The sequence below is a fragment of the Stegostoma tigrinum genome, unplaced genomic scaffold (genome assembly GCF_030684315.1).
Source record: "Stegostoma tigrinum isolate sSteTig4 unplaced genomic scaffold, sSteTig4.hap1 scaffold_93, whole genome shotgun sequence".
NCBI lineage: Eukaryota > Metazoa > Chordata > Chondrichthyes > Orectolobiformes > Stegostomatidae > Stegostoma > Stegostoma tigrinum.
In genome coordinates this window covers 275301-563658 of record NW_026728818.1, presented here as the reverse complement: position 1 = coordinate 563658, position 288358 = coordinate 275301, and the positions used below count along the sequence as shown (strand labels likewise).

The following is a 288358-nucleotide window of genomic DNA, read 5'->3' as shown; positions in this document are numbered from 1 at the left end:
GTCTCCCCTTTGAATATTGAAGTAGAATGTAAAGCTCTTCCAGAAGTTTCGCTAATGACATAGAGCATCAGTCTGATGAAAACCTACCTCTTCCCCTTGCTACTATCTACTTGTTATTGCAGTATCAGTTTCTGAGACATGCCTTAGAATCCATTAAAGACGTGAATAAAGGCAAACAGTTGCCACTCACTCTAACCAACGTTTTTGTATAAAGATTTTACCCTCTACATGGACATGAGTCTTAATCCCATGTGCCCACTCTGTTCCAGTGAATGCTTTATTCATCCTTACTTTGACCACTTGCTTAACCTATTCCTAAATATTGACTTGGCTGCCTGTTCAGTCATTAATTCTGGTTGCACATTTTGAACTCTATGTGTTTGATGCAGCAGTTGGAAACAAGGGCTTGTGCTGCTTTAGTTTTTCCATCAATAGAGACTTTAAACAGTCATTAAAGAAAGGAAGAACTGGCACTGAATAAATTACCTGGGTTTTTTTTGTATTCATTCTTAGAATGGAGCTGCTGCTGGCTGGCCAGTATTTATTGCCCACTCATAGCTGCCCTTGACAAGGTGTTGGTGAGCTGCCTTCTTGAACCATGGCTTGGAGGGCAACTTGCAGGTGGTGGTATTCCCATAAATTTGCTGCCCTTATCCTTCTAGATGGTAGTATTTATGAAAGTGTTGGTTTCTAAAGAGCCTTGGTGAATTTATGCAGGGGATTTTGTAGATGATGTGCACAGCTGCTACTTCCCATCACTGGTGGAGGGAATGAATTTTTCTCGCTGTTGCTTTGTTAACTGTAGCAGCTTGCTGTGCCTAAATTGACTGCTGCATTTCCTGACATTGCAATAGTGACTACACTTCCAAAATATGAATACTGCTGAGAAAGGGCATATTTTGCTCCAGTTTTTCAACTTGCACTTAACAGGACAATTCACATCAAATACAATGTAAAAGGATCAACTATTACAGTAAATAAGAAGTGAGTCCTGGTGTTTTCCCTGTGGAAACACCTCAGAGTCCACTGTAATTGCTTTATTCATCTTTACTTCAACCATTTGCTGTACCTGTTCCTAAATATTGATGTGGTTCCACTTCCAAATGAATCAGCACTCTCTTTGTGTACAGCTTTTCCCTTCACTTCTTGCAAATTGCCCCAATAAGTGCAAGATGAAAAGGATAAACAAAATGTATTTTTTTCAAGTTCTGTATTACCAACTGATGACTGCCAAAATACTTCATTGGCTGTAAAGTGCTTTGGAATGTCCTGAGGCCATGAAAGGGAAGAAAGAGAAGGCTTTCTTTCTTAACATTGTGCATTTCACAGCTTTAGGATATCCCAAACAACTTCTGGCCAAGAGAATAGTTGAGAATTGGAGTCACTGTCGTAATGTGGAAACACGGCAGTCCATTTGTGCACAGTGAGATCTCACAAACGGCAACATCACAATGACCAGAAAACCCCTTCAGTAATATCAGTTCAGAGCTTAGTATTGACCAAAACACCAGGAGACCTCTCAGTCTCCATCTCAGGCGACCAGCTTGTAACTGATGTCCATTTCAAGCCCACCGACTCCCACAGCTACCTAGAATACACCTCCTCCCACCCACCCTCCTGCAAAAATTCCATCCCCTATTCCCAATTCCTCCGCCTCCGCCGCATCTGCTCCCACGATAAGACATTCCACTCCCGCACATCCCAGATGTCCAAGTTCTTTAAGGACCGCAACTTACCCCCCACGGTGATTGAGAACGCCCTTGACCGCATCTCCCGCGACACATCCCTCACACCCCGCCCCCGCCACAACCGCCCAAAGAGGATCCCCCTCGTTCTCACACACCACCCCACCAACCTCCGGATACAACGCATTATCCTCCGACACTTCCGCCATTTACAATCCGACCCCACCACCCAAGACATTTTTCCATCCCCTCCCCTGTCTGCTTTCCGGAGAGACCACTCTCTCCGTGACTCCCTTGTTCGCTCCACACTGCCCTCCAACCCCACCATACCCGGCACCTTCCCCTGCAACCGCAGGAAATGCTACACTTGTCCCCACACCTCCTCCCTCACCCCCATCCCAGGCCCCAAGATGACATTCCACATTAAGCAGAGGTTCACCTGCACATCTGCCAATGTGGTATACTGCATCCACTGTACCCGGTGCGGCTTCCCCTACATTGGGGAAACCAAGCGGAGGCTTGGGGACCGCTTTGCAGAACACCTCCGCTCAGTTCGTAAAAACAACTGCACCTCCCAGTCGCAAACCATTTCCACTCCCCCTCCCATTCTCTTGATGACATGTCCATCATGGGCCTCCTGCACTGCCACAATGATGCCACCCGAAGGTTGCAGGAACAGCAACTCATATTCCGCCTGGGAACCCTGCAGCCATATGGTATCAATGTGGACTTCACCAGTTTCAAAATCTCCCCTTCCCCCACTGCATCCCTAAACCAGCCCAGTTCATCCCCTCCCCCCACTGCACCACACAACCAGCCCAGCTCTTCCCCCCCACCCACTGCATCCCAAAACCAGTCCAACCTGTCTCTGCCTCCCGAACCGGTTCTTCCTCTCACCCATCCCTTCCTCCCACCCCAAGCCGCACCCCCAGCTACCTACTAACCTCATCCCACCTCCTTGACCTGTCCGTCTTCCCTGGACTGACCTATCCCCTCCCTACCTCCCCACCTACACCCTCTCCACCTATCTTCTTTACTCTCCATCTTCGGTCCGCCTCCCCCTCTCTCCCTATTTATTCCAGTTCCCTCCCCCCATCCCCCTCTCTGATGAAGGGTCTAGGCCCGAAACGTCAGCTTTTGTGCTCCTGAGATGCTGCTTGGCCTGCTGTGTTCATCCAGCCTCACATTTTATTATCTTGGAATCTCCAGCATCTGCAGTTCCCATTATCTCTCACCAGGATAACTCTGCTTGACAACAGAGGCATTACATTACCTGAGAGGGAATACGAGTATTTAACAACTAGACACCTGAAGCCACAATTTCAATGGGTAGAGTGTTGGTTCGAGTGGTATCATCCAAAGGTCAGCACCTCCAACAATGGACCACTGGGTATGTTAGCCTAGATTTTCTTCTCAGGTCTATAGATCCTGACTTGAACAATGACATTCTGTCTTAACGGTTGGAGTGAAACCCACTGAGCTGCAGCTAATCTCGAACATAGAACATAGAACATAGAACAGTACAGCACAGAACAGGCCCTTCAGCCCACAATGTTGTGCCGACCATTGATCCTCATGTATGCACCCTCAAATTTCTGTGACCATATACATGTCCAGCAGTCTCTTAAATGACCCCAATGACCTTGCTTCCACAACTGCTGCTGGCAACGCATTCCATGCTCTCACAACTCTCTGCGTAAAGAACCTGCCCCTGACATCCCCTCTATACTTTCCACCAACCAGCTTAAAACTATGACCCCTCGTGCTAGCCATTTCTGCCCTGGGAAATAGCCTCTGGTTATCAACTCTATCTATGCCTCTCATTATCTTGTATACCTCAATTAGATCCCCTCTCCTCCTCCTTTTCTCCAATGAAAAGAGACCGAGCTCAGTCAACCTCTCTTCATAAGATAAGCCCTCCAGTCCAGGCAGCATCCTGGTAAACCTCCTCTGAACCCTCTCCAAAGCATCCACATCTTTCCTATAATAGGGCGCCCAGAACTGGACGCAGTATTCCAAGTGCGGTCTAACCAAAGTTTTATAGAGCTGCAACAAGATCTCACGACTCTTAAACTCAATCCCCCTGTTAATGAAAGCCAAAACACCATATGCTTTCTTAACAACCCTGTCCACTTGGGTGGCCATTTTAAGGGATCTATGTATCTGCACACCAAGATCCCTCTGTTCCTCCACACTGCCAAGAATCCTATCGTTAATCCTGTACTCAGCTTTCAAATTCGACCTTCCAAAATGCATCACGTTGCATTTATCCAGGTTGAACTCCATCTGCCACCTCTCAGCCCATCTCTGCATCCTGTCAATGTCCCGCTGCAGCCTACAACAGCCCTCTACACTGTCAACGACACCTCCGACCTTTGTGTCGTCTGCAAACTTGCTGACCCATCCTTCAATCCCCTCATCCAAGTCATTAATAAAAATTACAAACAGTAGAGGCCCAAGGACAGAGCCCTGTGGAACCCCACTCACCACTGACTTCCAGGCAGAATATTTTCCTTCTACTACCACTCGCTGTCTTCTGTTGGCCAGCCAATTCTGTATCCAAGCAGCTAAGTTCCCCTGTATCCCATTCCTCCTGACCTTCTGAATGAGCCTACCATGGGGAACCTTATCAAATGCCTTACTGAAATCCATATACACCACATCCACAGCTCGACCCTCATCAACTTTTCTAGTCACATCCTCAAAAAACTCGATAAGGTTTGTAAGGCATGACCTACCCCTCACAAAGCCGTGTTGACTGTATTTGATCAAGCCATGCTCTTCCAGATGGTCATAAATCTTATCCCTCAGAATCCTTTCTAACACCTTGCAGACGACAGACGTGAGACTTACTGGTCTATAATTGCCGGGGATTTCCCTATTTCCTTTCTTGAAGAGAGGAATTACATTTGCCTCTCTCCAGTCCTCAGGTACGACTCCAGTGGAGAGCGAGGATGCAAAGATCTTCGCAAGTGGCGAAGCAATTGCATTACTCGCTTCCCAAAGCAGCCGAGGACAAATCTGGTCCTGGCCTGGCGACTTGTCAATGTTAATGTTTGACAAAATTTTCAGCACATCAGCTTCCTCTATCTCTATCCATTCCAGCATGCACACCTGCTCTTCAAAGGTTTCATATCCAATGATTGATCTGTATAGTGAGTGAAAGGAAAATGGTGTAAACACCACACTGTGCAGCCTGCTCTCATTCACTCACTCGGAGCAAATTTTCAGAAACTTGCCAGTAGATAGTGAGTGCACCTTCTTATTAAGCTGCTGCTTGTAGCCGCTCCTGCCAGGAGACCTGCTGTCATGGTGTGCCAATTCTGTCTGTCTTATGCCACCCTCATACATCGGTTGTGGTTTGTTGGCAGCCATTCTGTGACACCACTCTGTGACCTGTTCCTGGGAAGATAGGGTTCTCCTGTGAGGAAAGGTTGGATCTGTACCGGTTGGAACTTAGAAGAATGAGAATTGATCCTATGGCAATATATAAAATCCTGAGGGGACTTGATACATTGTGTACAGGGAAAATGTTTCCTCTCGTGAGGGAATCTCAAAAAACGGGGTACAATTTAAGAACAGGAGGTCTTCTTTCTATGATGGAGACAAGGAGGATTTCCATCAGAGGGGTATGGGTCTGTGGAATTCTCTTCCCCAAAAAGTATTGGCGGCTGTACCATTGACTTTATTCTAGGTTGAGTTAGATGGTTTTTTGATAGATGTGGGAGACGAGGGGTTGGGGAAAAGGGACAGAGGGGCTTGAGTCCACAAGCAGATCAGCCACTGGATGGTGGAGCAGAGTTAAAGGGCTGAATGGCTTTCTGTTGCTCTCAAATGACATGTTCCTATATTCCGTTCTAACATCCATCATCCAACTGCACATAGGTTGACCCCTCTTCCTGCTGCTGTCCAGAATCTCTTAGCTTGTAAGCTCAGATCAAATAGCCAAAATTGTGACTCTTTTTTTCTGGGTGTCACTTATTAAACTTGGAGAGAGGAAAAAGGAGTATATGAGTACCTTTTGTTCTTCTCATTTTAGATTCAATCTTTTTATAATATTTCTGAGAACTGCTTGAGAAACAGAGTCATAGAATCATACAGCATGGAAACAGATTCTTCAGTCAAACCAGCCCGTGCCAAACATATTTTCGAGCTAAACTAGTCCCACCTGCCTGCTCCTGGTCCATAACTCTCCAAATCTTTCCTGTTCATGTACGATTCTAAGTGTCTTTTAAGTGTTATAGCATCTAACTCAGGAAATGAATAGTTTTTTTGTGGTTGCATGTGGAATGTACTGTATCATGGTGAGGGAAAGTAAAAGGTGTATTCAGATTGAGGAAATGAATGCTGGCCTGAACAGAATTGGTTGCTTTGTATGGCCTTATTGATTTTGCTTGCCTCTCGTACCTTGTCGTAAAACTGCTTATAACTTCAAGGAAGGCGAATAGCAATTGCTGTGGGTTTTGCAGAACACATTGTAAGTCCATACAGATTTATTTTTTAAAAAAGCTATTAAACCAAAGAAATGGAATTGCACAATAAATCAGAAAGTAACGTGGCAGCCTAGCTGCTTGTTGAAGCACTTAGACTTTGTATAGATGGCTTTGTGCTTTGCCATCCACTTTCCACAATGGTTAAAATCATAAAATTGTACAGCACAGAATGAGTCCATTCAATCCATTATGCCTGGGTTGACTGGCGGAAAGAGATTTCTGATCTGCCCCACTTCCCAGTCTTTTCTCTGCACCACTGCAAATATTTCCCATTTTAAACTACTTCATTCCTCCTGCCTCAGAGCATCTTGCTTTCATTGTGCTGCTTGGGTTGGCCTAGAAACACAATTGGCAAAGTGGGTGGCAAGAGAGGTGATTCATTCTGAATGCCTCTTTTTAAAATATTATTTATTTATTGAATGTGGGCATCACTGATACGGGGCCAGCATTAATTGCTCATGAGCAGATGCTCCTGAGCTGCCTTCCAAAACCACAGTATTCCCAAAGCGATGATAAGGAGGGAGCTGCAGAATTCTCAATCAGTAAAGATGATGGAATGGCAACATTTTCATGTCAGGATTGTGTGTACATCCGAAGATTGGAGGGAAACTGAGAAGTGATGCCCCCATGTGCCTGCTGTCCTTGCCCTGCTGGTTGGTAGATGTTGTGGGTTCTGGAGAAACCTTTGAAGAAATGTTGTTGCGTTACTGCACTGTATCTTGTAGATTCCAGTTGGAGCATCCACTTTAAGGCATCTACTTGCATCCTCATTCGAGATTCTCTATTCTGAGTGTAAGGAGCCACTTACTATGCTAGTATTGTATGGTGCTGACTGTTTACAAGCTGCCAATCTGCCTGGAAGTCAGTGGTGAGTGGGGTTCCACAGGGCTCTGTCCTTGGGCCTCTACTGTTTGTAATTTTTATTAATGACTTGGACGAGGGAATTGAAGGATGGGTCAGCAAGTTTGCAGACGACACAAAGGTCGGAGGTGTCGTTGACAGTGTAGAGGGCTGTTGTAGGCTGCAGCGGGACATTGACAGGATGCAGAGATGGGCTGAGAGGTGGCAGATGGAGTTCAACCTGGATAAATGCGAGGTGATGCATTTTGGAAGGTCGAATTTGAAAGCTGAGTACAGGATTAAGGATAGGATTCTTGGCAGCGTGGAGGAACAGAGGGATCTTGGTGTGCAGATACATAGATCCCTTAAAATGGCCACCCAAGTGGACAGGGTTGTTAAGAAAGCATATGGTGTTTTGGCTTTCATTAACAGGGGGATTGAGTTTAAGAGTCGTGAGATCTTGTTGCAGCTCTATAAAACTTTGGTTAGACCGCACTTGGAATACTGCGTCCAGTTCTGGGCGCCCTATTATAGGAAAGATGTGGATGCTTTGGAGAGGGTTCAGAGGAGGTTTACCAGGATGCTGCCTGGACTGGAGGGCTTATCTTATGAAGAGAGGTTGACTGAGCTCGGTCTCTTTTCATTGGAGAAAAGGAGGAGGAGAGGGGACCTAATTGAGGTATACAAGATAATGAGAGGCATAGATAGAGTCGATAGCCAGAGACTATTTCCCAGGGCAGAAATGGCTAGCACGAGGGGTCATAGTTTTAAGCTGGTTGGTGGAAAGTATAGAGGGGATGTCAGAGGCAGGTTCTTTACGCAGAGAGTTGTGAGAGCATGGAATGCGTTGCCAGCAGCAGTTGTGGAAGCAAGGTCATTGGGGTCATTTAAGAGACTGCTGGACATGCATATGGTCACAGAAATTTGAGGGTGCATCCATGAGGATCAATGGTCGGCACAACATTGTGGGCTGAAGGGCCTGTTCTGTGCTGTACTGTTCTATGTTCTATGAAGTCATGGAGAAAAGAAATAGCTGTGATGTGAAGGTACATGACAGATTCCATTGTTACTGTATTGGCTTAGTAGAAATATCACCATTGAGTCAAAAGGTTGTGGATTCAAGTCACACAGCTGGAGAGTATCAGAGAGGGTAAGTGAAGAAGGGTGTTCCTCATGACTGGAGATTGCAGAACCAAAGGTCACAGACTAAGGATGCACAGTAGAACGAAGATGAGGAGAAATGCCTTCGCCAAGAGAATGGTGAGCCAGTGGAATTTTCTATCATTGAATATTTTTAAGACAGAGTTAGATATTGTTCTTCGAGCTAAAGAGATCAAAGAATATGGGGAGAAAGCAGGAACAGCAATGAGCAGGCATGCTCATATTTTATGGTGGAGCAGGCTCAAGAACTGAATGGCCTACTCCCAGTCCAATTTTCTCTGTTTCCATGTTAAATTGGGAAAGGGGAATGGATAATCCGGTAGTTAATTAATTATTGCTTTAAGCATAAAATTAAACTGAACATTTATAACTCACTGACCTAGTTCCAAACACACATAAATAGGATTCAGACTTGATTGATATTCCCCAATAAGGACAAACCAAAGTGCTTTGAAACAGACAAAGTGTAGTCACTGCTGTAACATAGAGAATGTATTTACATAAGTTCCTACAAACAGTAAATTTACTTGCATGAGCTCCCACAAACTGTAATGTGATAATGACCTGATAATCACTTTTAGCAATGTTGATTCCAGTGAGATCTCACCTGTTTTTCCTCTAAAGAATACCATGTGATTTTTTTTACTTCCACCTGGGAGAGCAAACAAAGGTACAGATTTATCACCAATGCAGCACAGCAGGACAAGAAATGAGAATTGTTACGATTCCAGCTGCTTCAGCAAGTGGAATAGTCAAACCCCAGAATAAAACCTGCCTCGCTAGATCTTTTTCCCCTTTGTCAAACCTTGTGGTCTTTCACTGAAACATAAGCACATCAGACTACAGATTAGATTTTACCAATAAAACAGAAGTTTATTACATTGAAGAAATAAAATAAACCAAAATATCAAATATAGCAGTTTCAAAAATTTCAGAACACATTGCAAAAGAAAGTTACCCATGAGAACTTTCCCCTTGACTACTCTCAAACTTAAAGCTTAGCCTTCCTCAGTATTTTCATAGTCTGCAGAATTCTAACAAAATACTTTAACTGTTCTAAACAAGAGATAGAAGTTACAGAGACAGAGACTGCATTGTTTTAAATGACAAAGGAAATGCTTTTGTAAAGCGCAAAAAGTGTAGCAATGAGATAAGTACAGGAATAAAAGATGGATCCAGAAAAGGTGTGAATGCTTTCAACAGTTCCATTACCAGCAGCTTTCCAATACAGCCGAAGGCAACATGTTGCTTTATTCTGAAACCTCAGCCAAGATTGCTTCTCAGTGAATCAGTCATGAAACTCTCTGAGGAATACTACAATATGATCAGTGTTACTGCTGTGGAATGCCTACTGAATGTTTAATGTTTAACCACACATCCATAAGGCAGCCCCACAGTCAGTGCACCATCCCTTTACTACCATACTACATGGGCTAGATATAGCTTTCACCTCAGTGGGCAAGAACTTAAATCCAAAAACCTTACAACTCAAGAAATAAATAGTGTTAAAAACCAAAAGAACGGTGGATGCTGTAAATAAGAGACAAAAAACAGAAGTTGCTGAAAAAGCTCAGCCAGTCTGGGCAGCATTTGTGAAGAGAAATCAAAGTTAAGGCTTCAGGTCCGGTCACCTTTCCTCTGAAATAAATAGTATTAGTCACTGATGTATAGCTGACAGTAAAATTCGGCCTTTCTCTCTCCATAAATTCTGCCAGGCCTGTTGAGTTTCTCCAGCGCTTGCTGTTATTTCAGATTTCCAGCATTCTCAGTATTACGCTTTCAATGTAGGCGTCAGCTGGCATACCCTTGGAGGTGTTTGTGTCCTGTTTAGACCTCCCCAATATGAAAACATGTATATGGACATGTGGTTATCTTAGGAAATGATGTTGAAGCATCCCCTAGGCAGGGATGTAAGATGTAGCAATTTCCCCAGATCTTTAACTCCTGCAGCGAGGCGCCAAGAAGCTTTGCCTAGATTTCGGAATGGGCTACAACACGGAAAATCTCCTATACTGTCTGTAATGAATATAGTATCCATTGTTAATCAATTCTGGAGAGGGATTCAGGAGATGAGATTTTTATGAGTAAGGCCTGTGCTCAATTGAAGTGCAAAATACTGAGTTTAAATTCCTTTCCTTGTACATTATTTTCATGTAACTGCAAAATGAATTTGAGATTTCCCATGTATACGAATGATAAACATGCAGCTCTGAAGATGTTGAAGAAATTCACTTTATTAAATAGTGCTCCCCATCAATATTTGCGAGTGAAAATGGATTCTAAAGTGAAATTTCATATCCTACTAAAACAGTGCTGTGTCCAAGGGCGCAATTAACTTGTATTCAATGCTTGTCTTTGGGCAAATAATGTGCACAACAGAATCATTGGTTGTTTCCCTTCCGGATCAGAAGCACCTCTGTTAGTCCTCTTTCTCTTCTACAATGTCGAAAACTATACAGTCTGCTCCCAACAAAGTTTTTTCATTTATTCTTCTTTTGCTGGTGCTATGATTCCAGCTGCTGTTGTTACAAGCCAGGCCACATCCGAGAATGAAATCTGACTTGATTATCAATTTTTCTTCAATTTAGTGTGGCAGCCTTTCACTGAAACATAAGCACACAAAGCTGCACATTTGGTTTTAACAATAAAACAGTTCATTACACTAAAGAAAGTAAAATACAATAAAGCAAACCAAACTAACTATATAACACAGTTTGAAAGGTTGCAAAACACAACAAAACAGCATCCCATGTACTCCCTAAAACAGTCACTTTACAGTTACTTAACAATCTGGAGCGGTTTTCTTTCTCTATCAAATCTGCATGTTAGATTTAACTGCTTCTGCTCAGTTTCTGTCCCTCAAATTGTGGGGTCTTCCTCCTTCACCATTCACACAACTGAGAGTTTAGACTTCCTCAGTGTTTTACTAATCCACACGGTTCTCCCCAGACATTCCAGCTCTGGAAGTTTCACTAACTACACCCTTTCACAAAAATAGCTTATTTTCTTAGCCCCTCTGAACAGTCTCCATTTCTAGGATAGATTATACTTGGTTCTGACCCCAGTTGAGTTGAGAGTATGACTTGGAGGGGAACTTGTAGCTGATAGAGTTGCAAACCATGTGCTGCTCATTGCTCCCCCCCAGTATCTGGAAACATACGCTGTGCCTCTAAGCTGATCAGTATTGTATCATTTATTGTGTATCCTATTGACTAGTTTGCCCTCCCCAAATGCCTTACTGCACATTCCGGCAGATTAAATTCTATTTGTCCCTTTCTGTTAACCGATCAGCCCATTGTTACTATATTCCAAGTCTGCAGCTTTCTTCCTCTTTATCAACCATGCGCTCATTTTTAGTCTATCATCTGCAAATTTTTAATGGTGCCCCCTGCACTTAAGTTTGCTTCTTTGCTATCTACCATGAAAGGGAAAGGACCCAATACTGAACCCTGTGGAATCCCAATAGAAATGACCTTTCAACTACAACTACAGTGAGCATTACCCTTTGTCTGCAGTCACTGAGTTTATTTTGTTCCATTTGCTACTTTCCCTCAGATTCCATCACCACCTTCTGTTTTGACCAATTCATCATGTGTGAACTAGTCCAAAGCCACCTTGAAACCTCCGTAAGCTGCATCAAATGCTCTACTCTCCTTGACCCTCTTTAACACCAATTCAAATTGGTGCGGCATAGTGACTCTGTGGTTAGAACTGCTGACTCACAGCACCAGGGATCAGGGTTTGATTCCAGCCTCAGGAGACTGTCTGTGCGGAGTTTGCACACTCTCACCATGTCTGTGTGGGCTTCCTCCAGGTGCTCTGGTTTCCTTCCACAGTCCAAAGATGTGGAGGGTAGGTGGATTGGCCATGCTAAATTGCCTATGCGAAATTACCCATAGTGTGCAGGGACGTGTAGATTAGGTGGATTAGCCATTGGAGATGAAGGGTTACAGGGATAGGATAGGGGATGTGTTGGCTGGGACGCTGTTTGGAGGGTTGGTGTTGACTTGATGGGATGAATCGCCTGCTTGCACCCTGTAGGGATTCTATGGATCATGAAATTCAAATATAGAATCAAGTTCATCAGACACAAATGAAATCAGAAAATCCCAGAACTGCTCAGAAGGTCTGGCAGCGTCTGTGGACAGAGAAACTGTATTAATGTTTCATTAACCTGCCATCAGAAGTCCAAAGATAGGTCCATTGTGCTGAATATTTCCAGCGTGTTTTGGTCTTAGTTTAGATTGCCAGCATTTGCAGTATTTTGCTGTTGTACTACCCAGACGTGATCACCCGTGAACAAATCCACACTGAGTGTATTTAATTACAAATCAGTAGTTATTAGGACAAGTGACATAAAGTATTGCCAAAAAGGCAGCTTTCAGGAGGAAAGAGTGAAAATGGAGGGGCATGGGAAGGGAATTCCAGAGATTCGGGCCTAGGCAGCTAAAAGTTGGAGGAGGGGTGATGGTCTAGTGATATTATCGCTGGACTGTTAATCCAGAAACCCAAGTAATGTTTTGGGGACCTGGGTTCGAAACCCACCACGGCAGATGGTAGAATTTGAATTCAATAAATATTTGGAATTAACAATCTAATGATGGCCGTGAATCCATTGTCGATTGTTGGAAAAACCTGTCTAGGTTCACTGATGTCCTTTAGGAAAGAAAACTGCATTCCTTACCTGGTCTGCCCTACATGTGACTCCAGACCCACAGCAATGTGGTTGACTCTTAACTGCCCTCCGGGCAATAAGGGATGGGCAATAAATGCTGCCTGACCGGTGACGCCCTCATCTTGTGAATGAATCAAGAAAAATGCAACAATGTAAAATTAGACAGAGATAGAAGTTACAGAGACAGAGACTGCATTGTTTTAAATGACAAAGGAAATGCTTTTGTAAAGCACAAAAAGTGTAGCAATGAGATAAGTACAGGAATAAAAGATGGATCCAGAAAAGGTGTGAATGCTTTCAACAGTTCCATTACCAGCAGCTTTCCAATACAGCCGAAGGCAACATGTTGCTTTATTCTGAATAATATCCACTGAGAAACCTCAGCCAAGATTGCTTCTCAGTGAATCAGTCATGAAACTCTCTGAGGAATACTACAATATGATCAGTGTTACTGCTGTGGAATGCCTACTGAATGTTTAATGGATATTTTAGTCTCCTGATCAATGGATGTAACAGAGATGCTCTTGAACTCTCCTTGTTCATTCCTCAGTGGAAAATGTTGGGGAAAGAGCACAAGTTTTATACTCTATCAAATCTTCACACCTCGTAATTCTATTATTGGAGCTTCATTCTTGAGACCAGATAGAAGAATGTTTTATTAATATAGATGCTACATAGCCACTAATAAATCTAACAGGAAACTCAGGAGAAGCAACTTTGCCCAGAAAGTGGTTAAAATTTGAACCAGGAAGAGTGGCTGAAATGATAGCACAGATACTTTTAAGAGGAAGCCAGAGGAGCACATGAGGTAAAGGGGATGGTAGGGTTAAAAAGGGGTAGAAAGAGTCTTGTGTGAAACATAGATAACATCATGAGCCTGTTTCTGTACTGCAAGCTCTGTTTGTTAAGCATTGACTTCAGAATTAAGCACAGTCTCTCCAGAAAAGGCGATTGTTTAGAACAGTTAAAGGAATAAGTTGTCTCAGAGTAAGGGTTATTATTTGTGAATCTTTCAGACCCCGAGTATTTTGTTTGAATTCTGCAGACTGTGAAAAAACTGAGAAAGGCTAAGCTTAAGTTTGTGAGTAGTCAAGGGGAAAGTTCTCATGGGTAACTTTCTTTTGCAATGTGTTCTGAAATTTTTGAAACTGCTATATTTGATATTTTGGTTTATTTTATTTCTTCAATGTAATAAACTTCTGTTTTATTGGTAAAATCTAATCTGTAGTCTGATGTGCTTATGTTTCAGTGAAAGACCACAAGGTTTGACAAAGGGGAAAAAGATCGAGCGAGGCAGGTTTTATTCTGGGGTTTGACTATTCCACTTGCTGAAGCAGCTGGAATCGCAACGGTTCTCATTTCTTGTCCTGCTGTGCTGCATTGGTGATAAATCTGTACGTTTCCTGGCTGTAACCGTACCAGGAAGTTCAAGAGTTCAGTGAAATGATGCTTCATTATTAGCATCAACTTCATCAGGAATACACCACACAGAAAACATTTCCCGAATTCGTAGAATGTCTTCGCGGACAAAGTTGGATCAATGGTTGTTTTAAATTTGTTCTCCACTATGGAAAGTGGAGTGTTTCTCATTCGAACTGTGTATTGTGAAATAGTGGTTAGCTGCTGCTAGTTGTAAGTTATTATTTCGTTAACATGAGAGTTCAATATTCCAGCCATTGGACCTTGCATTGTTTTCACTATTATTGTGGTTAACTCATGTGTTTCTGTTTGAAGTGGCATTTGATGAATGCTCGTGGACATTGTGCACAGGGAGTAAGCAATTTAAACTCCTTTAAACACTGTACATAGTCACTTAATTCGTTGCATGGGTAAACCTAATGAGAAAATATATGTACTAATTTATATTTGTGTATATAATATTTATACATATAATATTTTATATATTACATATATATAATATTTATATGAATATATTTGTGTTGGTTGCATTACCCGAAACACTACTCGGGTAGTGTCTCCCACCCATCCTCCTCCTCGAAGCAAAAAAAAAGTTTCTGTGCGACAGAAGGTAACTAGTTTATTTTTTATTCTTTATTTTAAACAGTCTCTTTGGGAATTTAGAATAATGGGAACGGAGGTCAGGGCAGTTGAATGCTCCTCCTGCAGAATGTGGGAGGTAAGGGTCACCACTAGTGTCCCTGCTGACGACATCTGCGGGAAGTGCACCCAACTCCAGCTCCTTGAAAACCGCGTTAGGGAACTGGAGCTGGAACTCACAGGGACTGGCCCCGCAGCCATGTCCCGCGCACTGTCCCGCTCACAGCGTACTGCCCCCAGCAGCCCTGACCCGCTCACAGCGACTTGCACCCCGCAGCCCTGACCCGCTCACAGCGACTTGCACCCCGCAGTCCTGTCCCGCTCACCGCGTACTGCCCCCCGCAGACGTGTCCCGCTCACAGGGCCTGGGCCCTGCAGCCCTGTCCCGCACACAGCGTACTGGCCCCCGCAGCCGTGTCCCACTCACAGGGACTGGAGCCCGTAGCCCTGAGCGCTCATCGTGACTTGCCCCCGCAGCCCTGACCCGCTCATCGTGACTTGCCCCCGCAGCTCTGACCCGCTGACAGGGACTGGCCCTTGCAGCCATGACCCGGTCACAGCGACTTGTCCCCCGCAGTCCTGTCCCGCAGCCAGAGACTGGCCCCCGCAGCCCTGTCCTACTCACAGCGGATTGGAGCCGCAGCCCTGTCCCGCTCACATGGTATTGCCCCCAGCAGTCCTGTCCCGCTCACAGCGTACTGCCCCGGCAGCCGTGTCCCGCTTACAGGGTCTGGCCCTCGGAGCCCTGACCCGCTCACAGCGACTTGCACCCCGCAGCCCTGACCCGCTCACAGCGACTTGCACCCCGCAGTCCTGTCCCGCTCACCGCGTACTGCCCCCCGCAGACGTGTCCCGCTCACAGGGCCTGGGCCCTGCAGCCCTGTCCCGCACACAGCGTACTGGCCCCCGCAGCCGTGTCCCACTCACAGGGACTGGAGCCCGTAGCCCTGAGCGCTCATCGTGACTTGCCCCCGCAGCCCTGACCCGCTCATCGTGACTTGCCCCCGCAGCTCTGACCCGCTGACAGGGACTGGCCCTTGCAGCCATGACCCGGTCACAGCGACTTGTCCCCCGCAGTCCTGTCCCGCAGCCAGAGACTGGCCCCCGCAGCCCTGTCCTACTCACAGCGGATTGGAGCCGCAGCCCTGTCCCGCTCACATGGTATTGCCCCCAGCAGTCCTGTCCCGCTCACAGCGTACTGCCCCGGCAGCCGTGTCCCGCTTACAGGGTCTGGCCCTCGGAGCCCTGACCCGCTCACAGCGACTTGCACCCCGCAGCCCTGACCCGCTCACAGCGACTTGCACCCCGCAGTCCTGTCCCGCTCACCGCGTACTGCCCCCCGCAGACGTGTCCCGCTCACAGGGCCTGGGCCCTGCAGCCCTGTCCCGCACACAGCGTACTGGCCCCCGCAGCCGTGTCCCACTCACAGGGACTGGAGCCCGTAGCCCTGAGCGCTCATCGTGACTTGCCCCCGCAGCCCTGACCCGCTCATCGTGACTTGCCCCCGCAGCTCTGACCCGCTGACAGGGACTGGCCCTTGCAGCCATGACCCGGTCACAGCGACTTGTCCCCCGCAGTCCTGTCCCGCAGCCAGAGACTGGCCCCCGCAGCCCTGTCCTACTCACAGCGGATTGGAGCCGCAGCCCTGTCCCGCTCACATGGTATTGCCCCCAGCAGTCCTGTCCCGCTCACAGCGTACTGCCCCGGCAGCCGTGTCCCGCTTACAGGGTCTGGCCCTCGGAGCCCTGACCCGCTCACAGCGACTGGCGCCCGCAGCCCTGACCCACTAACAGGGACTTGCCCCCGCAGCCCTGACCTGCTCACAGCGTACTGCCCCCCGCAGCAGTGTCCTGCTCACAGAAACTGGCCCAAAAGCCCTGATCTGCTCACAGCGACTGGCCCCCGCAGCCCTGACCCGCTCACAGGGACTGCCCCCCGTAGCTGTGGCTCACTAACAGGGACTGGCCCTCAGCAGTCCTGTCCCGCTCGCAGCGCACTGCCCCCCTGCAGCCCTGTCCCGCTCGCAGGGTCTGGCCCCCGCAGCCCTGACCCGCTCGCAGGGACTGGGCCCCGCAGCCCTGACCCGCTCGCAGGGACTGGGCCCCGCAGCCCTGACCCGCTCGCAGGGACTGGGCCCCGCAGCCCTGACCCGCTCGCAGGGACTGGGCCCCGCAGCCCTGACCCGCTCGCAGGGACTGGGCCCCGCAGCCCTGACCCGCTCGCAGGGACTGGGCCCCGCAGCCCTGACCCGCTCGCAGGGACTGGGCCCCGCAGCCCTGACCCGCTCGCAGGGACTGGGCCCCGCAGCCCTGACCCGCTCGCAGGGACTGGGCCCCGCAGCCCTGACCCGCTCGCAGGGACTGGGCCCCGCAGCCCTGACCCGCTCGCAGGGACTGGGCCCCGCAGCCCTGACCCGCTCGCAGGGACTGGGCCCCGCAGCCCTGACCCGCTCGCAGGGACTGGGCCCCGCAGCCCTGACCCGCTCGCAGGGACTGGGCCCCGCAGCCCTGACCCGCTCGCAGGGACTGGGCCCCGCAGCCCTGACCCGCTCGCAGGGACTGGGCCCCGCAGCCCTGACCCGCTCGCAGGGACTGGGCCCCGCAGCCCTGACCCGCTCGCAGGGACTGGGCCCCGCAGCCCTGACCCGCTCGCAGGGACTGGGCCCCGCAGCCCTGACCCGCTCGCAGGGACTGGGCCCCGCAGCCCTGACCCGCTCGCAGGGACTGGGCCCCGCAGCCCTGACCCGCTCGCAGGGACTGGGCCCCGCAGCCCTGACCCGCTCGCAGGGACTGGGCCCCGCAGCCCTGACCCGCTCGCAGGGACTGGGCCCCGCAGCCCTGTCCCAGTCACAGCGTACGGCCCCCCGCAGCCGTGTCCCGCTCACAGCGGACTGGGCCCCGCAGCCCTGTCCCGCTCACATGGTATTGCCCCCCGCAGCCCTGACCCGCTCACAGGGTGGTCCCCAGCAGTCCTGACCCGCTCACATTGTACTGCCCCCCGCAGCCGTGTCCCGCTTACAGGGTCTGGTCCCCACAGCCCTGACCCCCTCACAGGGACTGTCCCCCGCATCCCTGACCCGCTCCCGGACTGGCCCCCGCAGCCCTGTCGCCCTGACAGGGACCCTGGCTCCGCCGCCCTGACCCGCTCGCAGTGGCCTGGGCCCCGAAGCACTGACCCGCTCACAGCGTATTGCCCCCTGCAGTCCTGACCCGCTCACAGCGGCCTGCCCCCTCAGTCCTGACCCCCTCACAGGGACTGTCCCCCGCAGCCCTGACCCGCTCCCGGACTGGCCCCCGCAGCCCTGTCGCCCTGACAGGGACCAGGCCCCGCCGCCCTGACTTGCTAACAGCGGCCTGGGCCCCGAAGCCCTGACCCGCTCACAGCGGCCTGCCCCCGCTGCCCTGACAGGCTCGCAGCGGCCTGCCCCCCGCCGCCCTGACCCACTCACCGCGGCCTGGGCCCCGCAGCCGTGTTCCGCTCACAGCGTACTGCCCCCCGCAGCCGTGTTCCGCTCACAGGGACTGGCCCCCACAGCCCTGATCTGCTCACAGGGACTGGGCCCCGCAGCCCTGTCCCGCTAATAGCGTATTGCCCCCCGCCGCCCTGACCCGCTCACAGGGACTAGCCCCCGCAGCCCTGACCCGCTCACAGGGACTCTGGCTCCGCTGCCCTGACCCGCTTGCCGCGGCCTGGGCCCCGCCGCCCTGACCCGCTCGCAGCGGCCTGACCCGCTCGCAGCGGCCTGCCCCCGCCGCCCTGACCCGCTCACAGGGACGGGCCCCCGCGCCGTGTCCTGCTCACAGCGACTTGCCCCCCGCAGTCCTGTCCCGCTCACAGCGTACTGCCCCCCACAGCCCTGTCCCGCTCACAGTGACTGACCCCCGCAGCCGTGTCCCGCTGACTGCGTAATGCCCCCCGCAGCCCTGTCCCACTCACAGGGACTGTCCCCCGCAGCCCTGACCCGCTCCCGGACTGGCCCCCGCAGCCCTGTCGCCCTGACAGGGACCAGGCCCCGCCGCCCTGACTTGCTAACAGCGGCCTGGGCCCCGAAGCCCTGACCCGCTCACAGCGTATTGCCCCCTGCAGTCCTGACCCGCTCACAGCGGCCTGCCCCCTCAGTCCTGACCCGCTGGCAGGGACTGGGCCCCGGCGCCCTGACCCGCTCGCAGCGGCCTGCCCCCGCCCCCCTGACAGGCTCGCAGCGGCCTGCCCCCGCCGCCCTGACCCGCTTGCAGCGGCCTGGGCCCCGCCGCCCTGACCCGCTCACAGCGGCTTGCCCCCTGCTCCCTGACCCACTCACCGTGGCCTGGGCCCCGCAGCCCTGTCCCGCTCACAGCGGCCTGACCCCTGCGCCTTGACCCGCTCACAGCGGCCTGCCCCCGCCGCCCTGACCCGCTGACAGGGACTGGGCCCCGCAGCCGTGAGCCGCTCACAGCGGCCTGGGCCTAGTAGCCCTGACCCGCTCACAGGGACTGGGTTCCGCAGCCCTGACCCGCTCACAGCGTATTGCCCCCTGCAGCCGTGTCCCGCTCACAGGGACTGGCCCACGCAGCCGTGTCCCGCTCACAGCGGACTGGGCCCCGCAGCCCTGTCCCGCTCACATGGTATTGCCTCCCCGCAGCCGTGTCCCGCTCACAGGGACGGGCCCCCGCCGCCCTGACCCGCTCGCAGCGACCTGCCCCCGCCCTCCTCACCCGCTGGAGGGACTGGGCCCCGCCGCCTTGACCCGCTCACAGCGGCTTGGCCCCATCAGCGCTGTCCCGCTCACAGCGTATTGCCACCGCAGCCCAGACCCGCTCGCAGCGGCCTGCCCCCACCGCCCTAACCCGCTCGAAGCGGCTTGCCGCCGCTGCCCTGACCCGTTTCCAGGGACCGGGCCCCGCAGGCCTGACCCGCTCACAGCGGCCTGGGCCCCGAAGCCCTGACCCGCTCACAGCGACTTGCCCCTGCAGCCCTGACCCTCTGACAGGGACTGGGTCCCGCAGCCCTGTCCCGCTCACAGGGACTGGGTCCCGCAGCCTTGTCCCGCTCACAGGGACTGGGTCCCGCAGCCCTGACCCGCTCACAGCAACTTGCCCCCTGCAGTCCCGACCCGCTCACAGCGATTTACTCCGCAGTACTGTCCCGCTGACAGGGACTGACCCCCGCAGCCCTGACCCGCGCACCGGGACTGGCCCCCTGCAGCCCTGGCCCGCTCACAGGGACTGGCCCCCCGCAGCCCTGACCCGCTCACAGGGACTGGCCCCCCGCAGCCCTGACCCGCTCACAGCGACTTGCCCCCCGCAGCCCCGACCCGCTCACAGCGACTTGCCCCCCGCAGCCCTGACCCACTCACAGCGACTTGCCCCCCGCAGCCCTGTCGCGCTCACAACGACTTGCCCCCCGCAGCCCTGACGCGCTCACAGGGACTGTCCCCTGCAGCCCTGAGCCGGTCACAGGGACTGTCCCCCGCACCCCTGACCCGCTCGCAGGGACTGTCCCCCGCACCCCTGACCCGCTGACAGCTAATTGCCACCGAAGCCCTGTCCCGCTCACAGGGACTGTCCCCCGCACCCCTGACCCGCTGACAGCTATTTGCCACCGCAGCCCTGACCCGCTGACAGCGATTTGCCCCCGCAGCCCTGACCCGCTCAAAGGGACTGGCCTCCGCAGCCCTGACCCGCTGACAGCGATTTGCCCCCGCAGCCCTGTCCCGCTCACAGGGACTGGCCCCCGCAGCCCTGTCCCGCTCACAGGGACTGGCCCCCGCAGCCCTGTCCCGCTCACAGGGACTGGCCCCCGCAGCCCTGTCCCGCTCACAGGGACTGTCCCCCGCAGCCCTGACCCGCTCACAGGGACTGTCCCCCGCAGCCCTGACCCGCTCACAGGGACTGTCCCCCGCAGCCCTGACCCGCTCACAGGGACTGTCCCCCGCAGCCCTGACTCGCTCACAGGGACTGTCCCCCGCAGCCCTGACTCGCTCACAGGGACTGTCCCCCGCAGCCCTGTCCCGCTCACAGGGACTGGCCCCCGCAGCCCTGTCCCGCTCACAGGGACTGGCCCCCGCATCCATGTCCCGCTCAGGGGACAGGCCCCCGCAGCCCTGTCCCACTCACAGGGACTGGCCCCCGCAGCCCTGAGCCGCTCACAGGGACTGGCCGCCGCAGCCCGACCCGCTCACAGGGACTGGCCCCTGCAGCCCTGTCGTGCTGACAGGGATTTGTCCCCTGCAGCCCTCTCCCGCTCACAGCGACTTGCCCCCCGCAGCCCTTACCCGCTCACAGCGACTTGCCCCCCGCAGGCCTTACCCGCTCACAGCGACTTGCCCCCCGCAGCCCTGACCCGCTTACAGGGACCGGCCCCCGCAGCCCTGACCCGCTCACAGGGTTCGGCCCCCGCAGCCCTGACCCGCTCACAGGGTTCGGCCCCCGCAGCCCTGACCCGCTCACAGGGACCGGCCCCCGCAGCCCTGACCCGCTCACAGGGACCGGCCCCCGCAGCCCTGACCCGCTCACAGGGACCGGCCCCCGCAGCCCTGACCCGCTCACAGGGACCGGCCCCCGCAGCCCTGACCCGCTCACAGGGACCTGCCCCCGCAGCCCTGACCCGCTCACAGGGACCGGCCCCCGCAGCCCTGACCCGCTCACAGGGACCGGCCCCCGCAGCCCTGACCCGCTCACAGGGACCGGCCCCCGCAGCCCTGACCTGCTCACAGGGACCGGCCTCCGCAGCCCTGACCCGCTCACAGCGTCTTGCCTCCCATCCCTCTTACACAGGTCTCCCCTTGCTCAGAAATGGTCCCAATTATCCATGAACCGGAAATCCAGCCCCCTGTGCCAGCTCCTTAACCGTGCATTTTCATCTCACCTATCTTTCTCTGACTTAACTCACTAACATGTGGCACTCGTGGTAACCCATAAATTCTTACCCTCTCGGTCCTGCCTTTCAGCCTCTTTGCTAACTCCTTGTACACAGTCCGCAGGATGTCATCCCTCTTTCTGCCTATGTCATTGGTACCAACGTGCACAGTGGCCTCTGGCTGCTCACCCTCCCCCTTAAGAATTTCTGGCACCCAATCAGAGATGCCCTTGACCTTGGCAGCAGGGATGCAACACGCAGCCCTGGTGTCTCAAATGTGGCTACAGAATCTATGCCCCCAACGAATGAGTCTCCAACCACGTTCGCTCACTTGGATTTGCCTGACCCTGTCCCACAGCAGGGTGGTTTGTACCATGGACCTGGCTACTGCTGATTGTATAACTGACCCAGTTTAGTTTTAGATCAGTGTTAACCTTGGTTTCGTGGATAGCCAAGCACCTGAGTCGTCTACAATACAGGAGAAATACATTCTTCAGCTCACGGATTCTGTGACAGTCAAGGACAAGCACTGAATTGTTCTAACCTCATTTCCAACACCTGGCCCATAGCCTTGCATGGCTTGGATAGCACTTGCACGTTTAAAAAAAAAATAAATGTAAGGATGATGTGAGGGTAAGGACATGGAATTTTTTTGATATGGTCATATTCTCTCTTGTTGGAGCTGATTGCTGCTTAGCACTTGTGTGGCGCAAATGTAACTTAACCTTTATCAGGCCAAGCCTGATCGTTGTCCAAGTCTCACTGTATTTTCTCACCGTTGACTTCACTGTTGGGCCTAACCAACATTTTGTACATACCCTGCCTATTCTGAAACTCTATCACTTAATATTAAGTCTAATAAAGACAAGTATCCAATGTGCCTTCCAAACCACTTCAACGACCTGGTCCATTACATTGGGGGATCAACAGGCATGCACATCAAGATCCTGAGATCCCTCTGATCATTGGTGCTTGTGAGGTCCGTATGATTCATCATGGGCTCCAAAATCTGTTTGTGCTGTGTCACCTGATCCTTATCCCGTTTGTCCTTACATGAAATAATGTTCACAAACGCTTCTCAAAAATTCTTCCCAATCCTACTTTTTGTAATCATGATACAAGTGAGCATAAAACTTGGAACACGACAGCAACAGGAATGTGCCCTTTGGCCCACCATGTTGGGCCAAACATGACACAAATGAAATAATCCCTTCTGCCTGTCCTTGATCCATAGTCCTCCATTCCTTACCTATTCGCGCACTTAACTAAAAGTCCCTTTTAAATGCTTTCATCGTATCTGCATCCACGACCACCCCGGGCACTGTATTCCACACTTTTAACATGCTCAGTGTGAAATATTTGCCCCTCACATCTCTTTTAAACTTCCCCCCTCTCAGCTTAAATGCATGCCCCCTAATAGTGGACACTTAAACTCCGGGGGAGAAATTTTCTGACCGTTAGCTGTATTTATGTATCTCCTAATTTTATAGACTTCTATCAAGCCTGCCCTCAGCTTCTACTGCTCCAGAGAAAATGAAGAGTTTTTCCAGCTTCTCCCTCTCGTTCATACCCTCTATTCCAGTCAGCATGCTGGTAAATCTCTTCTGCACCCTGTCCAAAGCCTGCACGTCCTTAGTGTAATGTGGTGGCCAGAATTGAATGCAATACTCTGTGTGGTCTCACCAAAGTCTTGTAAAGCTGCAATGTGACATCCTGACTCTTGCACTGAGTTCCCCTATGAATAAAGGCAAGCATGCGATATGCCTTCTTGACCACCCTATCTACTTGTGTGGCTACTGTCAGGGAGTTATGGTCTAGGACCCCAAGATCCCTCTGGACATCACTGCTGTTTGGGGTCCTGCCATTAACTGTGTATCCCTTTCCTTAACACTTGGTCTCCTAAAATGCAACACCTCATGCCTGCCCAGATTAAATTCCATCGGCCATTTCTCCGCTCGTGTTTGCAATTGGTTTGTATCTTGCTGTGTCCTTTGACAACCTTCCATGCTGTCCACAAGTCCACTGGTCCTTATATCATCTGCAAACTTAGTGATCCCCCATCTGCATTTGCAACCAAGTCATTTACACATATCACAAACAGCAGAAATCACATCGATGCGGAACACCACTCGTCACTGAGCTGCAGCCAGAAAAACAGCTTCCCACCACTGAGACGGCAAGAACTGCAGATGCTGGAATCAGAGTTCACCAAGTGTGGAGCTGGAGGAACGCAGCAGGTCAGGCAGCATCAGAGGAACAGGAAAGCTGACATTGTTGATGCTGCCTGGCCTGCTGTGTTCCTCCAGCCCTATACTGTGTTATCTTTGTCAGCCTTCCACCGCTACCGTCTGCCTTATATGGGCAGGCCAAGTCACCATGGATCTCATGGATCTTAATCTTCTGGATGAGCATACCATGAGGGACCTTATTGAAAACCTTCGTAAAATCCATGTATATGTTATCAACTGTTCGATCCGAATTGATCACCCTTGTCACCTCCGTGAAAACTTCAACTGACTTGGTAAGACATAACCTGCCTTGCATCATACCATGCTGGCTGTCCCTTATTAGCCCATACTTTTGAGACATGAGACACTCACCAGTCTGTAGTTTCCTGGAAAGTCCCTGTTTTCCTGCTTGAACAGAGGAATGACTTTATCCACTCACCAGTCTCCGCAACCCCTCCAGTGCCTGGCAAGGATATCAGATCCTGTTGAAAGTGGTGTGTTGATGCATTTGTGTCATGATTGTGTTTTGTTTCAGCCCTAACATTGAAAGCAGTGTAAGAATGTCTTTGTGCAGCAGGCGAGGTGTGATGAGACTGAGCCTTCATACAATTGCAAGATGTTGAAAATTTGCCATTATTTATGAAAACAGTGATAAATTTCCATGATCAACATTTCTGTTAAACTGCAATGATTATCCCGTGGCATGTAAAATCAGAAAGATACGATAAAATGAGACTGGGTCATATGCAGGGAGAATGTTTGCCTTTCATGTCTATAGAAGTAGTGAAATATTTCCGTGAATCTAAAAGTCACTTTTCCGTTCATTGAAGGACACAATCATCGCCTTGGAAGCTTCATCACGATACTACTTTGCATTTCTGAAGAGGGAAGAAGAAATCAACATGAAAATTCAATTCCATGGTTTTGGAAGTCCCATTGAGAACACGATTCATTTGCGCCGGCATAATGCTCTGACCGAGAAAGAATTGAAGGTGAGTTTGTAGTTTGGAAGATCGCAGCAATTTATGCATCAACTTCTTCATCGATAATGTTCCATTGCTTTCAAACTGCATTTTCCACTCTGCAAGATAATAACTGTGAGAACAAGCAACAGCATCGGTAGGTGGTCTATGGGGAATGCAATGTTACAAAACCCGATCCATTCAACAACATATTTCAGATATGTCAACAAATTAAATATTCCAGCACAGGATAAAACAAGGAAGATGAGAGTGAGGAGGCAATAGCTCTGATGACAAAAGAACAGAAATTTACCTTTCTCCATTCGAGCAAAAAAGCAGGCACGCAAATAAATAATCATCTAACAATGCACATGTGCAACGGAGGCTACAGGGGGACTAAAAATGCCGAATTGTTGTCATGCGTATTGCTGAAAGGATGATTGAAACAGAATCTGTGGTAAATTTGAAGAAATACAGATGATGCATCTCAGGATGTTGGAGGAAGAACATTTATGGACTGAGGCAAATTGTATTGCCCTTTTCAGGAGTTATTGGGTTCATAATGAATTGAAACACTTCCTTCTGTGCTGAAAGCTTTAGTTTAGTTGCAGCTGGATGACAATTTCTGTTCCTGGTAGTATTTCGCAAACTGTTAAAAGTGAATGTCACTGCACAGAATTCCAAACATGACTCCAATCAGTAGAGAAAATATCCAAGGTGTGTGATGAGTTGTATCCTCTCATGTTGAACAGCGCAGCGACAGATACAATGGAGGCACTGATGATAATGTTCCAAGAATCCTTAGATTGTGGAAAATTCGCAGAGGATTGAAAGATGGTGAACATAACACCATTATTACAAAGATACTTGGACAAAATAGTAAGCAAGTATTGCCAATTTAGGTCAACCTGGGTAGATGTTCATGCCGGCAATGAAAGATGAAATAACAGGGTACTTAGTGTGCTATAACATCCTACAGAGTGAACATCCTTTCATAACGGGGAAATAATACTTGACAAACTTGCTACAGTGCTTTGAGAAGGAAACAAACATTACTGATGAAGGACCACCAGTTGATGTCGTACATTGAGATTTCAACAAAGCATTTGATAAGGTACAGCTCGTAAGGTGTCTCGAAGGAAAAGAGCCCGTGTGTTCAACGGTAGTATGTTCGGATGGACAGAGGACTGCATCGTTAATAGAAGTAGAGTTGTAGCAGCAAGATGGTAACTGACAAGTCATGTACAGCCACAGAGCGAATGCTGCGGAGGCCGTACACCTCATGTTGACTGGGTTGATTTCGGAAATGGCGGAGGGGATTGCTATGCTTAGGAAAGTTGGGCAGGCAGGGACTACGTTCATTGGCGTTTTTAAGATTGAAAACAATCTTATTTTTTCAACATTTAAGATTCTTAAGAGGCTTGATAGTGTATATCCGTAGAGATTACTCCCATTTGTGAAAGATTTTACGACCAGAGGCCACATTTTCAAATTGGTTGCCCATTAATTCAGGGAAGAATTACTTCTTTCAGGTTGCAGCAATTTATTGAACACTTTAGCCAAGAAGGTTTTAGAGGTAATGCCATTAATCATATGCTAGGCTGTAACGGCCAGGTTAATTTTTAAATCAAGAAACAATGATAATGAGAAAAGGGTCGAGGCCTGAAACGTCAGCTTTTGTGCTCCTGAGATGCTGCTTGGCCTGCTGTGTTCATCCAGCTTCACACTTTGTTATCTTGGATTCTCCAGCATCTGCAGTTCCCATTATCAGTGATAATGAGAAAAGGGTAGTCTTTACAGTGGAAGATACTTCAAGGATCCCCTTATTACTAAAGAACACAGGGAGGAATTAAACACATCACTACCACACCATCACTACCATGAGAAAAGTAGCAGTAGACAATCTAATGGAGTGAAAGCAGATTGGACTCTTTGCCGTGATGGTTTACTTTCTAAGATTCTAAACAATGAGCTTCAGAGTCGGTGTCTGCTTTGACTGTAATTTCCCAAAAAGGTTTAGATTCCAGAGAAGCATCTGAGGGCTGGAAAACTGCTGATGTGACATCCCTGTTTAAAAAGGAGAGAGGCAAAAAGAAGATAACTACAACCGAACCAGCCTAACATCTATTGTTGGAAATGTGTGGCAATCAACTATGAAGAAAATAATAGCAGAACATTTGGAAAATCAGAATCTAATCAAACAGAATCACCATAGCCTGATGAAAGAGAAATTATGTCTGGCTAATTTGTTTGGGTTTTTGGAGGAAGTTTTGGGAGGAGAATTAATAGAGGAAAACCAGTAAATGTGTTGTGTTTGGACTTGGAGAAAGCATTGAGAATGTACTCAAAAGTAATAAGCTAAGAGCTGAGGTTTTGAAGGTAGTATATTGCTATGGATCAGTATACTTTGCACGTTCTGGAAGGAGAGATCACATCTCGAGTGAAATGCACCTAGTGAATATATATTTTGGGGAACTTGGTGGCAATCCGGTAAGTCAGTGCAGAGGGTAAGAGGTGCCATTTGCTTGCTTTTTTTGCCTGATAGTTCGTCAGCATTTTTTTTGAGACAGGGTGAATTGAAGCCAGAATCAGGGACCGAGAGGGTGAACCAGGTTCATTGGTTGGTGATCGCTACTGGTTTAAGAATCTATTATCGGTAGCTTTCAGATTGAAAGTAAATCGGAGAAATATTTACAGGCTACAAACTAAAAGACCAGAATGTTTTCAAATCAAATTAAGAGCGAAGTAATTGAAATGGAGATGCCAGGCCAGATGATGATTTGTACCTACATGACGGGCGAGTGGTCAGGCCCCATACTCCAGCTTAGGGTTGATGAACTGGAATCTCAGTTTTTACCAATCAACAAATCATGTGGGGGACAGTTACCGGGGAATGCTGTGCTTCAGGAGGCAGTCACACACCTTAGATTAACTAGCTGAAACTTGGTCAGTGGCCAATGACAAAGAACAGGGCAGGTGGAAGGTTTCAGGATATAGTGCAGAAGGAACCTTGGCCTTTGATCTTATCTAACAGGTTTGAGATTCTTTCTTCCTGTGTGGATGAGAGTGCAGGGTATAGGGAAGATGAGTAAACTGACTGTAGCACTGTCGTATAGGTGGGACATTCAGGAGGGGATAAAAAGTGAAATGTAGTTATAATCAGAGGTAGTATAGTTAGGGGAATGAACACTGTTCGTTGTGACCAGGATCGAGAGTCTCGAAAGTAGTGTTGCCTGCCTGGTGCCCAGGTTCAGGAGATTCCATCTCGGCTGCAAAGGAACTTGAAGTGGGAGGAGTAGAAATCCAGCTATCGTGGTCCACACAGGTACCATTGATATGGAAGAAAGAGGAAAGAGGTTCTGCTGAGGGATTATGAGCACCGAGGTGCTGAGGTGAGAAAGCAGAACCAGGATGGTAATAATCTCTGGATTATTATCTGAGCAATTTGGCACGGTGTGAACATAATTATAGATGTACATTGTTCCAATGGTGGCATGGCAGAAATGTGTTTGAATTCATGGGACATTGGCATCGGTATGGGGAAGGAGGGAGTCGTTCGAAGGAGGGAGGCTCAACGAGAATCATATTGGGACAAGTATCCTCGCAAAATACAGAGCTAGGTCTGGGGCTAGGGCGTTAAAATAAAAAGTGTGGAGTGGGTGAGCTCAGTTGCATGGAAAATTGTGGAAAAAGTTAGAAGCTGGTAAGTGCTCAGCAAAGTTTCCAGAGCAAGTAATAGGACAAAAAGTTTGGAAATGGTCAGGAGTCTCACTTCAGCTGCAGCAGATAAGAAGGGTGGCTGTAAATGCCAGACTGAAGATCTTGTATTGAATTGCAGGGAGTGTATGAAACAAAGTGAATGAGTTTGTGGTGCAGATTGAAATTGACAGATACATCACTCTGGGTATCACAGAGAGGTGGTTGTTAGGGGATAAGTGTTGGGAACGAAATAGCCAATGATTCATGTCCGATAGAAAGAACAGGCAAATGAACAGAGATAACAAAGTGTGGAGCTGGATGAGCACAGCAGGCCAAGCAGCATCTCAGGAGCGTAAAAGCTGACGTTTTGTGCCGAGACCCTTCTACTTCTGTGTGTTCATCCTGCTGTGTTCATCCAGATCCACACTTTGTTATCTTGGATTCTGAAGCATCTGCAGTTCCCATTATCTCCGATACAAATGGACAGAGATGCCAGGGTTGGCTTGTCAGTAAGAAATGAAGGAACGCGCTGAAGGAACCAAAGCTCTTGTGCTTGTTTATTAATGACTTGGAGGAAAGCGGTGCATGTGCTATGGCTAAATTTGTAGATGACTGAAAAAATATTTAGAAAGACAAGGCATGGCCCAGAAACAGAGATTTACCAGGATGTTACTTGAATCGGAATGTATTAGCTATAAGGAGGGTTTGGTGGAAATGCTGTGTCATGATACATGTAATGAGATCAACCATGATCTCACCAAATGATGGAGGAATATTCAATGGGCCAAATGACTTTTTTTGTGAGTCTTCTTGTTTGACATTGCATTCATGAAGGTGTTTTTTTTTTCTCTCTTGGATAAGATGTGGAAATGAAATGTATACGAGATGATGGGAACTGCAGATGCTGGAGAATCCAAGACAACAAAATGTGAGGCTGGATGAACACAGCAGGCCAAGCAGCATCTCAGGAGCACAAAAGTGCTCCTGAGATGCTGCTTGGCCTGCTGTGTTCATCCAGCCTCACATTTTGTTGTCATGAAATGTATACACTTCCTTTTCATCTGGGAATAAATAATTGTTCTGAACGATTTCCATTGACTAATAGCAATCTGACAAGCTTCGCAATGTAAAGAGATTTTTAGCTTCTTTTTAATTGTAAAGGTATTCTTTGGAATTAATTTGGCATATATTATTTGCATCTCAGGAAGTATGTTCATCACTGCATCTCAAAAAGTGCTCTGTTGTATGACAGTAGCTTTTTAAAGATCACTTCAATGGTTGTGATTTTGAGTTGCCATAACACACATTAAATTACACTGTTGGCCAATCTGTCCATGATTATTTCATTATCTTATGCTTCAAACAGACAAGGAAATATTGGTGATGCAATGAAGTGTTTGAGTCTCAAATATAATTGCTGTTATAGTTTCCACTTGGAAGAAAGATTCACATCAAATTGACTGGTCAAGGAAATGGGACACTGACTGTGAGTACTTTGAATGTTCGAGTTATTCCTAAAATGAAAGTTATGACCTTGATGATTTCTCTTTCATGCAGATATGAAGAGACTCTTTAAAAATATCCTCTCGGTTAGTGGTTCAGGCATAAAAGTGCAATATGTATATTTATGTATATACATGTACATGCGTCATCTGAAAAGATAATGAGTATAAATCACTTGTGACAAGGTGAGAATGAGTTATCCAGATAGTAAGAACTGCCAATGTTGGTGTCTGAGATAACACATTGTGGAGCTGGAGGAACACAGCAGGGCAGGCAGCATCAGAGGCTGAGGAAAGTTGAGGTTTTGGGTCAGGACCCTTCCTGAGAAATGGAGGGTGGAAGGGAGCTCAGAAACAAATAGTTTTGAGGGGGAGGAGGTGGTAGGGAAGGTAGGTGGGATGGTGATAAGTGAGTACTATCCAGATTGGAACAGATTTTCCCCAGGGGGTATTGAGTACGAATTCCAAATCACTCTCAAAATCTTAGTGACTGTTAACATTGATGTTTTTTGTCTGTGTGTTTCAGTAATTGCATGATGGAAATGTGATGCAGAACCTGAGGGAAATGGGATTCAGTGACTGAGGTAACGGGAAGGAGTGACTGAGTTCATCGGGGTGCAATGCCCGAGCGGACTCGGGGTGCAGTGACTGAGGGATATGGGAGACAGTGCCTGACCGAAAAGGGACGCACTGACTGAGTGAAATGACATGCAGTGACTGTGGGACATGGGATGCAGTGACTGAGGGACATGGGATGCACTGACTGAGGGAAATGGGATGCAGTGACTGAGTGAAATGGGATGCAGTGACTGAGGGACGTGGGATGCAGTGACTGAGGGACGTGGGATGCAGTGACTGAGGGACATGGGATGCAGTGACTGAGGGACATGGGATGCAGTGACTGAGGGAAAGGAGATGCAGTGACTGTGGGAAATGGCATACTGTGACTCAGGGTAATGGGATGCAGTGACTGAGGGGAATGGGATGCAGTGAGTGTGGGAAACTGAATACAGCGTCTGAGAGATACGGGAAACAGTGACTGAGGGAAATGTGATGCAGTGACTGAGGGAAATGTGATGCAGTGACTGAGGGAAATGTGATGCAGTGACTGAGGAAAATGTGATGCAGTGACTGAGGGAAATGGGATGCAGTGACTGAGGGGAATGGGATGCAGTGAGTCTGGGAAATTGAATGCAGCGTCTGAGAGATACGGGAAACAGTGACTGATGAAAATGGGATGCAGTGATTGAGTGAAATGTGATGCAGTGACTGAGTGAAATGGGCTGCAGTGACTGAGTGAAATGGGCTGCAGTGACTGAGTGAAATGGGCTGCAGTGACTGAGTGAAATGTGATGCAGTGACTGAGTGAAATGGGCTGCAGTGACTGTTGGAAATGGGATGCAGTGATTGAGTGAAATGGGATGCAGTGACTGAGGGAAATGAGATGCAGTGACTGAGGAAAATGGGATGCAGTCTGTGAGTGAAATGTGTTGCAGTCACTGAGTGAAAGGGGATGCAGTGACTGAGTGAAAGGGGATGCAGTGACTGAGTGAAATGCGATGCAGTGACTGAGTGAAATGCGATGCAGTGACTGAGTGAAATGCGATGCAGTGACTGTTGGAAATGGGATGCAGTGTCTGAGGGAAATGGGATGCAGTGACTGACGGAAATGGGATGCAGTGACTGACGGAAATGGGATGCAGTCAGTGAGTGAAATGAGATGCAGTGACTGAATGAAGTGGGATGCAGTGACTGAGGACAATGGGATGCAGTGACTGAGGGACATGGGATGCAGTGACTGAGGGACATGGGATGCAGTGACTGTGGGAAATGGCATACTGTGACTCAGGGTAATGGGATGCAGTGACTGAGGGGAATGGGATGCAGTGAGAGTGGGAAATTGAATACAGCGTCTGAGAGATACGGGAAACAGTGACTGATGGAAATGGGATGCAGTGAATGTGGGACATGTGATGCAGTGACTGAGTGAAATGTGATGCAGTGACTGAGTGAAATGCGATGCAGTGACTGAGGGAAATGGGATGCAGTGACTGAGGGAAATGGGATGCCAAGACTGAGTGAACTGGGATGCAGTGACTGATGGAAATGGTATGCAGTGACTGAGGGAAATGGGATGCGGTGACTGACGGAAATGGGATGCAGTGACTGACGGAAATGGGATCCAGTGACTGAGGGACATGGGATGCACTGACTGAGGGACATGGGATGCACTGACTGAGGCACATGGGATGCAGTGACAGAGGTACTGGGAAGGAGTGACTGAGTTAATAGGGAATCAGTGCCCGAGCGGGCTTGGGGTGCAGTGACTGAGGGAAATGGGAGACAGTGCCTGACCGAAAAGGGACGCACTGACTGAGTGAAATGACATGCAGTGACTGTGGGACATGGGATGCAGTGACTGAGGGACATGGGATGCACTGACTGAGGGAAATGGGATGCAGTGACTGAGTGAAATGGGATGCAGTGACTGAGGGACGTGGGATGCAGTGACTGAGGGACGTGGGATGCAGTGACTGAGGGACATGGGATGCAGTGACTGAGGGAAATGGGATGCAGTGACTGAGGGAAATGAGATGCCGAGACTGAGTGAACTGGGATGCAGTGACTGAAGGAAATGGTATGCAGTGTCTGTTGGAAATGGGATGCAGTGACTGACGGAAATGGGATGCAGTGTCTGTTGGAATTGGGATCCTGCGACTGAAGGTAATGGGATGCAGTGACTGAGGGTAATGGGATGCAGTGACTGAGTGAAATGGGATGCAGTGACTGAGTGAAATGGGATGCAGTAACTGAGGGTAATGGGATGCAGTGACTGAGTGAAATGGGATGCAGTGAATGAGGACAATGGGATGCAGTGACTGAGGGCAATGGGATGCAGTGACTGAGGACAATGGGATGCAGTGACTGAGGACAATGGGATGCAGTGACGGAGGACAATGGGATGCAGTGACGGAGGACAATGGGATGCAGTGACGGAGGACAATGGGATGCAGTGACGGAGGACAATGGGATGCAGTGACGGAGGACAATGGGATGCAGTGACGGAGGACAATGGGATGCAGTGACGGAGGACAATGGGATGCAGTGACGGAGGACAATGGGATGCAGTGACGGAGGACAATGGGATGCAGTGACTGAGGACAATGGGATGCAGTGACTGAGGACAATGGGATGCAGTGACTGAGGGGAATGGGATGCAGTGACTGAGGGGAATGGGATGCAGTGACTGAGGGAAATGGGATGCAGTGACTGAGGGAAATGTGATGCACTGACTGAGGGAATTGGGACGCAGTGACTGGGAATTGGGACGCAGTGACTGATGGAAAGGAGATGCAGTGACTGATTGAAATGGGATGCAGTGACTGAGTGAAATGGGATTGCCGTGACTGTGGAAAGGAGATGCAGTGACTGAGGAAATGGGACGCGGTGACGGATGGAAATGGGATGCTCTGACTGAGTGTAAAGTGAAGCATTGAGTGAAATGGGATGCAGTGGCTGTGTGAAATGGGATGCAGTGGCTGTGTGAAATGGGATGCAGTGGCTGTGTGAAATGGGATGCAGTGGCTGTGTGAAATGGGATGCAGTGGCTGTGTGAAATGGGATGCAGTGACTGGTGGAAATGAGATGCACTGACTTAGGGAAAGGAAATGCATTGTCTGTGGGAAATGGGATGCTGCGACTGAGGGTGATGGGATGCAGTGACTGACGGAAATGGATGCAGTGACTGAGTGAAATGGGATGCAGTGACTGAGTGAAATGCGATGCAGTGACTGAGGTACTGGGAAGGAGTGACTGAGTTAATAGTGAGGCAGTGCCCGTGCGGGCTTGGCGTGCAGTGACTTAGGGAAATGGGATACAGTGCCTGAGTGAAATGTGACGCACTGACTGAGTGAAATCGGATGCAGTGACTGAGTGGAATGGGATGCAGTGACTGCGTGAAATGGGATGCAGTGAATGAGTGAAATGAGATGCAGTGTCTGAGGGACATGGGATGCAGTGACTGAGGGACATGGGATGCAGTGACTGAGGGACATGGGATGCAGTGACTGAGGGACATGGGATGCAGTGACTGAGGGAAATGGGATGCAGTGACTGAGGGACATGGGATGCAGTGACAGAGTGACATGAGCTGCAGTGTCTGATGGAAATGTGACGCAGTAACTGAGGGAAATGCGATGCAGTGACTGAGGTACTGGGTAGGAGTGACTGAGGGACATGGGATGCAGTGACTGAGGGACATGGGATGCAGTGACTGAGGGAAATGGGATGCAGTGACTGAGGGATGTGGGGTGCAGTGACAGAGGGAAAGGAGATGCAGTGACTGTGGGAAATGGCATACTGTGACTCAGGGTAATGGGATGCAGTGACTGAGGGGAATGGGACGCAGTGAGTGTGGGCCATGGGATGCAGTGATTGAGTGAAATGTGATGCAGTGACTGAGTGAAATGAGATGCAGTGACTGAGTGAAATGAGATGCAGTGACTGAGGGAAATGGGATGCAGTCAGTGAGTGAAATGTGTTGCAGTCACTGAGTGAAATGTGTTGCAGTCACTGAGTGAAAGGGGATGCAGTGACTGAGTGAAATGCGATGCAGTGACTGAGTGAAATGCGATGCAGTGACTGTTGGAAATGGGATGCAGTGACTGAGGGAAATGAGATGCAGTGACTGACGGAAATGGGATGCAGTCAGTGAGTGAAATGTGTTGCAGTGACTGAGTGAAATGGGATGCAGTGACTGAGTGAAATGGGATGCAGTGACTGAGTGAAATGGGATGCAGTGACTGAGGACAATGGGATGCAGTGACTGAGGGACATGGGATGCAGTGACTGAGGGAAATGGGATGCAGTGACTGAGGGACATGGGATGCAGTGACTGAGGGGAATGCATGCAGTGAGTGTGGGAAATTGAATACAGCGTCTGAGAGATAGGGGAAACAGTGGCTGATGGAAATGGGATGCAGTGAATGTGGGACATGGGATGCAGTGACTGAGGGAAATGGGATGCAGTGTCTGTTTGAAATGGGATCCTGCGACTGAAGTTAATGGGATGCAGTGACTGAGTGAAATGGGATGCAGTGACTGAGGGTAATGGGTTGCAGTCACTGAGTGAAATGGGATGCTGTGACACTGTGGAATGGGATGCAGTGACTCAGTGGAATGTGAAGCATTGACTGAGGGAAAGGAGATGCAGTGAATGTGGGAAATGGGATGCTCTGGCTGAGGGTAATGTGATGCAGTGACTGAGGGTAACGCGATGCAGTGACTGTGGTTAATGGAATGCAGTGAATGAGGGATAGGAGATGCAATGATTGTGTGAAATGGGATGCAATGACTGAGGGAAATGGGATGCAGTGACTGAGGGAAATGTGATGCAGTGACTGAGTGAAATGGGATGCAGTGACTCAGGGAAATGGGATGCACTGACAGAGTGACATGAGCTGCAGTGTCTGATGGAAATGTGATGCAGTACCTGAGGGAAATGGGATGCAGTTACTGAGGAAGTGGGAATGAGTGACTGAGTTCATGGGGATGCAGTGCCCGAGCGGACTTGGGGTGCAGTGAGTGAGGGAGATGGGATACAGTGCCTTAGTGAAATGGGATGCAGTGACTGAGGGAAATGGGATGCAGTGACTGAGTGAAATGAGATGCAGTGACTGAGGGAAATGGGATGCAGTGACTGAGTGAAATGGGAAGCACTCACTGAGTGAAATGCGATGCAGTGACTCAGTGAAATGAGATGCCTTGTTTGATGTAAATATGATGCAGTAACTGACGGAATGGAGATGCAGTGACAGAGTGAAATGGGATGCAGTGCCTGAGGGATATGGGATGCAGTGACTGAGGGACATGGGATGCAGTGACTGAAGGACATGGGATGCAGTGACTGAAGGACATGGGATGCAGTGACTGAGGGACATGGGATGCAGTGACTCAGGGACATGTGATGCAGTGACTGAGGGACATGGGATGCATTGACACACGGACATGGGATGCACTGTCACACGGACATGGGATGCAGTGACTGAGAGAATTGGGATGCAATGACTGAGGGAAATGGGATGCAGTGACCGAGTGAAATGAGATGCTGTGACTGAGTGAAATGAGATGCCTTGTTTGATGGAAATATGATGCAGTAACTGATGGAAATGAGATGCAGTGACAGAGTGAAAAGCGATGCAGTGACTGAGTGAAATGGGATGCAGTGACTGAGTTAATAGGGATACAGTGCCCGAGCCGGCTTGGAGTACAGTGACTGAGGGAAATGGGATACAGTGGCTGAGAGAAATGGGATGCACTGTCTTAGTGAAATGGGATGCAGTGGCTGAGTGAAGTGGGATGCAGTAACTGGTGGAAATGGGATGCAGTGACTGATCGAAATGGGATGCGGTGACTGAGGTGAGGGAGATGCAGTGACTGAGTGTAATGGGATGCAGTGACTGAGTGTAATGGGATGCAGTGACTGAGTGTAATGGGATGCAGTGACTGAGTGCAATGGGATGCAGTGACTGCGTGAAATTGGATGCAGTGACTGCGTGAAATGGGACGCAGTGACTCAGTGAAATGTGATTCACTCACTGAGTGAAAGGTGATTCCGTCACTGAGTGAAATATGATGCACTCACTGAGTGTACTGTGATTCAGTCACTGAGTGAACTGTGATTCAGTCACTGTGTGAACTGTGATGCAGTCACTGAGTGAAATGGGATGCAGTGGCTGAGTGAAATGGGATGCAGTGACTGAGTGAAATGAGATGCAGTGACTGAGTGAAATGAGATGCAGTGACTGAGTGAAATGAGATGCAGTGACTGAGTGAAATGAGATGCAGTGACTGATCGAAATGGGATGCGGTGACTGAGGTGAGGGAGATGCAGTGACTGAGTGTAATGCGATGCAGTGACTGAGTGTAATGCGATGCAGTGACTGAGTGTAATGGGATGCAGTGACTGAGTGTAATGGGATGCAGTGACTGAGTGCAATGGGATGCAGTGACTGCGTGAAATGGGATGCAGTGACTGCGTGAAATGGGATGCAGTGACTGCGTGAAATGGGACGCAGTGACTCAGTGAAATGTGATTCACTCACTGAGTGAAAGGTGATTCCGTCACTGAGTGAAATATGATGCACTCACTGAGTGAACTGTGATTCAGTCACTGAGTGAACTGTGATTCAGTCACTGAGTGAACTGTGATTCAGTCACTGTGTGAACTGTGATGCAGTCACTGAGTGAAATGGGATGCAGTGACTGAGTGAAATGGGATGCAGTGACTGAGTGAAATGAGATGCAGTGACTGAGTGAAATGAGATGCAGTGACTGACTGAAATGCGACGCAGTGACTGAGGTACTGGGAAGGAGTGACTGAGTTAATAGGGATGCAGTGCCCAAGCGGGCTTGGGGTGCAGTGACTGAGTGAAATGGGATGCAGTGACTTAAGGAAAGGAAATGCACTGTCTGTGGGAAATGGAATGCTGCGACTGAGGGAAATGGGATGCATTGACTGACGGAAATTGGATGCAGTGACTGAGCGAAATGGGTGGCAGTGACGAGTGAAATGGGTTGCAGTGACTGAGTGAAATGGGATGCAATGACAGAGGGAAGTGCGATGCAGTGACTGAGGAAAATGGGATGCAGTGACTGAGGGAAATGGGATGCAGTGACTGAGTGAAATGAGATGCAGTGACTGAGCGAAATGGGATGCACTATTTTTGGTAAGTAGGATGCAATCACTGATTGAAATGAGATGCAGAGACTGAGGGAAAGGAGATGCTGTGACGATGGGAAATGGGATGCAGTGAGTGTGGGAAATTGAATGCAGCGTCTGTGAGATAAGGGAAACAGTGAGTGATGGAAATGGGATGCAGTGACTATGGTGAAGGAGATGAAGTGATTGAGTGAAATGGGATTCAGTGACTGAGTAAAATACAATGCAGTGACTGAGTGAAATGTGATGCAGTGACTGCGTGAAATGTGATGCAGTGACTGTGGTGAAGGAGATGCAGTGACTGAGGGAAATGGGATGCACTGAGTGTGGGAAATTGAATGCATCGTGTGTGAGATACGGGAAACAGTGACTGATGGAAATGGGATGCAGTAACTGTGTTGAAGGAGATGCAGTGACTGAGTGAAATGGGATGCAGTGACTGCGTGAAATGCGATGCAGTGACTGAGTGAAATGTGAATCAGTCACTGAGTGAATTGGGATGCAGTCACTGAGTGAAATGGGATGCGTCACTGAGTGAAATGGGATGCAGTGACTGATGGAAATTGGATGCAGTGACAGAGTGACATGAGGTGCACTGACTGAGTGAAATGAGATGCAGTGCCTGATTGAAATGTGATGCAGTGACTGAGGGAAATGGGATGCAGTGACTGAGGTACTGGGAAGGAGTGACTGAGTGAAATGCGATGCAGTGACTGAGTGAAATGAGATGCACTGACTGATGGAAATTGGATGCAGTGACAGAGCGACATGCGCTGCAGTGACTGAGTGAAATGAGATGCACTGACTGATGGAAATTGGATTCAGTGACAGAGTGACATGAGCTGCAGTGACTGAGTGAAATGAGAATCTTAGAATGCACTGTCTGTGAGATACGAAAACAGTGACTGATGGAAATGGGATGCAGTGACTGTGGTGAAGGGGATGCAGCGACTGAGTGAAATGGGATTCAGTGACTGCGTGAAATGGGATACCGTGACTGTGTGAGATGGGATGCAGTGACTGATGGAAATGGGATGCAGTGACTGCGTGAAATGTGATGTCGTGGCAGAGTGAAATGGGATGCAGTGACTGAGTGAAAAGGGATGCAGAGACTGCGTGAAATGGGACGCAGTGACTCAGTGAAATGTGATTCCGTCACTGAGTGAAATGTGATTACGTCACTGAGTGAACTGTGATGCAGTCACTGAGTCAAATAGGATGCAGTGGCTGAGTGAAATGGGATGCAGTGACTGAGGGAAATGGGTTGCAACCACTGAGTGAAATGCGATGCAGAGACTGAGGGAAAGGAGATGCTGTCACGATGGGAAATGGGATGCAGTGAGTTTGGGAAATTGAATGCAGTGTCTGTGAGATACGGGCAACAGAGAGAGATGAAAATGGGATGCCATGACTATGGTGAAGGAGATGCAGTGACTGAGTGAAATGGGATGCAGTGACTGTGTGAAATGTGATGCAGTGACTGAGAGAAATGTGATGCAGTGACTGAGAGAAATGTGATGCAGTGACTGAGAGAAATGTGATGCAGTGACTGAGAGAAATGTGATGCAGTGACTGAGTGAAATGGGATGCAGTCTCTGAGTGAAATGTGTTGCAGCCACTGAGTGAAATTGGACGCATCACTGAGTGAAATGGGACGCAGTGACTGAGGGAAATGGGTTGCAGTGACTGTGTATAATGACATGCAGTGACTAAGTGAAATGGGAAGCACTGACAGAGTGAAATGCGATGCAGTGACTGAGTGAAATGAGATGCCTTGTTTGATGGAAATATGATGCAGTAAATGACGGAAATGAGATGCAGTGACAGAGTGAAAAGCGATGCAGTGACTGAGTGAAATGGGATGCAGTGACTGAGTGAATTGGGATGCAGTGACTGCGTGAAATGGGACGCAGTGACTGCGTGAAATGGGATGCAATGACTGTGTGAAATGGGACGCAGTGACTGAGTGAAATGTGATGCAGTGGCTGAGTGAAATGGGATGCAGTGAATGAGTGAAATGGGTTGCAGTGACTGAGGGACATGGGATGCAGTGACAGAGGTACTGGGAAGGAGTGACTGAGTTAATAGGCAATCAGTGCCTGATCGGGCTTGGGGTGCAGTGACTGAGGGAAATGGGATACACTGCCTGGACGAAAAGGGACGCACTGACTGAGTGAAATGGGATGCAGTGACTGAGAGACATGGGATGCAGTGACTGAGGGAAATGGGATGCAGTGACCGAGTGAAATGAGATGCAGTGACTGAGGGAAATGGGATGCAGTGACTGCGTGAAATGGGATGCAGTGAATTATTGAAATGAGATGTAGTGACTGATGGAAATGTGATGCAGTTACTGTGGGACATTAGATGCACTGACTGAGTTAATAGTGATGCAGTGCCCGAGCGGGCTTGGGGTGCAGTGACTGAGGGAAATGGGATACAGTGCCTGAGTGCAATGTGAAGCAGTAATTGAGGGAAATAGGATGCAGTGACTGAGGTACTGGGAAGGAGTGACTGAGGGAAATGGGATGCAGTGACTGAGGGAAATGGGATGCAGTGACTGAGGGAAATGGGATGCAATCACTGAGTGAAATGCGATGCAGAGACTGAGGGAAAGGAGATGCTGTTTCGATGGGAAATGTGGATGCAGTGAGTGTGGGAAATTGAATACAGCGTCTGTGAGATACGGGAAACAGTGACTGATGGAAATTGGACGCAGTGACTGTGGGGAAGGAGATGCAGTCATTGAGTGAAATGGGATGCAGTGACTGAGTAAAATACGATGCAGTGACTAAGTGAAATGTGATGCAGTGACTGCTTGAAATGGGATGCTGTGACTGTGGCGATGGAGCTGCAGTGACTGAGTGAAATGGGATGCAGTGACTGTGTTAAATGGGATGCAGTGACAGAGTGACATGAGCTGCTGTATCTGATGGAAATGTGATGCAGAACCTGAGGGAAATGGGATTCAATGACTGAGGTAACGGGAAGGAGTGACTGAGTTCATCGGGGTGCAATGCCCGAGCGGACTTGGGGTGCAGTGAGTGAGGGAAATGGGATACAGTGCCTGAGCGAAATGGGACGCACTGACTGAGTGAAATGGGATGCAGTGACTGAGGGACATGGGATGTATTGACTGAGGGAAATGGGATGCAGTGACTGCGGGAAATGGGATGCAGTGACTGAGTGAAATGAGATGCAGTGACTGAGGGAAAGGAGTCGCTGTGATTCTGGGAAATGGGATGCAGTGAGTGTCGGAAATTGAATGCAGCGCCTGTGAGATACGGGAAACAGTGACTGATGGAAATGGAATGCAGTGACTATGGTGAAGGAGATCCAGTGACTGAGTGAAATGGGATGCAGTGACTGAGGGAAATGGGATGCAGTGACTGTGTGAAATGTGATGCAGTGACTGAGTGAAATGTGATGCAGTGACTGAGGGAAAGGAGATGCTGTCACGATGGAAAATGGGATGCAGTGACTGAGTGAAATGGGATGCAGTGACTGAGTGAAATGGGATGCAGTCTCTGAGTGAAATGTGTTGCAGCCACTGAGTGAAATTGGACGCATCACTGAGGGAAATGGGTTGCAGTGACTGTGTATAATGACATGCAGTGACTAAGTGAAATGGGAAGCACTGACAGAGTGAAATGTGATGCAGTGACTGAGTGAAATGTGATGCAGTGACTGAGAGAAATGGGATGCAGTGACTGAGGAAAGTGGGATGCAGTGACTGAGTGAAATGGGATGCAGTGACTGAGTGAAATGGGATGCAGTGACTGAGGGAAGTGGGATGCAGTGACTGAGTGAAATGGGATGCAGTGCCCGAGTGAAATGAGATGCAGTGACTGAGCGAAATGGGATGCACTATTTTTGGGAAGTAGGATGCAATCACTGATTGAAATGAGATGCAGAGACTGTGGGAAAGGAGATGCTGTGTCTATGGGCAATGGGATACAGTGAGTGTCGGAAATTGAATTCAGCGTCTGTGAGATACGGGAACCAGTGACTGATGGAAATTGTATGCTGTGACTGTGGTGAAGGAGATGCAGTGATGGAGTGAATTGGGATGCAGTGACTGACTGAAATGTGATGCAGTGACTGAGTGAAATGGGATGCAGTCTCTGAGTGAAATGGGATGCAGTCTCTGAGCGAAATGTGTTGCAGTCACTGAGTGAAATGTGATGCAGTGACTGAGTGAAATGTGTTGCAGTCACTGAGTGAAATGTGATGCAGTGTCTGAGTGAAATGGGATGCAGTCTCTGAGTGAAATGGGATGCAGTCTCTGAGCGAAATGTGTTGCAGTCACTGAGTGAAATGGGATGCAGTCTCTGAGCGAAATGTGTTGCAGTCACTGAGTGAAATGGGATGCAGTCTCTGAGCGAAATGTGTTGCAGTCACTGACTGAAATTGGACGCATCACTGAGTGAAATGGGACGCAGTGACTGAGGGAAATGTGATGCAGTGACTGAGTGAAATGGGATGCAATGACTGAGGGAAATGGGATGCAGTGACCGAGTGAAATGAGATGCTGTGACTGAGGGAAATGGGATGCAGTGACTGAGTGAAATGGGAAGCACTCACTGAGTGAAATGCGATGCAGTGACTCAGTGAAATGAGATGCCTTGTTTGATGGAAATATGATGCAGTAACTGACGGAAATGAGATGCAGTGACAGAGTGAAATGGGATGCAGTGACTGAGGGACATGGGATGCAGTGACTGAGGGACATGGGATGCAGTGACTGAGGGAAATGGGATGCAGTGACTGAGTGAAATGAGATGCAGTGTCTGAGGGACATGTGATGCAGTGACTGAGGGACATGTGATGCAGTGACTGAGGGACATGGGATGCAGTGACACACGGACATGGGATGCACTGTCACACGGACATGGGATGCAGTGACTGAGAGAATTGGGATGCAATGACTGAGGGAAATGGGATGCAGTGACTGCGTGGAATGGAATGCAGTGAATTAGTGAAATGAGATGTAGTGCATTAGTGAAATGATATGTAGTGACTGATGGAAATGTGATGCAGTTACTGTGGGACATGGGATGCAGTGACTGAGTGAATAGTGATGCAGTGCCCGAGCGGGCTTGGGGTGCAGTGACTGAGGGAAATGGGATACAGTGCCTGAGTGCAATGTGATGCAGTAATTGAGGGAAATAGGATGCAGTGACTGAGGTACTGGGAAGGAGTGACTGATGGAAATGGGATGCAGTGACTGACGGAAATGGGATGCAGTGACGAAGTGAAATGGGAAGCACTGACAGAGTGAAATGCGATGCAGTGACTGAGAGAAATGAGATGCCTTGTTTGATGGAAATATGATGCAGTAACTGACGGAAATGAGATGCGGAGACAGAGTGAAAAGCGATGCAGTGACTGAGTTAATAGGGATGCAGTGACCGAGCTGGCTTGGAGTACAATGACTGAGAGAAATGGGATACAGTGGCTGAGAGAAATGGGATGCACTGTCTTAGTGAAATGGGATGCAGTGGCTGAGTGAAATGGGATGCAGTAACTGGTGGAAATTGGATGCAGTGACTGATCGAAATGGGATGCGGTGACTGAGGTGAGGGAGATGCAGTGACTGAGTGAAATGTGATGCAGTGACTGAGTGAAATGTGATGCAGTGACTGAGTGAAATGTGATGCAGTGACTGAGTGAAATGTGATGCAGTGACTGAGTGTAATGGGATGCAGTGACTGCGTGAAATGGGATGCAGTGACTGCGTGAAATGGGATGCAGTGACTGCGTGAAATGGGATGCAGTGACTGCGTGAAATGGGATGCAGTGACTCAGTGAAATGGGACGCAGTGACTCAGTGAAATGTGATTCACTCACTGAGTGAAAGGTGATTCCGTCACTGAGTGAAATATGATGCACTCACTGAGTGTACTGTGATTCAGTCACTGTGTGAACTGTGATTCAGTCACTGAGTGAAATGGGATGCAGTGGCTGAGTGAAATGGGATGCAGTGACTGAGTGAAATGAGATGCAGTGACTGAGTGAAATGTGATTCAGTCACTGAGTGAATTGGGATGCAGTCACTGAGTGAATTGGGATGCAGTCACTGAGTGAAATGGGATGCAGTGACTGATGGAAATTGGATGCAGTGACAGAGTGACATGAGGTGCACTGACTGAGTGAAATGAGATGCAGTGCCTGATTGAAATGTGATGCAGTGACTGAGGGAAATGGGATGCAGTGACTGAGGTACTGGGAAGGAGTGACTGAGTGAAATGCGATGCAGTGACTGAGTGAAATGAGATGCACTGACTGATGGAAATTGGATGCAGTGACAGAGCGACATGCGCTGCAGTGACTGAGTGAAATGAGATGCACTGACTGATGGAAATTGGATTCAGTGACAGAGTGACATGAGCTGCAGTGACTGAGTGAAATGAGAATCTTAGAATGCACTGTCTGTGAGATACGAAAACAGTGACTGATGGAAATGGGATGCAGTGACTGTGGTGAAGGGGATGCAGCGACTGAGTGAAATGGGATTCAGTGACTGCGTGAAATGGGATACCGTGACTGTGTGAGATGGGATGCAGTGACTGATGGAAATGGGATGCAGTGACTGCGTGAAATGTGATGTCGTGGCAGAGTGAAATGGGATGCAGTGACTGAGTGAAAAGGGATGCAGAGACTGCGTGAAATGGGACGCAGTGACTCAGTGAAATGTGATTCCGTCACTGAGTGAAATGTGATTACGTCACTGAGTGAACTGTGATACAGTCACTGAGTCAAATAGGATGCAGAGGCTGAGTGAAATGGGATGCAGTGACTGAGGGAAATGGGTTGCAACCACTGAGTGAAATGCGATGCAGAGACTGAGGGAAAGGAGATGCTGTCACGATGGGAAATGGGATGCAGTGAGTTTGGGAAATTGAATGCAGTGTCTGTGAGATACGGGCAACAGAGAGAGATGAAAATGGGATGCCATGACTATGGTGAAGGAGATGCAGTGACTGAGTGAAATGGGATGCAGTGACTGAGAGAAATGTGATGCAGTGACTGAGAGAAATGTGATGCAGTGACTGAGAGAAATGTGATGCAGTGACTGAGAGAAATGTGATGCAGTGACTGAGAGAAATGTGATGCAGTGACTGAGAGAAATGTGATGCAGTGACTGAGAGAAATGTGATGCAGTGACTGAGAGAAATGTGATGCAGTGACTGAGAGAAATGTGATGCAGTGACTGAGTGAAATGGGATGCAGTCTCTGAGTGAAATGTGTTGCAGCCACTGAGTGAAATTGGACGCATCACTGAGTGAAATGGGACGCAGTGACTGAGGGAAATGGGTTGCAGTGACTGTGTATAATGACATGCAGTGACTAAGTGAAATGGGAAGCACTGACAGAGTGAAATGCGATGCAGTGACTGAGTGAAATGAGATGCCTTGTTTGATGGAAATATGATGCAGTAAATGACGGAAATGAGATGCAGTGACTGAGTGAAAAGCGATGCAGTGACTGAGTGAAATGGGATGCAGTGACTGAGTGTAATGGGATGCAGTGACTGCGTGAAATGGGATGCAGTGACTGCGTGAAATGGGATGCAGTGACTGCGTGAAATGGGATGCAGTGACTGAGTGAAATGGGACGCAGTGACTCAGTGAAATGTGATTCACTCACTGAGTGAAAGGTGATTCCGTCACTGAGTGAAATATGATGCACTCACTGAGTGTACTGTGATTCAGTCACTGTGTGTACTGTGATTCAGTCACTGTGTGAACTGTGATTCAGTCACTGTGTGAACTGTGATGCAGTCACTGAGTGAAATGGGATGCAGTGGCTGAGTGAAATGGGATGCAGTGGCTGAGTGAAATGGGATGCAGTGGCTGAGTGAAATGGGATGCAGTGACTGAGTGAAATGGGATGCAGTGACTGAGTGAAATGAGATGCAGTGACTGAGTGAAATGAGATGCAGTGACTGAGTGAAATGAGATGCAGTGACTGAGTGAAATGCGATGCAGTGAATGAGTGAAATGAGATGCACTGACTGATGGAAATTGGATGCAGTGACAGAGCGACATGAGCTGCAGTGATTGAGTGAAATGGGATGCAGTGACTGAGTGAAATGGGATGCAGTGACTGCGTGAAATGCGGTGCAGTGACTGCGTGAAATGCGGTGCAGTGACTGCGTGAAATGGGATGCATCACTGAGTGAAATGGGATGCAGTGACAGATGGAAATGGGATGCAGTGACTGAGTGAAATGGGATGCAGTGACTGAGTGAAATGGGATGAAGTGACTGTGTGAAATGGGATGAAGTGACTGTGTGAAATGGGATGAAGTGACTGTGTGAAATGGGATGAAGTGACTGTGTGAAATGGGATGAAGTGACTGTGTGAAATGGGATGCAGTGAATGAGTGAAATGAGATGCACTGACTGATGGAAATTGGATGCAGTGACAGAGTGACATGAGCTGCAGTGACTGAGTGAAATGAGATGCATTGTTTGATGGAAGTATGATGCAGTAACTGACGGAAATGAGTTGCATTGACTGAGGGAAATGGGATGCAGTGACTTAGGGAAATGGGATGCAGTGTCTGCGTGAAATGCGGTGCAGTGACTGCGTGAAATGTGATTCAGTCACTGAGTGAAATGTGATTCAGTCACTGAGTGAAATATGATGCACTCACTGAGTGAAATATGATGCACTCACTGAGTGAAATATGATGCACTCACTGAGTGTACTGTGATTCAGTCACTGAGTGAACTGTGATGCAGTCACTGTGTGAACTGTGATGCAGTCACTGAGTGAAATGTGATGCAGTCACTGAGTGAAATGTGATGCAGTCACTGAGTGAAATGGGATGCAATGGCTGAGTGAAATGAGATGCAGTGACTGAGTGAAATGGGATGCAGTGACTGAGGGACATGGGATGCAGTGACTGAGTGAATTGGGATGCATCACTGAGTGAAACGGGACGCAGTGACTGATGGAAATTGGATGCAGTTACTGTGGGACATGGGATGCAGTGACTGAGTGAATAGTGATGCAGTGCCCGAGCGGGCTTGGGGTGCAGTGACTGAGGGAAATGGGATACAGTGCCTGAGTGCAATGTGATGCAGTAATTGAGGGAAATAGGATGCAGTGACTGAGGTACTGGGAAGGAGTGACTGATGGAAATGGGATGCAGTGACGAAGTGAAATGGGAAGCACTGACAGAGTGAAATGCGATGCAGTGACTGAGAGAAATGAGATGCCTTGTTTGATGGAAATATGATGCAGTAACTGACGGAAATGAGATGCGGTGACAGAGTGAAAAGCGATGCAGTGACTGAGTTAATAGGGATGCAGTGACCGAGCTGGCTTGGAGTACAGTGACTGAGAGAAATGGGATACAGTGGCTGAGAGAAATGGGATGCACTGTCTTAGTGAAATGGGATGCAGTGGCTGAGTGAAATGGGATGCAGTAACTGGTGGAAATTGGATGCAGTGACTGATCGAAATGGGATGCGGTGACTGAGGTGAGGGAGATGCAGTGACTGAGTGAAATGTGATGCAGTGACTGAGTGAAATGTGATGCAGTGACTGAGTGAAATGTGATGCAGTGACTGAGTGAAATGTGATGCAGTGACTGAGTGAAATGTGATGCAGTGACTGAGTGTAATGGGATGCAGTGACTGAGTGTAATGGGATGCAGTGACTGAGTGTAATGGGATGCAGTGACTGAGTGTAATGGGATGCAGTGACTGCGTGAAATGGGACGCAGTGACTCAGTGAAATGTGATTCACTCACTGAGTGAAAGGTGATTCCGTCACTGAGTGAAATATGATGCACTCACTGAGTGTACTGTGATTCAGTCACTGTGTGAACTGTGATTCAGTCACTGTGTGAACTGTGATGCAGTCACTGAGTGAAATGGGATGCAGTGGCTGAGTGAAATGGGATGCAGTGACTGAGTGAACTGCGATGCAGTGAATGAGTGAAATGAGATGCAGTGACTGCGTGAAATGGGATGCATCACTGAGTGAAATGGGATGCAGTGACAGATGGAAATGGGATGCAGTGACTGAGTGAAATGGGATGAAGTGACTGAGTGAAATGGGATGCAGTGACTGAGTGAAATGGGATGCAGTGACTGAGTGAAATGCGATGCAGTGACTGAGTGAAATGCGATGCAGTGACTGAGTGAAATGGGATGCAGTGAATGAGTGAAATGAGATGCACTGACTGATGGAAGTATGATGCAGTAACTGACGGAAATGAGTTGCAGTGACTGAGGGAAATGGGATGCAGTGACTGAGTGAAATGGGATGCAGTGACTGAGTTAATAGGGATGCAGTGCCCGAGCCGGCTTGGAGTACAGTGACTGAGGGAAATGGGATACAGTGGCTGAGAGAAATGGGATGCAGTAACTGGTGGAAATGGGATGCAGTGACTGATCGAAATGGGATGCGGTGACAGAGGTGAGGGAGATGCAGTGATGGAGTGAATTGGGATGCAGTGGCTGAGTGAAATGTGATGCAGTGGCTGAGTGAAATGAGATGCAGTGACTGAGTGAAATGAGATGCAGTGACTGACTGAAATGCGATGCAGTGACTGAGGTACTGGGAAGGATTGACTGAGTTAATAGGGATGCAGTGCCCGAGCGGGCTTGGGGTGCAGTGACTGAGGGAAATGGGATGGAGTGACTGACGGAAATGGGATGCAGTGACTGAGTGAAATGGGTGGCAGTGACGAGTGAAATGGGTTGCAGTGACTGAGTGAAATGGGATGCACTGACTGAGGGAAGTGCGATGCAGTGACTGAGGAAAATGGGATGCAGTGACTGAGGGAAATGGGATGCAGTGACTGAGTGAAATGGGATGCAGTGACTGAGCGAAATGGGATGCACTATTTTTGGGAAGTAGGATGCAATCACTGATTGAAATGAGATGCAGAGACTGTGGGAAAGGAGATGCTGTGACGATGGGAAATGGGATGCAGTGAGTGTGGGAAATTGAATGCAGCGCCTGTGAGATAAGGGAAACAGTGAGTGATGGAAATGGGATGCTGTGACTATGGTGAAGGAGATGCAGTGATGGAGTGAATTGGGATACATAGAACATAGAACATAGAACATAGAACAGTACAGCACAGAACAGGCCCTTCAGCCCACAATGTTGTGCCGACCATTGATCCTCATGGATGCACCCTCAAATTTCTGTGACCATATGCATGTCCAGCAGTCTCTTAAATGACCCCAATGACCTTGCTTCCACAACTGCTGCTGGCAACGCATTCCATGCTCTCACAACTCTCTGCGTAAAGAACCTGCCTCTGACATCCCCTCTATACTTTCCACCAACCAGCTTAAAACTATGACCCCTCGTGCTAGCCATTTCTGCCCTGGGAAATAGTCTCTGGCTATCGACTCTATCTATGCCTCTCATTATCTTGTATACCTCAATTAGGTCCCCTCTCCTCCTCCTTTTCTCCAATGAAAAGAGACCGAGCTCAGTCAACCTCTCTTCATAAGATAAGCCCTCCAGTCCAGGCAGCATCCTGGTAAACCTCCTCTGAACCCTCTCCAAAGCATCCACATCTTTCCTATAATAGGGCGCCCAGAACTGGACGCAGTATTCCAAGTGCGGTCTAACCAAAGTTTTATAGAGCTGCAACAAGATCTCACGACTCTTAAACTCAATCCCCCTGTTAATGAAAGCCAAAACACCATATGCTTTCTTAACAACCCTGTCCACTTGGGTGGCCATTTTAAGGGATCTATGTATCTGCACACCAAGATCCCTCTGTTCCTCCACGCTGCCAAGAATCCTATCCTTAATCCTGTACTCAGCTTTCAAATTCGACCTTCCAAAATGCATCACCTCGCATTTATCCAGGTTGAACTCCATCTGCCACCTCTCAGCCCATCTCTGCATCCTGTCAATGTCCCGCTGCAGCCTACAACAGCCCTCTACACTGTCAACGACACCTCCGACCTTTGTGTCGTCTGCAAACTTGCTGACCCATCCTTCAATTCCCTCGTCCAAGTCATTAATAAAAATTACAAACAGTAGAGGCCCAAGGACAGAGCCCTGTGGAACCCCACTCACCACTGACTTCCAGGCAGAATATTTTCCTTCTACTACCACTCGCTGTCTTCTGTTGGCCAGCCAATTCTGTATCCAAGCAGCTAAGTTCCCCTGTATCCCATTCCTCCTGACCTTCTGAATGAGCCTTCCATGGGGAACCTTATCAAATGCCTTACTGAAGTCCATATACACCACATCCACAGCTTGACCCTCATCAAACTTACTAGTCACATCCTCAAAAAACTCGATAAGGTTTGTAAGGCATGACCTACCCCTCACAAAGCCGTGTTGACTGTATTTGATCAAGCCATGCTCTTCCAGATGGTCATAAATCTTATCCCTCAGAATCCTTTCTAACACCTTGCAGACGACAGACGTGAGACTTACCGGTCTATAATTGCCGGGGATTTCCCTATTTCCTTTCTTGAAGAGAGGAATTACATTTGCCTCTCTCCAGTCCTCAGGTACGACTCCAGTGGAGAGCGAGGATGCAAAGATCTTCGCAAGTGGCGAAGCAATTGCATTTCTCGCTTCCCAAAGCAGCCGAGGACAAATCTGATCCGGGCCTGGCGACTTGTCAATCTTAATGTTTGACACAATTTTCAGTACATCAGCTTCCTCTATCTCTATCCATTCCAGCATGCACACCTGCTCTTCAAAGGTTTCATTCACTACACAGTTCGATTCTTTCGTAAAGACAGAAGCAAAAAACTCATTTAGGGCTTCCCCTACCTCCTCAGGCTCCACACACAAGTTCCCTATGCTATCCCTGATCGGCCCTACTCTTTCTTTGACCATTCTCTTATTCCTCACGTAAGTGTAAAATGCCTTTGTGTTTTCCCGGATTCCTTCTGCCAAGCCTTTCTCGTGCCCCCTCCTGGCTCTCCTCAGACCATTTTTGAGCTCCTTCCTTGCCTGCATGTAATCCTCTCTAGCTGAACTTGACCCTAGCTTCCTCCACCTTATGTAAGCTACCTTCTTCCTTTTCACTAGAAGCTCCACCGCTCTCGTCATCCAAGGTTCCTTTATCTTACCCCTTCTTGCCTGTCTCAGAGGGACATATTTACTCATCACTCCCAACAACTGTTCCTTAAACCATCTCCACATGTCTATAGTTCCCTTACCATGGAACAACTGCTCCCAGTCCATGCTTCCTAACTCGTGTCTAATCGCATCATAGTTTCCTCTTCCCCAATTAAATATCCTCCCATTCTGCCTGATCCTCTCCTTCTCCATAGCTATGTAGAATGAGAGAGTGTTATGGTCACTATCACCAAAATGCTCTCCCACCACAAGATCTGATACCTGCCCCGGCTCGTTTCCGAGCACCAAGTCTAGAATGGCCTCTCCCCTCGTCGGCCTGTCAACGTACTGCGTTAGGAAACCCTCCTGAACACACCTTACAAAAACAGCTCCATTCAAATCTTCTGCTCGAAGGAGGTTCCAATCAATATTAGGAAAGTTAAAGTCACCCATTACAACAACCCTACTGCGTCCACACTTTTCCAAAATCTGTCGACCTATGCTTTCTACAATCTCCCTGCTGCTATTGGGGGGCCTGTAGTAAACCCCTAACGAGGTGACTACTCCCTTGCTGTTCCTAATTTCCACCCATACTGACTCAGTAGGCAGATCTTCCTCGACAATGGAAGCTTCTGTAGCTGTGATACTCTCTCTGATTAGTAGTGCTACACCCCCTCCTCTTTTTCCCCCCTCCCTATTCTTTTTAAATGTTCTAAACCCTGGAACATCCAGCAACCATTCCTGCCCATGATAAACCCATGTCTCTGTTCTGGCCACAACATCATAGCACCAGGTACTGATCCATGCTCTAAGTTCATCACTTTTATTCCTGATACTCCTTGCATTAAAGCAAACACACTTTAACCGATCCCTTGGTTCCTTCCCAGGAAAATCCTTCCCACTAGCTGGTCTACCTCTTGCTACTGCCTCACCTGCATCAACGCTCACCTCTGGTATACAGCTCAGGTTCCCACCCCCCTGCCATACTAGTTTAAACCCTCTCGAACTACTCGAGCAAACCTTCCACCCAGGACATTGGTCCCCTTCCAGTTCAGATGCAACCCGTCCTTCTTGTACAGGTCCCACCTTCCCCAGAAGGCATCCCAATTATCAACATATCTGAAGCCCTCCCTCCTACACCAGCTGCGTAGCCACGTGTTCAGCTGCGCCCGCTCCCTGTTCCTCACCTCGCTATCTCGTGGCACCGGTAGTAAACCAGAGAACACTACTCTGTTCGTCCTGCTCTGCAGCTTCCATCCTAACTCCCTGAAATCACTTTTTATATCCTCAAACCTATTTCTGGCTATATCATTTGTGCCAATATGTAACACGATTTCTGGCTGTTCACCCTCCCCTTTCAGAACTTTATACACCCGATCGGAGACGTCCCGGACCCTGGCACCAGGGAGGCAACATACCTTCCGGGAATCCCGATCTTGCCCACAAAATCTCCTGTCGATTCCCCTAACTATCGAGTCCCCTACCACGAGTACTTTTCTATTCTGCCCCCTTCCCTTCTTTGCCACAGTGTCAGGCTCAGTGCGAGAGAACTGACTACTATGGCTTTCCTCTGGTAGGTCAACCCCCCCAGCAGTATCCAAAACGGTATACTTATTGCTGAGGGGAATGCCCACAGGGGATCTCTGCACTGTCTGTCTGTCCCCTTTCCTCCCCCTAACTGTAACCCATCTATCCTCGTCCTGAGCCTTAGGAGTGACCAACTCCCGATAACTCCTCTCAATTACCCCCTCTGCCTCCCGAATGATCCGTAGTTCATCCAGCTCCAGCTCCATTTCCCTAACACGGTTTTCAAGGAGCTGTAGCTGGGTGCACTTCCCGCAGATGTAGCCAGCGGAGACGTGTGCCACATCTCCCAACTGCCACATTTTGCAGGAGGAGCAAGCAACTGCCCTAGCATCCATACCCCACTTATCTGAACACCCACTCAATACGAAAGCAGAAAGCTCACTTCAAGTAATAATAACAAATTAATAACAAACTTATGTTCAATAGAGAAAGTTTAGAATGAACCTTACCTTATTAACTAGGTTAGAGGAGGAGGGCGGGTGGGAGACACTACAGTTGTAGAGTCTCGGGTTAAGTGACCCGTGACTGAGTGAATTGGGATACAGTGACTGAGTGAAATGTGATGCAGTGACTGAGTGAAATGTGATGCAGTGACTGAGTGAAATGTGATGCAGTGACTGAGTGAAATGTGATGCAGTGACTCAGTGAAATGGGATGCAGTGACTGAGTAAAATGGGATGCAGTGACTGCGTGAAATTGGATCCAGTGACTGCGTGAAATGGGACGCAGTGACTCAGTGAAATGTGATTCAGTCACTGAGTGACAGGTGATTCCGTCACTGAGTGAAATATGATGCACTCACTGAGTGTACTGTGATTCAGTCACTGAGTGTACTGTGATTCAGTCACTGAGTGTACTGTGATTCAGTCACTGAGTGAACTGTGATGCAGTCACTGAGTGAAATAGGATGCAGTGGCTGAGTGAAATGGGATGCAGTGACTGAGTGAAATGAGATGCAGTGACTGAGTGAAATGAGATGCAGTGACTGAGTAAAATGCGATGCAGTGACTGAGGTACTGGGAAGGAGTGACTGAGTTAATCGGGATGCAGTGCCCGAGCGGGCTTGGGGTGCAGTGACTGAGTGAAATGGGATGCAGTGATTTAAGGAAAGGATATGCAGTGTCTGTGGGAAATGGAATGCTGCGACTGAGGGAAATGGGATGGAGTGACTGACGGAAATTGGATGCAGTGACTGAGCGAAATGGGATGCAGTGACTGAGTGAAATGGGTTGCAGTGACTGAGTGAAATGGGATGCAGTGACTGAGTGAAATGGGATGCAGTGACTGAGGAAAGTGGGATGCAGTGACTGAGTGAAATGGGATGCAGTGACTGAGTGAAATGGGATGCAGTGACTGAGTGAAATGGGATGCAGTGACTGAGGGAAGTGGGATGCTGTGACTGAGGGAAATGGGATGCAGTGCCCGAGTGAAATGAGATGCAGTGACTGAGCGAAATGGGATGCACTATTTTTGGGTAGTAGGATGCAATCACTGATTGAAATGAGATGCAGAGACTGTGGGAAAGGAGATGCTTTGTCTATGGGAAATGGGATACAGTGAGTGTCGGAAATTGAATGCAGCGTCTGTGAGATAGGGGAACCAGTGACTGATGGAAATTGTATGCTGTGACTGTGGTGAAGGAGATGCAGTGATGGAGTGAATTGGGATGCAGTGACTGACTGAAATGTGATGCAGTGACTGAGTGACATGTGATGCAGTGACTGAGTGAAATGGGATGCAGTGGCTGAGGGAAGTGGGATGCTGTGACTGAGGGAAATGGGATGCAGTGACAGAGGGAAATGAGATGCAGTGACTGAGGGACAGGTGGTGCCGTGACTGAGGGACAGGTGGTGCCGTGACTGAGGGACAGGAGGTGCCGTGACTGAGGGACAGGAGATGCCATGACTGTGGGAAATGAGATGCAGTGACTGTGGGAAAGGAGATGCAGTGACTGTGGGAAATGGGTTGCAGTGACTGTGAGAAAAGTTTGCAGTGACTGTGGGAAAAGGGAGGCAGTGTCTGAGTGAAATGGGATGCAGTGACTGAGTGAAAAGGGATGCAGTGACTGACTGAAAAGGGATGCAGTGACTGAGTGAAATGGGATGCAGTGACTGAGTGAAATGGGACGCAGTGACTGAGGGTAATGGGACGCAGTGACTGAGGGTAATGGGACGCAGTGACTGAGGGTAATGGGACGCAGTGACTGAGGGAAATGAGATGCAGTGACTGCGGGAAAGGAGATGCAGTGACTGAGGGAAATGAGATGCAGTGCCTGTGTGAAATGGGATGCAGTGCCTGAGTGAAATGGGATGCAGTGACTGTGGGAAATGGGATGCAGTGACTGTACGAAAAGGTTGCAGTGATTGAGTGAAATGCGATGCAGTGACTGAGGGAAAGGAGATGCAGTGACTGTGGGAAATGGAATGCTGTTACTGAGGGTAATGGGATGCTGTGACTGAGAGAAATGGGATGCAGTGACTGTGGGAAATGGGTTGCAGTGACTGTGGGAAACGTTTGCTGTGACTGTGGGAAACGGGAGGCAGTGACTGAGTGTAATGGGATGCAATCACTGAGTGAAAAGGGATGCAGTGACTGAGTGAAAAAGGATGCAGTGACTGAGTGAAAAGGGATGCAGTGACTGAGTGAAAAGGGATGCAGTGACTGAGTGAAATGGGATGCAGTGACTGAGTGAAATGGGACGCAGTGACTGAGGGAAATGGGAGGCAGTGACTGAGGGACAGGAGGTGCCGTTACTGAGGGAAATGGATTGCTCTGACTGAGGGTAATGGGATGCACTGTCTCAGTTCAATGAGATTCACTGTCTCAGTTAAATGGGATGCAGTGACTGAGTGAAAAGGGATGCAGTGACTGAGTGAAATTGGAGGCAGTGACTGAGTGAAATGGGAGGCAGTGACTGAGGGAAATGGGAGGCAGTGACTGAGGGAAATGGGAGGCAGTGACTGAGGGAAATGGGAAGCAGTGACTGAGGGAAATGGGAAGCAGTGACTGAGGGAAATGGGAGGCAGTGACTCTGGGAAATGGGATGCACTGACTGAATGAGATGGGGTGCTCAGACTGAGTGAAATGTGATGCAGTGACTGAGGGAAAGGAGATGCAGTGACTGACTGAAATGGGAGGTAGTGACTGAGTGAAATGAGAGGGAGTGACTGAGTGAAGTGGGAGGCAGTGACTGAGTGAAGTGGGAGGCAGTGACTGAGGGTAATGGGATGCAGTGACAGAGGGGAATGGGATGCAGTGACTGAGCGTAATGGGATGCAGTGACTGAGTGAAATGGGATGCAGTGACTGAGTGAAATGGGATGCAGTGACTGAGTGAAATGGGATGCAGTCACTGAGGGAAATGAGATGCAGTGACTGAGGGTAATGTGATGCAGTGACTGAGTGAAATGCGATGCTGTGACTGAGGAAGGGACATGGAGTGACTGAGTGAAATGGGGTGCTGAGACTGAGTGAAATGGGATGCAGTGACTGAGTGAATTGGGATGCAGTGACTGAGTGAAATAGGTGGCTGAGACTGACGGTAATGGGATGCAGTCACTGAGTGAAATGGGATGCAGTGACTGAGTGAAATGGGATGCAGTGACTGAGGGAAATGAGATGCAGTGACTGAGGGAAATGAGATGCAGTGACTGAGGGAATGGAGATGCAGTGACTTGGAAATGGAATGCTGTGACTGAGGGCAATGGGATGCTGTGACTGAGTGAAGTGGGAGGCAGTGACTGAGTGAAGTGGGAGGCAGTGACTGAGTGAATCACAGCTACAGAAGCTTCCATTGTCGAGGAAGATCTGCCTACTGAGTCAGTATGGGTGGAAATTAGGAACAGCAAGGGAGTAGTCACCTCGTTAGGGGTTTACTACAGGCCCCCCAATAGCAGCAGGGAGATTGTAGAAAGCATAGGTCGACAGATTTTGGAAAAGTGTGGACGCAGTAGGGTTGTTGTAATGGGTGACTTTAACTTTCCTAATATTGATTGGAACCTCCTTCGAGCAGAAGATTTGAATGGAGCTGTTTTTGTAAGGTGTGTTCAGGAGGGTTTCCTAACGCAGTACGTTGACAGGCCGACGAGGGGAGAGGCCATTCTAGACTTGGTGCTCGGAAACGAGCCGGGGCAGGTATCAGATCTTGTGGTGGGAGAGCATTTTGGTGATAGTGACCATAACACTCTCTCATTCTACACAGCTATGGAGAAGGAGAGGATTAGGCAGAATGGGAGGATATTTAATTGGGGAAGAGGAAACTATGATGCGATTAGACACGAGTTAGGAAGCATGGACTGGGAGCAGTTGTTCCATGGTAAGGGAACTATAGACATGTGGAGATGGTTTAAGGAACAGTTGTTGGGAGTGATGAGTAAATATGTCCCTCTGAGACAGGCAAGACGGGGTAAGATAAAGGAACCTTGGATGACGAGAGCGGTGGAGCTTCTAGTGAAAAGGAAGAAGGTAGCTTACATAAGGTGGAGGAAGCTAGGGTCAAGTTCAGCTAGAGAGGATTACATGCAGGCAAGGAAGGAGCTCAAAAATGGTCTGAGGAGAGCCAGGAGGGGGCACGAGAAAGGCTTGGCAGAAGGAATCCGGGAAAACACAAAGGCATTTTACACTTACGTGAGGAATAAGAGAATGGTCAAAGAAAGAGTAGGGCCGATCAGGGATAGCATAGGGAACTTGTGTGTGGAGCCTGAGGAGGTAGGGGAAGCCCTGAATGAGTTTTTTGCTTCTGTCTTTACGAAAGAAACGACCTGTGTAGTGAATGAAACCTTTGAAGAGCAGGTGTGCATGCTGGAATGGATAGAGATAGAGGAAGCTGATGTACTGAAAATTTTGTCAAACATTAAGATTGACAAGTCGCCAGGCCCGGATCAGATTTGTCCTCGGCTGCTTTGGGAAGCGAGAAATGCAATTGCTTCGCCACTTGCGAAGATCTTTGCATCCTCGCTCTCCACTGGAGTCGTACCTGAGGACTGGAGAGAGGCAAATGTAATTCCTCTCTTCAAGAAAGGAAATAGGGAAATCCCCGGCAATTATAGACCGGTAAGTCTCACGTCTGTCGTCTGCAAGGTGTTAGAAAGGATTCTGAGGGATAAGATTTATGACCATCTGGAAGAGCATGGCTTGATCAAATACAGTCAACACGGCTTTGTGAGGGGTAGGTCATGCCTTACAAACCTTATCGAGTTTTTTGAGGATGTGACTAGTAAGGTTGATGAGGGTCAAGCTGTGGATGTGGTGTATATGGACTTCAGTAAGGCATTTGATAAGGTTCCCCATGGAAGGCTCATTCAGAAGGTCAGGAGGAATGGGATACAGGGGAACTTAGCTGCTTGGATACAGAATTGGCTGGCCAACAGAAGACAGCGAGTGGTAGTAGAAGGAAAATATTCTGCCTGGAAGTCAGTGGTGAGTGGGGTTCCACAGGGCTCTGTCCTTGGGCCTCTACTGTTTGTAATTTTTATTAATGACTTGGACGAGGGAATTGAAGGATGGGTCAGCAAGTTTGCAGACGACACAAAGGTCGGAGGTGTCGTTGACAGTGTAGAGGGCTGTTGTAGGCTGCAGCGGGACATTGACAGGATGCAGAGATGGGCTGAGAGGTGGCAGATGGAGTTCAACCTGGATAAATGCGAGGTGATGCATTTTGGAAGGTCGAATTTGAAAGCTGAGTACAGGATTAAGGATAGGATTCTTGGCAGCGTGGAGGAACAGAGGGATCTTGGTGTGCAGATACATAGATCCCTTAAAATGGCCACCCAAGTGGACAGGGTTGTTAAGAAAGCATATGGTGTTTTGGCTTTCATTAACAGGGGGATTGAGTTTAAGAGTCGTGAGATCTTGTTGCAGCTCTATAAAACTTTGGTTAGACCGCACTTGGAATACTGCGTCCAGTTCTGGGCGCCCTATTATAGGAAAGATGTGGATGCTTTGGAGAGGGTTCAGAGGAGGTTTACCAGGATGCTGCCTGGACTGGAGGGCTTATCTTATGAAGAGAGGTTGACTGAGCTCGGTCTCTTTTCATTGGAGAAAAGGAGGAGGAGAGGGGACCTAATTGAGGTATACAAGATAATGAGAGGCATAGATAGAGTCGATAGCCAGAGACTATTTCCCAGGGCAGAAATGGCTAGCACGAGGGGTCATAGTTTTAAGCTGGTTGGTGGAAAGTATAGAGGGGATGTCAGAGGCAGGTTCTTTACGCAGAGAGTTGTGAGAGCATGGAATGCGTTGCCAGCAGCAGTTGTGGAAGCAAGGTCATTGGGGTCATTTAAGAGACTGCTGGACATGCATATGGTCACAGAAATTTGAGGGTGCATCCATGAGGATCAATGGTCGGCACAACATTGTGGGCTGAAGGGCCTGTTCTGTGCTGTACTGTTCTATGTTCTATGTTCTATGTTCTATGAAGTGGGAGGCAGTGACTGAGTGAAATGGGTGGCAGCGACTGTGTGAAGTGGCAGGCAGTGACTGTGTGAAGTGGCAGGCAGTGACTGTGTTGAATTGGGAGGCAGTGACTCGGTGAAATGGGATGCAGTGACTGAGTGAAATGGGAAGCAGTGACTGAGTGAAATGGGAAGCAGTGAGTGAGGGTCATGGGATGCAGTGAGCGAGGGTCATGGGATGCAGTGACTGAAGGAAATGGGATGCAATGACTGAGTGAATATGATGAAGTGGCTGAGTGAAATGGGATGCAGTGGCTGAGTGAAATGGGATGCAGTGGCTGAGTGAAATGGGATACAGTGGCTGAGTGAAATGGGATGCAGTGGCTGAGTGAAATGGGATGCAGTGACTGAGGAAAATGAGTTGCAGTGACTGAGCGAAAAGAGATGCAGTGACTGAGGGTCATGGGATGCATCGTCTCAGTTCAATGAGATTCACTGTCTCAGTGAAATGGGACGCAGTGACTGAGGGAAATGTGATGCCGTGACTGGGGAATAGGGTGCGGTGACTGATGGAAATGGATTCACTGTCTCACTTGGATAGGATTCACTGTCTCCTGCTCAGACGGACTGGCACCCGCAGCCCTGACCCGCTCAGAGGGACTGGCTTCCGCCGCCCTGACCCGCTCAGAGGGACTGGCCCCCGCAGCCCTGACCCGCTCAGAGGGACTGGCCCCGGCAGCCAGAGCCGCTCAGAGGGACTAGCCCCCGCTGCCCTGACCCGCTCAGTGCGACTTGCCCCCTGCAGTCCTGACCCGCTCACTGCGACTTGCCCCCCGCAGACCTGACCCGCTCACTGCGACTTGCCCCCCGCAGCCCTGACCCGCTCACTGCAACACTGCCCCCCGCAGCCCTGACCCGCTCACTGCGACTTGCCCCCCGCAGCCCTGACCCGCTCACTGCAACACTGCCCCCCGGAAGCCCTGACCCGCTCACTGCGATTTGCCCCCCCGCAGTCCTGTCCCGCTGTCAGCAACTTGCCCCCCCGCAGTCCTGTCCCGCAGACAGGGACTGGCCCCCGCTGCCCTGACCCGCTCACAGGGACTGGCCCCCTCAGCCCTGACCCGTTCACAGGGAATGGCCCCCCCGCTGCCCTGACCCGCTCACAGCGACTAGCCCCCGGCAGTCCTGTCCCGCTGACAGCCCTGACCCGCTCACAGGGACTGGGCCCCCGCAGCACTGACCCGCTCACTGCAACTTGCACCCCCGCAGCCCTGACCAACTCACGGGGACTTGCCCCCGCAGCCCTGTCCCGCTGACAGAGACTGGCCCCCGCTGCCCTGACCCGCTCTCTGCGACTTGCCCCCCGCAGACCTGACCCGCTCACTGCGACAAGCCCCCTGCAGCCCTGACCCGCTCAGGGGGACTGGCCCCCCGCAGCCCTGACCCGCTCAGGGGGACCGGTCCCCTGCAGCCCTGACCCGCTCAGGGGGACCGGTCCCCTGCAGCCCTGACCCGCTCAGGGGGACCGGCCCCCCGTAGACCTGACCCGCTCACTGCGACTTACCCCCGCAGCCCTGACCCGCTGACAGGGGCTGGCCCCCGCAGCCCTCAGCAGCTCACAGGGACTGGCCCCCACCGCCCGGACCCGCTCACTGCCACTTGCCCCCCGCAGCCCTGACCCGCTCTTGGGGACCGGCCCCCCTCAGCCCTGACCCACTCACGGGGACCGACCCCCCCGCAGCACTGACCCGCTCACTGCGACACTTCCACCCGCAGCCCTGACCCGCTCACTGCGACTTGCCCCCCGCAGCCCTGACCCGCTCAGGGGGACCGGCCCCCCGCAGCCCTGACCCGCTCACTGCGACACTTCCACCCGCAGCCCTGACCCGCTCACTGCAACTTGCCCCCCGCAGCCCTGTCCCGCTGACAGGGACTTGACCCCGCAGCCCTGACCCGCTCACAGCGACTGGCCCCCCACTGCCCTGACCCGCTCACTGCGACTTGCCCCCCGCAGACCTGACCCGCTCACTGCGACTTGCCCCCCCCGCAGCCCTGACCCGCTCAGGGGTCCCGGCGCCCCACAGCCCTGACCCGCTCACTGCGACCTGCCCCCCCGCAGCCCTGACCCGCTCTGGGGTCCCGGCGCCCCACAGCCCTGACCCGCTCACTGCGACTTGCCCCCCGCAGCCCTGACCTGCTCACTGCGACTTGCCCCCCGCAGCCCTGACCCGCTCACTGCGACTTGCCTCCGCAGCCCTGACCTGCTGACTGCGACACTGCCCGCCTCAGCCCTGACCCGCTCTCTGCGACTTGCCCCCCGCAGCCCTGTTCCGCTCACTGCGACTGACCCCCGCAGCCCTGACCCGCTGACAGGGACTTGCCCCCCGCAGCCCTGACCCGCTCAGGGGGACCGGCCCCCCGCAGCCCTGACCCACTGATGCGGACCGGCCCCCACGCAGCCCTGACTCGCTCACTGCGACACTGCCCCCCGCAGCCCTGACCCGCTCACGTTGACTTGCCCCCCGCAGCCCTGACCCGCTCACAGGGACTGGCCCCCGCAGCCGTGACCCGCTCACAGGGACTGGTCCCCCGCAACCCTGACCCGCTCAATGCGACATTGCCCCCCGCACCCCAGACCTGCTCACTGCGACTTGCCTCCCGCAGCCCTGACCCGCTATGAGGGCCTGCCCCTGCAGCCCTGACCCGCTCGCAGGGAATGGCCCCCGCAGCCCTGACCCGCTCTCTGCAACTTGACCCCCGCGGACCTGACCCGCTCACAGGGACTTGCCCCTTGCAGTCCTGACCCTCGCACTGCGACCTGCTCCCCGCAGTCCTGACCCGCTCACTGTGACCTGCCCCTTGCAGTCCTGTCCCGCTGACAGGGACTTGCCCCGGCAGCCCTGACCCGCTCAGAGGTACTGGCCCCCGCAGCCCTGACCCACTCACAGGGACTGGCCCCCGCAGCCCTGACCCGCTCTCTGCGATTTGCCCCACGCATCCCTGAGCCGCTCACTGCGACTCGCCCCCCAAAGCCCTGACCCGCTCACAGGGACTTGCCCCTTGCAGTCCTGACCCGCTCACTGCCACCTGCCCCCGCAGTCCTGTCCCGCTGAAAGGGACATGCCCATTGCAGTCCTGACCCGCTCACTGCGACCTGACCCCCCGCAGTACTGACCCGCTCACTGCGACACTGCCCCCCGCACCCCTGACCCGCTCACTGCGAATGGCCCCCCGCAGCCCTGACCCGCTCACTGCGACTTGCCCCCCGCAGACCTGACCCGCTCACTGCGACCTGCCTCCCTGCACTGCTGTCCCGCTGACAGGGACCTGCCCCCTTGCCGTCCTGTCCCGCTGACTGGGACATGCCGCCGCAGCCCTGACCCGCTCAGAGGGCCTGCCCCCGCAGCCCTGACCTGCTCGCTGCGACACTGCACCCCGCAGCCCTGACCCCCTCACTGCGACTTGCCCCCCGCAGTCCTGTCCCGCTGACAGGGACTTTCCCCCCGCAGCCCTGTCCCGCTGACTGCGACTTTCCCCCCGCAGCCCTGTCCCGCTGACTGCGACTTGCTCCCCGCAGCCCTGACCCCTCACTGCGACTTGCCCCCAGCAGACCTGACCCGCTCAGGGGCACTGGCCCCCGCAGCCCTGACCCGCTCACTGCGACTTGCCCCCCACAGCCCTGACCCGCTCACAGGGACTGGCCCGCGCAGCTGTTACCCGCTCACAGGGACTGGCCCCCGCAGCCCTCACCCGCTCACAGGGACTGGCCCCCCGCAGTCCTGTTCCGCTGACAGGGACTTGCCCCCGCAGCCCTGACCCATTCACTGCGAGTTGCCCCCCGCAGCCCTGACCCGCTCACAGGGACTGACCCCCGCATCCCTGACCCGCTTACCGGGACTGGCCCCCCGCAGCCCTGACCCGCTCACTGCGACTTGCCCCCCGCAGCCCTGACCCGCTCAGACGGCCTGCCCCTCGCAGCCCTGACCCGCTCACAGGGCTTGGCCCTCCACAGCCCTGACCCGGTGACAGGGACTGGCCCCCACAGCCCTGACCCGCTCACTGCCGCTTGCCCCCCACAGTCCTGTCCCGCTGACAGGGACCTGCCCCTTGCAGTCCTGTCCCGCTGACAGGGACTTGCACCCGCTGCTCTGACCCGCTCTCTGCGACTGGCCCCGCGCAGCCCTGACCCGCTCACTGTGACTTGCCCCCCGCAGCCCTGACCCGCTCACTGTGACTTGCCCCCCGCAGACCTGACCCGCTCACTGTGACTTGCCCCCCGCAGTCCTGTCCCGCTGACAGGGACTTGCACCCGCTGCCCTGACCCGCTCACTGCGACTTGTCCCCCGCAGCCCTGACCCGCTCACTGCGACAAGCCCCCCGCAGCCCTGACCCGCTCAGGGGGACCGGCCCCCCGCAGCCCTGACCCGCTCAGGGGGACCGGTCCCCCGCAGCCCTGACCCGCTGATAGGGGCTGGCCCTCAGCAGCTCACAGGGACTGGCCCCCCGCAGACCTGACCCGCTCACTGCAACTGGCCCCCCGCAGCCCTGACCCGCTCACTGCGACTTGCCCCCCGCAGTCCTGTTCCGCTGACAGGGACTTGCCCCCGCAGCCCTGACCCACTCACTGCGAGTTGCCGCCCGCAGCCCTGACCCGCTCACCGGGACTGAACCCCGCATCCCTGACCCGCTTACCGGGACTGGCCCCCCGCAGCCCTGACCCCCTCACTGCGACTTGACCCCCTCACTGCGACTTGACCCCCGCAGTCCTGTCCCGCTGACAGGGACTTGCCCCTGCAGCCCTGTCCCGCTTACTGCGACTTTCCCCCCGCAGCCCTGACCCGCTGACTGCGACTTGCACCCCGCAGCCCTGACCCCTCACTGCGACTTGCCCCCCACAGACCTGACCCGCTCAGGGGGACTGGCCCCCGCAGCCTGACCCGCTCACTGCGACTTGCCCCCCGCAGCCCTGACCCGCTCACAGGGACTGGCCCGCGCAGCTGTGACCCGCTCACAGGGACTGGCCCCCGCAGCCCTAACCCGCTCACAGGGACTGGCCCCCCGCAGTCCTGTTCCGCTGACAGGGACTTGCCCCCGCAGCCCTGACCCATTCACTGCGAGTTGCCCCCCGCAGCCCTGACCCGCTCACAGGGACTGACCCCCGCAGCCCTGACCCGCTCACAGGGATTGGCCCTCCTCAGCCCTGACCCGGTGACAGGGACTGGCCCCCACAGCCCTGACCCGCTCACTGCCGCTTGCCCCCCGCAGCCCTGTCCCGCTGACAGGGACCTGCCCCTTGCAGTCCTCTCCCGCTGACAGGGACTTGCCCCCCGCAGCCCTGACCCGCTCACTGCGACTTGTCCCCCGCAGCCCTGACCCGCTCACTGCGACACTGCCCCCCCCAGCCCTGACCCGCTCGCAGGGACTGGCCGCCGCAGCCCTGACTCGCTCACAGGTACTGACCCCCCGCAGCCCTGACCCGCTCAATGCTACCCAGCCTCCCGCAGCCCTGACCCGCTCACTGCGACTTGCCCCCTGCAGTCCTGTCCTGCTGACAGGGACTGGTACCCGCAGCCCTGACCCGCTCAGAGGGACTGGACCCCCGCAGCCCTGACCCGCTCACTGCGACTGGCCCCCCGCACCCCTGACCCGCTCACTGTGACTTGCCCCCCACAGCCCTGACCCGCTCACTTCGACTTGCCCCCCGCAGAGCTGACCCGCTCACTGCGACACTGCCCTCCTCAGCCCTGACCCGCTCACTGTGACTTGCCCCGCGCAGCTCTGACCCACTCAGAGGGACTGGCCCATGCTGCGCTGACCCGCTTACATGGACTGGCCCCCGCAGCCCTGACCCGCTCACTGCGACACTGCCCCTAGCAGCCCTGACCCGCTCACTGCGACTTGCCCCACGCAGCCCTGACCCGCTCACACGGACTGGCCCACGCAGCCCTGACCCGCTCACAGGGACTGGCCCCCCGCAGCCCTGACCCGCTCACGGGGACCAGCCCCCCTGCAGTCCTGTCCCGCTGACATGGACATGCCCCCGCAGCCCTGACCCGCTCACTGCGACTTGCCCTCCGCAGTCCTGACCTGCTCACTGCGACTTGCCCCCCGCAGCCCTGACCCGCTCACTGCGACACTGCCCCCCGCAGCCCTGACCCGCTCACAGGGACTGGCCCCCCGCAGCCCTGACCCGCTCACTGCGACTTGCCCCCCGCAGCCCTGACCCGCTCACAGGGACTGGCCCACCGCAGCTCTGACCCGCTGACAGGGACTGGCCCCCGCAGCCCTGATCTGCTCACAGGGACTGGCCCCCCGCAGTCCTGACCCGCTCACTGCGACTTGCCCCCCGCTGTCCTGAACCGCTCACTGCGACTTGCCCCCCGCAGCCCTGACCCGCTGACTGCGACTTGCCCCAGGCAGGCCTGACCCGCTCACAGGGACTGGCCCGCCGCAGCCCTGACCCGCTTACATGGACTGGCCCCCACAGCCCTGACCTGCTGACTGCGACACTGCCCCCCGCAGCCTTGACCCGCTCACAGGGACTCGCCCCCCGCAGCCCTGACCCGCTCACTGCAACTTGCCCCCCGCAGCCCTGACCCGCTCACAGGGACTCGCCCCCGCAGCCCTGACCTGCTCACTGGGACTGGCCCCCCGCAGTCCTGACCCGCTCACTGCGACTTGCCCCCCGCAGCCCTGACCCGCTCACTGCGACTTGCCCCCCCGCAGCCCTGACTCGCTCACAGGGACTGTCCCCCACAGCCCTGACCCGTTCACACGGGCTCTCCCCCCCGCAGCCCTGACATGCTCACTGCGACTTGCCCCCCGCAGACCTGACCCTCTCACTGCGACTTGCCCCCTGCAGTCCTGTCCCGCTGACAGGGACTTGCCCCCAGCAGTTCTGTCCCGCTGACAGGGACTCGCCCCCGCAGACCTGACCCGCTCACTGCGTCTGGCCCCCCGCAGCCCTGACCCGCTCACTGCGACTTGCCCCCCGCAGCCCTGACCCGCTCACTGCGACTTGCCCCCCGCTGACCTGACCCGCTCACAGGGACTGGCCCACGCAGCTGTTACCCGCTCACAGGGCCTGGCCCCCGCAGCCCTCACCCGCTCACAGGGACTGGCCCCCCGCAGTCCTGTTCCGCTGACAGGGACTTGCCCCCGCAGCCCTGACCCATTCACTGCGAGTTGCCCCCCGCAGCCCTGACCCGCTCACAGGGACTGACCCCCGCATCCCTGACCCGCTTACCGGGACTGGCCCCCCGCAGCCCTGACCCGCTCACTGCGACTTGCCCCCCGCAGCCCTGACCCGCTCAGACGGCCTGCCCCTCGCAGCCCTGACCCGCTCACAGGGCTTGGCCCTCCGCAGCCCTGACCCGGTGACAGGGACTGGCCCCCACAGCCCTGACCCGCTCACTGCCGCTTGCCCCCCACAGTCCTGTCCCGCTGACAGGGACCTGCCCCTTGCAGTCCTGCCCCGCTGACAGGGACTTGCACCCGCTGCTCTGACCCGCTCTCTGCGACTGGCCCCGCGCAGCCCTGACCCGCTCACTGCGACTTGCCCCCCGCAGCCCTGACCCGCTCACTGTGACTTGCCCCCCGCAGACCTGACCCGCTCACTGTGACTTGCCCCCCGCAGTCCTGTCCCGCTGACAGGGACCTGCCCCTTGCAGTCCTGTCCCGCTGACAGGGACTTGCACCCGCTGCCCTGACCCGCTCACTGCGACTTGTCCCCCGCAGCCCTGACCCGCTCACTGCGACAAGCCCCCCGCAGCCCTGACCCGCTCAGGGGGACCGGCCCCCCGCAGCCCTGACCCGCTCAGGGGGACCGGTCCCCCGCAGCCCTGACCCGCTGATAGGGGCTGGCCCCCGCAGCCCTCAGCAGCTCACAGGGACTGGCCCCCCGCAGACCTGACCCGCTCACTGCAACTGGCCCCCCGCAGCCCTGACCCGCTCACTGCGACTTGCCCCCCGCAGTCCTGTTCCGCTGACAGGGACTTGCCCCCGCAGCCCTGACCCACTCACTGCGAGTTGCCGCCCGCAGCCCTGACCCGCTCACCGGGACTGACCCCCGCATCCCTGACCCGCTTACCGGGACTGGCCCCCCGCAGCCCTGACCCCCTCACTGCGACTTGACCCCCTCACTGCGACTTGACCCCCGCAGTCCTGTCCCGCTGACAGGGACTTGCCCCTGCAGCCCTGTCCCGCTTACTGCGACTTTCCCCCCGCAGCCCTGACCCGCTGACTGCGACTTGCACCCCGCAGCCCTGACCCCTCACTGCGACTTGCCCCCCACAGACCTGACCCGCTCAGGGGGACTGGCCCCCGCAGCCCTGACCCGCTCACTGCGACTTGCCCCCCGCAGCCCTGACCCGCTCACAGGGACTGGCCCGCGCAGCTGTGACCCGCTCACAGGGACTGGCCCCCCGCAGTCCTGTTCCGCTGACAGGGACTTGCCCCCGCAGCCCTGACCCATTCACTGCGAGTTGCCCCCCGCAGCCCTGACCCGCTCACAGGGACTGACCCCCGCAGCCCTGACCCGCTCACTGCGACTTGCCCCTCGCAGCCCTGACCCGCTCACAGGGATTGGCCCTCCTCAGCCCTGACCCGGTGACAGGGACTGGCCCCCACAGCCCTGATCCGCTCACTGCCGCTTGCCCCCCGCAGTCCTGTCCCGCTGACAGGGACCTGCCCCTTGCAGTCCTCTCCCGCTGACAGGGACTTGCCCCCCGCAGCCCTGACCCGCTCACTGCGACTTGTCCCCCGCAGCCCTGATCCGCTCACTGCGACACTGCCCCCCCCCAGCCCTGACCCGCTCGCAGGGACTGGCCGCCGCAGCCCTGACTCGCTCACAGGTACTGACCCCCCGCAGCCCTGACCCGGTCAATGCTACCCAGCCTCCCGCAGCCCTGACCCGCTCACTGCGACTTGCCCCCTGCAGTCCTGTCCTGCTGACAGGGACTGGTACCCGCAGCCCTGACCCGCTCAGAGGGACTGGACCCCCGCAGCCCTGACCCGCTCACTGCGACTGGCCCCCCGCACCCCTGACCCGCTCACTGTGACTTGCCCCCCACAGCCCTGACCCGCTCACTTCGACTTGCCCCCCGCAGAGCTGACCCGCTCACTGCGACACTGCCCTCCTCAGCCCTGACCCGCTCACTGTGACTTGCCCCGCGCAGCTCTGACCCACTCAGAGGGACTGGCCCATGCTGCGCTGACCCGCTTACATGGACTGGCCCCCGCAGCCCTGACCCGCTCACTGCGACACTGCCCCTAGCAGCCCTGACCCGCTCACTGCGACTTGCCCCACGCAGCCCTGACCCGCTCACACGGACTGGCCCACGCAGCCCTGACCCGCTCACAGGGACTGGCCCCCCGCAGCCCTGACCCGCTCACGGGGACCGGCCCCCCTGCAGTCCTGTCCCGCTGACATGGACATGCCCCCGCAGCCCTGACCCGCTCACTGCGACTTGCCCTCCGCAGTCCTGACCTGCTCACTGCGACTTGCCCCCCGCAGCCCTGACCCGCTCACTGCGACTTGCCCCCCGCAGCCCTGACCCGCTCACTACGACACTGCCCCCCGCAGCCCTGACCCGCTCACAGGGACTGGCCCCCCGCAGCCCTGACCCGCTCACTGCGACTTGCCCCCCGCAGCCCTGACCCGCTCACAGGGACTGGCCCACCGCAGCTCTGACCCGCTGACAGGGACTGGCCCCCGCAGCCCTGACCTGCTCACAGGGACTGGCCCCCCGCAGTCCTGACCCGCTCACTGCGACTTGCCCCCCGCTGTCCTGACCCGCTCACTGCGACTTGCCCCCCGCAGCCCTGACCCGCTGACTGCGACTTGCCCCAGGCAGGCCTGACCCGCTCACAGGGACTGGCCCGCCGCAGCCCTGACCCGCTTACATGGACTGGCCCCCACAGCCCTGACCTGCTGACTGCGACACTGCCCCCCGCAGCCTTGACCCGCTCACAGGGACTCGCCCCCCGCAGCCCTGACCCGCTCACTGCGACTTGCTCCCCGCAGCCCTGACCCGCTCACAGGGACTCGCCCCCGCAGCCCTGACCTGCTCACTGGGACTGGCCCCCCGCAGTCCTGACCCGCTCACTGCGACTTGCCCCCCGCAGCCCTAACCCGCTCACTGCGACTTGCCCCCCGCAGCCCTGACCCGCTCACTGCGACTTGCCCCCCCGCAGCCCTGACTCGCTCACAGGGACTGGCCCCCACAGCCCTGACCCGTTCACAGGGGCTCTCCCCCCCGCAGCCCTGACATGCTCACTGCGACTTGCCCCCCGCAGACCTGACCCTCTCACTGCGACTTGCCCCCTGCAGTCCTGTCCCGCTGACAGGGACTTGCCCCCAGCAGTTCTGTCCCGCTCGCAGGGACTCGCCCCCGCAGACCTGACCCGCTCACTGCGTCTGGCCCCCCGCAGCCCTGACCCGCTCACTGCGACTTGCCCCCCGCAGCCCTGACCCGCTCACTGCGACTTGCCCCCCGCAGCCCTGACCCGCTCACAGGGACTGGCCCACGCAGCCCTGACCCGCTCACAGGGACTGACCCCGAGCAGCCCTGACCCGCTCACTGCGACTTGCCCCCCGCAGCCATGACCCGCTCACTGCGACTTGCCCCCCGCAGTCCTGTCCCGCTGACAGGGACTTGCCCCCCGCAGCCCTGACCCGCTGACAGGGACTGGCCCCCGCAGCCCTGACCCACTCACTGCCACTGGCCCCCCGCAGCGTTGTCCCACTCAGTGCGACTTGCCCCCCGCAGCCCTGACCCGCACACTGCGACTTGCCCCCCGCAGTCCTGTCCCGCTGACAGGGCCTTGCCCCCCGCTTTCCTGTCCCGCTGCCAGGGACTTGCCCCCCGCAGCCCTGACCCGCTGACAGGGACTGTCCCCCGCAGCCCTGACCAGCTCACAGGGTCTGCCCCCCACAGCCCTGACCCACTCACTGCCACTGGCCCCCCACAGCCCTGTCCCACTCAGTGCGACTTGCCTCCCGCAGCCCTGACCCGCACACTGCGACTTGCCCCCCGCAGCCCTGTCCCACTGACAGGGACTTGCACCCCGCAGCCCTGACCCGCTCACTGCGACACTGCCCCCGCAGCCCTGACCCACTCACTGCCACTGGCCCCCCACAGCCCTGACCCGCTCACTCCGACTTGCCCCCGCAGCCCTGACCCGCACACTGTGACTTGCCCCCCGCAGCCCTGTCCCACTGTCAGGGACTTGCCCCCCGCAGCCCTGACCCGCTCACTGCGACACTGCCCCCGCAGCCCTGACCCGCTCACTGCGACACTGCCCCTTGCACCCCTGACCCGCTCACTGCGACTTGCCCCCCGCACCCCTGACCCGCTGACAGGGACTTGTCCCCGCAGCCCTGACCCGCTCACTGCGACTGGCCCCCCCGCTGATCGAAGTAATTGAAATGGAGATGCCAGGCCAGATGATGATTTGTACCTATTTGACGGGGGAGTGGTCAGGCCCCATACTCCAGCTTACGGTTGATGAACTGGAATCTCAGTTTTGACCAATCAACAAATCATGTGGGGCAGAGTTACCAGGGAATGCTGTGCTTCAGGAGGCAGTCACACACCTTTGATTAACTAGCTGAAACTCGGTCAGTGGCCAATGACAAAGATCAGGGCAGGTGGAAGGATCCAGGATGTAGTGCAGAAGGAACCTTGGCCTTTGATCTTATCGAACAGGTTTGAGATTCTTTCTTCCTGTGTGGATGAGAGTGCAGGGTATAGGGAAGATGAGTAAACTGACTGTAGCACTGTGGTACAGGGGGGACATTCAGGAGGGGATAAAAAGTGAAATGTAGTTATGATCAGAGGTAGTATAGTTACGAGAATGAACACTGTTCGTTGTGACCAGGATCGGGAGTCTCGAAAGTAGTGTTGCCTGCCTGGTGCCCAGGTTCAGGAGATTCCATCTCGGCTACAAAGGAACTTGAAGTGGGAGGAGTAGAAATCCAGCTATCGTGGTCCACACACGTACCATTGATATGGAAGAAAGAGGAAAGAGGTTCTGCTGAGGGATTATGAGCACCGAGGTGCTGAGGTGAGAAAGCAGAACCAGAATGGTAATAATCTCTGGATTATTATCTGAGCAATTTGGCACGGTGTGAACATAATTATAGATGTACATTGTTCAAATGGTGGCATGGCAGAAATGTGTTTGAATTCATGGGACATTGGCATCGGTATGGGGAAGGAGGGAGTCGTTCTGGTGTTATAGGCTCGACGAGAATCATATTGGGACAAGTATCCTCGCAAAATACAGAGCTAGGTCTGGGGCTAGGGCGTAAAAATAAAAAGTGTGGAGTGGGTGAGCTCAGTTGCATGGAAAATTGTGGAAAAAGTTAGAAGCTGGTAAGTGCTCAGCAAAGTTTCCAGAGCAAGGAATAGGACAAAAAGTATGGAAATGGTCAGGAGTCTCACTTCAGCTGCAGCAGATAAGAAGGGTGGCTGTAAATGCCAGACTGAAGATCTTGTATTGAATTGCAGGGAGTGTATGAAACAAAGTGAATGAGTTTGTGGTGCAGATTGAAATTGACAGATACATCACTCTGGGTATCACAGAGAGGTGGTTGTTAGGGGATAAGTGTTGGGAACGAAATAGCCAATGATTCATGTCCGATAGAAAGAACAGGCAAATGAACAGAGATAACAAAGTGTGGAGCTGGATGAGCACAGCAGGCCAAGCAGCATCTCAGGAGCGTAAAAGCTGACGTTTTGTCAGGCAGCATCAGAGGCTGAGGAAAGTTGAGGTTTTGGGTCAGGACCCTTCCTGAGAAATGGAGGGTGGAAGGGAGCTCAGAAACAAATAGCGTGGAGGGGGAGGAGGTGCTGGGGAAGGTAGGTTGGATGGTAATAAGTGAGTACTATCCAGATTGGAACAGATTTTCCCCAGGGGGGAATTAGTACGAATTCCAAATCACTCTCAAAATCTTAGTGACTGTTAACGTTGATGTTTTTTGTCTGTGTGTTTCAGTAATTGCATGACAGTTGAATGGTTCGTTGAGAGTGAGGAACCTATGGACTCTCACACACCAAGATGGAATTTAGTTCGAAGAGTGACTTCAAAATAGTTGCTTGCTTTTAAAATCTTGACCGTTTTTGCTGTCCAGTTGAATGAATTTGGCTTCATACTGCTTCAATAGGAATTAGTGTTTAATAGGAACATATTTGTGAAACTTACAGTTCCGCAAGTTTTAGCATAAACTGGTGCAGCCTTTCGGTGCTTGCAAAAAGGCTCACTTGTCCGTTAATACCGAAGGAAAATTCGAATTTAAAAGTAAGTTCACCCGGTGTCAGGGAATTAAATGTTAATGTTGACTCGAATATAATTTTTAAAAAAGTCATATATTTGTGTAACACTGAACTCAAATTAAAATTTCGATTTGCTGGTTTTACGTTGGATTCATTTTAAATGAGGGTGAAGATCACTTTAAATCCAGCATATTTGTTAAGAAAAGAAATAGCATGTCAAATAAAATTAACTGCATGACTCTTCATAGCCCTATATGTAGAATTTCATTCCGAACTATGAGACAGTTGTGACCCCATACTACCTCAGTGCTCATGGCAAGAGCAAGACTCCTGTTTGACGTGCTGTGCACTGCATGGAATGGCGGCAACATCAGATTCATTGATGCTTGAGAATCAAAAGAATATGACAATAAGATTTAAAATCAAAATCTCATTGAACACTTCAAGGAACGTATTACAGGAAGAGGGGGAAAGCATGTATGACTAATAGAAGGTGGTGGCGCAGATCAAATAGACCTGTGTGCTAAAACTTAACACAAATTTCACATTGAATGGAACAGTTCAAACAGGCTGGAGGAAGCAGACATGCCAGCCCAAACTTTTTGAATTTGAGCATTCTGTTCGTAAACATCAGCAAAATTGTGGGAAACATGTTTATTCTTTCTCTTTTATTGCACAGAACCATACGATGTGACTGTTTTGATGAGGAATTGAAAGATTATGTGTCCCATCCATTTGACTCACAGTTTGGTACCATAGGTTGGTACGATCTTCGTTGGAGAAGGAAAAGGGATGTTCCAGATACAGAAAATCGTCAAACCATTTACGACAAAGTCCGTTTCTGGTTAGTTTTAATTAATGCAGTTAACATTTTTAGCTCGACATGATTGCACAATGGAGTCAATAAGAAAATTCCATCTGATATTCCACATAAATTTTAAGTGGATATTAAAGCAGCTCATTTCTTTTTCACACTGTCTGCTGCTTTTAAGAATGGTTGTCTTATTGTCAAAACGTTTAGCTTTGACTCCATGGCTGCTTCCATTAGCTCACATTGAAACACATGTTTCTTCAGCCAAAAATGCACGTTTACCCGGTGTAGCTTGACTAACCTTCCCCTGTGGTCGTTCCCCTGAAAAACAACTATACCATTTTGGATACTGTTCCGGGGGACGAGTTGGCAGTGGGTATGCAGTAGGGTGCAGGTCTCTGGCACAGAGTCTGTCCCTCTTGCATAGAAGGGAAGCGGGGATAGGAAGAGAGTGATAGTCATTGGGGACTCAATAGTTAGAGGGACTGATAGAAGATTTGCCGGGAACGAAAGAGACTCACGATTGGTGTGTTGCCTACCAGGTGCCAGGGTCTGTGATGTCTCGGATCATGTGTTTAGGGTCCTGAGGGGAGAGGTTGACCAGCCCCAAGTCGTGGGACACGTAGGCACCAACGACATAGGTAGAAAGAGGGATAGGGATGTCAGGCAGGATTTCAGGGAGCGAGGGTGGAAGTTGAGAGCGAGAACAAACAGAGTGGTCGTCACTAGTTTGTCACCGTACCACGTGATAGTGAGGCAAAGAACAGGGAGAGATTTCAGCTGAAGACGTGGCTGCAGGGATGGTGCAGGTGGGAGGGCTTCAGGTACATGGACAATTGGGGTTCATTCTGGGGAAGGTGGGACCTGTACAAACAGGACGATATCCACTTGAACCAGAGGGGCACTAATATCCTGGGTGGGAAATTGGCCAGTGCCATTCGGTTGGATTTAAACGAGCTCAGAAGGGGGATGGGAAACTGAGGTGTAGTCCCAGTACACAGGAGGATGAGCGTAGGGAGGACATGGTCAGGACCTCACTGTCACAGAAGTGTGCTGGCAGACAGCAAGCTGGATTGAAGTGTGACGACTTTAATGCCGGGAGTATCCGGAATAATGTCGGTGAGCTTGCAGCTTGGATAGGTACCACGGACTTCGATGTTGTGGCCATTTCGGAGACATGGATAGAGCAGGGTCAGGAATGGATGTTGCAGGTTCTCAGGTTTAGATCTTTCATTAAGGTCTGGGAAGGTGGTAAAAGAGGGGGAGGTGTGGCTTTGTTGGTCAAGGACAGTATAACGGCGGCTGAAAGAACCTTTGAGGACTCGTCTACTGAGGCGGTATGGGCTGATGTTGCCAAGGAACGTTTGTCGACAGAGTCAGTGTGGGTGGAAGTTCGGAACAACAAGGCAGCAGTCACCTCACTGGAGGTTTTCTACGGACCCCAAATAGCAGTTGGGAGATCGAAGAACTCATTGGCCGGCAGATTGTTGGAAAGTGCAAACGTAGCAGGGTTGTTGTTATGGGTGACTTCAACTTTCCCAATATAGATCGAAACCTCCTCAGTGCAGATGGTTTGGATGGAGCCGTTTTTGTCAGGTGTGTTCAGGAGGGTTTCCTGACTCAGTATGTGGACAGGCCGACGAGGGGGGAGGCCATTTTGGATTTGGTGCTCGGCGATGAGCCAGGACAGGTGTCAGATCTCGTGGTGGGAGAACACTTTGGCGACAGTGACCGCAAGAGCCTCACATTTAGCATAGCCATGGAAAGGGAAAGGAGCAGTTACCAGGGGAAGATATTTCACTGGGGTCAAGGAAATTATGATACTATCAGACAGGAGTTGGGAAGTACAGATTGGGAGCAATTGTTCCACAGAAAGGGCGCGGCAGACATGTGGAGGCTGTTCAAGGAGCAGTTGTTGCGAGTGATGTATAAATTTGTTCCTCTGAGACAGGGTAGAAGGGGTAAGATTAAGGAGCCTTGGATGACGGGTACAGAGGTGCTTCTTGTCAAAAAGAAAAGGCAGCGTACGTAAGGTGGAGGAAGTGAGGGTCTAGCACAGCTTTAGAGTATTACAGGCCTGCTCGGAAGGAGCTCAAAAGATATTGCCTGTACAATTGTTACCTGTTACAACCTTTGCGTCCACGCTTGCTCATTCAATGGTGTCAAGATGCCAGCAGTGAGTGTACCTTCTCCATCCCCGAATGCTGTCAGCTCACATAAGACATAGTCCTTACTTAAAATCTTCTGATCAACCAAAGTTCATTGTAATGGACATTTTAGTTATCTGTCATGAAACGAAAACTGATTCTGACTGGCATGACCTGCAGTGCAAATGAATATCATCTGCGAAACGAGATTCCTTATGGGCTTGCAGCCGCTACAAATAATTGCTTTTCAAAGACGTTGCACACATACATTTTTTTCTCCTATTACCTTGGATTATTTTTTTGTTTATGCATGTTGTGTGGGTTTCCAGTCAGGCCCATAAACACAGGTTGATGCAGTCACTGTTACAACAGGGTATTGAAGGAGAATTTGTGATCTTTGGAGTTTCATTCCAGTGTATGAAGGAGTGCATCATCAAGCCACTTCAGAGCACTACTGGCGACAAATTGTTGCAAGTTTTCAAGTGTTACCGATGGTCACATAAAATATGGCCTTTTTGTTGTTGCGCTATTCATCTTAACTGCACCATATCTAGTATTTCGGCTTGGAAACTATTTCAATTTTTTTGATTGACTTATTCAAAATCATTTCTGATTGTTGTCATGATATCTACAATATGTTATTTTGATTGGAAATAGAGGATTGGTTCTGTCTTAATGGAAATAATGTATGCGCTTATAAAACCCCTTCGGGGCAAGGTAGTTGCTCACTGGTTAGAGCTGCTCATGCACTGGGGAGCCAGTTGAGATTCCAGTCTTGGGTAACTATCTGTGTGGAATTGACACGTCCTCCCCGCGTCTGCGAGAGGCTTCTGCCAGGTGCTGCAGTTTCCTCCCATTGTTCAAAGATGTGCAGGTCCTTATATGTGATTTGTGAAGCATTTCTTAAATGTTTCAATCCTGCCAGCATCCAGTGCCTTGGACAAAATAACTGGAGATGAATACAAGATACTGTGCCTTTTGACACCATTTCCTGCTGGATTTTCATCAATCCTGCTTTATATCGGTGACAACTTCCATGACCTCTTTTGATGCTATGTCTGAATTGACAGTCTAGTTCCAAATATTTGTTGTGCAGTATTTCAAGGTCTCTGTTACAGCATACCCATGAATGTCCACTTCAAAAGATACTTCCATATCATAGAATCCCTCCAGTGTGGAAACAAGCCCCTTTTGACCCAAGAAGTCCACAGCCACCCTCCAAAGAGCATCTCACCCTGACTCATCCCCCGACCCTTTCCTCAGTAACCCTACATTTCCCATGACTAACACACCTAATCTGCACATCCCTAAACACAATGGGCAAGTTTGGCATGGCCCATACACCTAGCCTGCACATCTTTGGACTGTGGGAGGAAACCAGAGCACCCAGCAGGAACCCATGCAGGCATGGGCAGAATGTACAAACTCCGCACAGAAGATCGCCCAACGGTGGGATCGAACCTGGGTCCCTGGCGCTGTGAGTCAGCAGTGCTAACCACTGAGCCACCGTGCTGCCCTTGGAGTTAGACAGAGCTTGCTTGTTCCTGGGTGGCCTCAAATTGCCAACCTCCACTTCGTGGCAAAAGTGCTGACCAACTGCACTCATCTTCACTGGCTTTTGCTTTGTATCATTGAATTCAATTCTTCAAACTCTATGATAAATATTTAAATTTCCATTGATATGTGAGCGTTGTTTTTAGTACGCAGTATTGGTTTATTATGTTTCATTGGTACATAATGAATATTGTATGTATATGCAAATGGGCAAGTTGGTAATGATGCAGTCCACAGACCTGGAGGATAATAGCACTGTCCTTCAATCGCCCACGATGCCCTCTGCAAATTGGTAGAAAACAAAAATTTCTATAAAATTCATCTCCTCCCGTCAGTCGATCAAAATTAATTCAGGATTTTGTACAGACCAATAACCGTAAGATTACACGAGCCTAAACAAAACTACTGGCTCATATTAGTTCAGTAAAGTGAAAGGGCAACAATAGAGGCAGTAGGAACTGCAGATGCTGGAGAATCTGAGATAAGAAGGTGTAAAGCTGGATGAACACAGCAGGCCAAGCAGTATCATCCGGCTCTACACCTTGTTATCTCAGATTCTCCAGCGCCAATTTTCTGAAGTAGGGTCTCGTCCCGAAACATCAGCTTTCTTGCTTCTCTGATGCTGCTTGACCTGCTGTGTTCATCCAGCTCTCCACCTTGGGCAACAATAGAGTATGCTTTAAGTCACTAGATATGTTACGTGGGTTTGTCTTCCTTAGGGTGGAGTTAGTGGAACCGAAAAAGATGTCTCCCTCACAGTGTTTGTGACAAAAGAATTGCATCGTTCCTTGGCGGCCTTTCAACAGAATATTCAGAGATTTCCCGAGTGGGAAGAATGTAACTTCTTTTACTTCTCTTTATCTCACTTTTTCCAACAATTGGAAAATAGATTTTACAAATAACGTCGAGCTGATGAAGTGTGAAAAGAAAAATAATTCCAAGCAGTGGTGGGAGTTGGTCAGTGAGGTGGGAAGAGTGGATAGGTGGGAGAGAAGGCGGACAGGTCATGGAGGCGGGCATGAGGGGAGGAACTAGTCTTGGGATGAGGCTGGCGGGTGGGGAGATTTTGAGGGTGGCCAAGTCCATATTGAGGCTATTGAGTTGGAAGCTCCCGAGGCAGAATATGAGGTGCTGCTCCTCCAGTTTCTGGGTGGTTTGGTTGTGACACTGGAAGAGGCCCAGGATGGACATGTCATTCAGGGAGTGGGAGGGGGAGTTGAAGTGATGCAATGATTTGGATATGAAAATAGAAGGTGTGTTTAATAAGTTTCCCAATGATTGAAGGTGTAGTAGCCAGCCAAGAAGGTCATCTCAGAATACAATGGGACATTGACAAGGGCGAATAAACTGAGGAATGGCAGATGGTGTTGAGGTTAGCTAAATGTGAGGTGCTACATTTTGGAAAGGCAAATCAGGGCAGCACGTTTACACTGAAGGTTGTGGGGAGTGTTGCTTAATAAAGAGACGCTGGAATGCAGTTTCGTAGTTCCATCAAAGTACAGCCACCGGTAGAAAGGATATGAAGGAGATATTTGGTGTGCTCGCCTTTATTCGTCAGTGCATTGAGTATAGGAGTTGGGAGATCACTTAGCAGCCATGTAGGACGTTGGTTCGGCTGCTTTTGGAATACTGCAATCGATTTTGGTCTCCTTGCGAGAGGAAGGATGTCGGCGCAACATTGAGGGCCGAAGGCCTGTTGTGCGCTGTATTGTTGTCTGTTGTAAACTTGAAAGGGTTCAGAGAAGATTTACAAGGATGTTACCAGCATCGGAGGTTGGAGGTATACCGTGGGCTTGAACAGGCAGCTATTTCTTGGAACTTTGGAGTTCAGGGCTGACCATATCGAAGTTTATACAATTACGAGGGACGTGGATAGAGCAAACAGCCAAGATCTTTTCCCCGGGTTGCTGGAATCCAAAACTGGAGGGAATAGGTTAAAAATGAGAGAGGGAAGATTTAAAATGGACCGGATTTTTTTCATAGTGGTGCAGGTATGGAATGAGCTGCCAGAGGAAGTGGTGGAGGCTTGTACGTTTAAAAGGCATGTGGATGGGTATATGAATAAGACGGGTTGAGAGGAATATGGGCCAAATGCTGGCAAATGGGACTAAATTAAGTTAGGATATCTGGTCAACATAGACAAATTGGGCCAAAGGATCTGTTTCCCGACTGTACATCTCTCTGATTCTCAGTGTCTTTTTTCTGAACCACGTGGCCCATAATTAGAAAAACTTGAATCAGGATTTGGAAATGTGACAATTCGAATTGGATCTGTTTGATGAAATTAACTCTGTAGGTAATGGTGGTTGAATTATGATTTATCAAATTTGAGTTTATTGCAGCATCTTATAGAATAGAGGAGACACATGTAATCAAAATTGAAAATCAAAGCTTGGTAAAATTTTGCATTGGAAATACATGACCAGCCATTGGAGGAGATTCATGACCATTGCATTCAAGTGAGAACACCAAATGCGATTCAGTGACTCTGTGAAACGGGATGTAGTGACTCAGTGAAATGGGATGCAGTGGCTTGTGGAGATGGGATGCAGTGACTTATGGAAATGGGATGCACTGACTGAGGGAAATGGGATGCAGTGACTGAGGGAAAGGAGATTCACTGACTGTGGGAAATGGGATGCAGTGACTCTTGGTACTGGGATGCAGTGACTGAGGGTAATGGGATGCAGTGACTGAGGGTAATGGGACGCAGTGACTGAGGGTCATGGGATGCAGTGACTGAGGGTAATGAGATGCAGTGACTGCAGGAAAGGAGATGCAGTGACTGCGAGAAAGGAGATGCACTGACTGAGGGAAAGGAGATGCAGTGACTGAGTGAGATGGGATGCAGTGACTGAGTGGAATGGGATGCAGTGATTGAAGGAATTGGGGGCAGTGACCGATGGAAATGGGATGCCGTGACTGAGGGAAATGGGATGCAGTGACTGTGGGAAATGGGATGCAGTGGCTGATGGAAAGGAGATGTAGTGACTGCGGGAAATGGGATGCAGTGACTGCGGGAAATGGGATGCAGTGACTGCGGGAAATGGGATGCAGTGACTGAGGGAAATGGGATGCAGTGACTGAGGGAAATGGGATGCAGTGACTGAGGGAAATGGGATGCAGTGACTGAGGGTAATGGGATGCAGTGACTGATGGTAATGGGATGCAGTGACTGAGTGAAATGGGATGCAGTGACTGTGAACTGGGACGCAGTGTCTGTTTGAAATGGGATCCTGCGACTGAAGTTAATGGGATGCAGTGACTGAGTGAACTGGGATGCAGTGACTGAGTGAACTGGGATGCAGTGACTGATGGAAATGGGATGCAGTGACTGATGGAAATGGGATGCAGTGACTGAGGGAAATGAGATGCAGTTAATGGCAAAAGGAGATGCAGTGACTGAGTAAAATGGGTGGCAGTGACTGAGTGAAGTGGGAGGCAGTGACTGAGTGAAATGGGTGGCAGTCACTGAGTGAAATGGGAGGCAGTCACTGAGTGAAATGGGAGGCAGTCACTGAGTGAAATGGGATGCTGTGACTGATGGAAATGGGATGCAGTGACTGAGGGAAATGAGATGCAGTTAATGGCAAAAGGAGATGCAGTGACTGTGTGAAGTGGGAGGCAGTGACTGTGTGAAGTGGGAGGCAGTGACTCGGTGAAATGGGGTGCAGTGACTGAATGAAATGGGATGGAGTGACTGACTGAAATGGGATGGAGTGACTGAGTGAAATGGGATGGAGTGACTGAGTGAAATGGGATGGAGTGACTGAGTGAAATGGGATGGAGTGACTGAGTGAAATGGGAGTCAGTGACTGAGTGAAATGGGAGTCAGTGACTGAGTGAAATGGGAGTCAGTGACTGAGTGAAATGGGATGCAGTGACTGCGTGAAATGGGATGCAGTGACTGAGGGAATTGGGATGCAGTGGCTGAAGGAAAGGAGACGCAGTGACTTTTGGAAACGGGTTGCAGTGATTGAGTGAAATAGGTAGCAATGATTGAGTGGAATGGGATTCAGTGGCTGAGTGAAATGGGATGCAGTGACTGAGTGAAATGGGATGCTGTGCCTCAGTGGAATGGGATGCAGTGACTGAGGGAAAGGTGATTCAGTGACTGTGAGAAATGGCAAGCTGTGACTGAGGAAAGGAGATGCAGTGACTGTGGGAAATGGGATGCACTGACGGAGGGAAATGGGACGCAGTGGCTGAGTGAAGTGGGATCCCGTGTCTGTGGGAAACGGGATGCGGTGACTGTGGGGAATGTGATGCAGTGACTGAGGGAAATGGGATTCAGTGACTGCGTGAAATGGGATGCAGTGACAGCGTGAAATAGGATGCAGTGACTGATGTGAAATGGGATGCCGTGGCTGAGTGAAATGGGATGCCGTGGCTGATGGAAAGGAGATGTAGTGACTGAGTGAACTGGGATTCAGTGACTGCGGGAAATGGGATGCAGTGACTGCGGGAAATGGGATGCAGTGACTGCGGGAAATGGGATGCAGTGGCTGATGGAAAGGAGATGTAGTGACTGAGTGAACTGGGATTCAGTGACTGCGGGAAATGGGATGCAGTGACTGCGGGAAATGGGATGCAGTGACTGCGGGAAATGGGATGCAGTGACTGAGGGAAATGGGATGCAGTGACTGAGGGTAATGGGATGCAGTGACTGAGGGTAATGGGATGCAGTGACTGATGGTAATGGGATGCAGTGACTGAGTGAAATGGGATGCAGTGACTGTGAACTGGGACGCAGTGTCTGTTTGAAATGGGATCCTGCGACTGAAGTTAATGGGATGCAGTGACTGAGTGAACTGGGATGCAGTGACTGAGTGAACTGGGATGCAGTGACTGATGGAAATGGGATGCAGTGACTGATGGAAATGGGATGCAGTGACTGAGGGAAATGAGATGCAGTTAATGGCAAAAGGAGATGCAGTGACTGAGTAAAATGGGTGGCAGTGACTGAGTGAAGTGGGAGGCAGTGACTGAGTGAAATGGGTGGCAGTCACTGAGTGAAATGGGAGGCAGCCACTGAGTGAAATGGGAGGCAGTCACTGAGTGAAATGGGATGCTGTGACTGATGGAAATGGGATGCAGTGACTGAGGGAAATGAGATGCAGTTAATGGCAAAAGGAGATGCAGTGACTGAGTGAAATGGGTGGCAGTGACTGTGTGAAGTGGGAGGCAGTAACTGTGTGAAGTGGGAGGCAGTGACTCGGTGAAATGGGGTGCAGTGACTGAATGAAATGGGATGGAGTGACTGACTGAAATGGGATGGAGTGACTGACTGAAATGGGATGGAGTGACTGAGTGAAATGGGATGGAGTGACTGAGTGAAATGGGAGTCAGTGACTGAGTGAAATGGGAGTCAGTGACTGAGTGAAATGGGAGTCAGTGACTGAGTGAAATGGGAGGCAGTGACTGAGTGAAATGGGATGCAGTGACTGAGTGAAATGGGATGCAGTGACTGCGTGAAATGGGATGCAGTGACTGAGGGAATTGGGATGCAGTGGCTGAAGGAAAGGAGACGCAGTGACTTTTGGAAACGGGTTGCAGTGATTGAGTGAAATAGGTAGCAATGATTGAGTGGAATGGGATTCAGTGGCTGAGTGAAATGGGATGCAGTGACTGAGTGAAATGGGATGCTGTGACTGATGGAAATGGGATGCAGTGACTGAGGGAAATGAGATGCAGTTAATGGCAAAAGGAGATGCAGTGACTGAGTGAAATGGGTGGCAGTGACTGTGTGAAGTGGGAGGCAGTAACTGTGTGAAGTGGGAGGCAGTGACTCGGTGAAATGGGGTGCAGTGACTGAATGAAATGGGATGGAGTGACTGAGTGAAATGGGATGGAGTGACTGAGTGAAATGGGATGGAGTGACTGAGTGAAATGGGAGTCAGTGACTGAGTGAAATGGGAGTCAGTGACTGAGTGAAATGGGAGGCAGTGACTGAGTGAAATGGGATGCAGTGACTGAGTGAAATGGGATGCAGTGACTGCGTGAAATGGGATGCAGTGACTGAGGGAATTGGGATGCAGTCACTGAGTGAAATGGGATGCTGTGACTGATGGAAATGGGATGCAGTGACTGAGGGAAATGAGATGCAGTTAATGGCAAAAGGAGATGCAGTGACTGAGTGAAATGGGTGGCAGTGACTGTGTGAAGTGGGAGGCAGTAACTGTGTGAAGTGGGAGGCAGTGACTCGGTGAAATGGGGTGCAGTGACTGAATGAAATGGGATGGAGTGACTGACTGAAATGGGATGGAGTGACTGACTGAAATGGGATGGAGTGACTGAGTGAAATGGGATGGAGTGACTGAGTGAAATGGGAGTCAGTGACTGAGTGAAATGGGAGTCAGTGACTGAGTGAAATGGGAGTCAGTGACTGAGTGAAATGGGAGGCAGTGACTGAGTGAAATGGGATGCAGTGACTGAGTGAAATGGGATGCAGTGACTGCGTGAAATGGGATGCAGTGACTGAGGGAATTGGGATGCAGTGGCTGAAGGAAAGGAGACGCAGTGACTTTTGGAAACGGGTTGCAGTGATTGAGTGAAATAGGTAGCAATGATTGAGTGGAATGGGATTCAGTGTCTGAGTGAAATGGGATGCAGTGACTGAGTGAAATGGGATGCTGTGACTGATGGAAATGGGATGCAGTGACTGAGGGAAATGAGATGCAGTTAATGGCAAAAGGAGATGCAGTGACTGAGTGAAATGGGTGGCAGTGACTGTGTGAAGTGGGAGGCAGTAACTGTGTGAAGTGGGAGGCAGTGACTCGGTGAAATGGGGTGCAGTGACTGAATGAAATGGGATGGAGTGACTGACTGAAATGGGATGGAGTGACTGAGTGAAATGGGATGGAGTGACTGAGTGAAATGGGAGTCAGTGACTGAGTGAAATGGGAGTCAGTGACTGAGTGAAATGGGAGTCAGTGACTGAGTGAAATGGGAGTCAGTGACTGAGTGAAATGGGATGCAGTGACTGAGTGAAATGGGATGCAGTGACTGCGTGAAATGGGATGCAGTGACTGAGGGAATTGGGATGCAGTGGCTGAAGGAAAGGAGACGCAGTGACTTTTGGAAACGGGTTGCAGTGATTGAGTGAAATAGGTAGCAATGATTGAGTGGAATGGGATTCAGTGGCTGAGTGAAATGGGATGCAGTGACTGAGTGAAATGGGATGCTGTGCCTCAGTGGAATGGGATGCAGTGACTGAGGGAAAGGTGATTCAGTGACTGTGAGAAATGGCAAGCTGTGACTGAGGAAAGGAGATGCAGTGACTGTGGGAAATGGGATGCACTGACGGAGGGAAATGGGACGCAGTGGCTGAGTGAAGTGGGATCCCGTGTCTGTGGGAAACGGGATGCGGTGACTGTGGGGAATGTGATGCAGTGACTGAGGGAAATGGGATTCAGTGACTGCGTGAAATGGGATGCAGTGACAGCGTGAAATAGGATGCAGTGACTGATGTGAAATGGGATGCCGTGGCTGAGTGAAATGGGATGCCGTGGCTGAGTGAAATGGGATGCCGTGGCTGAGTGAAATGGGATGCCGTGGCTGAGTGAAATGGGAAGCAGTGACTGAGTGAAATGTGATGCAGTGACTGAGTGAAATGGGATGCAGTCACTGAGTGAAATGGGATGCAGTGATGGATGGTAATGGGATGCAGTGACTGAGTGAAATGGGATGCAGTGACTGAGTGAAATGGGATGCAGTCACTGAGTGAAATGGGATGCAGTGATGGATGGTAATGGGATGCAGTGACTGAGTGAAATGGGATGCAGTGACTGACTGAAATGGTATGCAGTGAGTGAGTGAAATGGGAAGCAGTGACCGAGGGAAATGGAATGCGGTGACTGTGGGGAATAGTGTGTGGTGACTAACGGAAACGGATGCACTGTCTCAGCTGAATAGTGTTCACTGTCTTCGTTAAATGGGATGCAGTGACTGAGGGAAATGGGATGCAGTGACTGAGGGAAATGGGAGGGAGTGACTGACTGAAATGGGAGGGAGTGACTGTCTGAAATGGGAGGGAGTGACTGACTGAAATGGGAGGCAGTGACTGAGTGAATTGGGATGGTGTGACTGAGGGTAATGTAATGCAGTGACTGAGTGAAATGCGATGCAGTTAATGGTAAAAGGAGATGCAGTGACTGAGTCAAGTGCGAAGCAGTGACTGAGTGAAATGGGTGGCAGTGACTGAGTGAAATGGGATGCACTCACTGAGTGAAATGGGATGCTGTGACTGAGGGTAATGTGATGCAGTGACTGAGTGAAATGGGATGCAGTGACTGAGTGAAATGGGAGGCAGTGACTGAGTGAAATGGGAGGCAGTGACTGAGTGAAATGGGAGGCAGTGACTGAGTGAAATGGGAGGCAGTGGCTGAGTGAAATGGGACGCCGTGACTGAGTGAAATGGGATGCCGTGACTGAGTGAAATGGGATGCCGTGACTGAGTGAAATGGGATGCCGTGACTGAGTGAAATGGGATGCCGTGACTGAGTGAAATGGGATGCCGTGACTGAGTGAAATGGGATGCAGTGACTGACTGAAATGGGATGCAGTGACTGACTGAAATGGGATGCAGTGACTGACTGAAATGGGTGCAGTGACAGAGTGAAATGGGATGCAGTGAGTGAGTGAAATGGGAAGCAGTGACCAGGGAAATGGAATGCGGTGACTGTGGGGAATAGGGTGCGGTGACTGACGGAAACGGATGCTCTGTCTCAGCTGAATAGTGTTCACTGTCTCCGTTAAATGGGCAGCAGTGACTGAGGGAAAGGACATGCAGTGAATGTGGGAAATTGGATGCAGTGACTGAGGGAAATGGGAGGGAGTGACTGAGTGAAATGGGAGGCAGTGACTGAGTGAATTGGGATGCTGTGACTGAGGGTAATGTAATGCAGTGACTGAGTGAAATGCGATGCAGTTAATGGCAAAAGGAGATGCAGTGACTGAGTCAAGTGGGAGGCAGTGACTGTGTGAAGTGGGAGGCAGTGACTGCGTGAAGTGGGATGCAGTGACTGCGTGAAGTGGGATGCAGTGACTGCGTGAAATGGGATGCTGTGACTGATGGAAATGGGATACTGTGACTGATGGAAATGGGATACTGTGACTGAGGGTAATGTGATGCAGTGACTGTGGGTAAGGGGATGCAGTGACTGAGTGAAATGCGATGCAGTTAATGGCAAAAGGAGATGCAGTGACTGCGTGAAGTGGGAGGCTGTGACTGCGTGAAGTGGGAGGCAGTGACTGCGTGAAATGGGAAGCAGTGAGTGAGGGTCATGGGATGCAGTGAGCGAGGGTCATGGGATGCAGTGACTGAAGGAAATGGGATGTGGTGACTGAGGGAAATGGAATGCGGTGATTGTGGGGAATAGGGTGCGATGACTGAGGGAAATGGATGCACGATCCCAGTTGAATAGGATTCAATGTTTCCGTTAAATAGGATGTCGTGACTGAGTCAAATGGGATGCTGTGACTCAGTTAAATGGGATGCAGTGACTGAGTGAATATGATCAAGTGGCTGAGTGAAATGGGATGCAGTGGTTGAGTGAAATGGGTTGCAGTGGTTGAGTGAAATGGGTTGCAGTGGTTGAGTGAAATGGGTTGCAGTGGTTGAGTGAAATGGGATGCAGTGGCTGAGTGAAATGGGATGCAGTGGCTGAGTGAAATGGGATGCAGTGGCTGAGGAAAATGAGATGCAGTGACTGAGGGAAAAGAGATGCAGTGACTGAGGGAAAAGAGATGCAGTGACTGAGGGTAATGGGATGCACTGTCTCAGTTCAATGAGATTCACTGTCTCAGTTAAATGGGACGCAGTGACTGAGGGAAATGTGATGCCGTGACTGTGGGGAATAGGGTGCGGTGGAAATGGATTCACTGTCTCACTTGGATCGGATTGACTGTCTCTGTTAAATGGGAAACAGTGACTGAGTGAAATGGGAGGCAGTGACTGAGTGAAATGGGAGGCAGTGACTGAGTGAAATGGGAGGCAGTGACTGATTGAAATGGGATGCAGTGACTGAGGGAAATGAGATGCAGTGACTGTGGGGACATGGGATGCAGTGACTGGGATAATGGGATGCAGTGACTGGGGTAATGGGTTGCAGTGGCTGAGTGAAATGGGATGCAGTGGCTGAGTGAAATGGGATGCAGTGGCTGAGTGAAATGGGATGCAGTGGCTGAGTGAAATGTGATGCAGTGGCTGAGTAAAATGGGATGCAGTGGCTGAGTGAATTGGGATGCAGTGACTGAGGGAAAGGAAATGCAGTGAACGTGGGAAATGTGATGCAGTGACTGAGTGACATAGGATGCAGTGACTGACGAAAGGAGATGCAGTGACTATGGGATATGGGATGCAGTGACTGCGTGAAATGGGATGCAGTGACTGACTGAAATGGGAGTGACTGACTGAAATGGGAGGGAGTGACTGAGTGAAAGGAGGGAGTGACTGAGTGAAAGGAGGGAGTGACTGAGTGAAAGGAGGGAGTGACTGAGTGAAAGGAGGGAGTGACTGAGTGAAATGGGAGGCAGTGACTGAGTGAAATGGGATGCCGTGACTGAGTGAAATGGGACGCAGTGACTGAGGGTAATGGGACGCAGTGACGGAGTGAAATGGGACGCAGTGACGGAGGGAAAAGGGATGCAGTGACTGAGGGAAATGCGATGCAGTGCCTGAGCGAAATGCGATGCGGTGAGTGAGGGAAAGGAGATGCAGTGAATGTGGGAAAGGAGATGCAGTGAATGTGGAAAATGGGAGGCAGTGACTGAGGAAATGGGTTGCAGTACCTGACGGAAATTGAATGCAGCGTCAGTGAGAAACGGGATACAGTGACTGAGGGAAATGGGACGCAGTGACTGAGTGAAATGGGAAGCAGTGACTGAGTGAAACAGGATGCAGTGACTGAGTGTAATGTGATGCCGTGACTGTGGGGAATAGGGTGCGGTGACTGATGGAAATGGATTCACTGTCGCAGTTGAATAGGATTCACTGTCTCCATGAAATCGGATGCAGTGACTGAGGGAAATGGGAAGCAGTGACTGAGAGAAAAGGGATGCAGTGACTGAGTGAAATGGGATGCAGTGACTGAGTGAAATGGGATGCAGTGACTGAGTGAAATGGGATGCAGTGACTGACTGAAATGGGATGCAGTGACTGTGGGGAATAGGGTGTGGTGACTGATGGAAGTGGATTCCCTGCCTGACTTGGACAGGTGTCACTGTCTCCTGCTCCGAGGGACTGGCCCCCGCAGCCCTGACCCGCTCAGAGGGCCTGGCCCCCGCCGCCCTGACCCGCTCAGAGGGACTGGCCCCCGCAGCCCTGACCCGCTCAGAGGGACTGGCCCCCGCAGCCAGATCCGCTCAGAGGGACTAGCCCCCGCAGCCCTGACCCGCTCACTGCGACTTGCCCCCTGCAGTCCTGACCCGCTCACTGCGACTTGCCCCCCGCAGACCTGACCCGCTGACAGGGACTTCCCCCTTGCAGTCCTGTCCCGCTGACAGGGACTTGCCCCCGCAGACCTGACCCGCTCACTGCAACACTGCCCCCCGCAGCCCTGACCCGCTCACGCGGACTGGCAGCCCGCAGCCCTGACCGGCTCACTGCGACTTGCCCCCCGCAGCCCTGACCCACTCACTGCGACTTGCCCCCCGCAGTCCTGACCCGCTGACAGGGACTTGCCCCCCGCAGTCCTGTCCCACTCACTGTCACTTGCCCCCCGCAGCCCTGACCCGCTCACAGGGACTGGCCCCCCGCAGCCCTGACCCGCTCACAGGGACTGGTCCCCGCAGCCCAGACCCGCTCACAGGGACTGGCCCCCAGCAGCCCTGACCCACTCTCTGTGACTTGCCCCCCGCAGTCCTGACCTGCTCACTGCAACTTGCCCCCCACAGCCCTGACCCGCTCACTGCGACTTGCCCCCCACAGTCCTGACCCGCTCACAGGGACTGGCCCCCCACAGCCCTGACCCGCTCACAGGGACTGGCCCCCGCAGCCCAGACCCGCTCACAGGGACTGGCCCCCCGAAGCCCTGACCCGCTCACTGCGACTTGTCCCCCGCAGACCTGACCCGCTCACTGCGACTTGCCCCCCGCAGTCCTGTCCCGCTGACAGGGACTTGCCGCCCGCAGCCCTGACCCGCTCACTGCGACTGGCCCCCCGCAGCCCTGACCTGCTCACTGCGACTTGTCCCCCCGCAGCCCTGACCTGCTCACTTCGACTTGCCCCCCGCAGTCCTCACCCGCTGACAGGCACCTGCCCCTTGCAGTCCTGTCCCGCTGACAGGGACTTGCCCCCGCTGCCCTGACCCGCTCACTGCGACTTGCCCCCCGCAGCCCTGACCCGCTCACAGCTACTGGCCGCCGCGGCCCTGACTCGCTCACAGGGACTCGCCCCCCGCAGCCGTGACCCACTCACTTCGACTTGCCCCCCTCAGCCCTGACCCGCTGACTGCGACTTGCCCCCCGCAGCCCTGACCCGCTCACAGGGACTGGCCTGCTGCAGCCCTGACTCGCTCACAGGGACTGGCCCCCCGGCAGTCCTGTCCCGCTGACAGGGACATGCCCCCGCAGCCCTGACCCACTCACAGGGACTGGCCCCCGCATCCCTTACCTGCTCAGAGGGACTGGCCCCCCGCAGCCCTGACCTGCTCATTGCGACTTGCCCCTGCAGCCCAGACCCGCTCACTGCGACTTGCCCCCCGCAGCCCTGACCCACTCACTGCAACTTTCCCCCCGCAGCCCTGACCCGCTCACAGGGACTGGCCCCCGCAGCCGTGACCCGCTAACAGGGACTGGCCCGCCGCAGCCCTGACCCGCTCACAGGGACTGGCCCCCGCAGACCTGACCCGCTCACTGCGACTTGCCCCCCGCAGACCTGACCCAATTCACTGCGACTTGCCTCCCGCAGACCTGACCTGCTCACTGCGACTTGCCCCCCGCAGCCCTGACCCGCTCACTGCGACTGGCCCCCGCAGCCCTGACCCGCTCACTGCGACTGGCCCCGCAGCCCTGACCCGCTCACTGCGACTTGCACCCCGCAGCCCTGTCCCGCTGACAGGGACTTGCCCCCGCAGCCCTGACCCGCTCACTGCGACTGGCCCCCCCCGCAGCCCTGACCCGCTCACTGCGACTGGCCCCCCCCGCAGCCCTGACCCGCTCACTGCGACTTGCACCCCGCAGCCCTGACCCGCTCATGGGGAATTGCCCCCGCAGTCCTGTCCCGCTCACATTGACTTGCCCCCGCAGCCCTGACCCGCTCACTGCGACTGGCCCCCGCAGCCCTGACCCGCTCACTGTGACAATGCCCTCCCCCAGCCCTGACGTGCTCACTGCGAATTGACCCCCGCAGTCCTGTCCCGCTGACAGGGACTTGCCCCCGCAGCCCTGACCCGCTCACTGCGACTTTCCCCCGCAGCCCTGACCCGCTCACAGGAACTGTCCTCCGCAGCCCTGACCCGTTCACTGCGACTTGCCCCCCGCAGCCCTGACCCCCTCAGAGGGACTGTCCCCTGCAGCCCCGACCCGCTCACTGCAACTTGCCCCCCGCAGCCCTCACCCGCTCACAGGGACTGGCCCCCGCAGCCCTGACCCGCTCACAGGGACTGGCCCCCGCAGCTGTGACCCACTAACAGGGACTGGCCCCTGCAGCCCTGACCCGCTCACAGGGACTGGCCCGCCGCACCCCTGACCCGCTCACAGGGACGAGCCCCCGCAGACCTGACCCGCTCACTGCGACTTGCCCCCCGCAGACCTGACCCATTTCACTGCGACTTGCCGCCCGCAGCCCTGACCCGCTCACTGCGACTTGCCCCCAGCAGCCATGACCCGCTCACTGCGACTGGCCCCCCGCAGACCTGACCCGCTCACTGCGACTGGCCCCCCGCAGACCTGACCGCTCACTGCGACTGGTCCCCCGCAGCACTGACCCGCTCACTGCGACCTGGCCCCCGCAGCCCTGACCCACTCACTGCGACTTTCTCCCCGCAGCCCTGATCCACTCACCGGGTCTGGTCACCGCACCCTGACCCGCTCACAGGTTCTGGCCTCCGCAGCCCTGGCCCACTCACTGTGACACTGCCCCCCGCAGCCCTGACCCGCTCACTGCGACTTGCCCCCCGCAGACCTCCCCGCTCTCTGCGACCTTCCCCCCGCATCCCTGACCCGCTCAGGGGGACTGGCCCCCCGCAGCGCTGACCCGCTTACGGGGACCGGTCCCCCAAGCCCTGACCCGCTCACTGCGACTTGCCCCCCGCAGCCCTAACCCGGTGAAAGGGACTGGCCCCCGCAGCTCTGACCAGCTCACAGGGACTGGCCCCCACAGCCCTGACCCGCCTACTGCGACTGGCCCCCCGCAGCCCTGACCCGCTAACTGTGACTGGCCCCCCCGTAGCCCTGACCCGCTCACTGCGACTCGCACCCCGCAGCCCTGATCCGCTCACGGGGCCTTGCCCCCCGCTGCCCTGACCCGCTCACTGCGACACTGCCACTCGCAGCCCTGACCTGCTCACTGCAACTTGCCCCCCGCAGCCCTGACCCGCTGACAGGGACTTGCCCCTGCAGCCCTGACCGCATCACTGCGACACTGCCCCGCGCAGCCCTAACCCGGTGAAAGGGACTTGCCCCCGCAGCTCTGACCAGCTCACAGGGACTGGCCCCCACAGCCCTGACCCGCCTACTGCGACTGGCCCCCCCGCAGCCCTGACCAACTCACTGCGACTTGCCCCCCAGAGCCCTGACCAGCTCACTACGACACTGCCCCCTGCAGCCCTGACCCGCTCACTGCGACTTGCCCCCCGCAGTCCTGTCCCGCTGACAGGGACTTGCCCCTGCAGCCCTGACCCGCTCACTGCGACTTGCACCCCGCAGCCCTGACCCCCTCACTGCGACTTGCCCCCCGCAGTCCTGTCCCACTGACAGGGACTTGCCCCTGCAGCCCTGACCCGCTCACTGCGACACTGCAACCCGCAGCCCTGACCCCCTCAATGCGACTTGCCCCCCGCAGTCCTGTCCCACTGACAGGGACTTGCACCTGCAGCCCTGTCCTGCTCACTGCGACTTTCCCCCCGCAGCCCTGACCCGCTCACTGCGACTTTCACCCCGCAGCCCTGACCCGCTGACTGCGACTTGCACCCCGCAGCCCTGACCCGCTCACAGGAACTGGCCCGCCGCAGCCCTGACCCGCTCACAGGGACTCTCAGCCGCAGCCCTGACTCGCTCACAGGGACTGGCCCCCGCAGCCCTGAACCGCTCACTGCGACCTGCCCCGCTGCAGTCCTGTCCCGCTGACGGGGACCTGCCCCCCTGCAGTCCTGTCCCGCTGACAGGGACATGCCCTCGAAGCCCTGACCCGCTCACCGGGACTGGCCCCCGCATCCCTGACCTGCTCTCAGGGACTGGCCCCCGCAGCCGTGACCTGCTCACAGTGACTGGCCCCCGCAGCCGTGACCTGCTCACAGGGACTGGCCCCCGCAGCCCTGACCCGCTCACATTGACTTGCCCCCGCAGCCCTGACCCGCTCACTGCGACTGGCCCCCGCAGCCCTGACCCGCTCACTGCGACTGGCCCCGCAGCCCTGACCCGCTCTCTGCGACTGGCCCCCCGCAGCCCTGACCCGCTCACTGCGACCTGCCCCCCGCAGCCCTGAACCGCTCACTGCGACCTGCCCCCACAGCCCAGACCCGCTCACGGGGACTGGCCCCCCGCAGCCCTGACCAGCTCACTGCGACACTGCCCCCCGCAGCCCTGACCCACTCACTGCGACTTTTCCCCCGCAGCCCTGACCCACTCACAGGGACTGGTCCCCGCACCCTGACCCGCTCACAGGAACTGTCCTCCGCAGCCCTGACCCGCTCACAGGAACTGGCCCCCCGCAGTCCTGACCCACTCAGTGCGACTTTGCCCCCGCAGTCCTGACCCCCTCAGAGGGACTGGCCCCCGCAGCCCTGACCCGCTCACTGCAACATGCCCCCCGCAGCCCTGACCCGCTCACAGGGATTGGCCCGCCGCAACCCTGACACGCTCACAGGGACTGTCCCCCGCAGACCTGACCCGCTCACAGGGACTGGCCCCCGCAGCCTTGACCCGCTCACTGCGACTTGCCCCCCGCAGTCCTGTCCCGCTGACAGGGACCTGCCCCTTGCAGTCCTGTCCCGCTGACAGGGACTTGCCCTCGCAGCCCTGACCCGCTCCCAGGGACTGGCCCCCGCAGCCCTGACCCACTCACAGGGACTGGCCCCCGCAGCCCTGACCCACTCACAGGGACTGGCCCCCGCAGCCCTGACCCGCTCACAGGGACTGGCCCCCACAGCCCTGACACGCTCGCAGGGATTGGCCCCCCGCAGCCCTGACCCGGTGACAGGGACTGGCCCCCACAGCCCTGACCCGCTCACTGCGGCTTGCCCCCCGCAGTCCTGTCCCGCTGACAGGGACTTGCCCCCGCAGCCCTGACCTGCTCACTGCGTCTTGCCCCCTGCAGCCCTGACCCGCTCACAGTGACTTGCCCCCCGCAGACCTGACCCGCTCACTGCAACTTGCCCCCCGCAGTCCTGTCCCGCTGACAGGGACCTGCCCCTTGCAGTCCTGTCCCGCTGACAGGGACTTGCCCCCGCAGCCCTGACCCGCTCACAGGGACTTGCCCTCGCAGCCCTGACCCACTCACAGGGACTGGCCCCCGCAGCCCTGACCCGCTCACAGGGACTGGCCCCCACAGCCCTGACACGCTCACAGGGGCTCGCCCCCACAGCCCTGACCCGCTCACAGGGGCTGGCCCCCTGCAGTCCTGACCCGCTCACAGGGACTGGACCCGCAGCCCTGGCCCGCTCACAGGCACTGGCCCCCACTGCCCCGACCCGCTCACAGGCACTGGCCCCCGCAGCCCTGACCCGCTCACAGGGACTGGCCCCCCGCGGCCATGACCCGCTCACAGGGACTGGACCCCGCAGCCCTATTCTGCTCACAGCGATTTGCCCCCTGCAGTCCTTTCGCGCTCACAGGGCCTGGCCCTCGCAGCCCTGACCCGCTCACAGCGATTTGCCCCCGCAGCCCTGACCCGCTCACACGGACTGGCCCCCGCAGCCCTGACCCGCTCACAGGGATAGGGCCCTGCAGCCCTGACCCGCTCACGGCGATTTGCCCCCTGCAGTCCTGTCCCGCTGACAGGGACTGTCCCCCTGCAGTCCTGACCCGCTCACAGGGACTGGCCCCCACTGCCCTGATCCGCTCACAGGGACTTGCCCGCGCCGCCCTGACCCCCGCTCACAGGGACTGGCGCCCGCAGCCCTGACCCGCTCACAGGGCCTTGCCCCCGCTGCCCTGACCCGCTCACACGGTCTGGCCCCAGCAGCCCTCTCCCGCTCACAGGGACTGGCCCCGCAGCCCTGCCCTGCTCACAGCGGCTGGCCCCCGCAGCCCTGACCCGCTCACAGGGCCTGGCCCCCGCAGCCCTGACCCGCTCCCACGGACTGGCCCCAGCAGCCCTCTCCCGCTGACAGGGACTGGCCCCGCAGCCCTGCCCCGCTCACAGCGGCTGGCCCTCGCAGCCATGACCCGCTCACAGCGATTTGCCCCCGTACCCCTGACCCCCTCACAGTTACTGGCCCCCGCAGCCCTGACCCGCTCACAGGCTCTGGCCCCCGCAGTCCTGACCCGCTCGCAGGGACTGGCCCCCACAGCCCTGACCCGCTCACAGGGACTGCCCCCCCGCAGCCCTGACCCGCTCACAGGGACTGGCCCCCGTAGCCCTGTCCCGCTCACAGGGATTGGCCTCCGTAGCCCTGTCCACTCACAGCGGCTGGCCCCCGCAGCCCCGACCCGCTCACAGCGATTTGCCCCCTGCAGTCCTGACCCGCTCAGAGGGACTGGCCCCCGATCCCTGACCCGCTCACAGCGATTTGCCCCCTGCAGTCCTGTCGCGCTCAGTGGTACTGGCCCCGACAGCCCTCTCCCGCTGACAGGGACTGGCCCCAGCAGACCTGTCCCGCTGACAGGGACTTGCCCCCGCAGCCCTGACCTGCTCACAGCGACTTGCCCCTCCTTCCTGTCCTGCTCACAGGCACTTGTTCCCTCCGTCGTAACCCGCTCACAACGACTTGCCCCCTCCGTCCTGACCCGCTCACAGCGTCTTGCCTCCCATCCCTCTTAGACAGGTCACCCCTTGCTCAGAAACGGTCCCAATTATCCATGAACCGGAAACCCTGCCCCCTGTGCCAGCTCCTTAACCATGCATTCATCTCACCTATCTTTCTATGACTTAGCTCACTAACATGTGGCACTCATGGCAACCCATAAATTATTACCCTCTCGGTCCTGCCTTTCAGCCTCTTTGCTAACTCCTTGCACATAGTCCGCAGGATGTCATCCCTCTTTCGGCCTATGTCATTGGTACCAACGTGCCCTGTGGCCTCTGGCTGCTCACCCTCCCCTTTAAGAATTTGTTGCAACCACTCAGAGATGTCCTTGACCTTGGCACCAGGGAAGCAACACGCGGCCCTTGTGTCTCAAATGTGGCAACAGAATCTATGCCCCCAACGAATGAGTCTCCAACCACGTTCGCTCACTTGGATTTGCCTTACTCTGTCCCACAGCAGGGTGGTTTGTACTATGGACCTGGCTACTGCTGATTATATAACTGACCCAGTTTAGTTTTAGATCAGTGTTAACCTTGGTTTAGTGGATAGCCAAGCACCTCAGTAGTCTACAATACAGGAGAAATACATTATAAGCTGACAGATTCTGTGACAGTCAAGAACAAGCACTGAATTGTTTTGACCTCATTTCCAACACCTGGCCCGTAGCCTTGCATGGCTTGGATTGCACTTGCACATCAAAAAAAAATAAATGTAACGATGATGTGAGGGTAAGGACATGGAATTTTTTTGATATGGTCATATTCTCTCTTGTTGGAGCTGATTGCTGCTTAGCACTTGTATGGTGCAAATGTAACTTATCCTTTATCAGGCCAAGCCTGATCGTTGTCCAAGTCTCACTGTATTTTCTCATCGTTGACTTAATGTTGGTTCGGCCCAACAGTGTTGTACATACCCTGCCTATTCTGAAACTTTACCACTTAATATTGTCTAACAAAGACAAGTATCCAATCTGCCTTCCAAACCACTTCAACGACCTGGTCCATTACATTGGGGGATCAACAGGCATGCACATCAAGATCCTGAGATCCCTCTGATCATTGGTGCTTGTGAGGTCCCTATGATTCATCATGGGCTCCAAGATCTGATTGTGCTGTGTCACCTAATCCTTATCCCATTTGTCCTTACATGAAATAATGTTCACAAACGCTTCTCAAAAATTCTTCCCAATCCTACTTTTTGCAATCATGACACAGGTGAGCATAAAACTTGGAACACGACAGCAACAGGAATGTGCCCTTTGGCCCACCATGTTGGGCCAAACATGACAACAAATGAAATAATCCCTTCTGCCTGTCCTTGATCCATAGTCCTCCATTCCTTGCATATTCGTGCACTTAACTAAAAGTCCCTTTTAAATGCTTTCATCGTATCTGCATCCACTACCACCCCGGGCAATGTATTCCACACTTTTAACATGCTCAGTGTGAAATATTTGCCCCTCACATCTCTTTTGAACTTCCCCCCTCTCAGCTTAAATGCATGCCCCCTAATAGTGGACACTTCAACTCCGGGGGAGAAATTTTCTGACCGTGAGCTGTATTTATGTATCTCCTAATTTTATAGACTTCTATCAAGCCTGCCCTCAGCTTCTACTGCTCCAGAGAAAATGAAGAGTTTTTCCAGCTTCTCCCTCTCGTTCATACCCTCTATTCCAGTCAGCATGCTGGTAAATCTCTTCTGCACCCTGTCCAAAGCCTGCACGTCCTTAGTGTAATGTGGCGGCCAGAATTGAATGCAATACTCTGTGTGGTCTCACCAAAGTCTTGTAAAGCTGCAATGTGACATCCTGACTCTTGCACTGAGTTCCCCTATGAATAAAGGCAAGCATGCGATATGCCTTCTTGACCACCCTATCTACTTGTGTGGCTACTGTCAGGGAGTTATGGTCTAGGACCCCAAGATCCCTCTGGACATCACTGCTGTTTGGGGTCCTGCCATTAACTGTGTATCCCTTTCCTGAACACTTGGTCTCCTAAAATGCAACACCTCATGCCTGCCCAGATTAAATTCCATCGGCCATTTCTCCGCTCGTGTTTGCAATTGGTCTGTATCTTGCTGTGTCCTTTGACAACCTTCCATGCTGTCCACAAGTCCACTGGTCCTTATATCATCTGCAAACTTACTAATCCCCCATCTACATTTGCAACCAAGTCATTTACATATATCACAAACAGCAGAAGTCACATCGATGCGGAACACCACTCGTCACTGAGCTGCAGCCAGAAAAACAGCTTTCCACCACTGAGACGGCAAGAACTGTAGATGCTGGAATCAGAGATAACCAAGTGTGGAGCTGGAGGAACGCAGCAGGTCAGGCTGCATCAGAGGAACAGGAAAGCTGACATTGTTGATGCTGCCTGGCCTGCTGTGTTATCTTTGTTAGCCTTCCACCGCTACCGTCTGCCTTATATGGGCAGGCCAAGTCACCACGGATCTCATGGATCTTAATCTTCTGGATGAGCATACCATGAGGGACCTTGTTGAAAACCTTCGTAAAATCCATGTATATGTTATCAACTGTTCTGCCCTAATTGATCACCCTTGTCACCTCCTTGAAAACTTCAACTGACTTGGTAAGACATAACCTGCCCCGCATAATGCCATGCTGGCTGTCCCTTATTAGCCCATACTTTTGAGACATGAGACACTGACCAGTCTGTAGTTTCCTGGAAAGTCCCTGTTTTCCTGCTTGAACAGAGGAACGACTTTATCCACTCACCAGTCTCCGCAACCCCTCCAGTGCCTGGCAAGGATATCAGATCCTGTTGAAAGTGGTGTGTTGATGCATTTGTGTCATGATTGTGTTTTGTTTCAGCCCTAACATTCAAAGCAGTGCAAGAATGTCTTTGTGCAGCAGGCGAGTTGTGATGAGACTGAGCCTTCATACAATTGCAAGATGTTGAAAATTTGCCATTATTTATGAAAACAGTGATAAATTTCCATGATCAACATTTCTGTTACACTGCAATGATTATCCCGTGGCATGTAAAATCAGAAAGATACGATAAAATGAGACTGGGTCATATGCAGGGAGAATGTTTGCCTTTCATGTCTATAGAAGTAGTGAAATATTTCCATGAATCTAAGAGTCACTTTTCCGTTCATTGAAGGACACAATCATCGCCTTGGAAGCTTCATCACGATACTACTTTGCATTTCTGAAGAGGGAAGAAGAAATCAATATGCAAATTCAATTCCATGGTTTTGGAAGTCCCATTGAGAACACGATTCATTTGCGCCGGCACAATGCTCTGACCGAGAAAGAATTGAAGGTGAGTTTGTAGTTTGGAAGATCGCAGAAATTTATGCATCAACTTCTTCATCGATAATGTTCCATTGCTTTCAAACTGCATTTTCCACTCTGCAAGATAATAACTGTTAGAACAAGCAACAGTATCGGTAGATGGTCTATGGGGAATGCAATGTTACAAAACCCAATCCATTCAACCACATATTTCAGATATGTCAACAAATTAAATATTCCAGCACAGGATAAAACAAGGAAGATGAGAGTGAGGAGGCAATAGCTCTGATGACAAAAGAACAGAAATTTACCTTTCTCCATTCGAGCAAAAAAGCAGGCACACAAATAAATAATCATCTAACAATGCACGTGTGCAACGGAGGCTACAGGGGGACTAAGAATGCCGAATTGTTGTCATGCGGATTGCTGAAAGGATGATTGAAACAGAATCTGTGGTAAATTTGAAGAAATACAGATGATGCATCTCAGGATGTTGGAGGAAGAACATTTATGGACTAAGGCAAATTGTATTGCCCTTTACAGGAGTTATTAGGTTCATAATGAATTGAAAGACTTCCTTCTGTGCTGAAAGCTTTAGTTTAGTTGCAGCTGGATGACAATTTCTGTTCCTGGTAGTATTTAGCAAACTGTTAAAAGTGAATGTCACTGCACAGAATTCCAAACATGACTCCAATCAGTAGAGAAAATATCCAAGGGGTATGATGAGTTGTATCCTCTCATGTTGAACAATGCAGCTACAGATACAATGGAGGCACTGATGATAATCTTCCAAGAATCCTTAGATTGTGGAAAATTCTCAGAGGAGTGAAAGATTGTGAACATAACACCATTATTACAAAGATACTTCGACAAAATAGCAAGCCAGTATTGCCAATTTAGGTCAACCTGGGTAGATGTTCATGCCGGCAATGAAAGATGAAATAACAGGGTACTTAGTGTGCTGTAACATCCTACAGAGTTAACATCCTTTTATAAAGGGGAAATAATACTTGACAAACTTGCTACAGTGCTTTGAGAAGGAAACAAACATTACTGATGAAGGACCACCAGTTGATGTAGTACATTGAGATTTCAACAAAGCATTTGATAAGGTACAGCTCATAAGGTGTCTCAAATGAAAAGAGCCCATGTGTTCAAGGGTAGTTTGTTCGGATGGACAGAGGACTGCATCGTAAATAGAAGTAGAGTCGTAGCAGCAGGATGGTAACTGACAAGTCATGTACGGCCACAGAGCGAATGCCGCGGATGCCATACACCTCATGTTGACTGGGTTGATTTCGGAAATGGCATAGGGGATTGCTATGCTTAGGAAAGTTGGGCAGGCTGGGACTACGTTCATTGGCGTTTATAAGATTGAAAAAATCTTATTTTTTCAACATGTAAGATTCTAAAGAGGCTTGATAGTGTATATCCGTAGAGATTACTCCCATTTGTAAAGATTTTACGACCAGAGGCCACATTTTCAAATTGGTTGCCTATTAATTCAGGGAAGAATTACTTCTTTCAGGTTGTAGCACTCTATTGAACACTTTAGCCAAGAAGGTTTTAGAGGTAATGCCATTAATCATATGCTAGGCTGTAACGGCCAGGTTAATTTTTAAATCAAGAAACAATGATAATGAGAAAAGGGTCGAGGCCTGAAACGTCAGCTTTTGTGCTCCTGAGATGCTGCTTGGCCTGCTGTGTTCATCCAGCTTCACACTTTGTTATCTTGGATTCTCCAGCATCTGAGCTTCCCATTATCAGTGATAATGAGAAAGGGGTAGTCTTTACAGTGGAAGATACTTCAAGGATCCCCTTATTACTAAAGAATACAGGGAGGAATTAAACACATCACTACCACTCCATCACTACCATTAGAGAAGTAGCAGTAGACAATCTAATGGAGTGAAAGCAGATTAGACTCTTTGCCGTGATGGTTGACTTTCTAAGATTCTCAACAATGAGCTTCAGAGTCGGTGTCTGCGTTGATTGTAATTTCCCAAAAAGGTTTAGATTCCAGAGAAGCATCTGAGGGCTGGAAAACTGCCGATGTGACATACCTATTTAAAAAGGAGAGAGGCAAAAAGAAGATAACTACAACCGAAACAACGTAACATCAATTGTTGGAAATATGTGGCAATCAACTATGAAGAAAATAATAGCAGGACATTTGGAAAATCAGAATCTAATCAAACAGAATCACCATAGATAATGGGAACTGCAGATGCTGGAGAATCCAAGATGACAAAATGTGAGGCTGGATGAACACAGCAGGCCAAGCAGCATCTCAGGAGCACAAAAGCTGACGTTTCGGGCCTAGACCCTTCATCAGAGAGGGGGATGGGGTGAGGGTTCTGGAATAAATAGGGAGAGAGGGGGAGGCGGACTGAAGATGGAGAGAAAAGAAGATAGGTGGAGAGAGTATAGGTGGGGAGGTAGGGAGGGGATAGGTCAGTCCAGGGAAGACGGACAGGTCAAGGAGGTGGGATGAGGTTAGTAGGTAGATGGGGGTGCGGCTAGGGGTGGGAGAAGGGATGGGTGAGAGGAAGAACAGATTAGGGAGGCAGAGACAGGTTGGACTGGTTTTGGGATGCAGTGGGTGCAGGGGAAGAGCTGGGCTGGTTGTGTGGTGCAGTGGGGGGAGGGGACGAATTGGGCTGGTTTAGGGATGTGGTGGGAGAGATTTTGAAACTGGTGAAGTCCACGTTGATACCATTATGCTGCAGGGTTCCCAGGCGGAATATGAGTTGCTGTTCCTGCAACCTTGGGGTGGCATCATTGTGGCACTGCAGGAGGCCCATGATGGCCATGTCATCTAAAGAATGGGAGGGGGAGTGGAAATGGTTTGCGACTGGGAGGTGCAGTTGTTTGTTGCGAACTGAGCGGAGGTGTTCTGCAAAGCGGTCCCCAAGCCTCCGCTTGGTTTCCCCAATGTTGAGGAAACCACACCGGGTACAGTGGATGCAGTATACCACATTGGAAGATGTGCAGATGAACCTCTGCTTAATGTGGAATGTCATCTTGGGGCCTGGGATAGGGGTGAGGGAGGAGGTGTGGGGGCAAGTGTAGCATTTCCTGCGGTTGCAGGGGTAAGTGTCGGGTGTGGTGGGGTTGGAGGGCAGTGTGGAGCGAACAAGGGAGTCATGGAGAGAGTGGTCTCTCCGGAAAGCAGACAGGGGTGGGGATGGAAAAATGTCTTGGGTGGTGAGGTCGGATTGTAGATGGCGGAAGTGTCAGAGGATGATGCGTTGTATCCGGAGGTTGGTGGGGTGGTGTGTGAGAACGAGGGGGATCCTCTTGGGGCGGTTGTGGCGGGGGCGGGGTGTGAGGGATGTGTTGCGGGAAATATGGGAGATGCGGTCAAGGGCGTTCTCGATCACTGTGGGGGGCAAGTTGCGGTCCTTGAAGAACTTGGACATCTGGGATGTGCGGGAGTGGAATGTCTTATCGTGGGAGCAGAAGCGGCGGAGGCGGAGGAATTGGGAATAGGGGATGGAATTTTTGCAGGATGGTGGGTGGGAGGAGGTGTATTCTGGGTAGCTGTGGGAGTCGGTGGGCTTGAAATGGACATCAGTTAGAAGCTGGTTGCCTGAAATGGAGACTGAGAGGCCCAGGAAGGTGAGGGATGTGCTGGAGATGGCCCAGGTGAACTGAAGGTTGGGGTGGAAGGTGTTGGTGAAGTGGATGAACTGTTTGAGCTCCTCTGGGGAGCAAGAGGCGGCACCGATACAGTCATCAATGTACCGGAGGAAGAGGTGGGGTTTGGGGCCTCCAGTGACAGTGCAGCACTCCCTTAATATTGTTAAAGATTTTACGACCAGAGGCCACATTTTCAAATTGGTTGCCAATTAATTTAGGGGAAGAATTACTTCTTTCAGGTTGTAGCAATCTCTTGAACACTTTAGCAGAGAAGGTTTTAGAGGTAATGCCATTAATTATATGCTCGGCTGAGATGGCCAGGTTAATTTTTAAATCAAGGAACAACGACAATGAGAAAAGGGTAGCCTTTACAGTGGAAGATACTTCAAGGATCCCCTTATTACTAAAGAATACAGGGAGGAATTAAACACATCACTACCACACCATCACTACCATGAGAGAAGTTGTAGTAGACAATCTAATGGAGTGAAAGCAGATTGGACTCTTCGCCGTGATGGTTGACTTTGTAAGATTCTAAACAATGAGCTTCAGAGTCGGTATATGCATTGACTGTAATTTCCCAAAAAGGTTCAGATTCTCGAGAAGCATCTGAGGGCTGGAAAAATGCTGATGTGATGTCCCTATTTAAAAAGGAGAGAGGCAAAAAGAAGATAACTACAACCGAACCAGTCTAATATTGTTGGAAATGTGTGGCAATCAACTATGAAGAAAATAATAGCAGGACATTTGGAAAATCATAATCTAATCAAACAGAATCACCATAGCCTGATGAAAGAGAAATTATGTCTGGCTAATTTGTTTGGGTTTTTGGAGGAAGTTTTGGGAGGAGAATTAACAGAGGAAAACCAGTAAATGTGTTGTGTTTGGACTTGGAGAAAGCATTGAGAATGTACACAAAAGTAATAAGCTAAGAGCTGAGGTTTTGAAGGTAGTATATTGCTATGGATCAGTATGCTTTGCATGTTCTGGAAGAAGAGATCACATCTCGAGTGAAATGCACCAAGTGAATATATATTTTGGGGAACTTGGTGGCAATGCGGTAAGTCAGTGCAGAGTGTAAGAGGTGCCATTTGCTTGCTTTTTTTGCCTGATAGTTCATAAGCATTTTTTTTTGAGACAGGGTGAATTGAAGCCAGAATCAGGGACCGAGAGGGTGAACCAGGTTCATTGGTTGGTGATCGCTACTGGTTTAAGAATCTATTATCGGTAGCTTTCAGATTGAAAGTAAATCGGAGAAATATTTACAGGCTACAAACTAAAAGACCAGAATGTTTTCAAATCAAATTAAGATTGAAGTAATTGAAATGGAGATGCCAGGCCAGATGATGATTTGTACCTACATGACGGGCGAGTGGTCAGGCCCCATACTCCAGCTTACGTCTGATGAACTGGAATCTCAGTTTTGACCAATCAACAAATCATGTGGGGCAGAGTTACCAGGGAATGCTGTGCTTCAGGAGGCAGTCACACACCTTAGATTAACTAGCTGAAACTCGGTCAGTGGCCAATGACAAAGAACAGGGCAGGTGGAAGGATCCAGGATGTAGTGCAGAAGGAACCTTGGCCTTTGATCTTATCGAACAGGTTTGAGATTCTTTCTTCCTGTGTGGATGAGAGTGCAGGGTATAGGGAAGATGAGTAAACTGACTGTAGCACTGTGGTATAGGTGGGACATTCAGGAGGGGATAAAAAGTGAAATGTAGTTATAATCAGAGGTAGTATAGTTAGGGGAATGAACACTGTTCGTTGTGACCAGGATCGAGAGTCTCGAAAGTAGTGTTGCCTGCCTGGTGCCCAGGTTCAGGAGATTCCATCTCGGCTACAAAGGAACTTGAAGCGGGAGGAGTAGAAATCCAGCTATCGTGGTCCACACAGGTACCATTGATATGGAAGAAAGAGGAAAGAGGTTCTCCTGAGGGATTATGAGCACCGAGGTGCTGAGGTGAGAAAGCAGAACCAGAATGGTAATAATCTCTGGATTATTATCTGAGCAATTTGGCACGGTGTGAACATAATTATAGATGTACATTGTTCAAATGGTGGCATGGCAGAAATGTGTTTGAATTCATGGGACATTGGCATCGGTACGGGGAAGGAGGGAGTCGTTCTGGTGTTATAGGCTCGACGAGAATCATATTGGGACAAGTATCCTCGCAAAATACAGAGCTAGGTCTGGGGCTAGGGCGTAAAAATAAAAAGTGTGGAGTGGGTGAGCTCAGTTGCATGGAAAATTGTGGAAAAAGTTAGAAGCTGGTAAGTGCTCAGCAAAGTTTCCAGAGCAAGTAATAGGACAAAAAGTTTGGAAATGGTCAGGAGTCTCACTTCAGCTGCAGCAGATAAGAAGGGTGGCTGTAAATGCCAGACTGAAGATCTTGTATTGAATTGCAGGGAGTGTATGAAACAAAGTGAATGAGTTTGTGGTGCAGATTGAAATTGACAGATACATCACTCTGGGTATCACAGAGAGGTGGTTGTTAGGGGATAAGTGTTGGGAACGAAATAGCCAATGATTCATGTCCGATAGAAAGAACAGGCAAATGGGCAGAGATAACAAAGTGTGGAGCTGGATGAGCACAGCAGGCCAAGCAGCATCTCAGGAGCGTAAAAGCTGACGTTTTGTGCCGAGACCCTTCTACTTCTGTGTGTTCATCCTGATCCACACTTTGTTATCTTGGATTCTGAAGCATCTGCAGTTCCCATTATCTCCGATACAAATGGACAGAGATGCCAGGGTTGGCTTGTCAGTAAGAAATGAGGTCGCGCTGAAGGAACCACAGCTCTTGTGCTTGTTTATTAATGACTTGGAGGAAAGAGGTGCATGTGCTGTGGCTAAATTTGCAGATGACTGAAAAAATATTTAGAAAGACAAGGCATGGCCCAGAAACAGAGATTTACCGGGATGTTACTTGGATCGGAATGTATTAGCTATAAGGAGGGTTTGGTGGAAGTGCTGTGTCATGATAAATGTAATGAGATCAACCATGATCTCACTGAATGATGGAGGAATATTCAATGGGCCAAATGGCTTTTTTTGTGAGTCTTCTTGTTTGACAATGCATTCATGAAGGTGTTTTTTTTTTCTCTCTTGGATAAGATGTGAAAATGAAATGTATACGAGATAATGGGAACTGCAGATGTTGGAGAATCCAAGACAACAAAATGTGAGGCTGGATGAACACAGCAGGCCAAGCAGCATCTCAGGAGGACAAAAGTGCTCCTGAGATGCTGCTTGGCCTGCTGTGTTCATCCAGCCTCACATTTTGTTGTCATGAAATGTATACACTTCCTTTTCATCTGGGAATAAATAATTGTTCTGAACGATTTCCATTGACTAATAGCAATCTGTCAAGCTTCGCAATGTAAAGAGATTTTTAGCTTCTTTTTCATTGTAAAGGTATTCTTTGGAATTAATTTGGCATATATTATTTGCATCTCAGGAAGTATGTTCATCACTGCATCTCACAAAGTGCTCTGTTGTATAACAACAGCTTTTTAAAGATCACTTCAATGGTTGTGATTTTCAGTTGCCATAACACACATTAAATTACACTGTTGGCCAATCTGTCCATGATTATTTCATTATCTTCTGTTTCAAACAGACAAGGAAATATTGGTGATGCAATGAAGAGTTTGATTCTCAAATATAATTGCTGTTATAGTTTCCACTTGGAAGAAAGATTCACATCAAATTGACTGGTCAAGGAAATGGGACACTGACTGTGAGTACTTTGAATGTTCGAGTTATTCCTAAAATGAAAGTTATGACCTTGATGATTTCTCTTTCATGCAGCTATGAAGAGACTCTTTTAAAATATCCTCTAGGTTTGTGGTTCAGGCATAAAAGTGTGATATGTATATTTATGTATATACATGTACATGCGTAATCTGAAAAGAAAATGACGAGAAATCACTTGTTGCAAGGTGAGAATGAGTTATCCAGATAGTAAGAACTGCCAATGTTGGTGTCTGAGATAACACATTGTGGAGCTGGAGGAACACAGCAGGGCAGGCAGCATCAGAGGCTCAAGAAAGTTGAGGTTTTGGGTCAGGACCCTTCCTGAGAAATGGAGGGTGGAAGGGAGCTCAGAAACAAATAGCGTGGAGGGGGAGGAGGTGCTGGGGAAGGTAGGTGGGATGGTAATAAGTGAGTACTATCCAGATTGGAACAGATTTTCCCCAGGGGGTATTGAATACGAATTCCAAATCACTCTCAAAATCTTAGTGACTGTTAACGTTGATGTTTTTTGTCTGTGTGTTTCAGTAATTGCATGACAGTTGAATGGTTCGTTGAGAGTGAGGAACCTATGGACTCTCACACACCAAGATGGAATTTAGTTCGAAGAGTGACTTCAAAATAGTTGCTTGCTTTTAAAATCTTGACCGTTTTTGCTGTCCAGTTGAATGAATTTAGCTCATACTGCTTCAATAGGAATTAGTGTTTAATAGGAACATATTTGTGAAACTTACAGTTTCGCAAGTTTTAGCTTAAACTGGTGGAGACTTTCGGTGCTTGCAAAAAGGCTCACCTCTCCATTAATACCGAAGGAAAATTGGAGTTTAAAAGTAAGTTCACCCGCTGTCAGGGAATGAAATGTTAATGTTGACTCGAACATAATTTTTAAAAAAGTCATATATTTGTGTTACACTGAACTCAAATTAAAATTTGGATATGCTAGTTTTACAGATGGTTGGATATTGAATTCATTTTAAATGAGTGTGAAGATCACTTTAAATCCAGCATATTTGTGAAGAAAAGAAATAGCATGTCAAATAAAATTAACTGCATGACTCTTCATAGCCCTATATGTAGAATTTCATTCCGAACTATGAGACAGTTGTGACCCCATACTACCTCAGTGCTCATGGCAACAGTAAGACTCCTGTTTGACGTGCTGTGCACTGCATGGAATGGCGGCAACATCAGATTCATTGATGCTTGAGAATCAAAAGAATATGACAATAAGATTTAAAATCAAAATCTCATTGAACACTTCAAGGAATGTATTACAGGAAGAGGGGGAAAGCATGTATGACTAATAGAAGGTGGTGGCGCAGATCACATAGACCTGTGTGCTAAAATTTAGCACAAATTTCACATTGAATGGAACAGTTTAAACAGGCTGGAGGAAGCAGACATGCCAGCCCAAACTTTTTGAATTTGAGCATTCTGTTCGTAAACATCAGCAAAATTGTGGGAAACATGTTTATTCTTTCTCTTTTATTGCACAGAACCATACGATGAGACTGTTTTGATGAGGAATTTAAAGATTATGTGTCCCATCCGTTTGACTCAGAGTTTGGTACCATAGGTTGGTACGATCTTCGTTCGAGAAGGAAAAGGGATGTTCCAGATACAGAAAATCGTCAAACCATTTACTACAAAGTCCGTTTCTGGTTAGTATTAATTAATGCAATTAACATTTTTAGATTGACATGATTGCACAATGGAGTCAATAAGAAAATTCCATCTGATATTCCACATAAATTTTAAGTGGATATTAAAGCAGCTCATTTCTTTTTCACGCTGTATGCTGCTTTCAAGAATGGTTGTCTTATTGTCGAAATGTTTAGCATTGACTCCATGGCTTCTTCCATTAGCTCACATTGAAACACATGTTTCTTCAGCCAAAAATGCACGTTTACTCGGTGTAGCTTGACTAACCTTCCCCTGTGGTCGTTCCCCTGAAATCCCCTGCAGTAGCTCCCCTGAAAAACAACTATACCATTTTGGATACTGTTCCGGGGGATGACTGAGCAGGGGTATGCAGTAGGGTGCAGGTCTCTGGCACAGAGTCTGTCCCTCTTGCACAGAAGGGAAGCGGGGATAGGAAGAGAGTGATAGTCATTGGGGACTCAATAGTTCGAGGCACTGATAGAAGATTTGCCGGGAACGAAAGAGACTCACGATTGGTGTGTTGCCTACCAGGTGCCAGGGTCTGTGATGTCACGAATATCCTGGGTGGGAAATTGGCTCGTGCCATTCGGTTGGATTTAAACGAGCTCAGAAGGGGAATGGGAAACTGAGATGTAGTCCTAGTACACAGGAGGATGAGCATAGGGAGGACATGGTCAGGACCTCACTGTCACAGAAGTGTGCTGGCAGACAGCAAGCTGGATTGAAGTGTGACGACTTTAATGCCGGGAGTATCCGGAATAATGTAGGTGAGCTTGCAGCTTGGATAGGTACCTGGGACTTCGATGTTGTGGCCATTTCGGAGGCATGGATAGAGCAGGGTCAGGAATGGATGTTGCAGGTTCTCGGGTTTAGATCTTTCATTAAGGTCTGGGAAGGTGGTAAAAGAGGGGGAGGTGTGGCTTTGTTGGTCAAGGACAGTATAACGGCGGCTGAAAGAACCTTTGAGGACTCGTCTACTGCGGTTGTATGGGCTGAGGTTGCCAAGGAAGGTTTGTCGACTGAGTCAGTGTGGGTGGATGTTCGGAACAGCAAGGCAGCAGTCACTTCACTGGGGGTTTTCTACAGACCCCAAATAGCAGTTGGGAGATCGAAGAACTCATTGGCCGGCAGATTGTTGAAAAGTGCAAACGTATCAGGGTTGTTGTTGTGGGTGACTTCAACTTTCCCAATATAGATCGAAACCTCCTTAGTGCAGATGGTTTGGATGGAGCCGTTTTTGTCAGGTGTGTTCAGGAGGGTTTCCTGACTCAGTATGTGGACAGGCCGACGAGGCAGGAGGCCATTTTGGATTTGGTGCTGGGGATGCGCCAGGACACGTGTCAGATCTCGTGGTGGGAGAACACTTTGGCGACAGTGACCGCAAGAGCCTCCCATTTACCATCGCCATGGAAAGGGAAAGGAGCAGTTACCAGGGGAAGATATTTCACTGGGGTCAAGGAAACTATGATGCTGTCAGACAGGAGTTGGGAAGTACAGATTGGGAGCAATTGTTCCACAGAAAGGGCGCAGCAGACATGTGGAGGCTGTTCAAGGAGCAGTTGTTGCGAGTGATGTATAAATTTGTTCCTCTGAGACAGGGTAGAAGGGGTAAGATTCAGGAGCCTTGGATGACGGGTACAGAGGTGCTTCTTGTCAAAAAGAAAAGGCAGCGTACGTAAGGTGGAGGAAGTGAGGGTCTAGCACAGCTTTAGAGTATTACAGGCCTGCTCGGAAGGAGCTCAAAAGATATTGCCTGTCCAATTGTTACCTGTTACAACCTTTGCGTCCACGCTTGCTCATTCAATGGTGTCAAGATGCCAGCAGTGCATGTACCTTCTCCATCCCCTAATGCCATCAGCTCACACAAGACATAGCCCATACTTAAAATCTTCTGATCAACCAAAGTTCATTGTGATGGACATTTTAGTTATCTGTCATGAAACGAAAACTGGTTCTGACTGGCATGACCTGCAGTGCAAATGAATATAATCTGCGAAACGAGATTCCTTATGGGCTTGCATCTGCTAGAAATGATTGCTTTTCAAAGACGTTGCATACATACATTTTTTTCTCCTATCACCTTAGATTTTTTTTTGCTTATGCATGTTGTGTGGGTTTCCAGTCAGGCGCATAAACACAGGTTGATGCAGTCACTGTTAAAACACGGTATTGAAGGAGAATTTGTGATCTTTGGAGTTTCATTCCAGTGAATGAAGGAGTGCACCATCAAGCCACTTCAGAGCACTACTGGCGACAAATTGTTGCAAGTTTTCAAGTGTTACCGATCGTCACATAAAATATGGCCTTTTTGTTGTTGCGCTATTCATCTTAACTGCAACATATCTAGTATTTAGGCTTGGAAACTATTTCAAGTTTTTTGATTTACTTGTTCAAAATAATTTATGATTGTTGTCATGATATCTACAATATGTTATTTTGATTGGACATAGAGGATTGGATCTGTCTTAATGGAAATAATGTATGCGCTTATAAAACCCCTTCTGGGCAAGGTAGTTGCTCAGTGGTCAGAGCTGCTCATGCACTGGGGAGCCAATTGAAATTCCAGTCTTGGGTAACTATCTGTGTGGAATTGACATGTCCTCCCCGCGTCTGCGAGGGGCTTCCGCCAGGTGCTGCAGTTTCCTCCCATTGTTCAAAGATGTGCAGGTCCTTATATGTGATTTGTGAAGCATTTCTTAAATGTTTCAATCCTGCCAGCATCCAGTGCCTTGGACAAAATAACTGGAGATGAATAAAAGATACTGTGCCTTTTGACACCATTTCCTGCTGGATTTTCATCAATCCTGCTTTATATCAGTGACAACTTCCATGACCTTTTTTGATGCTCTGTCTGAATTGACAGTCTAGTTCCAAATATTTGTTGTGCAGTATTTCAAGGTCTCTGTTATAGCACACCCACGAATGTCCACTTCAAAAGATACTTCCATATCATAGAATCCCTACGGTGTGGAAACAAGCCCCTTTTGACCCAAGAAGTCCACGGTCACCCTCCAAAGAGCGTCTCACCCTGACTCATCCCCCGACCCTTTCCTCAGTAACCCTACATTTCCCATGACTAACACACCTAATCTACACATCCCTAAACACAATGGGCAAGTTTGGCATGGCCCATACATTGAGCCTGCGCATCTTTGGACTGTGGGAGGAAACCAGAGCACCCAGCAGGAACCCATGCAGGCATGGGCAGAATGTACAAACTCCGCACAGAAGATCGCCCAACGGTGGGATCGAACCTGGGTCCCTGGCGCTGTGAGTCAGCAGTGCTAACCACTGAGCCACCGTGCTGCCCTTGGAGTTAGACAGAGCTTGCTTGTTCCTGGGTGGCCTCAAACTGCCAACCTCCACTTAGTGGCAAAAGTGCTGACCAACTGCCCTCATCTTCACTGGTTTTTGCTTTGTATCATTGAATTCAATCCTTAAAACTCTATGATAAATATTTAAATTTCCATTGATATGTGAGCGTTGTTTTTAGTACGCAATATTGGTTTATTATGTTTCATTGGTACATAAGGAATATTTTATGTATATGCAAATAGGCAAGTTGGTAACGATGCAGTCCACAGACCTGGAGGATAATAACACTGTCCTTCACTCGCCCACAATGCCCTCTGCAAATTGGTAGAAAACAAAAATTTCTATAAAATTCATCTCTCCTCCCGTCAGTCGATCAAAATTAATTCATGATTTTGTACAGGCCAATAAGCGTAAGATTGCACGAGCCTAAACAAAACTACTGGCTCATATTAGTTCAGTAAAGTGAAAGGGCAACAATAGAGGTAGTAGGAACTGCAGATGCTGGAGAATCTGAGATAAGAAGGTGTAAAGCTGGATGAACACAGCAGGCCAAGCAGTATCATCCGGCTCTACACCTTGTTATCTCAGATTCTCCAGCGCCAATTTTCTGAAGTCGGGTCTCGTCCCGAAACATCAGCTTTCTTGCTTCTCTGATGCTGCTTGACCTGCTGTGTTCATCCAGCTCTCCACCATGGGCAACAATAGAGTATGCTTTAAGTCACTAGATATGTTACATGGGTTTGTCTTCCTTAGGGTGGAGTTAGTGGAACCGAAAAAGATGTCTCCCTCACAGCGTTTGTGACAAAAGAATTGCATCGTTCCTTGGCGGCCTTTCAACAGAAGAATATTCAGAGATTTCCCGAGTGGTAAGAATGTAACTTCTTTTACTTCTCTTTATCTCACTTTTTCCAACAATTGGAAAATAGATTTTAGAAATAACGTCGAGCTGATGAAGTGTGAAAAGAAGAATAATTCCAAGCAGTGGTGGGAGTAGGTCAGTGAGGTGGGAGGAGTGGATAGGTGGGAGAGAAGGCGGACAGGTCATGGAGGCGGGGATGAGGGGAGGAACTAGTCTTGGGATGAGGCTGGCGGGTGGGGAGATTTTGAGGGTGGCCAAGTCCACATTGAGGCTATTGAGTTGGAAGCTCCCGAGGCGGAATGTGAGGTGCTGCTCCTCCAGTTTCTGGGTGGTCTGGTTGTGACACTGGAAGAGGCCCAGGATGGACATGTCATTCAGGGAGTGGGAGGGGGAGTTGAAGTGATGCAATGATTTGGATATGAAAATAGAAGGTGTGGTTAGTAAGTTTCCCAATGATTGAAGGTGTAGTAGCCAGCCAAGAAGGTCACCTCAGAATACAATGGGACATTGACAAGGGCCAATAAACTGAGGAATGGCAGATGGTGTTGAGGTTAGACAAATGTGAGGTGCTACATTTTGGAAAGGCAAATCAGGGCAGCACGTATACACTGAAGGTTGTGGGGAGTGTTGCTTAATAAAGAGACACTGGAGTGCAGTTTCGTAGTTCCATCAAAGTACAGCCACCGGTAGAAAGGATATGAAGGAGACATTTGGTGTGCTCGCCTTTATCGGTCAGTGCATTGAGAATAGGAGTTGGGAGATCACTTCGCAGCCATATAGGACGTTGGTTCGGCTGCTTTTGGAATCCCGCAATCGATTTTGGTCTCCTTGCGAGAGGAAGGATGTCGGCGCACCATTGAGGGCCGAAGGGCCTGTTCTGCGCTGTATTCTTGTATGTTGTAAACTTGAAAGGGTTCAGAGAAGATCTACAAGGATGTTATGAGCATCGGAGGTTGAAGGTATACCGTGGGCTTGAACAGGCAGCTATTTCTTGGAACTTTGGAGTTCAGGGCTGACCATATAGAAGTTTATACAATTACGAGGGATGTGGATAGAGCGAACAGCCAAGATCTTTTCCCCGGGTTGCTGGAATCCAAAACTGGAGGGAATAGGTTAAAAATGAGAGAGGGAAGATTTAAAATGGACCGGATTTTTTTCATAGTGGTGCATGTATGGAGTGAGCTGCCAGAGGAAGTGGTGGAGGCTTGTACGTTTAAAAGGCATGTGGATGGGTATATGAATAGGATGGGTTGAGAGGAATATGGGCCAAATACTGGCAAATGGGACTAAATTAATTTAGGATATCTGGTCAACATAGACAAATTGGGCCAAAGGATCTGTTTCCCGACTGTACATCTCTCTGATTCTAAGTGTCTTTTTTCTTAACCACGTGGCCCATAATTAGAAAAACTTGAATCAGGATTTGGGAATGTGACAATTCTAATTGGATCTGTTTGATGAAATTAACTCTGTCGGTAATGGTGGTTGAATTATGATTCGTCAAATTTGAGTTTATTGCAGCATCTTATAGAATAGAGGAGACACATGTAATCAAAATTGAAAATCAAAACTTGGTAAAATTTTGCATTGGAAATACATGACCAGCCATTGGAGGAGATTCATGACCATTGCATTCAAGTGAGAACAACAAATGCGATTCAGTGACTCAGTGAAACGGGATGCAGTGACTCTGTGAAATTGGATGCAGTGACTGTGTGAACTGGGATGCAGTGACTGAGGGTAATGGGATGCAGTGACTGAGGGTAATTAGATGCAGTGACTGAGTGAAATAGGATACAGTGACTGCGGGAAATGGGTTGTAGTGACTGCGGGAAATGGGTTGTAGTCACTGAGGGAAATGGGATACAGTGACTGATGGAAATGGGATGCAGTGACTGATGGAAATGGGATGCGTTGACTGATGGAAAGGAGATGCAGTGACTGTGGGAAATGGCATGCTGTGTCTGAGGGTAATGGGATGCAGTGACTGAGGGGAATGGGATGCCGAGACTGATTGAACTGGGTTGCAGTGACTGAGTAAACTGGGATGCTGTGACTATGTCTAATGGGATGCAGTGACTGAGGGAAATGGGATCCAGTGACTGTGGGAAATGGGTTGCAGTGTCTGAGTGAAATGGGCTGCAGTGAATGTGTGAACTGGGATGCAGTGACTGATGGAGATGGGATGCTGTGACTGAGTGAAATGGGATGCTGTGACTGAGGGTAATGGGAGGCAGTGACTGAGGGAAAGGTGATTCTGTGTATTTGGGAAATGGGATGCGGTGACTGTGGCGAATGGGATGCAGTGACGGTGGGAGATGGAATGCAGTGACTGAGTGAAATGGGATGCCGTGACTGAGGTTAATGGGATGCCGTGACTGAGGTTAATGGGATGCCGTGACTGAGGGAAAGGAGATGCAGTGACTGTGGGAAATGGCATGCTGTGACTGAGAGAAATGGCATGCTGTGACTGACGGTTTTGGGATGCAGTGACTCTTAAATGGGATGCAGTGACTGCGTGAAGTGGGCTGCAGTGACTGTGCGAAATGGGTTGCAGTGACTGTGCGAAATGGGTTGCAGTGACTGAGTGAAATGGGATGCAGTGACTGAGTGCAATGGGATGCAGTGAATGAGTGCAATGGGATGCAGTAACGGAGGAAAGGCGATGCGGTGACTGTGGGAAATAGCATGCTGTGTCTGAGGGGAATGGGATGCAGTGACTGTGGAAATGGGATGCAATGACTGTTAAATGGGCCGCAGTGACTGAGTGAAATGGGCAGCAGTGACTTGGTGAAATGGGATGCAGTGACTGAGGAAAGGAGATGCAGTGACTGTCTGAAATGGGACGCAGTGACTGAGTGACCTGGGATGCAGTGACTGAGTGACCTGGGATGCAGTAACTGAGTGAAATGGGATGCAGTGACTGAGCTAAATGGGATGCATGACTGATGGAAATGGGATGCAGTGACTGAGGGGAATGCGATGTAGTGACTGAGGGGAATGCGATGCAGTGACTCATGGAAATGGGATGCTGTGACTGAGGGAACGGAGATGCAGTGACTGAGTGAAATGGGCTGCAGTGACTGAGGGAAATGGATGCTCTGACTGAGGGTAATGGGATGCAGTGACTGTGTGAAATGGGCTGCAGTGTCTGTGCGAACTGTAATGCAGTCACTGTGTGATCTAGGATGCGGTGGCCAAGTGAAATGGGGTGCAGTGGCTGAGTGAAATGGGATGCAGTGGCTGAGTGAAATGGGATGCAGTAATTGGTGGAAATGGGATGCAGTGACTGTGGGAAATGGGATGCGGTGACTGACAGTAATTGGATGGATTGACGGACGGTAATGGGATGCAGTGACCGAGGGAAACGGGACGCAGTGTCAGAGTGAAATAGGATGCAGTCAATGAGTGAAATGTCCTGCAGTGATTGAGTGAAGTGGGATGCAGTGACTGAGGGAAATGGGATGCAGTGGCTGAGTGAAATGGGATGCACTGACTCTTGGAAATGGGATGCAGTGACTGTTGGAAATGGATTGCAGTGACTGTTGGCAATGGGATGCAGTGACTGTTGGAAATGGGATGCAGTGACTATGGGAAATGGGATGCAGTGACTGAGGGAAAGGAGATGCAGTGACTGTGGGAAATGGCATACTGTGACTCAGGGTAATGGGATGCAGTGACTGAGTGAAATGGGATACTGTGACTGAGGAAAGGAAATGCAGTGACTATGGGAAATGGCATGCAGTGACTGAGTGAAATGGGATGCAGTGACTGATGGAAATGGGATGCAGTGACTGATGGGAATGTGATGCAGTGTCTGAGGGAAATGGGATGCTGTGACTGAGCGTACTGTGATGCAGTGACTGAGGGTAATGGGATGTAGTGACTGATGGTAATGGGATGCAGTGACTGGGAAATGGGATGCAGTGATTGATGGAAATGGGACGCAGTGACGATGTGAAATGGGACGCAGTGACTGATGGAAAGGAGATGCAGTGACTCTGTGAAATGGGATGCAGTGACTGAGTGAAATGGGATGCAGTGACTGAGTGAAATGGGATTGCCGTGACTGTGGAAAGGAGATGCAGTGACTGAGGGAAATGGGATGCAGTGACTGAGGGAAATGGGATCCTGCGACTGAAGGTAATGGGATGCAGTGACTGAGGGTAATGTGATGCAGTGACTGAGTGAAATGGGATGCAGTGACTGAGTGAAATGGGATGCAGTGACTGAGTGAAATGGGATGCAGTGACTGAGTGAAATGGGATTGCCGTGACGGATGGAAATGGGATGCCCTGACTGAGTGTAAGGTGAAGCATGGAGTGAAATGGGATGCAGTGGCTGTGTGAAATGGGATGCAGTGGCTGTGTGAAATGGGATGCAGTGGCTGTGTGAAATGGGATGCAGTGGCTGTGTGAAATGGGATGCAGTGGCTGTGTGAACTGGGATGCAGTGGCTGTGTGAATAGGGATGCAGTGACTGAGGGAAAGGAGATGCAGTGTCTGTTTGAAATGGGATGCTGCGACTCAAGTGAATGGGATGCCGTGTCTGTGGGGAATGGGATGCAGTGACTGTGGGGAATGGGGTGCAGCGACTGTGGGGAATGAGATGCAGTGACTGAGATAAATGGGATGCAGTGACTGATGGAAATGGGATGCAGTGAATGAGGGAAATGGGATTCAGTGACTGTGGGGAATGGGATGCAGTGACTGTGGTGAAGGAGATGCAGTGACTGAGGGAAATGGGATGCAGTGACTGAGGTCCTGGGAAGGAGTGACTGAGTTCATGGGGATGCAGTGCCCGAGCGGACTTGGGGTGCAGTGAGTGAGTGAAATGGGATGCAGTGCCTGAGTGAAATGGGATGCAGTGCCTGAGTGAACTGGGATGCAGTGACTGAGTGAAATGAGATGCAGTGACTGAGGGAAATGGGAAGCATTGACTGAGTGAAATGCGATGCAGAGACTGAGGGAAAGGAGATGCTGTGCCTATGGGAAATGGGATGCAGTGAGTGTGGGAAATTGAATGCAGCGCCTGTGAGATACGGGAAACAGTGACTGAGTGAAATGTGATGCAGTGACTGAGTGAAATGTGATGCAGTGACTGTGTGAAATGTGATGCAGTGACTGAGTGAAATGTGATGCAGTGACTGAGTGAAATGTGATGCAGTGACTGAGTGAAATGTGATGCAGTGACTGAGTGAAATGGGATGCAGTGACTGAGTGAAATGGGATGCAGTGACTGAGGGAAATGGGATGCAGTCTCTGAGTGAAATGTGTTGCAGCCACTGAGTGAAATGTGTTGCAGTCACTGAGTGAAATGGGACGCACCACTGAGTGAAATGGGACGCAGTGACTGAGGGAAATGGGATGCAGTCACTGAGTGAAATGACATGCAGTGACTAAGTGAAATGGGAAGCACTGACTGAGTGAAATGCGATGCCTTGTTTGATGGAAATATGATGGAGTAACTGATGGAAATGAGATGCAGTGACTGAGTGAAAAGTGATGCAGTGACTGAGTGAAATGGGATGCAGTGACTGAGGAGAATGGGATGCAGTGACTGAGATGAATGGGACGCATTGACTGATGGAAATGGGATGCAGTGACTGAGGGAAAGGAGATGAAGTGACTGTGGGAAATGGCATACTGTGACTAGGGTAATGGGATGCAGTGACTGAGGGGAATGGGTTGCAGTGACTGAGTGAAATGGGATACTGTGACTGAGGAAAGGAGATGCAGTGACTATGGGAAATGGCATGCAGTGACTGAGTGAAATGGGATGCAGTGACTGAGGGAAATGGGATGCAGTGACTGATGGGAATGGGATGCAGTGTCTGAGGGAAATGGGATGCTGTGACTGAGCGTACTGTGATGCAGTGCCTGAGGGTAATGGGATGTAGTGACTGATGGTAATGGGATGCAGTGACTGGGAAATAGGATGCAGTGATTGATGGAAATGTGACGCAGTGACTAAGTGAAATGGGACGCAGTGACTGATGGAAAGGAGATGCAGTGACTGAGTGAAATGGGATTGCCGTGACTGTGGAAAGGAGATGCAGTGACTGAGGGAAATGGGATGCAGTGACTGAGGGAAATGGGATGCAGTGACTGAGGGAAATGGGATCCTGCGACTGAAGGTAATGGGATGCAGTGACTGAGGGTAATGTGATGCAGTGACTGAGTGAAATGGGATGCAGTGACTGAGGGGAATCGGCTGCAGTGAATGAGGACAATGGGATGCAGTGACTGGGAAATGGGATGCAGTGACTATGGGGAATGGGACGCAGTGACTGAGGGAAATGGGATGCAGTGACTGGGAAATGGGATGCAGTGACTAGGAAATGGGATGCAGTGACTATGGGAAATGGGACGCAGTGACTGAGTGAAATGGGATGCAGTGACTGAGGGAAATGGGATGCAGTGACTGAGTGAAATGGGACGCAGTGACTGAGTGAAATGGGATTGCCGTGACGGATGGAAATGGGATGCCCTGACTGAGTGTAAGGTGAAGCATTGAGTGAAATGGGATGCAGTGGCTGTGTGAACTGGGATGCAGTGGCTGTGTGAATAGGGATGCAGTGACTGAGGGAAAGGAGATGCAGTGTCTGTTTGAAATGGGATGCTGCGACTCAAGTGAATGGGATGCCGTGTCTGTGGGGAATGGGATGCAGTGACTGTGGGGAATGGGGTGCAGCGACTGTGGGGAATGAGATGCAGTGACTGATGGAAATGGGATGCAGTGAATGAGGGAAATGGGATTCAGTGACTATGGGGAATGGGATGCAGTGACTGAGGAAAATGAGATTCAGTGACTGAGATAAATGGGATGCTGTGACTGATGGAAATGGGATGCAGTGAATGAGGGAAATGGGATTCAGTGACTGAGTGAAATGGGATGCAGTGACTGTGGTGAAGGAGATGCAGTGACTGAGGGAAATGGGATGCAGTGACTGCGTGAAATGGGATGCAGTGACTGAGGAACTGGGAAGGAGTGACTGAGTTCATGGGGATACAGTGCCCGAGCGGACTTGGGGTGCAGTGAGTGAGGGAAATGGGATACAGTGCCTGAGTGAAATGGGATGCAGTGACTGAGTGAAATGAGATGCAGTGACTGAGTGAAATGAGATGCAGTGACTGAGTGAAATGAGATGCAGTGACTGAGTGAAATGAGATGCAGTGACTGAGTGAAATGAGATGCAGTGACTGAGGGAAATGGGAAGCATTGACTGAGTGAAATGCGATGCAGAGACTGCGGGAAAGGAGATGCTGTGACTATGGGAAATGGGATGCAGTGAGTGTGGGAAATTGAATGCAGCGCCTGTGAGATACGGGAAACAGTGACCGAGGGAAATGGAATGCAGTGACTATGGTGAAATGTGATGCAGTGACTGAGTGAAATGTGATGCAGTGACTGTGTGAAATGTGATGCAGTGACTGAGTGAAATGTGATGCAGTGACTGTGTGAAATGTGATGCAGTGACTGAGTGACTGAGGGAAATGGGATGCAGTCTCTGAGTGAAATGTGTTGCAGCCACTGAGTGAAATGTGTTGCAGTCACTGAGTGAAATGGGACGCATCACTGAGTGAAATGGGACGCAGTGACTGAGGGAAATGGGATGCAGTCACTGAGTGAAATGACATGCAGTGACTAAGTGAAATGGGAAGCACTGACTGAGTGAAATGCGATGCAGTGACTGAGTGAAATGAGATGCCTTGTTTGATGGAAATATGATGGAGTAACTGACGGAAATGAGATGCAGTGACTGAGTGAAAAGTGATGCAGTGACTGAGTGAAAAGTGATGCAGTGACTGAGTGAAAAGTGATGCAGTGACTGAGTGAAATGGGATGCAGTGACTGAGGAGAATGGGATGCAGCGACTGAGAGAAATGGGATGCAGTGACTGGGAAATGGGATGTAGTGATTGATGGAAATGGGACGCAGTGACTAAGTGAAATGGGACGCAGTGATTGATGGAAAGGAGATGCAGTGACTCTGTGAAATGGGATGCAGTGACTGAGTAAAATGGGATTGCCGTGACTGTGGAAAGGAGATGCAGTGACTGAGGAAATGGGATGCAGTGACTGAGGAAATGGGATGCAGCGACTGAGGGAAATGGGATGCAGTGACTGAGGGAAATGAGATGCCGAGACTGAGTGAACTGGGATCCAGTGACTGATGGAAATGGTATGCAGTGACTGAGGGAAATGGGATGCACTGACTGACGGAAATGGAATGCAGTGTCTGTTGGAAATGGGATGCTGCGACTGAAGGTAATGGGATGCCGTGACTGAGGGTAATGGGATGCAGTGACTGAGGGTAATGGGATGCAGTGACTGAGTGAAATGGGATGCAGTGACTGGGAAATGGGATGCAGTGACGATGGGAAATGGGACGCAGTGACTGAGTGAAATGGGACGCAGTGACTGATGGAAAGGAGGTGCAGTGACTCTGTGAAATGGGATGCAGTGACTGATGGAAATGGGATGCAGTGACTGATGGAAATGGGATACAGTGTCTGACGGAAATTGAATGCAGCATCAGTGAGAAACGGGATGCAGTGACTGAGAGAAATGGGATTCAGCGACTGAGGGAAATGGAACGCCGTGACTGAGGGAAATGGGATGCAGTGACTGAGTGAAATGGGAAGCAGTGACTGATGGAAATTGGACGCCGTGACTTGGGGAAAGGAGATGCAGTGACTGAGTGAAATGGGATGCAGTGACTTACTGAAATGGGATGCAGTGACTGAAGGAAATGGGATGAAGTGACTGAGTGAGATGGGATGCAGTGTCTGAGTGAAATGGGATGCAGTGTCTGAGTGAGATGGGATGCAGTTAATGAGTGAAATGAGATGCAGTGACTGATGGAAATTGGATGCACTGACAGAGTGACATGCGCTGCAGTGCCAGATGGAAATGTGATGCAGTTACTGAGGTACTGGGAAGGAGTGACTGAGTTAATAGGGATGCAGTGCCCAAGGGGGCTTGGGGTGCAGTGACTGATGGAAATGGGATGCAGTGACTGAGTGAAAAGAGATACATTGACTGAGTGAAATGGAATGCAGTAACTGAGGGAAATGGTATGAATTGACTGAAGTTAATGGGATGCAGTGACTGAGTGAAATGGGATGCAGTGCCTGAGTGAAGTGGGATGCAGTGACTGAGTGAAGTGGGATGCAGTGACTGAGGGACATGGGATGCAGTAACTGAGGGACATGGGATGCAGTGACTGAGGGACATGGGATGCAGTGACTGAGGGACATGGGATGCAGTGACTGAGGGAAATGGGATGCAGTGACTAGGTGAAATGGGATGCAGTGACTGAGGGACGTGGGATGCAGTGAATGAGGGACGTGGGATGCAGTGACTGAGGGAAATGGGATGCAGTGACTGGGAAATGGGATGCAGTGATTGATGGAAATGGGACGCAGTGACTAAGTGAAATGGGATGCAGTGACTGATGGAAAGGAGATGCAGTGACTCTGTGAAATGGGATGCAGTGACTGAGTGAAATGGGGTGCAGTGACTGAGTGAAATGGGGTGCAGTGACTGAGTGAAATGGGATTGCCGTGACTGTGGAAAGGAGATGCAGTGACTGAGGAAATGGGATGCAGTGACTGAGGGAAATGGGATGCAGTGACTGAGGGAAATGGGATGCACTGACTGAGTGAACTGGGATGCAGTGACTGATGGAAATGGTATGCAGTGACTGAGGGAAATGGGATGCAGTGACTGACGGAAATGGAATGCAGTGTCTGTTGGAAATGGGATCCTGCGACAGAAGGTAATGGGATGCCGTGACTGAGGGTAATGGGATGCAGTGACTGGGAAATGAGGTGCAGTGACTATGGGAAATGGGACGCAGTGACTGAGTGAAATGGGACACAGTGACTGATGGAAAGGAGATGCAGTGACTCTGTGAAATGGGATGCAGTGACTCTGTGAAATGGGATGCAGTGACTGAGTGAAATGGGATGCAGTGACTGAGTGAAATGGGATGCAGTGACTGATGGAAATGAGACGCCGTGACTTGGGGAAAGGAGATGCAGTGACTGTGGGAAATGGCATGCACTGACAGAGTGACATGCGCTGCAGTGCCAGATGGAAATGTGATGCAGTTACTGTGGGACATGGGATGCAGTGACTGAGGCTCTCGGAAGGAGTGACTGAGTTAATAGGGATGCAGTGCCCGAGGGGGCTTGGGGTGCAGTGACTGAGGGGAATGGGATGCAGTGACTGACGGAAATGGGATGCAGTGTCTGTGTGAAATGGGATCCTGCGACTGAAGGTAATGGGATGCAGTGACTGAGGGTAATGTGATGCAGTGACTGAGTGAAATGGGATGCAGTGACTGAGGGGAATCGGCTGCAGTGAATGAGGACAATGGGATGCAGTGACTGGGAAATGGGATGCAGTGACTATGGGGAATGGGACGCAGTGACTATGGGGAATGGGACGCAGTGACTGAGGGAAATGGGATGCAGTGACTGAGTGAAATGGGATTGCCGTGACGGATGGAAATGGGATGCCCTGACTGAGTGTAAGGTGAAGCATTGAGTGAAATGGGATGCAGTGGCTGTGTGAAATGGGATGCAGTGGCTGTGTGAACTGGGATGCAGTGGCTGTGTGAATAGAGATGCAGTGACTGAGGGAAAGGAGATGCATTGTCTGTTTTAAATGGGATGCTGCGACTAAAGTGAATGGGATGCCGTGTCTGTGGGGAATGGGATGCAGTGACTGTGGGGAATGGGGTGCAGCGACTGTGGGGAATGAGATGCAGTGACTGAGATAAATGGGATGCAGTGACTGATGGAAATGGGATGCAGTGAATGAGGGAAATGGGATTCAGTGATTGTGGGGAATGGGATGCAGTGACTGTGGGGAATGGGATGCAGTGACTGAGGGAAATGGGATTCAGTGACTGAGATAAATGGGATTCAGTGACTGAGATAAATGGGATGCAGTGACTGATGGAAATGGGATGCAGTGAATGAGGGAAATGGGATTCAGTGACTGATGAAAATGGGATACAGTGACTGAGGGAAAGGAGATGCAGTGACTGTGGGAAATGGCATACTGTGACTCAGGGTAATGGGATGCAGTGACTCAGTGGAATGTGACGCATTGACTGAGGGAAAGGAGATGCCGTGAATGTGGGAAATGGGATGCTCTGACTGTGGGTAATGTGATGCAGTGACTGAGGGCAACGCGATGCAGTGACTGTGGTTAATGGGATGCAGTGAATGAGGGATAGGAGATGCAGTGAATGTGGGAAATTGGATGCAATGACTGAGGGAAATGGGATGCAGTGACTGATGGAAATCAGATGCAGTGTCTGAGGGAAATGGGATGCAGTGTCTGAGGGAAATGGGATGCAGTGTCTGAGGGAAATGGGATGCAGTGACTGAGGGTAATGGGATGCAGTGACTGAGGGTAATGGGATGCAGTGACTGAGGGGAATGGGATGCGGTGACTTTGTGAAAATGGATGCAGTGACTGAGGGGAATCAGATGCAGTGAATGAGGACAATGGGATGCAGTGACGGCGGGCAATGGGATGCAGTGACTGAGTGAAATTGGATTGCCGTGACTGTGGAAAAGAGATGCAGTGACTGAGGAAATGGGACGCAGTGACAGATGGAAATGGGATGCCCTGACTGAGTGTAAAGTGAAGCATTGAGTGAAATGGGATGCAGTGGCTGTGTGAACTGGGATGCGGTGACTATGTGAACTGGGATGCAGTGGCTGAGTGAAATGGGATGCAGTGGCTGAGTGAAATGGGATGCAGTGGGGAGTGAAATGGGATGCAGTGACTGGTGGAAATGAGATGCAGTGACTTAGGGAAAGGAAATGCAGTGTCTGTGGGAAATGGGATGCTGCGACTGAGGGTAATGGGATGCAGTGACTGATGGAAACGGATGCAGTGACTGAGTGAAAAGGGATGCAGTGACTGAGGTACTGGGAAGGAGTGACTGAATTAATCGGGATGCAGTGCCCGAGCGGGCTTGGGGTGCAGTGACTGAGTGAAATGGGATGCAGTGACTTAAGGAATGGAAATGCAGTGTCTGTGGGAAATGGGATGCTGCGACTGAGGGAAATGGGATGGAGTGACTGACGGAAATGGGATGCAGTGACTGAACGAAATGGGATGCAGTGACTGAGTGAAATAGGTTGCAGTGACTGAGTGAAATGGGATGCAGTGACTGAGTGAAATGGGCTGCACTGACTGAGGGAAGTGGGATGCAGTGACGGCGGGCAATGGGATGCAGTGACTGAGTGAAATTGGATTGCCGTGACTGTGGAAAAGAGATGCAGTGACTGAGGAAATGGGACGCAGTGACAGATGGAAATGGGATGCCCTGACTGAGTGTAAAGTGAAGCATTGAGTGAAATGGGATGCAGTGGCTGTGTGAACTGGGATGCGGTGACTATGTGAACTGGGATGCAGTGGCTGAGTGAAATGGGATGCAGTGGCTGAGTGAAATGGGATGCAGTGGGGAGTGAAATGGGATGCAGTGACTGGTGGAAATGAGATGCAGTGACTTAGGGAAAGGAAATGCAGTGTCTGTGGGAAATGGGATGCTGCGACTGAGGGTAATGGGATGCAGTGACTGATGGAAACGGATGCAGTGACTGAGTGAAAAGGGATGCAGTGACTGAGGTACTGGGAAGGAGTGACTGAATTAATCGGGATGCAGTGCCCGAGCGGGCTTGGGGTGCAGTGACTGAGTGAAATGGGATGCAGTGACTTAAGGAATGGAAATGCAGTGTCTGTGGGAAATGGGATGCTGCGACTGAGGGAAATGGGATGGAGTGACTGACGGAAATGGGATGCAGTGACTGAACGAAATGGGATGCAGTGACTGAGTGAAATAGGTTGCAGTGACTGAGTGAAATGGGATGCAGTGACTGAGTGAAATGGGCTGCACTGACTGAGGGAAGTGGGATGCAGTGACTGAGGGAAATGGGATGCAGTGAATGTGGGAAATGGGATGCAGTGACTGAGTGAAATGAGATGCAGTGACTGATGGAAATGGGATGCAGTGTCTGAGGGAAATGGGATGCTGTGACTGAGCGTACTGTGGTGCAGTGACTGAGGGTAATGGGATGTAGTGACTGATGGTAATGGGATGCAGTGACTGAGGGAAATAGCCTGCAGTGACTGAGTGAAATGGGATGCAGTGTCTGAGGAAAGGAGATGCAGTGACTGTGGGAAATGGGAAGCGGTGACTGAGTGGAATGTGAAGCATTGAATGAGTGAAATGAGATGCAGTGACTGTTAGAAATGGGATGCAGTGGCTGTGTGAACTGGGATGTGGTGACTGTGTTAACTGGGATGCAGTGGCTGAGTGAAATGCGATGCAGTGACTCAGGTACTGGGAAGCAGTGACTGAATTAATAGGGATGAAGTGCCCGAGCGGGCTTGCGGTGCAGTGACTTAGGGAAATGGGATACAGTGCCGGAGTGAAATGTGATGCACTGACTGAGTGAAATGGGATGCACTGACTGAGTGGAATGGGATGCACTGACTGAGTGAAATGGGATGCAGTGTCTGATTGAAATGGGATGCAGTTAATGAGTGAAATGGGATGCAGTGACTGATGGAAATTGAATGCAGTGACAGAGTGACATGACCTGCAGTGCCTGTGTGAAATGGGATGCAGTTTTTGTGGGACATGGGATGCAGTGACTGAGGTCCTGGGAAGGAGTGACTGAGTTAATGGGGAGGCAGTGCCCGAGCTGGCTTGGAGTACAGTGACTGAGGGAAATGGGATACAGTGGCTGAGAGAAATGGGATGCACTGTCTTCGTGAAATGGGATGCAGTGGCTGAGTGAAATGGGATGCAGTAACTGGTGGAAATGGGATGCTGTGACTGATCGAAATGGGATGCAGTGACTAACAGTAATTGGATGGAGTGACGGACGGTAATGGGTTGCAGTGACTGAGGGAAATGGGACGCAGTGTCAGAGTGAAATAGGATGCAGTCAATGAGTGAAATGGCCGGCAGTGATTGAGTGATGTGTGATGCAGTGACTGAGGGAAATGAGATGCAGTGGCTGAGTGAAATGGGATGCTCTGACTCTTGGAAATGGGATGCAGTGACTGTTGGAAATGGATTGCAGTGACTGTTGGCAATGGGATGCAGTCACTGTTGGAAATGGGATGCAGTGAGTGTGGGAAATGGGATGCAGTGACTGAGGGTAATGGGATGCAGTGACTGAGTGAAATGGGATACCGTGACTGTGGAAAGGAGATGCAGTGACTGTGGGAAATGGCATACTGTGACTCAGGGTAATGGGATGTAGTGACTGAGGGGAATGGGATGCAGTGACTGAGTGAAATGGGATACTGTGACTGTGGAAAGGAGATGCAGTGACTATGGGAAATGGGATGCAGTGACTGAGTGAAATGGGATGCAGTGACTGAGGGTAATGGGATGCAGTGACTGATTGAAATGGGATGCAGTGACTGATGGAAATGGGATGCAGTGTCTGAGGGAAATGGGATGCTGTTACTGAGCGTACTGTGATGCAGTGACTGAGGGTAATGGGATGTAGTGACTGATGGTCATGGGATGCAGTGACTGAGAGAAATGGCCTGCAGTAACTGAGTGAAATGGGATGCAGTGACTGAGGAAAGGAGATGCACTGATTGTGGGAAATGGGAAGCAGTGACTGAGTGGAATGTGAAGCATTGAATGTGTGAAATGAGATGCAGTGACTGTTTGAAATGGAATGCAGGGGCTGTGTGAACTGGGACACGGTGACTGTGTGTACTGGGATGCAGTGGCTGAGTGAAATGCGATGCAGTGACTCAGGTACTGGGAAGGAGTGTTTGAATTAAGAGGGATGCAGTGCCCGAGCAGGCTTGGAGTGCAGTGACTTAGGGAAATGGGATACAGTGCCTGAGTGAAATGTGATGCACTGACTGAGTGGAATGGGATGCAGTGACTGAGTGGAATGGGATGCAGTGACTGAGTGGAATGAGATGCAGTGGGGAGTGAAATGGGTTGCAGTGAATGAGTGAAATGCGCGCAGTGACTGATAGAAATCGGATACAGTGACTGATGGAACTGGGATGCAGTGACTGACGGAACTGGGATGCAGTGGCTGAGTGAACTGGGATGCAGTGGCTGAGTGAAATGGGATGCAGTGGCTGAGTGAAATGGGATGCAGTGGGGAGTGAAATGGGATGCAGTGACTGGTGGAAATGAGATGCAGTGACTTAGGGAAAGGAAATGCAGTGTCTGTGGGAAATGGGATGCAGTGACTGAGGGTAATGGGATGCAGTGACTGAGGGTAATGGGATGCAGTGACTGAGGGTAATGGGATGCAGTGACTGAGTGAAAATGGATGCAGTGACTGAGTGAAATGCGATGCAGTGACTGAGGTACTGGGAAGGAGTGACTGAGCTAATAGAGATGCAGTGCCCGAGCGGGCTTGGGGTGCAGTGACTGAGTGAAATGCGATGCAGTGACTTAAGGAATGGAAATGCAGTGTCTGTCGGATATAGGATGCTGCGACTGAGGGAAATGGGATGGAGTGACTGACGAAAATGGGATGCAGTGTCTGAGCGAAATGGGATGGAGTGACTGACGGAAATGGGATGCAGTGTCTGAGCGAAATGGGATGCAGTGACTGAGCGAAATGGGATGCAGTGACTGAGTGAAATGGGATGCAGTGACTGAGTGAAATGGGATGCAGTGACTGAGTGAAATGGGATGCAGTGACTGATTGAAATGGGATGCACTGACTGAGGGAAGTGGGATGCAGTGACTGAGGGAAATGGGATGCAGTGACTGAGGGAAATGGGATGCAGTGACTGAGTGAAATGAGATGCAGTGACTGATGGAAATGGTATGCAGTGACAGTGGGAAATGGGATGCAGTGACTGACGGAAATGGGATGCAGTGTCTGTTTGAAATGGGATCCTGCGACTGAAGTTAATGGGATGCAGTGACTGAGTGAAATGGGATGCAGTGACTGAGGACAATGGGATGCAGTGACTGAGGACAATGGGATGCAATGACTGAGGGCAATGGGATGCAGTGACTGAGGGAAATGGGATGCAGTGACTGAGGGAAATGGGATGCAGTGACTGAGGGAAATGGGATGCAGTGACTGGGAAATGGGATGCAGTGACAGTGGGAAATGGGATGCAGTGACTGAGTGAAATGGGATGCAGTGGCTGAGTGAACTGGGATGCGGTGACTTTGTGAACTGGGATGCAGTGGCTAAGTGAAATGGGATGCAGTGGCTGAGTGAAATGGGATGCAGTGACTGAGTGAAATGGGATGCAGTGACTGAGTGAAATGGGATGCAGTGACTGAGTGAAATGGGATGCAGTGACTGAGTGAAATGGGATGCAGTGACTGAGTGAAATGGGATGCAGTGACTGAGGGCAATGGGATGCAGTGACTGAGGGAAATGGGATGCAGTGACTGCGTGAAGTGGGATGCAGTGAATGAGTGAAATGAGATGCAGTGACTGAGGGAAATGCGCGCAGTGACTGATAGAAATCGGATACAGTGATTGACAAATTAAAATGATGAGACATTTTTATTCTCTTAATGATAAAACTCAAAATTCCAACTGCACCTATGTCAACTCCTGTGCTGTGACATGTCTTTACAGATTGAAAGGTGCATTTTATTTCAGTTGGGATGATTCTTGGATTTCTGCCAGACTTCAGCAGTTTGAGGTTTGCTGTGACAATTCCATGCCTTTTGACCTTCAATACAATCACAATGAAAATGACGTGGAAATTACAATATGGATACTGTGTGTGTGTGTGTGTGTGTGTGTGTGTGTGTGTGTGTGTATATACCTTGTGATATTTGATATAATCATTTGATATAATCAGTGGCGTTACTTTGGAGAGGTTTTGATCTCCCCTTTGAATATTGAAGTAGAAAGTAAAGCTCTTCCAGAAGTTCGCTCATGACATAGAACATCAGTCTGATGAAAACCTCCCTCTTCCCCTTGCTACTATCTACTTGTTATTGCAGTATCAGTTTCTGAGACATGCCTTAGAATCCATTAAAGACGTGAATAAAGGCAAACAGTTGCCACTCACTCTAACCAACGTTTTTGTATAAAGATTTTACCCTCTACGTGGACATGAGTCTTAATCCCATGTGCCCACTCTGTTCCAGTGAATGCTTTATTCATCCTTACTTTGACCACTTGCTTAACCTATTCCTAAATATTGACTTGGCTGCCTGTTCAGTCATTAATTCTGGTTGCACGTTTTGAACTCTATGTGTTTGATGCAGCATTTGGAAACAAGGGCTTGTGCTGCTTTAGTTATACCATCAATAGAGACTTTAAATAGTCATTAAAGAAAGGAAGAACTGGCACTGAATAAATTACCTGGGGTTTTTTTGTATTCATTCTTAGAATGGAGCTGCTGCTGGCTGGCCAGTATTTATTGCCCACTCATAGCTGCCCTTGACAAGGTGTTGGTGAGCTGCCTTCTTGAACCATGGCTTGGAGGGCAACTTGCAGGTGGTGGTATTCCCACAAATTTGCTGCCCTTATCCTTCTAGATGGTAGTATTTATGAAAGTGTTGGTTTCTAAAGAGCCTTGGTGAATTTATGCAGGGGATTTTGTAGATGATGTGCACAGCTGCTACTTCCCATCACTGGTGGAGGGAATGAATTTTTCTCGCTATTGCTTTGTTAACTGTAGCAGCTTGCTGTGCCTAAATTGACTGCTGCATTTCCTGACATTGCAATAGTGACTACACTTCCAAAATATGAATACTGCTGAGAAAAGGCATATATTGCTCCAGTTTTTCAACTTGCACTTAACAGGACAATTCACATCAAATACAATGTAAAAGGATCAACTATTATAGTAAATAAGAAGTGAGTCCTGGTGTTTTCCCTGTGGAAACACCTCAGAGTCCACTGTAATTGCTTTATTCATCTTTACTTCAACCATTTGCTGTACCTGTTGCTAAATATTGATGTGGTTCCACTTCCAAATGAATCAGCACTCTCTTTGTGTACAGCTTTTCCCTTCACTTCTTGCAAATTGCCCCAATGAGTGCAAGATGAAAAGGATAAACAAAATGTATATTTTTCAAGTTCTGTATTACCAACTGATTACTGCCAAAATACTTCATTGGCTGTAAAGTGCTTTGGAATGTCCTGAGGTCATGAAAGGGAAGAAAGAGAAGGCTTTCTTTCTTAACATTGTGCATTTCACAGCTTTAGGATATCCCAAACAACTTCTGGCCAAGAGAATAGTTGAGAATTGGAGTCACTGTCGTAATGTGGAAACATGGCAGTCCATTTGTGCACAGTGAGATCTCACAAACGGCAACATCACCGTGACCAGAAAACCCCTTCAGTAATATCAGTTCAGAGCTTAGTATTGACCAAAACACAGGATAACTCTGCTTGACAACAGAGGCATTATATTACCTGAGAGGGAATACGAGTATTTAACAACTAGACACCTGAAGCCACAATTTCCAAGGGTAGAGTGTTGGTTCGAATGGTATCATCCAAAGGTCAGCACCTCCAACAATGGAGCACTGGGTATGTTAGCCGAGATTTTCTTCTCAGGTCTATAGATCCTGACTTGAACAATGACATTCTGTCTTAACGGTCGGAGTGAAACCCACTGAGCTGCAGCTAATATCCAATGATTGATCTGTATAGTGAGTGAAAGGAAAATGGTGTAAACACCACACTGTGCAGCCTGCTCTCATTCACTCACTCGGAGCAAATTTTCAGAAACTTGCCAGTAGATTGTGAGTGCACCTTCTTATTAAGCTGCTGCTTGTAGCCGCTCCTGCCAGGAGACCTGCTGTCATGGTGTGCCAATTCTGTCTGTCTTATGCCACCCTCATACATCGGTTGTGGTTTGTTGGCAGCCATTCTGTGACACCACTCTGTGACCTGTTCCTGGGAAGATAGGGTTCTCCTGTGAGGAATGATCGGATCTGTACCGGTTGGAACTTAGAAGAATGAGAATTGACCCTATGGCAATATATAAAATCCTGAGGGGACTTGATACATTGTGTACAGGGAAAATGTTTCCTCTTGTGAGGGAATCTCAAAAAAGGGGGTACAATTTAAGAACAGGAGGTCTTCTTTCTATGATGGAGACGAGGAGGATTTCCATCAGAGGGGTATGGGTCTGTGGAATTCTCTTCCCCAAAAAGTATTGGCGGCTGTACCATTGACTTTATTCTAGGTTGAGTTAGATGGTTTTTTGATAGATGTGGGAGACGAAGGCTTGGGGAAAAGGGACAGAGGGGCTTGAGTCCACAAGCAGATCAGCCACTGAATGGTGGAGCAGAGTTCAAGGGCTGAATGGCTTTCTGTTGCTCTCAAATGACATGTTCCGAAATTCCGTTCTAACATCCATCATCCAACTGCACATAGGTTGACCCCTCTTCCTGCTGCTGTCCAGAATCTCTTAGCTTGTAAGCTCAGATCAAATAGCCAAAGTTGTGACTCTTTTTTTCTGGGTGTCACTTATTAAACTTGGAGAGAGGAAAAAGGAGTATATGAGTACCTTTTGTTCTTCTCATTTTAGATTCAATCTTTTTATAATATTTCTGAGAACTGCTTGAGAAACAGAGTCATAGAATCATACAGCATGGAAACAGATTCTTCAGTCAAACCAGCCCGTGCCAAACATATTTTCGAGCTAAACTAGTCCCACCTGCCTGCTCCTGGTCCATAACTCTCCAAATCTTTCCTGTTCATGTACGATTCTAAGTGTCTTTTAAGTGTTTTAGCATCTAACTCAGGAAATGAATAGTTTTTTTGTGGGTGCATGTGGAATGTACTGTATCATGGTGAGGGAAAGTAAAAGGTGTATTCAGATTGAGGAAATGAATGCTGGCCTGAACAGAATTGGTTGCTTTGTATGGCCTTATTGATTTTGCTTGCCTCTCGTACCTTGTCGTAAAACTGCTTATAACTTCAAGGAAGGAGAATAGCAATTGCTGTGGGTTTTGCAGAACACATTGTAAGTACATACAGATTTATTTTTTAAAAAAGCTATTAAACCAAAGAAATGGAATTGCACAATAAATCAGAAAGTAATGTGGCAGCCTAGCTGCTTGTTGAAGCACTTCGACTTTGTATAGATGGCTTTGTGCTTTGCCATCCACTTCCCACAATGGTTAAAATCATTAAATTGTACAGCACAGAATGAGTCCATTCAATCCATTATGCCTGGGTTGACTGGCGGAAAGAGATTTCTGATCTGCCCCACTTCCCAGTCTTTTCTCTGCACCACTGCAAATATTTCCCATTTTAAACTACTTCATTCCTCCTGCCTCAGAGCATCTTGCTTTCATTGTGCTGCTTGGGTTGCCCTAGAAACACTATTGGCAAAGTAGGTGGCAAGAGAGGTGATTCATTCTGAATGCCTCTTTTTAAAATATTATTTATTTATTGAATGTGGGCATCATTAATTGCTCATGAGCAGATGCTCCTGAGCTGCCTTCCAAAACCACAGTATTCCCAAAGCGATGATAAGGAGGGAGCTGCAGAATTCTCAATCAGTAAAGATGATGGAATGGCAACATTTTCATGTCAGGATTGTGTGTACATCCGAAGATTGGAGGGAAACTGAGAAGTGATGCCCCCATGTGCCTGCTGTCCTTGCCCTGCTGGTTGGTAGATGTTGTGGGTTCTGGAGAAACCTTTGAAGAAATGTTGTTGCGTTACTGCACTGTATCTTGTAGATTCCAGTTGGAGCATCCACTTTAAGGCATCTACTTGCATCCTCATTCGAGATTCTCTATTCTGAGTGTAGGGAGCCACTTACTATGCTAGTCTTGCATGGTGCTGACTGTTTACAAGCTGCCAATCAAGATGAAGTCACGGAGAAAAGAAATAGCTGTGATGTGAAGGTACATGACAGATTCCATTGTTACTGTATTGGCTTAGTAGAAATATCACCATTGAGTCAAAAGGTTGTGGATTCAGTCACTTTCTAGAGATATGAGCACGTTTCACTGCAGTATTGAAGGAGTGCTGCAATGTCAGAGGTACTTTTTATTGGGTGAGAAATTAAGTTAAGGTTTGGCCTTCACCAAATATTGTACTTATTTGGCTGAAAAAAATGCTTTGGAGATGTCCTGAAGCTCAGAGAGAGATTATATAAAGGCAAGTTATTTGTGGATTTCTGTCGGAGAGTTGGCTCCAGTTATATTTTCTCAACAGCTCATTCTTCTGTGTGATTTGAAGCTAATATTCGTAACTTTCAAATTTTACAATCTATTCCTGAAATGTTTGATGCACTATAAGGCACTATGTATTGTTCATCTTTTTAAAAACGAAAGAAGAGGAATTCTGTTGCATGAGGATTCTCCAGTGGCTTCTATAATATTGGACATAGTATAATTTCATTTAGAAAAATGATGAGATTACAACCATATTTAATAACTAAACACCATGCTTCACTTTGCAGAAGTCATGATAATACAAATTAGGTGCTTTTTAATAATGTGGGGTACATCGAGCAGTTAAGTGTAATTTGGATGAGTAGGTGCAGCTTTACAGAGTCCTCCTATGATCTAAAATACAGAGATGCTCATTGTATTTGGAGTGGCGATTGGATGGGAGGAGGAGGCTGGCCTTATTTTATCTGTATTTATTATTATTTCCAGAAGCCTGGAGCTTATCAAACCAGAGTAGTGCTTGATATTTCAATGTGTTGACCTATCTACCAGTGGAAAGAAAAGTTATGAAAGTACCAGATGCTGTAATAAAATGAGTGAATTACATGTAATTTCTACCCCACACTCTCACAATCCTGATGGTTAATGTGGGTTATAGTTCAGTGAAGAATTTCTGGCAAAGAAAACAAAGTGCTTTATTCTATTGAACTATCAGACAAACATCAGATGAGTTTGTATCATTGAGTGACATGTTTTATTGGTGTTTGAAGAGTGAATGATCCTCCCTGACAGAAGCAAGAGACTCCTGCCCATTGATGCTTGATGACTGGCTGTAGCCAATTACTTGTGAGTGAATTTGAATGACTGTGACATCCAATAGTCAGAGCTGGTGGATGTTTCTTTTTAATATCGCAATTGCATTTCATAACCATATTGGAACACATGTATGAAGGCACAAAACCAATCCTTTTCCCTGACTGAAGACACTGGCATTTACCAGAGCTGTGGTTCATGATGAACCAATCACTATCAAATGACAGAGAAATAATACCATTTCAAAGCGAAGTTCAGCCAGCTTTCAGCTGCATTGAAGATCCTTTCTTGTGGAGTGAAATAGAAGTTCTATGTTAAGAAACGATGATTAGTCAAAACGTAGCCTTTTACAATTAAATTACAAACTAAAATGAGGCAGTACTGCAAAGTATGAGCAATGTATTTTTTCACGAGTAAAGCTGAGTCTGCAGTCTTAAATACTAATGTGCATCATTGCATTATCCCTTTGTATAAGTTATTCAAGATTAAGGTTAAGAGGCATGGTATTTGAATGTAGCAGAATGCACAATCATCCAGCAAACATCGGAGGGCTCACATATCTTTCACACATCTTATATGAGGCCAACATTTGAGAAAGAACACCAGCTGCCAGGATTTGGTTCTCCAATTGAGCACCCACTATTTGCAGGAGTGTCATGAGACCAAGAATTGACTTGTTCTCAGTGGGAGCATCACAGGGCACAGAATAGTGACCATACATTCTATCAGGGCTGTAAATCTGAAACGTCAATTTTTCTGCTCCTCTTATGCTGCCCGACCTGTCATGTTCCTCCAGCTCCACACTGTGTTGACTCTGACTCCAACATCTGCAGCTCTTGATATCTCCGAGTGACTGTGCATAGCAACCTTTTGAAAAGAGATATCACTTATGAGCAGCGGTTGTGGGTAGCTCTGATTCCCATTCCTTCCTTTAATCTGGCATGCAGAGATTACTAGTAATGTCTTCTTCATCACTTAGATCAGATAACATATCACAGACTGGTCTGTGTCATTCAATTCCAAACCAGACAGTTTTTGTACTGCCTGAGCCTTTGGTGGATATAAAATAAAGATGGTACTGGGGAAGGATCACCATAGCCATTTAGCTATTCTACCCTAGTGGCCAAAACGACAGAGATTCCCGAAGGTTGTACGTTTGGCATGGTATGTATGCAGTAAATACTAATAGTACGGAAATTGCTCTCTGAGATGCCTCAGAGCGGAATATGTTGGAAGGAGGAAAGTTGAATTCTAATGCACTTTCCATAACATTCAACTTGAAATATTTCAGCATATACTTGGTTGGTTAGCTGAGTTGGCTGGATTGCTGGTTTGGGATGCAAAATGATACCAATAGTGTGAGTCCGATTCTTGTACCGGCTGAGTTTACCGTGAAGGACTGTATGCTAGGGAGAACTTGTAATTTCAATAATATTTGAAAAAACAAAGCTGTCAATAGGAAATTCTGCATTTTCACCGAGTTATCTCTTCAAAAGTCAGGAGGATACAGCGCAGAAACAAAAAGAAGGGGAATGGGTCAAAGCATCGCAATGTGGACAAGTCTGAGGCCGATCTCCTTAATGATGAGACCAGGAGCTTTAAAAGATTGGTGTGTCAAGACAAACAGACCATTACAGGATAGATTTCAAGTAGAAAAGATTGCTTTTATCTCAAGGCAGTTCAAATTCATGAAGCTTGGCCAGACTGCGTCTGGAATTCGATGTTCAGTTTTGGTCAGCATGCCTCAGAGAAGGCCTTTTGAGGAGGTAAATTGTAGATTCACCAGAATGATAGCAGGGCTTAAAGAGTTAAGTTATGGAGACAGGTTGTCTGGACATAGCTTATCTCTTCAGTTTAGATGGTCCACATTGATCTCAACAAAATATTTAACATGATGAATAGATTCATTAGGATAAATATAGAGGAACTGTTTCCTCTTGGGGTGAATCCAGAACAAAAGATTAATACTTAATATTGGAACCCAAGCTGAGCAGGAGCAGCTGTCTATACAGAAGACAGGGGAAATCTGAAATTCTCTCCAGAAGGCTGTGTTTGTGCATCATTTTAAATTTTCTGATAACATGGTGTGAAGCTGAATGAACACAGCAGATTCTCCAGCATCGGCAGTTCCTACTATCTCTGTATAAATTTTCTGATAGTTTTCTTTTGTTCAGTGAGGTTTTGAAGGAATTTAGAGCAAAGCGTGGGAAGATGAAGTTGAGCTGGGATCATCAATAATCCAATTGAATGATGGAGCCGGCCTATTTGAATGTTTTAATGAACATTATTTGTGAAGCGTGTACATCACATAGAGGTTTCAAGGTGATGATGTCTTGCTTTAATCTCTTCAAACTGAGAAAGACAGAACTTTAAAATAAAGCAATGTAACCAAATTAACTCAGTATGTACTCGGGCTCAGATACAATAGTATTTTCAATTGGCAACATCAATGTGATATGAAACCCACGATAATCTCAACGGACGTAAGATGAACTGACGACTCTGACACATATCAGTTATGGTCAATAAAACTTGTGATCAGCAGTCAACCCACAATTGAAACTGATTCATGTCATTGGGTGCCTTTGTTTCCGATTAGTAGTAAACCAAAGGACATCTACATGCTACTGTAAATGTCAGCAAAGAAATCACTGGTGAGGAGTGAAAAAGTTGACGATGTGAAGACTAAATGCAAGGGTGCCCGTTATAATACCTTAAATTACAGGAAGAATAAAGTATTTGTTTTTTAATGATATAAGATGCACCAACAATGTGTGTACGATACAGAGGTCAGGGTGTTTTCTCTTGCATGCAAATACCATAGACTTTTGCCTTTATTCAGAAAAGATAAAAATAAAGGTGTGCATTAGTATTTCAGTGGGAGGACTCTGCTTTGCTCCTGGAAAACATATTATTCATACACCACTGTAGAATATTGCCAAATTGTCCCTGTAGAACATAGAACATAGAACATAGAACAGTACAGCACAGAACAGGCCCTTCAGCCCACAATGTTGTGCCGACCATTGATCCTCATGTATGCACCCTCAAATTTCTGTGACCATATACATGTCCAGCAGTCTCTTAAATGACCCCAATGACCTTGCTTCCACAACTGCTGCTGGCAACGCATTCCATGCTCTCACAACTCTCTGCGTAAAGAACCTGCCTCTGACATCCCCTCTATACTTTCCACCAACCAGCTTAAAACTATGAGCCCTCGTGCTAGCCATTTCTGCCCTGGGAAATAGTCTCTGGCTTTCAACTCTATCTATGCCTCTCATTATCTTGTATACCTCAATTAGGTCCCCTCTCCTCCTCCTTTTCTCCAATGAAAAGAGACCGAGCTCAGTCAACCTCTCAAAGCTGTAGCTCGAGGTTAATTTCAAAGACTATGTTTTGACAACTTAATATGATGCTTTTCGTTATATTAATTTTTTAAATTATATTGGGCCAAATTTTTACAGTAGAACTAAAATAGGTGAACCTGGATTTTAGATGTTATTTTCTCTCTATTTGATTGCTTTATAATTCTGATGGAATTACTGTGTGCCCTGTGTCTGCTTCATATGCTCTTCAGGCTCCAAATGCCTCAAGTATTATATTTTATTAATAGGAATAGGACAATCTAACTGTTGTTCAGTATGATATTTATATAGATTGAAGGAATTACTCATGGATGATGATTAAGTACTATTGATGGAACGCCCCCCTCATTTGTAATGACTGTAAGGCTCTATCTCCTTATCACTATGAATTCTCACATTATTTTACTGTTCTCTGTTCATTTAAACCCCAGTGGATCACTGAATCAATTGAACAGGTAATGGCAGGAAGGCAAACTGCTCAGACACACACAAACTGGTGTTTCTGTATCATGGGAGGCCTTACAGCTCCTTAAGCTTATTCTACCTTTAACTTAGATAACGGACAAACTGAATCCGAACTCCATTGACCTGCCCTGATTCCATATTGCTTCATTTTGCCAAATGAAAATCTACCAGTCTCTCAGTTCTGAAACTTTCAATTGAAATTTAACCTTTTTGGATGTCAGAGTTCCAGATTTCCATCACACTGTGTACAACGCTGCTTCCTGACGGTGCCCAAGATCGGCCTAGCCCTGATGTTACGTTTATGCTGTGTTGTTCAGAATTCCCAAACCAAATGAAACAGCCGGAACATTGGAACAGGAAGAGGCCATTTAGTCTCTCAAGCCTGTTCTGCCACTTTGTGAGATCATAGCCAATATGTGACCCAACTCTGTATAGCCACCTTTGCTCTCTGTTCTTTGATATCCTCAGCTAACAAAAATAAATCAATCATATTTTAAAAAAAATTGACAATTGTGAAGTAAGGTCTAAATGCAGCCACCCTTTGTATAAAACAATTATTCCTGAAAGGCCTGACTCAAATTTTTTGAAGACGCTCGCCGCCGTAGACTTTCAAATGAGCAGAAACATCTTTTTACGACTTTTCCCCTTATTATTTTAAAATCTTCAATCAATTTATGCCTTAATATTTTTGAATTATAGCAGGTAAAGCCCTTGTTTGTGTAATCTCTCTTCATTATTTCACCCTTGTCGGTTTTTAGAAGTATTATTCTGATAAACCTACATTTACAAGGTTAGAATATCCTTTCTAAGACATGGTGTCCAAAACTCCTCTTGAGATGTGGTCTGTCTGGAGCTTCATATCACTGAAGCATGATTTCTATCCTGTTGCATTCTAGTAAGGCCATTAGCCTATTCAATTATTTCATTTTCCCCTGTCTACCCAATAGAGTGCTTTAATCACCATACATACCAGGAAGCAATGGGAGATCTGTTGATTCCCCTCAGCAAAATGTCTTGCCTCAAGTTGGTACCTTGGGGTAGAAGGTATTCGAAACTGAGGCAGATATTGAACCTGTAATGTTATGTCCATTACATGGACTTACCTGTGGAATAATTTGCCTCTTTTTGAAATTAAAGTTCAAAACACATTCTCTCAGCTAATTCACTCCCTCTTCAATGCAATGAAATTGTCTTTAGCTTTCCCAGTTTTCTATTTCTTTCACAAGTTGAAAACCCAAGTCAGCCTCCTGCTGCTTATGGCCTGGGCCGTATCATGCAGGACATGCTGTGGTTGCTGATTGGTTTGTGGAATTGTGACTAGTTGTGGATGCTACAGGTCATCAGCCTGACAACAGCTCTCTGGTTCCTGGGAAAGTAAACAGCTTGTGGGTGTGAATGATACCGTGGAAGCCTTCAGGCCTCAGAAATGGAAGGTAGAGTCTCTCTTTGTCTCTGCAGTAAATAATACTTGGAACTAAAAGAAAACCAGTTGTTTCGCTCAACACTTGTTGTAAGCTGTTGCTTTTAACCGATAAGCCAAAGACTTTGTAATTTGTGAACTGGTCACTCTGTGCCTCCTATGAAGCAGTGAAGGAAACACAAAGAAAGATCAGAGAACTGAAGGATTCGGGAAACAAAATTTTTATTTCTTCATTCACAGGGTGGGGGCGTTGCTGGTTAAGCCAGTATTTATTGCCCTTCCCTATTTGCCCAGAGGCCAGTTAAGAGTCAACCATGTTGCTGTGGGTCTGAAGTCACGTGTAGGCCAGACCAGGTAAGGAAAGCAGTTTCCTTCCCTAAATGACATTTGTGAACCAGACGGCTTTTTCCAACAATCAACGATGGATTCGTGGTCATTGTTTAGACTCTTAATTCCAGATTTTTAAATTACATTCAAATTCCACCGTCTGTCACGGCAGGATATGAATCCAGGTGCCCAGAATATTACTCGGGTCTTTGGCTACACAGTCCAAGGCCCTCCTTGGCCCCATTCCTCCTTATCTTGGTCAATCCCTCCAAATCTAAAACTCTCTGTGATTCTTTCATTCCTTCAAATCTGGCTTCTTCCACATCCTTAATTTCATAGAATATAACATAGAACATTACAGCACAGTAGAGGCCCTTCGGCCCTTGATGTTGTGCCGACCAGCCAGACCAATCTGAAGCCTATCTAACCTACACTATTCCATATGCTTGTCCAATGACGTCTTAAATGTACTTAACTTTGCTTTGTCTTCACTGTTCCAGCAGTTTTAGCTTCAGGTTCCTACTGCCTTACCATTGTAATTCCCTCACAAACCTCTCTCTGAATCTCCACTGTCTGTTTCTGCTCACTTAAAGTGCTCACCTTTTGGTCACTTGTCCTAATATATCACGATGTAGCTCAATGTAAAAAATTACCCAATGACTTCTCGTGAAGCAACTTGGGACTCTAAAAACACTACATATTAACAAGTTATTCTTGAGTGATAATGGGAACTGCAGATGCTGGAGAATCCAAGATAATAAAATGTGAGGCTGGATGAACACAGCAGGCCCAGCAGCATCTCAGGAGGGTCTAGGCCCGAAACATCAGCTTTTGTGCTCCTGAGATGCTGCTGGGCCTGCTGTGTTCATCCAGTCTCACATTTTATTAACAAGTTATTCTTGTTGTATTTAACAGCATTTACATCCAGTATGGACTGGCTTTATTGAAGTTCTTGTCTCCCGTCCCATATTAAAATAGAATGTTCATGTGTTAAAACACTTCCAGATGGAAACCATTGTGTGAATTATATGCAGCATCAATCTGAGACAAAATTGACTTATTTTGATCGGGTAACATTCTGTGAAATATGTGCCCATTGTAAAGGAGTGTGTTATGATCCCGTGACCCTGTCACACATGCAACACAAATTTAATTGGCTCCATGATTCTTGTGTGTTTCAACCTTATTGCTTGATGACCTAGCCATTCATTTTAATCAATGCATCAATGTGGCTTCTCGTAGTCAGAACCTTTTGTAGTTAAGTTAATTTGAGCTTGCCTCTACTTTTACTTTTATCATGGTTTTAGCCTTATACAAAAAGATGAAAAAATGACAATTCTTGCATTTATTTGGCATATTTCATTATTTTGGGATGTGTTACAACCTAAGAGACACTTCTGAAGTGTAGGTGCGGTTGTGATGGAGGAAATGTAGGTTGACAGGGCTGCACACAGCAAGATCCCAGTAATAGCAAGGATACCAGGAAAAACTTGACAACAGCAGCCATGGGATCCTTTATGCCAAGCATCATCATACAGAAGTGCTGAGAAAATGGGGAGGCGGCAAGGCGAAGACAGTCTTACTGTCTGAGGAGTCCCGAGGACGAGGGCAATGTACTGAGGTCGTTGGTTCAAAGCCTGCCATGGCAGTAACTGAAATGGAATTAGTGGCAACCACGTTGAATGTTGTGAAAACTCATTTGGTTCACTCGTACCCTTTAACTGCTATTCTTAGCTGGTCACTTGCCCCCTGCTTGTGACTTGATACCCACAGCGATGGGTGCCTGCTCTCTGGGATGGCTTAGCAAGGCACCCAGTTACATCAAAATTTGACAAAACCTAAAGAAAAGAATAGACCACTGTATGGTCAAAACAACGAACCCTGGACTGTTTCTGGGTCTCCCTATCTGGATCAAAACCATTCTGCCTATACTTGCAGAGGGCCGAGCAGGACTTGATTTGTTCTTTCAACACGTCAGAGCAAAGCATTAATGTCTGTGATTGGTACTGAGGTAAAATGGGGCTGGTTTTCTGGCAGTTCCTTGAAAATAGAAAGGCACAAAATTTCAGTCCCTTGTCCAACTCAAGATAGCTACTGTACTTAACCCCTTAGAAGTGTAAGTTTTGTAATTGATACCACAGAATCCCTACGGTACTGATAGAGGCTATTCAGCCCATCAGGTCAGCACCAACTCTTTGCAGAGTATCGCACCTGCCTTATCCCTGTAACCCAGCATTTACGAAGCCTGCTCATCTCTGGACACGACAGTCAATTTGGCCCCCACACCTCAGGAAGGACATACTAGCCCTGGAGCGTGTCCAGCGGAGATTCACACGGATCATCCCTGGAATGGTAGGTTTAACATATGGTGAACGGCTAAGGATCCTGGGATTGTGCTCATTAGAGTTTAGAAGGTTGAGGGGAGATCTGATAGAAACTTACAAGATAATGTGTGGTTTAGAAGGGGTGGACGCTAGGAAGTTGTTTCCGTTAGGTGGGGAGACTAGGACCGGTGGGCACAGCCTTAAACTTAGAGGGGGTAAAATTAAAACTGAAATGAGACGACATTTCTTCAGCCAGAGAGTGGTGAGCGTGTGGAATTCATTGCCACGGAGTGCAGTGGAGGCCAGGACGTTGGATGCCTTCAAGGCAGAGATCGACAAATTCTTGATCTCAGAAGGAATCAAGGGCTACGGGGAAAGTGCAGGGAAGTGGAGGTGAAATGCCCATCAGCCATGATTTAAATGGCGGAGTGGACTTGATGGGTCGAATGGCCTTACTTCCACTCCTATGTCTTATGGTCTTACGGTCTTAATTTACCATGGCCAATCCACCCGACCTGCACATCTTTGGACTGTGGGAGGAAGCTGGGGCACCTAGAGGAAGCCCACGCAGACAAAGGGCAGAATGTGCAAACTCCACACAGACATTTGCCAGAGGTTAGAATTGAACTGGGTCCCTGGTGCTGTGAGGCAGCAGTGCGAACCACTGAGCCACTGTGCCATATTAATAGTGATGTCAGATAGCCACATTTGTCTAAAACTGGAGTCTGTGGCTGGTGTACACACTGGGAACTGAGTTAGGATCCAATGAGCCAGTGCTCCTTAAACATCTTGCCACTGTGACCCATTTTGAGGCCTAAAACATCTTGCATCCCCTCTGTGAGGCATGTATGGGTGCGGGTCATTGGGGGAAGTTGTGAGTTGTTGGGTGGCCTGTGAGAACAGGAAACTGTTAGAATAGGCACACAGTTGATAGAACATGGTCAGAACTTTGTGAATATCATTCCTACCTCAGAACTTGTGGCCTCAACATTTCAGATCATTTTGGGAAAGATCACATGGAGTGCTGTGCTAAAGCTGCAGCACTGAGTTTCTGCCACTAGTTGTCCTCAGTGAGCAACGGGAAGTCAGAAATCTTTTACAATGATGGAAGCCAATGAATATGTTCCAATGTCTTCCATCGAGCCAGCCAGTTTCGAAAGAAAAAAAAACATGCCTAGCCCTCAGAAATCCTTCAAAGTAACTCTTAGAGTAGATCATCTTACAGTACAATGACAATTCGTAGACAAAGCTGGTGGCTACCCATGCACAGAAAGATCCCACAAATAGGGAATGGAGTGATTTAACATTTACATAGATTTTTACAGCATAGAAACTAACTATTCAGCTGATGTGGTCCATTTTGGTGCATTTGGTTGATGCTTATTTCAGATGGGGAGGATAGGATGCTAGTTGAAAAAGAACAGTGGTGAAAACCACCAAATATATGCAATTAGATTATTCATTGGTCCACATAAAGTAAACCATTGCTGCTGTAATTCTGATTTGGAATTACTTGGCACGGCATTGGCAGTCTTAGAATCTCTAAAACAATAGTTCATGTGATGGATAATGTCATACATTTTCAGTATGGGACCAATTCCCTACTATCAACCCATATTCGACCTGACCTAGGAGTGCTTGATATTGGTACAAGATGCAAGGTCTGGAAAGCCTTGCCTTTTCTCAGCTGAGACATCCTGGCATATAGAAAACATAATAATTTCTGAGAAATGTTGCCAAGTACACTGTCAATTTGAAACTTCCCTCCTGAAGAAATACATTCTTAAGCAATACTTATGCAAGTTTGCTATTAGTTTTAATTGTTCTATTCAGAAATAAGCTTCATGCTGGCAGAAAGGCTATTTCATTTTAAAGGGTGACTTCTCTTGCAGCCATATTTGCTGACAACAACATCATTGTCCTTGACTTCAGATCAACCATAACTTCACTTTTGTTGGAATTTCCTAGAATCATAGAATCCCTACAAGATTCTGCCTAGTGAATCTGCACCGACTTTCCAAAGAGCATCCTATCCCTATAACCCTGCATTTCCCATGGCTAGCCCACACACCCCTGGACACTATGGGCAACGTAGAATAGCCAGTCCACCTAACCTGCACATCTTGTGGAAGGAAATTAGAGCACCTGGAGGAAATCCACACAGACATTTCATTTCAAATAAAGCAGCATTATATTTTTAAATAAACAAAAATGTACCTACTGCAGGGTTTGGGATGACACTCTAATACATGACAACTCCCACGAACTAAAGTTGCCTGAAAAAAAAATCATCTGTCCATGTTTGCCATTGTTCCTTTAAGAGGTGAGTCCACTCTTCTCTGGCAGGCTATTAAAATTCTGTCTTTTTTTTAATGAAGCAGCTTTTTATCACTCTTTCTCTCCAGCACTCGATTGGAAAAGAGCTCTCTACAGCTAATTGACTTGAGGAGTTGTTGATAAGAATGGTCATATTTGCGACTGCTGTCACTGAATCTAATTACAAATTGAAGCTTCTCCTTTCATGACAAATCAGATGTGCAGCTCTCCCTCTTTCTCCCCCCCGTCCCCCCACCTTTCTAAACACCACTCTTTTCTTCCGGCTTTTAAATGCCAAGAATAATTATAGTTTTGCAGACGTAGCGGGGAGGACAGATTTGGGAAGAAACGTAGAATTATGTGTACCCAACCTTGGAGCCTGATGTTTTTCGACTCGGCTCACTCGTGACCTTAAACAGATGTATGAATAAATGCTCTCTGATGAAGGGTCTAGGCCCGAAACGTCAGCTTTTGTGCTCCTGAGATGCTGCTTGGCCTGCTGTGTTCATCCAGCCTCACATTTTATTATCTTGGATTCTCCAGCATCTGCAGTTCCCATTATCACTATGAATAAATGCTGATCTCCCACCTCAGCAGTTCTTTTAAAGAGTGTTGCAGAATTGGTGTTTTGTCGTAATGGGGATAATTTTAACAGAGAGGTTTGACTGATGGTCTGCAAACAAATTCTTGCACTTGAAAGGACACCATCTGATGGAAATTAAATACTTTGCAGTGGTGCCTATAAGCTCTACCAGCCTGTTAAAGACTTTGTGGGATACTGGAGTGCAACACTGCTTTTGTATAATGGCTGTGCCTACACTGCACTGCTAGATGCATATTGACTAAAAAACCTCAAATCATGGCTAACTTGCTGCCTTTCCTTGTCTGACATATGAACTGATGTAGGCCAATCAGCTTTTCTGTTTGTTATTACAGAGATTCCAGCACAGACAGGCAGTGTACCTTTAAAACAGTTACTTGACATCATGTGTAACACTCTTGCATAAAGATACCCACCTCACCTTCAGTCAAGCTCTCAGACAATTAGGTCAGTCTGGCATGTTCAGTCAGCTACGTGCATGTAATTTGTAGTAACATCAATAAGCACTGAAACCAGACTATGAGTACGAGATGCTATAGCAGTGTAAATAGTTAGTGTTGTTAATGAACTTCAAGACATCTGTCTCAAGGAGTACCCAGTCTTTGTGGTATATGTTATGTGAGCTAACATATAGGACAGCACTCAGACCATATCATATCTGGAAGACACATCATTCTAAAGCTGGTGCTATTATGCAGTTAGATTAAGGTTGATTGGCCTTAAATCCCAAGGCAGCAGATGGTGAAATTTTAATTCAATAAAATCTGGAGATAAAAAAGAGACTAATGGCAGCAATCAAATTATTGCTAATTGTCATGAAAATTCAGCTGGTTTGCCAGTGTCCTTTAGGATACGACATCTGCTGTCTTTACCTGGACTGGCTTACATGTGACTCCAGACCCATTGCAATATGGTTCACTCTTGACTGCCCCCTGAAATGGCTCGGCAAGCCAGTCAAACTACTACAAAGCCCATACAAAGGGACTAAAGTAGATTGACTGGTCAGCGTCAAACCAATGGTAAACCTAACCCCCCCTGACGCTGCAAAGCCTTCCTTATTAACATCTGCACCAAAATAGGGAGAGCTGTTCCACAAACGAGGCAATCAACAACCTGTCATTCTCATGCTCACTGAGTCATAGCGGACAGACAATAACCCAGACACCACCATTACCACCCTGGGTGTGCCCGGTCCAACAGGACAGACCTGACAGAGATGGTAGCACAGAAACTACAGCCAAGAAGCAATTACCCTGCGAGTCCCTGGTTTTGATTCTAGCCCATATGAAGTCTGATGGCGTCAAATCAAACATGAGCAAGGAAACATCCCACTGATTACTCCCTACAACCACTCCTCACCCTTTCTCCACAGCTGCTCCATGTTGAACATCACTTGGAGGTGGCATTGAGGGTGTTAAAGGCACACAGGGCTCTCTGGGTGAGGGACTTGACTACTAACTCTGCTCTGGACTGTTTCATTAAGTACCCTACTGATCGAATTGGTCAAGTCTGAAAGGATGAGCCTGCTTGACTGGATCTGCGGCAGGTGCTGAAAGAACCAACAAGAGGGAAAAATCTATTTGATCTTGTTCTCACCAAGAGGTGTCTGTCCCTGATTGTATTGGTGAGAGAGACCACTGCACAGTCTTTGCGGAGACAAAGTCTTGTTTTGGCTTTGAGTGTACCCTCCATTTTGTCATGTGGCACTAACACCATGGTAGATGGGACAGGCTTCAAACACATCTAGCAGCTCAAGACTGGGCATTCCAAAAGGGCGTCAGCTTAAGACTGGGCATTCAGAAGGGGCATCAGCTCAAGATTGGGCATTCAGAAGGGGCATCAACAGCAGCGGAATTTTACTCTTACATAATCACATCCAGACATATCCCCCACTCTACCCTTACCATCAAACTAGGGCAACAACCCTTCTTCCGTGAAAAGGGCAGGAGGACATGCTAGAAGCAATGCCAGACATAGCTAAAAATGAGGTGTCAACCTGATGAAGCCACAACATGGGACTACTTGCATGCCATTCAGTGATAGACAGAGCTAAGGTCAGCCCAGAAACAAATCAGCTCTAAGCCCTGCTTTCCCAGCACATCCAAACAGCTAACAGCAAACTGGGGCCACTGTCTTGATTAGTATAACCCCGACAATACTTGAGCAGTGTGACTCCAGCCCAGCTAAAACAACCCACTTGATTGATACCCCATCCACCAACTTCAACAGTCATGCCCTCCAACCACAGGATGGACAGTGACAGCTACCATGTGGAAAAAGCAGTGAAATACTCTCTATAGCTCCTTTGACAGTACCTTCCAAATCTGCGACCTCTCCCAGCTCGAAGGATTGGGCCAGTAGATACATAGGATCACCACCACCTGCAGGTTCCCCTCCGAGTCACACATGATCCTGACTCAGAAATATTTATCATTATTCCTTCACTGTCAACTGGGGCAAAATCCTGGAAATTCCTTTCATGTGGTGTTTCTACATTTCAGAACATGCAGTGATTCAAAAAATGCTTCTCACTACCTTCGCTGGTAGTCAAAGGTGATTATCGATGAACAATCAGTGTTAATGTAGCCAGAGATTCCCAGGTCCTGTGAATGAATTTAAAAAAAATAGATTTCCTAACTTGATTCTGTATTCCTTACTACCCTTACCTCAATAAATAAACTCAGATTTGAGATTTTCAGTTGATCCTCACATTTAACAGCTTTTTGAGGGGGTTTGAGTTGGTGGGGGTGAGGTCCCAATTTCAGGATTCAACTCTGCAGTGGGTGAAGAAATGCTTTCTGACATCAGCCTGAACAGCCTAGCTCTAAGTTTAACATTATATTCCCCTATTTCAGACTGTATGACCAGAAAAAAATAGTTTCTCTTCATATACCTCATCAAATCATTTTAAGCAGATCAATTTGTAAACTCCCTAATCTTCTAAATTTGGGAATTAAGCCAAGTTTTTGCAGCCTGCCCCACACTTTAACTCTTGTAGCCCCAATATCATTGTGCAGACAAAAACATCCCAAATACCCTCTGATAATCTGGAATTGTTAAGCAAAGCTGAGAGAAAAATATTGACCTACACTGTATTCAAACTTGGGCACTGCTACTGAATTTCTTGAAATATTCTTGAAATACCATGAAATATTCAATCCAATGTTGAGGTTGAAATTGACTGATTCCTGGGATGGCAGGATTGTTGTATGAAGAGAGTCAAGATCAATTAGAACTGTATTCAGTGCTGTTCAGCAGATTGGGGGTGGGGGTGGGGGGGGAGGGGTGCGTCCGAAACACCTGTAAAATTCTAACTGGAATAGGCAGAGTAAACCCAAGAAAGGATATTTCTGAGGAGTGGGGAGTTCAGAACCAGGAATGATAATGTAAAGATATGGATAGGCCATTTAGGACTTAGATGAGGAGAGATTCCTTCACGCAGAGAGTGGTGAGCCTGTGGAATTCACTGCCAAAGAAATCAGCTGGGGCCAATACATTGAATATTTTCAAGAAGGAGACAAGCATAGTTCCTGCAGTGAAAGGGATGAGACAGTATAGTTAAAAGAGGGAACAGGGTACTTGAGTTGGAAGACCAGCACGATCGTAATGGCAGAGCTGGCTCAAAGGGCTGAATGGCCTACTCCTATTCCTATTTTTTTGTGTTTCTATCCAGAAAGGGTATAATAGAACAAAAACAAAGATGCTGGAAAAGCTCAGCAGGTCTGGCAGCATCTGCAAAGGGAAAAACAGAGATAATGTTTCGGGTCCAGTGACCATTCCTCAGAACTCTTCAGGTTTTTTTAATATGGGAGTATGATAGAATTGGTTTTTGCCAGCTCAGTCTCACCATGGCCTTCTCAATGTTTCATCGTATAGGATATATTTCCTGACTCCTGTGTAGAATTATGTTGAATTTACAGCACAGAAACAGGCCATTCTGCTCAACTAGGGTAAGCTGCTATTTATACTTCGTATGAGTCCTCATACCTTCCTCATCTTCACTTTATCAGCACGTCCTTCTGCTCCTTTTTTATTCATGTACTTGTCTAACTTCCATTGTAAGCCCACCATTGTTAGTCACCATCATCAGCTATCCCTGCATTTGAGGATGATGTCTACTCAGGATTGCAAATTTCTGCTGTGGGTCTTCATGTGGCTGAACTGTAATCAACATGGCTTAGAGTAGGATTTCCAACCTTCTCGGATTTCTCTGGAATTCCTTGAGGATTGAAGATTGTGAGAGAAAAATCCAGGGACGTTGAAAATGGTGTTTCTTTAAATACTTCAATTTCTTAATTAAACAAATTTTGGAAATAGAGGAAAACAGTCCAGTACTTGGACATCTTGTGTGATTATAGTCCAAGAATATGTTCAGTGGCAATTCCGGTTGACAGTCATGCGGTAAAAGATCTTTATCTTGGTAAAAGAAATTTCAATGTTTTGCAATGTGTTTTTGTAAAAAAATAACTCATGGGATGTTGGTGACAAAGTCGACATTTGCTGATCATCGTTTATTGAACTTGCGAAAGGGGCTGCCTTGCTAAATTGCTGGCAGTTTGTGCAGTGAAAGTGCTCTCAGTGATGCTGATAGATGGGGTGGTTTCCGAACTCATTGCAAAACATGCATTTACAATGCAATTTCTACACATGGAGCTCTGAAACCAGCTGGAACTCACTGATGTCAGGCCCAGCGAGCTCAGGACCCTCAATGTCAGTTTCATCCTATTGCAGCTCAAGGAGCGTGTAACCTTGAAATCAGAGCTAGGCTGTTCCAGACGTACTTCTTGAACAAAGGTTGCTGAAAGCATTGGAAAGCTCTTCCCCTCAAAACCTATCGAGGTGGGAGATCAATCCTTTTTGTCTGTTTGAGTTTGGAATGCATATTTATTGTTCATCCCTATCTGCGCTTGGGAAAAAGGTCATGAACTGCCTTCTTGAACGTCTGCTTTTGATGTGGTGTAGGACATCACAGTGTTGTCAGGGAGGGAGTTTGAAGGATCTGACTCAGCAGCAAAGAAGCAGCGATATAGTTCCAAGTACGTATAGTGAGTGATTTTAAGGTGGTGCTCCCATGAGTCAGTTCTCCTTGTTTATCTAAATAGTAGTGATCACCAGTTTGGAAGGTGATTGAGATTTTATAAGAGTCTTATTGAAGCAAGTTGGGCTTTTGGAGTTAAATCAGAGAACAGTCATGATGTAATTGAACAGTGGAAGAAGTTCAAGGACTGAATGGCCTCCTGTTCTTATTTTCTGGACAGATAAAACAGAGCACGTGCACACACAACTCAACTTTCCTGGATATGACTGACCGCCTCAGTCAAAAGGTTGAAAATTAAGTGTGAAGTAAAAGTGCCATTATAATTCGCACAAAACCAAAGCAATCAATTTGTACGATTAAGCACCAACTTCCCTGTTTGAGTGCAAGTGTTCCTTCTCTTCATTGTTGAACTTTGATTGCATTTTTAAATTTTTTAAAATGACCTTTGTTTTGCTTAGTTCTTTAACTAAATGAGACATTAGATTTTCATCCCAAGTACAGAAAAACCTCATGCATAGATTGTTATGTGGCCTATTTTCAACCAGCTATTGTTTCAAATCTGGCCTTGCTACTGTTCCAGGCTGTCAGAAATCTAATGACTTTGATATAGTATTTTATTCAGGAAAGCTGCTGCTGTTTCTAAGACACAAGGAGCCTAAAGGTTTACGGTGACTTAAATAGACCTGGCAACAGCAACACAGCAATGTCACATGCCGACTATCAGTTGTCACCCTTCTATTGACAAGTGTTTTTGTTTCCCATTGTAATTAGTTCCGTTCAATGCAATGTGTTTTCCTAGCTAGCTCAATGACGAGGTGAAGATCTCTGCCCTTAGTGTCCTGGATGATTGTCAAATAAACAGATATTCTGATCTGTCTTTATGAGAGCAGATTTTTCTTTAACTCTTGATTTATTTCTGTTTTGTTAGATCAACAAACTTCTGGTTTGGCAACTTTTTTTGTTTCTCTCCGAGTGTGAATGTTATTGATAAGTGGACCAAAATGATGCTTTCCAGGATTAAGTAAATGCAGTCAAGTGTCTGGATGATCCTAAGGAACCTATCTTTAGGAACCTATCAGCAGAGCTGCTAAAACTGGCACGAACTAACAGATTCTGTACACTTCACATTCACTTGTCATCTGTAATCAAAGTTGCATTTGTATAGTGCCTTTGCCATAGCTACCAAGCCCCAAGGCATGTCAGAGGAGCAGAATCAAACAGGGAGCCATACTGAGTGAAAGAAAGTGTTTGAGAAGTATCTTATAGGAGGAGACAGGGATAAAGAGGTCTCTGGAATGAATTCCAAACCTCAGGTTGGAAATGGCTAAATGCTTGACCAGCAATGGGTCAAAGGAGTAAGGCTTGCACACAAGGCCTGAGTTGTAGGAGATCAGAGATCTGCTTGTTTAAGAGGAGGTTGTAGAAGTAGTGTCCTCATCAACTGACCAAATGCAGCTTTGCAGAATACCACACTGCCTACATGAAAATCTGTTGGATGTACTACTTCTACATATCTAAAGCCAGTAATCAACAGTAACAATGCATTTAGCTGTAGCTGCTCTTGTATGCTAAATGCTGATTTCTAATATGCGCTCATTTATCAGAGTGTGGCTGGAAGATATTTTGATTTGTCTCATGTAAAGTTTGAAGATCAGGTCCTCCTCACTGATAATTCAGTTCGTAGAATCCCCACAGAATGGAAGCAGACCATGCGACCCATTGAGCTCACACTGACCTTCCAAAGAGTATCCCACCCAAACCCAACCCCCTATCACCGTCACCCTGCATTTCCCATGGTTAACCCACCCAGCTTGCGCATCCCTGGACACTATGGACAATTTAGCATGGCCAATCCACCTAACCTGCACTTGTTTGAACTGTGGAGAAAACCAAAGCACCTGGAGGAAACCTACACAGACAGAGGGAGAACGTGCAAACTGCACACAGACACTCATCTGCGAACCTGGGTCTCTGGCACTTGAGGCCTAACCACTGAGTCACCATACTGCCCCTTCCGCTGTATATCAGAAACCCAATTTTTCTCCTTTATCTCATTGGTTCTACATTGCTACAGGCCAAGAAGCATTCTCATTTCCTTTGCCATTTTCACAAGTTTCTTCCAGAGAGGTGGAAGGACTGTTCACACACAACAGCCAATGGCCTCAATCCAGTTTTTAGACGGCCCACTGGTCAGTGTTGAATCTTTTCAGAATGCCGTCTTTGCATCTGTATATTCTGTTGGTGCAGAACCAATTTTGACAACAGAAAATGGGGTCTTGTTTGCTTCCAAATGTTTTGTGGCTATTTTGTGCTGGAGAATTGTGATAATAGTTGTATATTTGTCTTGGACTTCACCTCAATCCAAGCTGACCCAAAGCCCTGTTTGAGATTCTGTGAAATTCCAGCACTGACAGATTTAATGCAAAGAACGGCACAGATCCATAACCATCGGCTTAACGGAGCTTTCATCAACTTAAGTTCAGAAGACTATTTTTAACTTCTCTCTAATCTGTCTATATTGCAGTATAATTTTTTTTCTAATGTTTCTACTGTAAAAATGCACTTGTATCCAAACAATGCAACATTGTTTTCCATGACCACTTAATGAATATATGGCAGAGATCCTGAAAGCTTGCAATCACGTCATTGTTATGAGATTTTCGTTCTATGAGGAATCCGATATTGTGCTCGATTTTTCATCTCCCTTTTGTCGTGATTCTATTCTGTATTGCAAACCATTATCTTCAAACCCAAAACAAACTACGCTTCCTGGCCACAGATTCCTTTTCCTGGCATCTGTCAGAGGCTGGAGCCTGTTTGCGCACTCGGTGGTGTCATATGTGACTCTGAGATGAGCTTCCAATCACTTATCCACAACGTAGAGTCAGACCTGCCCAATTCCCCCTTTGTAACATCATTTGATTTTGCCCCTCTGAGCTCTTTCCTACCACCAACGTCACCTCCAACCCACTCCTTTTTTGTGTCTCTGTTTGATTAAAACCTGTATAATTTTTTTTTAGTTCCCCACCGCATCCCAAAACCAGTTCAGTTCGTCCCCTCCCCCCACTGCACGACACAACCAGCCCAGCTCTTCCCCTCCACCCACTGCATCCCAAAACCAGTCCAGCCCGTCTCTGCCTCCCTAAACTTTTGGGATGCAGTGGGTGAAGGGGAAGAGCTGGGCTGGTTGTGTGGTGCAGTGGGGGGAGGGGACGAACTGGGCCCAGTTCGTCCCCTCCACCGACTGCACCACACCCATCCCTTCCTCCCACCCCAAGCCACACCTCCATCTCCTACCTACTTACCTCATCCCACTTCCTTGACCTGTCTGTCTTCCCTGGACTGACCTATCCCCTCCCTAACTCCCCACCTATACTCTCCTCTCCACTTATTTTCTTTTCTCTCCATCTTCGGTGTGCCTCCCCCTCTCTCCCTATTTATTCCAGAACCCTCACCCCATCCCCCTCTCTGATGAAGGGTCTAGGCCCAAAGCGTCAGCTTTTGTGCTCCTGAGATGCTGCTGGGCCTGCTGTGTTCATCCAGTCTCACATTTTATGATCTTGGATTCTCCAACATCTGCAGTTCCCATGATCACTTGACTTTGTGAACTGGCTGTGGTATGAGACCAACTCTAGTTGAAGAGATGCATTTCATAGGCATAGAGATATAAAGATTGCAGGAGATTTGTCTCGACATGGTCGGGGAAGAAAATCCATTGAGATAGACTTTACTACTCCTGGTGGATTAGGAAACTATAAAAATTGAGGGAAGTACCTGGAGAGGGCCACTTGAAGCTGCTAGAATGTAAAACATGGAAATACAAATCCATTGTAGGGTTGGAGCTACTGCATATGGTTTACAATGTGCATGGAATGTGCAATGTGTGGGTAAGTTTAAAAGGCAAATGATCCTTTTTGTAGTTCAAAATCTAAGTTGTCTTTCATAATAATGCTTAATCAATGGTGTTTTGGTCATCTGTTGCAGTACAGGTTTTAAAATATAAGTTTCAGTAGTGTTACTGTTTTTAACTATTAAATGGAATTCTGGCTTTCTTTTTGAATGTCATTGAGCTCAACAGTTATCATAATACAATCAAAATTTGTGTTTTCATGACCAAAACATGGTTACATTGTTGCTTGCAGTAGTTTGCTGTTTTCTACTTTACAGTGGTGACTACAATTCAGAAAGTATTTCATTGGCTTTGATTGCTTTGAGATGCCCTGAACTTGTGAAAAGCATTGCACTAATGCAGTTTTTCTTTAAGACTGTTCCAATTAGTCTCTCAGGATGGTTGGATGACAAAAGGTTGTTGAATACTGATTCAAGGTAGTGGAACTCTAAGTCTGGGAGTGGGAAATAATGGAATCATAACTGCCGAGATTTTTTCCCCTTTTTGCTTTCTTTCTTCTCATGGGGAAATAAAGCACCCTATCCCCTGCAGTGCCCACTCTTTCGGTCCATTTTTTAAATAGAAATTATGATTGACCTACTTTTCTAATCAAACTGTTCAGAACTGCCTAACTTTCTAATGCTAGAGATAAACAGCTGACAATGGTACACAAAGTATGCTTTTCTTTTCCCATATTCAAAGTTCTTCACCTTGCTCAGATTTAAACAAGCTGGATGATCTGCAGTTCTGAATAAAGTTGCTGTGATAGGTACATTAGTATGATAGAAGGCCCATAAATGCAAAATTAGTAGAGGGTTAGCGCAGAGCAGTCAAATCTCTGCAATGCCAACAGAGGCATTCATGACCAGCAACAGAAGCATCCACTGGAAACCTATTTAAACACAGAGAGCAGGATTCACCTTTTTAAGAGCTGCAAAGATCCAAATGGGTGATGTGAACGAGTAAATATCATTCTTAACAATTCTCATGTGTTGGCTTTTACAGGATGTTTTAATCTTTCAGATCTGGGTCAGATTGTTTTGCAACAATGCTTGTTATGAGAGCAAATTGGCCAATTAAAGCTGAATTAATGCAAAAATGTTTACGCATTCTGAATTGATGTTTGAAATAATTCGTGTATTAAAAATGAACTGTACTCATTAGAGCGCACTCCAAACGTGAAATAATAAGCAGGAACCGTCCATTGTGCAGTGAGAGCTGCTGATTGTGGCTGCGTGTTGGAGCTTTTAAGGTTGAAAACTGCCCTTTGCTTCACCTTAATAATAAAATGTGAGGCTGGATGAACACAGCAGACCCAGCAGCATCTCAGGATGCTGCTTGGGCCTGCTGTGTTCATCCAGCCTCACATTTTATGATCTTGGATTCTCCAGCATCTGCAGTTCCCATTATCACTTTGCTTCACCTGCTGGTCTATTTTAGACATGACTGGCAGAACACTCCAAAGACATGAGCCTCTGGCATTGCCTTCAATGTTCCAAGTGTCTTTCATGGAAACCCGTGGCTCCTTCATGATTGAAAATCAGTAAGTAAGTGGTCTCTCAGTGCATGCTGGAAACAACAGACTGGCATCAGGAAATGACGACAAAAGCTTTTGGTTTGTCGCAAACTCCTAAATGGCATCCTGATATCTGTCAGGCAAGCCACCACGCTAGTCTGCATTTGTTGTATTTTCTGCAGTGAACAACATTTCCACACAAGATGGTTGACATAAGCAGTAGGAACTGCAGATGGTGGAGAATCTGAGATAACAAGGTGTAGAGCTGGATGAACACTGCAGGCCAAGCAGCATCATAGGAGCAGGAGACCTGATGTTTCGGGCCGAGGCCCTTCTTCATAAATTTCTGAAGAAGGGCCTAGGCCCAAAACGTCAGCTTCCCTGCTCCTATGATGCTGCTTGGCCTGCTGTGTTCATCCAACTCTACACCTTGTTATCTCTGGCTGAGATAGGAACAGGAACTGGACCTCAGCCTGTTACTCAAACTCTTCAAGTGCCTGAAACCACTGCACTGCTTGTAGGAGGGAGTAGCAGGGTTGTGCCTGGGCTCTTGCCTGGGGCTCACCCACTCCCATCTGTTTTCTTTCACTTTTTATTCTTTTTATTTCTGCTTTTTTTTCCTGGATTATCTTTTTGACGTGTGAGTCACCCGGATTGACATTGCAGTGAGCACGGGCCACGTGAAGACTGGCAGCTGCTTCCTGGCAGTCAGAAACCATGGCAATGGCATCAGGGACGTCCTCACGTGGGGCCAGCAGCTGCTGTGCACGCTTCAAGATGGCGGCACCGGCAAGAGAACACCTTGGGTGAAGGCAGCCAGAGCGAGGCTCTTGGCGAGGTGGTCGCCAGCAGAGCCAGGGACTCCTGGATGTGGTGGGCCTAGAGTGGGAACTCCTGGCATCATCAAGGTGGCAGTGCGGGCAGGCACCGCTGATTGCAGGCCTGGAGCAGGGACCCCTGGTTATTGGCAAGGTGGCGACGGATTGCAATCGGGAATTCCCGTATGTGGGGCGATTATGTGTTGAGCACGGGACTTGGTGACAGTGATGTGAGCCCCGTGGCAAGGCTCCTGAAGAGTGGCGACACCTATGTTGGTGGACCTGGCACAGATGGTGCAAGACGGCGCAAGAGGGCTGGCAGTGCAGATGTCTTTGGTGAGCCGGCTCAGAGTCATCCTGGAGGCAGTGGAACAAAAACTTTCTTTTTACTCTTTTTATTCTCAGACCATCCATAATGGCACTGTATTGCGGAAACAGTTGGAGCTTTTCACTGTATCTTACCGTATTATTCACTGCAAGTGACAATAAATAATTCAATACAATTCACTGCGGGCAGCTAGAGGTGGGCTTTAAATATGGGTATAGCTACCATCACTGAAAACCCACCAATTAATAATGGACCAGGAGCTGTATGAAAATCTATCATGCTAGTACAGCTATAAAATACAAGACACAAACCGTTCAGTGTTGTTTTTTTTCTTCGCCTAATGTCCATCACTTCCATTAAATTCAGCATTCAGTATAATACTGCAATTGTGCTTTCTGTGTTTGAATTTTCATTTGGAACGTTTTTGCATTTCTCACTGAAATTTCTTCGCATGGCGCTTTCATCTTTTGGTGCTCTCTCTCTCTCTCTCTCTCTCTCTCTGAGTCTCTCCAGCAGTGTTAGCTGTTGCTTGTCCTTTGAATGCAGAAACTTGGTCATTTCTGCACAAACATGATGAAAAGGTTCTGTGTCTAAGGGGAAATCCATTGATACATCAGGATAGTTTCTGCAAGTTATTATCTCCTACCCTCAGAAGTGAAATTTATGAGATATATTGCCTGGTAGTTCAGGGGTTCAAATCCCACAGCAGGGGACGACATATAGAGTACTACACTGCCTGAGGTATTGTAATTAAGATGAAACATTAACCCTCTCAGCTCGATGCAAAAAATCCCACATGTAATCATGGACATTCTTCTTGCTAATCTGGCTGGGATTTATTCCCACAATAAGTATCATGAAAGCAAACAAAAAAAAACAGATTTTCTAGTCGTTGTCATGTTACTGTGTGTGTGTTCTTATGTTTATTTTTATTCAGTTGTGGGACGTGGGCCATCACTATCTGGGTCAGCATTATTGCCCGTCCCTGGTTGCCCTTGGGAAGGTGGTGGTGAGCTGCCTTCTTGAACCACTGCAATCCGCATGCTGTAGGTTGACCCACAATGCTGTTAGGGAGGGAATTCCAGGCTTTTGACCGAGCAACAGTGGAAAAAAAACAGTGATATATTTCCAAGTCAGGATGCTGAGTGGCTCGGAGGGGAACAGGCATGTGGTGGTGTTCCCATGTATTTGCTGTGCTTGTCCTAGATGGAATTGGTAGTGGATTTGGAAGGTGCTGTCTGAGAGTCTTTGGTGAATTTCTGCAGTGCATCTTGTAGATAGTACAGAGTGCTGCTACTGAGTGTCAGTAGTCGTGGGAAAGGATATGGGACCAATCAAGCATGCCGCTTTGTCCTGGAAGGTGTCAAGTTTCTTGAATGTTGGAGCTGCACCTGTCCAGGCGAGAAGGGTGTATTCCATCATATTCCTGACTTGTGTCTTGTCGACGATGCACAGGCTTTAGGGAGTCAAGAGGTAAATTATTCACCACAGTATTCCTCGCCTCTGATGTGCTCTTGTAGCCAATCTATTTGTGTGCCAAGCCTAGTTGAGTTTCTAGTCAGTGGTAACCCCCAGGAGATAATGGGAACTGCAGATGCTGGAGAATCCAAGATAATAAAGTGTGAAGCTGGATGAACACAGCAGGCCGAGCAGCATCTCGGGAGCACAAAAACTGACGTTTCAGGTGTAGACCCTTCATCAGAGAGGGGGATGGGGAGAGGGTTCGGGAATGAATAGGGGGAGAGGGGGAGGCGGACCGAAGATGGAGAGAAAAGAAGATAGGTGGAGAGGAGAGTATAGGTGGGGAGGTAGGGAGGGGATAGGTCAGTCCAGGGAAGACGGACAGGTCAAGGAGGCGGGATGAGGTAGTAGGTAGGAAATGGAGGTGCGGCTTGAGGTAGGAGGAAGGGATGGGTGAGAGCAAGAACAGGCTAGGGAAGCAGAGACCGGCTGGACTGGTTTTGAGTTGCAGTGGGGGGAGGGGATGAGCTGGGCTGGTTTTGGGATGCGGTGGGGGAAGAGGAGATTTTGAAGCTGGTGAAGTCCACGTTGATTCCATTGGGCTGCAGGGTTCCCAAGCGGAATATGAGTTGCTGTTACTACAACCTTGGGGTGGCATTATTGTGGCCCTGCAGGAGGCCCAGGATGGACATGTCGTCTGAGGAACGGGAGGGGGAGTTAAATTGGTTCGCGACTGGGAGGTGCAGTTGGTATACTGTATCCATTGTACCCTGTGTGGCTTCCTCTACATTGGGGAAACCAAGCGGAGGCTTGGGGACCGCTTTGCAGAACACCTCCGCTCGGTTCACAATAAACAACTGCAACTCCCAGTCGCGAACCATTTTAACTCCCCCTCCCGTTCCTCAGACAACATGTCCATCCTGGGCCTCCTGCAATACCACAATGATACCACCCGAAGGTTGCAGGAACAGCAACTCGTATTCCGCTTGGGAACCCTGAAGCCCAATGGTATCAATGTGGACTTCACCAGCTTCAAAATCTCCCCTTCCCCCACCGCATCCCAAAACCAGCCCAGTTCGTCCCCTCCCCCCACTGCATCACACAACCAGCCCAGCCTGTCTCTGCCTCCCTAACCTGTTCTTCCTCTCACCCATCCCTTCCTCCCACCTCAAGCCGCACCTCCATTTTCTGCCTCTGAACCTCATCCCACCTCCTTGACCTGTCCGTCTTCCCTGGACTGGCCTATCACCTCCCTACCTCCCCACCTATACTCTCCTCTCCACCTATATTATTTTCTCTCCATCTTCGGTCCGCCTCCCCCTCTCTCCCTATGTATTCCAGAGCCCTCTCCCCATCCCCATCTCTGATGAAGGGTCTAGGCCCGAAACGTCAGCTTTTGTGCTCCTGAGATGCTGCTGGGCCTGCTGTGTTCATCCAGCCCCACATTTTGTTGTCTTCCTTTAGTTTGTTGTTTGATTACGAAATATACATGGTGAAAGGATTACCACATAGCACATTTTGCAGCATACCACATTAGTGGCGCCGATACGGTCATCAATGTAACGGAGGAAGAGATGGGGTTTAGGGCCAGTGTAGGTATGGAAGAGGGATCGTTCCACGTAACCTGCAAAGAGGCAGGCATAGCTTGGGCCCATGTGGATACCCTGGCCACCCACTTTGCCTGTAGGAGGTGGGAGGATTTGAAAGAGAAGTTTTAGTTTTCAAGGACCGCAACTACCCCCCACCCCCCCCGCAGTGGTCGAAAACACCCTAGACCGGGTCACCCACATTTCCCACAACTCACCCCTCACACCCGCTCCCCGTAACAACAACCAAAACAGAGTCCTCCTCGCCCTCACGTACCACCCCACCAACCTTCGGATTCAATGCATCATCGCCGACACTTCTGCCATCTGCACTCTGACCCTACCAACGAAGACATTTTTTCCCTCGCCACCCTTAGGTGACTCCCTTATGCGCTCCACACTCCCCTCCAGCACCCCGTACACGCGGCACTTTTCCCTGCAACTGCAGGAAGTGCTTCACCTGTCTCGATACCTCCCCCCTCACCCCCATCCCAGGGGCCAAGAAGAAATTTCCACATCAAGCAGATGTTCACCTGCACACCTGCTAATGTGATATACTGTATTCGCTGTTCCCATTGTAGCCGCCTCTACATCGGGGAAACCAAGCGGAGGCTTCGGGACCTTTGCAAGTCACTAATGCACGAAAGAACTGCACCTACCAGTTGCGAACCGTTTCAACTCTCCCTCCCAATCCTCAGATTATATGTCCATCCTGGGTCTCCTGCAGTGCCACCAGAAGATTGCAGGAGCAGCACCTCATATTCCGCTTGGGAACCCTGCAGCTCAGTGGTATCAATGTGGACTTCACAAGCTTCAAAATCTGCCCTCCTGCTCCCGCAACCCAAAACCAACCCACCTATTCCATCCTGCCACCTCAAGCCCCACCCCCACCTCCTACCTACTAGCCTCTTCCCGCCCCCTTGACCTGTTCGTCCTCTCTGGACTGCCCTGTCTGCTCCCTAACTTCCCACCTGCACTCCATCCATGCTTCTTTGACCTGCCTGTCTCCTGTCCACCTATCTTTTCCTTTAACCAACTTCTATCCGCCTCCCGCTCTCTCCCTATTTATTTCAGAACCCCCTCTCCCTCCTCCATTCTGAAGAAGTGTCTAGGCCTGAAACGTCAGCCTTCCTGTTGCTCTGATGCTGCTTGGCCGGCTGTTTTCGTCCAGCTGTACACCTTGTTACCTCAAAGAAAATCTCAGTGGCCCTGACCAGTTTTTCAATTCCTCTCACAAGGGAAGTACCAGAGGGTTGGAGAACAGAATGTGGTTTGACTTATCAAGATAAATGCAAAACTATTCAATTCCAGTGGAGGTTTGAGATGCAGTGTTGATGTTTGTTCTATGTAGTAGCCTGGCCTTAACTTGTCCTGTGGTGAGATGTAATTTGAAGGGGATGCTGTGCTTTTTTTTTCTCGTTTTGGTACGGTATGTGTTACTTGACCTTGTCAGCCTGTTTTATAGAGTCATAGTCGTACAGCGTGGAAATGGGCCCTTAGGTCCAACATAATCCCAAACTAAACTAGTCCCAACTGCCTCTTCGTGGCCCATATCCCTTCAGCCTTGTCCTATTTATAAACCTCGATCAGGTCACCTTTTATCCCCTTTGCTCCAGTGAAAAAAGTTCCAGCTGACCCAACCTTCCTTTATCACTGAAACCTTCCATGCTCAGCAACAATCTGGTAAATTTCTTCTGTGCCCACTCTTGCTTAATAATATCCTTCTAAAATAGGGCAACTGTAAATTTGTACTGTAGAAATCTTCAAGACGAGAAAAACATTAAAAGCAAACAAAGCAGGAAATGAAGGGATCAAATTGTAGTTCAGGAAGTGGAAAAATGGAAGTGGCTTGAGTGCAGCAGGTTCTGGACTAACGTGCACTGTAGTTCTGAAAGGGCATTTCACCGGTGTGAGTGGAAAGTTGTAGATGAAATAGTGACTTGAATCTTCAAGTACGCTCTCTCTCCAATTGATGTTGGAAACTCCTTCATGTTTCTAATGACGAATCCCAGGTTTCGCTGCTGTTGTCTAGCTGATAGCCAGCCTTCAAACTGTTTCAAAGAGGAAAAGAACAAAGAAAATTACAGCACAGGAACAGGCCCTTTGGCCCTCCAAGCATGCGCTGTTCCAGATCCTTTATGTAAACCTGTCGCCTGTTTTCCAAGGATCTGTTCCCTTTGCTCCCTGCCCATTCATGTTTCTGTCTAGATACATCTTAAATGACGCTATCGTGCCCGCCTCGAACGCCTGCGTTGACAACGCGTTTCAGGCACCCACGACTCTCTGCATAAAGAACTTTCCACTCATATACCTTCAACTTTTCCCCTCTCACCTTGAAATTGTGACGTCTAGTAATCCCCCAACTCTGAGATGGAAAGCTTCTTGCTATCCACCCTGCCTATACCTCTCATGATTTTGTCGACATCAATCAGGTCCCCCCCTTCAACCTCCGTGTTTCTCATGTAAATAATCCCAATCTACTCAACCTCTGTTCATAGCTAGTGCCCTCCATACCAGGTAACATCCTGGTGAACCTCCTCTGCACCATCTCCAAAGTATTCACGTCCTATTGGTAATGTGGCGACCAGAACTGTACGCCGTATTCCAAATGTGAATCAAAGTCCTATAAAACTGCAACATGACATGCCAACTCTTATACTTGATACCCCGTCTGATGAATGAAAGCATGCCGTATGCCTTCTTGACCACTCTATTGACCTGCGTTGCCACCGTCTGGGTGCAATGGACCTGAACACCCAGATCTCTCTGTGCATCAATTTTCCCCAGGGCTTTTCCATTTCCCGTACAGTTCGCTCTTGAATTGGATCTTCCAAAATGCATCACCTCGCATTTGCCCGGATTGAACTCCATCTGCCATTTCTCCACCTAACTCTCCAATCTGTCTATATTCTGCATTGTCCAACAGTCCCCTTCGCTATCCGCTACTATCTGTTTTGCATCGGTTTTGCACAAAACTAGATTTCTGTTCTATTTTTGCAAGTGAATTGTTTCAAATTCGTTGCTGTTCTTTGTAAATCACAATCATGAATGCACATCCAAGCAGTGGGGAGAGGGTGAGAATGGATTTGAGACGTCATGAAGTCGGAGATTTGTTATAATCCGCAAATATTGTCATGATAATTTTTAAAATTCACGAGCATGTCATTGATGTTGCTTTCTTGGGCTGCATTTGCTATCCATCCAGAATTGCTGTTGAGAAGGTTGTGGAGAATTGGCCTGTTGAATAGCTGCAATGCACGTGGTATGAATATATTAATGAACTACCGAGGACAGGAGATGAATTGCTTTTACTCAGTGGAAATGAAGTAACAGTCATACAGTTCCAGATCAGGATTCTGCTGATTTTGACAGGGAACATGCAGATTCTGGAGCTGCTGTTTAAATATTTTTGGGTGGTAGGGTTCACACAATTATCAGGTACTGTGGAAGGAGTTTGATGAATTGGTGCATTGTCTCATTGTAACTCCCCATCTCAAACAACAGTTCATTCTAGATCCATTGTTAATTGTAAATTTTCAGTTCGACCGAAAGGAAAAACAGTATTGAGGGATATGGACCAAAGGCAATATGGAGGTAGGCCACAATTAAGTTATAACCTCATTGGATGGTAGAAAGTGTTTGAAGGGTTGAATGGCTGACTTGTTTTCCTATATCCTTACGTAAGAAGGGGGATCAATCAGTGGAATGATTTGACTGCATTGCTGTCGTTTATCGATAGTGTTGTCGGAGTCGCACTCGTTCAGCTGAGTGAAGAGTATTTCATTGACACCCGGATTTGGAGTTTATCGGCAGTGGACAGATGTTGAGAAGTCTACTTGCTGTAGAATCTATTGTCTCTGATCTACGGTTCCAGTCACATTGATGAACATAGATCCAAGAACACTTCAGCAGAGGAACAGGCCCTTTGGCATGCAATGTTGTGCTAAACATGATGCCAAATTTAGCTAAAGCCTTCTGAATGTCCTTGATTCATATCCCTACATTCCTTGTATATTCATGTACGTATATAAAAGTGTCTTAAACGGCCCTATTGTATCTGCTTCCACAGCCACCCCGGCAGTGCTTTTCAGACTCCTACCACTCTCTGTATATAAGAATTGTCTCTGACATCTCCTTTGAACTTTCCTGCTCTCACCTTAAATACATGCCCCCAGTTTTAGACATTTCAAATCTGGGAGAAGGGTTACAGTCAGAATCTGTCTATGCATGTCATAAATTTGTAAACCTCTATCAAGTCTTCCCTCAACCTCTGCCACTGCAGAGAAAACAGCCTGAGTCTTTCCAGCCTCTCCTTTCTAGCTCAAGCCCTCAAATCCAGGCAACCTCTTTTGCACCGTATTCAAAACCTCCACGTCCTTCCTGTAACATGACGACCAGAATTGGATACAATTCTTAAGAGTGCAATACTTAAGGCCGAACCAAAGCGTTCTAAAGCTGGAACATGACATCCTGATTCTTGTGCTCGATTCCCGAACTAATAAAGGCAAGCATGCCATGCGTCTTCTTTGCCACTCTATCAACTTGTGTGGCCCCTTTTGGGGAGCTGTGAACTGAATCCCAAGATCCCTGTGTCCACAAATGCTGCTCAGGGTCCTGCCATTAACTGTATATTTTTCCTTAACATTTAATTTCCCAAAGTGGAGCACTTCACACTTAATGGATTAAAATTCACTTGCCATTTCTGCAATGGATCTGTATCCTTCTGTATCCTTTTATGACTTCCTACCCTAACTACCACTCTACCAATCATTGTATCGTCTAAAAACTTACTAACCCATCCATCTATCTTGTCACCTCAGTCATTTTATATATATACCACAACAGCAGAGGTCCCAGTACAGATCCCTGCAGAACACAATAGTCCTGGATCTGCAGCCTAAAAAGCACGTTTCCACCACCACCCTCTGCCTTCTCTGGGCAAGCCAGTTGTGAATCCAAGCAGCTAAGTGACCACGGACCCCATGGATCTTAATCTTCTGGATGATCCTACGGTGAAGCGCCTTGTTTTAAGCCTTGCTAACATCCATGTCAACAATATCCACCACTCTATCTTCAATGATCACATTAGTTACCTCCTCAAAAAATTCAATCAATTTACTAAGACATGACCTGCCCTGCACAAAGCCATGCTGACTGTCCCTAATTGGGCCATGCTGTTCCAAATACAGATAAATACAATCCCTAAGAATTCTGTCCAATAGCTTCCCAATGAACGATGAGAGACTCTCTAGTCTATAGTTTCCTGGATTGACCCGATTTACCTTCTTGAACAGAAGAAGAACATTTAGCAACTTGCTCGTCCTCAGTACATCTCCAGTGGTTACCAAGGATACAAAGATATTGCTGAATGCCCCGACAATCTCCTCTCTCACCTCGCTCAAAATCCTTGAGTAGATACCATTGGGTCCTGAGGACTTATCCACCTTAATGCTCTTTCTTGATCTCAAAATGCTGTTATCGTATGAGCATGCTCCACACAAATCCCACTATCCTCCACACCCTTCGCCTGAGTGAATAGTGATGCACAGTACTCATTTCGGATCTTGCCCATATCCTCTGCTTCCGTACACAAGTTCCCTCCTTTATCCTGAATGATCCTACTTTCTCACTATTTATCCCCTTGTTTTTGATGTATGCACAGAATGCCTTGGGATTTCCTTCAACCCTCCTTGCCAAGGTCATTTCATCGCCCTTTCTTTTTCTGCTTTTTCTAATGTCGACCCTGTTCGATTTTAGTTTCCTAAACCTGACATATTTCTGTTTTTGTCCCTTTTGACTAACTTCACAACCTCCCCAATTATCCAAGGGTCTTTACCTCGCCATCGTTGTCCTTCCTCCTTCCTGATCCTAAACTCATAAGCAGGCCTTTAAACAATTCCCATATGGCAAATGTGACAGCTCCCCCCAATTAACACTCCCCAGCTCCTACCTAAAATTGATATAATTTACTCTCCCCCAAGGTCCTGACTTATCCTTCTTCATAGCAATCTTAAAATTGAAGGAGTTGTGATCACTATTTCCAAAATGCTTTCCCACACTTCTCACCAGTTACCTGACCAGGACAAAGTCCAGCATGGCCCATCTTCTATCCATATACTGTGTCAAGAAACTCTCTTGGATAGACTTAATTAAATTCTTAAGCTCACGGATTCTGTGACAGTCAAAGAGAAGCAGTGAATTTTTCTAACCTCATTTCCAACACCTGGCGCATAGCCTTGCATGACTTGGATAGCACTTGTACATTTAAAACAAAAATGTAAGGATGATGTTCAGGTAAGGACATGGAATTTTGTCATGTGGTCATATTCTCTCTTGTTGGAGCTGATTGCTGCTTAGCACTTGTGTGGTGCAAATGTTACTTATCGTTTATCAGGCCAAGCCTGATCGTTGTGCAAGTCTCACTGTATTTTCTCATCGTTGATTTCACTGTTGGAAAAGTCATGAATTCTGCTGGACACCTGGACAATATTCAATGAACATTCATGTCTTCACTTTGGTTCAAATGAAGACATGACTTCAACCAGTGCAGGTATCCAGTGAATGCCACTGACTCAATTTTCTATTCGTCTGCTTCACACCACATTCAATCAGAAGTTGGCTTGGTGGAAATGACAGATTGCAGTTTCCTTCCTTTTCAAGCTCAGGATCTCTGATCGTATTTGTGGTAAATCCTGTATGAGGTTATGAGAAGTGTGAGCCTGACGAAAAGTAAACTGAGCCTTAGTGTGCAACTGTTTGACAGCACTGTCATCCAGATGTTGCATTACTTTGCTGATGATTGAGAATACATTGAGGCCATAATTGGTCAGCACAATTTGTCTGACTATTACATGATAGGTCATCTTTCTCTGAAATGTGAGTGTCGCAAGTGTTTAAAAATGTACTGGAAAACATTTACTGTTGGTGTGCTGACCTTGGGGCACATTGTTCCAATACAGTTTGTCGGATGCTGCCAGGTGCCATGGCATTTGCAGTATCCAGAACATTCAGTCTTGTCATTGCGTGAAATAACTTGAATTGCGTGTAAGTTAAGATCTGTGATGCCTCCTCAGGATGAGGGCAAGAAGATCATCCAGACTGATGCTCTGAATGGTTTCATCTGCCTCTTCACCTTTTGTTCGTAACATCTTGTAATAACTGCCATGTAGCCTGATGAGAAACTAAAGCTCATCTTGATTCATTTGCATTCGAAGGTGCCTATTTTTCACAAACAAAAGGACCCATCACTGAGTGGGAAGTATGGAGCATGTTATTGACATCAGTGGTGAGACAATGGTGGATCTTGACCAGAAAACCATTGTTATGTTGGTGAAATGCAAACAAAAATCTATATGATGTAAACTTTATTCTCAGCCAATCCCTTTCTCAAATGACAGATTCTGATGTTGGTTCCTGGAAAGCCTCCATTGTTGGAGGACGAGAAGCCGTATCCACTTGAAGCAGCACAGGCTTCTGCGATGACTGTGGAAACCACTGCTTATGCCTTGCTTCAAGCATTGTCAAGGAATGATATTGACTATGCAACACGGATTGCGAGGTGGCTAATGATGCAACAGAACTATGGTGGTGGATTTCACTCGACGCAGGTAAATGCTTGAGATCACAACAACAGGCATTCAGATATTTCCATTGATCATGTTACTAACTGGTGGTTGTTGCTGTTTGCAATCAAACTGTACACTGCATTTTCATCTGCAGGTTTGGTGCATTGGCTCAAATACCAGTTCTTCAATGGTGTTAATCCTTGGTTAAATTCTTACATGCACTTTGCCTGTGCATCACTTTTCCTCTTGGCATTGTCCTTGAAAACGATCTGTTTCTGGAAACCTTCACTTACTTGTCATAGGATCATTGAGGGACAGCATAATAGAGTGCTGTGGCAATGGAACAGACCCTTCAGCAAATTGTATGTGCCCTCACAAGATGCAAGTCCCGAACTATTCTCATCACATTTCCCAGCACTCGACCCAGAGCCTTGTATGCCTTGGCATCGCAAATGCCCAATCAAAGACTTGTTAAATGTTATCATGCTTTCTGCCTCTACCACCCACACAGTCGGTGCGTTCCACATTCTCACCACAGGTTGGGTGCAAAAACAAGTAAGTTTCCTCAAGAGATAGTAGGAACTTGCCAATGCTGGAGAATCTGAGAGAGCAAGGTGTCGAACTGGATGAACACAGCGGGCCGAGCAGCATCAGAGAAGCAAGAAAGCTGACGTTTCAGATCGAGACCGTTCTTCAAAACCCGGGGAGGAGAAGGGTATTCTGTAAAAAATAGGGAGAAGTGGGGAGGCAGACAGAAGATGGAGAAAGGAGAAGATAGGTGAACTGTCCCGTGCTGTCCACTCACTGTCCCCTGCTCCAGAATCATAGAATCAGAGAATTGTACAGAATTGAACAAGCACTTCATTCCATTGTGTCTGTAACCACTGAAGCCACACTAAGTTCACATTCGGCTCATGTTCTAGCAATAGGCCTATTGCCTTGAATGTTATTTCATTTTACGTGCTGTACCAACCCTTTTTCTTTAACGTGAAAAGATTATCCACCTCAACTGAAGTCCCAGACAATGAATTCCAACCCCCCAGCACCTTCTGGGTGTCTTTTCTTTCCTGAAATTCCTTCTGAGCTTTTAGCTTAAATGTATGTATCTCTTCTTCTACCACCACCGCCCCCCCGACCGACCCCATTATGGACCTTCTTTTTACCTCGCCCCTACCCATATTAATCTAAACAATTTTTTCAGGACCTCCTTCAACCTTCTCTACTCGAAAGAAAACAATCCAACCTTATCCAGATAAAACAGTGATGCTAGAGACAATGGGAACTGCAGATGCTGGAGAATCCAAGAGAACAAAGTGTGGAGCTGGCTGGACACAGCAGGCCAAGCAGCATCTCGGGAGCACAAAAGCTGATGTTTCAGGCCTAGACCTTTAATCAGAGATCGGCAACAGTGATGCTGCCCGGCCTGCAGTGTTCCTCCAGCTCCACACTGTGTGATCTCAGACTCCAGCATTGCCAGTTATTGCTAACGCAAACTTATCCAGACTCTCCAAAGAGTTAAAATGCTTCACCCCCTCAGAACATCCTGATGAATGTCCTCCACACATGCTCAAATGCAAACTCCTCCTTTCTATAATGGAGAGACCAGAACTGCACTGAGCACTTCAGCTGGGGCCTAACAAAAGTCCTGTACAGCTGTTGAGCCATATGCTTTCTGAACTGTCCCTTTAAGCTGCCATTCCATGTTCAGGAATCTGTGGACAAGCACCCCAAGATCACACCATTCCTCTGATCTTCCTAGTGTCCTGGCATTTCTTTGAATGATTCCTTGCCTTGTTAGTTTGTCCAAATTGCCTTATTGATCAGGGTTAACATTCCATCTACCGTTGACCTGCCCATTTGACCAATCTGTGACTTTGGATTCAACTTGCTGTATTTTCCTGGACCCCCCGAGCTTTACCTTCTTTGCCACGCTCCCATTTGGGACCCTGTCCAAGTCTTTGCTGAAATCTATTTTCACTACATCAACTCCCATCTGCACACTCTGTCACCTCTTTGAAAGAATCATCTAAGTTTGTGAGGCGTGACCTCCCTCTGACAAAGCTATGCTGACGGTCGCTGATCAGACCCCACTTCTTGAAATGGAAATTACGTCTGCCGTTCAGAATTTTCTCCAATATTTTCCTTTCTACTGATGTGATACTCACCGGTCTGTAATACTCTGCTTTATGTTTGTCACGCATTTTGATAAGTGGAACGATGTTACCTGTTCTCCAGTCCTTTGGTACTTTTGAAAGCTCTGTATGACGGCGAGTGGAATTTTTTCTCTCATCTCCCTGGGCATCGTGGCATACACCTCATCCAAACCTGGGATTTGTCCAATTTTAAATTCACCAAAACACCTAACATCTCCCCAGTCTCTGTTAATTCTGTCCGAGAATTGTGTGCTCCTTCTCACATGTAAAAGCTGATGTGAAATTCTCGTTTAACACCTGACATTGCCCTCCAGTTCAAACCGTTCATTTGCCACTTCATCCCTAATGAGACCTGGTTTTCCCTGGGTTTTCTCTTTCCCTCTGAGACACTTGTAGAAGATTTTGAGATTCTCCCTCATCCTAATCTTGGTCACCAGTGTTCTGTTGCCCTGTATTTGTTCTCTGATTTGCTGTGACGAGATGCCCCTGCACACTATACATCATCATCATCATGGTGGTTTCTCGCAGATATGGATGACACTCTCCCACTCTCACGCTGAATTGATCGCCGGCTGCACAGACCGATGCAGCTACCGTCGGCTCTGTTGCGCTCGGGGCAGAAGGCAGTCGTGGGAAGGGGTGAGGGAGGTGTTGGTGTGGCTGCATGGCTTCCGCTGCTTCCAAAGGCAAGCCGCAAAGTGTTTGATGCCTTCCCAGGTGCTCTTCAGGCTTTAGGCCGTCTTAGGCCGGCGATTCCCAGGTGTCTGCAGGAATGTCGCACTTCACCATTGAGGACTTGAGTTTATCACCGAGTGCTTCCTCTGCACATCTGGGTCTCGCCTGCTTTTTTGAAGCTGGGATGAGAACATGCGGAGAGTCTCGTGTCAGTCATACAGATGAAGTGTCCAGCCCATTGTAGCTGATCGAGGATGGTCAGTGCCTCAGTGCTGGGGATGTTGGCCTGGTTGACGTTAGTGCGTCCACAGGGGCTCTTGTTCCCTTGATGACTGTTATACACCTCCCTATTCCTTTTTATCTGGTCAAAGAACAAAGAAAATTACAGCACAGGAACAGGCGCTTCGGCCCTCCAAGCCTGCGCCAGATCCTATTGAAAGTAGCGTGTTGATGCATTTGTGTAATGATTGTGTTTTGTTTGAGCCCTAACATTGAAAGCAGTGTAAGAATGTCTTTGTGCAGCAGGCAAGGTGTCATGAGATTGAGCCTTCATACACTTGCAAGATGTTGAAAATTTGCCATTATTTATTAAAACACTGATAAATTTCCATGATCAACATTTCTGTTACACTGCAATGATTATCCCGTGGCATGTAAAATCAGAAAGATTCACTAAAATGAGACTGGGTCATGCCCTAGCCTTGCGGAGTTGGGTCAGCATGCAGGGAGAATGTTTGCATTTCATGTATGTGGAAGTACTGAAATATTTCCATGAATCTAAAAGTCACTTTTCCCTTCATTGAAGGACACAATCATTGCCTTGGAAGCTTCATCATGATTGACATTGCATTTCTGAAGAGGGAAGAAGAAATCAACATGCAAATTCAATTCCATGGTTTTGGAAGTCCCATTGAGAACACGATTCATGTGCGCTGGCATAATGCTCTGACCGAGAAAGAATCGAAGGTGAGTTTGTAGTTTGGAAGATCGCAGCAATTTATGCATCAACTTCTTCATCAATAATGTTTCATTGCTTTCAAACTGCATTTTCCACTCTGCAAGATAATAACTGTTAGAACAAGCAACAGGATGGGTAGATGGGCTATGGGGAATGCAATGGCACAAAACCCAATCCATTCGACAACATATTTCAGATATGTCGACAAATTAAATATTCCAGCAAAGGGATAAAACAAGGAAGATGAGAGTGAGGAGGCAAGAGTTCTGATGACAAAAGAACAGAAATTTACCTTTATCCATTTGAGCAAAAAAGCAGGCACACAAACAAATAATCAGCTAACAATGCACATGTGCAACGGAGGCTACAGGGGGACTAAGAATGCCGAATTGTTGTCATGCGTTTTGCTGAAAGGGTGATTGAAACAGATTCTGTGGTAAATTTGAAGAAATACAGATAATGCATCTCAGGATGTTGGAGAAAGAACATTTATGGACTGAGGCAAATTGTATTGCCCTTTTCAGGAGTTATTTGGGTCAAAATGAATTCAAAGACTTTCTTCTGTGCTGAAAGCTTTAGCTTAGTTGCAGCTGGATCACAATTTCTGTTCCTTGTAGTATTTAGCAAACTGTTAAAAGTGAATGTCACTGCACAGAATTCCAAACATGACTCCAATCAGTAGAGAAAATATCCAAGGGGTATGATGAGTTGTGTCCTCTCATGTTGAACAATGCAGCTACAGATACACTGGAGGCACTGATGATAATCTTCCAAGAATCCTTAGATTGTGGAAAATTCTCAGAGGATTGAAAGATTGTGAACATAACACCTTTATTACAAAGATACTTCAATAAAATAGTGAGCAAGTATTGCCAATTTAGGTCAACCTGGGAAGATGTTCATGCCGGCAATGAAAGATGAAATAACAGGGTACTTAGTGTGCTATAACATCCTACAGAGTTAACATCCTTTCATAAAGGGGAAATAATACTTGACAAACTTGCTACAGTGCTTTGAGAAGGAAACAAACATTACTGACGAAGGACCACCAGTTGATGTCGTACATTGAGATTTCAACAAAGCATTTGATAAGGTACAGCTCATAAGGTGTCTCAAAAGAAAAGAGCCCACGTGTTCAAGCGTAGTATGTTAGGATGGACAGAGGACTGCATCGTACATAGAAGTAGAGTCGTAGCAGCAAGATGGTAACTTATAAGTCATGTACGGCCACAGAGTGAATGCTGCGGAGGCCGTACACCTCATGTTGACTGGGTTGATTTTGGAAATGGCGTAGGGGATTGCCATGCTTAGGAAAGTTGGGCGGGCTGGGACGACATTCATTGGAGTTTATAAGATTGAAACAAATCTTATTTTTTCAACATTTAAGATGCTTAAGAGGCTTGATAGTGTATATCCGTAGAGATTACTCCCATTGTGAAAGATTTTACGACCAGAGGCCACATTTTCAAATTGGTTGCCTATTAATTTAGGGGAAGAATTACTTCTTTCAGGTTGTAGCAATCTATTGAACACTTTGGCAGAGAAGGTTTTAGAGGTAATGCCATTAATTATATGCTCGGCTGAGATGGCCAGGTTAATTTTTAAATCAAGGAACAACAACAATGAGAAAAGGGTAGTCTTTACAGCGGAAGATACTTCAAGGATCCCCTTATTACTAAAGAATACAGGGAGGAATTAAACACATCACTACCACACCATCACTACCATGAGAGAAGTTGTAGTAGACAATCTAATGGAGTAAAAGCAGATTAGACTCTTTGCCGTGATGGTCTACTTTCTAAGATTCTGAACAATGAGCTTCAGAGTCGGTGTATGCATTGCTTGTAATTTCCCAAAAAGTTTTAGATTCGAGAGTAGCATCTGAGGGCTGGAAAAATGCTGATGTGACATTCCTATTTAAAAAGGAGAGAGGCAAAAAGAAGGTAACTACAACCGAACCAGCCTAACATCTATTGTTGGAAATATGTGGTGATCAACTGTGAAGAAAATAATAGCAGGACATTTGGAAAATCAGAATCTAATCAAACAGAATCACCACAGCCTGCTGAAAGAGAAATTATGTCTGGCTAATTTGTTTTGGTTTTTGGAGGAAGTTTTGGGAGGAGAATTAATAGAGGAAAACCAGTAAATGTGTTGTGTTTGGACTTGGAGAAAGCATTTGAGAATGTACTCAAAAGTAATAAGCTGAGAGCTGAGGTTTTGAAGGTAGTATATTGCGATGGATCAGTATGCTTTGCATGTTCTGGAAGGAGAGATCACATCTCGAGTGAAATGCACCAAATGAATATATATTTTGGGGAACTTGGTGGCAATGTGGCAAGTCAGCGCAGAGGGTAAGAGGTGCCATTTGCTTGCTTTTTTTTGCCTGATAGTTCGTAAGCAGTTTTTGTTGAGACAGGGTGAATCGAAGCCAGAATCAGGGACCTAGAGGGTGAACCAGGTTCATTGGTTGGTGATCGCTACTGGTTTAAGAATCTATTATCGGTAGCTTTCAGATTGAAAGTAAATCGGAGAAATATTTACAGGCTACAAACTAAAAGACCAGAATGTTTTCAAATCAAATTAAGATCCAAGTAATTGAAATGGAGATGCCAGGCCAGATGATGATTTATTCCTACATGACGGGGGAGTGGTCAGACCCCATACTCCAGCTCAGGGTTGATGAACTGGAATCTCAGTTTCGACCAATCAACAAATCATGTGGGGCAGAGTTACCAGGGAATGCTGTGCTTCAGGAGGCAGTCACACACCTTAGATTAACTAGCTGAAACTCGGTCAGTGGCCAGAGACGCGAGACTGTGACAAAGAACAGGGCAGGTGGAAGGATCCAGGATGTAGTGCAGAAGGAACCTTGGCCTTTGATCTTATCTAACAGGTTTGAGATTCTTTCTTCCTGTGTGGATGAGAGTGCAGGGTATAGGGAAGATGAGTAAACTGACTGTAGCACTGTGGTACAGGGGGGACATTCAGGAGGGGATAAAAAGTGAAATGTAGTTATAATCAGAGGTAGTGTAGTTTGGGGAATGAACACTGTTCGTTGTGACTAGGATCGAGAGTCTCGAAAGTAGAGTTGCCTGCCTGGTGCCCAGGTTCAGGATATTCCATCTCGGCTACAAAGGAACTTGAAGTGGGAGGAGTAGAAATCTAGCTTTTGTGGTCCACACAGGTACCATTGATATGGAAGAAAGAGGAAAGAGGTTCTGCTGAGGGATTATGAGCACTGAGGTGCTGAATGAGAAAGCAGAACCAGAATGGTATGGATTATTATCTGAGCAATTTGGCACGGTGTGAGCATAATTATAGATGCAAATGGATTGTTCAAATGGTGGCATGGCAGAAATGTGTTTGAATTCATGGGACATTGGCATCGGTATGGGGAAGGAGGGAGTCGTTCTGTTGTTATAGGCTCGACGAGAATCATTTTGGGACAAGTATCCTGGCAAAATACAGAGCTCGGTCTTGGGGTAGGGCGTTAAAATAAAAAGTGTGGAGCGGGTGAGCTCAGTTGTATGGAAAATTGTGGAAAGAGTTAGAAGCTGGTAAGTGCTCAGCAAAGTTTCCAGAGCAAGTAATAGGACAAAAAGTATCGAAATGGTCAGGAATCTCACTTCAGCTGCAGCAGATAAGAAGGGTGGCTGTAAATGCCAGACTGAAGATCTTGTATTGAATTGCAGGGAGTGTATGAAACAAAGTGAATGAGTTTGTGGAGCAGATTGAAATTGACAGATACATCACTCTGGGTATCACAGAGAGGTGGTTGTTAGGGGATAAGTGTTGGGAACGAAATATCCAATGATTCATGTCCGATAGAAAGAACAGGCAAATGGACAGAGATAACAAAGCGTGGAGCTGGATGAGCACAACAGGCCAAGAAGCATCTCAGGAGCGTAAAAGCTGACGTTTTGTGCCGAGACCCTTCTACTTCTGTGTGTTCGTCCTGCTGTGTTCATCCAGCTCCACACTTTGTTATCTTAGTTTCTGAAGCATCTGCAGTTCCCATTATCTCCGATACAAATGGACAGAGATGCCAGGGTTGGCTTGTCAGTAAGAAATGAGGTCGCGCTGAAGGAACCACAGCTCTTGTGCTTGTTTATTTATGACTTGGAGGAAAGAGGTGCATGTGCTGTGGCTAAATTTGTAGATGACTGAAAAAATATTTAGAAAGACAAGGCATGGCACAGAAACAGAGATTTACCAGGATGTGACTTGGATCGGAATGTATTAGCTGTAAGGTGGGTTTGGTGGAAATGTTGTGTCGTGATAAATGTCATGAGATCAACCATGATCTCAGCGAATGATGGAGGAAATTCAATGGGCCAAATGACTTTTTTTCTGAGTCTTCTTGTTTGACAATGCATTCATGAAGGCGTTTTTTTTTCTCTCTTGGATAAGATTTGAAAATGAAATGTATACACTTCCTTTTCATCTGGGAATAAATAACTGTTCTGAACGATTTCCATTGACGAATAGCAATCTGACAAGCATCACAATGTAAAGAGATTTTTCGCTTCTTTTTAATTGTAAATGTATTCTTTGGAATTAATTCGGCATATATTATTTACGTCTCAGGAAGTATGTTCATCACTGCATCTCAAAAAGTGGTGTGTTGTGTGACAACAGCTTTTTAAAGATCACTTCAATGGTTGTAACACGCATTAAATTACACTGTTGGCCAATCTGTCCATGATTATTTCATTATCTTATGTTTCAAACAGACAAGGAAATATTGGTGATGCAATGAAGAGTTTGATTCTCAAATATAATTGTTGTTATAGCTTCCGCTTGGAAGAAAGACTCACATCAAGTTGACTGGTCAAGTAAATGGGACACTGACTGTGAGTACTTTGAATGTTCGAGTTATTCCTAAAATGAAAGTTATGACCTTGATGATTTCTCTTTCATGCAGATATGAAGAGACTATTTTAAAATATCCTCTAGGTTAGTGGTTCAGGCATAAAAGTGCAATATGTATATTTAAGTATATACATGTACATGCGTAATCTGAAAAGATAATGAGTATAAATCACTTGTTACAAGGTGAGAATGAGTTATCCAGATAGTAAGAACTGCCAATGTTGGTGTCTGAGATAACACATTGTGGAGCTGGAGGAACACAGCAGGGCAGGCAGCATCAGAGGCTCAAGAAAGTTGAGGTTTTGGGTCAGGACCCTTCCTCAGAAATGGAGGGTGGAAGGGAGCTCAGAAACAAACAGTGTGGAGTGGGAGGAGGTGCTGGGGAAGGTAGGTGGGATGGTGATAAGTGAGTACTATCCAGATTGGAACAGATTTCCCCCAGCGGGTATTGAATATGAATTCCAAATCACTCTCAAAATCTTAGTGACTGTTAACATTCATGTTTTTTGTCTGTGTGTTTCACTAATTGCATGACAGTTTGAATGGTTCTTTGAGAGTGAGGAACCTATGGACTCTCACACACCAAGATGGAATTTAGTTCAAAGAGTGACTTCAAAATAGTTGCTTGCTTTTAAAATCTTGACCATTTTTGCTGTCCAGTTGAATGAATTTAGCTTCATACTGCTTCAATAGGAATTAGTGTTTAATAGGAACATATTTGTGAAACTTACAGTTCCGTAAGTTTTAGCATAAACTGGTGCAGCCTTTCGGTGCTTGCAAAAAGGCTCACCTCTCCGTTAATACCGAAGGAAAATTGGAGTTTAAAAGTAAATTCACCCGCTGTCAGGGAATGAAATGATAATGTTGACTCAAATATAATTTTTAAGAAAGTAATATATTTGTGAAACACTAAACTCCAATTAAAATTTGGATATGCTTGTTTTATACATGGTTGGATATTGGATTCATTTTAAATGAGGGTGAAGATCACTTTAAATCCAGCATATTTGTGAAGAAAAGAAATAGCATGTCAAATAAAATTAACTGCATGACTCTACATAGCCCTATATGTAGAATTTCGTTCTGAACTATGAGACAGTTATGATCCCGTACTCCCTCAGTGCTCATGGCAAGAGTAAGACTCCTGTTTGACGTGCTATGCACTGCATGGAATGGCGGCGACATCAGATTCATTGATGCTTGAGAATCAAAAGAATATGACGATAAGATTTAAAATCAAAATCTCATTGAACACTTCAAGGAATGTATTACAGGAAGGTGGGGAAAGCATGTATGACTAATAGAAGGTGGTGGCACAGATCAAGTAGACCTGTGTGCTAAAACTTATGACAAATTTCACATTGAATGGAACAGTTTAAACAGGCTGGAGGAAGCAGACATGCCAGCTCAAACTTGTTGAATTTGTGCATTCTGTTCGTAAACATCAGCAAAATTGTGGGAAACATGTTTATTCTTTCTCTTTTATTGCACAGAACCATACAATTAGTCTGTTTTGATGAGGAACTTAAAGATTACGAGTCCCGTCCGTTTGACTCAGAGTTTGGTACCATAGGTTGGTACGATCTTCGTTGGAGAAGGAAAAGGGATGTTCCAGATACAGAAAATAGTCAAACCATTTACTACAAAGTCCGTTTCTGGTTAGTATTAATTAATGCAGTTAACATTTTTAGATCGATATGATTGCACAATGGAGTCAATAAGAAAATTCCATCTGATATTCCACAAATTTTAAGTGGATATTAAAGCCGCTGATTTCTTTTTCATGCTGTCTGCTGCTTTTAAGAATGGTTGTCTTACTGTCGAAATGTTTAGCTTTGACTCCATGGCTTCTTCCATTAGCTCACATTGAAACACATGTTTCTTCAGCCAAAAATGTACGTTTACCCGGTGTAGCTCGACCAACCTTCCCCTGTGGTCGTTCCCCTGAAATCCCCTGCGGTCGCTCCCCTGAAAAACAAGTATACCGTTTTGGATACTGTTCCGGGGGATGACTTACCAGGGGCATGCAGTAGGGTGCAGGTCTCTGGCACAGAGTCTGTCCCTCTTGCACAGAAGGGAAGCGGGGATAGGAAGAGAGTGATAGTCATTGGGGACTCAATAGTTGGAGGGACTGATAGAAGATTTGCCGGGAACGAAAGAGACTGACGATTGGTGTGTTGCCGACCAGGAGCCAGGGTCCGTGATGTCTCGGATAGTGTGTTTAGGGTCCTGAGGGGAGAGGGTGACCAGCCCCAAGTCGTGGTCCACGTAGGCACCAGCGACGTAGGTAGAAAGAGGGATAGGGATGCCAGGCAGGATTTGAGGGAGCTAGGGTGGAAGCTGAGAGCTGGAACAAAGAGCGTGGTCATCTCTGTTTGTCACCCGTACCACGTGATAGCGAGGCAAAGAACAGGGAGAGATTTCAGCTGAAGACGCGGCTGCAGGGATGGTGCAGGTGGGAGGGCTTCAGGTACATGGGACAATTGGGGCTCATTCTGGGGAAGGTGGGACCTGTACAAACAGGACGGTCTCCACTTGAACCAGAGGGGCACGAATATCCTGGGTGGGAAATTGGCTAGTGCCATTCGGTTGGATTTAAACTCGCTCAGAAGGGGGATGGGAAACTGAGGTGTAGTCCTAGTACACAGGAGGATGAGCGTAGGGAGGACATGGTCAGGACCTCACTGTCACAGGAGTGTGCTGGCAGACAGCAAGCTGGATTGAAGTGTGACGACGTGAATGCCGGGAGTATCCGGAATAAGTTAGGTGAGGTTGCAGCTTGGATAGGTACCTGGGACTTGGATGTTGTGGCCATTTCGGAGACATGGATAGAGCAGAGTCAGGAATGGATGTTGCAGGTTCCCGGGTTTAGATCTTTGATTAAGGTCTGGGAAGGTGGTAAAAGATGGAGGTGTGGCTTTGTTGGTCAAGGACAGTATAACGGCGGCTGAAAGAACCTTTGAGGACTCGTCTACTGCGGTGGTATGGGCTGAGGTTGCCAAGGAAGGTTTGTCGACTGAGTCAGTGTGGGTGGAAGTTCGGAACAGCAAGGCAGCAGTCACTTCACTGGGGGTTTTCTACGGCCCCCAAATAGCAGTTGAGAGATCAAAGAACTCATTGGCCGGCAGATAGTTGAAAAGTGCACACGTAGCAGGGTTGTTGTTCAGGGTGACTTCAACTTTTCCAATATAGATTGAAACCTCCTGAGTGCAGATGGTTTGGATGGTGCCGTTTTTGTCAGGTGTGTTCAGGAGGGTTTCCTTACTCAGTTTGTGGACAGGCCGAGGAGGGAGGCCATTTTGGATTTGGTGCTCGGCAATGAGCCAGGACAGGTGTCAGATGTCGTGGTGGGAGAGCACTTTGGCGACAGTGACTACAACAGCCTCACATTTACCATAGCCATGGAAAGGGAAAGGAGCAGTTACCAGGGGAAGATATTTAACTGGGGAAAAGGAAACTATGATGCTATCAGACAGGAGTTGGGAAGTAGAGATTGGGAGCAATTGTTCCACAGAAAGGGCACAGCAGACATGTGGAGCTGTTCAAGGAGCAGTTGTTGCGAGTGATGTATGAATTTGTTCCTCTGAGACAGGTAAGAAGGGGTAAGATTAAGGAGCCTTGGATGACGGGTGCAGAGGTGCTTCTTGTCGAAAAGAAAAAGGCAGCGTACGTAAGGTGGAGTAAGTGAGGGTCTAGCACAGCTTTAGAGTATTACAGGCCTGCTCGGAAGGAGCTCAAAAGATATTGCCTGTACAATTGTTACCTGTTACAACCTTTGCGTCCACGCTTGCTCATTCAATGGTGTCAAGATGCCAGCAGTGAGTGTACCTTCTCCATCCCCTCATGCCGTCAGCTCACACAAGACATAGTCCTTACTTAAAATCTTCTGATCAAACAAAGTTCATTGTTTTGGACATTTTAGTTACCTGTCATGAAAGGAAAACTGATTCTGACTGGCGTGAACTGCAGTGCAAATGAATATAATCTGCGAAACGAGATTCCTTATGGGCTTGCATCTGCTAGAAATGATTGCTTTTCAAAGACGTTGCATACATACATTTATTTCTCCGATCACCTTAGATTATATTTTTGTTTGTGCGTGTTGTGTGGGCTTCCAGTCAGGCCCATAAACACAGGTTGATGCAGTCACGGTTATAACACGGTATTGAAGGAGAATTTGTGATCTTTGGAGTTTCATTCCAGTGTATGAAGGAGTGCATCATCAAACCACTCCAGATCTCTACTGGTGACTATATTGTTGCAAGTTTTCAAGTGTTACCGATGGTCACATAAAATATGGCCTTTTTGTTGTCGCGCTATTCATCTTAACTGCACCATATCTCGTATTTAGGCTTGGAAACAATTTCTATTTTTTTGATTTACTTATTCAAAATCATTTATGATTGTTGTCATGATATCTACGATATGTTATTTTGATTGGACATAGAGGATTGGATCTGTCTTACCCCAACTATTAATGGAAATAATGTATGCGCTTTTCAAACCCCTTCTGGGCAAGGTAGTTGCTCAGTGGTTAGAGCTGCTCATGCACTGGGGAGCCAATTGAGATTCCAGTCTTGGGTAACTATCTGTGTGGAATTGTCACGTCCTCCCCGCGTCTGCGAGGGGCTTCTGCCAGGTGCTGCAGTTTCCTCCCATTGTTCAAAGATGTGCAGGTCCTTATATGTGATTTGTGAAGCATTTCTTAAATGTTTCAATCCTGCCAGCATCCAGTGCCTTGGACAAAATAACTGGAGGTGAATAAAAGATACAGTGCCTTTTGACACCATTTCCTGCTGGATTTTCATCAATCCTGCTTTATATCGGTGACAACTTCCATGACCTTTTTTGATGCTATGTCTGAATTGACAGTCTAGTTCCAAATATTTGTTGTGTAGTATTACAAGGTCTCTGTTACAGCATACCCATGAATGCCCACTTCAAAAGATACTTCCATATCATAGAACCCCTACAGTGTGGAAACAAGCCCCTTTTGACCCAACAAGTCCACAGCCACCCTCCAAAGAGCATCTCACCCTGACTCATTCCCCGACCCTTTCCTCAGTAACCCTACATTTCCCGTGACTAACACACCTAATCTACACATCCCGAAACACAATGGGCAAGTTTGGCATGGCCCATACATTGAGCCTGCGCATCTTTGGACTGTGGGAGGAAACCAGAGCACCCAGCAGGAACCCATGCAGGCATGGGCAGAATGTACAAACTCTGCACAGAAAATCACGCAACGGTGGGATCGAACCTGGGTCCCTGGCGCTGTGAGTCAGCAGTGCTCACCACTGAGCCACCGTGCTGCCCTTGGAGTTAGACAGAGCTTGCTTGTTCTTGGGTGGCCTCAAACTGCCAACCTCCACTTCGTGGCAAAAGTGCTGACCAACTGCACTCATCTTCACTGGTTTTTGCTTTGTATCATTGAATTCAATCCTTCAAACTCTATGATAAATATTTAACTTTCCATTGATATGTGAGCGTTGTTTTTAGTACACAGTATTGGTTTATTATGTTTCATTGGTACATAATGAATATTGTATGTATATGCAAATGGGCAAGTTGGTAATGATGCAGTCCGCAGACCTGGAGGATAATAACACTGTCCTTCAATCGCCCACGATGCCCTCTGCAAATTGGTAGAAAACAAAAATTTCTCTAAAATTAATCTCTCCTCCCGTCAGTCGATCAAAATTAATTCAGAATTTTGTACAGGCCAATAACTGTAAGATTACATGGGCCTAAACAAAACTACTGGCTCATATTAGTTCAGTGAAGTGAAAGGGCAACAATAGAGGCAGTAGGAACTGCAGATGCTGGAGAATCTGAGATAAGAAGGTGTAGAGCTGGATGAACACAGCAGGTCAAGCAGTATCATCCGGCTCTACACCTTGTTATCTCAGATTCTCCAGCGCCAATTTTCTGAAGTAGGGTCTCGTCCCGAAACATCAGCTTTCTTGCTCCTCTGATGCTGCTTGACCTGCTGTATTCATCCAGCTCTCCACCTTGGGCAACAATAGAGTATGCTTTAAGTCACTAGATATGTTACGTGGGTTTGTCTTCCTTAGGGTGGAGTTAGTGGAACCGAAAAAGATGTCTCCCTCACAGCGTTTGTGACAAAAGAATTGCATTGTTCCTTGGCGGCCTTTCAACAGAAGAATATTCAGAGATTTCACGAGTGGTAAGAATGTAACTTCTTTTACTTCTCTTTATCTCACTTTTTCCAAAATTGGAAAATAGATTTTAGAAATAACGTCGAGCTGATGAAGTGTGAAAAGAAAAATAATTCCAAGCAGTGGTGGGAGTTGGTCAGTGAGGTGGGAGGAGTGGATAGGTGGGACAGAAGGCGGACAGGTCATGGAGGCGGGGATGAGTGGAGGAACTAGTCTTGGGATGAGGCTGACGGGTGGGGAGATTTTGAGGGTGGCAAAGTCCATATTGAGGCCATTGAGTTGGAAGCTCCCGAGGCGGAATATGAGGTGCTGCTCCTCTAGTTTCTGGGTGGTGTGATTGTGACACTGGAAGAGGCCCAGGATGGACATGTCGTCCACGGAGTGGGAGGGGGAGTTCAAGTGATGCAATGATTTGGATATGAAAATAGAAGGTGTGGTTAGTAAGTTTCCCAATGATTGAAGGTGTAGTAGCCAGCCAAGAAGGTCACCTCAGAATGCAATGGGACATTGACAAGGGCCAATAAACTGAGGAGTGGCAGATGGAGTTGAAGTTAGACAAATGTGAGGTGCTACATTTTGGAAAGGCAAATCAGGGCAGCACGTATACACTGAAGGTTGTGGGGAGTGTTGCTAAATAAAGAGACACTGGAGTGCAGTTTCGTAGTTCCATCAAAGTACAGCCACCGGTAGAAAGGATATGAAGGAGACATTTGGTGTGCTCGCCTTTATCGGTCAGTGAATTTAGAATAGGAGTTAGGAGATCACTTAGCAGCCATGTAGGACGTTGGTTCGGCTGCTTTTGGAATACTGCAATCGCTTTTGGTCTCCTTGCGAGAGGAAGGATGTCGGCGCAACATTGAGGGCCGAAGGGCCTGTTCTGCGCTGTATTGTTGTATGTTGTAAACTTGAAAGGGTTCAGAGAAGATCTACAAGGATGTTACCAGCATCGGAGGTTGGAGGTATACCGTGGGCTTGAACAGGCAGCGATTACTTGGAACTTTGGAGTTCAGGGCTGACCATATAGAAGTTTATACAATTACGAGGGACGTGGATAGAGCGAACAGCCAAGATCTTTTCCCCGGGTTGCTGGAATCCAAAACTGGAGAGAATAGGTTGAAAATGAGAGAGGGAAGATTTAAAATGGACCGGATTTTTTTCATAGTGGTGCATGTATGGAATGAGCTGCCAGAGGAAGTGGTGGAGGCTTGTACGTTTAAAAGGCATGTGGATGGGTATATGAATAGGATGGGTTGAGAGGAATATGGGCCAAATGCTGGCAAATGGGACTAAATTAATTTAGGATATCCGGTCAACATAGACAAATTGGGCCAAAGGATCTGTTTCCCTACTGTACATCTCTCTGACTCGAAGTGTCTTTCTTCTGAACCACGTGGCCCATAATTAGAAAAACTTGAATCAGGATTTGGGAATGTGACAATTCTAATTGGATCTGTTTGATGAAATTAACTCTGTAGGTAATGGTGGTTGAATTATGATTTATCAAATTTGAGTTTATTGCAGCATCTTATAGATTAGAGGAGACACATGTAATCAAAATTGAAAATCAAAACTTGGTAAAATTTTGCATTGGAAATACATGACCAGCCATTGGAGGAGATTCATGATCATTGCATTCAAGTGAGAACAACAAATGCGATTCAGTGACTCTGTGAAATGGGATGCAGTGACTGAGATAAATGGGATGCAGTGACTGAGATAAATGGGATGCAGTGACTGAGGTAAATGGGATGCAGTGGCTGAGGGTAATGGGATGCAGTGACAGATGGAAATTGAATGCAGTGAGAGAGTGAAATTGGATGCACTGACAGATGGAAATGGGATGTCGTGACTGAGAGAAATGGGATACAGTGACTGAGATAAATGGGATGCAGTGGCTGAGGGTAATGGGACGCAGTGACTGAGGGAAATGGGATGCAGTGACTGAGGAAATGGGATGCAGTACCTGACAGAACTTGAATGCAGCATCAGATGAGAAAAGGGATGCAGTGACTGTGTGAAATGGGATGCAGTGACTGGGTGAAATAGGATGCAGTGAATGAGTGAAGTGAGATGCAGTGACTGATGGAAAGGAGATGCAGTGACTGAGTGAAATGTGATGCAGTGACTGAGTGAAATGTGATGCAGTGACTTTTGGAAATGGGATGCAGTGAGTGATGGAAATGGGAGGCAGTGATTGAATGAAATGGGTGCAAGTGACCGTGGAGATGGGATGCAGTGACTTGGGGAAAGGAGATGCAGTGACTGTGGAAACGGGATGCTGTGACTGAGGGTAACGGGTTGAGGCGGCTAAGTGAAATGGGACGCCGTGTCTCTGTGAAATGTGATGCGGAGACTGTGGGGAAATGGATGCAGTGACTGAATGAAATGGGATGCGTTGACTGATGGAAAGGAGATGCCATCACTGTGGGAAATGGCATGCAGTGACTGAGTGAAATGGGAAGCTGTGAATGAGTGAAATGGGATGCCGTCACTGATGGAAATGGGATGCAGTGACTGAATGAAATGAGATGCAGTGACTGAGGGAAATGAGATGCACTGATGTAGGGAAATTGGATGCACTGGGTGAGTGACATGTGATGCAGTCACTGAGTGAAATGGGATGCACTGGCTGAGAGAGATGGGATGCAGTGACTGAGGGAAATGGGATGCAGTCACTGAAGGAAATGGGATGCAGTGACTGAGGGAAATGGGATGCAGTGACTGAGTGAAATGGGAAGCTGTGAATGAGTGAAATGGGAAGCTGTGAATGAGTGAAAGGGGATTTTGTGACTGAGTTAAAGGAGATGCTGTGACTGAGGGAAATGGGATGCACTGTCTCAGTTCAATGAGATTCACTGTCTCAGTTAAATGGGATGCAGTGACTGAGTGAAATGCGATGCAGTGACTGTGGGAAATGGGTTGCAGTGACTGCAGGAAAGGATTGCAGTGACACTGGGAAAAGGGAGGCAGTGACTGAGGGAAATGGGATGCAGTGACTGAGTGAAAGGGGCTGCTGTGACTGAGTGAAATGGGATGCAATGACTGAGGGAAATGGGAGGTAGTGACTGACTGAATTTGGGAGGGAGTGCCTGAGTGAAATGGGATGCAGTGACTGAGGGTAATGGGACGCAGTGACTGAGTGAAATAGGATGCACTGTCTCAGTTGAATAGGATTCACTGCCTCCGTTAAATAGCATGTAGTGACTGAGTCAAATGGAATGCTGTGACTGAGTGAAATGGGATGCAGTGGCTGAGTGAAATGGGAAGCAGTGGCTGATTGAAATGGGATGCAGTGGCTGAGTGAAATGGGATGCAGTGACTGAGGGAAATGGGATGCGCTGACTGAGTGAAATGGGATGCTGTGACTGAGGGAAAGGAGACGCAGTGACTGTGGGAAATGGGTTGCAGTGACTGAGGAAAATGGGAGGCAGTGATTGAGTGAAATGGGATGCAGTCACTGAGTGAAATGTGATGCAGTGACTGAGTGAAATGGGATGCAGTGACTGAGTGAAATGGGATGCAGTGGCTGAGTGAAATGGGATGCAGTGACTGAGGGAAATGGGATGCAGTGACTGAGTGATATGGGATGCAGTGGCTGAGTGAAATGGGATGCAGTGGCTGAGTGAAATGGGATGCAGTGGCTGAGTGAAATGGGATGCAGTGACTGAGGGAAATGAGATGCATTGACTGAGGGAAATGAGATGCATTGACTGAGGGAAATGAGATGCATTGACTGAGGGAAATGACATGCAGTGACTGAGGGAAAGGAGATGAAGTGACTGTGGGAAATGGAATGCTGTGACTGAGGGTAATGGGATGCACCGTCTCAGTTCAATGAGATTCACTGTCTCAGTTAAATGGGATTCAGTGACTGAGGGAAATGGGATGCGCTGACTGAGTGAAATGGGATGCAGTGACTGAGGGAAATGGGATGCGCTGACTGAGTGAAATGGGATGCAGTGACTTTTGGAAATGGGATGCAGTGAGTGATGGAAATGGGAGGCAGTGATTGAGTGAAATGGGATGCAGTGACTGAGTGATGTGGGATGCAGTGGCTGAGTGAAATGGGATGCAGTGGCTGAGTGAAATGGGATGCAGTGGCTGAGTGAAATGGGATGCAGTACCTGACGGAACTTGAATGAAGCGTCAGATGAGAAACGGGACGCAGTGACTGTGTGAAATGGGATGCAGTGACTGCGTGAAATAGGATGCAGTGACAGAGTGAAATGTGCTGCCGTGACTGCGTGAAATGTGATGCCGTGACTGCGTGAAGTGTGATGCAGTGACTGCGTGAAATGTGATGCAGTGACTGCGTGAAATGTGATGCAGTGTCTGCGTGAAATGGGATGCAGTGTCTGTGTGAAATGGGATGCAGTGACTGTGGGAAATGGGATGCAGTGACTGTGTGAAATGTGATGCTGTGAATGAGTGAAGTGAGGTGCAGTGACTGATGGAGATTGAATGCAGTGTCTGATGCAAATGGGATGCACTGACTGAGGGAAATGGGATGCACTGACTGAGGGAAATGGGATGCACTGACTGAGGGAAATGGGATGCAGTGACTGAGGGAAATGGGATGCAGTGACTGAGGGAAATGGGATGCAGTGACTGAGGGAAATGGGATGCAGTGACTTTTGGAAATGGGATGCAGTGAGTGATGGAAATGGGAGGCAGTGATTGAATGAAATGGGTGCAAGTGACCGTGGAGATGGGATGCAGTGACTTGGGGAAAGGAGATGCAGTGACTGTGGAAACGGGATGCTGTGACTGAGGGTAACGGGTTGCAGTGGCTAAGTGAAATGGGACGCCGTGTCTCTGTGAAATCTGATGCGGAGACTGTGGGGAAATGGATGCAGTGACTGAATGAAATGGGATGCAGTGACTGAGCGAAATGTGATGCGTTGACTGATGGAAAGGAGATGCCGACACTGTTGGAAATGGCATGCTGTGACTGAGTGAAATGGGAAGCTGTGAATGAGTGAAATGGGATGCAGTGACTGAGGGAAATGGGATGCAGTTGCTGAGGGAAGTAGGATGCAGTGACTTTTGGAAATGGGATGAAGTGAGTGATGGAAATGAGAGGCAGTGATTGAATGAAACGGGTACGAGTGACCATGGAGATGGGATGCAGTGACCTGGGGAAAGGAGATGCAGTGACTGTGGAAACGGGATGCTGTGACTGAGGGTAACGGGTTGCAGTGGCTAAGTGAAATGGGACGCCGTGTCTCTGTGAAATCTGATGCGGAGACTGTGGGGAAATGGATTCTGTGACTGAATGAAATGGGATGCAGTGACTGAGTGAAATGTGATGCGTTGACTGATGGAAAGGAGATGCAGTCACTGTGGGAAATGGCATGCAGTGACTGATGGAAATGGGATGCAGTGACTGATGGAAATGGGATGCAGTGACTGAGCTAAATGGGATGCAGTGACTGAATGAAATGAGATGCTGTGACTGAGGGAAATGAGATGCACTGATGTAGGGAAATTGGATGCACTGGGTGAGTGAAATGTGATGCAGTCACTGAGTGAAATGGGATGCAGTGACTGAGTGAAATGGGAAGCTGTGAATGAGTGAAATGGGATGCTGTGAATGAGTGAAATGGGATGCTGTGAATGAGTGAAATGGGCTGCAGTGACTGAGTGACATGGGGTGCAGTGACTCTGTGAAAAGGGATGCAGTGACTGAGGGAAATGGGTTGCAGTGACTGAGTGAAATGGGAAGCTGTGAATGAGTGAAATGGGAAGCTGTGAATGAGTGAAAGGGGATTTTGTGACTGAGTTAAAGGAGATGCTGTGACTGAGGGAATGGGATGCACTGTCTCAGTTCAATGAGATTCACTGTCTCAGTTCAATGAGATTCACTGTCTCAGTTAAATGGGATGCAGTGACTGAGTGAAATGGGATGCAGTGACTGAGGGTAATGGGACGCAGTGACTGAGTGAAATAGGATGCACTGTCTCAGTTGAATAGGATTCACTGTCTCCGTTAAAGAGCATGTAGTGACTGAGTCAAATGGAATGCTGTGACTGAGTGAAATGGGATGCAGTGGCTGAGTGAAATGGGATGCAGTGACTGAGGGAAATGGGATGCGCTGACTGAGTGAAATGGGATGCAGTGGCTGAGTGATATGGGAAGCAGTGGCTGATTGAAATGGGATGCAGTGGCTGAGTGAAATGGGATGCAGTGACGAAGGGAAATGGGAGGCAGTGATTGAGTGAAATGGGATGCAGTCACTGAGTGAAATGTGATGCAGTGACTGAGTGAAATGGGATGCAGTGACTGAGTGAAATGGGATTCAGGGACCGACGGTCATGGGATGCAGTGACTGATGGAAATGGGATGCAGTGACTGAGTGAAATGGGATGCAGTGGCTGAGTGAAATGGGATGCAGTGACTGAGGGAAATGGGATGCAGTGACTGAGGGAAATGAGATGCATTGACTGAGGGAAATGAGATGCATTGACTGAGGGAAATGAGATGCATTGACTGAGGGAAATGAGATGCATTGACTGAGGGAAATGAGATGCATTGACTGAGGGAAATGGCATGCGGTGACTGAGTGAAATGGGAAGCTGTGAATGAGTGAAATGGGATGCAGTGACTGAGGGAAATGGGATGCAGTGACTGAGGGTAGTAGGATGCAGTGACTTTTGGAAATGGGATGAAGTGAGTGATGGAAATGAGAGGCAGTGATTGAATGAAACGGGTACGAGTGACCATGGAGATGGGATGCAGTGACCTGGGGAAAGGAGATGCAGTGACTGTGGAAACGGGATGCTGTGACTGAGGGTAACGGGTTGCAGTGGCTAAGTGAAATGGGACGCCGTGTCTCTGTGAAATCTGATGCGGAGACTGTGGGGAAATGGATTCTGTGACTGAATGAAATGGGATGCAGTGACTGAGTGAAATGTGATGCGTTGACTGATGGAAAGGAGATGCAGTCACTGTGGGAAATGGCATGCAGTGACTGATGGAAATGGGATGCAGTGACTGATGGAAATGGGATGCAGTGACTGAGCTAATTGGGATGCAGTGACTGAATGAAATGAGATGCTGTGACTGAGGGAAATGAGATGCACTGATGTAGGGAAATTGGATGCACTGGGTGAGTGAAATGTGATGCAGTCACTGAGTGAAATGGGATGCACTGGCTGAGAGAAATGGGATGCAGTGACTGAGGGAAATGGGATGCAGTCACTGAAGGAAATGGGATGCAGTGACTGAGGGAAATGGGATGCAGTGACTGAGTGAAAAGGGAAGCTGTGAATGAGTGAAATGGGATGCTGTGAATGAGTGAAATGGGCTGCAGTGACTGAGTGACATGGGGTGCAGTGACTCTGTGAAATGGGATGCAGTGACTGAGGGAAATAGGTTGCAGTGACTGAGTGAAATGGGAAGCTGTGAATGAGTGAAATGGGAAGCTGTGAATGAGTGAAAGGGGATTTTGTGACTGAGTTCAAGGAGATGCTGTGACTGAGGGAAATGGGATGCACTGTCTCAGTTCAATGAGATTCACTGTCTCAGTTAAATGGGATGCAGCGACTGAGTGAAATAGGATGCACTGTCTCAGTTGAATAGCATGTAGTGACTGAGTCAAATGGGATGCAGTGGCTGAGTGAAATGGGATGCAGTGGCTGAGTGAAATGGGAAGCAGTGGCTGATTGAAATGGGATGCAGTGGCTGATTGAAATGGGATGCAGTGGCTGAGTGAAATGGGATGCAGTGACTGAGGGAGATGGGATGCGCTGACTGAGTGAAATGGGATGCAGTGGCTGATTGAAATGGGAAGCAGTGGCTGATTGAAATGGGATGCAGTGGCTGATTGAAATGGGATGCAGTGGCTGAGTGAAATGGGATGCAGTGGCTGAGTGAAATGGGATGCAGTGACTGAGGGAAATGGGAGGCAGTGACTGAGTGAAATGGGATTCAGGGACCGACGGTCATGGGATGCAGTGACTGATGGAAATGGGATGCAGTGACTGAGTGAAATGGGATGCAGTGGCTGAGTGAAATGGGATGAAGTGACTGAGGGAAATGGGATGCAGTGGCTGAGTGAAATGGGATGCAGTGGCTGAGTGAAATGGGATGCATTGACTGAGGGAAATGAGATGCATTGACTGAGGGAAATGAGATGCATTGACTGAGGGAAATGAGATGCATTGACTGAGGGAAATGAGATGCATTGACTGAGGGAAATGACATGCAGTGACTGAGGGAAAGGAGATGAAGTGACTGTGGGAATGGAATGCTGTGACTGAGGGTAATGGGATGCACCGTCTCAGTTCAATGCGATTCACTGTCTCAGTTAAATGGGATTCAGTGACTGAGGGAAATCGGATTCGCTGACTGAGTGAAATGGGATGCGGTGACTGAGGGAAAGGAGACGCAGTGACTGTGGGAAATGGGTTGCAGTGACTGAGGAAAATGGGAGGCAGTGATTGAGTAAAATGGGATGCAGTGACTGAGTGATGTGGGATGCAGTGGCTGAGTGAAATGGGATGCAGTGGCTGAGTGAAATGGGATGCACTGGCTGAGTGAAATGGGATGCAGTGGCTGAGTGAAATGGGATGCCGTGACTGCGTGAAATGGGATGCAGTGACTGTGGGAAATGGGATGCAGTGACTGTGGGAAATGAGATGAAGTGACTGTGTGAAATGTGATGCTGTGACTGTGTGAAATGTGATGCTGTGACTGTGTGAAATGTGATGCTGTGACTGAGTGAAATGGGATGCAGTGACTGAGTGAAATGGGATGCACTGACTGAGTGAAATGGGATGCACTGACTGTGGGAAATGGGATGCTGTGAATGAGTGAAATGGGATGCAGTGACTGAGTGAAATGAGCTGCAATGACTGTGTGAAGTGGGATGCAGTGACTGTGGGAAATGGGATGCAGTGAATGAGTGAAGTGAGGTGCAGTGACTGCTGGAGATTGAATGCAGTGAATGAGGCAAATGGGATGCAGTGACTGAGGGAAATGGGATGCAGTGACTGAGGGAAATGGGATGCAGTGACTGAGGGAAATGGGATGCAGTGACTGAGGGAAATGGGATGCAGTTACTGAGGGAAATAGGATGCAGTGACTTTTGGAAATGGGATGCAGTGAGTGATGGAAATGTGAGGCAGTGATTGAATGAAATGGGTGCAAGTGACTGTGGAAACGGGATGCTGTGACTGAGGGTAACGGGTTGAGGCGGCTAAGTGAAATGGGACGCCGTGTCTCTGTGAAATGTGATGCGGAGACTGTGGGGAAATGGATGCAGTGACTGAATGAAATGGGATGCGTTGACTGATGGAAAGGAGATGCCGTCACTGTGGGAAATGGCATGCAGTGACTGAGTGAAATGGGAAGCTGTGAATGAGTGAAATGGGATGCCGTCACTGATGGAAATGGGATGCAGTGACTGAATGAAATGAGATGCAGTGACTGAGGGAAATGAGATGCACTGATGTAGGGAAATTGGATGCACTGGGTGAGTGACATGTGATGCAGTCACTGAGTGAAATGGGATGCACTGGCTGAGAGAGATGGGATGCAGTGACTGAGGGAAATGGGATGCAGTCACTGAAGGAAATGGGATGCAGTGACTGAGGGAAATGGGATGCAGTGACTGAGTGAAATGGGAAGCTGTGAATGAGTGAAATGGGAAGCTGTGAATGAGTGAAAGGGGATTTTGTGACTGAGTTAAAGGAGATGCTGTGACTGAGGGAAATGGGATGCACTGTCTCAGTTCAATGAGATTCACTGTCTCAGTTAAATGGGATGCAGTGACTGAGTGAAATGCGATGCAGTGACTGTGGGAAATGGGTTGCAGTGACTGCAGGAAAGGATTGCAGTGACACTGGGAAAAGGGAGGCAGTGACTGAGGGAAATGGGATGCAGTGACTGAGTGAAAGGGGCTGCTGTGACTGAGTGAAATGGGATGCAATGACTGAGGGAAATGGGAGGTAGTGACTGACTGAATTTGGGAGGGAGTGCCTGAGTGAAATGGGATGCAGTGACTGAGGGTAATGGGACGCAGTGACTGAGTGAAATAGGATGCACTGTCTCAGTTGAATAGGATTCACTGCCTCCGTTAAATAGCATGTAGTGACTGAGTCAAATGGAATGCTGTGACTGAGTGAAATGGGATGCAGTGGCTGAGTGAAATGGGAAGCAGTGGCTGATTGAAATGGGATGCAGTGGCTGAGTGAAATGGGATGCAGTGACTGAGGGAAATGGGATGCGCTGACTGAGTGAAATGGGATGCTGTGACTGAGGGAAAGGAGACGCAGTGACTGTGGGAAATGGGTTGCAGTGACTGAGGAAAATGGGAGGCAGTGATTGAGTGAAATGGGATGCAGTCACTGAGTGAAATGTGATGCAGTGACTGAGTGAAATGGGATGCAGTGACTGAGTGAAATGGGATGCAGTGGCTGAGTGAAATGGGATGCAGTGACTGAGGGAAATGGGATGCAGTGACTGAGTGATATGGGATGCAGTGGCTGAGTGAAATGGGATGCAGTGGCTGCGTGAAATGGGATGCAGTGGCTGAGTGAAATGGGATGCAGTGGCTGAGTGAAATGGGATGCAGTGACTGAGGGAAATGAGATGCATTGACTGAGGGAAATGAGATGCATTGACTGAGGGAAATGAGATGCATTGACTGAGGGAAATGAGATGCATTGACTGAGGGAAATGACATGCAGTGACTGAGGGAAAGGAGATGAAGTGACTGTGGGAAATGGAATGCTGTGACTGAGGGTAATGGGATGCACCGTCTCAGTTCAATGAGATTCACTGTCTCAGTTAAATGGGATTCAGTGACTGAGGGAAATGGGATGCGCTGACTGAGTGAAATGGGATGCAGTGACTGAGGGAAATGGGATGCAGTGACTGAGGGAAATGGGATGCAGTGACTGAGGGACATGGGATGCAGTGAGTGATGGAAATGGGAGGCAGTGATTGAGTGAAATGGGATGCAGTGACTGAGTGATGTGGGATGCAGTGGCTGAGTGAAATGGGATGCAGTGGCTGAGTGAAATGGGATGCAGTGGCTGAGTGAAATGGGATGCAGTACCTGACGGAACTTGAATGAAGCGTCAGATGAGAAACGGGACGCAGTGACTGTGTGAAATGGGATGCAGTGACTGCGTGAAATAGGATGCAGTGACAGAGTGAAATGTGCTGCCGTGACTGCGTGAAATGTGATGCCGTGACTGCGTGAAGTGTGATGCAGTGACTGCGTGAAGTGTGATGCAGTGACTGCGTGAAATGTGATGCAGTGACTGCGTGAAATGTGATGCAGTGTCTGCGTGAAATGGGATGCAGTGTCTGTGTGAAATGGGATGCAGTGACTGTGGGAAATGGGATGCAGTGACTGTGTGAAATGTGATGCTGTGAATGAGTGAAGTGAGGTGCAGTGACTGATGGAGATTGAATGCAGTGTCTGATGCAAATGGGATGCACTGACTGAGGGAAATGGGATGCACTGACTGAGGGAAATGGGATGCAGTGACTGAGGGAAATGGGATGCAGTGACTGAGGGAAATGGGATGCAGTGACTTTTGGAAATGGGATGCAGTGAGTGATGGAAATGGGAGGCAGTGATTGAATGAAATGGGTGCAAGTGACCGTGGAGATGGGATGCAGTGACTTGGGGAAAGGAGATGCAGTGACTGTGGAAACGGGATGCTGTGACTGAGGGTAACGGGTTGCAGTGGCGAAGTGAAATGGGACGCCGTGTCTCTGTGAAATGTGATGCGGAGACTGTGGGGAAATGGATGCAGTGACTGAATGAAATGGGATGCAGTGACTGAGCGAAATGTGATGCGTTGACTGATGGAAAGGAGATGCCGACACTGTTGGAAATGGCATGCTGTGACTGAGTGAAATGGGAAGCTGTGAATGAGTGAAATGGGATGCAGTGACTGAGGGAAATGGGATGCAGTTGCTGAGGGAAGTAGGATGCAGTGACTTTTGGAAATGGGATGAAGTGAGTGATGGAAATGAGAGGCAGTGATTGAATGAAACGGGTACGAGTGACCATGGAGATGGGATGCAGTGACCTGGGGAAAGGAGATGCAGTGACTGTGGAAACGGGATGCTGTGACTGAGGGTAACGGGTTGCAGTGGCTAAGTGAAATGGGACGCCGTGTCTCTGTGAAATCTGATGCGGAGACTGTGGGGAAATGGATTCTGTGACTGAATGAAATGGGATGCAGTGACTGAGTGAAATGTGATGCGTTGACTGATGGAAAGGAGATGCAGTCACTGTGGGAAATGGGATGCAGTGACTGATGGAAATGGGATGCAGTGACTGAGCTAAATGGGATGCAGTGACTGAATGAAATGAGATGCTGTGACTGAGGGAAATGAGATGCACTGATGTAGGGAAATTGGATGCACTGGGTGAGTGAAATGTGATGCAGTCACTGAGTGAAATGGGATGCAGTGACTGAGTGAAATGGGAAGCTGTGAATGAGTGAAATGGGATGCTGTGAATGAGTGAAATGGGATGCTGTGAATGAGTGAAATGGGCTGCAGTGACTGAGTGACATGGGGTGCAGTGACTCTGTGAAAAGGGATGCAGTGACTGAGGGAAATGGGTTGCAGTGACTGAGTGAAATGGGAAGCTGTGAATGAGTGAAATGGGAAGCTGTGAATGAGTGAAAGGGGATTTTGTGACTGAGTTAAAGGAGATGCTGTGACTGAGGGAATGGGATGCACTGTCTCAGTTCAATGAGATTCACTGTCTCAGTTCAATGAGATTCACTGTCTCAGTTAAATGGGATGCAGTGACTGAGTGAAATGGGATGCAGTGACTGAGGGTAATGGGACGCAGTGACTGAGTGAAATAGGATGCACTGTCTCAGTTGAATAGGATTCACTGTCTCCGTTAAATAGCATGTAGTGACTGAGTCAAATGGAATGCTGTGACTGAGTGAAATGGGATGCAGTGGCTGAGTGAAATGGGATGCAGTGACTGAGGGAAATGGGATGCGCTGACTGAGTGAAATGGGATGCAGTGGCTGAGTGATATGGGAAGCAGTGGCTGATTGAAATGGGATGCAGTGGCTGAGTGAAATGGGATGCAGTGACGAAGGGAAATGGGAGGCAGTGATTGAGTGAAATGGGATGCAGTCACTGAGTGAAATGTGATGCAGTGACTGAGTGAAATGGGATGCAGTGACTGAGTGAAATGGGATTCAGGGACCGACGGTCATGGGATGCAGTGACTGATGGAAATGGGATGCAGTGACTGAGTGAAATGGGATGCAGTGGCTGAGTGAAATGGGATGCAGTGACTGAGGGAAATGGGATGCAGTGACTGAGGGAAATGAGATGCATTGACTGAGGGAAATGAGATGCATTGACTGAGGGAAATGAGATGCATTGACTGAGGGAAATGAGATGCATTGACTGAGGGAAATGAGATGCATTGACTGAGGGAAATGAGATGCATTGACTGAGGGAAATGAGATGCATTGACTGAGGGAAATGGCATGCGGTGACTGAGTGAAATGGGAAGCTGTGAATGAGTGAAATGGGATGCAGTGACTGAGGGAAATGGGATGCAGTGACTGAGGGTAGTAGGATGCAGTGACTTTTGGAAATGGGATGAAGTGAGTGATGGAAATGAGAGGCAGTGATTGAATGAAACGGGTACGAGTGACCATGGAGATGGGATGCAGTGACCTGGGGAAAGGAGATGCAGTGACTGTGGAAACGGGATGCTGTGACTGAGGGTAACGGGTTGCAGTGGCTAAGTGAAATGGGACGCCGTGTCTCTGTGAAATCTGATGCGGAGACTGTGGGGAAATGGATTCTGTGACTGAATGAAATGGGATGCAGTGACTGAGTGAAATGTGATGCGTTGACTGATGGAAAGGAGATGCAGTCACTGTGGGAAATGGCATGCAGTGACTGATGGAAATGGGATGCAGTGACTGATGGAAATGGGATGCAGTGACTGAGCTAATTGGGATGCAGTGACTGAATGAAATGAGATGCTGTGACTGAGGGAAATGAGATGCACTGATGTAGGGAAATTGGATGCACTGGGTGAGTGAAATGTGATGCAGTCACTGAGTGAAATGGGATGCACTGGCTGAGAGAAATGGGATGCAGTGACTGAGGGAAATGGGATGCAGTCACTGAAGGAAATGGGATGCAGTGACTGAGGGAAATGGGATGCAGTGACTGAGTGAAAAGGGAAGCTGTGAATGAGTGAAATGGGATGCTGTGAATGAGTGAAATGGGCTGCAGTGACTGAGTGACATGGGGTGCAGTGACTCTGTGAAATGGGATGCAGTGACTGAGGGAAATAGGTTGCAGTGACTGAGTGAAATGGGAAGCTGTGAATGAGTGAAATGGGAAGCTGTGAATGAGTGAAAGGGGATTTTGTGACTGAGTTCAAGGAGATGCTGTGACTGAGGGAAATGGGATGCACTGTCTCAGTTCAATGAGATTCACTGTCTCAGTTAAATGGGATGCAGCGACTGAGTGAAATAGGATGCACTGTCTCAGTTGAATAGCATGTAGTGACTGAGTCAAATGGAATGCTGTGACTGAGTGAAATGGGATGCAGTGGCTGAATGAAATGGGATGCAGTGGCTGAGTGAAATGGGATGCAGTGACTGAGGGAGATGGGATGCGCTGACTGAGTGAAATGGGATGCAGTGGCTGAGTGAAATGGGAAGCAGTGGCTGATTGAAATGGGATGCAGTGGCTGATTGAAATGGGATGCAGTGGCTGAGTGAAATGGGATGCAGTGGCTGAGTGAAATGGGATGCAGTGACTGAGGGAAATGGGAGGCAGTGACTGAGTGAAATGGGATTCAGGGACCGACGGTCATGGGATGCAGTGACTGATGGAAATGGGATGCAGTGACTGAGTGATATGGGATGCAGTGGCTGAGTGAAATGGGATGAAGTGACTGAGGGAAATGGGATGCAGTGGCTGAGTGAAATGGGATGCAGTGGCTGAGTGAAATGGGATGCATTGACTGAGGGAAATGAGATGCATTGACTGAGGGAAATGAGATGCATTGACTGAGGGAAATGAGATGCATTGACTGAGGGAAATGACATGCAGTGACTGAGGGAAAGGAGATGAAGTGACTGTGGGAATGGAATGCTGTGACTGAGGGTAATGGGATGCACCGTCTCAGTTCAATGCGATTCACTGTCTCAGTTAAATGGGATTCAGTGACTGAGGGAAATCGGATTCGCTGACTGAGTGAAATGGGATGCGGTGACTGAGGGAAAGGAGACGCAGTGACTGTGGGAAATGGGTTGCAGTGACTGAGGAAAATGGGAGGCAGTGATTGAGTAAAATGGGATGCAGTGACTGAGTGATGTGGGATGCAGTGGCTGAGTGAAATGGGATGCAGTGGCTGAGTGAAATGGGATGCAGTGGCTGAGTGAAATGGGATGCCGTGACTGCGTGAAATGGGATGCAGTGACTGTGGGAAATGGGATGCAGTGACTGTGGGAAATGAGATGAAGTGACTGTGTGAAATGTGATGCTGTGACTGTGTGAAATGTGATGCTGTGACTGAGTGAAATGGGATGCAGTGACTGAGTGAAATGGGATGCAGTGACTGAATGAAATGGGATGCACTGACTGTGGGAAATGGGATGCTGTGAATGAGTGAAATGGGATGCAGTGACTGTGGGAAATGGGATGCAGTGAATGAGTGAAGTGAGGTGCAGTGACTGATGGAGATTGAATGCAGTGAATGAGGCAAATGGGATGCAGTGACTGAGGGAAATGGGATGCAGTGACTGAGGGAAATGGGATGCAGTGACTGAGGGAAATGGGATGCAGTTACTGAGGGAAATAGGATGCAGTGACTTTTGGAAATGGGATGCAGTGAGTGATGGAAATGTGAGGCAGTGATTGAATGAAATGGGTGCAAGTGACCGTGGAGATGGGATGCAGTGACTTGGGGAAAGGAGATGCAGTGACTGTGGAAACGGGATGCTGTGACTGAGGGTAACGGGTTGCAGTGGCGAAGTGAAATGGGACGCCGTGTCTCTGTGAAATGTGATGCGGAGACTGTGGGGAAATGCAGTGACTGAATGAAATGGGATGCAGTGACTGAGTGAAATGTGATGCGTTGACTGATGGAAAGGAGATGCCGACACTGTTGGAAATGGCATGCTGTGACTGAGTGAAATGGGAAGCTGTGAATGAGTGAAATGGGAAGCTGTGAATGAGTGAAATGGGCTGCAGTGACTGAGGGAAATGGGATGCAGTGACTGAGTGAACTGGGACGCAGTGACTGAGTGAACTGGGACGCAGTGTCTGAGTGAACGGGGATGCAGTGACTGAGTGTCCTGGGATGCAGTGACTGAGTGAAATGGGATGCAGTGACCGTTAAATGGGCTGCAGGGATGGTTGTAAATGGGATGCATTGACTGAGGGGAATGGGATGCAGTGACTGAGTGAAATGGGATGCAGTGACTGAGTGAAATGGGATGCAGTGACTGAGGGAAAGGAGATGCAGAGACGGATGGAAATCGGATGCAGTGACTGATGGAAATGGGATGCCATGACTGATGATAATGGGATGCCGTGAGTGATGGAGATGGGATGCAGTGACTGAGTGAAATGGGATGCAGTGACTGAGGAAATGGGATGCAGTACCTGACGGAACTTGAATGCAGCATCAGATGAGAAACAGGATGCAGTGACTCAGTGAAATGGGATGCAGTGACTGCGTGAAATGGGATGCAGTGAATGAGTGAAGTGAGATGCAGTGACTGAAGGAAAGGAGATGCAGTGACTGATGGAAAGGGGATGCAGTGACTGAGTAAAATGTGATGCAGTGACTGCCTGAAATGTGATGCAGTGACTGCCTGAAATGTGATGCAGTGACTGCGTGAAATGGGATGCAGTGTCTGCGTGAAATGGGATGCAGTGACTTAGGGAAATGGGACACCATGACTGAGTGAAATGGGATGCAGTAACAGAGTGAAATGCATTGCAGTGACTGATGGAAATTGAATGCAGTGACTGATGGAAATTGAATGCAGTGACTGATGGAAATTGAATGCAGTGACTGCGTGAAATGGGATGCAGTGACTGCGTGAAATGGGATGCAGTGACTGCGTGAAATGGGATGCAGTGACTGCGGGAAATGGGATGCAGTGACTGTGGGAAAGCAGATGAAGTGACTGTGTGAAATGTGATGCTGTGACTGTGTGAAATGTGATGCTGTGACTGTGGGAAATGGGATGCCGTGACTGTGGGAAATGGGATGCCGTGACTGTGGGAAATTGGATGCAGTGACTGAGTGAAATGGGATGCAGTGACTGTGGGAAATGGGATGCAGTGAATGAGTGAAGTGAGATGCAGTGACTGATGGAAATTGAATGCAGTGTGTGATGCAAATGGGATGCAGTGACTGAGTGAAATGGGATGCAGTGACTGAGTGAAATGAGCTGCAATGACTGTGTGAAGTGGGATGCAGTGACTGTGGGAAATGGGATGCAGTGAATGAGTGAAGTGAGATGCAGTGACTGATGGAGATTGAATGCAGTGTCTGATGCAAATGGGATGCACTGACTGAGTGAAATGGGATGCACTGACTGAGTGAAATGGGATGCACTGACTGAGGGAAATGGGATGCAGTGACTGAGGGAAATGGGATGCAGTGACTGAGGGAAATGGGATGCAGTGACTGAGGGAAATGGGATACAGTTACTGAGGGAAATAGGATGCAGTGACTTTTGGAAATGGGATGCAGTGAGTGATGGAAATGGGAGGCAGTGATTGAATGAAATGGGTGCAAGTGACCGTGGAGATGAGATGCAGTGATTGGTGAAAGGAGATGCAGTGACTGTGGAAACGGGATGCTGTGACTGAGGGTAACGGGTTGAGGCGGCTAAGTGAAATGGGACGCCGTGTCTCTGTGAAATCTGATGCGGAGACTGTGGGGAAATGGATGCAGTGACTGAATGAAATGGGATGCAGTGACTGAGTGAAATGTGATGCGTTGACTGATGGAAAGGAGATGCAGTCACTGTGGGAAATGGCATGCAGTGACTGAGTGAAATGGGAAGCTGTGAATGAGTGAAATGCGAAGCTGTGAATGAGTGAAAGGGGATTTTGTGACTGAGTTAAAGGAGATGCTGTGACTGAGGGAAACGGGATGCACTGTCTCAGTTCAATGAGATTCACTGTCTCAGTTAAATGGGATGCAGTGACTGAGTGAAATGCGATGCAGTGACTGTGGGAAATGGGTTGCAGTGACTGCAGGAAAGGATTGCAGTGACACTGGGAAAAGGGAGGCAGTGACTGAGGGAAATGGGATGCAGTGTCTGAGTGAAAGGGGCTGCTGTGACTGAGTGAAATGGGATGCAATGACTGAGGGAAATGGGATGCAGTGATTGAGTGAAATGTGATGCAGTGACTGAGTGAAATGGGAGGTAGTGACTGACTGAATTTGGGAGGGAGTGCCTGAGTGAAATGGGATGCAGTGACTGAGGGTAATGGGACGCAGTGACTGAGTGAAATGGGATGCACTGTCTCAGTTGAATAGGATTCACTGTCTCCGTTAAATAGCATGTAGTGACTGAGTGAAATGGGATGCAGTGGCTGAGTGAAATGGGATGCAGTGGCTGAGTGAAATGGGATGCAGTGGCTGAGTGAAATGGGATGCAGTGGCTGATTGAAATGGGATGCAGTGGCTGAGTGAAATGGGATGCGCTGACTGAGTGAAATGGGTTGCTGTGACTGAGGGAAAGGAGACGCAGTGACTGTGGGAAATGGGTTGCAGTCACTGAGTGAAATGTGATGCAGTGACTGAGTGAAATGGGATGCAGTGACTGAGTGAAATGGGATTCAGGGACCGACGGTCATGGGATGCAGTGACTGATGGAAATGGGATGCAGTGGCTGAGTGAAATGGGATGCAGTGGCTGAGTGAAATGGGATGCAGTGACTGAGGGAAATGGGATGCAGTGACTGAGTGAAATGGGATGCAGTGGCTGAGTGAAATGGGATGCAGTGGCTGAGTGAAATGGAATGCTGTGACTGAGGGAAAAGAGATGCATTGACTGAGGGAAATGAGATGCATTGACTGAGGGTAATGGGATGCACCGTCTCAGTTCAATGAGATTCACTGTCTCAGTTAAATGGGATTCAGTGACTGAGGGAAATGGGATGCGCTGACTGAGTGAAATGGGATGCGGTGACTGAGGGAAAGGAGACGCAGTGACTGTGGGAAATGGGTTGCAGTGACTGAGGAAAATGGGAGGCAGTGGCTGAGTGAAATGGGAGGCAGTGGCTGAGTGATGTGGGATGCAGTGGCTGAGTGAAATGGGATGCAGTGGCTGAGTGAAATGGGATGCAGTACCTGACGGAACTTGAATGAAGCGTCAGATGAGAAACGGGATGCAGTGACGGTGTGAAATGGGATGCAGTGACTGTGTGAAATGGGATGCAGTGACTGCGTGAAATAGGATGCAGTGACAGAGTGAAATGTGATGCAGTGACAGAGTGAAATGTGATGCAGTGACAGAGTGAAATGTGATGCCGTGACTGCGTGAAATGTGATGCCGTGACTGCGTGAAATGTGATGCCGTGACTGCGTGAAGTGTGATGCAGTGTCTGCGTGAAATGGGATGCAGTGACTGTGGGAAATGGGATGCAGTGACTGTGGGAAATGAGATGAAGTGACTGTGTGAAATGTGATGCTGTGACTGTGTGAAATGTGATGCTGTGACTGTGTGAAATGGGATGCAGTGACTGAGTGAAATGGGATGTAGTGACTGTGGGAAATGGGATGCTGTGAATGAGTGAAGTGAGATGCAGTGACTGAGTGAAATGGGATGCAGTGACTGAGTGAAATGGGATGCAGTGACTGAGTGAAATGAGCTGCAATGACTGTGTGAAGTGGGATGCAGTGACTGTGGGAAATGGGATGCTGTGAATGAGTGAAGTGAGATGCAGTGACTGTGGGAAATGGGATGCAGTGACTGAGTGAAATGGGATGCAGTGACTGAGGGAAATGGCATGCAGTGACTGAGGGAAATGGGATGCAGTGACTGAGGGAAATGGGATGCAGTGACTGAGGGAAATGGGATGCAGTTACTGAGGGAAATAGGATGCAGTGAGTGATGGAAATGTGAGGCAGTGATTGAATGAAATGTGTGCAAGTGACCGTGGAGATGAGATGCAGTGACTTGGGGAAAGGAGATGCAGTGACTGTGGAAACGGGATGCTGTGACTGAGGGTAACGGGTTGCAGTGGCGAAGTGAAATGGGACGCCGTGTCTCTGTGAAATGTGATGCGGAGACTGTGGGGAAATGGATGCAGTGACTGAATGAAATGGGATGCAGTGACTGAGTGAAATGTGATGCGTTGACTGATGGAAAGGAGATGCCGCCACTGTTGGAAATGGCATGCTGTGACTGAGTGAACTGGGACGCAGTGAATGAGTGAAATGGGATGCAGTGACTGAGTGAACTGGGACGCAGTGACTGAGTGAACGGGGATGCAGTGACTGAGTGAAATGGGATGCACTGACTGAGTGAAATGGGATGCACTGACTGAGGGAAATGGGATGCACTGACTGAGGGAAATGGGATGCAGTGACTGAGGGAAATGGGATGCAGTGACTGAGGGAAATGGGATACAGTTACTGAGGGAAATAGGATGCAGTGACTTTTGGAAATGGGATGCAGTGAGTGATGGAAATGGGAGGCAGTGATTGAATGAAATGGGTGCAAGTGACCGTGGAGATGAGATGCAGTGATTGGTGAAAGGAGATGCAGTGACTGTGGAAACGGGATGCTGTAACTGAGGGTAACGGGTTGAGGCGGCTAAGTGAAATGGGACGCCGTGTCTCTGTGAAATGTGATGCGGAGACTGTGGGGAAATGGATGCAGTGACTGAATGAAATGGGATGCAGTGACTGAGTGAAATGTGATGCGTTGACTGATGGAAAGGAGATGCAGTCACTGTGGGAAATGGCATGCAGTGACTGAGTGAAATGGGAAGCTGTGAATGAGTGAAATGGGAAGCTGTGAATGAGTGAAAGGGGATTTTGTGACTGAGTTAAAGGAGATGCTGTGACTGAGGGAAACGGGATGCACTGTCTCAGTTCAATGAGATTCACTGTCTCAGTTAAATGGGATGCAGTGACTGAGTGAAATGCGATGCAGTGACTGTGGGAAATGGGTTGCAGTGACTGCAGGAAAGGATTGCAGTGACACTGGGAAAAGGGAGGCAGTGACTGAGGGAAATGGGATGCAGTGTCTGAGTGAAAGGGGCTGCTGTGACTGAGTGAAATGGGATGCAATGACTGAGGGAAATGGGATGCAGTGACTGAGTGAAATGGGAGGTAGTGACTGACTGAATTTGGGAGGGAGTGCCTGAGTGAAATGGGATGCAGTGACTGAGGGTAATGGGACGCAGTGACTAAGTGAAATGGGATGCACTGTCTCAGTTGAATAGGATTCACTGTCTCCGTTAAATAGCATGTAGTGACTGAGTGAAATGGGATGCAGTGGCTGAGTGAAATGGGATGCAGTGGCTGAGGGAAATGGGATGCAGTGACTGAGGGAAATGGGATGCGCTGACTGAGTGAAATGGGTTGCTGTGACTGAGGGAAAGGAGACGCAGTGACTGTGGGAAATGGGTTGCAGTCACTGAGTGAAATGTGATGCAGTGACTGAGTGAAATGGGATGCAGTGACTGAGTGAAATGGGATTCAGGGACCGACGGTCATGGGATGCAGTGACTGATGGAAATGGGATGCAGTGGCTGAGTGAAATGGGATGCAGTGGCTGAGTGAAATGGGATGCAGTGACTGAGGGAAATGGGATGCAGTGACTGAGTGAAATGGGATGCAGTGACTGAGTGAAATGGGATGCAGTGGCTGAGTGAAATGGAATGCTGTGACTGAGGGAAAAGAGATGCATTGACTGAGGGAAATGAGATGCATTGACTGAGGGTAATGGGATGCACCGTCTCAGTTCAATGAGATTCACTGTCTCAGTTAAATGGGATTCAGTGACTGTGGGAAATGGGATGCGCTGACTGAGTGAAATGGGATGCGGTGACTGAGGGAAAGGAGACGCAGTGACTGTGGGAAATGGGTTGCAGTGACTGAGGAAAATGGGAGGCAGTGGCTGAGTGAAATGGGAGGCAGTGGCTGAGTGATGTGGGATGCAGTGGCTGAGTGAAATGGGATGCAGTGGCTGAGTGAAATGGGATGCAGTACCTGACGGAACTTGAATGAAGCATCAGATGAGAAACGGGATGCAGTGACTGTGTGAAATGGGATGCAGTGACTGTGTGAAATGGGATGCAGTGACTGCGTGAAATAGGATGCAGTGACAGAGTGAAATGTGATGCAGTGACAGAGTGAAATGTGATGCAGTGACAGAGTGAAATGTGATGCAGTGACAGAGTGAAATGTGATGCCGTGACTGCGTGAAATGTGATGCCGTGACTGCGTGAAATGTGATGCCGTGACTGCGTAAAGTGTGATGCAGTGTCTGCGTGAAATGGGATGCAGTGACTGAGTGAAATGGGATGCAGTGACTGAGTGAAATGAGCTGCAATGACTGTGTGAAGTGGGATGCAGTGACTGTGGGAAATTGGATGCTGTGAATGAGTGAAGTGAGATGCAGTGACTGTGGGAAATGGGATGCAGTGACTGAGTGAAATGGGATGCAGTGACTGAGGGAAATGGGATGCAGTGACTGAGGGAAATGGGATGCAGTGACTGAGGGAAATGGGATGCAGTGACTGAGGGAAATGGGATGCAGTTACTGAGGGAAATAGGATGCAGTGAGTGATGGAAATGTGAGGCAGTGATTGAATGAAATGTGTGCAAGTGACCGTGGAGATGAGATGCAGTGACTTGGGGAAAGGAGATGCAGTGACTGTGGGAAACGGGATGCTGTGACTGAGGGTAACGGGTTGCAGTGGCGAAGTGAAATGGGACGCCGTGTCTCTGTGAAATGTGATGCGGAGACTGTGGGGAAATGGATGCAGTGACTGAATGAAATGGGATGCAGTGACTGAGTGAAATGTGATGCGTTGACTGATGGAAAGGAGATGCCGCCACTGTTGGAAATGGCATGCTGTGACTGAGTGAAATGGGAAGCTGTGAATGAGTGAAATGGGATGCAGTGACTGAGGGGAATGGGATGCAGTGACTGAGGGGAATGGGATGCAGCGACTGAGTGAACTGGGACGCAGTGACTGAGTGAAATGGGATGCAGTGACTGAGTGAACTGGGACGCAGTGACTGAGTGAACGGGGATGCAGTGACTGAGTGTCCTGGGATGCAGTGACTGAGTGAAATGGGATGCAGTGACCGTTAAATGGGCTGCAGGGACTTTTGGAAATGGGATGCAGGGACTGTTGGAAATGGGATGCAGTGACTGAGGGGAATGGGATGCAGTGACTGAGGGGAATGGGATGCAGTGACTGAGGGAAATGGGATGCAGTGTCTGAGTGAAATGGGATGCATTGACTGATGGAAATGGGATGCAGTGACTGAGTGAAATGGGATGCAGTGACTGAGTGAAATGGGATGCAGTGACTGAGTGAAATAGGATGCAGTGACTGAGTGAAATGGGATGCAGTGACTGAGGGAAAGGAGATGCAGTGACTGATGGAAATCGGAAGCAGTGACTGATGGAAATGGGATGCCGTGACTGATGGAAATGGGATGCCGTGACTGATGGAGATGGGATGCAGTGACTGAGTGAAATGGGATGCAGTGACTGTGTGGCATTGGGTGTGGTGATTGATGGAAATACATTCACTGTCTCAGTTGAATAGGATTCACTGTCTCCATTAAATGGGATGCAGTGACTGCGTGAAATGGGATGCAGTGAATGAGTGAAGTGAGATGCAGTGACTGATGGAAAGGAGATGCAGTGACTGATGGAAAGGAGATGCAGTGACTGAGTGAAATGTGATGCAGTGACTGCGTGAAATGTGATGCAGTGACTGCGTGAAATGGGATGCAGTGTCTGCGTGAAATGGGATGCAGTGATTTAGGGAAATGGGACACCGTGACTGAGTGAAATGGGATGCAGTAACAGAGTGGAATGCATTGCAGTGACTGATGGAAATTGAATGCAGTGACTGATGGAAGTTGAATGCAGTGACTGCGTGAAATGGGATGCAGTGACTGTGTGGCATTGGGTGTGGTGATTGATGGAAATACATTCACTGTCTCAGTTGAATAGGATTCACTGTCTCCGTTAAATGGGATGCAGTGACTGCGTGAAATGGGATGCAGTGAATGAGTGAAGTGAGATGCAGTGACTGATGGAAAGGAGATGCAGTGACTGATGGAAAGGAGATGCAGTGACTGAGTGAAATGTGATGCAGTGACTGCGTGAAATGTGATGCAGTGACTGCGTGAAATGGGATGCAGTGTCTGCGTGAAATGGGATGCAGTGACTGCGGGAAATGGGATGCAGTGACTGTGGGAAACCAGATTAAGTGACTGTGTGAAATGTGATGCTGTGACTGTGTGAAATGTGATGCTGTGACTGTGTGAAATGTGATGCTGTGACTGTGTGAAATGGGATGCAGTGACTGTGTGAAATGGGATGCAGTGACTGTGTGAAATGGGATGCAGTGACTGTGGGAAATGGGATGCAGTGACTGTGGGAATTGGGATGCAGTGACTGAGTGAAATGGGATGCAGTGACTGTGGGAAATGGGATGCAGTGAATGAGTGAAATGGGATGCCGTGACTGATGGCAATGGGATGCCGTGACTGATGGCAATGGGATGCCGTGACTGATGGAAATGGGATGCCGTGACTGATGGAAATGGGATGCAGTGACTGAATGAAATGAGCTGCAATGACTGTGTGAAGTGGGATGCAGTGACTGTGGGAAATGGGATGCTGTGAATGAGTGAAGTGAGATGCAGTGACTGTGGGAAATGGGATGCAGTGACTGAGGGAAATGGGATGCAGTGACTGAGGGAAATGGGATGCAGTGACTGAGGGAAATGGGATGCAGTTACTGAGGGAAATAGGATGCAGTGTCTTTTGGAAATGGGATGCAGTGAGTGATGGAAATGTGAGGCGGTGATTGAATGAAATGTGTGCAAGTGACCGTGGAGATGAGATGCAGTGACTTGGGGAAAGGAGATGCAGTGACTGTGGAAACGGGATGCTGTGACTGAGGGTAACGGGTTGCAGTGGCGAAGTGAAATGGGACGCCGTGTCTCTGTGAAATGTGATGCGGAGACTGTGGGGAAATGGATGCAGTGACTGAATGAAATGGGATGCAGTGACTGAGTGAAATGTGATGCGTTGACTGATGGAAAGGAGATGCCGCCACTGTTGGAAATGGCATGCTGTGACTGAGTGAAATGGGAAGCTGTGAATGAGTGAAATGGGATGCAGTGACTGAGTGAAACGGGATGCAGTGACTGAGGGGAATGGGATGCAGCGACTGAGTGAACTGGGACGCAGTGACTGAGTGAAATGGGATGCAGTGACTGAGTGAACTGGGATGCAGTGACTGAGTGAACGGGGATGCAGTGACTGAGTGTCCTGGGATGCAGTGACTGAGTGAAATGGGATGCAGTGACCGTTAAATGGGCTGCAGGGACTGTTGGAAATGGGATGCAGTGACTGAGGGGAATGGGATGCAGTGACTGAGGGGAATGGGATGCAGTGACTGAGGGGAATGGGATGCAGTGTCTGAGTGAAATGGGATGCATTGACTGATGGAAATGGGATGCAGTGACTGACTGAAATGGGATGCAGTGACTGAGTGAAATGGGATGCAGTGACTGAGTGAAATAGGATGCAGTGACTGAGTGAAATAGGATGCAGTGACTGAGTGAAATGGGATGCAGGGACTGAGGGAAAGGAGATGCAGTGACTGATGGAAATCGGAAGCAGTGACTGATGGAAATGGGATGCCGTGACTGATGGAAATGGGATGCCGTGACTGATGGAGATGGGATGCAGTGACTGAGTGAAATGGGATGCAGTGACTGTGTGGCATTGGGTGTGGTGATTGATGGAAATACATTCACTGTCTCAGTTGAATAGGATTCACTGTCTCCATTAAATGGGATGCAGTGACTGCGTGAAATGGGATGCAGTGAATGAGTGAAGTGAGATGCAGTGACTGATGGAAAGGAGATGCAGTGACTGATGGAAAGGAGATGCAGTGACTGAGTGAAATGTGATGCAGTGACTGCGTGAAATGGGATGCAGTGTCTGCGTGAAATGGGATGCAGTGTCTGCGTGAAATGGGATGCAGTGATTTAGGGAAATGGGACACCGTGACTGAGTGAAATGGGATGCAGTAACAGAGTGGAATGCATTGCAGTGACTGATGGAAATTGAATGCAGTGACTGATGGAAGTTGAATGCAGTGACTGCGTGAAATGGGATGCAGTGACTGTGTGGCATTGGGTGTGGTGATTGATGGAAATACATTCACTGTCTCAGTTGAATAGGATTCACTGTCTCCGTTAAATGGGATGCAGTGACTGCGTGAAATGGGATGCAGTGAATGAGTGAAGTGAGATGCAGTGACTGATGGAAAGGAGATGCAGTGACTGATGGAAAGGAGATGCAGTGACTGAGTGAAATGTGATGCAGTGACTGCGTGAAATGTGATGCAGTGACTGCGTGAAATGGGATGCAGTGACTGCGTGAAATGGGATGCAGTGTCTGCGTGAAATGGGATGCAGTGACTGCGGGAAATGGGATGCAGTGACTGTGGGAAACCAGATTAAGTGACTGTGTGAAATGTGATGCTGTGACTGTGTGAAATGTGATGCTGTGACTGTGTGAAATGGGATGCTGTGACTGTGTGAAATGGGATGCAGTGACTGTGTGAAATGGGATGCAGTGACTGTGGGAAATGGGATGCAGTGACTGTGGGAAATGGGATGCAGTGACTGAGTGAAATGGGATGCAGTGACTGTGGGAAATGGGATGCAGTGAATGAGTGAAATGGGATGCCGTGACTGATGGAAATGGGATGCCGTGACTGATGGCAATGGGATGCCGTGACTGATGGCAATGGGATGCTGTGACTGATGGCAATGGGATGCCGTGACTGATGGAAATGGGATGCAGTGACTGAATGAAATGAGATGCAGTGACTGAGGGAAATGAGATGCACTGATGAAGGGAAATTGGATGCGCTGTGTGAGTGAAATGTGATGCAGTCACTGAGTGAAATGGGATGCAGTCACTGAAGGAAGTGGGATGCAGTGACTGAGGGAAATGGGAAGCTGTGAATGAGTGAAATGGGAAGCTGTGAATGAGTGAAATGGGAAGCTGTGAATGAGTGAAAGGGGATTTTGTGACTGAGTTAAAGGAGATGCTGTGACTGAGGGAAATGGGATGCACTGTCTCAGTTCAATGAGATTCACTGTCTCAGTTAAATGGGATGCAGTGACTGAGTGAAATGCGATGCAGTGACTGTGGGAAATGGGTTGCAGTGACTGCAGGAAAGGATTGCAGTGACACTGGGAAAATGGAGGCAGTGACTGAGGGAAATGGGATGCAGTCACTGAGTGAAATGGGATGCAGTGACTGAGTGTAAGGGGCTGCTGTGACTGAGTGTAAGGGGCTGCTGTGACTGAGTGTAAGGGGCTGCTGTGACTGAGTGTAAGGGGCTGCTGTGACTGAGTGAAATGGGATGCAATGACTGAGGGAAATGGGATGCAGTGATTGAGTGAAATGTGATGCAGTGACTGAGTGAAATGGGAGGTAGTGACTGACTGAATTTGGGAGGGAGTGCCTGAGTGAAATGGGATGCAGTGACTGAGGGTAATGGGACACAGTGACTGAGTGAAATAGGATGCACTGTCTCAGTTGAATAGGATTCACTGTCTCCGTTAAATAGTATGTAGTGACTGAGTCAAATGGAATGCTGTGACTGAGTGAAATGGGATGCAGTGACTGATGGAAATGGGATGCAGTGACTGAGGGAAATGGGATGCAGTGACTGAGGGAAATGGGATGCAGTGACTGAGTGATATGGGGATGCAGTGACTGAGGGAAATGAGATGCATTGACTGAGGGAAATGAGGTGCATTGACTGAGGGAAATGAGATGCATTGACTGAGGGAAATGAGATGCATTGACTGAGGGAAATGACATGCAGTGACTGAGGGAAAGGAGATGAAGTGACTGTGGGAAATGGAATGCTGTGACTGAGAGTAATGGGATGCACCGTCTCAGTTCAATGAGATTCACTGTCTCAGTTAAATGGGATTCAGTGACTGAGGGAAATGGGATGCGCTGACTGAGTGAAATGGGATGCGGTGACTGAGGGAAAGGAGACGCAGTGACTGTGGGAAATGGGTTGCAGTGACTGAGGAAAATGGGATGCAGTGATTGAGTGAAATGGGATGCAGTGGCTGAGTGATGTGGGATGCAGTGGCTGAGTGATGTGGGATGCAGTGGCTGAGTGATGTGGGATGCAGTGGCTGAGTGATGTGGGATGCAGTGGCTGAGTGATGTGGGATGCAGTGGCTGAGTGATGTGGGATGCAGTGGCTGAGTGATGTGGGATGCAGTGGCTGAGTGATGTGGGATGCAGTGGCTGAGTGATGTGGGATGCAGTGGCTGAGTGAAATGGGATGCAGTGGCTGAGTGAAATGGGATGCAGTACCTGACGGAACTTGAATGAAGCGTCAGATGAGAAACGGGATGCAGTGACTGCGTGAAATGTGATGCCGTGACTGCGTGAAGTGTGATGCAGTGACTGCGTGAAATGTGATGCAGTGACTGCGTGAAATGTGATGCAGTGACTGCGTGAAATGTGATGCAGTGTCTGCGTGAAATGGGATGCAGTGTCTGCGTGAAATGTGACGCCGTGACTGCGTGAAATGTGACGCCGTGACTGCGTGAAGTGTGATGCAGTGTCTGCGTGAAATGGGATGCAGTGTCTGCGTGAAATGGGATGCAGTGTCTGCGTGAAATGGGACGCAGTGTCTGCGTGAAATGGGATGCAGTGACTGTGGGAAATGGGATGCAGTGACTGTGGGAAACGAGATGAAGTGACTGTGTGAAATGTGATGCTGTGACTGTGTGAAATGTGATGCTGTGACTGTGTGAAATGGGATGCAGTGACTGAGTGAAATGGGATACAGTGACTGTGGGAAATGGGATGCAGTGACTGTGGGAAATGGGATGCAGTGACTGAGTGAAATGGGATGCAGTGAATGAGTGAAGTGAGGTGCAGTGACTGATGGAGATTGAATGCAGTGTCTGATGCAAATGGGATGCACTGACTGAGGGAAATGGGATGCAGTGACTGAGGGAAATGGAATGCAGTGACTGAGGGAAATGGGATGCAGTGAGTGATGGAAATGGGATGCAGTGAGTGATGGAAATGGGAGGCAGTGACTGAGGGAAATGGGATGCAGTGACTGAGTGATATGGGATGCAGTGGCTGAGTGAAATGGGATGCAGTGGCTGAGTGAAATGGAATGCAGTACCTGACGGAACTTGAATGAAGCGTCAGATGAGAAACGGGATGCAGTGACTGTGTGAAATGGGATGCAGTGACTGCGTGAAATAGGATGCAGTGACAGAGTGAAATGTGATGCAGTGACAGAGTGAAATGTGATGCCGTGACTGCGTGAAATGTGATGCCGTGACTGCGTGAAGTGTGATGCAGTGACTGCGTGAAATGTGATGCAGTGACTGAGTGAAGTGAGATGCAGTGACTGAGTGAAATGGGATGCAGTGACTGAGTGAAATGGGATGCAGTGACTGAGTGAAATGGGATGCAGTGACTGAGTGAAATGAGCTGCAATGACTGTGTGAAGTGGGATGCAGTGAATGAGTGAAGTGAGGTGCAGTGACTGATGGAGATTGAATGCAGTGTCTGATGCAAATGGGATGCACTGACTGAGTGAAATGGGATGCAGTGACTGAGGGAAATGGGATGCAGTGACTGAGGGAAATGGGATGCAGTGACTTTTGGAAATGGGATGCAGTGAGTGATGGAAATGGGAGGCAGTGAGTGATGGAAATGGGAGGCAGTGATTGAATGGAACGGGTACGAGTGACCATGGAGATGGGATGCAGTGACCTGGGGAAAGGAGATGCAGTGACTGTGGAAACGGGATGCTGTGACTGAGGGTAACGGGTTGCAGTGGCTAAGTGAAATGGGACGCCGTGTCTCTGTGAAATCTGATGCGGAGACTGTGGGGAAATGGATGCAGTGACTGAATGAAATGGGATGCAGTGACTGAGTGAAATGTGATGCGTTGACTGATGGCAAGGAGATGCAGTCACTGTGGGAAATGGGATGCAGTGACTGATGGAAATGGGATGCAGTGACTGATGGAAATGGGATGCAGTGACTGAATGAAATGAGATGCAGTGACTGAGGGAAATGAGATGCACTGATGTAGGGAAATTGGATGCACTGGGTGAGTGAAATGTGATGCAGTCACTGAGTGAAATGGGATGCACTGGCTGAGAGAAATGGGATGCAGTGACTGAGTGAAATGGGATGCAGTGACTGAGGGAAATGGGATGCAGTGACTGAGGGAAATGGGATGCAGTGACTGAGTGAAATGGGCTGCAGTGACTGAGTGACATGGGGTGCAGTGACTGAGTGAAATGGGCTGCAGTGACTGAGTGAAATGGGATTCAGGGACCCACGGTCATGGGATGCAGTGACTGATGGAAATGGGATGCAGTGACTGAGGGAAATGGGATGCAGTGACTGAGGGAAATGAGATGCATTGACTGAGGGAAATGAGATGCATTGACTGAGGGAAATGAGATGCATTGACTGAGGGAAATGACATGCAGTGACTGAGGGAAAGGAGATGAATTGACTGTGGGAAATGGAATGCTGTGACTGAGGGTAATGGGATGCACCGTCTCAGTTCAATGAGATTCACTGTCTCAGTTAAATGGGATTCAGTGACTGAGGGAAATGGGATGCGGTGACTGAGGGAAAGGAGACGCAGTGACTGTGGGAAATGGGTTGCAGTGACTGAGGAAAATGGGATGCAGTGATTGAGTGAAATGGGATGCAGTGGCTGAGTGATGTGGGATGCAGTGGCTGAGTGATGTGGGATGCAGTGGCTGAGTGATGTGGGATGCAGTGGCTGAGTGATGTGGGATGCAGTGGCTGAGTGAAATGGGATGCAGTGGCTGAGTGAAATGGGATGCAGTGGCTGAGTGAAATGCGTTGCAGTACCTGACGGAACTTGAATGAAGCGTCAGATGAGAAACGGGATGCAGTGACTGCGTGAAGTGTGATGCAGTGACTGCGTGAAGTGTGATGCAGTGACTGCGTGAAGTGTGATGCAGTGACTGCGTGAAGTGTGATGCAGTGACTGCGTGAAATGTGATGCAGTGTCTGCGTGAAATGGGATGCAGTGTCTGCGTGAAATGGGATGCAGTGTCTGCGTGAAATGGGATGCAGTGACTGTGGGAAATGGGATGCCGTGACTGTGGGAAATGGGATGCAGTGACTGTGGGAAACGAGATGAAGTGACTGTGTGAAATGTGATGCTGTGACTGTGTGAAATGTGATGCTGTGACTGTGTGAAATGTGATGCTGTGACTGTGTGAAATGGGATGCAGTGACTGAGTGAAATGGGATGCAGTGACTGAGTGAAGTGGGATGCAGTGAATGAGTGAAGTGAGGTGCAGTGACTGATGGAGATTGAATGCAGTGTCTGATGCAAATGGGATGCAGTGACTGAGTGAAATGGGATGCAGTGACTGAGTGAAATGGGATGCAGTGACTGAGGGAAATGGAATGCAGTGACTGAGGGAAATGGGATGCAGTGACTTTTGGAAATGGGATGCAGTGAGTGATGGAAATGGGAGGCAGTGACTGAGGAAAATGGGATGCAGTGACTGAGTGATATCTGATGCAGTGGCTGAGTGAAATGGGATGCAGTGGCTGAGTGAAATGGAATGCTGTGACTGAGGGAAATGAGATGCAGTGGCTGAGTGAAATGAGATGCAGTACCTGACGGAACTTGAATCAAGCGTCAGATGAGAAACGGGATGCAGTGACTGTGTGAAATGGGATGCAGTGACTGCGTGAAATAGGATGCAGTGACAGTGTGAAATGTGATGCCGTGACTGCGTGAAATGTGATGCCGTGACTGCGTGAAGTGTGATGCAGTGACTGCGTGAAATGTGATGCAGTGACTGAGTGAAGTGAGATGCAGTGACTGAGTGAAGTGAGATGCAGTGACTGAGTGAAGTGAGATGCAGTGACTGAGTGAAATGGGATGCAGTGACTGAGTGAAATGGGATGCAGTGACTGAGTGAAATGAGCTGCAATGACTGAGTGAAATGAGCTGCAATGACTGAGTGAAATGAGCTGCAATGACTGTGTGAAGTGGGATGCAGTGAATGAGTGAAGTGAGGTGCAGTGACTGATGGAGATTGAATGCAGTGTCTGATGGAAATGGGATGCACTGAGTGAGGGAAATGGGATGCAGTGACTGAGGGAAATGGGATGCAGTGACTTTTGGAAATGGGATGCAGTGAGTGATGGAAATGGGTGGCAGTGAGTGATGGAAATGGGAGGCAGTGATTGAATGAAACGGGTACGAGTGACCATGGAGATGGGATGCAGTGACCTGGGGAAAGGAGATGCAGTGACTGTGGAAACGGGATGCTGTGACTGAGGGTAACGGGTTGCAGTGGCTAAGTGAAATGGGACGCCGTGTCTCTGTGAAATCTGATGCGGAGTCTGTGGGGAAATGGATTCTGTGACTGAATGAAATGGGATGCAGTGACTGAGTGAAATGTGATGCGTTGACTGATGGAAAGGAGATGCAGTCACTGTTTGAAATGGGATGCAGTGACTGATGGAAATGGGATGCAGTGACTGATGGAAATGGGATGCAGTGACTGAGCTAAATGGGATGCAGTGACTGAATGAAATGAGATGCAGTGACTGAGGGAAATGAGATGCACTGATGTAGGGAAATTGGATGCACTGGGTGAGTGAAATGTGATGCAGTCACTGAGTGAAATGGGATGCACTGGTGAGAGAAATGGGATGCAGTGACTGAGGGAAATGGGATGCAGTCACTGAAGGAAATGGGATGCAGTGACTGAGGGAAATGGGATGCAGTGACTGAGTGAAATGGGAAGCTGTGAATGAGTGAAATGGGAAGCTGTGAATGAGTGAAATGGGCTGCAGTGACTGAGTGACATGGGGTGCAGTGACTCTGTGAAATGGGATGCAGTGACTGAGGGAAATGGGTTGCAGTGACTGAGTGAAATGGGAAGCTGTGAATGAGTGAAATGGGAAGCTGTGAATGAGTGAAAGGGGATTTTGTGACTGAGTTAAAGGAGATGCTGTGACTGAGGGAAATGGGATGCACTGTCTCAGTTGAATAGGATTCACTGTCTCCGTTAAATAGCATGTAGTGACTGAGTCAAATGGAATGCTGTGACTGAGTGAAATGGGAAGCAGTGGCTGAGTGAAATGGGAAGCAGTGGCTGAGTGAAATGGGAAGCAGTGACTGAGGGAAATGGGATGCGCTGACTGAGTGAAATGGGATGCTGTGACTGAGGGAAAGGAGACGCAGTGACTGTGGGAAATGGGTTGCAGTGACTGAGGAAAATGGGAGGCAGTGATTGAGTGAAATGGGATGCAGTCACTGAGTGAAATGTGATGCAGTGACTGAGTGAAATGGGATGCAGTGACTGAGTGAAATGGGATTCAGGGACCGACGGTCATGGGATGCAGTGACTGATGGAAATGGGATGCAGTGACTGAGTGAAATGGGATGCAGTGGCTGAGTGAAATGGGATGCAGTGACTGAGGGAAATGGGATGCAGTGGCTGAGGGAAATGAGATGCATTGACTGAGGGAAATGAGATGCATTGACTGAGGGAAATGAGATGCAGTGACTGAGGGAAATGAGATGCAGTGACTGAGGGAAATGACATGCAGTGACTGAGGGAAAGGAGATGAAGTGACTGTGGGAAATGGAATGCTGTGACTGAGGGTAATGGGATGCACCGTCTCAGTTCAATGAGATTCACTGTCTCAGTTAAATGGGATGCGCTGACTGAGTGAAATGGGATGCGCTGACTGAGTGAAATGGGATGCGGTGACTGAGGGAAAGGAGACGCAGTGACTGAGGAAAATGGGATGCAGTGACTGAGTGAAATGGGATGCAGTGACTGAGTGATGTGGGATGCAGTGGCTGAGTGATGTGGGATGCAGTGGCTGAGTGAAATGGGATGCAGTGGCTGAGTGAAATGGGATGCAGTGGCTGAGTGAAATGGGATGCAGTGGCTGAGTGAAATGGGATGCAGTACCTGACGGAACTTGAATGAAGCGTCAGATGAGAAACGGGATGCAGTGACTGTGTGAAATGGGATGCAGTGACTGCGTGAAATAGGATGCAGTGACAGAGTGAAATGTGATGCCGTGACTGCGTAAAATGTGATGCCGTGACTGCGTGAAGTGTGATGCAGTGACTGCGTGAAATGTGATGCAGTGACTGCGTGAAATGTGATGCAGTGACTGCGTGAAATGTGATGCAGTGTCTGCGTGAAATGGGATGCAGTGACAGAGTGAAATATGATGCCGTGACTGCGTGAAATGTGATGCCGTGACTGCGTGAAGTGTGATGCAGTGACTGCGTGAAATGTGATGCAGTGTCTGCGTGAAATGTGATGCAGTGTTTGCGTTAAATGGGATGCAGTGTCTGCGTTAAATGGGATGCAGTGTCTGCGTGAAATGGGATGCAGTGACTGTGGGAAATGGGATGCAGTGACTGTGGGAAATGGGATGCAGTGACTGAGTGAAGTGAGATGCAGTGACTGAGTGATATGGGATGCAGTGACTGAGTGAAATGGGATGCCGTGACTGAGGGAAATGGGATGCAGTGACAGATGGAAATTGAATGCAGGGAGAGAGTGAAATTGGATGCAATGACTGTTTGGGAATGGAATGTAGTGACTGAGAGAAATGGGATGCAGTGACTGAGTGAAATGGGACGCAGTGACTGAGGGAAATGGGATGCAGTGACTGAGTGAAGTGAGATGCAGTGACTGATGGAAAGGAGATGCAGTGACTGATGGAAAGGAGATGCAGTGACTGAGTGAAATGTGATGCAGTGACTGCGTGAAATGTGATGCAGTGACTGCGTGAAATGTGATGCAGTAACTGCGTGAAATGTGATGCAGTGACTGCGTGAAATGGGATGCAGTGTCTGCGTGAAATGGGATGCAGTGACTTAGGGAAATGGGACACCGTGACTGAGTGAAATGGGATGCAGTAACAGAGTGGAATGCATTGCAGTGACTGATGGAAATTGAATGCATTGACTGCGTGAAATGAGATGCAGTGACTGCGTGAAATGAGATGCAGTGACTGCGTGAAATTGGATGCAGTGACTGCGGGAAATGGGATGCAGTGACTGTGGGAAATGGGATGCAGTGACTGTGGGAAACCAGATGAAGTGACTGTGTGAAATGTGATGCTGTGACTGTGTGAAATGTGATGCTGTGACTGTGTGAAATGTGATGCTGTGACTGTGTGAAATGGGATGCAGTGACTGTGGGAAATGGGATGCAGTGACTGTGTGAAATGTGATGCTGTGACTGATGGAGATTGAATGCAGTGTCTTATGCAAATGGGATGCACTGACTGATTGAAATGGGACGCACTGACTGAGGGAAATGGGATGCAGTGACTGAGGGAAATGGGATGCAGTGACTGAGGGAAATGGGATGCAGTGACTGAGGGAAATGGGATGCAGTTACTGAGGGAAATGGGATGCAGTTACTCAGGGAAATAGGATGCAGTGACTTTTGGAAACGGGATGCAGTGAGTGCTGGAAATGGGAGGCAGTGATTGAATGAAATGGGTGCAAGTGACCGTGGAGATGGGATGCAGTGACTTGGGGAAAGGAGATGCAGTGACTGTGGAAACGGGATGCTGTGACTGAGGGTAACGGGTTGAGGCGGCTAAGTGAAATGGGAAGCCGTGTCTCTGTGAAATGTGATGCGGAGACTGTGGGGAAATGGATGCAGTGACTGAGTGAAATGTGATGCGTTGACTGATGGAAAGGAGATGCCGTCACTGTGGGAAGTGGCATGCAGTGACTGAGTGAAATGGGAAGCTGTGAATGAGTGAAATGGGATGCCGTGACTGATGGAAATGGGATGCAGTGACTGAATGAAATGAGATGCAGTGACTGAGGGAAATGAGATGCACTGATGTCGGGAAATTGGATGCACTGGGTGAGTGAAATGTGATGCAGTGACTGAGGGAAATGGGATGCAGTCACTGAAGGAAATGGGATGCAGTGACTGAGGGAAATGGGATGCAGTGACTGAGGGAAATGGGATGCAGTGACTGAGGGAAATGGGATGCAGTGACTGATTGACATGGGGTGCAGTGACTCTGTGAAATGGGATACAGTGACTGTGGGAAATGGGTTGCAGTGACTGAGTGAAATGGGAAGCTGTGAATGAGTGAAATGGGAAGCTGTGAATGAGTGAAAGGGGATTTTGTGACTGAGTTAAAGGAGATGCTGTGACTGAGGGAAATGGGATGCACTGTCTCAGTTCAATGAGATTCACTGTCTCAGTTAAATGGGATGCAGTGACTGAGTGAAATGCAATGCAGTGACTGTGGGAAATGGGTTGCAGTGACTGCAGGAAAGGATTGCAGTGACACTGGGAAAAGGGAGGAAGTGACTGAGGGAAATGGGATGCAGTGACTGAGTGAAATGGGATGCAGTGGCTGAGTGATGTGGGATGCAGTGGCTGAGTGATGTGGGATGCAGTGGCTGAGTGATGTGGGATGCAGTGGCTGAGTGATGTGGGATGCAGTGGCTGAGTGAAATGGGATGCAGTGGCTGAGTGAAATGGGATGCAGTGGCTGAGTGAAATGCGTTGCAGTACCTGACGGAACTTGAATGAAGCGTCAGATGAGAAACGGGATGCAGTGACTGCGTGAAGTGTGATGCAGTGACTGCGTGAAGTGTGATGCAGTGACTGCGTGAAGTGTGATGCAGTGACTGCGTGAAGTGTGATGCAGTGACTGCGTGAAATGTGATGCAGTGTCTGCGTGAAATGGGATGCAGTGTCTGCGTGAAATGGGATGCAGTGTCTGCGTGAAATGGGATGCAGTGACTGTGGGAAATGGGATGCCGTGACTGTGGGAAATGGGATGCAGTGACTGTGGGAAACGAGATGAAGTGACTGTGTGAAATGTGATGCTGTGACTGTGTGAAATGTGATGCTGTGACTGTGTGAAATGTGATGCTGTGACTGTGTGAAATGGGATGCAGTGACTGAGTGAAATGGGATGCAGTGACTGAGTGAAGTGGGATGCAGTGAATGAGTGAAGTGAGGTGCAGTGACTGATGGAGATTGAATGCAGTGTCTGATGCAAATGGGATGCACTGACTGAGTGAAATGGGATGCAGTGACTGAGTGAAATGGGATGCAGTGACTGAGGGAAATGGAATGCAGTGACTGAGGGAAATGGGATGCAGTGACTTTTGGAAATGGGATGCAGTGAGTGATGGAAATGGGAGGCAGTGACTGAGGAAAATGGGATGCAGTGACTGAGTGATATCTGATGCAGTGGCTGAGTGAAATGGGATGCAGTGGCTGAGTGAAATGGAATGCTGTGACTGAGGGAAATGAGATGCAGTGGCTGAGTGAAATGAGATGCAGTACCTGACGGAACTTGAATCAAGCGTCAGATGAGAAACGGGATGCAGTGACTGTGTGAAATGGGATGCAGTGACTGCGTGAAATAGGATGCAGTGACAGTGTGAAATGTGATGCCGTGACTGCGTGAAATGTGATGCCGTGACTGCGTGAAGTGTGATGCAGTGACTGCGTGAAATGTGATGCAGTGACTGAGTGAAGTGAGATGCAGTGACTGAGTGAAGTGAGATGCAGTGACTGAGTGAAGTGAGATGCAGTGACTGAGTGAAATGGGATGCAGTGACTGAGTGAAATGGGATGCAGTGACTGAGTGAAATGAGCTGCAATGACTGAGTGAAATGAGCTGCAATGACTGAGTGAAATGAGCTGCAATGACTGTGTGAAGTGGGATGCAGTGAATGAGTGAAGTGAGGTGCAGTGACTGATGGAGATTGAATGCAGTGTCTGATGGAAATGGGATGCACTGAGTGAGGGAAATGGGATGCAGTGACTGAGGGAAATGGGATGCAGTGACTGAGGGAAATGGGATGCAGTGACTTTTGGAAATGGGATGCAGTGAGTGATGGAAATGGGTGGCAGTGAGTGATGGAAATGGGAGGCAGTGATTGAATGAAACGGGTACGAGTGACCATGGAGATGGGATGCAGTGACCTGGGGAAAGGAGATGCAGTGACTGTGGAAACGGGATGCTGTGACTGAGGGTAACGGGTTGCAGTGGCTAAGTGAAATGGGACGCCGTGTCTCTGTGAAATCTGATGCGGAGTCTGTGGGGAAATGGATTCTGTGACTGAATGAAATGGGATGCAGTGACTGAGTGAAATGTGATGCGTTGACTGATGGAAAGGAGATGCAGTCACTGTTTGAAATGGGATGCAGTGACTGATGGAAATGGGATGCAGTGACTGATGGAAATGGGATGCAGTGACTGAGCTAAATGGGATGCAGTGACTGAATGAAATGAGATGCAGTGACTGAGGGAAATGAGATGCACTGATGTAGGGAAATTGGATGCACTGGGTGAGTGAAATGTGATGCAGTCACTGAGTGAAATGGGATGCACTGGTGAGAGAAATGGGATGCAGTGACTGAGGGAAATGGGATGCAGTCACTGAAGGAAATGGGATGCAGTGACTGAGGGAAATGGGATGCAGTGACTGAGTGAAATGGGAAGCTGTGAATGAGTGAAATGGGAAGCTGTGAATGAGTGAAATGGGCTGCAGTGACTGAGTGACATGGGGTGCAGTGACTCTGTGAAATGGGATGCAGTGACTGAGGGAAATGGGTTGCAGTGACTGAGTGAAATGGGAAGCTGTGAATGAGTGAAATGGGAAGCTGTGAATGAGTGAAAGGGGATTTTGTGACTGAGTTAAAGGAGATGCTGTGACTGAGGGAAATGGGATGCACTGTCTCAGTTGAATAGGATTCACTGTCTCCGTTAAATAGCATGTAGTGACTGAGTCAAATGGAATGCTGTGACTGAGTGAAATGGGAAGCAGTGGCTGAGTGAAATGGGAAGCAGTGGCTGAGTGAAATGGGAAGCAGTGACTGAGGGAAATGGGATGCGCTGACTGAGTGAAATGGGATGCTGTGACTGAGGGAAAGGAGACGCAGTGACTGTGGGAAATGGGTTGCAGTGACTGAGGAAAATGGGAGGCAGTGATTGAGTGAAATGGGATGCAGTCACTGAGTGAAATGTGATGCAGTGACTGAGTGAAATGGGATGCAGTGACTGAGTGAAATGGGATTCAGGGACCGACGGTCATGGGATGCAGTGACTGATGGAAATGGGATGCAGTGACTGAGTGAAATGGGATGCAGTGGCTGAGTGAAATGGGATGCAGTGACTGAGGGAAATGGGATGCAGTGGCTGAGGGAAATGAGATGCATTGACTGAGGGAAATGAGATGCATTGACTGAGGGAAATGAGATGCAGTGACTGAGGGAAATGAGATGCAGTGACTGAGGGAAATGACATGCAGTGACTGAGGGAAAGGAGATGAAGTGACTGTGGGAAATGGAATGCTGTGACTGAGGGTAATGGGATGCACCGTCTCAGTTCAATGAGATTCACTGTCTCAGTTAAATGGGATGCGCTGACTGAGTGAAATGGGATGCGCTGACTGAGTGAAATGGGATGCGGTGACTGAGGGAAAGGAGACGCAGTGACTGAGGAAAATGGGATGCAGTGACTGAGTGAAATGGGATGCAGTGACTGAGTGATGTGGGATGCAGTGGCTGAGTGATGTGGGATGCAGTGGCTGAGTGAAATGGGATGCAGTGGCTGAGTGAAATGGGATGCAGTGGCTGAGTGAAATGGGATGCAGTGGCTGAGTGAAATGGGATGCAGTACCTGACGGAACTTGAATGAAGCGTCAGATGAGAAACGGGATGCAGTGACTGTGTGAAATGGGATGCAGTGACTGCGTGAAATAGGATGCAGTGACAGAGTGAAATGTGATGCCGTGACTGCGTAAAATGTGATGCCGTGACTGCGTGAAGTGTGATGCAGTGACTGCGTGAAATGTGATGCAGTGACTGCGTGAAATGTGATGCAGTGTCTGCGTGAAATGGGATGCAGTGACAGAGTGAAATATGATGCCGTGACTGCGTGAAATGTGATGCCGTGACTGCGTGAAGTGTGATGCAGTGACTGCGTGAAATGTGATGCAGTGTCTGCGTGAAATGTGATGCAGTGTTTGCGTTAAATGGGATGCAGTGTCTGCGTTAAATGGGATGCAGTGTCTGCGTGAAATGGGATGCAGTGACTGTGGGAAATGGGATGCAGTGACTGTGGGAAATGGGATGCAGTGACTGAGTGAAGTGAGATGCAGTGACTGAGTGATATGGGATGCAGTGACTGAGTGAAATGGGATGCCGTGACTGAGGGAAATGGGATGCAGTGACAGATGGAAATTGAATGCAGGGAGAGAGTGAAATTGGATGCAATGACTGTTTGGGAATGGAATGTAGTGACTGAGAGAAATGGGATGCAGTGACTGAGTGAAATGGGACGCAGTGACTGAGGGAAATGGGATGCAGTGACTGAGTGAAGTGAGATGCAGTGACTGATGGAAAGGAGATGCAGTGACTGATGGAAAGGAGATGCAGTGACTGAGTGAAATGTGATGCAGTGACTGCGTGAAATGTGATGCAGTGACTGCGTGAAATGTGATGCAGTAACTGCGTGAAATGTGATGCAGTGACTGCGTGAAATGGGATGCAGTGTCTGCGTGAAATGGGATGCAGTGACTTAGGGAAATGGGACACCGTGACTGAGTGAAATGGGATGCAGTAACAGAGTGGAATGCATTGCAGTGACTGATGGAAATTGAATGCATTGACTGCGTGAAATGAGATGCAGTGACTGCGTGAAATGAGATGCAGTGACTGCGTGAAATTGGATGCAGTGACTGCGGGAAATGGGATGCAGTGACTGTGGGAAATGGGATGCAGTGACTGTGGGAAACCAGATGAAGTGACTGTGTGAAATGTGATGCTGTGACTGTGTGAAATGTGATGCTGTGACTGTGTGAAATGTGATGCTGTGACTGTGTGAAATGGGATGCAGTGACTGTGGGAAATGGGATGCAGTGACTGTGTGAAATGTGATGCTGTGACTGATGGAGATTGAATGCAGTGTCTTATGCAAATGGGATGCACTGACTGATTGAAATGGGACGCACTGACTGAGGGAAATGGGATGCAGTGACTGAGGGAAATGGGATGCAGTGACTGAGGGAAATGGGATGCAGTGACTGAGGGAAATGGGATGCAGTTACTGAGGGAAATGGGATGCAGTTACTCAGGGAAATAGGATGCAGTGACTTTTGGAAACGGGATGCAGTGAGTGCTGGAAATGGGAGGCAGTGATTGAATGAAATGGGTGCAAGTGACCGTGGAGATGGGATGCAGTGACTTGGGGAAAGGAGATGCAGTGACTGTGGAAACGGGATGCTGTGACTGAGGGTAACGGGTTGAGGCGGCTAAGTGAAATGGGAAGCCGTGTCTCTGTGAAATGTGATGCGGAGACTGTGGGGAAATGGATGCAGTGACTGAGTGAAATGTGATGCGTTGACTGATGGAAAGGAGATGCCGTCACTGTGGGAAGTGGCATGCAGTGACTGAGTGAAATGGGAAGCTGTGAATGAGTGAAATGGGATGCCGTGACTGATGGAAATGGGATGCAGTGACTGAATGAAATGAGATGCAGTGACTGAGGGAAATGAGATGCACTGATGTCGGGAAATTGGATGCACTGGGTGAGTGAAATGTGATGCAGTGACTGAGGGAAATGGGATGCAGTCACTGAAGGAAATGGGATGCAGTGACTGAGGGAAATGGGATGCAGTGACTGAGGGAAATGGGATGCAGTGACTGAGGGAAATGGGATGCAGTGACTGATTGACATGGGGTGCAGTGACTCTGTGAAATGGGATACAGTGACTGTGGGAAATGGGTTGCAGTGACTGAGTGAAATGGGAAGCTGTGAATGAGTGAAATGGGAAGCTGTGAATGAGTGAAAGGGGATTTTGTGACTGAGTTAAAGGAGATGCTGTGACTGAGGGAAATGGGATGCACTGTCTCAGTTCAATGAGATTCACTGTCTCAGTTAAATGGGATGCAGTGACTGAGTGAAATGCAATGCAGTGACTGTGGGAAATGGGTTGCAGTGACTGCAGGAAAGGATTGCAGTGACACTGGGAAAAGGGAGGAAGTGACTGAGGGAAATGGGATGCAGTGACTGAGTGAAATGGGATGCAGTGGCTGAGTGATGTGGGATGCAGTGGCTGAGTGATGTGGGATGCAGTGGCTGAGTGATGTGGGATGCAGTGGCTGAGTGATGTGGGATGCAGTGGCTGAGTGAAATGGGATGCAGTGGCTGAGTGAAATGGGATGCAGTGGCTGAGTGAAATGCGTTGCAGTACCTGACGGAACTTGAATGAAGCGTCAGATGAGAAACGGGATGCAGTGACTGCGTGAAGTGTGATGCAGTGACTGCGTGAAGTGTGATGCAGTGACTGCGTGAAGTGTGATGCAGTGACTGCGTGAAGTGTGATGCAGTGACTGCGTGAAATGTGATGCAGTGTCTGCGTGAAATGGGATGCAGTGTCTGCGTGAAATGGGATGCAGTGTCTGCGTGAAATGGGATGCAGTGACTGTGGGAAATGGGATGCCGTGACTGTGGGAAATGGGATGCAGTGACTGTGGGAAACGAGATGAAGTGACTGTGTGAAATGTGATGCTGTGACTGTGTGAAATGTGATGCTGTGACTGTGTGAAATGTGATGCTGTGACTGTGTGAAATGGGATGCAGTGACTGAGTGAAATGGGATGCAGTGACTGAGTGAAGTGGGATGCAGTGAATGAGTGAAGTGAGGTGCAGTGACTGATGGAGATTGAATGCAGTGTCTGATGCAAATGGGATGCACTGACTGAGTGAAATGGGATGCAGTGACTGAGTGAAATGGGATGCAGTGACTGAGGGAAATGGAATGCAGTGACTGAGGGAAATGGGATGCAGTGACTTTTGGAAATGGGATGCAGTGAGTGATGGAAATGGGAGGCAGTGACTGAGGAAAATGGGATGCAGTGACTGAGTGATATCTGATGCAGTGGCTGAGTGAAATGGGATGCAGTGGCTGAGTGAAATGGAATGCTGTGACTGAGGGAAATGAGATGCAGTGGCTGAGTGAAATGAGATGCAGTACCTGACGGAACTTGAATCAAGCGTCAGATGAGAAACGGGATGCAGTGACTGTGTGAAATGGGATGCAGTGACTGCGTGAAATAGGATGCAGTGACAGTGTGAAATGTGATGCCGTGACTGCGTGAAATGTGATGCCGTGACTGCGTGAAGTGTGATGCAGTGACTGCGTGAAATGTGATGCAGTGACTGAGTGAAGTGAGATGCAGTGACTGAGTGAAGTGAGATGCAGTGACTGAGTGAAGTGAGATGCAGTGACTGAGTGAAATGGGATGCAGTGACTGAGTGAAATGGGATGCAGTGACTGAGTGAAATGAGCTGCAATGACTGAGTGAAATGAGCTGCAATGACTGAGTGAAATGAGCTGCAATGACTGTGTGAAGTGGGATGCAGTGAATGAGTGAAGTGAGGTGCAGTGACTGATGGAGATTGAATGCAGTGTCTGATGGAAATGGGATGCACTGAGTGAGGGAAATGGGATGCAGTGACTGAGGGAAATGGGATGCAGTGACTGAGGGAAATGGGATGCAGTGACTTTTGGAAATGGGATGCAGTGAGTGATGGAAATGGGTGGCAGTGAGTGATGGAAATGGGAGGCAGTGATTGAATGAAACGGGTACGAGTGACCATGGAGATGGGATGCAGTGACCTGGGGAAAGGAGATGCAGTGACTGTGGAAACGGGATGCTGTGACTGAGGGTAACGGGTTGCAGTGGCTAAGTGAAATGGGACGCCGTGTCTCTGTGAAATCTGATGCGGAGTCTGTGGGGAAATGGATTCTGTGACTGAATGAAATGGGATGCAGTGACTGAGTGAAATGTGATGCGTTGACTGATGGAAAGGAGATGCAGTCACTGTTTGAAATGGGATGCAGTGACTGATGGAAATGGGATGCAGTGACTGATGGAAATGGGATGCAGTGACTGAGCTAAATGGGATGCAGTGACTGAATGAAATGAGATGCAGTGACTGAGGGAAATGAGATGCACTGATGTAGGGAAATTGGATGCACTGGGTGAGTGAAATGTGATGCAGTCACTGAGTGAAATGGGATGCACTGGTGAGAGAAATGGGATGCAGTGACTGAGGGAAATGGGATGCAGTCACTGAAGGAAATGGGATGCAGTGACTGAGGGAAATGGGATGCAGTGACTGAGTGAAATGGGAAGCTGTGAATGAGTGAAATGGGAAGCTGTGAATGAGTGAAATGGGCTGCAGTGACTGAGTGACATGGGGTGCAGTGACTCTGTGAAATGGGATGCAGTGACTGAGGGAAATGGGTTGCAGTGACTGAGTGAAATGGGAAGCTGTGAATGAGTGAAATGGGAAGCTGTGAATGAGTGAAAGGGGATTTTGTGACTGAGTTAAAGGAGATGCTGTGACTGAGGGAAATGGGATGCACTGTCTCAGTTGAATAGGATTCACTGTCTCCGTTAAATAGCATGTAGTGACTGAGTCAAATGGAATGCTGTGACTGAGTGAAATGGGAAGCAGTGGCTGAGTGAAATGGGAAGCAGTGGCTGAGTGAAATGGGAAGCAGTGACTGAGGGAAATGGGATGCGCTGACTGAGTGAAATGGGATGCTGTGACTGAGGGAAAGGAGACGCAGTGACTGTGGGAAATGGGTTGCAGTGACTGAGGAAAATGGGAGGCAGTGATTGAGTGAAATGGGATGCAGTCACTGAGTGAAATGTGATGCAGTGACTGAGTGAAATGGGATGCAGTGACTGAGTGAAATGGGATTCAGGGACCGACGGTCATGGGATGCAGTGACTGATGGAAATGGGATGCAGTGACTGAGTGAAATGGGATGCAGTGGCTGAGTGAAATGGGATGCAGTGACTGAGGGAAATGGGATGCAGTGGCTGAGGGAAATGAGATGCATTGACTGAGGGAAATGAGATGCATTGACTGAGGGAAATGAGATGCAGTGACTGAGGGAAATGAGATGCAGTGACTGAGGGAAATGACATGCAGTGACTGAGGGAAAGGAGATGAAGTGACTGTGGGAAATGGAATGCTGTGACTGAGGGTAATGGGATGCACCGTCTCAGTTCAATGAGATTCACTGTCTCAGTTAAATGGGATGCGCTGACTGAGTGAAATGGGATGCGCTGACTGAGTGAAATGGGATGCGGTGACTGAGGGAAAGGAGACGCAGTGACTGAGGAAAATGGGATGCAGTGACTGAGTGAAATGGGATGCAGTGACTGAGTGATGTGGGATGCAGTGGCTGAGTGATGTGGGATGCAGTGGCTGAGTGAAATGGGATGCAGTGGCTGAGTGAAATGGGATGCAGTGGCTGAGTGAAATGGGATGCAGTGGCTGAGTGAAATGGGATGCAGTGGCTGAGTGAAATGGGATGCAGTACCTGACGGAACTTGAATGAAGCGTCAGATGAGAAACGGGATGCAGTGACTGTGTGAAATGGGATGCAGTGACTGCGTGAAATAGGATGCAGTGACAGAGTGAAATGTGATGCCGTGACTGCGTAAAATGTGATGCCGTGACTGCGTGAAGTGTGATGCAGTGACTGCGTGAAATGTGATGCAGTGACTGCGTGAAATGTGATGCAGTGACTGCGTGAAATGTGACGCAGTGTCTGCGTGAAATGGGATGCAGTGACAGAGTGAAATATGATGCCGTGACTGCGTGAAATGTGATGCCGTGACTGCGTGAAGTGTGATGCAGTGACTGCGTGAAATGTGATGCAGTGTCTGCGTGAAATGTGATGCAGTGTTTGCGTTAAATGGGATGCAGTGTCTGCGTTAAATGGGATGCAGTGTCTGCGTGAAATGGGATGCAGTGACTGTGGGAAATGGGATGCAGTGACTGTGGGAAATGGGATGCAGTGACTGAGTGAAGTGAGATGCAGTGACTGAGTGATATGGGATGCAGTGACTGAGTGAAATGGGATGCCGTGACTGAGGGAAATGGGATGCAGTGACAGATGGAAATTGAATGCAGGGAGAGAGTGAAATTGGATGCAATGACTGTTTGGGAATGGAATGTAGTGACTGAGAGAAATGGGATGCAGTGACTGAGTGAAATGGGACGCAGTGACTGAGGGAAATGGGATGCAGTGACTGAGTGAAGTGAGATGCAGTGACTGATGGAAAGGAGATGCAGTGACTGATGGAAAGGAGATGCAGTGACTGAGTGAAATGTGATGCAGTGACTGCGTGAAATGTGATGCAGTGACTGCGTGAAATGTGATGCAGTAACTGCGTGAAATGTGATGCAGTGACTGCGTGAAATGGGATGCAGTGTCTGCGTGAAATGGGATGCAGTGACTTAGGGAAATGGGACACCGTGACTGAGTGAAATGGGATGCAGTAACAGAGTGGAATGCATTGCAGTGACTGATGGAAATTGAATGCATTGACTGCGTGAAATGAGATGCAGTGACTGCGTGAAATGAGATGCAGTGACTGCGTGAAATTGGATGCAGTGACTGCGGGAAATGGGATGCAGTGACTGTGGGAAATGGGATGCAGTGACTGTGGGAAACCAGATGAAGTGACTGTGTGAAATGTGATGCTGTGACTGTGTGAAATGTGATGCTGTGACTGTGTGAAATGTGATGCTGTGACTGTGTGAAATGTGATGCTGTGACTGTGTGAAATGGGATGCAGTGACTGTGGGAAATGGGATGCAGTGACTTAGGGAAATGGGACACCGTGACTGAGTGAAATGGGATGCAGTAACAGAGTGGAATGCATTGCAGTGACTGATGGAAATTGAATGCATTGACTGCGTGAAATGAGATGCAGTGACTGCGTGAAATGAGATGCAGTGACTGCGTGAAATTGGATGCAGTGACTGCGGGAAATGGGATGCAGTGACTGTGGGAAATGGGATGCAGTGACTGTGGGAAACCAGATGAAGTGACTGTGTGAAATGTGATGCTGTGACTGTGTGAAATGTGATGCTGTGACTGTGTGAAATGTGATGCTGTGACTGTGTGAAATGGGATGCAGTGACTGTGGGAAATGGGATGCAGTGACTGTGTGAAATGTGATGCTGTGACTGATGGAGATTGAATGCAGTGTCTTATGCAAATGGGATGCACTGACTGATTGAAATGGGACGCACTGACTGAGGGAAATGGGATGCAGTGACTGAGGGAAATGGGATGCAGTGACTGAGGGAAATGGGATGCAGTGACTGAGGGAAATGGGATGCAGTGACTGAGGGAAATGGGATGCAGTTACTGAGGGAAATGGGATGCAGTTACTCAGGGAAATAGGATGCAGTGACTTTTGGAAACGGGATGCAGTGAGTGCTGGAAATGGGAGGCAGTGATTGAATGAAATGGGTGCAAGTGACCGTGGAGATGGGATGCAGTGACTTGGGGAAAGGAGATGCAGTGACTGTGGAAACGGGATGCTGTGACTGAGGGTAACGGGTTGAGGCGGCTAAGTGAAATGGGAAGCCGTGTCTCTGTGAAATGTGATGCGGAGACTGTGGGGAAATGGATGCAGTGACTGAGTGAAATGTGATGCGTTGACTGATGGAAAGGAGATGCCGTCACTGTGGGAAGTGGCATGCAGTGACTGAGTGAAATGGGAAGCTGTGAATGAGTGAAATGGGATGCCGTGACTGATGGAAATGGGATGCAGTGACTGAATGAAATGAGATGCAGTGACTGAGGGAAATGAGATGCACTGATGTCGGGAAATTGGATGCACTGGGTGAGTGAAATGTGATGCAGTGACTGAGGGAAATGGGATGCAGTCACTGAAGGAAATGGGATGCAGTGACTGAGGGAAATGGGATGCAGTGACTGAGGGAAATGGGATGCAGTGACTGAGGGAAATGGGATGCAGTGACTGAGGGAAATGGGATGCAGTGACTGATTGACATGGGGTGCAGTGACTCTGTGAAATGGGATACAGTGACTGTGGGAAATGGGTTGCAGTGACTGAGTGAAATGGGAAGCTGTGAATGAGTGAAATGGGAAGCTGTGAATGAGTGAAAGGGGATTTTGTGACTGAGTTAAAGGAGATGCTGTGACTGAGGGAAATGGGATGCACTGTCTCAGTTCAATGAGATTCACTGTCTCAGTTAAATGGGATGCAGTGACTGAGTGAAATGCGATGCAGTGACTGTGGGAAATGGGTTGCAGTGACTGCAGGAAAGGATTGCAGTGACACTGGGAAAAGGGAGGAAGTGACTGAGGGAAATGGGATGCAGTGACTGAGTGAAAGGGGCTGCTGTGACTGAGTGAAATGGGATGCAGTGACTGAGGGTAATGGGACGCAGTGACTGAGTGAAATAGGATGCACTGTCTCAGTTGAATAGGATTCACTGTCTCCGTTAAATAGCATGTAGTGACTGAGTCAAATGGAATGCTGTGACTGAGTGAAATGGGACGCAGCGGCTGAGTGAAATGGGAAGCAGTGGCTGATTGAAATGGGATGCAGTGGCTGAGGGAAATGGGATGCAGTGGCTGAGGGAAATGGGATGCAGTGACTGAAGGAAATGGGATGCAGTGACTGAGGGAAATGGGATGCAGTGGCTGAGTGAAATGGGATGCAGTGACTGAGGGAAATGGGATGCAGTGACTGAGGGAAATGAGATGCATTGACTGAGGGAAATGAGATGCATTGACTGAGGGAAATGACATGCAGTGACTGAGGGAAAGGAGATGAAGTGACTGTGGGAAATGGAATGCTGTGACTGAGGGTAATGGGATGCACCGTCTCAGTTCAATGAGATGCACTGTCTCAGTTAAATGGGATTCAGTGACTGAGGGAAATGGGATGCGCTGACTGAGTGAAATGGGATGCGGTGACTGAGGGAAAGGAGACGCAGTGACTGTGGGAAATGGGTTGCAGTGACTGAGGAAAATGGGAGGCAGTGATTGAGTGAAATGGGATGCAGTGACTGAGTGATGTGGGATGCAGTGGCTGAGTGAAATGGGATGCAGTGGCTGAGTGAAATGGGATGCAGTGGCTGAGTGAAATGGGATGCAGTACCTGACGGAACTTGAATGAAGCGTCAGATGAGAAACGGGATGCAGTGACTGTGTGAAATGGGATGCAGTGACTGCGTGAAATAGGATGCCGTGACTGCGTGAAATGTGATGCCGTGACTGCGTGAAATGTGATGCCGTGACTGCGTGAAATGGGATGCAGTGACTGAGTGAAATGGGATGCAGTGACTGAGTGAAATGAGCTGCAATGACTGTGTGAAGTGGGATGCAGTGAATGAGTGAAGTGAGGTGCAGTGACTGATGGAGATTGAATGCTGTGTCTGATGCAAATGGGATGCAGTGACTGAGGGAAATGGGATGCAGTGACTGAGGGAAATGGGATGCAGTGACTGAGGGAAATGGGATGCAATGACTGAGGGAAATGGGATGCAGTGACTGAGGGAAATGGGATGCAGTGACTGAGGGAAATGGGATGCAGTGAGTGATGGAAATGGGAGGCAGTGATTGAATGAAATGGGTGCAAGTGACCGTGGAGATGGGATGCAGTGACTTGGGGAAAGGAGATGCAGTGACTGAGGGTAACGGGTTGCAGTGGCGAATTGAAATGGGACGCCGTGTCTCTGTGAAATGTGATGCGGAGACTGTGGGGAAATGGATGCAGTGACTGAATGAAATGGGATGCAGTGACTGAGTGAAATGTGATGCGTTGACTGATGGAAAGGAGATGCCGACACTGTTGGAAATGGCATGCGGTGACTGAGTGAAATGGGAAGCTGTGAATGAGTGAAATGGGATGCAGTGACTGAGGGAAATGGGATGCAGTGACTGAGGGTAGTAGGATGCAGTGACTTTTGGAAATGGGATGAAGTGAGTGATGGAAATGAGAGGCAGTGATTGAATGAAACGGGTACGAGTGACCATGGAGATGGAATGCAGTGACCTGGGGAAAGGAGATGCAGTGACTGTGGAAACGGGATGCTGTGACTGAGGGTAACGGGTTGCAGTGGCTAAGTGAAATGGGACGCCGTGTCTCTGTGAAATCTGATGCGGAGACTGTGGGGAAATGGATTCTGTGACTGAATGAAATGGGATGCAGTGACTGAGTGAAATGTGATGCGTTGACTGAGTGAAATGGGATGCAGTGGCTGATTGAAATGGGATGCAGTGGCTGAGTGAAATGGGATGCAGTGACTGAGGGAAATGGGATGCGCTGACTGAGTGAAATGGGAAGCAGTGGCTGAGTGAAATGGGAAGCAGTGGCTGATTGAAATGGGATGCAGTGGCTGAGTGAAATGAGATGCAGTGACTGAGGGAAATGGGAGGCAGTGATTGAGTGGAATGGGATGCAGTCACTGAGTGAAATGGGATGCAGTGACTGAGTGAAATGTGATGCAGTGACTGAGTGAAATGTGATGCCGTGACTGCGTGAAATGTGATGCCGTGACTGCGTGAAGTGTGATGCAGTGACTGCGTGAAATGTGATGCAGTGACTGAGTGAAGTGAGATGCAGTGACTGAGTGAAATGGGATGCAGTGACTGAGTGAAATGGGATGCAGTGACTGAGTGAAATGGGATGCAGTGACTGAGTGAAATGAGCTGCAATGACTGTGTGAAGTGGGATGCAGTGAATGAGTGAAGTGAGGTGCAGTGACTGATGGAGATTGAATGCAGTGTCTGATGCAAATGGGATGCACTGACTGAGTGAAATGGGATGCAGTGACTGAGGGAAATGGGATGCAGTGACTGAGGGAAATGGGATGCAGTGACTTTTGGAAATGGGATGCAGTGAGTGATGGAAATGGGAGGCAGTGAGTGATGGAAATGGGAGGCAGTGATTGAATGAAACGGGTACGAGTGACCATGGAGATGGGATGCAGTGACCTGGGGAAAGGAGATGCAGTGACTGTGGAAACGGGATGCTGTGACTGAGGGTAACGGGTTGCAGTGGCTAAGTGAAATGGGACGCCGTGTCTCTGTGAAATCTGATGCGGAGACTGTGGGGAAATGGATGCAGTGACTGAATGAAATGGGATGCAGTGACTGAGTGAAATGTGATGCGTTGACTGATGGCAAGGAGATGCAGTCACTGTGGGAAATGGCATGCAGTGACTGATGGAAATGGGATGCAGTGACTGATGGAAATGGGATGCAGTGACTGAATGAAATGAGATGCAGTGACTGAGGGAAATGAGATGCACTGATGTAGGGAAATTGGATGCACTGGGTGAGTGAAATGTGATGCAGTCACTGAGTGAAATGGGATGCACTGGCTGAGAGAAATGGGATGCAGTGACTGAAGGAAATGGGATGCAGTGACTGAGGGAAATGGGATGCAGTGACTGAGTGAAATGGGCTGCAGTGACTGAGTGACATGGGGTGCAGTGACTGAGTGAAATGGGCTGCAGTGACTGAGTGAAATGGGATTCAGGGACCCACGGTCATGGGATGCAGTGACTGATGGAAATGGGATGCAGTGACTGAGGGAAATGGGATGCAGTGACTGAGGGAAATGAGATGCATTGACTGAGGGAAATGAGATGCATTGACTGAGGGAAATGAGATGCATTGACTGAGGGAAATGACATGCAGTGACTGAGGGAAAGGAGATGAATTAACTGTGGGAAATGGAATGCTGTGACTGAGGGTAATGGGATGCACCGTCTCAGTTCAATGAGATTCACTGTCTCAGTTAAATGGGATTCAGTGACTGAGGGAAATGGGATGCGGTGACTGAGGGAAAGGAGACGCAGTGACTGTGGGAAATGGGTTGCAGTGACTGAGGAAAATGGGATGCAGTGATTGAGTGAAATGGGATGCAGTGGCTGAGTGATGTGGGATGCAGTGGCTGAGTGATGTGGGATGCAGTGGCTGAGTGATGTGGGATGCAGTGGCTGAGTGAAATGGGATGCAGTGGCTGAGTGAAATGGGATGCAGTGGCTGAGTGAAATGCGTTGCAGTACCTGACGGAACTTGAATGAAGCGTCAGATGAGAAACGGGATGCAGTGACTGCGTGAAGTGTGATGCAGTGACTGGGTGAAGTGTGATGCAGTGACTGCGTGAAGTGTGATGCAGTGACTGCGTGAAGTGTGATGCAGTGACTGCGTGAAATGTGATGCAGTGTCTGCGTGAAATGGGATGCAGTGTCTGCGTGAAATGGGATGCAGTGTCTGCGTGAAATGGGATGCAGTGACTGTGGGAAATGGGATGCAGTGACTGTGGGAAATGGGATGCAGTGACTGTGGGAAACGAGATGAAGTGACTGTGTGAAATGTGATGCTGTGACTGTGTGAAATGTGATGCTGTGACTGTGTGAAACGTGATGCTGTGACTGTGTGAAATGGGATGCAGTGACTGAGTGAAATGGGATGCAGTGACTGTGGGAAATGGGATGCAGTGAATTAGTGAAGTGAGATGCAGTGACTGAGTGAAATGGGATGCAGTGACTGAGTGAAATGGGATGCAGTGACTGAGTGAAGTGGGATGCAGTGAATGAGTGAAGTGAGGTGCAGTGACTGATGGAGATTGAATGCAGTGTCTGATGCAAATGGGATGCACTGACTGAGTGAAATGGGATGCAGTGACTGAGTGAAATGGGATGCAGTGACTGAGGGAAATGGAATGCAGTGACTGAGGGAAATGGGATGCAGTGACTTTTGGAAATGGGATGCAGTGAGTGATGGAAATGGGAGGCAGTGACTGAGGAAAATGGGATGCAGTGACTGAGTGATATGGGATGCAGTGGCTGAGTGAAATGGGATGCAGTGGCTGAGTGAAATGGAATGCTGTGACTGAGGGAAATGAGATGCAGTGGCTGAGTGAAATGAGATGCAGTACCTGACGGAACTTGAATCAAGCGTCAGATGAGAAACGGGATGCAGTGACTGTGTGAAATGGGATGCAGTGACTGCGTGAAATAGGATGCAGTGACAGTGTGAAATGTGATGCAGTGACAGAGTGAAATGTGATGCCGTGACTGCGTGAAATGTGATGCCGTGACTGCGTGAAGTGTGATGCAGTGACTGCGTGAAATGTGATGCAGTGACTGAGTGAAGTGAGATGCAGTGACTGAGTGAAGTGAGATGCAGTGACTGAGTGAAGTGAGATGCAGTGACTGAGTGAAATGGGATGCAGTGACTGAGTGAAATGGGATGCAGTGACTGAGTGAAATGAGCTGCAATGACTGAGTGAAATGAGCTGCAATGACTGAGTGAAATGAGCTGCAATGACTGTGTGAAGTGGGATGCAGTGAATGAGTGAAGTGAGGTGCAGTGACTGATGGAGATTGAATGCAGTGTCTGATGGAAATGGGATGCACTGAGTGAGGGAAATGGGATGCAGTGACTGAGGGAAATGGGATGCAGTGACTTTTGGAAATGGGATGCAGTGAGTGATGGAAATGGGTGGCAGTGAGTGATGGAAATGGGATGCAGTGACTGAGCTAAATGGGATGCAGTGACTGAATGAAATGAGATGCAGTGACTGAGGGAAATGAGATGCACTGATGTAGGGAAATTGGATGCACTGGGTGAGTGAAATGTGATGCAGTCACTGAGTGAAATGGGATGCACTGGTGAGAGAAATGGGATGCAGTGACTGAGGGAAATGGGATGCAGTCACTGAAGGAAATGGGATGCAGTGACTGAGTGACATGGGGTGCAGTGACTCTGTGAAATGGGATGCAGTGACTGAGGGAAATGGGTTGCAGTGACTGAGTGAAATGGGAAGCTGTGAATGAGTGAAATGGGAAGCTGTGAATGAGTGAAAGGGGATTTTGTGACTGAGTTAAAGGAGATGCTGTGACTGAGGGAAATGGGATGCACTGTCTCAGTTGAATAGGATTCACTGTCTCCGTTAAATAGCATGTAGTGACTGAGTCAAATGGAATGCTGTGACTGAGTGAAATGGGAAGCAGTGGCTGAGTGAAATGGGAAGCAGTGGCTGAGTGAAATGGGAAGCAGTGACTGAGGGAAATGGGATGCGCTGACTGAGTGAAATGGGATGCTGTGACTGAGGGAAAGGAGACGCAGTGACTGTGGGAAATGGGTTGCAGTGACTGAGGAAAATGGGAGGCAGTGATTGAGTGAAATGGGATGCAGTCACTGAGTGAAATGTGATGCAGTGACTGAGTGAAATGGGATGCAGTGACTGAGTGAAATGGGATTCAGGGACCGACGGTCATGGGATGCAGTGACTGATGGAAATGGGATGCAGTGACTGAGTGAAATGGGATGCAGTGGCTGAGTGAAATGGGATGCAGTGACTGAGGGAAATGGGATGCAGTGGCTGAGGGAAATGAGATGCATTGACTGAGGGAAATGAGATGCATTGACTGAGGGAAATGGGATGCAGTGACTGTGGGAAACGAGATGAAGTGACTGTGTGAAATGTGATGCTGTGACTGTGTGAAATGTGATGCTGTGACTGTGTGAAACGTGATGCTGTGACTGTGTGAAATGGGATGCAGTGACTGAGTGAAATGGGATGCAGTGACTGTGGGAAATGGGATGCAGTGAATTAGTGAAGTGAGATGCAGTGACTGAGTGAAATGGGATGCAGTGACTGAGTGAAATGGGATGCAGTGACTGAGTGAAGTGGGATGCAGTGAATGAGTGAAGTGAGGTGCAGTGACTGATGGAGATTGAATGCAGTGTCTGATGCAAATGGGATGCACTGACTGAGTGAAATGGGATGCAGTGACTGAGTGAAATGGGATGCAGTGACTGAGGGAAATGGAATGCAGTGACTGAGGGAAATGGGATGCAGTGACTTTTGGAAATGGGATGCAGTGAGTGATGGAAATGGGAGGCAGTGACTGAGGAAAATGGGATGCAGTGACTGAGTGATATGGGATGCAGTGGCTGAGTGAAATGGGATGCAGTGGCTGAGTGAAATGGAATGCTGTGACTGAGGGAAATGAGATGCAGTGGCTGAGTGAAATGAGATGCAGTACCTGACGGAACTTGAATCAAGCGTCAGATGAGAAACGGGATGCAGTGACTGTGTGAAATGGGATGCAGTGACTGCGTGAAATAGGATGCAGTGACAGTGTGAAATGTGATGCAGTGACAGAGTGAAATGTGATGCCGTGACTGCGTGAAATGTGATGCCGTGACTGCGTGAAGTGTGATGCAGTGACTGCGTGAAATGTGATGCAGTGACTGAGTGAAGTGAGATGCAGTGACTGAGTGAAGTGAGATGCAGTGACTGAGTGAAGTGAGATGCAGTGACTGAGTGAAATGGGATGCAGTGACTGAGTGAAATGGGATGCAGTGACTGAGTGAAATGAGCTGCAATGACTGAGTGAAATGAGCTGCAATGACTGAGTGAAATGAGCTGCAATGACTGTGTGAAGTGGGATGCAGTGAATGAGTGAAGTGAGGTGCAGTGACTGATGGAGATTGAATGCAGTGTCTGATGGAAATGGGATGCACTGAGTGAGGGAAATGGGATGCAGTGACTGAGGGAAATGGGATGCAGTGACTTTTGGAAATGGGATGCAGTGAGTGATGGAAATGGGTGGCAGTGAGTGATGGAAATGGGATGCAGTGACTGAGCTAAATGGGATGCAGTGACTGAATGAAATGAGATGCAGTGACTGAGGGAAATGAGATGCACTGATGTAGGGAAATTGGATGCACTGGGTGAGTGAAATGTGATGCAGTCACTGAGTGAAATGGGATGCACTGGTGAGAGAAATGGGATGCAGTGACTGAGGGAAATGGGATGCAGTCACTGAAGGAAATGGGATGCAGTGACTGAGTGACATGGGGTGCAGTGACTCTGTGAAATGGGATGCAGTGACTGAGGGAAATGGGTTGCAGTGACTGAGTGAAATGGGAAGCTGTGAATGAGTGAAATGGGAAGCTGTGAATGAGTGAAAGGGGATTTTGTGACTGAGTTAAAGGAGATGCTGTGACTGAGGGAAATGGGATGCACTGTCTCAGTTGAATAGGATTCACTGTCTCCGTTAAATAGCATGTAGTGACTGAGTCAAATGGGAAGCAGTGGCTGAGTGAAATGGGAAGCAGTGGCTGAGTGAAATGGGAAGCAGTGGCTGAGTGAAATGGGAAGCAGTGACTGAGGGAAATGGGATGCGCTGACTGAGTGAAATGGGATGCTGTGACTGAGGGAAAGGAGACGCAGTGACTGTGGGAAATGGGTTGCAGTGACTGAGGAAAATGGGAGGCAGTGATTGAGTGAAATGGGATGCAGTCACTGAGTGAAATGTGATGCAGTGACTGAGTGAAATGGGATGCAGTGACTGAGTGAAATGGGATTCAGGGACCGACGGTCATGGGATGCAGTGACTGATGGAAATGGGATGCAGTGACTGAGTGAAATGGGATGCAGTGGCTGAGTGAAATGGGATGCAGTGACTGAGGGAAATGGGATGCAGTGGCTGAGGGAAATGAGATGCATTGACTGAGGGAAATGAGATGCATTGACTGAGGCAAATGAGATGCAGTGACTGAGGGAAATGAGATGCAGTGACTGAGGGAAATGACATGCAGTGACTGAGGGAAAGGAGATGAAGTGACTGTGGGAAATGGAATGCTGTGACTGAGGGTAATGGGATGCACCGTCTCAGTTCAATGAGATTCACTGTCTCAGTTAAATGGGATGCGCTGACTAAGTGAAATGGGATGCGCTGACTGAGTGAAATGGGATGCGGTGACTGAGGGAAAGGAGACGCAGTGACTGAGGAAAATGGGATGCAGTGACTGAGTGAAATGGGATGCAGTGACTGAGTGATGTGGGATGCAGTGGCTGAGTGAAATGGGATGCAGTGGCTGAGTGAAATGGGATGCAGTGGCTGAGTGAAATGGGATGCAGTGGCTGAGTGAAATGGGATGCAGTACCTGACGGAACTTGAATGAAGCGTCAGATGAGAAACGGGATGCAGTGACTGTGTGAAATGGGATGCAGTGACTGCGTGAAATAGGATGCAGTGACAGAGTGAAATGTGATGCCGTGACTGCGTAAAATGTGATGCCGTGACTGCGTGAAGTGTGATGCAGTGACTGCGTGAAATGTGATGCAGTGACTGCGTGAAATGTGATGCAGTGACTGCGTGAAATGTGATGCAGTGACTGCGTGAAATGTGATGCAGTGTCTGCGTGAAATGGGATGCAGTGACAGAGTGAAATATGATGCCGTGACTGCGTGAAATGTGATGCCGTGACTGCGTGAAGTGTGATGCAGTGACTGCGTGAAATGTGATGCAGTGTCTGCGTGAAATGTGATGCAGTGTTTGCGTTAAATGGGATGCAGTGTCTGCGTTAAATGGGATGCAGTGTCTGCGTGAAATGGGATGCAGTGACTGTGGGAAATGGGATGCAGTGACTGTGGGAAATGGGATGCAGTGACTGAGTGAAGTGAGATGCAGTGACTGAGTGATATGGGATGCAGTGACTGAGTGAAATGGGATGCCGTGACTGAGGGAAATGGGATGCAGTGACAGATGGAAATTGAATGCAGGGAGAGAGTGAAATTGGATGCAATGACTGTTTGGGAATGGAATGTAGTGACTGAGAGAAATGGGATGCAGTGACTGAGTGAAATGGGACGCAGTGACTGAGGGAAATGGGATGCAGTGACTGAGTGAAGTGAGATGCAGTGACTGATGGAAAGGAGATGCAGTGACTGATGGAAAGGAGATGCAGTGACTGAGTGAAATGTGATGCAGTGACTGCGTGAAATGTGATGCAGTGACTGCGTGAAATGTGATGCAGTAACTGCGTGAAATGTGATGCAGTGACTGCGTGAAATGGGATGCAGTGTCTGCGTGAAATGGGATGCAGTGACTTAGGGAAATGGGACACCGTGACTGAGTGAAATGGGATGCAGTAACAGAGTGGAATGCATTGCAGTGACTGATGGAAATTGAATGCATTGACTGCGTGAAATGAGATGCAGTGACTGCGTGAAATGAGATGCAGTGACTGCGTGAAATTGGATGCAGTGACTGCGGGAAATGGGATGCAGTGACTGTGGGAAATGGGATGCAGTGACTGTGGGAAACCAGATGAAGTGACTGTGTGAAATGTGATGCTGTGACTGTGTGAAATGTGATGCTGTGACTGTGTGAAATGTGATGCTGTGACTGTGTGAAATGGGATGCAGTGACTGTGGGAAATGGGATGCAGTGACTGTGTGAAATGTGATGCTGTGACTGATGGAGATTGAATGCAGTGTCTTATGCAAATGGGATGCACTGACTGATTGAAATGGGACGCACTGACTGAGGGAAATGGGATGCAGTGACTGAGGGAAATGGGATGCAGTGACTGAGGGAAATGGGATGCAGTGACTGAGGGAAATGGGATGCAGTGACTGAGGGAAATGGGATGCAGTTACTGAGGGAAATGGGATGCAGTTACTCAGGGAAATAGGATGCAGTGACTTTTGGAAACGGGATGCAGTGAGTGCTGGAAATGGGAGGCAGTGATTGAATGAAATGGGTGCAAGTGACCGTGGAGATGGGATGCAGTGACTTGGGGAAAGGAGATGCAGTGACTGTGGAAACGGGATGCTGTGACTGAGGGTAACGGGTTGAGGCGGCTAAGTGAAATGGGAAGCCGTGTCTCTGTGAAATGTGATGCGGAGACTGTGGGGAAATGGATGCAGTGACTGAGTGAAATGTGATGCGTTGACTGATGGAAAGGAGATGCCGTCACTGTGGGAAGTGGCATGCAGTGACTGAGTGAAATGGGAAGCTGTGAATGAGTGAAATGGGATGCCGTGACTGATGGAAATGGGATGCAGTGACTGAATGAAATGAGATGCAGTGACTGAGGGAAATGAGATGCACTGATGTCGGGAAATTGGATGCACTGGGTGAGTGAAATGTGATGCAGTGACTGAGGGAAATGGGATGCAGTCACTGAAGGAAATGGGATGCAGTGACTGAGGGAAATGGGATGCAGTGACTGAGGGAAATGGGATGCAGTGACTGAGGGAAATGGGATGCAGTGACTGATTGACATGGGGTGCAGTGACTCTGTGAAATGGGATACAGTGACTGTGGGAAATGGGTTGCAGTGACTGAGTGAAATGGGAAGCTGTGAATGAGTGAAATGGGAAGCTGTGAATGAGTGAAAGGGGATTTTGTGACTGAGTTAAAGGAGATGCTGTGACTGAGGGAAATGGGATGCACTGTCTCAGTTCAATGAGATTCACTGTCTCAGTTAAATGGGATGCAGTGACTGAGTGAAATGCGATGCAGTGACTGTGGGAAATGGGTTGCAGTGACTGCAGGAAAGGATTGCAGTGACACTGGGAAAAGGGAGGAAGTGACTGAGGGAAATGGGATGCAGTGACTGAGTGAAAGGGGCTGCTGTGACTGAGTGAAATGGGATGCAATGACTGAGGGAAATGGGATGCAGTGATTGAGTGAAATGTGCTGCAGTGACTGAGTGAAATGGGATGCAGTGACTGAGGGTAATGGGACGCAGTGACTGAGTGAAATAGGATGCACTGTCTCAGTTGAATAGGATTCACTGTCTCCGTTAAATAGCATGTAGTGACTGAGTCAAATGGAATGCTGTGACTGAGTGAAATGGGACGCAGCGGCTGAGTGAAATGGGAAGCAGTGGCTGATTGAAATGGGATGCAGTGGCTGAGGGAAATGGGATGCAGTGGCTGAGGGAAATGGGATGCAGTGACTGAAGGAAATGGGATGCAGTGACTGAGGGAAATGGGATGCAGTGGCTGAGTGAAATGGGATGCAGTGACTGAGGGAAATGGGATGCAGTGACTGAGGGAAATGAGATGCATTGACTGAGGGAAATGAGATGCATTGACTGAGGGAAATGACATGCAGTGACTGAGGGAAAGGAGATGAAGTGACTGTGGGAAATGGAATGCTGTGACTGAGGGTAATGGGATGCACCGTCTCAGTTCAATGAGATGCACTGTCTCAGTTAAATGGGATTCAGTGACTGAGGGAAATGGGATGCGCTGACTGAGTGAAATGGGATGCGGTGACTGAGGGAAAGGAGACGCAGTGACTGTGGGAAATGGGTTGCAGTGACTGAGGAAAATGGGAGGCAGTGATTGAGTGAAATGGGATGCAGTGACTGAGTGATGTGGGATGCAGTGGCTGAGTGAAATGGGATGCAGTGGCTGAGTGAAATGGGATGCAGTGGCTGAGTGAAATGGGATGCAGTACCTGACGGAACTTGAATGAAGCGTCAGATGAGAAACGGGATGCAGTGACTGTGTGAAATGGGATGCAGTGACTGCGTGAAATAGGATGCCGTGACTGCGTGAAATGTGATGCCGTGACTGCGTGAAATGTGATGCCGTGACTGCGTGAAATGGGATGCAGTGACTGAGTGAAATGGGATGCAGTGACTGAGTGAAATGAGCTGCAATGACTGTGTGAAGTGGGATGCAGTGAATGAGTGAAGTGAGGTGCAGTGACTGATGGAGATTGAATGCTGTGTCTGATGCAAATGGGATGCAGTGACTGAGGGAAATGGGATGCAGTGACTGAGGGAAATGGGATGCAGTGACTGAGGGAAATGGGATGCAGTGACTGAGGGAAATGGGATGCAATGACTGAGGGAAATGGGATGCAGTGACTGAGGGAAATGGGATGCAGTGACTGAGGGAAATGGGATGCAGTGAGTGATGGAAATGGGAGGCAGTGATTGAATGAAATGGGTGCAAGTGACCGTGGAGATGGGATGCAGTGACTTGGGGAAAGGAGATGCAGTGACTGAGGGTAACGGGTTGCAGTGGCGAATTGAAATGGGACGCCGTGTCTCTGTGAAATGTGATGCGGAGACTGTGGGGAAATGGATGCAGTGACTGAATGAAATGGGATGCAGTGGCTGAGTGAAATGGGATGCAGTGACTGAGGGAAATGGGATGCGCTGACTGAGTGAAATGGGAAGCAGTGGCTGAGTGAAATGGGAAGCAGTGGCTGATTGAAATGGGATGCAGTGGCTGAGTGAAATGAGATGCAGTGACTGAGGGAAATGGGAGGCAGTGATTGAGTGGAATGGGATGCAGTCACTGAGTGAAATGGGATGCAGTGACTGAGTGAAATGTGATGCAGTGACTGAGTGAAATGGGATGCAGTGACTGAGGGAAATGTGATGCGTTGACTGACGGAAAGGAGATGCCGTCACTGTGGGAAATGGCATGCAGTGACTGAGTGAAATGGGAAGCTGTGAATGAGTGAAATGGGATGCCGTGACTGATGGAAATGGGATGCAGTGACTGAATGAAATGAGATGCAGTGACTGAGGGAAATGAGATGCACTGATGTAGGGAAATTGGTTGCACTGGGTGAGTGAAATGTGATGCAGTCACTGAGTGAAATGGGATGCACTGGCTGAGAGAAATGGGATGCAGTGACTGAGGGAAATGGGATGCAGTGACTGAGGGAAATGGGATGCAGTGACTGAGGGAAATGGGAAGCTGTGAATGAGTGAAATGGGAAGCTGTGAATGAGTGAAATGGGCTGCAGTGACTGAGTGACATGGGGTGCAGTGACTCTGTGAAATGGGTTGCAGTGACTGAGGGAAATTGGTTGCAGTGACTGAGTGAAATGGGAAGCTGTGAATGAGTGAAATGGGAAGCTGTGAATGAGTGAAAGGGGATTTTGTGACTGAGTTAAAGGAGATGCTGTGACTGAGGGAAATGGGATGCACTGTCTCAGTTCAATGAGATTCACTGTCTCAGTTAAATGGGATGCAGTGACTGAGTGAAATGGGATGCAGTGACTGAGGGTAATGGGACGCAGTGACTGAGTGAAATAGGATGCACTGTCTCAGTTGAATAGGATTCACTGTCTCCGTTAAATAGCATGTAGTGACTGAGTCAAATGGAATGCTGTGACTGAGTGAAATGGGATGCAGTGGCTGAGTGAAATGGGAAGCAGTGGCTGAGTGAAATGGGATGCAGTGACTGAGGGAAATGGGATGCGCTGACTGAGTGAAATGGGATGCTGTGACTGAGGGGAAGGAGATGCAGTGACTGTGGGACATGGGTTGCAGTGACTGAGGAAAATGGGAGGCAGTGATTGAGTGAAATGGGATGCAGTCACTGAGTGAAATGTGATGCAGTGACTGAGTGAAATGGGATGCAGTGACTGAGTGAAATGGGATTCAGGGACCGACGGTCATGGGATGCAGTGACTGATGGAAATGGGATGCAGTGACTGAGTGAAATGGGATGCAGTGGCTGAGTGAAATGGGATGCAGTGACTGAGGGAAATAGGATGCAGTGGCTGAGTGAAATGGAATGCAGTGGCTGAGGGAAATGAGATGCATTGACTGAGGGAAATGAGATGCATTGACTGAGGGAAATGAGATGCATTGACTGAGGGAAAGGAGATGAAGTGACTGTGGGAAATGGAATGCTGTGACTGAGGGTAATGGGATGCACCGTCTCAGTTCAATGAGATTCACTGTCTCAGTTAAATGGGATTCAGTGACTGAGGAAAATGGGATGCGCTGACTGAGTGAAATGGGATGCGGTGACTGAGGGAAAGGAGACGCAGTGACTGTGGGAAATGGGTTGCAGTGACTGAGGAAAATGGGATGCAGTGGCTGAGTGAAATAGGATGCAGTACCTGACGGAACTTGAATGAAGCGTCAGATGAGAAATGGGATGCAGTGGCTGAGTGAAATGGGATGCAGTGACTGAGGGAAATAGGATGCAGTGGCTGAGTGAAATGGAATGCAGTGGCTGAGGGAAATGAGATGCATTGACTGAGGGAAATGAGATGCATTGACTGAGGGAAATGAGATGCATTGACTGAGGGAAAGGAGATGAAGTGACTGTGGGAAATGGAATGCTGTGACTGAGGGTAATGGGATGCACCGTCTCAGTTCAATAAGATTCACTGTCTCAGTTAAATGGGATTCAGTGACTGAGCGAAATGGGATGCGCTGACTGAGTGAAATGGGATGCGGTGACTGAGGGAAAGGAGACGCAGTGACTGTGGGAAATGGGTTGCAGTGACTGAGGGAAATGGGAGGCAGTGATTGAGTGAAATGGGATGCAGTGGCTGAGTGATGTGGGATGCAGTGGCTGAGTGAAATGGGATGCAGTGGCTGAGTGAAATAGGATGCAGTACCTGACGGAACTTGAATGAAGCATCAGATGAGAAACGGGATGCAGTGACTGTGTGAAATGGGATGCAGTGACTGCGTGAAATAGGATGCAGTGACTCCGTGAAGTGTGATGCCGTGACTGCGTGAAGTGTGATGCAATGACTGCGTGAAATGTGATGCAGTGACTGCGTGACATGTGATGCAGTGTCTGCGTGAAATGGGATGCAGTGTCTGCGTGAAATGGGATGCAGTGTCTGCCTGAAATGGGATGCAATGACTGTGGGAAATGGGATGCAGTGACTGTGGGAAATGGGATGCAGTGAATGAGTGAAGTGAGCTGCAATGATTGTGTGAAGTGGGATGCAGTGAATGAGTGAAGTGAGGTGCAGTGACTGATGGAGATTGAATGCAGTGTCTGATGCAAATGGGATGCACTGACTGAGTGAAATGGGATGCACTGACTGAGGGAAATGGGATGCAGTGACTGAGGGAAATGGGATGCAGTGACTGAGGGAAATGGGATGCAGTGACTTTTGGAAATGGGTGTATACAGTTGTATAGGGTGCTGGTGAGGCTTGGTGTGGAGTAGTTTGTTCAGTTTTAGTCTCCTCACTTGAGAAAGGATGTACTGACACTGGAGGGGGTGCGAAGGAGGTTCACGAGGTTGATTCCAGAATTAAAAATGTTGCTGTATGGGGAGAGATTGAGTAGACTCCGATTGCAGTCACTGGAATTTAGAAGAATGAGGGGTGATCTAATAGAAACTTTTAAAATTAGGAAACAAATGGATCGGAAATTGTTTCCACTGATGGGCGAAATTCCAACTTGGGGGCACAGCCTCAAAATAAGTGTGAACAGATTTAAAACTGAGTTGAGGATGAGCTTCTTCATCCAAAGGGTTGTGAATCTGTGGAATTCTCTGCCCACTGAAACAGTTGAGGTTCCCTTGTTGAATGTTTTGAAAGCCAAAACAGATAGATCTTTGAACAGGAAAGGAATTGAGGGTTATGGTGAATGGGAGGGTAAGTGGAGCTGAGTCCGCAAAAAAGATCAGCAGAACGAGCTGGAAGAGACAGATGGCCTCCTCCTGTTTTATTTCTTATGTCCGTATGTCCTTAGATTGCCATCCTTGTCATTCCTCCTTCCCTGGAATAGGCCAGTTCTGAACGCTGATCAGTAGGTCTTTAAATAACTCCCACGTATCAAATGTTGACTTGTTCAATAAAAGCTCCTCCCAATTAATACTGCTCAGCTCCTACCTAACACTGATGTAATTTTCCCTCCCCCAATTTCGTCCCTTCCCACAAGGTCCTGATTATCCATGGCTGTCTTAAAATGTAAGGAGATGCGATCGCCCATTTAAGAAGCTCCTGCTTCACTGTTTTTCCCAAGTGGGAGTCAGCTACAGGCTTTCTTGTTCCACGATGGGGGAGGAAATGGCCGAGAGGTATTATTGCTGGACTGTTAATTCAGAGACTGAGATAACATTCTGGGGACCTGTGTTCAAATCCCAGCACAGCAGATGGTGGAATTTGAATTCAATATAAAAGAAAATCATGAATTAAGAATATAATGATGACCATGAATTCATTGCCAAATGTCAGAAAAACTCACCTGGTTCACTGATGTGCTTTCGGGAAGGAAACTGCCACCCTTACATGATCTGGCCTACATGTGACTGCAGACCCACAGCAATATGATTGACTTTGAACTGTCCCCTGGGCAATTAGGGATGGACAATAAACACTGCGTAGCTCGGGATGTCCTCCTCCCATTAACAAATAAATAAAATTGGATTCTAGATCTTCCGATCCAAGATCGTTTCTTGCTCTCATACTAATTTCTTTGCTTACAGTCACTTTCCCTCCTGCCTGTCTTTTTGGAATGCCGTATAGCCCTGCGCACTTAGCTCCAGTGTTGATCTCCTTGTAACCATGTCTTTGTAATAGCTATAAAATCATGCCCATCAACCTAGAAATGTGCTATTAATTTGTTGATTTTGTTCTGAATACAATGAGCACGCAAGCAAAGAGCCATGAATTTAGCTTTATCACTTGATTTCACCTCTTGACACTATTTACAGCTGTTTTCTGTTTGTACATGCTGTCTTTTCCAGTAGCACGCTGAGTATTGTTATCCCGATAGTTCTTTCGTATCAGTCCGTGTGTATTCCTGGGCGAATGTGCTCGTGTGGTCTCAGGAGTTGGGGAGGTCACGGCTCTGGGACAGCCGTTTCATCGCTCGATGCTGCAGGTAAGAAGAAAAGAAAATCTCTTGCTCTGAGCTCTGCAAACCTGGGCAATGTCAAAAGGGAAACAAGGTCAAAAGAATTTCAACAAGAATCTCAAAATTAACTGCTGAATTCATATCAACATTACGGGCATCGCCCAACTTCGTGGCCACAACATCCCACTTTCTATTCTTCACAAACAATCCAAAGGCTGAAGTATCCGTATCCCTCTTAACTTTTATGGTTTTTGAGCTAATTTCTTGTTTCTAACTTGTGCATATTTGTGGTGCCTTATGACTTGTTGCATTTAGCAATTGATAAAACTCACTCTCTCACGAGTTCAGGAGAAGCTAGTTTTCTAGAATCCCCAGTGTGGAAACAGGCCACTCAGTTCAACAAGCCCACAGCAACCCTCCAAAGAGCATCCCACCTAGACCCATCCCCATTCCCCTACTCTATCCCTGTCAGCCTGCATTTCCCATGGCTAATGTACCTAACCTAGACATCCGTGGGCACTGTGGGTAATTCAGCATTGCCAATCCACCTAACCTGCACATCTCTGGACTGTGGGAGGAAACCAGAGCACCCAGCAGAAACCCACACAGACAAGGGGAGAATGTGCAAACTCCACACAGACAGTCATCCGAGGCTGGAATGGAACTCGGGTCCCTGGTGCTGTGAGGTAGCAGTACTAACGACTGAGTCACCGTGTCACCCTGAGTTATCTTGACTCCTTCTGAAACATAGGAAGGTATCCACAAGACAAAGATCCTTTTTAGTCAGCTTAATTCATACCAACTGAGGTAGATCTAGTTGGGTGTGTAAAGAAGGGGAGTCTTTCACGAGGGAACTTAACAATTTGGGAGACTCAGTCACCGAGGGAGCCTGACCCGAAGACTGGTCAAAACAATAATGATTCGATATGAATTAGTTAGAATGCAGCTGTTAACAGTAATCCTCCATCCCTATGTGGGAGCGAGATTTAACATTCAAAATCAAAACTGAAACTCTTGAACAAGGTAGTTCAAAACAGCCAGTTCTCTGATTGAGGTTGTGGACTTGCTCGCCGAGCTGGCTTCTTCTCATTCAGACGTTTCGTCACCATGATCGGTGACATCATGGGTACAGCCTCCAATGAAACGATGTTATTCTACTCTGTCTGGAATTGACACTGTCCGGTCTGTTACCATGAGTACTGTCATTTCCGGTTTTGATCTGTATGGGTTTGTGTGTGGGGGTCCAATTGTATCTGTTTGTTGGTTGCATTATGGGTGGAGAATCACGCCTCTCAGAGGACACTGCGACAAGGTAACCGTAGTACCCAAGCCAAGCATAGACACGCACAGGAATTCCGAGAGGCATGGTTCTGCACCCGTTCTCCAGCCTCACATTCTTGGTCTCCTCAGTCTGAATATGATCACTCAACCATATCCTTGATGACAAACAATAGAGTCTTACTTCCCAAAATCTACAAACAGGACTGTCCAGACAGATCCATTTGTTCTAATGATATCATCTTCTGCTGGAGGGATTCCGAAATGTCTGCATTCTCCCTCAACTGAGCATTCCTTGCATTCGTGGTTGACAGAGCTGTCAGCCACGTCCATTGTGCTGCAGGGTTCCCAAGCGGAATATGAGTTGCTGTTCCTGCAACTTTGGGGTGGCATCATTTGTGGCACTACAGGAGGCCCATGTTCAGTTTGGTTATGACTTTTGAGGAACGGATGGTCCCTTTGAGATTGAAATTGGAGAAAGATTTCAGGATTTTTTCATGTTCTTGTCTTTCTGTTATGCCCCTAGGAAAAAAGCAATGAAAGTGCCGTTAATGTTTTGCACGGCGAGCTGCTGCACACTAACCGGTCTCACACCATTACCATCACCTTGCCCTTGTGAAGGCAGATATGGATAAGGTTCTCAAAGCTGATAGAAGATTGAAACCACTCTAATCCTGTGACGATGGTAAGTTTCCCTTCTTTAAAAAAAAATGCTTGCAGCTGAATTCGCATAATATAGAGCACAGTGGCTCTGGTTAACACCACTGTCTCAATTCCACCCTTTGGTGACTTTCTGTGTGGAGTTTGCACATTCTCCATGTGCCTGCATGGGTTTTCTCCGGGTGCTCGAGTTTGCTCCCACAGTCAAAAGATGTGCAAGGTCGGTGGATTGGCCGTGCTAAATTTCCCAAGGTGTTCAGTGATGTGTAGGTTAGGTGAGTTATAGGTGGATGGGTCTGGGTGGGATGCTGTGAGGGGCAGTGTGGACATGTTGGGCTGACCGACCTGTTTCCACACTGTAAGGGTTCTCTGATTCATGATTCCATGATTTTACTGAGCGCAAAGGTACAATATTGACTCGTCATATTTGTCTCACCTCTTTACACATTGATAAGAAAGCTTTAATGTCAGTTTCTATGCATTTGCAACTTGTCTGCTGTCTCTGACAAGGCTGACGATATCTCCTTCTCTAATGCACATCCCCTGTCCCCCAACACTGAGAGGTGACACTTGCTTTTCATTTAGTACAATAAAAAAAACAATAGCCTCCATATTACATCCAGCGGCTTCTCTTAACACTCACACACTGTTCTTTTTTTCCTCCAGGTATTGACCACCCATCATTTCTAATTCCTCATCTCATCTCTCTCTCATGCGCTCTCTCTCTCTCTCTCTCTCATGCACTCTCTCTCTCTCTCTCATGCGCTCTCTCTCTCTCTCTCTCTCTCTCTCTCTCTCTCTCTCTCTCTCTCTCTCTCCCTCTGTCTCTCTCTCTCTGTCTCTCTCTCTCTCTCTGTCTTTATCTCTCCTCTCCCTGTTCTCCCCCATCACTTCACTCACAGGCACCAACAGAGGTTCACAGTCACACTATGTTGCACATGCATATTCTGTCCCTCATGCACAAACACACTACACACACACAAAAAAAAGTCAGGAACACAGTCTCTCACGAACACACTCTGTCACATTCTCACTCATTCATACTCCATACCGTCACACAGTCGTACACGGTCTTGCACACATTCTGTGGCACACTTGCATGCACTGTTGCAGGATCTTTTGCCAATGCTCTCACTCTCAAGTACACACATACTACCACAAATCTCTCCCTCACACACTTAGGTTTGCAAATTCACTTGCTGTCAAGCTCACTCACACTTACAGACACACTCACTCCCTCATGCATGCTGTAACACTCCCTTCTTGTGCTAACTCCCTTTCACACACTCTCAAGCACAGTCACTGGCACACACATTCTGTCGTGCGCACACACACACTTTCATGCACTGTCTTTGCACTCTTGAGCACAATCATATGCTCACCTCTCTCTTGCACACAGTCAATTTGATTTGAGTCAGAGATAATGGGAGCTGCAGATGCTGGAGAATCCAAGATAATAAAATGTGAGGCTGGATGAACACAGCAGGCCAAGCAGCATCTCTGATGAAGGGTCTTGGCCCGAAACGTCAGCTTTTGTGCTCCTGAGATGCTGCTTGGCCTGCTGTGTTCATCCAGCCTCACATTTTATTAGCTTGATTTGAGTCATAATTGTCACATGTGCCCAGGTACAGTGTAAAGTTTTCTTCTGCATGCAGTATAGGCAGGTATATCAAACAAGGCGCATTAGTGAAACGGAACATAGTGACAGCTACAGAGAAGATGCACAGAGAGCAAGATCAAAATTAGATTTAAGCTTTTCAGTGTCCTATTCAGATGTCCAATAACAGCAGTGAAGAAGCTGTTCTTGAATCTTTTCACGCATGTATACAAACTTTTTTTACATCTTCCCTTCAGAAAAAGGGAGAAGAGAGTGTAATTGGCGGGTGAGAAGGGCCTTTGATTATGTCAGTTTCTTTCCCGAGGCAGCGGGAAGTAGAGGTGGAATCAACGAGTGGAAGGCTGATTTGCATGATGGACTATGCTGTGTTCATGACTCTGCAGTTTCTTGTGATCTTAGGAAGAGCTGTTGCCAAACCATGCTGTGACATGCATCCAGATAGGATGCTTTCTCTGGTACATGAATGAAAGTTGACCTTGCGGACACTCCAAATTACCTTAGCCTGCTGGGGAAATAGAGACATTTGGTGTGCTTTTTTGCCCATTGTGACGATCTGGGTGGACCAGGAGAGATTGTTGGTGATCGACACTCTCAACTATCTCCACCTCAGCAACATCTCTCTCAGTGTCTGATGCAGGCGCTCACACACTCACATTCTGTCACCTATTCTGTCTGTCTGTCTCTCCCTCTCTCCCTCATCGCCCATCTCTTTGTCTCGCTCTCTCTCTCTCTGTCTCGCGCTCTCTCTCTCTCGCTCTCTCTCTCGCGCTGTCTCTCTCTCTCGCGCTGTCTCTCTCTCGCGCTGTCTCTCTCTCTCGCGCTGTCTCTCTCTCTCGCGCTGTCTCTCTCTCTCGCGCGCTCTCTCTTCCTCCCCCACCCCCCAACCTCTCTGGCTCTCTCTCTCTCTCTCTCTCTCTCCCTCTCCCTCTCTCTCTCTCTCACTCTCTCTTTTTCTCACACACCAACTCATTGCTCAGTATTCCATGGTATCTGAATTGTTGGAAGAATTAACTTAGACTGAGCGTGGATTTTCTCCCAAATTAGTTATGACAAAGCAGAACCAATTCTGCCTGGAAGAAGAAAGGCAGGAGCCATAATAATTAGGGATTGTTTTGCTCGAGGAACCGTGCTGTGATATGCATCCAGATAGGATGCTTTCTGTGGTACATCAATGAAAGTTGCCCTTGTGGGCACACGCAATTGCCTTAGCCTCCTGTGAAGTAGAGACAACGGTGTGCTTTTTTGCTCATTGCGATGATGTGGATGGACCAGTGAACTAATCTAAGCCCATCCCCCTACACGATCCCATTATCATCCATATGCTTATCCGAGGACTGTTGAAATGCCCCGAATGTGGCTGAGCTAACTGCATTGTCAGGCAGGGGGTTCCACATCCTTACCACTCTCTGAGTAAAGAACCTGCCTCTGATATCTATCTCAAATCTATTATCCCTCACTGTTAAGCTGTGCCCCCGAATACAAGCTGACGTCATCATCCTCGGAAAAAGACCCACACTGTCCACCCTGTCTCATCCACTGATCATCTTGTATGTCTCTATTAAATCCCCTCTGAACCACCTTCTCTCCAATGAGTACAGACCCAAGTCCCTCAGCCTTTCTTCAGAAGACCTTCACTCCGGACCAGGCAACATCTCCTCTGCACCTTTTCCAATGCTTCCACATCCTTCCTGTAATGGGGCGACCAGAACTGTACGCAATATTCCAAATGAGACCGCACCAGTTTTTTGGACAGTTGCTCTGGATCTCAATCCCACTGCCAATAAAACCTAAAACACCGGAAGCCGCCTTCACAGCACTATCAACCTGGATGGCAATTTTCAGGGATCGACATAGATGGACACCCTCTGCACAGCAACACTACCAAGAATCTTTCCATTGACCCAATATTCTGCCTTCCTATTATTCATCCCAAAGTGAATCACCTCACATTTATCCGCATTGAACTCCATCTGCCACCTTTCTGCCCAATTCTGCAGTTCATCCAAGTCTACCTGTCACCTGCAACATTCTTCCACATTGTCCACCACTCCACCGACTTGAGTGTCATCTGCAAACTTACTAACCGATCTACCAATGCCTCCGTCCAAGTCATTTATTAAAATGACAAACAGCAGTGGTCCCAAAACAGATCCTTGAGACAAACCAGAAGTCACCAGACTCCAGGCTGAATATTTTCTATCAAACACCAATGGTTGCCGCCTTAGCCAAAGCCAGTTTCTAATCCAACCTGCTAAATCTCCCTCAATCCCATGTCTCCATGTTTTCTCCAATAGCCTACCATGTGGAACCTTATCGAAGGCTTTACTGAAGTCCATGTCCACCACGTCAACTGCCCGACCCTCATCCACGTGCTTGGTCACCTTCCAAAATTACTCAATGAGGCTTGTGAGACACGACCTGCCCTTGACAAATCCATGTCGACTATCTCCCATCAAATTGGTGCTTGCTCGATGACTATAAATCCTATCTCTTATAATCCTTTCCAAAACTTTTCCTGCAACAGACGGAAGGCTCACTGGGTTTATAATTACCTGGGTCATCTCTACTGCCCTCTTTGAACAAGGGCACAACATTTGCAACCCTCCAGCCTTCTGGTACTAAACCTGTAGACAATGAGGATTCAAAGATCAAGGCCAAAGGCTCCGTCACCACCTCCGTAGCCTCCCAGAGAATCTGAAAGTTTCGAAGGATGCTGCGTTGTATCCGGAGGTTGGTGGGGTGGTACGTTAGGACGAGGGAGACTTTGTTTTGGTTGTTGTTGTGGGGTGGGGTGAGAGGGATTTGTTGCAGGAAATGCTGGAGACACGGTCGAGGGCGTTATCAACCACAGAGCGGGGCAAGTTGTGGTCCTTGAAAAATGAGGACATCTGAGATACACGGGAATAGAATACCTCATCCTGTGAGTGCAGATGCAGAGGCAAAGGAATGGGGAATAGGGGATGAATTGTTGCAGGAATATGGTGGGAGGAGGTGTAATCTTGGTAGCTGTGGGAATTGGTGGAGTTGAAATGGATATTTGTTTCTCAGTGGTTGGACATAGAGTGGTCCAGGTTGGAGAGAGAGGTATCAGAGATTGTCCAGGTTAACTTCAAGTTCGGGAGGAAGGTGTTGGTGAAGTGGATGAACTGTTCGAGCCCCTTGTGGGAACACGAGGCGGTGCCGATACAGTCATCAATGTAACGGAGGAAGAGGTGGGGTTGAGGGCCAGTGTAGGTACGGAAGAGGGAGCGTTCCATGTAACCTACAAAGAGGCAGGCATAGCTTGGGCCCATTTGGCTACCCTGGCCACCCTCTTTGTCTGTAGGAAGTGGGAGGAATTGAAAGAGAAACTGTTGAGGGTTGTTCAAGGACCGGAACTTACCCCTCCTCAGTGGTCAAAAACACCCTCGACCGTGTCACCCGCGTTTCCCACAACTCATCCCTCTCACCCGCACCCCATAATAACTACCAAAACAGTGTCCTCGTCGCCCTCACGTACCACCCCACCAACATCTGGATTCAATGCGTCGTCCTCCGACCCTTCTGCCATCCGCAATCCGACCCCACCACCAAAGACGTTTTTCCCACCACCCTTAGGTGACCCCCTTATCCGCTCCACACTCCCCTCTAGCACTCCCGACACCCAGCACTTTTCCCTGCATATCCATAAATGTTGTCATCAAAACGTTTAAAATTCACTGGTCCCGATACCTCCCCCCCATCCCAGGCCCCAGGAAGAATTTCCTCAGCAAACAGATGTTTACCTGCACATCTGCTAATGTGGTAGACTGTATCCACTGTTGCCATTGTGGCCCCCTCTACATCGGGGAAACCAAACAGGTTTGGGGACCGCTTCGCCTGTGCTCAGTTTGCACTAAAGAACTGCACCTCCCAGTCGTGAACTGTTTCGACTCTCCCTACCAATCCTCAGGTAACATGTCCATCCTGGGCCTCCTGCAGTGCCACAACGATGCCACCTGAAGGTTGCAGGAGCAGCACCTCATGTTGCGCTTGGGAACCCTGCACTCCATGGTATCAATGTGGACTTCACAAGCTTCAAAATCACCCCTCCCCTTCCCGCATCCCAAAACCAGCCCACCTATCCCATCCTGCCACCTCAAACCCCACCCCCATTTCCTGCCTCCTAACCTCTTCCCGCCCCGGAGACCTGTTCGTCCTCCCCGGACTGACCTCTCCCCTCCCTACCTCCCCACCTACATTCACCTCTGCTGGCTCCATCCCCACCTCTTTAACTTGTCTGTCTCCTCTCCACCTATCTTCTCCTCTATCCATCTTTGATCCGCCTCCCCCTCTCTCACTATTTATTTCAGAACTCTCTCCCCCTCCCCCTTTTCTGATGAAAGGTCTCGGCCCAACATGTCAGCTTTTGTGCTCCTCAGATGCTGCTTGGCCTGCTGTGTTCATCCAGCTGCACACTTTGTTATCTCTACATCTCTTAACAACCTCATTAAGTGAGTTCTAGAGCGAACTATGCAGGGTAGACTTTGGGTTTATCATTCTAACTTGCCAGTCCTGAAAGATGAAAGTTGGTTTGTGTTGGATGTTTGTCTCATAGCTACGAAAGATACACTGAAAGGATTTTTCAAATCTTTTGTTGAGAATTGTACCCATTTAGTCACTAATCCTTTTCCTTTTTTAAAGCTTCCTTGGTCGTGACAAATTTCAAATATCTGCGGAATTTTATTTGGCTTTGTATTGGTTCTCTGTGATTCTCTGTTCATGGCTCCACGACCTGCTAGCTAATTACAGAATTTATCATTGATGTGCTTCAGTCTTATATATCCCAATTTCAGGAGAAAGTCCAGAGAGACCTTTTAAAGGAAAGGGGTTTAGAAAGAAAATCTATCGATCAAAATCATGAACAGTTGATAAATTATTTGCACTTCATATTTCCAGAACCTACCCCGGAAGAGAGAGCCCAGAGAATTGCCAAAGCTGTCCGCAAACAGTCAACAGAAGTGAAGGAAAATTGGGAGCAATTGAAAACCCGTGCGAGCAACTGGCAGAAACAGGTGGAAAAGGCGTTGGAGAAACTTCAAGAACTGCAGAAAGCGCTGGATGATCTTGAGGCTCATGTGATAACAGCTGAGGGGGTCCACACTGATTGGCAACCTGTGGGTGACCTGCTTATTGACTCATTGCAGGATCACATTGATAAAACCACAGTAAGTGCAATTACATTACACTTCACTTATGAACAGATGTAACCAGAATGTTGTATCGAGACGATCAGTAATATGAGTATTCAGTAATATTGATTGAATGGTTGTTAACTGAATTTGCAAATTAAAAGTTAGTTGAGCATGCCTTCTGATGATATCACAACATGAATATCAGTATAATTGAGGATTCTATTAGTCAGTGACATCAGCTGAGTTATCTGCTTGTTGCCATGTTATCAGGGTTAAAGGTAAAGTCTTAGCACGCCATTTGGCGACTCCTTAGAGAGAGACAACTGGTTATGATTTAACCTGAAGATCACCACGCCTCAGTCAAGTAGAGCGGTTGAGGCGAAGACCCTTTGTGGTCAGCTCACTGGTGTGGCAATTGAGCCCTCTCTGCAGGGCATCACTCTGCATCACAAACCAACTGAATTTGAATAGAGTTTAGGATTGGAGAGCAATCCATGCAATTTTTTTTTTAATGAATGTTTCTCACTGGGACTCTCTCACCGGCAAACTTTTTAAAAGCCAGCTCAGCCATACAGGCGAGATCAGTTCCTGATCTCAGCTGAATTTTTTGACCTGGGGTGGGTCAGCGTTAGGAGTTCAGTGATTGGAATGAATTCTCATGAAGTTAGCGAGAGGGATACTACACGTGAATAGATCGATGTTTTGAGAAGAGGATGAGATATGAGCAAAAGTTTAATTGATGTGGAAGACCAGCCACAATCATCATCGACGGTGGAGCAGGCTTGAGCGGCCATGCAACATTGTGCTGCCGCTATTTGACTTGTTCTGTGGAAAGGAAGGAAAATGGTCCAAGTGTCAAAAATGATGAAGACCACATCATTCTACAACCTCAAAATTTGATTGTGTTCAGCATATTATCACTCCTGGTACCCCTAAATCCTGGTCTATCATCTCAGCAGCTCGACTCTGCCCATAAGCTGGTTAGATGTGACATTTTTGAGGGATCTTCCCAAGTCTGAAAATCATTTTTGTTTTTGTAGAATCAGAGTTGGCCAGTGTGGAAGGAGGTCGTTTGGCATATCATAGCTCTTTGAAGTAACTCCCCAATTCGTCCCCCTCTGCTTGGCAATGACTTGAACCACTTATAAAATCTCTTTAATGGAGGGAAACTTTGAAGGCGTCTGAAAGGAGTATTCACAATCCCAGAATACAACTGAGCCTTATTAAGTTGTTAGTTCTGACGGTCAAGAGCTTGATGAAAGAGGATTGTTTTAAAAAGTGCCTTAAAAGAGAAAACGTACAGAGGCTAAGAGGTGTAGGAAGTTAGCGAGTTTTGAGAAGATTTGTTGCTCGGGTTGAGGTTCGGGATGTGAGTTTGCTCGCTGAAGGTGTAGGAAGTCTCTTCTTGGGTTTGAAGCCGACACAATTAAATGTTTGGCAACTAGTAGTGGGCCGTTTAAAATCAAGAGTGGGCAAGAGGACATAATTAGACGAGTGCAGATATCCTGAAGTATAGTTGGACTGGTGGAGATTACGAAAATAGCGATAGGCATAGCCAAGGAACGATTTGTAAACAAAAATGAGAATTTAATAAAATTACTGTTAATAGTATCAGTCAGGTAGAAAGTACAGAGAAGAGGATTTGGTTCAAGGTGAGACTCGGGCAGTGGAGTTTTAGACGACGTCAAGTTTTCAATGGGCAAATGTGGGACTCCAACAGGGAATGCATTGGAATTGTCAGGTCCAGAAGTGAAGTAGTTCCAGATGAAGGTTTCACTGCTAATGAGCCAAGACAAGAGACAGGTAGGCAGAATTGAAAAGATGTAAAGAGACAGCTTTAGGGATTGCATGAATGTGTGGTCGGACGTTCATCATGGGATAAACAAGATGCCAAGGTTGTGCTGAGACAAGCGTAATATTACATTGTTGCCAAGGCGGAGTAATGCAATCAGTAGGTAGTGAATAGAGATTGGTGTGGGGACCACAAAGTGGTCTTCCCAGTTTTAAATTGTTATCTCTACATAGTTGCGCAACTTAATGTTCTGTTCAAAAGGCATTACTGACAAGGAAACAGAAGTTAGCCATTTGTTTACTTGTCAATATATCTTGATTTTTCCACCATGTTCTCCAGTTAATAACACAAGATGTGCACTGTACGAACTGAACTGTTCAAACCTTAAAAGGAGATGTTAAAATTGTGGAATATAAAGTTAAATTTATTTCTTTGAAAATTTGAATAAATTACATGAAGGTTTGACCAAGACTGCAAGGAATTAGATGGAACATGAGATGAATAAAACAAGCAGTAGTAAGGTGGTATTAGCTGGACGTTTCTGAAGAAAGAGAACGCAGCCAACCTTTCTTCCATCAGGGGGATTAATTGTGTGGTGTCAGACACAGTCGATTCAATCATTCCTTCTGTCTTTACTGTCTGACTGGACTGTGGTTGTAATATTTCCTTTTTTAAACGCTCAAGGTTAGACATACTTCACTTGACATTCTCATTTTATAAATTTTAAGAAGTTGACTTATTGTCAAGTCACGGTAGGATTGAAGACACATTCTGTAAGTGTTTGAAGTCAGAAGTCACATGACACCAGCTTATAGTCCAACAGGTTCATTTGAAATCACACAAGCTTTTGGAGTGCAGCCCCTTCATCAGGTGCAGTTCGTGAGGTGACCACAGAGAGACACAGCTTATAAGCAGAGAGATCAAAAGATCATAGAATTGGCGTGAGTGGAGTGTCAGATAATAACTCTATACAGGTGACCAAGAGTGTTAGAGGCAAGTAAAGCGTTTATAAAGTCCATGTCAGTGCTGTGTTGTCATGATAATCAGGCAGCGCAACAGGAATGTACAAAAGGTGGCATCTCAGGTCAGACTCTGACTTGTAGTTTCGAGGCTTGTGTTCAGAATCTGTCTTAGAGTTTTAACCTTTATTTCAAAAGCAAGAATTTATAAGATACCACACTGACTGTAACGACAAGTTGTGTGTTTCTTCAACAAAATATCTGCAAACAAACAAACATCCTGGATGAAGACTTATTATCTGACACTCCACTCACACCAGTTGTATGATGTTTTGATCTGAGATAATGGGAACTGCAGATGCTGGAGATTCCAAGATAATAAAATGTGAGGCTGGATGAACACAGCAGGCCAAGCAGCATCTCAGGAGCACAAAAACTGACGTTTCGGGCCTAGACCCTTCATCAGAGAGGGGGATGGGGGGAGGGAACTGGAATAAATAGGGAGAGAGGGGGAGGCGGACCGAAGATGGAGAGTAAAGAAGATAGGTGGAGAGGGTGTAGGTGGAGAGGTAGGGAGGGGATCGGTCAGTCCAGGGAAGACGGACAGGTCAAGGAGGTGGGATGAGGTTAGTAGGTAGCTGGGGGTGCGGCTTGGGGTGGGAGGAAGGGATGGGTGAGAGGAAGAACCGGTTAGGGAGGCAGAGACAGGTTGGACTGGTTTTGGGATGCAGTGGGTGGGGGGGAAGAGCTGGGCTGGTAGTGTGGTGCAGTGGGGGGAGGGGATGAACTGGGCTGGTTTAGGGATGCAGTGGGGGAAGGGGAGATTTTGAAACTGGTGAAGTCCACATTGATACCATATGGCTGCAGGGTTCCCAGGCGGAATATGAGTTGCTGTTCCTGCAACCTTCGGGTGGCATCATTGTGGCAGTGCAGGATCTGTCTGCTTATCAATTGTGTGTCTGTGTGTTTACCTCCCTGACCGCACCTGATGAAGGGACTGCACTCCCAAAGCTTGTGTGATTTCAAATAAACCTGTCAGATTATAACCTGATGTCATGTGAGCTCTGACTTTGTCTATCCTAGTCCAACACCAGCACCTCCACATTATAACTGTTTGGAACCAAGTCAGTGCAACAGGTACATATCGAACATTTGACTTCGGAAGAATGCCTAGTGCTGAAAAATTCATTAATAACAAAGGATTTCTTCATTGTACCATCTATCGTAACATGCTGCGTCTCACAGTCATAATGAAAGGATGGCCACTTCAATTTCGCAGGGCCAAGAACAGTTATGGACATTTTTAGCATGGGAGGAGGCCATTCAACCTATTTTATCTGTCCCAGCTCTCTCCCAGCACAAGAAAATTAATCCTTCTCTCGAACTCATTCCACATATTTCACAGAATTGAAATATATAGGTACATATTTAGGAGATTTTAACATCAAGTGAGCAGTTCTCGCACTTCACCTCGTCACTAAAAATGGAAAATGTGACTTACAAAGAGTGAGTCTTTATTTTGTTCTGTTTTGATGATGAAGCAGATGCAAGTCGAAGTGCTGGAACTGGCCTCTTGAACTTAGCAACTGTTCAACGTGTATGAAATGATTTCTGTGTGCATCTACTAAAAGCAGTTTTATGGAAGGAAAAGGTACCAAAGAAGATTTGGTGTATTGTGCTTGATGCTATTATACGCCAACCTGTGAAAACAGAACTCTACGACTGAGTGTTGAGTTCTGAGAGGGGGCTATCTTGTTTGAATTTACATTGCTAAGCCGAGGCCTATTTTCCCAACAGCAAAATTGGTAATCCAGCAAGAAATGGAAATTTCTCACATTTGTTGGCTGTAAGTGTCTGTTTAAAGTTTCTTTATATACAGGTGCTTAACCTGCTTTTACAGTTGGAACATTTGTTGTGCCAATGAAAATTTTTTGAATGGTTTCACCTCCAGTTTTCCTGTTTATACATATTTGGTATTTTTTCAGGGTAAGGACTATCTGCAAAATCTGAGATTGGGTTTTGAAAGACAGCAGCCTTTGTTTTGGAGAGATAATGGGAACTGCAGATGCTGGAGAATGCGAGATAACACCGTGTGGAACTGGATGAAGACAGCAGGCCAAGCAGCATCTCAGGAGCACAAAAGCTGACGTTTCGGGCCGAGAACCTTCTTCAGAAAATGGGGAGGGGGTGCGGGTTCTGGAATAAATAGGGAGAGAGGGGGAGGCGGATGGAAGATGGATGGAGGAGAAGATAGGTGGAGAGGAGAGTATGGGTAGGGAGGCAGGGAGGGGATAGGTCAGTCTGGGGAGGCCGGACAGGTCAAGGGAGCGGGATGAGGGGAAATAGGGGTGCGGCATGAGGTGGGAGGGGGGATGGGTGAGAGGAAGAATAGGTTAGGGAGGCAGGGACGAGCTGGGCTGGTTTTGGGATGCAGTGGGAGGACAGGAGATTTGGAAGCTTGTGAAATCCACACTGATACCATTGGGCTGCAGGGTTCCCAAGCAGAATATGAGTTGCTGTTCCTGCAACCTTCGGGTGGCGTCATTATGGCACTGCAGGAGGTCCAGGTTGGACATGTCCTCTCAGGAATGGGAGGGGGAGTTGAAATGGTTAGTGACTGGGAGGTGCAGTTGTTTATTGCAAACTGAGCGTAGGTGTTCTGAAAAGTGGTCCCCAAGCCTCTGCATCGTTTCCCCAATGTGGAGGAAGCCACAACGGGGACAGCGGATGTTTTGGATATTTCTTAAGCATTGATTTTCATTCAGAGTTGGTTGGATTTTGCTGAAGCAATAGACATAACTCACTATGACATAGACAATGTCAGAGTTAATGTTTCGCGTCCTGTGACCCTTCCTCAGATCTCACTCTTCACTGATGCTGCCAGACCTGCTGAGCTTTTCCAGCAACTTCTGCTTTTGTTGCTGATTTACAGTGCCCACAGTTAGAACATAGAACATAGAACAGTACAGCACAGAAAAGGCCCATCAGCCCACAATGTTGTGCCGACCATTGATCCTCATGTATGCACCCTCAAATTTCTGTGACCATATACATGTCCAGCAGTCTCTTAAATGACCCCAATGACCATGCTTCCACAACTGCTGCTGGCAACGCATTCCATGCTCTCACAACTCTCTGCGTAAAGAACCTGCCTCTGACATCCCCTCTCTACTTTCCACCAACCAGCTTAAAACTATGACCCCTCGTGCTAGCCATTTCTGCCCTGGGAAATAGTCTCTGGCTATCAACTCTATCTATGCCTCTCATTATCTTGTATATCTCAATTAGGTCCCCTCTCCTCCTCCTTTTCTCCAATGAAAAGAGACCGAGCTCAGTCAACCTCTCTTCATAAGATAAGCCCTCCAGTCCAGGCAGCATCCTGGTAAACCACCTCTGAACCCTCTCCAAAGCATCCACATCTTTCCTATAATAGGGCGCCCAGAACTGGACGCAGTATTCCAAGTGCGGTCTAACCAAAGTTTTATATAGCTGCAACAAGATCTCACGACTCTTCAACTCAATCCCCCTGTTAGTGAAAGCCAAAACACCATATGCTTTCTTAACAACCCTGTCCACTTGGGGGGCCATTTTAAGGGATCTATGTATCTGCACACCAAGATCCCTCTGTTCCCCCACGCTGCCAAGAATCCTATCCTTAATCCTGTACTCAGCTTTCAAATTCGACCTTCCAAAATGCATCACCTCGCATTTATCAAGGTTGAACTCCATCTGCCACCTCTCAGCCCATCTCTGCATCCTGTCAATGTCCCACTGCAGCCTACAACAGCCCTCTACACTGTCAACGACACCTCCGACCTTTGTGTCGTCTGCAAACTTGCTGACCCATCCTTCAATTCCCTCGTCCAAGTCATTAATAAAAATTACAAACAGTAGAGGCCCAAGGACAGAGCCCTGTGGAACTCCACTCACCACTGACTTCCAGGCAGAATCTTTTCCTTCTACTACCACTCGCTGTCTTCTGTTGGCCAGCCAATTCTGTATCCAAGCAGCTAAGTTCCCCTGTATCCCATTCCTCCTGACCTTCTGAATGAGCCTACCATGGGGAACCTTATCAAATGCCTTACTGAAGTCCATATACACCACATCCACAGCTCGACCCTCATCAACTTTTCTAGTCACATCCTCAAAACCTCGATAAGGTTTGTAAGGCATGACCTACCCCTCACAAAGCCGTGTTGACTGTATTTGATCAAGCCATGCTCTTCCAGATGGTCATAAATCTTATCCCTCAGAATCCTTTCTAACAACTTGCAGACGACAGACGTGAGACTTACCGGTCTATAATTGCCAGGGATTTCCCTATTTCCTTTCTTGAAGAGACGAATTACATTTGCCTCTCTCCAGTCCTCAGGTACGACTCCAGTGGAGAGCGAGGATGCAAAGATCTTCGCAAGTGGCGAAGCAATTGCATTTCTCGCTTCCCAAAGCAGCCGAGGACAAATCTGATCCGGGCCTGGCGACTTGTCAATCTTAATGTTTGACAAAATTTTCAGCACATCAGCTTCGTCTATCTCTATCCATTCCAGCATGCACACCTGCTCTTCAAAGGTTTCATTCACTACAAAGTTGGTTTCTTTCGTAAAGACAGAAGCAAAAAACTCATTTAGGGCTTCCCCTACCTCCTCAGGCTCCACACACAAGTTCCCTATGCCATCCCTGATCGGCCCTATGACGCAGGCAAAACTCTATCTCTGCAGGAAGCATGATGCTGTGTTCTCAAACTTCCCTGCCTTTTTGTCATATAATATTGTCTTTTTAGGACAGAAGTGGCTTTTTTTTGTTTGCTTTGACTTGTGCACATACTTTCTATGCATGTTAAAATTCTACACCTTTTCAGTTCACTGCAGTGCTGCATAATGAAGACTTGGAACAATTTTTTTTTATAAAGTAGAAAATCAGTGTGGTTTGTTTTCCAAAATGTGATGTGTAAGTGCAACACTTAACAGTGTGTTCATCTAACTATTGTTTCCTTTGATCTTTGTGTTGCAGAAATTTTTAGAATCATTTCATCTCTATTTTTCTTGATATATTTCGCAGCTTTCCTGGAGCAAGTCTGGTTTCCTTCGGATGAGACGACTTTCAGACATACTCCCTTTATTATGAGATTTAATTGCGGTAAAATGAGGAGGATTTTTATTCACTGAGACACACATGACTATATGTTTAAAGCATTGGAAAATGCGTTCTGTTCGGACTGTCATGTTATCTGGTGTTTGTACCAGGCTTTCCGATTAAATGCAAGTGATTAAGGATGCTAATGATGCCACATGTTATTACAAGAGGAAATGAACATACAAGTCAGGATTTTATGCCACATTTATACATAGCATATACCATGCAGCATGGATGCAGTGACTGAGTGAAATAGGGATGCAGTGTCGGAGGGAAATAGGGATGCAGTGACTGAGTGAAATGGGATGCAGTGACTGAGTGAAATGGGATGCAGTGACTGAGTGAAATAGGGATGCAGTGTCGGAGGGAAATAGGGATGCAGTGACTGAGACAAATGGGATGCACTGACAGATGGAAATGGGATACAGTGCCTCAGTGAAATGCTCACAACGAATTGCCCCCTCCAGTCCTGACCCGCTCTCAGCAACTTGCCCCCTCCGTCCTGCCCCGCTCACAGCGACTTTCCCCATCCGTCCTGACCCGCTGACAGCGAATTGTCCCCTCCGTTCTGACCCACTCGCAGCGACCTGCCCCTACAGTCGTGACCCGCTCACACCGACTAGCGCCTGCAGTCCTGACCCGCTCACACCGACTAGCGCCTGCAGTCCTGACCCGCTCACAGTGACTCGCCCCTGCAGTCCTGACCTGCTCACAGCAACTTCTCTCTGCAGACCTGACCCACTCACAGCGAATTACCCCTGCAGTCCTGACCCGCTCATTGCGACTTGCCCCTGCAGTCCTGACCCCCTCTCAGCGACTCGCCCCTTCAGTCCTGTCCCAATCACAAGGACTTGCCCTCTCCATCCTTACCCGCTCACAGCGACTTGCCCCCTCAGTCCTCAGCCCCTCACAGCGACTTGCCACCTCAGTCTTGACCCACTCACAGCGACCTCCCCCCTCTGTCCTGACCCCCTCACAGCAACCTGCCCCCTCCGTGCTGACCCCCTCACAGCAACCTGCCCCCTCCGTGCTGACCCGCTCACAGTGACTTGCCCCTACAGTCCTGGCCCCGACACAGTGACCTGCCCCCTCACTCCTGACCCGCTCAACATTGAGGAAACCAAGCAGAGGCTTGGGGACCGCTTTGCAGAACACCTCCACTCGGTTCGCAACAAACAACTGCACCTCCCAGTCGCGAACCATTTTAACTCCCCCTCCCATTCCTTGGACGACATGTCCATCATGGGCCTCCTGCAGTGCCACAATAATGCCACCCGAAGGTTGCAAGAACAGCAACTCATAATCCGCTTTGGAACCCTGCAACCCAATGGTATCAATGTGGACTTCACAAGCTTCAAAAACTCCCCCTCCCCAACTGCATCCCAAAACCAGCCCAGTTCTTCCCCTCCCGCGACTGCATCACAAAACCAGCCCAGCTGTTCCCTTCCCCCGACTGCATCCCAAAACCAGCCCAGCCTGTCTCCGCCTCCTTAACCTGTTGTTCCTCTCACCCATCCCTTCCTCCCACCTCAAGCCACACCTCCATTTCCTACCTACCACCTCATCCTGCCTCCTTGACCTGTCCATCTTCCCTGGACTGAACTATCCCCTCCCTACCTACTCACCTGTACTCTCCTCTCTACCTATCTTGTTTTCTCTCCATCTTCGGTCCGCATCCCCCCCTCTCCCTATTTATTCCAGTTCCCTCTCCCATCCCCGTCTCTGATGAAGGGTCCAGGCCCGAAATGTCAGCTTTTGTGCTCCTGAGATGCTGCTTGGCCTGCTGTGTTCATCCAGCTCCGCACTTTGTTATCTTGGATTCTCCAGCATCTGCAGTTCCCATTATCAGTGGCATTTTCCTCTTCATCAAAGTTTGTGCAAAAGCAACACGATATGGGGCGACACGGTGGCTCAGCGGTTAGCACTGCAGCCTCACAGCACTGGGGACCCAGGTTCAATTCCAGCCTCAGGCAACTGTCTGTGTGGAATTTGCACCTTGTCCCTGTGTCTGCGTGGGTTTCCTCCAGGCGTTTCAGTCTCGTCCCACAGTCCAAAGATGTGCACGCTAGGTGGATTGGCCATGCTAAATTGCCCATAGTGTTCAGGGGCGTGGGTCTGGATGGGATGCTCCAAGGTTTGGTGTGCACTTGTGGGGCCAAAGGGCCTGTTTCCACACTGTAGGGAATCTAAACAATCCTGTTCCGACACCTCCATGTTATAACCCTGCTGATCACTGCACACAGAGATGTTTGATAACAAAAGGATAACAATAATATTCAAACCCAGTGCTGGAAATGTAATTTAAATGAGTATTTGAAATACAGAGGCCAGTGTCGATCTTCAATTCAACTTTTATTTACAAATGATCTGTCTTCAACTTTAGCACTGCCTCATTCAGAGATAGTTGCCAGGGTGTCAGCGTCTCTGACCCTCACACTTCTTATCTGTCAGCCAGGGCTCCCTGATTTGGGCTGTTCATATGGAGCAATCAGTCAACTCTCATTCTGAGAGGTTCAACTGGCCGACCTGGTCACAAACCAGTGCGGTGTGTTCATCGAAAATCAAACATGTACTAGAAAGGTACCATTACATACTAGTGTAAAGGAAGGCATGACGCTAAACTGGGGAGAGAAGGGAACTGCTAATTGGGGGTGGCCCAGAGAGTAGAAGAAAATCGAATGGGAAGATGACCATTTGAGACTGAGGGAGAGAGATGTAATTGCCTGAATGAGGCATTGCAATTGCGAAATGGATTTTTGTGTGTACACCATGTTCAGTTTCCCTGATCTGTGCTCCTCTTTAAATCATTAGTATCTGAAATTTCTGTATCATTTCCAAATGCTCTGTCTCTAATGTTATGCTGTTGGAATTGGTTGAACTGCAGAGATATCATTTATTTGCACAAATGTGTTCAGTGAAATGAGTTGCATGCTATATATGTATTATTCTTCCTGATTCTATTGTACGCATACAAATTAAAGTTAGTTCCACTTTTGAAGAACAAACTGTTTTTAGATGTATGATGTATCTCATTTGCCTGCCACTTAGTCTTGTTGATGAGTTGTGTTTCTGTTTTGTGAAGAAATATGAATGAGCTGGACCACTAATGGCAATGCCCAATGTGGTGATGTTCCAACATTGCAGCTGGAAGGTGGGGCGGGGAGGGGGATGGGTTTCACAGAACTATTGCAGACGGAAATGGAGAGACAGGTGATGTATGTGGCAGCACCGAGACAGTGAGGAGAATGAAATGCAGCCTGAAGGGGAATCTGGCTGTATTCTCAAAGGCACGGGCTGAATGGAAGAGGACAGAGGATTCACTCAGAGGAAGAGAAGATCAGACTAGACTGATTGTGAAACAGGCAATAATCATTGGCAAGTTACTGATAGGAGGGTGAATCAATCGGGCTCACTTTAAGACTGTTTACAGTTACCATATAGTTTCTGGGAGATGTGCAGATCAGGCCAGGCTCATATAGAAACGCTTCCCGGAGTAATTAACATGGAGACCCCACTGGGAAAGAGTGAGGGGTTGGCCGTCCTGCTTCCACTGCTGCTGGTCATGTCCAGGCCAGTCACTCTGGCCAGAGACTTCAGCTGCATCATCGGCACGAATGAACAATATGGAGGGTATGACAGTGAACTGGACTCGACGTCCAGATTTCTGATGGAAACGGTTGAAGTTGCCAAGCTGCATAACATCTTCAGCACCCCTGCAGACTGAGCACAGAGTAGAAACACCTGGTCATAGCCAGATGTGTCTATACACCCATTGGACAGATTTCCTGTTTGCGCCCACACGTCCTCGATCATATCCATTGAAGTCAAGCCGGTGTTCTTCTCTGACTACTGCCTCCTGCTGGCTGACTGTCACCTACAGGATGACCAGTGGGCTGGCAAGGGAACATGGAAGCTGAATGTGAAACTGTTGACCCCAGAAAAATCATTAAGAAGCTCAAAAGAGAGCACACAGGTTGGAGAAGGATGAAGACCCTTTTTGCACTTGGTGGGAGGCAGTCAAAGGGAACATCAAGAAGTTCTTTGTCCTGAAAAGTGTTCAGAAGATGAGAGAGAGTTGGGCAAAACTGTTCAAACTCCAGAAACCCGTGCAAAACCTACTCTTACTACAGACAATCGGGTCAATGTCGCCGAGGAGCCCCAGGAGGTGTCGAGGCAGCAAGCCCCACTCTCTGCCTCGGAGGCCTCCAAGATAATCTTGCGGTTCAGGGTCTGCACTGTGCAGCAAGAGATCATAACAGTCAGAGACAGACAGCACTTAAACAGACCGTTTGGTCCAACTTGTTCATGCTGACTCGATATCCTAAATAAATGTAGTCCCATTTGCCAGGATTTGGCCCATATCCCTCTAAACTCTTCCTATTCATTTTCCCATTCAGATGGCTTTTAAATGTTGAAATTGTACCAGCTTCTCGTCCCCTCTCTTGCAGCTCATTGCACGCATGCACCACCCTCTGCATGAAAATAATGTACCTGAAATCCCTTTTAGATCTTTCCCCTGTCACTTTAAACCTATGCCCTTCAGTTATGGACTCTCCCACCCCAGGGAAAAGACAATGTCTATAAACCCTATCCATGCCTCTCATGCGGTTACCAATCTCTATCAGGTCATCCCTCAGCCTTTGATGCTCCAGGGAAAATAGCCCCAGTCTGTTCAGCCTCGTCCTTTAGCTTTAACCCTCCAACCCAGTCACCATCCTTGTAAATCTTTTCTGAATCCTTTCCGGTTTCACAACATCTTTCCGACAGCAGGGAGACTGGAATTAGAAACAGTATTCCAATGGAGGCCTAATCAGTGTCCTTTACAGCTGCATGTGACCGAATGAGATGTGTTCACATTCCTTCTTGAAGAGGCTAAAGGAGAGCCTTGTGCTCAGTAGCCTGAAGGATGAACAGAGCTCGATAAGTTTGTCTCAATCTGACATCCTGAAGCTCAGCAAATCCTTTTAAGCCAGTCCCTATGACACTATGCCCACAGACAGTGCCGTGACTCCCAGTCATTCCTGTCCTCGATCCTGGGGGTCTTTGACAACACCAAGCAGGGGAGCCTGGACTGACCATTATCTCTGGATGAGCTGGGGAAGGCCTTCGAGTCCTTAGAAAAGAATAAAACTGTGGGAGGTGATGCCTTTCCAGCTGAGTTGTATTCAGCTCTTTGGGGGTTGAGTGGCCAGGGCCTGCTGGAGCTTGGTGTTGTCAGGATGTCAGATTGAGACAAACGTATCGAGCTCTGCTCATCCTTCAGGCTGCTGGAGCTGTACGACAGTATGCTTCTGTCAGGTACTATGCGCAAATCCATGAGGAATGGTATCATCACCCTGACCTACAAGTGGAAGGGAGTGAGGGAGGAAGTTAGAAATCAGCGACCAAGATAATTGGCGAATGTAGCCTACAAACTCCTGTCTCAGTCATGTGTAACTGGGTCAGGTCTGCTCTGCGATTGGCGATTGACCCTGACCAAACCTGTGCTGCAGCGGACAGGACGATCTCTGAGAGCCTCGCGCTCCTAGGGATACGATCACTAGCAGGCAGAACAGAGGGGTGGATACCTGCCTCATCAGCCTGGACCAAGAGAAGGCCTTTGGCAGGATATTGCATACCAACATGTGGGATGTGCTTTATAAAATGGGCTTTGGGGAGAGAATCTGCAATTGGGCCCGACAGATCTACACCGACATCATCAGCGCAGTCTCAATCTGCGTATGGGAATCACAGAGCTTACCCATCAGATCCAGGGTCTGGCAGGGCTGCCCACTCTATCGAGCCCTTTGCTGAGTCCATCAGTAAGGATGTGAGCCTGAGAAGTGTGATTATTCCAGGTAGAGCGGGCCTGCAGGTCAAAGCGTCCCTGTAAGATAACGATGTCACCAATCTCTGCTCAGCCCCAGTGTCAGTGCGCAGGTTCATGAGCAGCTGTGACCCTTTCAAACTGGCCTCGGGAGCCACAGTCAATCGAGACAAGAGTGAGGCCATGTTCTTTGGGATCTGGCCTGAATGATCCTTCATTCCCTTCACCGTCAGGGCAGATTACCCAAAAGTGCTGGGCACACAGTTCAGAGAGCCTGGGGCGTGCAGAAAGCCTTGGGAGGTGAGGGGTAGGTCATGCCATACAAACCTTATCGAGTTTTTTGAGGATGTGACTAGAAAGGTTGATGAGGGTCGAGCTGTGGATGTGGTGTATGTGGACTTCAGTAAGGCATTTGATAAGGTTCCCCATGGTAGGCTCATTCAGAAGGTCAGGAGGAATGGGATACAGGGGAACTTAGCTGCTTGGATACAGAATTGGCTGGCCAACAGAAGACAGCGAGTGGTAGTAGAAGGAAAATATTCTGCCTGGAAGTCAGTGGTGAGTGGAGTTCCACAGGGCTCTGTCCTTGGGCCTCTACTGTTTGTAATTTTTATTAATGACTTGGGCGAGGGAATTGAAGGATGGGTCAGCAAGTTTGCAGACGACACAAAGGTCGGAGGTGTCGTTGACAGTGTAGAGGGCTGCTGTAGGCTGCAGCGGGACATTGACAGGATGCAGAGATGGGCCGAGAGGTGGCAGATGGAGTTCAACCTTGATAAATGCGAGGTGATGCATTTTGGAAGGTCGAATTTGAAAGCTGAGAACAGGATTAAGGATAGGATTCTTGGCAGCGTGGAGGAACAGAGGGATCTTGGTGTGCAGATACATAGATCCCTTAAAATGGCCACCCAAGTGGACAGGGGGGTTGTTAAGAAAGCATATGGTGTTTTGGCTTTCATTAACAGGGGGATTGAGTTTAAGAGTCGTGAGATCTTGTTGCAGCTCTATAAAACTTTGGTTAGACCGCACTTGGAATACTGCGTCCAGTTCTGGGCGCCCTATTATAGGAAAGATGTGGATGCTTTGGAAAGGGTTCAGAGGAGGTTTACGAGGATGCTGCCTGGACTGGAGGGCTTATCTTATGAAGAGAGGTTGACTGAGCTCGGTCTCTTTTCATTGGAGAAAAGGAGGAGGAGAGGGGACCTAATTGAGGTATACAAGATAATGAGAGGCATAGATAGAGTTGATAGCCAGAGACTATTTCCCAGGGCAGAAATGGCTAGCACGAGGGATCATAGTTTTAAGCTGGTTGGTGGAAAGTATCGAGGGGATGTCAGAGGCAGGTTCTTTACGCAGAGAGTTGTGAGAGCATGGAATGCGTTGCCAGCAGCAGTTGTGGAAGCAAGGTCATTGGGGTCATTTAAGAGACTGCTGGACATGTATATGGTCACAGAAATTTGAGGGTGCATACATGAGGATCAATGGTCGGCACAACATTGTGGGCTGAAGGGCCTGTTCTGTGCTGTACTGTTCTATGTTCGATGTTCTATGTTCTAGGTGCACATTGTGGGTAAAATCCTGGTCATCAGGTGTGAGGCACTCTCTCTGTTGTTGTGCATGGCACAGTTCTGGCCCATCACCCACACTGCACTATTTCCCTCATCCGAGCCATCTTCCATTCCTACTGGAAGCCTAAGATAGACCGTGTCTGCAACAACTCCATGTACTAAGCTCTGGCTAAGTGGGGGAAGAACGTACCCAATGTCACCCTCATCCTGATGTCCACCTTGTTGTGCATTAAGCTGTGTGTAGACTCTCAGTACGCAAAGGCCAAGTGTCACTTTGTACTGAGGTACGACCTGATCCCAGTGTTGCGAACGAAGGGACTGGCCTCTCTGCCACGGAAAGCTCCAAGTAGTTGGACCGTTCTATAACATATATCCTTTGTTGTGAAATTTGCAAAGAAACAAACGTCTGACCGCCAGTCCATCAGGTCGTGGTCAGCACGCAGCATGCTCGAGACCCTGTGGGAAAAGGAGAGGCTGGATCCTGTCGTGTAGTTCCCAGAGCAGACTGACAAAGTCATTTGGTACAATGTGTCATCATCAGAACTTTCCAACAAACAACAAAACATAGATTGGCGGGTGGTGAGAATCCTGTCAGATTGTTTATGCACACCTTGTTGGCCTGTGCCACAGTACACTGCCCTGGAAGTGGCTGTGGGTGAAACCCGAAACATCAGCTTTCCTGCTGCTCTGATGCTGCCTGTCGTGCTGTGTTCATCCAGCCCACACCTAGTTATCGCAGACTCCAGCATGAGCAGTTCCTACTCTCTCTCGGCTCAGTGTGAGACCTTTTACAGTTACCGTATAGTTACAGGGAGTGTGTGGATGAGGCCAGGCTCAATGTTTACCTTCAGCAAAAAGTTATTGGGAGGTGCACGGATGAGGACAGACTTGCTGTGAGACTGTTCACAGTCACCGTATAGTAAGTCGGAAGCATGGAGATGAGGCCAGGCCCACTGTGATACTGTTTACAATCACTGTTTAGTTTCTGGGAGGAGTGTAAATAAGGCCATGCTCGGTGTGAGACTGTTTTGTGTCCCTGTATAATTACTGGAGGTGTGTCAATGAGGTGAGGGCAATTGTCAGACCGTTTACAGTCAGGTAGGACTTCCTGTGAGTTGTGCGAATGAGGCCAGGGCCACTGTGAGACCATTTACAGTCACCGCATCATGACGCGGAAGCGTGTAGATGCTGCCAGGCTCCCTGTCAGTAGCCAGGTGATGTGTCCACGAGGCATAACTGGGATGCACTAAAAGCTTGGGGCATAACTGGGACGATGGGGCTGCTGCTGCCGAGGCACAGTCGGGAAGGACCACTGTCTGAGGTTTTCCTGCTGAAGGTAAATGAGGGTCCATTCAGTTATCGGACCCTCCCCGTGTCTCACATGTATGTAAATATTTTTGTTGTATGTCTAAGAGAGGTCTTTGGTTCATTGGGTGGAGCCAAAGTCCAATGCTTTATTTGTTTATTTGATATGCAGCTGGACAGAACGCAACTGCAGTTGTGACATTGCACATATCCAAAGAGATTTCTTGTGAAAAAGGTGTATTTTTCAAATCAGAAATGTGACTGGGAGGAGTGTGGATGAGCCCAGGCTCACTGTGGGTCTGGTTACGGTCACCACATTGTCACTAAGATGTGTGTATATGAGGCATGGCTGGCTGTGAGACTGTGAAAAATCACTGTAATTAATAAGAGTTTGTTTCTTCAATTATTTGTTGGATGTGTGTGTCACTGACTGGTCCAGCATTTATTGCCCATCCCTAATTGCCCTGGAGATGTTGGTGGTGAGCTGCCTCCTCGAACCGCTGCAGTTCGCCTGTTGTGGGTTGCCCCCACAGTGCCATGAGGGAGGGAATTCCCATCTTTTGAACAGTCGCAGTGAAGGATTCCGGATATATTGCTAAATCAGAATCACGAGTGGCTTGGAGTGGGATTGAAGGAGGTGTTCCCGTGTACTTGATGCCCTTGTCCTTCGAGATGGAAGCTCTAATGGGTTTGGAAGGGACTGCATGAGGAGCTTTGGCGAATTTCTGCCGTGCATCTTGTGGATCGTACACAGTGCTGCTGAGGCCGCTCATCATTGGTGGTGGAGGGAGTGGATGATTGTCGATATCGTGTCAGTCAACTGGGCTGCTTTGTCCTGGATGGAGTCAAGCTTCTTGCATGTTGTTACAGATGCAGCCATCCTGGAAAATGGGGAGCGTTCCATCACAGTCCTGACTTATGCCTTGTAGACAGTGGACACGTTCTGGAGAATCAGGAGGTGGGTTAGCCGCCGCAGCATTCCTCACCTCTGACCTGCTCTTGTAGTCACTGTGTTTGTGTGGTGCGTCTGGTTCAGTTTTTGTTCAAAGCTCACCCCCACGACGGTGACAGTGTGGGATGCAGTGAATGTAACAAATTGTTTGTCAAGGGGTGGTTGTCTCTTGTTGGTGACGGTCATTGCCTGATATTTCTGTGGTGTGAATGTAACTTCCACTTGTCTGACCAAGCCTGGGTATTGCCCAGATCTAGTTGCATTTGGACAAGGACTGCTTTAGGATCTGAGGAATCATGAATGATGCTGAACATTGTGCAATCATCAGGAACATCCCAACTTCTGGCCTTATGATGAACGCAAGTTCATTGATGAAGCAGCTGAAGATGGTTATATCGGACACTGCCACGAGAAACTCCTGCAGGGATCCCCTGGAGCGAAGATATCTGACCTCCAATAAGATCGTTCATTTTCCTGCGTGCCAGGTATGACTCCAGCAAGTGGAGAATTTGTCCCCTTATACCCATTGAGTCCAGTTTTGCTCGGGCTTCTTGATGCCACACTTGGTCAAATGTAGTCTTGTTGTAAAGGGCTGGAGCTCTCACTTCCTCTCTGGAATGCAGCTGTATTGTCCATGTTTGAACCAAGGCTGTAATGAGGTCAGGAGCTGAGCTGCCCTGACGTAACCCAAACTGGCCGTCGCTGAGCATGTGCTGCCTGATAACAATGTTACTGACACCTTCTATCACTTTCCTGATGATTGAGTACAGCCTGATAGGGCAGTATATGGCCAGGTTGGATTTGTCCTATGTTTTAAATACAGCACATACGTGGGCAATTTTCCACATTGTCGGGTAGATACCAGTGTTGAAACTGCACTGCAACAGCTTGGCACGGGGAGCGGCACGTTCTGGAGCACAAGTCTTCAGTATTATTGCCAGAATATTGTCAGGGCCTGTGACCTTTGCAGTATCCAGTGTCTGCAAGTGTTTCCTGACATCACGTGGGGTGAATTGAATTTCCTGAAGACCGGTATCTGTGATGCTGGCGGAGCCCGAGATGAATCATCCACTTGGCCCTTCTGGCTGAAGATTGCTATGAATACTTCAGCCTTATCTTTTGCACTGATGTGCTGGGCTCTTCCATCATTGAGGATGGGGATATGTGTAGAGTCTTCACGTCCAATCAGTTGTTTAATTGTGCACCACAGTAAATGACGAGATGTGGCAGGACTGCAGAGCTCAGATTTGGTCTATTGATGGTGGGATCACTTTGCTGTGTCTATCACTTGCTGGCTATGCTGTTTGGCGGCTTCACCAGGTTTCTTTATTTATTCATTCACAGGACAAGGGCATCATAGAATAGAATCAGAGAATCCCTACAGTGTTTTGGTATTTCCAGGGGGTCCCGGGAGGGGTGGTGTGTCGGTATTTCCAGGGGGTCTCAGGGAGTATGTCAAGACTTACAGTGGGTCGCAGGGAGTTTGTCTGTACAGGGATCTGGGGCTGTGTGTCCGTATTTCGAGGAGCTCCTGGGGAATGCGTCAGTGTTTAGAGGGGACCCTGGGAAATGTGTCATTATATACAGGGAGTCCCAGGGAGTTTCTCAGTACTAAAAGCGGGGACAGGGAATGTGTCAATATTTGCAGCTGGTCCCGGGGAATATATCAGTATTTACAAAGGGTCCTGGGGAGTGTGGCAGTATTTTCAGGGGTTCTCTGGGACTTTGCCAGTATTTAAAGGGTGTCGAGGGAATATGTCAGTATTTAGAGGGCTTCCCGAGGAGTGTGACAGAATTTACAGGGGTCCCGGTGATTGCATCAGTATTTGCAGGGTGTCCCAGGGAGAGGATCGGTATCCGGGGGTGGAGTGTGTCAGTGTTTACGGGAGTTCCGGGCTGTGTATCGGTATTTACAGGGGGAATGGGGAATGTGTAATTATTTCCAGGGGGTCCTGGGAGTTTATCAGTGTTTACGGGGGTTCCGTGGAATGTGTCAGTGTTTCGGTGAAGTCCCAGGGAATGTGTTCGTGTTTAGAGGGGTCCTTGGGAAATGTGTCCGTATTTACATGCAGCCCCAGGGAGTTTCTCAGTATTTACAGCGGATTCCAGGGAATGTGACAGTAGTTACAGTGTGTCGTGAGGTGTGTGTCGGTATTTACGGGATATCCCAGTATTTGTGGTTAGTTGCGCAGAGTGTGTCTATACGTACAAGGGTCCGGGTATGTGTGTCAGTATACAGAGGAGGCCGAGGGAATTTTTCAGTGTATAAAGCGGGCCCTGGGAAATGTGTCAGCGTTCACAGAGGGTCCCTGGGAGTGTGGTGGCATTTTCAGGGATTCTCAGGTACTATGTCAGCATTTACAGGGAGTCCTGCGGAGCGTGTCAGAATTTATAGGGGCTCGGTGCATACTGACACACTCCCCTGGAATCCCTGTAAACACTGGCACACTCCCTGGGACCACCTTGAAATACTGTAGCTCTCCCTAACACCCGCTGAAAAAACAAAGTCCACGGGCCCCCCTGGAACTACTGACGCTCTCCCCAAGTCTCCCTGTCAATCCTGACACAATCCCTGAGATGCCCTGTAAATACTGACCCTCCATGGGACCGCCTGTAACGACTGACACACTCCCGGGAGCACCTGTAAATAATTACAAATTCCCCGGAACACCCTGTAAATACTGACACTCTCACCAAGAGCCCCTGTCAATACTGACACAGTCCCTGAACCCCTGTAGGTCGCGGGAATTTTTCAGTATTTAAAGGAGGCCCCGGGAAATGCGTCAGTCTTTGCAGAGGGTCCCAGGGACTGTCAGTATTTTCAGGATTTGCTGGGACTGTGTCAATATTTACAGGGGGTCCCACGGAGTGTGTCAGTTTTACAGGTGATTTCAGGGGCTTTGTCAGTATTTCCAGGGGGTCACACAGATGTGTCAATATTTACAGTGTGTCCCCGGGGACTCTGTTGGTCGTGACAGGGGATTACCAGGTCGTGTGTCAATATTTACAGGGTGTCACAGGTTGTGTGTGTGTGTCAATATTTACAGGGTGTCCCTGTGTATGTGTGTGTGTGTGTGTGTGTGTGTGTGGGTATTTACAAAGAGTCCCTGGGGAGTGTGTCAGTGTTCATTGTGAGTCCAGGAGAGACTGTCAGTATTTATAGGACGTCCAGGGAGACTGTCAGTCTTTACAGGGGGTCCTCAGGAGTTTGTCAGAGGGTGAACGCTGAGGCAGCGCCTCATTATGCAGGTGTCAGAATTCAGATAGTGTCCCTTGATGAGAGGGTCAGTACTGAGGTCTTGCAGCTCTGTGAGCAGGTCAGTTCTTAACCAGTGTCTCGTTGTCAAGTGGTCAGTCCTGAGGCAGTGACTCCATGCTGGATGGTCAGTGTTGAGGAAGTGCCTCATTGTTAGAGGAACATTACGGAGGGTAAGTCTCCAGGTAATGGTGACAGAGCTGAGACAGAGCCACATGATCAGAGATTCAGGGCTAAGGGATTGACTCAATCACAGCATTGTCTTGAGGCAGTCCCTCTTTGTGAGAGGTTTAGTTCTGATGGAGCGCATTTGTCAGAGGCGATCCATACTGATCCAGTGCCTCATTGTCGTGGGGTCAGACTGAGAGGCTGCTAAACAATTATCAAGTCAGTTGTGACATATTACAGTTCTATCCTGGGGTCAGTCCTGACAGAGTGCCTCATTGCCAGAGTATCAGTCCTGAGGTATTGAAGCGCTGTCTGAGCATCAGGGGTAGGGAGTGCCTCATTGTCACAGGGTCAGAAATGTGGGAGTGCGTTATTGTCAAAGGGTCAATGCTGAGGGAGTGCTGCCATTTAAGGGGGACAGAATTAAGGAAGTTGCTCACATTTCAAGGGCCAGTACTGAAATAGTTTTGCACTGGGATGTCAGTGTGGAGGAAGGGCCTCAGAAGCAGCGGGTCAGTATGACGGTTTCCCTTATTGTCAGGGGGACAGTTCTGAGGCACTGACTCGTTGTCAGAGGGTCAGTACGGAGGTATTGAATCACTGTCAGCGTATCAGAACTGTGGGGCTGTTGTATTGTCACAGCGTCAAAACTGACGCAGTGCCTCATGAAAAATGGGTTCGAATTGCGAGAGACCCACACATTACACAATCAGTAATGATGTATTGCAGCATTGTGAGATGGTCAGAATGAGAGAGGGCCTCATTGTCACAGGGTCTGCACTGAGCGATTTCATCATTTTCAGGCACTCCGTACCGAGGCAGAGCCTCATTGTGATCGGGTCAGAATTGAGGGAGTGCCACTTGATTACGGGGGCAATACTGAGGTCTTGCAGTTCTGTCAGGTGGTCAAATCTGATGGAGCTCCTCATTGTCAGGAGATCAGCACTGTCAGAGCAGAAGGGCTGAGGTGTTACAGGTCTATGAGAGGTCAGTACTACGGGAGTGCCTCATTATCAGAGGTCCAGTACCGAGGGAGTGCACAATCGTCAGACTGTCAGTACTGAGGGAATGCCTGATTGTTCAAAGGGTCAGTACACAAGGAATGTCTCAATGTAATGTATGATTAGAGATGCAGTGCTGAAGGAGTGACTCATTCTCAGTGTCAGTTCTGAGGCAGGGTCACATTGCTGGAGGGTTGTTCTGACTTGGTGCATTAGTAACAGAGGGTCAATACTGAGGCAGCATCTCATTTTAGGGGCTTAGAATTCATGGGTGCGACATAATTAGGAGGTTAGCCCCGAGGTATTGCAGCTCAGGTGCGGTCATTAGTGAGGGGGGAGTGCAACATTGTCAGGGGTCAATTCTAAGGTGTCAGAAAAAGTCCTCCCAGAAACATCAGCAGGACTTGACAAAATCTGTACAAGTGAAGCAATGCCTGGCCCGTTAAATAAGAGCAGGTTTGTTGGAGCCGATATAAACGACAGACCTCAGTGTAATGGAGGAAGCATTGAGGGAGTCCTGTACTGATAATACAAGATAATAATTCATACATAATTGCAGCATTGTCAGAGGATCAGAACAGCCAGAGTGCATTATTATGAGAGACTGAACACAGAGGAGGAGCTTCATTGGAACGGGTTCAGAATTAATGGTGAGCAACACATTCACAAGGTCAGTCCGGAAGTATTGCATTTCTATTGGAGGCTCAATACTGAGGAATTACCTCTGTCAGAAGTTCGTACTTTGTCAGTCGCGAGGAATTGTGGCATTGTCACTGTGTTGGTCTGAGAAAGTGCCTCTTTATCAGAGGGTCAGAATTGATGGGAGTGCTACATGATTAGATGCTCAGGACTAACAGATTGCAGGACTGTCGGCGGGTCAGATCTGTGGGAGTGATCATTGTGAGATGGTCGCTGATGTCCAACCCTAAAACATAGAGCGCCCTGTAAATAACTCCTTAAAAAAAGGCCCCTTTCACTAAACCCGAAAACAGAGCCCCCGTATCTAAGTCCGAACACACAGAACCCACTAAATTACTCCTAAAACACGAAGCTCACTGTGAATAAACCCCAAACACAGATGGCCCTGTAAATGAACACTAAAGAATAGAGCCTCCTAAAACAAACAGCACCCGTGAAATAAAGCCGAAAACACAGGAACCCCAGTGTATAAACCCTGACATTCAGAGCCCCCTGTAGATAAACACTAAAAAAAAGTAAAAACTAAAAGGAACGGTGGATACAGTAAAATCAGGAACAAAAACAAAATTGCTGGAAAAGCTCAGCCCTCACGCTAGCCCAATCCGGCACTCAGCAGAGCCTCAGGCCCAAACTAAACCAAGCTTCAGCCGCACTCCTCGCCCTCACACACGGAGCCGCCTGCACAGAGACCCTCAAACGCCTTTCTCTCATCCGGAAAAAGCGGGGTTCACTGTAAATAACCCCTAAAACACAGAGTCCTGTTTAATCAAACTTCTACAATATCAACTTCACCCCCTGTAATTATACGCTCAAATACAGAGACCCCTTTAAATGAACACGAACACATATCCCCCAGGAAGTAAAAGGTGAAATACCGGGCTCCTTCGAAACAAAGCCGAAGGCACAGAGCACCTGTCAATACACCCCAACATCGAGCCGACCTGTATATTATCCGTAAAACAGGGCCCCTTACAAATAAACCCTAAAAGACAGAGCTGGCTGTAAGTAAAGAGCCCCTTGTAAATAAATACCAAAACACACAGTAAAAACCGGAAGAACTGTGGATGCTGCAAATCAGGGAAAATATCCAAAGTTGCTGGAAAAGCTCAGCAAGTCTGACAGCATCTGTGAGGGAAAAGAAAGAGTTAACGTTTTGGGTCAGGTGATCCTTCCTCTGAACCTCTGGCTGGTGCGTCTTCAGTTATGCAGGGTGAATTGCTTTAAAATATCCTTTTTCTGTGAGGCTCTATAACATTATAATAGAAAAACATCAGAACTAAGCAGGATAATAAAATGTGAGCCTGGATGAACACAGCAGGCCAAGCAGCATCTCAGGAGCACAAAAGCTGACGTTTCGGGCCTAGACCCTTCATCATGTCTGATGAAGGGTCTAGGCCCGAAACGTCAGCTTTTGTGCTCCTGAGATGCTGCTTGGCCTGCTGTGTTCATCCAGCCTCACATTTTATTATCTTGGAATCTCCAGCATCTGCAGTTCCCATTATCTCAGAACTAAGCAGGAGTAGGCCATCCGGCCCCTCGAGACTGCCCCGCTGTTCAATAAGATCCTGGCTGATCTTTTTGAGACTCAGCTCCACTCACCCACTCGCTCACCATAAGCCTAAATTCCTTTCATGTTCATAACGTGATCTGGTCTTGCCTTAAACACATTCAGCGAGGTAGTTTCAACTGCTTCACTGGGCAGGGTATTTCACAGATTGACAACCCTTTGGGTGAAGAAGTTCCTCCTGTCCTCAGTCTGACATCTGCTTCCTTTTATTTTGAGCTATACCCGCCTCCTCCTCGTTTCACCTGCCAGTGGAAACAACCTCCCTGTCTCCACCTTATCTATTCCCTTCATAATCTTGTATGTTTCTATAAACTCTCCCCTCATTCTTCTGAATTCCACTGAGTATAATCCCAGCCAACTCAGTCTCTCCTCATATTCCAACCCTCTCAACTCTAGAATCAACCAAGTCAGTCTCCGCTGTGCCCCCTCCAGTGAGAGTATATCCCTTCTCAAGTCAGGAGACCAAAACTGCACACAGTAGTCCAGGTGGAGCTTCATCAGGACCCTATACAGCTGCAGCATAGCCTCCCTGTTTTTAAACTCCATCCTTCTCGCAATGACAGACAAAATTCTATTTGCCTTTATAATTATCTGCTGCAATGTTACTTTTAGCGATTCCTGCACAACGACACCCAAGTCACTTCACACAGTAACATGCTGCAATTTTTTTACCATTTGAACCATAGCCTACTTTGTTGTTATTCCTATCAAAATGGATGACCTCACATTTATTGACATTGAACTCCATCTGCCAGACCATTGCCCACTCACTTAGACTGTATAACCATCTGCAGGCCTTCAGTTCTTCTGCACACTTTGCTCTACTGCTCATCTTAGTGTCATCTGCAAATGTTGACACACCACACTTCATCCCCGACTATAAATCATATGTATCAATTGTAAACAATTGCAGTCCCAACACTGATCCCTGAGACACACTACTAGCCACTGACCGCCAACCAGATAAACACTCATTTACCCCTACTCTTTGTTTTCTGCTAGTCAATCAATCCTCTGTCCATGCCAATACATTACCTGTCATGTCATGCAACTTTATCTCATGTCGCAGCCTTGGCATCTAGTCAAATGCCTTCTTGAAATCCAGATACATGATATCCACAGGTTCCCCATTGTCCACCATACAAGTATGTCCTCAAAGAATTCCACCAAATTAATTAAACATGACCTCCCCTTCATGAGCCCATGCTGGCTGTTCCCAATGAGACAATTTATATCCAGTTGTCTTGCTATTATCTTCCTTAATGATGGATTCACGCATTCTCCCAACAACCGAAATTAAGCTAACTGACCTATAGTTACGTGCTTTTTGGAAAACAGCCAATGTGACACCACTGTTTAAAAAGGAAGTTTACAATCTGCGGGAACCAGCCCAGATTCCAGTGAATTTTGGTAAATAATTACTGGTGCAAGCCTCTTTACTATACTGTTGTACAAAAGGTCCTCTTTACCAATGCGCCCACAAGCACTACATATTAGCGCTCTCACGCTCTCATTCATTCATAACTTTACTGACCTCTTACTGGCATAGCTTGTTTAATATTACCGCATTTCATTCAAAAAATTGCCAGCTAGTCATACCTTTCACTATGAAAGGGAGGCTGAATTAAAATGCTCCTTCCACCCCATTTACAGCCCTTTCACAGTTTTAATCCTCACGGCTTTATTTTGCTGACAGCTGCAAAACGTGTGTCTACATCAGTGTCTATCCCTGAGTACATGTTAATTTTCTAACCTATTCAGAACAATACCATCGTGTCATCGTTTGAAGAAGCATAATATTAATCAGCCCTCAGCAACTGTCTCCCAGGACTTGAATAGCTTGCAGGATATCAGACAAGTTTTCTGCATTAGCAGAGATAGTAGGAACAGCAGATGCTGGAGAATCTGAGATAACAAGGTGTAGAGGTGGATGAACACAGCAGGTCAAGCATCAGAGGAGCAGGAAGATTGATGTTTCAGGCCTAGATGCTTCTTCAGAAATTGGGAAGGGGAAGGAGGTTCTGAGATAATGAGAGAGAGGGGGGAGAGGGATAGAAGATACATAGAGGAGAAGGTAGGTGGAGAGGAGACAGACAGGTCAAAGAGGTGGGGATGGAACCAGTAAAGGTGAGGGTAGATGGGGATGTAGGAAGGAGCTGGGTCAGTCCAGGGAGGATGGACAGGTCAAGGGAGCGGGATGAGGTTAGTAGGTAGGAGACGGAGGTTGGGGCTTGAGGTAGGAGGAAGGACAAGGGAAGGGAGGCAAGGGCGAGCTGGGCTGGTTTTGGGATGCGGTGGGGGAGGAGAGATTTTGAAGCTTATGAAGCCCACATTGACACCATTGGGCCGCAGGGTTCCCAAGCGGAATATGAGATGCTGTTCCTGCAACCTTTGGGTGACATCGTTGTGGCACTGCAGGAGGCTCAAGATGGACATGTCGTCTGAGGAATGGGAGGGGGTGTTGAAACAGTTCGCGACTGGGAGGCGCAGTTGTTCAGTGCGAACTAAGTGTAGGTATTCTGCAAAGCGGTCCCCAAGCCTCCACTTGGTTTCCCCAATGTAGAGGATGCCACAACGCGAGCAGTGGATGCAGGAGACCACATTGGCAGATGTGCAAGTGAACATCTGCTTGAGGTGGAAAGTGTTCTTAGGGCCTGGGATGGGGAGTGAGGGGAGTGGTATAGGGGCAGGTGTAGCACTTCTTGCAGTTGCAGGGAACAATGTGCCAGCTGTATTGGGGCTGGAGGGGAGTGCGGAGCAGACAAGGCAGTCACAGAGACAGTGGTCCCTCCAGAAAGCAGATAAGGGTGGGGAGGGAGATATGTCTTTGGTGGAGTCGGATTGAAGATGATGGTTGGAGGATGATACGTTAGATCCAGAGGTTGGTGGCGTGGTACGTGAGGATGAGGGGGATTGTGTTTTGGTTGTTATTGCGGAGAGGGGGCATGAATTATGGGAAATGTGGGAGACGCGGTCAAGGGCGTTCTCGACCACTGTGGGAGTCGTGGGGAGGATTTGCGGTCCTTGAAATATTAGGAAACCTGAGATGTATTGGAGTGGAATGCCTCATCCTGGGAGCAGGTGTGGTGGAGGTGAAGGAATTGAGAACAGGGGATGTTATTTTTGCAGGAAGGTGGGTGGGAGGAGATGTATTCTAGGTAGCTGTGGGAGTCGGTGAAATAGATATCAGTTTCTAGGTGGTTGCCGGAGATGGAAACAGAGAGGTCCAGGAAGGTGAGACAGGTATTAGAAACAGTCCAGGTGAACAGGTATTAGAAATAGTCCAGGTGAACTTATGGTTGGAGTGGAAGGTGTTGGTGAAGTGATGAACTGTTCAAGCTCCTGGTGGGAGCACGAGGCGACGCCGATACAGTCGTTAAGTTATTGAGGAAGAGGTGGGTTTCGGGCCAGTGTCGCTACGGAAGAGGGACTGTTCCATGCAACGCACAAAAAGGCAGGCATAGCTTGGGCCCATGCGATGTTTCTTGTGACTGCAGCCCCCTGGCGGCCCGCCCGTGGTGGTGCTCATCTTTGCTGCGATCTGCCGGCTCGGTCCCCGAAAGGCAGCATCGGTTCCCCATCTCCGCCCTCCCGACAAACCAACCCTTTAAAGGCGGAAGGCACCCACCCCTTATCATAAAGGTCAGGTTGCGGGGTGGGGGGGGGCACGGCGAGAGGGTGCCAGAGGCTGCTTTTATTTTGGCGCAACCCTAATCTGGGGGTTATCTAGCATTCCCGCACCCGCAGAAATAGGGATTGTGGGTGCACACCGCTAATTTTGGATTCCTCTTTCGAATAAAAAGTAGAGGGGGAGTGTGAATAGGGTTTTGGGATGGGGGATGGGATAGGGTGTGGGTGTGGGGGTTGGGGTGTAGGTCGGGTTGGGGGAGAGGGGGAAGAAGGTGCCCCTCTCCTTCCATTTAAGGGTGCGTACCCACAATTTGGCCCCTTAGGCTCTTTCCTGTTCTGGTTAGGGTTAGGCCAATGGTGAAGGTTAGGGTTTGGGCTGAGGTTAGGGTGAGGGCTGATGCCTGGCACTCCCTCCATACTGACCCTCGAATATGTATGTACACCCTAAAACACAGAGTTTCCGGTAAATATGCCCTAAATCACAGAGTACCGTGTAAATCAGCCCAAAAAAGAGAGGGCCCTGAAGATAAGCCCTGTAACGCTGAGTTCACTGTAAATAAACCCTAAAACACAGATCACTGTAAACACACCCAAAGACACAGAAAACCCTGTAAATAAACCATGAAATACAGAAAACCCTGTGAATAAACTCTAAAAACACAGATCTCACTGTAAATAAATCCTAAACACAGATCTCACTACCGACAAACCCTCAATCAGAGAGCTCCCTGTAAGTAAACCCTAACGCAAAGCTAGCTGTAAATAAACCCTAAAACACAGTGCCCTCTGTAAACAAGCTCTAAATCAGAGCTCACTGTAAATATTCCCTAAAACACGGAGATCACTGTAAAAAAGAAACTCAGAACAAAGAGCCACTCGTAAATTTTCCTAAAACACAGAGTCCCTTGTAAAAAGCCCGAAAACACAGAACCTCCTGTAAATAAAACCTAGAGCACAGAACCTTCTGTAAATAAACTATTAAACACAGTAACAAAGTTGCTGGAAAAGCTCAGCAGGTCTGACAGCATCTGTGGAGGAGAAAAATGAGTTAACTTTTCGAGCCTGGGTACCCTTCCATTCTGAGGAAGGGTTGCTGGACCTGAAAAGTGAACTCGTTTTTCTCCTCCACAGATGCTGCCAGACCTGCTGAACTTTTCCAGCAACTTTGTTTTTGTTCCTGATTTACAGCATCCACAGTTCTTTTGGTTCTTATTAAACACAGAACCCAAGTTAGATAAAACCTAAAGCACAGAGCTCAAGTACATAAAGTACATAACCATAAACGCACAGCCCCCAGTAAATAAGATTTAGGGCTGAGGCTAGGTTTCATGTTTATGCAAGTGTGAACATTAGGGCTGAGGCTAGGCTTAGGTTTAAAGCTGGTGTTATCTCTGAGGGTAGCGTGGAAGAAAGCAGCTTTGCATTCCCAGAGACAGAGCTGAGGGAGAGCATCTGTGTATTCCATAGGAGGCACGGGAACCATTGTAACCTTAACAGATCAAATAATATGACAGATTAGTTTACAATTAAAGATCATTGTGACTGTGGTCACAAGGTGAAGAGCTGGATGAACGCAGCAGGAAAAGCAGCAACAGAGGAGCAGGAAAGCTGACGTTTCGGGCCGAGACCCTTCTTCAGAAATGGGGGAGGGGAAGGGGGTTGTGAAATAAATAGGGAGAGAGGAGAGGCCGATAGAAGACGGATAGAGGAGAAATTAAGTGGGAGGACGGGATAGGTGGGAGGAAGGACAGGTTAGGGACGCAGGGACCAGCTGGGCTGGTTTTGGAATGCGGTCGGGGAGGGGAGATTTTGAAGTTTGTCAAGTCCACATTGACACCATTGGGGTACAGGGTCCCTAACCTGTCATTCCTCCCACCTCAAAACCCAGCCCCATCTCCTACCTACTAACCTCATCCTGCCCCCTTGGCCTGTCCATCCTCCCTGGACTGACCTATCTCCTCCCTAACTCCCACCTACATTCACCTTTACTGGCTCCATCCCTGCCTCTTTGGCTTGTCTGTCTCCTCTCCACCGATCTTCTCCTCTATCCATTTTCTGTCTGCCTCCCCCCTCTCCCTATTTATTTCAGATCCCCCTCCCCCTACCATTTCTGAAGAAGGGTCTCGCCCAAAACGCCAGCCTTCCTGCTCATTTGCTGCTGCTTGGCCTGCTGTGTTTATCCAGCTCTACACCTTGTTAACCCTGTAAATATGCTCTCAAGCACAGACACCCCTTTAAATAAATCCTAAGAAGGGTCATTCAGGAAATAAAATGTAAAAGAAACCATAAAAGCCAGAGTCCCTGTAAATAAAGTGTAAAACATAGAGCTCCGAGTAAATAAATCCTGAAACACAGTGCCCCCTGCAAATCCTCCCTTAAACTAAGCCTCCTGCAAATAAACTCGCAGAGGCGACTGTAAACAAACCCCAAAACACAGGACCTCCAGTTAATAAAGCCTAAAACAGAAGGCCCACTGTAAATCAACATGAAAAAACACAGCTCCCACTGCAGCACTGCGAATTAGTCGGATTGAGTTAGTACCTCAGTCAGCAAGTCAGTTCTGAGGCAGGGCCTCTTTGTCAAAGAGTCAGATTTGAGGGAGTACCATTGGATGATGGTTATTGCAGCACTGTGAGAGTACTGGAGTGAGAGAGCACCTCACTGTCAGAGGGTCAGTACTGAGGGGGTACCTCACTGTCAGAGAATCAGTACTGAGGGAGTACCTCACTGTCAGAGGGTCAGTACTGAGCGAGAACCTCACTGTCAGAGAATCAGTACTGAGGGAGTACCTCACTGTCAGAGGGTCAGTACTGAGGGGGTACCTCACCGTCAGCGAATCAGTACTGAGGGAGTACGTCACTGTCAGACGGTCAGTACTGAGGGAGTGCCTCACTGTCAGAGAATCAGTACCGAGGGAGTACCTCACTGTCAGATGGTCACTACTAAGGGAGTACCTCACTGTCAGAGAATCAGTACTGTGGGAGTACCTCACTGTCAGAGGGTCAGCATTGAGGGAGTTCCTCACTGTCAGACAATCAGTACTGAGGGAGTACCTCACTGTCAGAGGGTCAGTACCGAGGCAGTACCTCACTGTCAGAGAATCAGTACTGAGGGAGAACCTCACTGTCAGAGGGTCACTACTGAGGGAGAACCTCACTGTCAGAGGGTCAGTACTGAGGGAGCACTTCATTGTCAGAGGGTCACGAATCCTTTTATTACCAAGCAAGTACAAGCTGTGGAGAATCACAGTACTTAACCCGGCACAGAGCGCAGAGTCTCGCAGGTAATTCTCCCCGAGCAGCGGACAGTCCCCGCTCTTCATACTTTACAAAATACATGATACATAAAATAATTACACATTTTACAATGACATGATACATAAAACAATTACTACAACAGACAAAGACAGGATACCAAACAATTATTACATCAAGAACGTGAAAGACCAGGATGTAGTCCCGAAGATAATAAAATGTGAGGCTGGATGAACACAGCACATCTCAGGATGCTGCTGGACTTGCTGTGTTCGTCCAGCCTCGCATTTTATTATCTTGGATTCTCCAGCATCTGCAGTTCCCATTTTCACAGGATATAGTATCGATTGCTCTTGAAGTGGCTGCTGATGGCATGAGGCGATTTCAAGTTGTTATCCGGACAGATTGTTCTCACCAGACACACTGGCAACTTGAAATCACAAATTCAGTGCCCTGGCCCCTTTGTCAGCGACAGAAATTGCATGCTTTAGAAGTTTCACACCTTTACAAATGTTCCCCACCGAACCCTATTTGACACAGTTTAATTCTAATTGTATTCAGTCAGGAAGCTTCAGACAGTGTCTGCATACCGATGTGTGGGAAGACAAAGAGTTACAAAAGTTTTACACTGAATTCCTAGCTGGGCAGGAAGCTTCAGGGCAGTGCCTGCATCCCTGTGCGTAGGCAGATAAAAGACTTTAATTTGTAGAAGTATAGAAATCAATGGGATGTTATACAATAACATCTCATTGTGAGAGTACCTCATGGTCAGAGGGTCAGTACCGTAGACGTGCAGTGTTGTCTGACTGCCAACCGGGTCAGGATTGAGGGCTCTTACAGGGACAGGACTGAGGTATTTGAAATAGGGCAATGACTGGTGTGGATCCTTTTTATTTTTTTAAAATTAGACGACACCAGAAAGATTATCAACCCGATGTGATTTGATTGGGCTGACAATCAGTTGATGACAGCAGAAAGGTCAGTGGCCTGATTATCGCGGCCGGGACTTGAGATTTCACTCTTGCCGACCTTCTCATTCTTCTCACTCAATTTCACGGAAGAGCTGTTTTGAGAGAGAGTAGGAACTTTCTGAAACTGATCGCGGGCCCTAGTCAATATGTATCTAACAGAGATGTGGTAAAGCAGAAACTTGTTTGATGTCCCGCCAGCTATTCAAGTCCTGGGAGACGTTTGTTGAGGGCTGATTAATATTATAATTATTCATAGTTTCGGGTGACACGATGGATGGGAAGATATTGTTCTGAATAGATTAGAAAATTAACATAGTCAGGGATTGACTCTGATGTAGACACAGGTTTGGACACTGTCAGCAACACGAGTTCAAACTGTGAAAAGGCAGTAATGCGTGGAAGGAACATTTTAATTTATAGTCTCCCTTTATTAGTGAAAAGTATGGCAAGATCATGAATGAATGAATGAATGAAATGCGTAACAGGAAACAGAGGACCCTAGTGAGTGGTCAGTAAAGTTATGAATGAATGAGAGCGCGATCGTGGTCACATGGAGCGCTGTGGGTTCTTCGGTAAAGAGGATATTTAGTACAACAGTAAAGAGGCTTATGATATAATGTCACAGAAAAACCACACAAAAGGATATTTGAAGGCGATGGGCCCTGTATCACTAAAGACACACCAGCCAGCCTCCGGAAGCCTTGTTAAGTGCTAACCGATATGAGTAAACAGGGCAGACCACAGGATATTCAGGGGCAAAGGTTACAAGATTAACAAGTGACCACTTTTCTGAAGAAGGGTCTAGGCCCGAACCGTCAGCCTTCCTGCTGCTGGGCCTGCTG

General features: G+C 48.5%; 1 protein-coding gene across 1 annotated transcript; it reads left to right on the top strand.

Moving 5' to 3' along the window:
- Positions 1–107069: 107069 nt before the first annotated feature.
- On the top strand, positions 107070–263485 carry LOC132209433 (utrophin-like). Its single transcript, XM_059644506.1, has 5 exons — positions 107070–107144; positions 111214–111326; positions 246637–246773; positions 255220–255488; positions 260192–263485. The coding sequence occupies exons 3-5, from the start codon at positions 246701–246703 to the stop codon at positions 260351–260353; spliced, it is 504 nt and encodes a 167-aa protein (XP_059500489.1). The 5' UTR covers positions 107070–107144; positions 111214–111326; positions 246637–246700; the 3' UTR covers positions 260354–263485.
- Positions 263486–288358: the final 24873 nt, after the last annotated feature.

Excerpts from the sequence above, each read along its gene's own strand:
- LOC132209433 (XM_059644506.1), top strand. The coding sequence starts at position 246,701 with ATGTGCTCGTGTGGTCTCAGGAGTTGGGGAGGTCACGGCTCTGGGACA. Across the intron at positions 246,774-255,219 it reads TTCATCGCTCGATGCTGCAG|AACCTACCCCGGAAGAGAGA; the intron begins GTAAGAAGAAAA and ends TCATATTTCCAG. Across the intron at positions 255,489-260,191 it reads ATCACATTGATAAAACCACA|GGTAAGGACTATCTGCAAAA; the intron begins GTAAGTGCAATT and ends GTATTTTTTCAG.